Source organism: Stegodyphus dumicola, chromosome 2, assembly GCF_044657685.1.
Source record: "Stegodyphus dumicola isolate Sdum_Otavi_A_Nest chromosome 2, ASM4465768v1".
Taxonomy (NCBI): domain Eukaryota; kingdom Metazoa; phylum Arthropoda; class Arachnida; order Araneae; family Eresidae; genus Stegodyphus; species Stegodyphus dumicola.
Window position 1 is genome coordinate 192,171,321 of NC_140769.1, and position 249,890 is coordinate 192,421,210.

A 249,890-nucleotide genomic window follows, 5' to 3' on the forward strand; every position below is an offset into this window, starting at 1 on the left:
AATTGTAAAATTAAGCTGTTTATCAGTATAATGAAGTGCTTTTTAGTTAATTATGCAAATTTTTATGTTTTTTAATGGCAGTAACATTAATAAAATTGAATAAAGTGTCTGCCGTTTTAATCATGACTTCCATGCGGCCGATTAATTTTCATTTGTACATTTTAGTGTTATAAATACCGTAAAGTACATGACAGTAGCCCAATTTTTAACGACCTAAAATTCAAATATCCATAAAAGTTTTATAAAATTCCATAAAAATAAAGTTCTGTGCCTATTTATTGGATGAACTTTATATTTTACACACATATGCGTTATAAAATACAATGGTACCTCGATATAAGTCATTAATCCATTCCGGATACTTGGACTTACACCAAAGTGAATGTATATCAAACGAACCTTTCTAATAAGAAATAACGGGAAAATAACTAACCTGTCCTTATAAAAAATCCTGTTTTTATTAGTAAAACACTTTTTAATATTAAAATATAAATATAAACGGTGAAATATATACTGCACATAAATGAAATACTGTACGTAAATGTTTCTCTATATTTCCATATCAAAAGCAACTGCTGTAATGCAGGGGTGGAAAAAAACCGGCCCACAGACTGAATTCCGCTTTTAATTGCTTAATCCGGCTCATTATGAAATCCTGTGCAACGCCATTTTGATTTCTTTCCTACCCGATTTTGTAGGCAAACTGCTGAAATCAGCAGCACGAGTGCGCATCTATTTTTACAGTGCATATACCCATGACTATTATATCAACGGTCAACCTAAGAATACTAGATATACTAGATAGTATATGCATCTGCCGAAGAACATAGTTCTATCATTTCTAGCAGCTCGAATTTCGAAATTAAACAATGAAATATGTATATTGTTTAGCTAAAAATACTGATGAAGACAGAGTTCAGGGAAAGCTTCATTTCTACATTTTTATTTTTGAATGATACAATATATTCATACCAATTATTTGATGACCAATAGGAAAAAAATTTCAAAAATATTTAGTTTTTATTTCGATCGATACCTAATTTGTATGACATAATCGCAAACGAATACTCTAGATTTGACGTCTTAAATTAAGTGTATAATAATTAATAACTGTTTTTTACAACACAGTGTTTTGTAATAGAAATACAGAGGCGTAGCTAGAGGGGCAAGGGGGCATCTGTCCCCGGGCGCAGAATCCAAGGGCCGCCAAACTGATGCTACGACATTTTAGAATTAAATGTTTTCCATCCTTGGCAAGCAGAAGGGGGCGCGAAATCTTCAGTCGTCCCTGGGCGCTGAAAACCCTAGCTACGACTCTGTAAAAATATAAACATGTATGCAAAGCTATAAATTTATAAAAATATTTAATTGAGCATCCGTGTTTTTTGCTTTATATTGCTTGAAAATTACCCGTACATTTTATATTTCATTGATTGACCCGCATACATGGTTAACAATTCTACTAAAACGGGGAAAAAAAAAAAAAAAAAAAAAAAAAAAACCTATAAAAAGAAATGTACAAAAAAAAAAAAAAAAAAATGTCTGAAAGGTTTTAGACTTTAACTGTCACCTAAAATGATTTGTTAATGCTTTGTACTCTCTCGTTGAGCTCGCAGTCTATCAGTCTGCTCTTATACACATTCCTGCTAAGGAATTTTTTTTTTTTTTTTTTTTTGTCTTTTTAGCTTTATTAGTGAGCATAGTTTTCTTCACTCTTACCCCACATACTATTCAGCAAGAAGAACACAAAAATTTTAATAGCATATGTTCAGAATTTCCGTAAGTGCACGCATACATTTTTCTATATTTTTCTTCAGTCTTTTCTCAGTTCACCATATCAATATTCAGTTTTCTTAGTAAGATGACTAACAAAAAATTCTTTTTTCTTTTTATTAATAACTTTGCAGAGTCATTAGGTTATTTTGAAGCAGGAGGACATGAAAATGAGCAGTGCCCTCACCGAGACTCGAACCTGGACCTCTCGAATACGTCCCGATTGTGCTACAGTTATACCACGAAAGCACGCAGAAAGAAGGGGGAAAATACCTTATAACTTTTTATATGTTAACTTTATTTATTAAATGTCCCATTCTTTGCACTTACGCCACATAAAATTCAATTCAACAGCAAAATCACAAAATATTTAAAAACAGCATATCTTTAGAATACCCGACAGAGTGTTAGAGGTTGCGTACACATTTTTATATTCGCTACATTATTTCTTTAAAAATTAACCACTCGCGCGACCACTCACCTAAAATAGTTATCATCAAAAAAAAAGTGTATGATGATTTTAATGAGTCCAGTAGAGTAATTTCATAAAACTGAATATTTCCAACCAGATATCTCATGATTTTAATACATGTTTATTTAAATCAATCACATCAAGAAGTAGGGAAAAAAATATTAAGAACTGTATTTGTTGCTTTTTAATCGCTTCCTTTATTATTCAATAACATTCCAGATTAAGTTTGAATGTATATTAGGTTTTATAGAATGGCAGCACGCTGGCGCATTGATGATAAAAATATTTTATTATTGGCCGCGGCAACGCATTGCTTTCATACAGCCGAGTTTGTTAATTAAAACTGAAAGATAAACAGCTTATATTCTTTAGAATGGCGATAATCTCGCGCTGTTGGAGGGAAAACTGCTTTATTTCGAACAGTGTTGCCACTGCTCGTTTTCGAATTTCACGTCTAAATCACGCCAAAATATTTGACGTTATAATGAATCAATGCAAAATCTCATTTCGAAACTAATGGCTCCTTTAAGGCTAAAAATATTGAAAATATTTTAATTCTGGAACAATATATACCTCTTTTTGAAATTTGTTTTAAAAACGGAATATTTGTGCTAAATTATATACCACGCATACTTAAATCATCTGAAAGCTTGTGCCACTTACATATGGTAATCAGATTGTTCCAGATTTTTCGAAGCAACAAGGCCGGGTAATTCTCGAACTTCATAATAAAAATCTGTTAAGAAATGCTTATCCAGAGAATCATTATCAATGCTTTGGTCAATAGACAGTGAGTTTATCTTATGAACGTTCCTTTCTGAAAATACTCGTTAATACTAATATGTATGTATTAAACTGAACATCAGGACCAGGTAGTTCAGAAATTTCACAAAGGTTGTAGATTCATTAGGAATTTTTTAGGGGCAGAAAAGATGAAAAATAGCAAACGCCTTCGCCGGGAATCGAACTACGGACGTCTGGAATACCGGCTCAGCGTGCTACCGTTACACCACGAAGGCACGCTAGGGAAGTGGGAGAAATACCTTATAAGGTCAAACGGTTAGGAATTTCTTAACCAGGAAGTCTTTATTCAAAGAAACCGTTAAAACTGTAGGATACTTCACTTCAAAAACTAATCAACCATTAACTACTTTAACAACCATCGAGAACATCAAGAGTCAAAAAAAAATTTTAAATGATTCGTGGTACGTTTATTAAATAAGCTTGTGTTTCGGGTTTTTGGTAGAATTTATTCATCTTAGAATGGGCTTCCTTAATATCAAATATCTAACTTACAACAATTCCAACAGTTGCATAGGGTGTAAGATTCAGGAATCAACAGATGATAGTACAATGCATATTGCTGCGTGCGTGCGGGTTCGTAATAGATTGAATGCACAAATCCAATAATAGACTAAGAAAATGTATCTTTATTAAAAGAAATCTTTCAGAACTCTGGAATTTTCAAAGAAATATTCGTAAAAGTGTTCACACTATCACACAATATAATCAGTATTTACAAAGAACGTTAAACACATCGCAATGCATCTAAAGAGAAAGCTAATCCGTTCTCACGCTGAACTCGCAACAATAACAACAGCCAGCTAACTAAACAACTGAGAGTAGCTCTTCGGCTATGAATAGTTTTCAGCCGGTCGCGAGATAGTTCTAGTATTTTCTGCTTCTCAAAATTACTGGAAAGCAATAAGAGGATGGAATTGTGGTTACAGCTAACAATAGTGGTCAATTACATTTATTCAATTTCAATACATATTACGGTAATACAGAGACCGGACCAAAATGTCCCCAGATGGTCACCAAACTTGGCGACTTTTGGCGATATCTCGCCAAATTACCGAGATACCCATTTACTCAATGTTAAATGCACTTGCTCCTGTATTCTTAATTTTCCGGCAGAGCTTTTGCTTAAAATTTGTCTCTCGTTACATTACACAGAAACATACTACAACTTTACTTATAATTTTATTAAAATGATCTGTTCTATTAAAATCCGTAGCAATATTAACATGAAAATACTAATTGATTTTCCTCTGCTTATTAACGGATTACACAGCCGTTTTCTGTCCAGGCTCTGAAGACCCTATCAAATGAAGCCGCATGAAATCTTCAGTAATTCTCATCTCGCAATGAATAGAAATTAAGAACGTCATAGCATTGTATAACTAATTTGACGCGTAGACGGAAAAAGAACGTTCACTCAGTAGAAAATCATAATACTTTCCCTCATTAAATTAAATGAAATATTTATATAGATAGCTATGAAACTTACTGAGGTAGAAAACTTTCCTAAAAAATACGGTATTCATATTATAGAATTATACTTCTTAGCCAGAAAAGAATACAGAATTTTGTAACCAGATAATACTAACGTTCACTTTCTGAGTTTTATTTCGAAAACTTTAAAAATCAGGCTTCGCAAAGCGGAAACTTACTGTGCGGGAACTCTTCATGTGGGTTCCATTCAGGCTCACATTAAGACCTCGGAGATTCTTAGGAAGACTAAAGATTAACACTTCCGTGAGCACTTGAAGATTTAGTGCCCTCACATACATTTACAATAACGCTTCTTTTTCACGTTCCAGCTCTCTCAATCTAGGTTTAGATTAGCCATGGTAAGAACGGCAATGGGATATTTTTGTGCTGTCCTATCCTTGATTCCCTAAGCATGCGCTCCTTTTGCTTAATAATTAATTCTAGTTTTCATTACTAGATGATTCTTCAGATGGCAGTTCTGATGATTCTTCTTCGGATGGCAGTTCATCTCTTTAACTGCCATCCGAAGAATCATCAGAACTTCCTTGGACTCATAGCAATTTTACGCATATATATGTTCTAGACTTACGGGATGAGGGACATTCAGTGTGCTCCCATACCATATTCTCTTATTTCCCTTTCAGATCGCATCTTGAAATAAAATTAATTTTTATCGATGCTTATCACAAATGACAATTCTCAAAGACAAACAAACCTGGTTTTCTTCATGTTTGCCATCAGCATTCGAGGCACCAACCTGACACATATCTCCGACAATATTTACTAAGTAATTCTCTTGCCATCATAATCTGAAACATCATCATATGTTTATTTTCCATTATTTGTTCCTGAACTTCAATTTTTCATGCACAGTTTTTTTTCATTGTTATTTTTACGCTGCTGCCTTATGTAGTGATACATTCGAATGATGCTTTCTTCCCTCTCAAATATCGTTATCGTTACTGTAGCCAAGATGAAATACCCTTTTATTTGCAACTACATATTCCCGAATATTTGCCTGTATTGTATATATATTATTCCCGAATTTTGCCTGTATTGTATATTAATATTCCCGAAAATTTGCCTGTATTGTATATTATATATTACTTTTATTTGCAACTACATATTCCAGAATATTTGCCTGTATTGTAGATCCTTTCGTCAAGAATGCAGTCACGGAACAATGTTTGGATGTCTAAATTTTCACAGACATTGCTCATTAATAATATTTTGCAGCCTTATGAAAATTAGTTAATAATTATCAGCAGTGCTTGCAAGTTCGACGCATATAGTTTTTACACTTTTGGACGGAAGGCACAACCATGTTACCGCACTTCATCATCTCATGTTTTAGTTCGGCTTAAAAGTTATTAAATGTTTTCCATACAATTAATTTTCATCATCATTTTTCGCCTTGTTACTTTCCAATCCTCCCTATTAATTTTTATAATGACGTTTTGTAACTTCCTTCATGAGGCATTCACATAAAGTAGTTTGAAACTGACGACTAAAATAAAGATTTAATTTTGTTCGATCTTTATTATCTACCGAAGAATATTTTTTGTAGGATTTAAATATTAATAAAAGATTTAAAAGGAAAATTGTGGAGTTTGTTTTATACAAAATGATATAAAATAATATTTTGGACTAAAACAGTGATTATAAACATGAACTACTTCCACATTATTTACTTCCTTGTAAGAAGTAAAAGAACCACTGTAATCGCGAAAAATTTTAGCTATCATATTCAACAAAAATATACTTTTTGACCGCTCTCGAATCCATTTCAACCATGTTTTTGCTTGACATCTGTATGTACGGACAAAATAAAGGATTCTTTTTTCCAAAAAAGATAGTAAAATGGATTTAAAATGGATTCAAATGTGATTTTTTTAGTGACTTCTGTATGTATGTATCTCTCATATCCACTCTGTTAACCGGCTCGGTAAGTTCAGTTTTTTATTCTTATATCCTGGAAAAGTGTGCATTTTTTGCTTTTAAAGTCATTAAATTTTCTTGTTCTTATGTTCCGGTTAAGGTTTTTATGCTTGTAGTTAATCTGCATGCAATAATTGTAGAATTATTAACAATTTAAAAGTTGTTTAAGTGCTACTGAGCCTAACGAAGCCGCCATTTGTTTACATTTGAAACTCTTAGTAGAATTGTGAATTAAGTCATTTTGTGCTCCAATTTCAGTGTCTTTTTGTGGAATGGGACCAAAATAATCTTTCAGTTTTGTGCACCGAAAAATCTATCTTTTTGCCCACTGGCCGAATTGCTTGTTCCTGCGTAGAAACTCTAGTTTTAATTGCAAAAATAGTTTTAAACTTTATTTGGTGTTTTAGGTTTTTCTGTATTTTACAATTTTTAATGAAGATCTGTTGAGTTTTTATGTATTTTTGCCTTGCTGCGAAGTGAGAACTGAATTTATTGAACGAGAAATATCTGTAATGAAATTGGAAGAAATAAGTTTAAATAAAACGCAGCCAATTTAATAGACCATACAAGGAAGTCATAAGCTTCCTCATCAGATTTTTTAATAAGAACGATCTCAAATAAAGGTTGTTTGAAGAAACACCTGTAAAGGCCATTATAATTTTCGAAGCCAAGACACGAGGAAAATCAACTTGCATTCGCCGAGATTCAGACTCCAGATTTTTCACTGTTAGTTGGACGTGATAACCATTTACGCCACACCACCGCGCTCTGGGGATGTAGTAATTTCCTATATCCCCCCTCCCTACGTAATGGGCGATTGCAGAAAGGCACAAGATACAGCTAACTATATTCCAGATGGTGACGAATTGTCGTCACCTACATTTTAGCACATGAACAATTGTAGAAACCATCGATATTTAAACCCCCCCCCAAAAAAAAGACATGGAAAATTGACTATGCCCTACCTAGGAATTCAACCGAGGATCTTTCAATGCTAGCTGGGCGTGATAACTATTTGCACTATGAAAGCTGGCACAGAGAATACAATTTTTTTATATATATTTGTTATCTAAAACGACTTCGCCCAAGCTAGTTCAAATAAAAACTGTTTTTCTATACGTTAGAAAGAATAATTAAGTTCTCAAGTAGAAAGGACTAATTTAGACATGTTAGAGAAGAACAAGGCCCAGTTAAGTTGTCGTTAATGAAATTTTAGAGAATGAAAGGGATACCTACAAATAAAATGAAAAAAAAAATAAATAAATAAATAAATAAATAAATAAAAAAAAAAGAAAGAGAGAGAGTGTGTTTTTTCCCCCTCCTCCTCAAAAACACCTCTTTAAAAAGAAATTTCACTCCTCAGTTCATTATCCACTACACAGAAAAGTCACTCAACGACGAAGGCGGAACCGCTCCAATCTTCGGGTGACTTCACCTGACGAACGTGACAGACCGGACCGACGTTCTAATTGCGGCTTTTCTAATTTCTTGATCATCAGTCTTCTAACACCTTTCAGTACGCCGAGCAGAATGCGACAGGGATTCGATTTAAAAAAAAAAAAAAATTCTATCCACAAAAAATTCGGATAGAGTATTATTAAGAACTTCTCTTACTAAGATTTCCACAATTTTTAGTCCAAAAGGGCAATTTGCCCAGAAGGACTATTAATTTGGTTTTAGCATTTTGCGTTAATTACTTTTCAAACTGCTGCCACCAAATATTACAGCCCTGTATTATCTGTATGAAGAATCTGTGTAAATATATGCCTGTTTCTCGCATTGTGATAAAACAAAGGTACTCAGAGTCATCAAATTTTGGAATAACGTAAATTTCCATGGGCATCTTGGAATTTGTTTTATTATCTAAGTGTCTAAGTTTTATCCGACATTCATTTTCGCAACGTTGGTAAGCATATGCTTCTAATTATAAAAGTATTTTAAATTACTCAAATGTTGGTATTTTGGATTTATACGTTCCTACGGTCTCTGTACTTATAGTCAGGAAACTTTTGTACTTGTTAAAAAAATAAAATACAAAAAATTTGACCACCACGCGAAAAAAATTGGCCAAGATATTTAATTTATGAGTTTGTAGTTTTTGAGGCCATATCCAGTTTGCCTTCAGAAGTCGGTAATGAATAAGTTAGAATAATTACTGGTTGATTTTTTCCCTTAAATGACATTCAATGAAACTGTTTTGAAATTTACTAATGTATTTATTTTCTAATATTATTACAATTGGTGAGATTGAGGAGATTAAAGTTGCTTTGACCCATCTAAATGTTCGTCCTTTTCTTTCCGAACTTGTCATATTCTCAGACTCTCAAGCAGCAATACTGGGAATTGCTGATGGTTGCCAGACTTCTATTACCTTATCTGTAATGCAATGTAGATTCCTACAACAAGAATTACATGAAAAACATAAAATGGTCGTTTTGTAGATGATTCCTTCTCATTTCGGCATCTTCAGAAATAAAAAGGCAAATGAATTGGCCAAAAGGGGGGGCCATATTATTCAAGTTTCAAATGGACAGGTTAGTTATAAGTCCGTATCGTCAAAAATCAATATGATCTTCAATGTCAAGCAACTGTCACAACCAAAAAAATATCTGGCGTGTATACCACATGACTTCCTTGTACGGAATATTAAATCATACGCATTTTTTCTAGCATTTCATTTAAACTTATTGGATTGAATTAAATCTACATCGTCGATAGCGCATAAACCACACTAGAATAAATGCACTTTTTAAAATTCACTATATTTGTTTACTATAGCGACACTCTAGGTTCACTTAACAGTGTTACGTTTCGTCCATATTATAACTTAGAATGCACATAAATTTATATCATTTGAAAAATTATCTAATCGTTGCCACATGTTCTATTCAAATACTATAATAAATCTAGAACGATGTATAAAAAAAAATTAAGCAAACAAAACGAAAAATCTGATGTGTACACCACATGACTTCCTTGTATTGGAATATTAAATTATACGCATTTTTTCTTGCATTTCATTTAAACCTATTGGATTGAATTAAATCTACTTCGCCGACAGCGCATAAAGCACAATAGAATAAATGCACTTTTTAAAATTCACTATATTTGCTTACTATAGCGACACAATTTATATCATTTGAAGAATTATCTAATCGTTGCCACATGTTCTATTTAAATACTATAATAAAGCTAGAATGATGTATAAAAGAAATTAAGCAAACAAAGCAAAAAAGAAACAGTTTTCCACAGACGATTGAGTATTTCTCATTCAATTAATTCAGTTCTCACTTCGCGAGAAGACAAAAATACATAAAAGCTCAAAATATCTATATTAAAAATTACGAAGTAAATCTTAAACACTTATTTCTTCGAAAAAATTCCAGAAAGTATTAAGCATGATTTAATTGGCAATAATAAATGAAGGTCATAATACAGGGAAGACCCAATCCTCCTAGTCCCACTGGACCATATGATCATAAAGGGTCGACCCCTCAAAACCACAAAGGTTTAATGAATGAAGGTTTCAAGGTTAATAAATGAAGGTGTTATCTTTGTTGTTGCGAAGCTAAATTTCTCTAGATTGCCAACAAATCCATTAGTCTGCTGTTTCAAATGTAAATCAATGGCCACCATCAAAAAAAAAAAAAAAAAAAAAAAAAGGGCTTAGCGGCACTTAAACAACTTTAAAATTGTTGATAATTCTAAAAATATTGCATACAGATTTACTAAAGGCATAAAAACCTTAACCGGAAGATAAAAACAACATAATTCAATCATTTTTAAAGCAAAAAATGTACAATTTACGAACATATAAGAGTAAAGAAACTGAGATCACTGAGCCGGGTAACAGAGTGGATATATATATAAATATATTTATATATATTTGGTGCGGCCGATTGCAACCAAAATACGAGGTGCACATCTACATGTTATAGCAGTCCTATATACAAAATTTCAACGTTCTGAGGCTACTCGTTTTTGAGTTATGCGAGATACGTACGTACATACTCACAGACGCCGCAAAAAATTCTTTTCAGAATTCATTTTAAATCAGTTTTATATTTTTTTTGGGGGGGAAAGAGTCTTTTATTCTGTCCTTACTTGCGGATGTAACGCAAAAACATCATTAAATTGCATTGAATAGAGGTCAAAATCGATATTTTCGTTGAAATATGATACCCGAAATTTTTCGCGATTACAATACTTCCTTTTTTACTTCGTACAAGGAAGTAAAAAGAACAAGAGATAAACTCTGGAAGAGTGACATCTATAATCTCCCAGAGTACTCCAGAAGCAACGCTGTAGCTACCTTTTGTCTAGCTTGAAACTTTGATACTTGTTTGTTAGGCTGACCTCAGTGCGATATCTATCGCGCTTTTGCCAACACCTTGATTATCCCTGGGTAAGGCAAACCTCGCATGAAGAACTTCGGGTGGTAAACTCTGTGGGTAATGGAAATTAGTTATAAATTAGGCCCATGCCTGTGAGATCGTCTAGCTACAATGCATGACTGTTTATATGCACACCTTCACAGGTTCCCAATAGTTGATTGTCCCTTTGCTGCAGTGGTGCGGTGATGAACACTGGGCATCTCGTTTGCCCAGCGTTGCCTCAAAACAGTGTTTTCCAGATATTGGGAGGCTAGAGACCTTTAAAATAGATTACAAACTTGATCTTGTTTTGACCTCTTCATATATATAACTTTAATCCATTTGTATTTTTTTTCTGCGATTTTTGTTTGTATTCCAGACTTTTCTGTGAATTATTGCATTGTGTTCTCTACTGAATTTGTATTTTTTATAGTTGTGGGATCTCTGTATTATATAAGGATATTTGTTTTTGTATTTCCAGCTGCATTAAAAATATTTTTTAAAAAATTGTATGACGAAAACATTTTTATATAGATAATTTTGAAGTTTCTAGAATTCAAAAATACCTTATTAACATTATCACGAAGTAAATTCGTGATAAAACGTACTCTGACTGTCATACAAAACCTTCATTAAACAATTACTACTTTTCATTTTTAATTACTGCAAATAATATTACGAGTTGGTTATCTGCCAATACAGACACCTGCTAGTGTTTCTACAACAGTAATTCTATAACTCTGAGCATAAGATTTTAAAAAATATAAGTATATATACATATATTTAATAAAGAAATATTGATTATATTATCTCCTCATATAAATTTAGTAGAATGTATCAAAAAGAGGGAACCCATACGTATGAAGTTTAATTCCGAAAATTGTGTTTTAAAGAAACTTGAATGTAAATCATGAACAAAACTTTTTAAGGGGACTTGAATTTAAATCATGAATAGCGAAATTTCAAACTTTGAAAAAAAAAATTAAAAATAAGTAATTATCGCTATTGATCGGAAATTAGTTGACTTTTCAAGAGGAACTGGAAATTTCTCGGTGACCGGAACGGGGAAACTATATATGAGCGGCGAGAGCATCATTTCTCAACTGTTTAGTTGGGACTTGAGTTCGGAGCATTGAGAGATCTCCGTGCGAGCTTCACTCTTTAGATGCCCTTTGCATTGCTTTGTGTTTAACGTTCTTTGTTGTTTTGAATGGTTAACTACTGATTCTGCTCTGTCATCCTGAAGAAAAGAGCTGTACGAGTACTTTTGGGAAAAGTTCCAGAGGTGTAAAGCGTTTCTTTTGGGAAAATGTTTTTCTTCAAACTATTATCAGTTCTGTGTGTATTTAATCTATTACAAAACCGTACACACGTAATAATATAAAAGATCGAAAACACTGAAAAACCGCTTGCTATAGAAATATCACGTAACCCAACACTCATCCCTGTTTAGTTATGCTACATTAATTACGCGTTTACAATTCTGTTAACACATACTAAACTAGACGACAACTATGACTGCTGAGTTTTCAAGAAAGTGTGGTCTCCAAATATGTGCAATGTTGAGTTTTAAGATTTCTGTGGTCTTGGAACTTTAAGAAAGGAACATGAATCCTGTTCAAAAGCTCCAGATCTGTGATTAATATATGTCGCACACATAAAAAAATTGCATAAGAAAATTAAATTTATTCGCTTCAACAGAAATGAAACCAACAACGGAACTATATGAAAACTCTCGCAGAAATCAAATAACCTAATTTTTTCGCTCACAGCCTTTGTCTCCATGTAAATACGGATGACGGAATGTAAATATGCATGGAATTTTGGTCTTTTCAGTACCCGGAAATATGGCTATTGCCATCACGCCCGTGCAGTTAACTCCTCTTGGCCACTTCAAAATGTTAAAAAATTGGTCACTTTGATATTCACCGCTTCTGAAATGAACTGTGTGACTTCGTTTAAACATGTGTTCAGACTTCCGACGTATTGTGCAGCGTTTATTTACGAAATGATTAGAATTTATTTCAGAACGCTATTATTATTATTAAAAAAAAAATTAAAAAAAAAAAAAAAAAAAAAAAAACTTTTTGGACTTCACTCGAATATCAAAATGTAATACCGAATGCAAAATAAATTTGCTATATAGAAGAACCTTCGATGCTCATTGTTCTGTCAGTTATTCTTAATATACTGAATGTTATTATAGTAAAGATAGTTGAAAAATTATTGATATTCGAAAGAACTGGCAAGCTTCGGTTTTTCTAGTGAACATAATCTTGTGATCTAGAAGTCCTTCCGGATCCTAAAAGCATTTATTAACTCGAATTTTGCGTAGTGTAGGATTTTTTTAATTTATTTTTCTTAGTGCACTTACATACATAACACTTACATAATTTCAATTACATACTTACACTTACTTACACTTACACTTACATACTTACATAATTTCAATTACAATCCGAAGCAGTTTTAAAATTATTGCTCCAAAAATATTTCAAATTTCAGCGTTTTGAACAAAATCTTGAGGGAGCTACGGATAGTCAGAAAATACCAAATTTTTTAATTGTTTTTTCGCCTGCCTCGAGTTTTTCGAGCGACTCTAATTTAAGCTTCGTCTTATGCAACTTCGGTTTACTTAGTAATTTTGGAATTCCTCTCGTTTTGTCACTGTTTTTAAATTACGATTTACATTTTTTACAGGATTTTATTTTTTTTTTTAACTTGTATTCCTTGGTACAGCAATTGTTTGCAATATTTCAATTTTTATACCAGTTCAATTTTACTTCGTTGTACGAAATACAGGAAATATTGTAATCCCGAAAAATTTCGCGTATCATATTTCAGCGAAAGTATCTATTTTGACCTCTCTAGAACCCTTTTAAATGATGAATTTTTGCGTGACATTTGTACGTACGGACAGAATAAAGAACTCTTTTTTCCAAAACGGTTTGTAAAATGGATTTAAAATTGATTCAGAAGAGATGTCTGAACGTACATATGTAAATCGTATAACTTAAAACTATAGCATATAACTATAACTAAACATAACTTAAAACTATAGCGTATAACTTAGCAGCAGTAGAACGTTGAAATTTTATATTTGGGACTGCGATAAGATGTAACTGTGCACCTCCCTTTTTCTTTCTATTTTTATTTCCTTGTACGAAGTAAAAAGGAAGTATTGCAATCGCAAAAAGTTTTAGGCAGCATATTTCAACGAAAATATCCATTTTGACTGCTATCAAAAGCAATTTAACGATGTTTTTGCGTGATATCTGTACGTAACTACAGAATAAAATACTCTTTTCCTTCAAAAAAATTATAAAACTGCTGTAAAATTAATTCTGAAGAGAATTTTTCGTGGCGTCTGTACGAACGTATGTACGTACGTATCTCGCATAACTCAAAAACGTGTAGCCTCAGAACGTTGAAATTTTGTATATAGGACTGCTATAACATGTAGATGTGCACCTCGTATTTTGGTTGCAATCGGCCGCACCAAACGTATATAAATATATTTATATATATATATCCACTCTATTACCCGGCTCAGTGATCTCAGTTTCTTTACTCTTATATAATTGGCTTTAAAAATGATTGAATTATGTTGTTTCTATCTTCCGGTTAAGGATTTTATGCCTTTAGTAAATCTGTGTGCAATATTTTTAGAATTACAGCAATTTTAAAGTTGTTTAATTGCCGCTAAGCCTGTTTTTAATGGCGGCCATTGATGTTTACATTTGAAAGAGGAGACTAGTGGATTTGTTGCCAATCTAGAGAAACTTAGCTTCGCAACAACAAAGATAACGCATTCATTTATTATTGCCAATTAAATCATGCTTAATTCTTTCTGGAATTTTTTCGAGGAAATAAGCGTTTGAGATTTACTTCGTAATTTTTAATATAGATATTTTGAGTTTTTATGTATTTTTGCCTTCTCGCGAAGTGAGAACTGAATTAATTAAATGAGAAATACTCAATCGTCTGTGAAAAACTGTTTCTTTTTTGTTTTGTTTGCTTAATTTCTTTTATACATAGTTCTAGCTTTCTTATAGTATTTGAATAGAACATGTGGCAACGATTAGATAATTCCTTAAATGATATACATTTTATGCATTCTGAGTTATAATATGAATGAAATATAATACTGTTAAGTAAACCTAGCGCCAGAGTGTCGCTATGGTAAACAAAGTGAATTTTAAAGAATGCATTTATTCTATTGTGGTTTATGCGCTGTCGGCGAAGTAGGTTTAATTCAATCTAGTAAGTTTAAATAAAATGCAAGAAAAAATGCGTATAATTTAATATTCCGTACAAGGAAGTCATGTGGTGTACACATCAGATTTTTTTCTTATAGTTTGGTAACTCGTGCATTTTTTCTTTAAAAGTGGTTCAATACTATTGTTCATATGTTCCAATTAGGGTTTTTATGCCTTTACTTAATCTTCATGTAATATTTATAGACTTTTCAACAATTTAAAGTGGCGCTACGTTTAATGAGGCCGCCATTTGTTTACGTTTAAAACTATTAGTAGAATAGTGAATTAAATCATCTGGCTCACCAACTTCAGTGACTTTTTGCCCAGTGTGACCAAAAGTTAACTTTCAATTTTGTGCATCGAAAATTTGGATTTCTTGCCCATCGTTTGCTTTCGGGTAGGAACTTTAATTGTAAAAATTATTTTTTAAACTTTTTTTAACTGTATTTAGTGTTTTAGTTTTTTCTGTATTTTACAACTTTTAATGATTATATATGCTTGAGTTTTTATATATTTTTACCTTGCCGCGAAACCAGAGCTGAATTGATTGAACGAAAAATACATCTCTAATGAAATTCGAGGCAATAAGTTTAAATGAAGTGCAGCAAAGAGTGTGTATAATTCAACAGGCTGTACAAGGAAGTTATGTGGTGTCAACATTAGATTTTTTTCTGTTTTGCCCAACTGAATATGATATTTGAAAATATTTGAAATTTTTGGTTTAAATTTAATTTCATATATTATAGAAGGACGTCTTCTAGAATTACTAGTATAATGTATTTGATATACATATAAACAGACAGCAAAAAACAGCTCTGTCTGTCACAAATAAAGACGACAAAATGATTTCCATTGTTTTTATGATTTATTTTAGAATATAGAGACCTAATTCAGAAATCAAACAACAAAAATCAGCGTTATATTTACAAAGTTTTCACAGGACTAGTTTCGATGGTTTTACCGAACCATCATCTTCAGCTGCAAAACCGCAAATGAACAAGATAGGAAATAATGATTAGATAAGATAAGAAAGCCTGGACAAGAATAAGCAAGTGGCGCCATCTGTTGGTAAAACCAGAACTAAAACATAATTTCTTTAAAGGCCGAAGGCAAATTTGGATTGGAATTAGGATCGTTAACTAGAACAGAAAGATTTTTATGAATGTGAAATGCCTCTAGAAAATCCAGTTCTCCAATGGAAGATGTTTTTTGAATAATTTTGGCAGCAGAAAAACTGAAAGTGTGGTTTTCGGACCAGCAATGTTGAGCAACAGAAGACTTCTGTGTTTCCTTTTTTCTAACATATGCCTCATGTTCCTTGACGCGAAATTTTAAGGCTCTCTTAGTTTGGCCAATGTAAATTAAACCACACTGGCAAGGAATCCTATAAATACCCTAGGAATTCATATCCGGAATGGGGTCCTTGAGTATGGAACTCGGAATTTTATTGATGGGAGAATAAACAACCCGAAAGTTAAATTTCTGCAAAATATGTGCAACTTTATAGCTAATTGATGGAAAGAAGGGAATGACAACAGAATTTTTATAATCTCCTAAAACAAGATTGTGCCTTTTAGTGTGTTGAGATGAGAATTTTTTAACTACTTGATTAATAATGTTGGGTGGAAATCCCCTGTCAATAGCTATTGCTTTTAAATACTTTAGTTCTTCATCAAGGGCTAGTTTGGAGGAGCAAACTTGAAGAGCACGGAAAACATAGGAATAAAATGAAGCTAACTTTTGTTTAGTCGGATGACATGATTTAAAGTGTGGTGGAAGGCAAACCGATGAAGGTTTACGGTAAACCGTAGTACTGAAGTTGGATGTGTTACGTGTGACCAGAATGTCGAAAACGGAAGAGAATTGCAAGTCTCAAGTTCAAAAGTGAACTGAATAGCAGGATCAATAGAATTCATTGTTATGAATCATTCATTATTATGAATCAAAATTGTTTGAAACTTTAAACTTCACGGCATGGTTCCGCTACGTAGACGATACTTTTACTCTGTTTGAAGGTAATAAAGATGATTTAAATGAAGTTCTTTCAACAATGAATTCTATTGATCCTGCTATTCACATTTGAACTTGAGACTTGCAATTCTCTTCCGTTTCTCGACATTCTGGTCACACGTAACACATCCAACTTCAGTACTACGGTTTACCGTAAACCTTCATCGGTTTGCCTTCCACCACACTTTAAATCATGTCATCCGACTAAACAAAAGTTAGCTTCATTTTATTCCTAAATTTTCCGTGCTCTTCAAGTTTGCTCCTCCAAACTAGCCCTTGATGAAGAACTAAATTATTTAAAAGCAATAGCTATTGACAGGGGCTTTTCACCCAACATTATTAATCAAGCAGTTAAAAAATTCTCATCTCAACACACTAAAAGCCACACTCTTATTTTAGGAGATTATAAAAATTCTGTTGTCATTCCCTTCTTTCCATCAATTAGCTATAAAGTTGCACATATTTTGCAGAAATTTAACTTTCGGGTTGTTTACTCTCCCATCAATAAAATTCCGAGTTCCATACTCAAGGACCCCATTCCGGATATGAATTCCTGTGGTATTTATAGGATTCCTTGCCAGTGTGGTTTAATTTACATTGGCCAAACTAAGAGAGCCTTAAAATTTCGCGTCAAGGAACATGAGGCATATGTTAGAAAAAAGGAAACACAGAAGTCTTCTGTTGCTCAGCATTGCTGGTCCGAAAACCACACTTTCAGTTTTTCTGCTGCCAAAATTATTCAAAAAACATCTTCCATTGGAGAACTGGATTTTCTAGAGGCATTTCACATTCATAAAAATCTTTCTGTTCTAGTTAACGATCCTAATTCCAATCCAAATTTGCCTTCGGCCTTTAAAGAAATTATGTTTTAGTTCTGGTTTTACCAACAGATGGCGCCACTTGCTTATTCTTGTCCAGGCTTTCTTATCTTATCTAATCATTATTTCCTATCTTGTTCATTTGCGGTTTTGCAGCTGAAGATGATGGTTCGGTAAAACCATCGAAACTAGTCCCGTGAAAACTTTGTAAATATAACGCTGATTTTTGTTGTTTGATTTCTGAATTAGTATTTATTCGGCGTGTTATTGTGTCTTAAATATAGAGACCGTTGAAATATGAAGTATGAAACAAAAAATTTAACATGCCCTTGCCAGAGGATTGCAAGATTTATGTTACGAAAGCATGTATAGAGGTATGCGATAATTCATCATAAGAATTCGTTGTGAAATTGTTAATTAAAAGCTTTTCAATCGGAATTAAATTTGGAATCTATTTGTTTCAAGAAGTACAAAAACTGCGATGAAGAAAAGGAATGATATGTATAATTAATAACTAAATTAAATTTAAAATATTAACTATTGCCCAGTTGTGTACTTTTACTGTAATTACTGTAATAATTAACCTGAATGGGCGAACGAGTGAACATTTCTTCAGAATGTCTAATTTCATCCTTTACTTAAAACTAATCACTACTGAGAAAGGTTATTGGATCAGAAGCATACGTTATTTTCCTTTTACTCGTATTTTAGAGTTTAGTAGGGAGCTGGGGCCAAAGCCAAATTTATAAGTTTTAAGTACACCTGAAAAGTAATTATATAAAGACATTTCAATATAAATGATATCAGTTCACTCTTTCCAAGCAACAACCAAATCGGATATTTTTTTTTTTTTTTTTCCAAAGCAGGAAACAAAAAATTTTGACACTTTAGGTTAACACGTATACGTATGACATCATGATTTAAATTTAATGTAATATAACAACTTTATCTCAATATCAATAAAAGAATTAACCTAGCAATAACATATCGTGTCAGTTATCCTAACCTGAAACAAAAAAGTTGCCGACAGCAGCTCTTCATTTAAAATGCTGACACTAACGAAAAATTTTCGACATACAGTTACGTCCCATACAATCGTGCTTTGTTCAGCGTAAGAATATGACCTTATGTAATAATAATAGATTTAATGTAGGGCAATGCTATTTTTATTTTACATTTTGTAAAACTTACAAATTTTTTACTAACAAACTCTACAATTTTTGAAAGCTAGCTGTGGCAACACTTTTCGAAATGAAGCAGATAATTATTTCCAGCGTGCGAGACTGTTGCCATTCGGAAAAATGAGGGCGAAATCTAGCGTTTTCAGAGTTTTAATTACTATCTCGGTTAATCGAAGTCATACGAAGATGAAAATGGTGGAAATGGCTTCCCACGAATTTTTAGAGTCCGGGGGTACCTCTTTCGAAACACAAACAAACAAACAGACAGACAGAAGCGCACAGTTTTTAATAGTATAAATTATTATAACGAGTTGTATGATTACCTACACAAACGAATCAACATTTCGATTGAGACAACTGGAAATAAAAATAACTTACCTGGCTTTGTGTTACTTAATACAATGATAGGGACATCATTGCATATCTTTGTGTTAAAAATAAAATTTAATTAATTTTGATGTCCCCGGTACCCGTCCTAGAAATTGTTTTATTAGCTGCAGAAACAAGAAAACCTACAAAAGAATGAACAAATTGCGCTAAGAAAGCTACCACTTGTTTCCTGGAAAAGAAAACTTAATTTAAATGGTTTATGAAATTATGCTAAAATAATTTTTAAGCAGGAAGAAGAGGATAATCGATGCTCGTCTTTTAAGAATTCTAAATTCCATTTAACATCTATGAATGTGAAATTTAACGCACATGACATCTGCTCCAGGTACACGATTCGTATTGCATCAGTCCCTTCCTCGTTGCCCAACCGTGTCGTTCAACCGACCTACGTCCCTGGTCAACGGTCTAATTCATTACTCCATCCCGTGTCCAGCATTCCCCATTAGAAGCCTCCGTCCTTTGTTTTTTATCCCTTTGTCTTCGTCTAACCCCCGTTTCCCAATTATAGTTTTCCAGCTACTTTCAGGTCATGTGACCTGTGCGCGATGGAGGGGGCATCCACTGTTCGTTTATTTGTTCTTGCACGAAGATGACACCGACTGATGGCTCACCATCGAATATAGGCATGAAATATCGACAGTCAGAATCGTCTGCAGCACGAAGCGATTATCAGTTATAGTCATCTCAGGTGGCCGTCACAATCAGTCGAACGCATTAAAATGATTTATGGTTTTGTATCGCGTTTTAATATTTTTTGGCTGAGAATGTTTTTTGTTTAGTCTCCAAGCAAGCTATTTTAACGATAATTGAAATTAAAATTAGCCGCAATGAAATTTTACGGTAATATATACATTAATTTTAATATATTTTTGGGGTAACACATACTATAATCAAACTATTATTTCTTAGCCAAGGACTCAAGCTATTCTATATAATTCTCTAAACCCAAACCAGGGAGCTTCAAAATGATTCTTGGAAATCTGGGGATCCATTCCCATTTCTCTAAGGATTTCACAGGTTAAAATCAGACTCGGAAAGTGTTTTTATTCAATATGGAGAGCAAAGTAAAGAATTTAAAATAATTTATTTAATAATAATTTTTATTTCTGTTGAGTTAATACATTATTATTTACTTATTAATAAGCTACTAATTACACTTAGGAAACTTACATTAAAATTTCAAGGATTTATCCTATCTCCCCTGAGTTTTTCCATGATGTAATTGGTTGACATGATAGGTTAAATAACCGAAAGATCTATGTTTCGGCTCCCGGCGATAGCATATTTCATTATGAACTTTTGCCGGCTTCGTAAAATCTAATAATCCAAAGGCGAAGCTAGAGATTTTGCCGCCTGTGTCGATCCTTGAATAAATAACTTAAGAAAAATTGTCAAAATGTCGCGTAAGGAAATAAATCAAAACTGTAATTTAAAGTTATATTATTATTTTATCGGTTTTTCTGTTCGCGAAGCAGCCTATGTCATTGCAGAAACCTGCTAAATAGCTCATTTCATTTCATTGCATTCATGGTGTTATGTAGACAGTGTAGAAGGATTTCTTAAACGCAAAATATATATTTGTAAGTTTTAAATACTTTTAAAACGATTTTTACTTAAAAATCGTTTCTCATAACTAGCAGCAGTTAATAACAATTGAGTGGAAAGTTCGTGTTAGTGTTACAACATTTGGAACTTTGTTCTGGAGACTGTGTTTTAGAATAAATTACAAAAATTCAAAAGAATTCTCGTCCACGCCCTGTTTCGATTTCCCTAGCAATGACGGAAATAAAACCTGAAATACTTTTTTTTTTTTTTTTTTTTTCTTAAAGAGAAATGTCATCTTAATCATAATTTAGTTCATATTCGTAATTTGTATTCAAAAGCTTCCACTGAATTAAAAAAAAAAGTATAACAATAGTATATAAAACTGTCGAAATCACGTGGGAGTTTCTTTGAATATTTTATTTGGAGTAAAAATTATTTTTCTTCTCAATTTAATTCTGTCTGGCAATTTACAATCTAACAATTCCCCAGTTTCATCGATGTTCGTCATCTCACTAACTCCTATAAAATAATGTTTCCAGCAAAAAATGTGCCCCCGGGACGGACTGCCCTCTCCTCCCCCGTCTCTATTTACGCCACTGTAATAATCTCTATGGATTTGTGCAAAAATATTATAATGAACAAATTGTAATCAATCGATAGTGTAAAAAACAAAAGCACCTAAAGAGTGAAATATGCTTGTTATTTAAATAATTTTAAACGGAAAAAAAGTGAATTATTACTCATTTCATGAAATACCTTATTTAATTCATATCAATGATATAAATTTAAAAAAAAAAATTAGAATCAATTTTAAAAAACAAATTAACCACTTGAGAATTGGGACTTCTCAAGTGCTTCACCCTAGATACTTCAGTTTTGTAAATCAATCTCTGAGCAGAATAATGTGATATTTACAGTAACATTTTGATTTTGTTGGAAATATGCTACTTAGTGATTTTATTCCATTGAGAATGCAATAAAAATTTAGTTTAAAGCCCATAGCTTGATTTTTGCAGTCATTTGGGATATATTTTGCTACTAATATTACTTCCCAAGGACATTCACAAATTTATTCGTAGCTATTGATTTCCCAAAGTTCTTAATTCCTCATTAGCAACTTCTTTTCTTTCCCTCCTCTTCGGCATTCGACTCCGATTTTCTTCTCGTGTGATACAAGCCATAACGGCACAACATTTCATTCCAACTGCTCATCAAAACCCAGAAGACAAAACAAGATCGAAACAATTCCCACGACATCATTGGCATAACAAAGCTCTTATACAACAGCGATTAGCTTCGGTGGAACTATATCAATATAGTCCTGTTCTTCAAATGGTAATTTACGGCACATTAATAATTGAAGAACGACTTCGAAAGAGACTCCTTAAAAAATGGGGCCATTTTTGAACGACTCTTAACAAACTTGACGATGAAGCAGACGATAAATCTTCGTACGCCTTTTAAAGCAATTTAATCAGAATCCTAACAATGGTGGAGGCGAAACCTGCCGTAGCCATTTAAAAAAAAAGCAAGCTCGTTATTTCTACGGGTGTAAGGTTTGACCTTTTATGTCGTTGTCCTCGCTTACTAAATGAAGGGAAACTGTAGCGATCGTCTTCCTTCCTATTTCCCGTGGTTGTGTTCATTGTGTATCGGAACATCAGTCATTCGATACGACCCCAAGAGTTTTAATAATCGTAATCGATATAGTTATCGAAAAAAATTATTGAAATGCCATAAACGTAAAAGATGTATTTTTTATTCTCTACGTAAACAACAAAATTTTCAGAAGATTTCGACTAATACTTTTTTTTAACTAGGACGCAAGCAAATATTAGTTCAGAACAAAGCAAAATAAAACAAAATAATATTATATTTATTTGTGCACTTTTCATGCTTAAAATTAATGCTCGGGAAGAAACTGGTTGGATTATTTAGATTCTGGCAAAGCACTCGGGGGCTAACTGCCTAAGAAAAGGAATGCCTTCGTGGAGAACTTCCTAAGGCAAACTGGCTCATATTCACATTGTACATGGGAAACAATGAGAGCTCCTTTACAACCAAACTGTTCATCGAAGTTGAACCTTAATCGAACTATCAATGCTCAGTTGTTTTACTGTACGATCGCTGGAGGACTTGCTAAAGAAACAGAAAATGCACGGACAAATTCATTCCAGCAGCTCTTATTGGGAATTAAATGCAATAAATTATTATAAATTTGTGCCGAAGCATCTCAAAGAAAACTTCTTTGAAGTGTTTAATAATATTTTTTAATTAGCAGATTTGGCGTTCTGGCAAAATAGAAAGTATTGCGATTTCATTTTGGAGAGATATTAATTCGAACCTCATGCGCAAATGATCTAGTGGGGAAAATGCACGGCTTCATCCTTAATAATTAAATCTTTTCTTTATTAAATGATTAAATTAGTGTGCATTTCTGAACACAGCGTTAATTTACGATAAAATAATAGCATAGCTTTTATTATTATTATTATTATTATTATCATTTGGCTTTGGCCTTTCGAACATCTCATTTTAACTATACAGAATTTTATGTAGTATATCTTTAATTTCTCCGGAACTCATACATAAACTAGTAGGCCTATAGTCAATATCTGCATGCGAAATTTGGATTGCCATTTCTTTTAATCTTATAATTTTTAGCTTTTCTATGTAATTTTTAATTTTTTTTTTTTTTTTTTTTTTTTTTTTTTTTTTTTCTTTAACGAGCTGTTCTAGGTGTTAGATTGTAATCTTAAGTTTTAAGATCGCACTTTTTTAAAAATATTTTTTGAAGTTTTTTCTAGTTAGCATAAATATTAGAAATAGTAATAACAATTTTTTGTGCTGTATAACCTCTTTTCTTTTAGTAATATGCGGATATCCTTACAAGCGGATCTAATTTCTGTATACTTTTCTCGTAGTAAAAAAGAAACACTATAATACAATATGCTGTTTTTTAAGCCTTCTCCATAGACTAATATAAATTTGATTTTGATTTCTAGAAATATAAAGAATAGGGTCAGTTTTTGAATTTTTTTTCCTGTTAAAATATTTTCTAGGCGCTTTTAACTTAAGGAGACAGAAATTTCTGGGACTTAATGCAACGGCCCTACGCACATCAGATGTATCCCGAACTCTGGAAATCGTAAACATGAATTTTGCTAGGGCCCTAACGAAGATACGGAGGGTGTTTACACATTTTTAGAACGATTTCTGGGCCTTTTAATTAATGTTTAAAACTTAAAGAATGTTTTTGAAGTGTTCGATCTAATAGCTTTTTTTCTGGACTTTTCTGGTCTGCGTCATGATTTCCATAATAGAAGGGTTCTTTGCAAATTTCCAGAGGTATTGATTTCCATGCCATTTCTATTTCTTTCCAGACGTTATCAGTGGTGGTGGGTTTGCGGGTGCTGAAAGAACTCTCTTGAAGAGACCAAAGGCACAATAGTGCATAGGTGAAACGTCAGGGGATTTCGCAGGAATATATTGAAAATTTACATGTGCAATACCTCTATCAGTCATAATTTTTTTAAGGAATGCAGTGGTGCTTTCCGGAGTATGACCTTTTTGCTTTGTCTTGATGAATTTTTATGTTTTGGAAATCATTGAGATAAACAAATTGAATTTCTTTTGTAAATATTATAAAATATTATAGTAACTGTCAAGAATTGCAAGATATCTTAGTTCAAAAAACACTAATTCGAATCACACATAACATCAAGATACATGAACACTACAAATCAGGTTTCTAAACTGCCAAGTTTATTCAAGTCTAACACACATTCAACTGGCGGATGCCAGATCCAAGAACAAGAAGTATATATACATCATGAAAGATTTACGCCCTCTTTGGCGATTAAAATATATTTTCACATAAAATTTCTTACACACTGGGCCCGACTGAACTGTAGTTCAGAACAATCAAGATTATCAGTGTTACATGAACATTTTAAAGAATTGTTTTCAAGAATCATTATGCATTTCAATACAAATTCAAGTTTTTGTAATCAAGAAATGTCACATAAATATCATGAACATGTAAAACTTACCGTATGTTTTCAGGAATATCAAGTAAATTTTCAAATAAATTTCATCAAGAATTATTGTCATAACATTCCTATTCAAGCATCAGGATTTAAATCAAGAATTTATATAACTCAAGATAATATTAAACAAATTATTTCAAAATCAAGATTATCATAATTCAACTAAAATACTAGAATTATTACAAGAAACCTGTCTTTTTTTTTCTTTCTTTTTTTTTTTTTTTTTTTCAGAATTAAATTAAAATTTTTAAATAATGGCAGAGATCCAGTTTATCAAGAGTTCTTATATACATAAGAATACATGGATATAAGATTGTTTTTCATAATTTCAGAAAAGATTGAATTTCAGGATTGTTTTTCAGGAACAAAGAAAATGTGATAAATTGAATTAATAAAAACTATTTTGAATTTTGAAAAGTGTTTTTTCTATGTTAATCATAATATAGTGCCATAAATTTCTGAATGTGTTTATTTTTCATCCAAATAAATAGGTTTACAAAAATTTATCATATTAATAGATATTGCAGGATTTAGCATAATTATAAATATTTATTATAACAGATTTAGCTGAACTACTTTTTTAGTCTCTTTGCAGATGAAGTCACAAAGGTAAGTGGTTAGATATTTTTCTGTATTCCCCATTAAGTAATTTTATCTGGTAAATTACCATTACTTATATACTAAAGGTGAAAGAATAAGCTTTCCTTGAAAACACAAAAATTTTTAGACGTTTAAAAAAATTGGTATACGTAAAAAAGTTCTCAAATTGCTACATATGCGAAACTGAAAATGTTATATATGAAATAGTTCAGAAATATAAATATTTTCACTATTTTTTAACTATAATTCACTGCATTTGTTATATATAATCACAGTTTAAAGTAGCAGTGCTTTTCTCACTGTGATTTCTCATGTATTTTGATTCATAAATACACGTACATAAATCCACGTATTTTGATTCATTAATACACGTACATAAATCCACGTATTTTGATTTCTCTTTTGAGACTGAATAAAAAATGAACTAAACATTCTCGTTGACATTGAGAGTTAATTAAAAGCTCACCTCAAAATAAATTTGTGAAAAATTTACACAGCATATATTGAGCAGAAAGAGTAAACTGAATATACTTAGAAGTATTAATAATTGGTAAAGTTGATTGCAGAATAAAGTGTCTTAATTGCATGGTAAACAGTAGATCTTTTGGAGTTTTTCTATGTTGCATAAAATGCAGATTTAAATTTTTGATATTGATTGTCATATAAATAGCAATTACTGTTTTATTTTGCTCTGAAATGAATGGTTAGTAATAAAATTATGGATGAGATAACCTTTAGCATGTGCTAGAATTTACAAAGTTTAATTTGGTGCTGATTTCAACGGGTAAATTTCATTTTATTGAATTTTGCATAAAATAATACCAATGAACCATTGCAAATTATTTTCAGAACTTTTTGTTTAATCCAAAAGGGCTATTAGTCTCGAAATGTGACTTCATATCGTCAATCACAAACTTGTTTCGCTTTTCATTCAAGTCTTGCCATTTGGCAAAATTTAACATATTTACCTTTAAAATCTAATCTATTATTGATTAACAAGCCAAGCTATTTAAAAGCAATACACACAGTTCTTAACAATGCTTTTTTAAATTTTTAATCTGATTGATTTAAAATGCATTTAATTCATGATATATCTAATTGAAAACATTTAATATTTTTACATAATTACATGACATATTTCTTCATTTTTCAAATATATAGAAGATATATAACTTTTTGGTGTCAGTATCTTATAAAATGTTTTGCTATTTCCACTGCCCCATCTGTATTGATAATCTATGCATTCATAAACTTTTAGCCTTTTTGAGTGCCTGCTAAAATCCGAGGTCTTTCAGATTTTTTTTTAATTGGCTGAGCAGAAAGGTAGAATTTTAGAAGAGCTTCTTGAGTTACCTTTTGAATGATGTAAACAATTGTTAACATAATGTCAAATTTTTACAACTAAATATTAAATATATAAAAAGCCTGCAGCATTCTCAAGTTACAAAAACATATTTATTTATTCTGAGGCTAGGAATTGATTTAGTTTTAAAAATACAATTTATTCCTTTTAACAATTTCCCAACAATGTCATCAAAACACTATAAATTCCTTACATGTTTTAAAGAAAGATGATTCATTTATGTAAAGGTTATTAAATGGCTAATTTTATTATTAAATTTTTAATACAAATTAACTGAAATTAGAAACTGATTTTGTAAAATAATTTAATTATGAATAATTAAATTTGGGGGCTATGGGCTATTGGATGTTTAAAAATGATCAAAAGACTTTTAATGTCTTAAAAATAAAAGCAAAATTTTCAGTTTTTAATATTTTGTATTAATAATTCATTTTAATTTCCTTGCTCAGTTTTAATATATTCACAAATTCAGATTTAAAAACAAAATAAGTTGTATAAATATTTTCAACATTTCTGATTTTTCCATAGTAACCATAGGAGAAGGATTTGAGACTATCTGTGTAAAATAAGTAGGTTTTAGATCATCACACCTTCACATACTTTCACTGTAAGTTTCCTCTGTATATATACTGGGATGTGACACTAAGCAGTTGAGAGTATGTATTTAAGAGGTTAAAGGGATATTGTAACTAGTGTTTCAAATCCTGATAACATCCCATACGCTGTCGGTGGGATCTAGATAGGATATCCTAAGGATATACTGGGATGTGACATTAAGCACTCAGGAGGAAACTGGGATATTACGGGATGTCCTGAGGATGTAGTAAGTAGGAATTTAAATCCTAATAACATCCCATATGCTGTCGATGGGACATAGATAGGATGTTTTAGGAGGTTAGTGGGATGTCCTGAGGATGTAGTAAGAAGGAGTTTATATCCTAATAACATCCAGGGCCCACCAGCGGCCGAGCGGTAAAGTCGCTGAACACTGGTAGTTCGGTCCGAGGTTCGAATCCCGCGAACGGGCTGGCTGCATGGGCGTTTTCTTGGTTTTCCCCATGTGTAACGTGTATACGAGCCAGTTTCCCTTAGAAAGTCCTCCACGAAGGCATCCCTGCCCTTAGGCAGATAGCCCTCGTGTGCTTTGCCATAATTAAATACATACACACCTAATAACATCCCGCACGCTGTCGATGGGACTTGGTTAGGATGTCCTGAGGATATCCTGGGATGTGACATTTAGCACTCGGGAGGAGGTGTTTAGGAGGCTCGCGGGATATTCCGGCATGTCCTGAGGATGTGCGCATATCCCGCGAGCAACATCCTCAGGATATCCCAAGGATGTTTTTGTGCTATGTGGGACCCTTTGGCAAATAACCGTCGAATGCTTTGCTGTAATCAAACAAACCAGACCAAACAATAGATATATAAATAAGTAGCTTAAAAAACTGCTATATTTTATGTATATTTATCAAGTAGTATTTAAATATATATAATGATTAAAAGAAGGGAAAAGTCGGATCCTAACTGATTGTATATAATGTAATCCCTATGAAGGCCCTAACAATTCTTTCTCACTTAAAGTCGTAACTCAAAAAGGGAACAAGTAAAATTAAACTTCAGATACGTATACAATACTGAATCTAATACAAAAAATACAAAATATAAAAATAAATTATATATGTACGAAACCTAACTAACTATTAATATTGATATTACGTAAATATACGTATGGTAATGAACATAGTATAATAAAGATATTTTTCTTTGATATTTTATACCTTGTTCTATATTTGGTTCCATTTATATATACCTATACATAGATATATATAATTTAAGGATTCCATTTAAGGATTATAGTAGTAGTTCATACTACTACATATAAAACCCAAAAGTGCATCAATTATGTATTTTTCAGTATTATTTAACTTCATTCTGAAGAATTTTCTGCAGTCTAGTTTGCGTTATTTTATTCATAAGTCTCAAATAAAAACAATTATTGTTTTTATGTCATTAGAAAATTAACCAAAAAGCAGCGACCACAATGTAATTGAAAAACAGTCCTTAGACGTGAAAAGGTTGAAAGCCATTCGGTTATGACTATTATCTCACATACTCAGCTACTTCACATACATGGAACATAGCATTCGAAATGAAAAACTCAGTATTTACTACAAATTCATTCGTGTAACAAATATCTGTCTTTCTACACCTATGGCATTAAAAAAAGATGTTATTTATCTTACAGTTTATCGTTAAGTAATACATTTTCATTGTACAAAATTGCATTCATTCGAAGAATTCAATTTGTATTTTCCTCTGTATAAAACTGAATGTAGAGAAGTTAGATGTTTAAACAACCCCACATTTTCTCAAGATCCCGAGCAAGATTGTCCCCTCTTCGTCAGCTCTTCCCCTGAAAAAAGGGATTGTAAATTTACGACCTGACCGCATATGAGATGATTTCTTTAGCACTGCGGCCACCGTTTTTTTTTTTTTTTTTTTTTCCCTTTCTCATCAAAAGGGAGCCTCCTAAGTGATCGAGTAGTCAAGAACCATGAATATTAGTTGTTGAAGATTTCCTGCATATGTTTTACATTAATAAAAATTTTTCGGTTCTGATTCATGATCACGATTCGCATCCCTACATACCAAGAAGGAGAAAGGAATTATTTTATACTTGCTTTTCGTTCACGTTTCAGTCGGCAGATGGCGCCGGGAATATTGTTTTCGATCCTTGAGCTGGGACGTTCGCGAAATACTTTTGTTATTATAGCGTAAACACATATTTTTCTAAGATAACATTATTTAATTTTAAAAGAATATTATTATTATTTATTTCTAAGAGAATATTATTTATTTTTTAAAGAATATTATTATTATTATTTATTTCTAAGAGAATTATTTAGGTCATTTTCCCTTGCACAGCTGAAATGGAAGTTTAAATTAACCTTTCAAGTTAGAACTAGAATTAGAATTTTTGAAATTGGTATCATATAGTGCATTTGAATCATATTTTATTTGTCATACTTGCCGATATAGAATTATAAAACTACTATTAAGAAGTAGACATAGAAAATAATTCTTAAATGATTAGGTTTCTTAAGGGCATTAAGAAGGGATTTTTTCCCCTTCTTTTAAGCAGTTTTGTAAAAACAAAGATAAATAAAAGATTTCTAGGTATTGTCGATTGACAAACATCATCTCTTATCGATAACTAAATAAAAAAGTAACACCGGTTCGAGGTGTTAAAAAAAAAATACAAGGTGATTGAATGAAAAATAATTGCTTACTTCTTAGGTATATACATCAAAGATATAGAAATTGCCTAAAAAAATTACGCATAGTTTTCAATTACTCTACTAATTTACTAGATATAAATTGAATCATCGAATACGTTTCGTTTCTTCTATCATAGATCAAAAGAATATATGTGTCGAAAGTGGCTTTTTTTAAATACGTCTCATTCGTGGTTGTGTGGTTAAAACCAATGAGGAAAAATCTTTGATTAATTTTCAGAGTTTTCCCATTCAAACGTGAATGCTAGCCAATTTCTCTTAGAAAATCTCTACGAAGGCAACATGCCTCTTAAGCAAAGAGACTACATGTGCTTTATCACATCCGAATAAGCTTTAAACAAAATGCAAAGCTTTTCCTTAAAAACATGGCTTTAACTTTGCTCCAGCTCACCAGCGACCGAGCGGTAAAAGCCGCTAAACACTGGTAGTTCAGTCCGGGGTTCGAATCCCAGCGAACGAGCTGGTTGCATGGGCGTTTTCGTGGTTTTCCGATTGTGTAACATGGATACGAGCCAGTGTCCCTTAAAAAGACCTCCATGCAGCATCCCTCCCTTTGCATTAGTGCCTGAGGGCGGACCCCGTAATAAGTTTAAAAAAAAAATTGCTCCAGCACTCGCATTACCAAGTTGGAAAAATCTACTACCACGTGCTCCAAAATGTATCCTCGCATGCATTCCCAAAGGAATGCTTCAAAATTACTCTTGGAAGACATCCCTACACATCCCTCATGCGTTTTGCAAGCTTATTGAAATAATTAAACCAATTCCAAAGAATGACTGAAATTTAATTCAACCTAAAAAATAAAATTAAGAAGAGTATGGGCTTGACATTGATTTGAACCTGCGAACTCTCGCACCCAAAGCGAGAACCATACCCCTACACAACCGAGCTACATTACGTCTGATTCAAATTTCCGGACTGATTAAAGTGCAGCAAAAGGCCACATAATGCACATAATGACATCCGAATTTCCGAGTGAGTTTCACGCAAACCAATTTCTAAGTTTTTTTTCGGAGAAATATATTTTACTTCTGTTATTAAAAATTATATATAATAACAATTAAAAATTTATTTTCCTAATTAATTATTCCGTTAGCTTCTAAAGGCGAAATGTTTAAAAGGATATAAAAATGACGAACAAAACTCTAATTAATTTTTGCAAATGCGAAATGTTCATAAATGAATTTTCCAAAATTGGAATTTGAACCCGGGACCCCTAAGAATCATACCCGTAGAGTAGACCACCGATCCACGGACCGACGGTTGATTGCCGATTCTCACTCTGGAAAATTTTCCTTTGAACATTTGTGACAAAAGAGTGTTATTGTTATTGTTATTTTTAGTAGAGTCAATATTGTGTCATGGGCAGAAGTATATAATAAAAATTACGGTATGTGCGTATTTTCATACAGTTATTTATTTCACAAATGTATGAGGTGTGTATTTTCCTACAGTTATTTATTTCAAAAATGTATGAGGTGCGCATGTTCTTTTTTGAAATTATGCTTTTAAATAATTATTTAAGTAATTTTAAACTCTCACGCCTTAATAGCCCTTTACTCTTAAATTAAACTTTAGACCGGGGATATATTTGTAGGTTTCCCCAACACAGGTAATTTTCTCAACTACCAATTTTGAATTATTTAATTCAGCTCAATTATACCTTTACTTCACGATGAAATATATTTTTACTTCACGATGAAAATATTTATTTTCCTTTAGGATCTGAAGTAAAGTTGTGGCAAAATTGATGGATGAGGAGACCGGAAAGAATTTAGCAGCGCCGTTTAGCATTGCTACCATTGCATGAAACATAACGGGTTTCATTTAACATCCGAGTGCTTTCGCACACAGCACATTTACAGAGTGTTGCCACTTGCGAAAAGATAGAGTCTCTTATTTTACTTTCAGATTTAATGAATCTCTTATCATCGAGCTAATCTCAGCTGAAATTAGCGATTGAATAGATAGGTATTGCCATAGAGCGACATAAAATTCTTTTCATTTGTCTTTCAAACGCATTCTTACATAGCCGGATATGAGTGTGTTGCCTCTATGGCAAAATATAAGATCTTTGATTTATACGTAAAAATTAATCAGCCTGCTTTCTGATTGAAAAATTCAGAGATTGAGAAGCAGTAAACACGTCCTTTATAATATAAATCTTCGTTTCATCTATTAAAAACATCCCTAATTCACGTAACTACCATTTTCCTTCAAGCAAATATGCCTCGTTCTTGATTGCCATATCCGATCGACCTTTTATTAAATATAGAGTCCATGGGTTTCATTTCTTCTCCACGATCACCCTTTATAAAGCATGAATACTCTATTATCGCGTGCTCCAAAATCTATCTTCATACGTATACAAAGTAAAATACTCCCCGAAGGCATCCTTACACATCCCTCGTACTCTTTGAAGTGTATTTTATATAACCAAATGAAAGCCAAAAAATTATTTCAGTCTCAGAGTAAAATAAAAAAAGCATGGGCTCGACCGGGATTTCAACCCGGGACCTCTCACACCCAAAGCGATAATCATACCCCTAGACCATCCCTAGACCATCGAGCCGTGCTCATCTATGTTGAAAGTATTGAACTGATTAAAGTTTGGCTGAAATTCCAGACAACGACGAAAATGAATAATTTCCAAAGCACAGATCATTTTCTGAGTTTTCTTTCCTAAAAAAAATTCCTTTCAGATGCAGTTAGTAGCATAGTAATTTGTTTTAGGATTATTCAACATGCGTTTTGTTAACTAATTACACAAGGAGATGATTATAGAACAGAAATTCCATTATATCAATGCTATGATTTTTATCTCTAAGTAGAGTAATAATTAGATTTCGCAATCGAGAAGTAGAACTTTCGATTTCAGCTAAATTTTAAAACAAATATTAAATGCAAACTACATCTCAAACCGCAATTCATATTTTTAATGCAAGAGATTCGAACAGATGTTACTGAATTCAGTAAGTCACAATGCTTTGTGTTTACAAATAAAGATCGGGAAAATTGAGAGTACTTTTTTGCCTGAGGATGAAGCATAAGATCTTTAGCGTATGTCCGATAACAGCAAATTACGTTGCTCCTCTCTTGAGAGTACGAATTATACAAAAGAAGTTGCTCTACATTTGCTCTCCGAAAGCATTAGGCCAAAATTATTATATTCTACTAAACTAAGTTTCTAGTAGCCTATGACTTATAATATAACGACTGCAAAAATACTTTTTAATTTAATATTAATATGAGCGTACATGAATATGCACATTAATATTTTATATGCGCGTGTGCAAAATTAAAAGAATTTGCAAATTATGTCTATTTTTACGAGAAGTATTGAAACAAAGGCAATAATTATAACATCGAAGAATTATGTAAATATTAAGAGTCGAATACGTAAGTGTACACGTGTTGGTCTTCGGGGCTGTAAGCGGACAAGGTTGTTTTCGGCGACTTGCGTGCTCCTACTCCTTCATGGCACTCGCTGTGTTTCTCGCAAAGGTAGCGTAAATTTTATGATGTATCAGGTGAAATGAGTAGCCACGAAAGTATGGATGAAATGAATAGATTGAAAGCAGCAAAATCACAGGGCATATGGCTACAAATCCCAATAAATTGCCAAAGTCGTATGCAGTTTGTGGAAACGATTTAGGGAAACTAGATCTATATCGAGAAGAATTTGGTGAAGTAGACCAAGATCCACAACTACAAAAGAGGACCGTTGTTCGTCACTTTCAGCGCGGCGACACGGGACTCCTACAACTTTACAACTCTCACGTTGGCTGTATGCTGCCAATGGAACCGGAGATTCACCGTGTACAGTTGCCCGACGACTCCAGAAGTCAGAGCTTTCTGCCCAAAGATCCGCTGTTCGCGTTCACGATCTCTGCAGCACACAATGAAGGGCGTTTAGCATGGTGTAACGAACACGCGCCTTGGAACAACTTCCATTGGAACAGCGTGTTTTTTACAGATGTGTCGAGATTCAGCCTGGATTCCCGGCGTACCTGTGTCTGGAGAGTGCTTAAAACACGGTACCATCTCTCCCCCTTTAAGAGAAATGATCATTATGGCGGTGGAGGTATAATGGATTGGGGAGGCATTAAGTTGGACTACCGCGCATTCCTGCATGAGTTTGACAAAAGCATCTTGCCTTCTACGAAGTATAAGACATCTTTGTGTCCTATGTTGAACTTTTCAGGTGAGCACTTCATATTCGAGCTGGGCTCCTAGTTAAGGTACAACAACGTCTGCCACATAGCGCTCAGCTGGTCGACGATTAGTTGGTGGTAAAGATATTCGGAATATCGAATGGCCATCTAGATCTTCTCAACATTACGCAGCATGTCTGGAATGCTGTTAGGAGGGCGGTTTCATCTCGCCATTCCCACCGATGACGATCTCGAAGTTCAAAAGTGCCTTGCAGCAGGAGTGGTTACTTCCTTTCCAATATGGAGTTACGCTGCGCGACCTATCCGATTGTCAGAAAGGACTATATACATATTAAAATCGTTTACAGGTCTAAATAATAAGGTTGGTCTTGGACAGCTCTGCATTATGAACTTTACTGAAAATCATGCGCTTAAAAAATAACTTTGAAGCGGTACATCCCTTTCTCGTTTATAAGTGTGTATTTGTACCAAATTTGATTAAAATCAAATTTCACTAGATTTTCAGAATAGTGCAAATTCTTTTCATCCAGCACAATATTTCAGGTATACATATATGCATATACACAGATATATGTATATATATATATATATAGTAATTGAAAAAGAAAATGTAAAGCTAACTGGTAATTAGACGTAAGACCTATCTGGTCTCAAAAACTTTTGCGCATAATGCTGCAAAAAGATTTGAAAGAATAGTAGTGGGTAGGAACATTGCAGCGAATTAGCTAAAAAGTTACCAGGAGCTGTGGCTCCACGAAATATTGTAACACATTACTACATAAATAATAAGAAATTTGTCTGGAATAACGGGAAAAAACTGTAAATACGCGATAAAACTGCCAATTTAGTGCTGGAAGACTTGCTAATGCACGAAAAAATTTAATTAATCTGACCGTTGTGAAATGTGAAAATTTAACTCACATGAAAAATAGATCGACGGAAAAAAATATATATATAAAAGGAAAGTATAAAAAACATAGATTATAAAATGTCAATATATAAAATGCCTTTACATAAAAAATTAAAATTAAAATTAAAAATTGCCAATATATAAAATGCCTATACATAAAAATTAAATTTAAAATTAAAACTAAAAAGAAGACACAAAATGCATCAGTACAATTTACAATAAACAAAAATTAAATAGCGGAAAAATGGTTAATTAACCCATTCGTACTCTCAGTTGGCTTTTCAAAGGAAAAAAACTGTTTTACGAAATAGGTTAAATACCATTACGCGTTTCGCCGAAACAGACCATTGAAGCTCCTGTTTAATGCCAAAAAACCTTCATAAAAGAACATTAGTATTTCCGAAAACATTTTTTGGAATAAATCCTTTTTTGTAGCTATACTGCTCTGTTCCTTTTTCCCGACGCGTCCGCTGAAAAACACATTAAGGTGTCAAAAGCTATTATAATTCCGAGCAATGTAAAATCAAAATCAAAATCAAAGTAGAAAAATAATATAAATAGCGGTCTGCTATTAGTCAAAAATCACAAAAACGTACGGGCTGGTCCTTTAAACCTTAAAGAATATGTAACTTTTATTAGAAGAATGGTGCTGTAAACAAATAAAAATGTAATCAATTTTGTAAGTAAAAAAACGTCGCAGGGTCTTATTAGGACCAAAAACCTAGACAACAGAAACGAAAAACTGACCTGAGAGGTTCCGTCCTCAGCTTCGAAATATTTTTTTGGAAAAAGGGCGCAAAATCTCTTCTTGCCTAAGCCAACCTTCCTTATCGTAAAATGACGTCGTCGTGCGAAGCTATAAAATCTGAAGAGGCCAATGGGCTGAGATTGTAGGTTGGCGGGAAGTCTTGTCCCCCCCTTTTTATACAGAAGGGGGTGACAGATGAGAAAAGACACGGAAAGAACACAAAATGGCGTCAGTCAAGTTGTAAGAAGAACAAAACTGTTAAAAATAAGTGAAAATGGCTAATTCAGCTAAAATTACTTATTTTTTGCCTCAAAAGAAAGTGTGAATTGGAAAAAATCATTTGTTAATAAAAGTCGTCATTCTTCAAGCTGGTGGGCTGTCAAGCTACTATGAAAAATGAAAAGGCCCGATTTGTTAATAAAAGCAGAGTTTGGCCTTCTAAGTAATTTAAACTATTACATAATAGTATTAAAGTAAATTGCCAAAATCTTTGGAGGAAAGAAAATGTTTGTAGAAGAATTAACTGTACATTTATACAATTTTTACATTAGATAATCTGAATTAGCCATCCATCATTTGCCTTCCGGTAGGCTGTGAGCAAAAAATTTCATTATCCAAAACAAATTATCTAAAAATTGGTAAGGCTAATGCCAGCTTTTTTTAAAGTATTTTTAATTATTTTCTGAGGAATTTGGTTATTTTTCAGAATTGTGACGAAGTAAAGTACTTCTTCTTGTAAGTGTTCTGTAGTATTACAAAGGAAAAAAACTTCTAAGAAGCTGTGAGAAAATTGTGTTAATGATGATTCTTTTGGAAATATTAGAATTCCAGTTTGTTAACTTTAGTGTAGAAAAAGTGAATTCTCTCCTCTTGTCGTAGACTTTAATAAGATTGTAATCAATGATATTAAGGTCAAGGTATACTACATTATTTTGCACTGTATTTGTTTTATTCAGCTTTAAGCTAGTTGGGTAGATATTAGCTGCTTCTATTTTGTTATGGTTGTTAAAGGCGATGATATCATCAATGTAACGATAAATGTGTTGATAAAATTTATGTTCTGCTACGTTCAGAGATCGGACAAATGTCAATTCTCTTGTGAAAAGGAATAATTCGCAGACGGAGCTCGAAACATTTCCACCCATTGGGATCCCTTGAATTTGTTTGAAGATGCTATTGTTAAAGAGAATATAATTATTGAAAAGCATGCTCTTAAGATAAAGTTGCCATTTTTCGTTATCAATTATTGTAGAAATCTGAGGAATTATATCTGGTAGAGCAAGTAAGCTGGTATAAATTTCTTCAAGCGGTAAGGTAGTATAAAGGTTTTCGAAATCGTAGCTTTGTATATGGTCAATTTCAGTTGAATTAATTGTCTTAATTACGAGTTCGTTACTTGAAATCATCCAGTTGCAATGCAGATCTTGAAAATCATAATTATTAATCAAGTCACGTATTAAACGAAGTTTTTTTGCAAAAAGATAATCTATTTCTTTAAGATAACTTTTGGTACTATTGGCAATGAACCTGAATTTAATAGGTGACTTATGAAATTTTGGAAGGGCATAGAGATTTGCAAATCTGTTATTATAGTTCCGTGGATGTATCTTAAGTCTTTTATGTAGTGCGTTAAATTTATTGATAAGAATTTTGGTGTTGGTGGTAATTTTTTGGTAAGTGCCATTACTATGTAGCTCTTTGTGCAGAAGGTCGAAGTAAAACTTTTTTCAAAGAACACTAAAATTGTTGCTAGCTTTGTCAATTTTTGTAATGATAAAATTATCTTGCAGTTTCTTGATTAGATCAAAGAGTTGTTTCTTATTGTGTGGAGAGTTGAAAGAAGGTGCCTTGAAGAGTGAATGTTGAAATTCTGTAATCAGTGCAGCTTTCCATTCTAGAAAAGTGGTAGTAGGTAAATTGGATTTATTACTAACTAATATGATAAATTTATCAAGATCTTGATTGAATTGTCTGAGGCAAAAATGTTTATTGATACTAAAAGTAGGACGAAATTTGGTGCCAAGTTGTAAAAGGTCTCGTAATTCTAAGACTTCAATGATGTTAAGATCTCCTATTATAACATGTTGGTGGAAAGGATAGACATATTTTTGGTAAAGAGGTTGTTGGCAATGACACATGCTATTTTCTTGAATCTCGTGGTGGTTGATAAGGAGTTGACCTAAGTTTTTTTCAAATTTAAAGCAGGGCTTAATTTGGAGTTGTTGTTCAGGAAGCAAGTGTTGATATTTTTTTAAAATGTTAGGTATTTTTAGTTGATCGTAAGAAGGGTGTTTGAATTGTACCGTACAAAAAGTTTTTTGTGAAAAATATTGCTATTTTTTAGTTTATAATTGCAGAAGTCAATAATTAGCTCTTTTATGATTTGTAACCAGCTAAAATTTTCATCCACGACTTTAATCAGATTCCACAAAGTAACATTCTTAAATGTATGTACAAGTCTTATGGCATTCTTAGCAAATTCATTATGTTCAAGGAACGAATGAAGATTTTTAACTATTAATTTCAGATCGTTGTAGAAAAAAAAATTTTTGTGTTTGGAATCACCTCCTCTGGTACCTCTGGTCGTTATACTGCTAAAAAATCTGAATTGTCCATATATTGAGATTTCTGTCTGTCTATTGGTGGTATGATTCAGATAAGCATTCAGTCCGTAAGGGTAAAGTGACTTTTTTTTAAGTATGTATATGGATTCTTTAAAAAGTCTTTGAAGAATTAATATAAAAATAAATTAATTCATTATTACATAAATAGTGCAAAATAGAATATACTTCTGTCATAAGCAAAAATTAAGAAATTATAGAAATGAAATGTGCGCACGCAAAATATTGATATTTAGTTAAATCAATACTAAATTTTGAAGTGAATTGTTCCGTTAACTTATAACGAGAAAAATGATTAAAAGGTAATTAAAATGACGAACAAAATTCAAATTAATCTTTGCAAATGCGAAATGTTCATAAATGAATTTTCCAAAACTGGGCTCGGCCGGGATTTGAACCCGGGACCTCTCGCACCCTAAGCGAGAATCATACCCCTAGACCACCGAACCACGATGTGGAAGCTTGATTTGCCGATTTTCTCTCTGAAAAGGTTCCTTAGAACACATATGATTATTGTTATTGATATTGTGATTATTATTATAGTCAATATTGCGTCATGGGCGGAAATATATAATAAAAATTGCGGCATGTGCGTATTTTCCTACAGTTATTTATTTCACATGTGAGGAGGGTATGTATGTTCTTTTTTGGAATTATGCTCTTAGATAATTATTTACGTAATTTTAAACTCTCACGCCTTATTACACCTTCTCTCTAATTAAACTTTTGACTACGGAAGGTTTTCCCGACACAGGTAATTTTCTCAACTACCCATTTTAATTATTTAAGTCTGCTCAGTTATATTTTTACTTCGTAATGAAATATATTATTTTCCTTTAGCATCTGAAGTAAAGTTGTGGCAAAATTGATGGATGAGAAGAACGGATAGAATTTAGCGTCGCCGTTTAACAACTGCTACTACTACTGCAGGAAAAATAACGGCTTCCATTCAACTTTCGAGTGCGTTTGCACACAGCACATTTGCGCAGTGTTGCAACTTACCAAAACATAGAGTCTCTTATTTAACTTTCAGATTTAATGAATCTCTTATCATCGAGCTAATCTTAGCTGAAATTAGCGATTAAATAGCTATGCATTGCCATGGAGCGAAATAAAATTCTTTTCATTTGTTTTTCAAACGCATTCTTACATAGCCGGATATGAGTGTGTTGCTCTTTTGCAAAATATAAGATCTTTGACTTATATTTCAAAATTAATCAGCCTGCTTTCTGATTGAAAATTTCAGAGATTGAGAAGCAATAAACACGTCCTTTATAATATAAATCTTCGTTTCATTTTTTAAAAACATCCCTAATTCACGTAACTACCATTTTCCCTCAAGCAAATATGCCTCGTTGTTAATTGCCATATTCGAACGACCTTTTATTAAATATAGAGTCCATGGCTTTCATGTTTTCTCCACGACTCCCTTTATAAAGCATGAATACTCTATTATCGCGTGCTCCAAAACCTATCTTCATAGGTACACAAAGTAAAATACTCCTCGAAGGCATCCTTACACATCCCTCGTGCTCTCTGAAGTGTATTTTATAATAACCAAATGAAAGCCAAAACACTATTTCAGTCTCAGAGATAAAATTAAAAAAGGCATGGGCTCGACCGGGATTTGAACCCGGGACCTCTCGCACCCAAGGCCAGAATCATACCCCTAGACCATCGAGCCGTGCTAAGCTATGTTGAAATTATTGAACTGATTAAAGTTTGGCTGAAATGCCAGACAACGGCGAAGCTGAATAATTTCCAAAGCACAGATCATTTCCTGAGCTTTCTTTCATAACAAAATTACTTTCAGATACAGTTAGTAGCATAGTAATTTGTTTAAGGATTATTGAATAGGCGCTTGTTAACTATTTACACAAGCAGATGATTATTGAACAAAAATTCCATTATATCAATGCAAAGATTTTTATCTCTAAGTAGAGTAATAATTAGTTTTCGCAATCGAGAAGTAGAACTTTCGATTTCAGCTAAATTTTAAAACAAATATTTAATGCAAACTACATCTCAAACCGCTGTTCATATTTTTAATGCAAGAGATTCGAACAGATGTTACTGAATTCAGTAAGTCGCAATGCTTTGTGTTTACAAATAAAGATCAGGAACATCGAGAGTACTTTTTTTGCCTGAGGATGAAGTATAAGATCTTTAGCGTATGTCCGATAACACCAAATTACGTTGCTCCTCTCTGAGAGTACGAATTATACAAAAGATGTTGCTCAACATTTGCTCTCCCAAAGCATTAAGCCAAAATTATTATATTCTACTAAACTAAGTTTCTAGTAGCCTATGACTTATAATAAACCGACTGCATAAAACCTTTTTAATTTAATATTAATATTAGTGTACATGAATATGCACATTATTATTTTATACGCAGGTGTGCAAAATTAAAAGAATTTGCAAATTATGACTATTTTTACGAGAAATATTGAGGCAAAGGCAATAATTATTACATCGAAGAATTATGTAAATATTAAGAGTCGAATGCATAAGTGTACACGTGTTGGTCCTCGGAGCTGTAAGCGGATAAGGTTGTTTTCGGCGACTTGTGTGCTCCTACTCCTTCATGGCACTCGCTGTGTTTCTCGCAAAGGTTGCGTAAATTTTATGATGTATCAGGTGAAATGAGTAGCCGCGAAAGTATGGATGAAATGAATAGATGGAGAATAATCAATAGATTGGAAGCAGCAAAATCACAGGGCATATGGCTACAGATCCCAATAAATTGCCAAAGTCGTATGCAGTTTGTGGATTCGATTTCGGGAAACTAGATCTATATCGAGAAGAATTTGGATAAGTAGACCAAGGTCCACAACCACGAAAGAGGGCTGTTGTTTGCACATTTAGCGCGGCGACACGGGACTCATACAACGTTTTAACTCTCACGTTGGCTGTATGCTGCCACTGGAACCCGAGCTTCACCGCGTATAGTTGCCCGACGACTCCAGAAGTCAAAGCTGTCTGCCCAAAGACCCGCTGTTCACGTTCACGATCTCTGCAGCACACAATGAAGGGCGTTTAGCATGGTGTAACGAACACGCACCTTGGATGAACTTCCAGTGGAACACCGTGTTTTTTACAGATGTGTCGAGATTCAGCCTGGATTCCCGGCGTACCTATGTCTGGAGAGTGCTTAGAACACGGTACCATCTCTCCCTCTTTAAGGGAAATGATCATTACGGCGGTGGAGGTGTAATGGTTTGGGGAAGGCTTCCCGCATGAGTTTGACAAAAGCATCTTGCCTTCTACGAGGTATAAGACATCTTTGTGTCTATGTTGAACTTTTCAGGTGAGCACTTCATATTCGACCTGGGCTCCTAGTTAAGGTACAACAACGTCTGCTACATAGCACTCAGCTGGTCAACGATTAGTTGGTGGTAAAGATATTCGGAATATCGAATGGCCTCTAGATCTTCTCAACATTACGCAGCATGTCTCGAATGCTGTTAGGAGGGCGGTTTCATCTCGCCATTCCCACCAATGACTATCTCGAAGTTCAAAAGTACCTTGCAGCAGGAGTGGTTACTTCCTTTCCAATATGGAGTTACGCTGCCGTACCTATCCGATTGTCAGAGAGGACTATACGCATCTTAAAATCGTTTTCAGATATATATAATAAGGTTGGTCTTGGACAGCTCTGCATTATGAACTTTACTGAAAATCATGCGCTTAAAAAATAACTTTGAAGCGGTACATCACTTTCTCGTTTATAAGAGTGTATTCGTACCAAATTTGATTAAAATCAAATTTCACTAGATTTTCAGAATAGTGCAAATTCTTTTAATCCAGCACAATATTTCAGGTATACATATAAGCATATACACAGATATATAAATATATATATATCATTTCAAAATAATTGAAGTATTAATATAAAAATAAATTAATTCATTATTACGTAAATAGTGCAAAATAGAATATACTTCTGTCATAAGGAAAAATCAAGAAATTATAGAAATGAAATGTGCGCACGCAAAATATTGATATTTAGTTAAATCAATACTAAATTTTGAAGTGAATTGTTCCGTTAACTTATAACGAGAAAAATGATTAAAAGTTTTTTAAAATGACGAACAAAATTCAAATTAATCTTTGCAAATGCGAAATGTTCATAAATGAATTTTCCAAAACTGGGCTCGGCTGGGATTTGAACCCGGGACCTCTCGCACCCTAAGCGAGAATCATACCCCTAGACCACCGAACCACGATGTCGAAGCTTGATTTGCCGATTTTCTCTCTGAAAAGGTTCCTTAGAACACATATGATTATTGTTATTGATATTGTGATTATTATTATAGTCAATATTGCGTCATGGGCGGAAATATATAATAAAAATTGCGGCATGTGCGTATTTTCCTACAGTTATTTATTTCACATGTGAGGAGGGTATGTATGTTCTTTTTTGGAATTATGCTCTTAGATAATTATTTACGTAATTTTAAACTCTCACGCCTTATTACACCTTCTCTCTAATTAAACTTTTGACTACGGAAGGTTTTCCCTACACAGGTAATTTTCTCAACTACCCATTTTAATTATTTAAGTCTGCTCAGTTATATTTTTACTTCGTAATGAAATACATTATTTTCCTTTAGCATCTGAAGTAAAGTTGTGGCAAAATTGATGGATGAGAAGAACGGATAGAATTTAGCGTCGCCGTTTAACAACTGCTACTACTACTGCAGGAAAAATAACGGCTTCCATTCAACTTTCGAGTGCGTTTGCACACAGCACATTTGCGCAGTGTTGCAACTTACCAAAACATAGAGTCTCTTATTTAAATTTCAGATTTAAATCTCTTATCATCGAGCTAATCTTAGCTGAAATTAGCGATTAAATAGCTATGCATTGCCATGGAGCGAAATAAAATTCTTTTCATTTGTTTTTCAAACGCATTCTTACATAGCCGGATATGAGTGTGTTGCTCTTTTGCAAAATATAAGATCTTTGACTTATATTTCAAAATTAATCAGCCTGCTTTCTGATTGAAAATTTCAGAGATTGAGAAGCAATAAACACGTCCTTTAAAATATAAATCTTCGTTTCATTTTTTAAAAACATCCCTAATTCACGTAACTACCATTTTCCCTCAAGCAAATATGCCTCGTTGTTAATTGCCATATCCGAACGACCTTTTATTAAATATAGATTCCATGGCTTTCATGTTTTCTCCACGACTCCCTTTATAAAGCATGAATACTCTATTATCGCGTGCTCCAAAACCTATCTTCATAGGTATACAAAGTAAAATACTCCCCGAAGGCATCCTTACACATCCCTCGTGCTCTCTGAAGTGTATTTTATAATAACAAAATGAAAGCCAAAAAACTGTTTCAGTCTCAGAGATAAAATTAAAAAAAGCATGGGCTCGACCGGGATTTGAACCCGGGACCTCTCGCACCCAAAGCCAGACTCATACCCCTAGACCATCGAGCCGTGCTAAGCTATGTTGAAATTATTGAACTGATTAAAGTTTGGCTGAAATGCCAGACAACGGCGAAGCTGAATAATTTCCAAAGCACAGATCATTTCCTGAGCTTTCTTTCATAACAAAATTACTTTCAGATACAGTTAGTAGCATAGTATTTTGTTTTATGATTATTGAATAGGCGCTTGTTAACTATTTACACAAGCAGATGATTATTGAACAAAAATTGCATTATTTCAATGCTATGATTTTTATCTCTAAGTAGAGTAATAATTAGTTTTCGCAATCGAGAAGTAGAACTTTCGATTTCAGCTAAATTTTAAAACAAATATTAAATGCAAACTACATCTCAAACCGCTATTCATATTTTTAATGCAAGAGATTCGAACAGATGTTACTGAATTCAGTAAGTCGCAATGCTTTGTGTTTACAAATAAAGATCGGGAACATCGAGAGTACTTTTTTGCCTGAGGATGAAGTATAAGATCTTTAGCGTATGTCCGATAACACCAAATTATTACGTTGCTCCTCTCTGAGAGTACGAATTATTCAAAAGATTTTGCTCTCCCAAAGCATGAAGCCAAAATTATTATATTCTACTAAACTAAGTTTCTAGTAGCCTATGACTTATAATATACCGACTGCAAAAATACTTTTAATTTAATATTAATATGAGCGTACATGAATAAACACATTAATATTTTATACGCGCGTATGCAAAATTAAAAGAATTTGCAAATTATGACTATTTTTACGAGAAGTATTGAAACAAAGGCAATAATTATGACATCGAAGAATTATGTAAATATTAAGAGTGGAATACGTAAGTGTACACGTGTTGGTCCTCGGAGCTGTAAGCGGACAAGGTTGTTTTCGGCAACTTGTGTGCTTCTACTTTTTCATGGCACTCGCTGTGTTTCTCGCAAAGGTTGCGTAAATTTTATGATGTATCAGGTGAAATGAGTAGCCGCGAAAGTATGGATGAAATGAATAGATGGAGAATAATCAATAGATTGGAAGCAGCAAAATCACAGGGCATATGGCTACAGATCCCAATAAATTGCCAAAGTCGTATGCAGTTTGTGGAATCGATTTCGGGAAACTAGATCTATATCGAGAAGAATTTGGATAAGTAGACCAAGATCCACAACTATGAAAGAGGGCTATTGTTTGGCACATTCAGCGCGGCGACACGGGACTCCTACAACCTTTAAATCTCACGTTGGCTGTATGCTGCCAATGAAACCCGAGCTTCACCGTGTATAGTTGCCCGACGACTCCAGAAGTCAGAACTGTCTGCCCAAAGACCCGCTGTTCACGTTCACGATATCTGCAGCACACAATGAAGGGCGTTTAGCATGGTGTAACGAACACGTACCTTGGATCAACTTCCAGTGGAACACCGTGTTTTTTACAGATGTGTCGAGATTCAGCCTGGATTCCCGGCGTACCTGTGTCTGGAGAGTGCTTAGAACACGGTACCATCTCTCCCTCTTTAAGGGAAATGATCATTACGGCGGTGGAGGTGTAATGGTTTGGGAAGGGTTCCCGCATGAGTTTGACAAAAGCATCTTGCCTTCTACGAGGTATAAGACATCTTTGTGTCCTATGTTGAACTTTTCAGGTGAGCACTTCATATTCGACCTGGGCTCCTAGTTAAGGTACAGCAACGTCTGCCACATAGCACTCAGCTGGTCGACGATTAGTTGGTGGTAAAGATATTCGGAATATCGAATGGCCATCTAGATCTTCTCAACATTACGCAGCATGTCTGGAATGCTGTTAGGAGGGCGGTTTCATCTCGCCATTCCCACCGATGACGATCTCGAAGTTCAAAAGTGCCTTGCAGCAGGAGTGGTTACTTCCTTTCCAAAATGGAGTTACGCTGCTCTACCTATCCGATTGTCAGAGAGGACTATACGCATCTTAAAATCGTTTTCAGATATATATAATAAGGTTGGTCTTGGACAGCTCTGCATTATGAACTTTACTGAAAATCATGCGCTTAAAAAATAACTTTGAAGCGGTATATCACTTTCTCGTTTATAAGTGTGTATTCGTACCAAATTTGATTAAAATCAAATTTCACTAGATTTTCAGAATAGTGCAAATTCTTTTAACCCAGCACAATATTTCAGGTATACATATAATCATATACACAGATATATAAATATATATGTAAGATAAAAATGTATGAATCAGAATTATAATATAATTATAAACATTAATTCTTCCTCTCTATTCTAAAATCGTAATAACGTATCTGCATTGCGTCATTCAGATTAATCATGCGATCTTACGTAACCGTTAATACCAGATGCCTCTTGACAACCAATCACTGAATTGTAAACCAAAACTTTTCTCTTCGCGTGCTTCCATAACTACGCACTTCAGCTTTTGCTCGCTACTGTGCTAAGATGTGATTTCGCTGGCTTGCTTTCTAGCCCAACAATATCAAAAATGTAAATCGTCTGTGGAAAGGCACGACTAGAGTGCCAAGTGATTGTGGCCACAAATATCAATTGGAAATAAAAATGGAATTAAAGCTGCCTCGACTGCCAAGTTCTTTAGATGTTACCAAGTTAGCATTACTAGCATACTACGCAATCAAATCCTTCTTCAATATGGATATAAGCACGCATCGACAGTGTTCCGTTTTTTCCTTGTGCTTTTATTATGACAATTAAGCCAGCAGGATAGTTTCCTGCAGCCTGAAACCTCAATGGAAAATTTAATTCAGCTCTTCAAATCATCGTTTTGTGATAAATCCAAGATAATGTGAAAGAAGTGAATCATCAAATTTGTTTTTTCAGTGTTTAAAAAATAACAGATCATACTTCTGCTGTGGTGTTTTGCAAGTGCTTCAAAAAAATAATCACGCATAGTGTTTACAGATTGAAAGTAATATCTCGATAAATTGAGAAGTTGGAATGCCTAGTGAATAGGAAATCATCAGTGAATTACCTTTTAGGAATTAAGCATTACAGTGGGTTCAAGGTCGATCTGAGTTAAGTGTTTGCAAGTATGTGCGACAGAAAATTATTTGCTTGCGCTTCTGCTTTTTCAACAGTTCAAAAATTGTTACATTCGTGTGAATCTAACTCAGGAACTAAATCATTTAATATGCTGAGGATTCTATAGTTTTCATTTCAACTTTGGTTAAAATTTTCTGCAATTTGTTTTGAGAAAATCTGAAATTCTTGTTCATTAATTTTTCTAATTTTTCATAATTACGTGTGAGCAAATTAAGTAATTAATTTTAAGCTATTTAAATTATTCATAGGGAAGGATATTAAGATAAGTTTTTATGTTTTTGAAATTTTGTTGAGAATTTTGAATACCAAATTTATAATTATTCTAAAAATGAAGTAGGTGTAAAAAATAAGTGAAATTATTACAGATACGTAATATGAAATTATGGTAAATGCATGTTAAAATTTATGGGTGATTGTATGTTAACTATAGTGTATGTCGAGGGAGTACTGGTTCCTTCAACAGAGGCCTGTAATTACCTCTGTATAGTTGTTCCTTTTACCCTCTTCATGCAAGATAATGTTGGAGGCTCTCATTTTATGAATGCATGTAAATTTTTTATATTATTATTATTAACAATATTGTTATATTATGGAATGTATTAATGCAGTTCTCAAAGGCCAGTTACCTTAATGCAAGGAACGGAGGTCTTTTCAAGTAACTGCCTAGGCACCCTGGCCACCAGTGCAGAGAACACACAGGTTAGCTCAAGAGGACAGCCCTATTGATGGATATGTTTGTTTAGTATTGCGAGGCTCTCTAGTTTGGTAAAATAAGGAATTGTAGATGAAAGATAATAACGGTGAAACCATAATTTCTGAAACTGTTACTCCTAATATATTTATGGTATTAAAATATAATTTATCAATATGAAAATTAATATCATAAATATTTATGTGCATTACATTAAATTATAAGTAATGATTATGTAAAAGTTTATTTTGTGATATTCTGCGATAACAAGAACCTTCCCTGAAGAATTATGATTATGTGAACTCTCAAACAAAAAGACTTTTGGACTGAAATGTTGAAAAATTCAATAGGACTCTAAAAATTAAGAATCTATTTTAAAAAAATTGATATTTATAAATAATACTTTACAGGATCAAAATTTTATTATTTATTTATATTTTTTTTTAATTTGCTAGTGCTTTAACTCTCTCTTTAAAAAGGCTTCTCTGTCGCTACGCCTTTTTCTTTTTTGAAGGGGGGAATATGTAAGACAAAAATGTATGAATCAGAATTATAATATAACTATAAACATTAATTCTTCCTCTCTATTCTAAAATCGTAATAACGTATCTGCATTGCGTCATTCAGATTAATCATGCGATCTTACGTAACCGTTAATACCAGATGCCTCTTGACAACCAATCACTGAATTGTAAACCAAAACTTTTCTCTTCGCGTGCTTCCATAACTACGCACTTCAGCTTTTGCTCACTACTGTGCTAAGATGTGATTTCGCTGGCTTGCTTTCTAGCCCAACAATATCAAAAATGTAAATCTTCTGTGGAAAGGCACGACTAGAGTGCCAAGTGATTGTGGCCACAAATATCAATTGGAAATAAAAATGGAATTAAAACTGCCTCGACTGCCAAGTTCTTTAGATGTTACCAAGTTAGCATTACTAGCATACTACGCAATCAAATTCTTCTTCAATATGGGTCTCATCACGCATCTACAGTGTTCCGTCATTTCCTTTTGTTTTTAATATGACATATATATATCATTTTAAAATAATTGAAGAATTAATATAAAAATAAATTAATTCATTATTACATAAATAGTGCAAAATGGAATATACTTCTGTCATAAGGCAAAATCAAGAAATTATAGAAATGAAATGTGCGCACGCAAAATATTGATATTTACTTAAATCAATATTAAATTTTGAAGTGAATTATTCCGTTAACTTATAACGAGAAAACCCAGCACAATATTTCATGTATACATATAATCATATACACAGATATATAAATATATATGTAAGATAAAAATGTATGAATCAGAATTATAATATAACTATAAACATTAATTCTTCCTCTCTATTCTAAAATCGTAATAACGTATCTGCATTGCGTCATTCAGATTAATCATGCGATCTTACGTAACCGTTAATATTTCAGGTATACATATAAGCATATACACAGATATATAAATATATATATCATTTTAAAATAATTGAAGAATTAATATAAAAATAAATTAATTCATTATTACATAAATAGTGCAAAATAGAATATACTTCTGTCATAAGGAAAAATCAAGAAATTATAGAAATGAAATGTGCGCACGCAAAATATTTAGTTAAATCAATACTAAATTTTGAAGTGAATTTTTTCGTTAACTTATAACGAGAAAAATGATTAAAAGTTTATGAAAATGACGAACAAAATTCAAATTAATCTTTGCAAATGCGAAATGTTCATAAATGAATCTTCCAAAACTGGGCTCGGCCGGGATTTGAACCCGGGACCTCTCGCACCCTAAGCGAGAATCATACCCCTAGACCACCGAACCACGATATCGAAGCTTGATTTGCCGATTTTCTCTCTGAAAATGTTCCTTAGAACACATATTATTATTGTTATTGATATTGTGATTATTATTATAGTCAATATTGCGTCATGCGCGGAAATATATAATAAAAATTACGGCATGTGCGTATTTTAACAACCGTCGCCGTTTAACAACCGCTACTACTACTTTAGCGTCGCCGTTTAACAACCGCTACTACTACTTTAGCGTCGCCGTTTAACAACCGCTACTACTACTGCAGGAAACATAACGGCTTCCATTCAACATTCGAGTGCATTTGCACACAGCACATTCGCGCAGTGTAGCAACTTACGAAAACATAGAGTCTCTTATTTAACTTTCAGATTTAATGAATCTCTTATCATCGAGCTAATTTTAGCTGAAATTAGCGATTAAATAGCTATGCATTGCCATGGAGCGAAATAAAATTCTTTTCATTTGTTTTTCAAACGCATTCTTACATAGCCGGATATGAGTGTGTTGCTCTTTTGCAAAATATAAGATCTTTGACTTATATTTCAAAATTAATCAGCCTGCTTTCTGATTGAAAATTTCAGAGATTGAGAAGCAATAAACACGTCCTTTATAATATAAATCTTCGTTTCATTTTTTAAAACATCCCTAATTCACGTAACTACCATTTTCATTCAGGCAAATATGCCTCGTTGTTAATTGCATATCCGAACGACCTTTTATTAAATATAGAGTCCATGGCTTTCATTTTTTCTCCACGACTCCCTTTATAAAGCATGAATACTCTATTATCGCGTGCTCCAAAACCTATCTTCATAGGTATACAAAGTAAAATACTCCCCGAAGGCATCCTTACACATCCCTCGTGCTCTCTGAAGTGTATTTTATAATAACCAAATGAAAGCCAAAACACTATTTCAGTCTCAGAGATAAAATTAAAAAAAGCATGGGCTCGACCGGGATTTGAACCCGGGACCTCTCGCACCCAAAGCCAGAATCATACCCTAGACCATCGAGCCGTGCTAAACTATGTTGAAATTATTGAACTGATTAAAGTTTGGCTGAAATGCCAGACAACGGCGAAGCTGAATAATTTCCAAAGCACAGATCATTTCCTGAGCTTTCTTTCATAACAAAATTACTTTCAGATACAGTTAGTAGCATAGTAATTTGTTTAAGGATTATTGAATAGGCGCTTGTTAACTATTTACACAAGCAGATGATCATTGAACAAAAATTCCATTATATCAATGCAAAGATTTTTATCTCTAAGTAGAGTAATAATTAGTTTTCGCAATCGAGAAGTAGAACTTTCGATTTCAGCTAAATTTTAAAACAAATATTAAATGCAAACTACATCTCAAACCGCTATTCATATTTTTAATGCAAGAGATTCGAGCAGATGTTACTGAATTCAGTAAGTCACAATGCTTTGTGTTTACAGATAAAGATCGGGAACATCGAGAGTACTTTTTTGCCTGAGGATGAAGCATAAGATCTTTAGCGTATGTCCGATAACACCAAATTACGTTGCTATTCTCTGAGAGTACGAATTATTCAAAAGATTTTGCTCTCCCAAAGCATGAAGCCAAAATTATTATATTCTACTAAACTAAGTTTCTAGTAGCCTATGATTTATAATATACCGACTGCAAAAATACTTTTTAATTTAATATTAATATGAGCGTACATGAATATACACATTAATATTTTATACGCGCGTGTGCAAAATTAAAAGAATTTGCAAATTATGACTATTTGTACGAGAAGTATTGAAACAAAGGCAATAATTATGACATCGAATAATTATGTAAATATTAAGAGTCGAATACGTAAGTGTACACGTGTTGGTCCTCGGGGCTGTAAGCGGACAAGGTTGTTTTCGGCGACTTTCGTGCTCCTACTCCTTCATGGCACTCGCTGTGTTTCTCGCAAAGGTTGCGTAAATTTTATGATGTATCATGTGAAATGAGTAGCCGCGAAAGTATGGATGAAATGAATAGATGGAGAATAATCAATAGATTGGAAGCAGCAAAATCACAGGGCATATGGCTACAGATCCCAATAAATTGCCAAAGTCGTATGCAGTTTGTGGATTCGATTTCGGGAAACTAGATCTATATCGAGAAGAATTTGGATAAGTAGACCAAGATCCACAACTACGAAAGAGGGCTGTTGTTTGTCAGATTCAGCGCGGCGACACGGGACTCCTGCAACTTTTTAGCTCTCACGTTGGCTGTATGCTGCCAATGGAACCCGAGCTTCACCGTGTATAGTTGCCCGACGACTCCAGAAGTCAGAGCTGTCTGCCCAAAGACCCGCTGTTCACGTTCACAATCTCTGCAGCACACAATGAAGGGCGTTTAGCATGGTGTAACGAACACGCACCTTGGATCAACTTCCAGTGGAACACCGTGTTTTTTACAGATGTGTCGAGATTCAGCCTGGATTCCCAGCGTATCTATGTCTGGAGAGTGCTTAGAACACGGTACCATCTCTCCCTCTTTAAGGGAAATGATCATTACGGCGGTGGAGGTGTAAAGGCCCGTCCACACGAGGACGCTCCCGATGTAGTTGACGTAAATTTTTTGACGCCGGCGTAAATTCGCAGGACGCAGAAGACGTAAAACTGAGTACGCTCCTGTTCAGCTTTTTCGCCCGCGACGCGCGCGTATATCCAATAGCCGACCGAGTTCTTATCACGTGTCATAACCAGAAAACCTTCTTGCTTACCCGTTTCAATATGGCGTCAGAGCCACACAGAGATGAGATTTTACTTAGAAATATAACTGTATACAGCAATAAAATAATCAGCATTGTTCACGCCATCTTCAGATTTCTCAAACCGTACATGTTAGTATACATTTAAAATTCTCATTAAAGGGGAAAACTGTATACTTATAAAGCAATGATCCGACCAGTATATCCATATGCTTCACCTATTTATAACATCGTAAGTAATAGGAACCTAAATAAATTACAGTTTCTACAAAATCAAAGTTTTTGCCTTACAAAATTCTCCTTAATTATTATAAATATATTGGCTATATCATGTGTAATAAAAAGCTCTATAAATATCCCAATATTAAATACACCAAAAACTAACTTCAGCAATATAATAACTTCTAAAATAAAGCAGTTGACTGTGAAAGAGTATTCAATAAAATACAATTACGAAATTTTGGAGGAAAGTTACAACTTGTATCATACAGCAATCATTTATTGAAATATAATTAAATTACCTTTGCAGCGACTTCTACTTGTTACATTATTTTTCACGAACACTGCTATCACAGATAGCTGAGTGGTCAGCGCGCTGCTTTGGGGGCGAAGGGATGGAAAGGTGGCAAGTTCGAACCTCACCCGTAGACGGTATAATTCAGTTAGCTTTTCTCGTTTTGAAACGTGTTTCTTATATTTGATCATGAATCATTATATTCTTATTTTACCTATTATTATTGTTTTCATTTCTTATTTTATTCATTATTATTATTATTATTTTAATTTAGTTTAAAAAAATGCAGTGCAAATAGAAATCCTTATGTAAAAATATATCTGCATCTCTTTATCATATATTATCTATAAATTCTCTCTTTATTTTTTACTTTATTGCATATTTTATCATGCACATAATTTCTCATAAACTGTCCAAAGTTTGAACCTCATTCTAAATTCAAAAGTAAATAAAAAGAAATACAAAAGACCAAGGGAGAGCGAGTTAAAAAAATATGAAGTTGGTTTTATTATATGGTGGATAGTGTATATAAAGAGAATTAAGTAATTTAATTCTCTTTATATACTGTATTCCAAACCAATTTTATAAATCCTAATTTTCATACGATATAGAATCTGCAAGTCTGTCAAAATGTTCGATACTCATCCTGAAGGAATTAAAAAACAAGTAATATACCCCTTCCCCTCAAAAAAATTAAGTCAATTCCTACTTAGGTCCACAAAGAAAAGTTTAAAAATACAAAAATAAATAAATAAATAAATAAAAATACAAACATATTTTTTTTAATTAACAATTAAAAAAAATTTAATATGTGAAAAAGCTGTATTAACATCAAGTGTCATTCACTGCAAATTAAAAAAATTGTAATTGAACTTAAGTGGATGAATAAAAAGCATTTTATGTACTGAAAATTTGAACAAGATATAGGGAGAGTGTGAGCTAATAGTAGGAATTTAATAATTCCAGATATTCCTTTCGTAAACATAGCAGTAAAAAAAAAAAAAAAAACCCTCTTTGAACAGGCCGCTCTAAATAAATCTTTCGGACTCATTCTTACCATTTTTTGCGGTTTTGCCTCTGCTTAATAATTGCATAATTGCACATAATAGTAAAGTTTCAGCTATAAAAAAAATCATCTGATTCGGACAACTTGCCGCAAACATACAGAAGAACAGCGAAGTAATAAGATACAGCTCTGTTGACGCTATATTACAGCGTCACGTGATTTTTGCGCAAAATAATTCTATTGGTTAAACGCACTCTTCGCAAGCGTACTCGTTTGGACGGTTTTACGCTGGTAACGTAAAAGCGCGTTCGTCAGCTACGTTTCGAGCGTACTCGTGTGGACGGGCCTTAATGGTTTGGGGAAGGCTTCCCGCATGAGTTTGACAAAAGCATCTTGCCTTCTAGGAGGTATAAGACATCTTTGTGTCTATGTTGAACTTTTCAGGTGAGCACTTCATATTCGACCTGGGCTCCTAGTTAAGGTACAACAACGTCTGCTACATAGCACACAGCTGGTCAACGATTAGTTGGTGGTAAAGATATTCGGAATATCGAATGGCCATCTAGATCTTCTCAACATTACGCAGCATGTCTCGAATGCTGTTAGGAGGGCGGTTTCATCTCGCCATTCCCACCAATGACGATCTCGAAGTTCAAAAGTACCTTGCAGCAGGAGTGGTTACTTCCTTTCCAATATGGAGTTACGCTGCCGTACCTATCCGATTGTCAGAGAGGACTATACGCATCTTAAAATCGTTTTCAGATATATATAATAAGGTTGGTTTTGGACAGCTCTGCATTATGAACTTTACTGAAAATCATGCGCTTAAAAAATAACTTTGAAGCGGTACATCACTTTCTCGTTTATAAGTGTGTATTCGTACCAAATTTGATTAAAATCAAATTTCACTAGATTTTCAGAATAGTGCAAATTCTTTTAATCCAGCACAATATTTCAGGTATACATATAAGCATATACACAGATATATAAATATATATATATCATTTTAAAATAATTGAAGAATTAATATAAAAATAAATTAATTCATTATTACGTAAATAGTGCAAAATAGAACATACTTCTGTCATAAGGAAAAATCAAGAAATTATAGAAATGAAATGTGCGCACGCAAAATATTGATATTTAGTTAAAACAATACTAAATTTTGAAATGAATTGTTCCGTTAACTTATAACGAGAAAAATGATTAAAAGTTTTTTAAAATGACGAACAAAATTCAAATTAATCTTTGCAAATGCGAAATGTTCATAAATGAATTTTCCAAAACTGGGCTCGGCCGGGATTTGAACCCGGAGCCTCTCGCACCCTAAGCGAGAATCATACCCCTAGACCACCGAACCACGATGTCGAAGCTTGATTTGCCGATTTTCTCTCTGAAAAGGTTCCTTAGAACACATATGATTATTGTTATTGATATTGTGATTATTATTATAGTCAATATTGCGTCATGGGCGGAAATATATAATTAAAATTACGGCATGTGCGTATTTTCCTACAGTTATTTATTTCACATGTGAGTAGGGTGTGTATGTTCTTTTTTGGAATTATGCTCTTAGATAATTATTTACGTAATTTTAAACTCTCACGCTTTATTACACCTTCTCTCTAATTAAACTTTTGACTACGGATATATTTGTAGGTTTTCCCGACACAGGTAATTTTCTCAACTACACATTTTAATTATTTAAGTCTGCTCAGTTATATTTTTACTTCGTAATGAAATATATTATTTTCCTTTAGCATATGAAGTAAAGTTGTGGCAAAATTGATGGATGAGAAGAACGGATAGAATTTAGCGTCGCCGTTTAACAACTGCTGCTACTACTGCAGGAAACATAACGGCTTCCATTCAACATTCGAGTGCATTTGCACACAGCACATTCGCGCAGTGTTGCAACTTACCAAAACATACTCTTATTTAACTTTCAGATTTAATGAATCTCTTATCATCGAGCTAATCTTAGCTGAAATTAGCGATTAAATAGCTATGCATTGCCATGGAGCGAAATAAAATTCTTTTCATTTGTTTTTCAAACGCTTTTTTACATAGCCGGATATGAGTGTGTTGCTCTTTTGCAAAATATAAGATCTTTGACTTATATTTCAAAATTAATGAGCCTGCTTTCTGATTGAAAATTTCAGAGATTGAGAAGCAATAAACACGTCCTTTATAATATAAATCTTTGTTTCACTTTTTAAAAACATCCCTAATTCACGTAACTAACATTTTCCCTCAGGCAAATATGCCTCGTTGTTAATTGCCTTATCCGAACGACCTTTTATTAAATATAGAGTCCATGGCTTTCATTTTTTCTCCACGACTCCCTTTATAAAGCATGAATGCTCTATTATCGCGTGCTCCAAATCCTATCATCATAGGTATACAAAGTAAAATACTCCCCGAAGGCATCCTTACACATCCCTCGTACTCTTTGAAAGGTATTTTAAAATAACAAAATGAAAGCCAAAAAACTGTTTCAGTCCCAGAGATAAAATTAAAAAAAGCATGGGCTCGACCTGGATTTGAACCCGGGACCTCTCGCACCCAAAGCCAGAATCATACCCCTAGACCATCGAGCCGTGCTAAGCTATGTTGAAGTTATTGAACTGATTAAAGTTTGCCTGAAATGCCAGACAACGGCGAAGATGAATAATTTCCAAAGCACAGATCATTTCCTGAGCTTTCTTTCATAACAAAATTACTTTCAGATACAGTTAGTAGCATAGTATTTTGTTTTATGATTATTGAATAGGCGCTTGTTAACTATTTACACAAGCAGATGATTATTGAACAAAAATTGCATTATTTCAATGCTATGATTTTTATCTCTAAGTAGAGTAATAATTAGTTTTCGCGATCGAGAAGTAGAACTTTCGATTTCAGCTAAATTTTAAAACAAATATTAAATGCAAACTACATCTCAAACCGCTATTCATATTTTTAATGCAAGAGATTCGAACAGATTTTACTGAATTCAGTAAGTCACAATGCTTTGTGTTTACAAATAAAGATCGGGAACATCGAGAGTACTTTTTTGCCTGAGGATGAAGCATAAGATCTTTAGCGTATGTCCGATAACACCAAATTACATTGCTCCTCTCTGAGAGTACGAATTATTCAAAAGATGTTGCTCTACATTTGCTCTCCCAAAGCATTAAGCCAAAATTATTATATTCTACTAAACTAAGTTTCTAGTAGCCTATGACTTATAATATACCGACTGCAAAAATACTTTTTAATTTAATATTAATATGAGCGTACATGAATACACACATTAATATTTTATACGCGCGTATGCAAAATTAAAAGAATTTGCAAATTATGACTATTTTTACGAGAAGTATTGAAACAAAGGCAATAATTATGACATCGAAGAATTATGTAAATATTAAGAGTCGAATACGTAAGTGTACACGTGTTGGTCCTCGGAGCTGTAAGCGGACAAGGTTGTTTTCGGCGACTTGTGTGCTCCTACTCCTTCATGGCACTCGCTGTGTTTCTCGCAAAGGTTGCGTAAATTTTATGATGTATCAGGTGAAATGAGTAGCCACGAAAGTATGGATGAAATGAATAGATGGAGAATAATCAATAGATTGGAAGCAGCAAAATCAGAGGGCATATGGCTACAGATCCCAATAAATTGCCAAAGTCGTATGCAGTTTGTGGAATCGATTTCGGGAAACTAGATCTATATCGAGAAGAATTTGGATAAGTAGACCAAGATCCACAACTATCAAAGAGGGCTATTGTTTGGCACATTCAGCGCGGCGACACGGGACTCCTACAACCTTTAACTCTCACGTTGGCTGTATGCTGCCAATGAAACCCGAGCTTCACCGTGTATAGTTGCCCGACGACTCCAGAAGTCAGAACTGTCTGCCCAAAGACCCGCTGTTCACGTTCACGATCTCTGCAGCACACAATGAAGGGCGTTTAGCATGGTGTAACGAACACGTACCTTGGATCAACTTCCAGTGGAACACCGTGTTTTTTACAGATGTGTCGAGATTCAGCCTGGATTCCCGGCGTACCTGTGTCTGGAGAGTGCTTAGAACACGGTACCATCTCTCCCTCTTTAAGGGAAATGATCATTACGCGGTGGAGGTGTAATGGTTTGGGGAGGCTTCCCGCATGAGTTTGACAAAAGCATCTTGCCTTCTACGAAGTATAAGACATCTTTGTGTCCTATGTTGAACTTTTCAGGTGAGCACTTCATATTCGACCTGGGCTCCTAGTTAAGGTACAACAACGTCTGCCACATAGCACTCAGCTGGTCGACGATTAGTTGGTGGTAAAGATATTCGGAATATCGAATGGCCATCTAGATCTTCTCAACATTACGCAGCATGTCTGGAATGCTGTTAGGAGGGCGGTTTCATCTCGCCATTCCCACCGATGATGATCTCGAAGTTCAAAAGTGCCTTGCAGCAGGAGTGGTTACTTCCTTTCCAAAATGGAGTTACGCTGCTCTAGCTATCCGATTGTCAGAGAGGAATATACGCATCTTAAAATCGTTTTCAGATATATATAATAAGGTTGGTCTTGGACAGCTCTGCGTTATGAACTTTACTGAAAATCATGCGCTTAAAAAATAACTTTGAAGCGGTACATCACTTTCTCGTTTATAAGTGTGTATTCGTACCAAATTTGATTAAAATCAAATTTCACTAGATTTTCAGAATAGTGCAAATTCTTTTAACCCAGCACAATATTTCAGGTATACATATAATCATATACACAGATATATAAATATATATGTAAGATAAAAATGTATGAATCAGAATTATAATATAACTATAAACATTAATTCTTCCTCTCTATTCTAAAATCGTAATAACGTATCTGCATTGCGTCATTCAGATTAATCATGCAATCTTACGTAACCGTTAATACCAGATGCCTCTTGACAACCAATCACTGAATTGTAAACCAAAACTTTTCTCTTCGCGTGCTTCCATAACTACGCACTTCAGCTTTTGCTCGCTACTGTGCTAAGATGTGATTTCGCTGGCTTGCTTTCTAGCCCAACAATATCAAAAATGTAAATCGTCTGTGGAAAGGCACGACTAGAGTGTCAAGTGATTGTGGCCACAAATATCAATTGGAAATAAAAATGGAATTAAAACTGCCTCGACTGCCAAGTTCTTTAGATGTTACCAAGTTAGCATTACTAGCATACTACGCAATCAAATCCTTCTTCAATATGGATATAAGCACGCATCGACAGTGTTCCGTTTTTTCCTTGTGCTTTTATTATGACAATTAAGCCAGCAGGATAGTTTCCTGCAGCCTGAAACCTCAATGGAAAATTTAATTCAGCTCTTCAAATCATCGTTTTGTGATAAATCCAAGATAATGTGAAAGAAGTGAATCATCAAATTTGTTTTTTCAGTGTTTAAAAAATATTAGATCATACTTCTGCTGTGGTGTTTTGCAAGTGCTTCAAAAAAATAATCACGCATAGTGTTTACAGATTGAAAGTAATATCTCGATAAATTGAGAAGTTGGAATGCCTAGTGAATAGGAAATCATCAGTGAATTACCTTTTAGGAATTAAGCATTACAGTGGGTTCAAGGTCGATCTGAGTTAAGTGTTTGCAAGTATGTGCGACAGAAAATTATTTGCTTGCGCTTCTGCTTTTTCAACAGTTCAAAAATTGTTACATTCGTGTGAATCTAACTCAGGAACTAAATCATTTAATATGCTGAGGATTCTATAGTTTTCATTTCAACTTTGGTTAAAATTTTCTGCAATTTGTTTTGAGAAAATCTGAAATTCTTGTTCATTAATTTTTCTAATTTTTCATAATTACGTGTGAGCAAATTAAGTAATTAATTTTAAGCTATTTAAATTATTCATAGGGAAGGATATTAAGATAAGTTTTTATGTTTTTGAAATTTTGTTGAGAATTTTGAATACCAAATTTATAATTATTCTAAAAATGAAGTAGGTGTAAAAAATAAGTGAAATTATTACAGATACGTAATATGAAATTATGGTAAATGCATGTTAAAATTTATGGGTGATTGTATGTTAACTATAGTGTATGTCGAGGGAGTACTGGTTCCTTCAACAGAGGCCTGTAATTACCTCTGTATAGTTGTTCCTTTTACCCTCTTCATGCAAGATAATGTTGGAGGCTCTCATTTTATGAATGCATGTAAATTTTTTATATTATTATTATTATTAATATTGTTATATTATGGAATGTATTAATGCAGTTCTCAAAGGCCAGTTACCTTAATGCAAGGAACGGAGGTCTTTTCAAGTAACTGCCTAGGCACCCTGGCCACCAGTGCAGAGAACACACAGGTTAGCTCAAGAGGACAGCCCTATTGATGGATATGTTTGTTTAGTATTGCGAGGCTCTCTAGTTTGGTAAAATAAGGAATTGTAGATGAAAGATAATAACGGTGAAACCATAATTTCTGAAACAGTTACTCCTAATATATTTATGGTATTAAAATATAATTTATCAATATGAAAATTAATATCATAAATATTTATGTGCATTACATTAAATTATAAGTAATGATTATGTAAAAGTTTATTTTGTGATATTCTGCGATAACAAGAACCTTCCCTGAAAAATTATGATTATGTGAACTCTCAAACAAAAAGACTTTTGGACTGAAATGTTGAAAAATTCAATAGGACTCTAAAAATTAAGAATCTATTTTAAAAAAATTGATATTTATAAATAATACTTTACAGGATCAAAATTTTATTATTTATTTATATTTTTTTTTAATTTGCTAGTGCTTTAACTCTCTCTTTAAAAAGGCTTCTCTGTCGCTACTCTTTTTCTTTTTTGAAGGGGGGAATATGTAAGATAAAAATGTATGAATCAGAATTATAATATAACTATAAACATTAATTCTTCCTCTCTATTCTAAAATCGTAATAACGTATCTGCATTGCGTCATTCAGATTAATCATGCGATCTTACGTAACCGTTAATACCAGATGCCTCTTGACAACCAATCACTGAATTGTAAACCAAAACTTTTCTCTTCGCGTGCTTCCATAACTACGCACTTCAGCTTTTGCTCACTACTGTGCTAAGATGTGATTTCGCTGGCTTGCTTTCTAGCCCAACAATATCAAAAATGTAAATCTTCTGTGGAAAGGCACGACTAGAGTGCCAAGTGATTGTGGCCACAAATATCAATTGGAAATAAAAATGGAACTAAAACTGCCTCGACTGCCAAGTTCTTTAGATGTTACCAAGTTAGCATTACTAGCATACTACGCAATCAAATTCTTCTTCAGTATGGGTCTCATCACGCATCTACAGTGTTCCGTCATTTCCTTTTGTTTTTAATATGACATATATATATCATTTTAAAATAATTGAAGAATTAATATAAAAATAAATTAATTCATTATTACATAAATAGTGCAAAATGGAATATACTTCTGTCATAAGGGAAAATCAAGAAATTATAGAAATGAAATGTGCGCACGCAAAATATTGATATTTAGTTAAATCAATACTAAATTTGAAGTGAATTATTCCGTTAACTTATAACGAGAAAACCCAGCACAATATTTCATGTATACATATAATCATATACACAGATATATAAATATATATGTAAGATAAAAATGTATGAATCAGAATTATAATATAACTATAAACATTAATTCTTCCTCTCTATTCTAAAATCGTAATAACGTATCTGCATTGCGTCATTCAGATTAATCATGCGATCTTACGTAACCGTTAATATTTCAGGTATACATATAAGCATATACACAGATATATAAATATATATATCATTTTAAAATAATTGAAGAATTAATATAAAAATAAATTAATTCATTATTACATAAATAGTGCAAAATAGAATATACTTCTGTCATAAGGAAAAATCAAGAAATTATAGAAATGAAATGTGCGCACGCAAAATATTTAGTTAAATCAATACTAAATTTTGAAGTGAATTGTTCCGTTAACTTATAACGAGAAAAATGATTAAAAGTTTATTAAAATGACGAACAAAATTCAATTTAATATTTGCAAATGCGAAATGTTCATAAATGAATTCTCCAAAGCTGGGCTCGGCCGGGATTTGAACCCGGGACCTCTTCCACCCTAAGCGAGAATCATACCCCTAGACCACCGAACCACGACATAGAAGCTTGATTTGCCGATTTTCTCTCTGAAAAAGTTCCTTAGAACACATATGATTATTGTTATTGATATTGTGATTATTATTATAGTCAATATTGCGTCATGCGCGGAAATATATAATAAAAATTACGGCATGTGCGTATTTTAACAACCGTCGCCGTTTAACAACCGCTACTACTACTACTACTTTAGCGTCGCCGTTTAACAACCGCTACTACTACTGCAGGAAACATAACGGCTTCCATTCAACATTCGAGTGCATTTGCACACAGCACATTCGCGCAGTGTAGAAACTTACCAAAACATAGAGTCTCTTATTTAACTTTCAGATTTAATGAATCTCTTATCATCGAGCTAATTTTAGCTGAAATTAGCGATTAAATAGCTATGCATTGCCATGGAGCGAAATAAAATTCTTTTCATTTGTTTTTCAAACGCATTCTTACATAGCCGGATATGAGTGTGTTGCTCTTTTGCAAAATATAAGATCTTTGACTTATATTTCAAAATTAATCAGCCTGCTTTCTGATTGAAAATTTCAGAGATTGAGAAGCAATAAACACGTCCTCTATAATATAAATCTTCGTTTCATTTTTTAAAAACATTCCTAATTCACGTAACTACCATTTTCATTCAGGCAAATATGCCTCGTTGTTAATTGCATATCCGAACGACCTTTTATTAAATATACAGTCCATGGCTTTCATTTTTTCTCCACGACTCCCTTTATAAAGCATGAATACTCTATTATCGCGTGCTCTAAAACCTATCTTCATAGGTATACAAAGTAAAATACTCCCCGGAGGCATCCTAACACATCCCTCGTACTCTTTGAAGTGTATTTTATAATAACCAAATGAAAGCCAAAAAACTATTTCAGTCTCAGAGATAAAATTAAAAAAAGCATGGGCTCGACCGGGATTTGAACCCGGGACCTCTCGCACCCAAAGCGAGAATCATACCCCTAGACCATCGAGCCGTGCTAAGCTATTTTGAAATTATTGAACTGATTAAAGTTTGGCTGAAATGCCAGACACCGGCGAAGATGAATAATTTCCAAAGCACAGATCATTTCCTGAGCTTTCTTTCATAACAAAATTACTTTCAGATACAGTTAGTAGCATAGTAATTTGTTTTAGGATTATTGAATAAGCGCTTGTTAACTATTTACACAAGCAGATGATTATTGAACAAAAATTCCATATATCAATGCTATGATTTTTATCTCACAGTAGAGTAATAATTAGTTTTCGCAATCGAGAAGTAGAACTTTCGATTTCAGCTAAATTTTAAAACAAATATTAAATGCAAACTACATCTCAAACCGCTATTCATATTTTTAATGCAAGAGATTCGAACAGATGATACTGAATTCAGTAAGTCACAATGCTTTGTGTTTACAAATAAAGATCGGGAACATCGAGAGTACTTTTTTGCCTGAGGATGAAGCATAAGATCTTTAGCGTATGTCCGATAACACCAAATTACGTTGCTCCTCTCTGAGAGTACGAATTATTCAAAAGATTTTGCTCTCCCAAAGCATGAAGCCAAAATTATTATATTCTACTAAACTAAGTTTCTAGTAGCCTATGATTTATAATATACCGACTGCAAAAATACTTTTTAATTTAATATTAATATGAGCGTACATGAATATACACATTAATATTTTATACGCGCGTGTGCAAAATTAAAAGAATTTGCAAATTATGACTATTTTTACGAGAAGGATTGAAACAAAGGCAATAATTATGACATCGAAGAATTATGTAAATATTAAGAGTCGAATACGTAAGTGTACAAGTGTTGGTCTTCGGGGCTGTAAGCGGACAAGGTTGTTTTCGGCGACTTGTGTGCTCCTACTCCTTCATGGCACTCGCTGTTTTTCTCGCAAAGGTTGCGTAAATTTTATGATGTATCAGGTGAAATGAGTAGCCACGAAAGTATGGATGAAATGAATAGATGGAGAATAATCAATAGATTGGAAGCAGCAAAATCACAGGGCATATGGCTACAGATCCCAATAAATTGCCAAAGTCGTATGCAGTTTGTGAAATCGATTTCGGGAATTTAGATCTATATCGAGAAGAATTTGAATAAGTAGACCAAGATCCACAACTACGAAAGAGGACCGTTGTTTGTCACTTTCAGCGCGGCGACACGGGACTCCTACAACTTTACAGCTCTTACGTTGGCTGTATGCGGCCAATGGAACCCGAGCTTCACCGTGTATAGTGTCCCGACGACTCCAGAAGTCAGAGCTGTCTGTCCAAAGACCCGCCGTTCGCGTTCACGATCTCTGCAGCGCACAATGAAGGGCGTTCAGCACGGTGTAACGATCACGCACCTTGGCACAACTTCCAGTGGAACACCATCTTTTTTACAGATGTGTCGAGATTCAGCCTGGATTCTCGACGTACCTGTGTCTGGAGAGTACTTAGAACACGGTACGATCTCTCCCTCTTGAAGGGAAATGATCATTACGGCGGTGGAGGTATAATGGTTTGGGGAGACATTAAGTTGGACTACCGCGCATTCCTGCATGAGTTTGACAAAAGGATCTTACCTTCTACGAGGTATAAGACATCTTTGTGTCCTATGTTGAATTTTTCAGGTGGGCACTTCATATTCGAGCTGGCTCCTAGTTAATGTACAAGAACGTCTGCCACATAGCGCTCAGCTGGTCGACGATTAGTTGGTGGTAAAAATAATCGGAATATCGAATGGCCATCTAGATCTTCTCAACATTACGCAGCATGTCTGGAATGCTGTTAGGAGGGCGGTTTCATCTCGCCATTCCCACCGATGACGATCTCGAAGTTCAAAAGTGCCTTGCAGCAGGAGTGGTTACTTCCTTTCCAATATGGAGTTACGCTGCCCTACCTATCCGATTGTCAGACAGGACTATACACATCTTAAAATCGTTTTCAGATATATATAATAAGGTTGGTCTTGGACAGCTCTGCATTATGAACTTTACTGAAAATCATGCGCTTAAAAAATAACTTTGAAGCGGTACATCACTTTCTCGTTTATAAGTGTGTATTCGTACCTAATTTGATTAAAATCAAATTTCACTAGATTTTCAGAATAGTGCAAATTCTTTTAATCCAGCACAATATTTCAGGTATACATATAAGCATATACACAGATATATAAATATATATATCATTTTAAAATAATTGAAGAATTAATATAAAAATAAATTAATTCATTATTACATAAATAGTACAAAATAGAATATACTTCTGTCATAAGGAAAAATCAAGAAATTATAGAAATGAAATGTGCGCACGCAAAATATTTAGTTAAATCAATACTAAATTTTGAAGTGAATTTTTTCGTTAACTTATAACGAGAAAAATGATTAAAAGTTTATGAAAATGACGAACAAAATTCAAATTAATCTTTGCAAATGCGAAATGTTCATAAATGAATCTTCCAAAACTGGGCTCGGCCGGGATTTGAACCCGGGACCTCTCGCACCCTAAGCGAGAATCATACCCCTAGACCACCGAACCACGATATCGAAGCTTGATTTGCCGATTTTCTCTCTGAAAAAGTTCTTTAGAACACATATGATTATTGTTATTGATATTGTGATTATTATTATAGTCAATATTGCGTCATGCGCGGAAATATATAATAAAAATTACGGCATGTGCGTATTTTAACAACCGTCGCCGTTTAACAACCGCTACTACTACTGCAGGAAACATAACGGCTTCCATTCAACATTCGAGTGCATTTGCACACAGCACATTCGCGCAGTGTAGCAACTTACCAAAACATAGAGTCTCTTATTTAACTTTCAGATTTAATGAATCTCTTATCATCGAGCTAATCTTAGCTGAAATTAGCGATTAAATAGCTATGCATTGCCATGGAGCGAAATAAAATTCTTTTCATTTGTTTTTCAAACGCATTCTTACATAGCCGGATATGAGTGTGTTGCTCTTTTGCAAAATATAAGATCTTTGACTTATATTTCAAAATTAATCAGCCTGCTTTCTGATTGAAAATTTCAGAGATTGAGAAGCAATAAACACGTCCTCTATAATATAAAATCTTCGTTTCATTTTTTAAAAACATCCCTAATTCACGTAACTACCATTTTCATTCAGGCAAATATGCGTCGTTGTTAATTGCCTTATCCGAACGACCTTTTATTAAATATAGAGTCGATGGCTTTCATTTTTTCTCCACAACTCCCTTTATAAAGCATGAATACTCTATTATCGCGTGCTCTAAAACCTATCTTCATAGGTATACAAAGTAAAATACTCCCCGAAGGCATCCTTACACATCCCTCGTACTCTTTGAAGTGTATTTTATAATAACCAAATGAAAGCCAAAAAACTATTTCAGTCTCAGAGATAAAATTAAAAAAAGTATGGGCTCGACCGGGATTTGAACCCGGGACCTCTCGCACCCAAAGCGAGAATCATACCCCTAGACCATCGAGCCGTGCTAAGCTGTTTTGAAATTATTGAACTGATTAAAGTTTGGCTGAAATGCCAGACAACGGCGAAGATGAATAATTTCCAAGGCACAGATCATTTCCTGAGCTTTCTTTCATAACAAAATTACTTTCAGATACAGTTAGTAGCATAGTAATTTGTTTTAGAATTATTGAATAAGCGCTTGTTAACTATTTACACAAGCAGATGATTATTGAACAAAAATTCCATATATCAATGCTATGATTTTTATCTCAAAGTAGAGTAATAATTAGTTTTCGCAATCGAGAAGTAGAACTTTCGATTTCAGCTAAATTTTAAAACAAATATTAAATGCAAACTACATCTCAAACCGCTATTCATATTTTTAATGCAAGAGATTCGAACAGATGATACTGAATTCAGTAAGTCACAAGGCTTTGTGTTTACAAATAAAGATCGGGAACATCGAGAGTACTTTTTTGCCTGAGGATGAAGCATAAGATCTTTAGCGTATGTCCGATAACAGCAAATTACGTTGCTCCTCTCTGAGAGTACGAATTATTCAAAAGATTTTGCTCTCCCAAAGCATGAAGCCAAAATTATTATATTCTACTAAACTAAGTTTCTAGTAGCCTATGATTTATAATATACCGACTGCAAAAATACTTTTTAATTTAATATTAATATGAGCGTACATGAATATACACATTAATATTTTATACGCGCGTGTGCAAAATTAAAAGAATTTGCAAATTATGACTATTTTTACGAGAAGTATTGAAACAAAGGCAATAATTATGACATCGAAGAATTATGTAAATATTAAAAGTCGAATACGTAAGTGTACAAGTGTTGGTCTTCGGGGCTGTAAGCGGACAAGGTTGTTTTCGGCGACTTGTGTGCTCCTACTCCTTCATGGCACTCGCTGTTTTTCTCGCAAAGGTTGCGTAAATTTTATGATGTATCAGGTGAAATGAGTAGCCACGAAAGTATGGATGAAATGAATAGATGGAGAATAATCAATAGATTGGAAGCAGCAAAATCACAGGGCATATGGCTACAGATCCCAATAAATTGCCAAAGTCGTATGCAGTTTGTGAAATCGATTTCGGGAATTTAGATCTATATCGAGAAGAATTTGAATAAGTAGACCAAGATCCACAACTACGAAAGAGGACCGTTGTTTGTCACTTTCAGCGCGGCGACACGGGACTCCTACAACTTTACAGCTCTTACGTTGGCTGTATGCGGCCAATGGAACCCGAGCTTCACCGTGTATAGTGTCCCGACGACTCCAGAAGTCAGAGCTGTCTGTCCAAAGACCCGCCGTTCGCGTTCACGATCTCTGCAGCGCACAATGAAGGGCGTTCAGCACGGTGTAACGATCACGCACCTTGGCACAACTTCCAGTGGAACACCATCTTTTTTACAGATGTGTCGAGATTCAGCCTGGATTCTCGACGTACCTGTGTCTGGAGAGTACTTAGAACACGGTACGATCTCTCCCTCTTGAAGGGAAATGATCATTACGGCGGTGGAGGTATAATGGTTTGGGGAGACATTAAGTTGGACTACCGCGCATTCCTGCATGAGTTTGACAAAAGGATCTTACCTTCTACGAGGTATAAGACATCTTTGTGTCCTATGTTGAATTTTTCAGGTGGGCACTTCATATTCGAGCTGGCTCCTAGTTAATGTACAAGAACGTCTGCCACATAGCGCTCAGCTGGTCGACGATTAGTTGGTGGTAAAAATAATCGGAATATCGAATGGCCATCTAGATCTTCTCAACATTACGCAGCATGTCTGGAATGCTGTTAGGAGGGCGGTTTCATCTCGCCATTCCCACCGATGACGATCTCGAAGTTCAAAAGTGCCTTGCAGCAGGAGTGGTTACTTCCTTTCCAATATGGAGTTACGCTGCCCTACCTATCCGATTGTCAGACAGGACTATACACATCTTAAAATCGTTTTCAGATATATATAATAAGGTTGGTCTTGGACAGCTCTGCATTATGAACTTTACTGAAAATCATGCGCTTAAAAAATAACTTTGAAGCGGTACATCACTTTCTCGTTTATAAGTGTGTATTCGTACCTAATTTGATTAAAATCAAATTTCACTAGATTTTCAGAATAGTGCAAATTCTTTTAATCCAGCACAATATTTCAGGTATACATATAAGCATATACACAGATATATAAATATATATATCATTTTAAAATAATTGAAGAATTAATATAAAAATAAATTAATTCATTATTACATAAATAGTACAAAATAGAATATACTTCTGTCATAAGGAAAAATCAAGAAATTATAGAAATGAAATGTGCGCACGCAAAATATTTAGTTAAATCAATACTAAATTTTGAAGTGAATTTTTTCGTTAACTTATAACGAGAAAAATGATTAAAAGTTTATGAAAATGACGAACAAAATTCAAATTAATCTTTGCAAATGCGAAATGTTCATAAATGAATCTTCCAAAACTGGGCTCGGCCGGGATTTGAACCCCGGACCTCTCGCACCCTAAGCGAGAATCATACCCCTAGACCACCGAACCACGATATCGAAGCTTGATTTGCCGATTTTCTCTCTGAAAAAGTTCTTTAGAACACATATGATTATTGTTATTGATATTGTGATTATTATTATAGTCAATATTGCGTCATGCGCGGAAATATATAATAAAAATTACGGCATGTGCGTATTTTAACAACCGTCGCCGTTTAACAACCGCTACTACTACTGCAGGAAACATAACGGCTTCCATTCAACATTCGAGTGCATTTGCACACAGCACATTCGCGCAGTGTAGCAACTTACCAAAACATAGAGTCTCTTATTTAACTTTCAGATTTAATGAATCTCTTATCATCGAGCTAATCTTAGCTGAAATTAGCGATTAAATAGCTATGCATTGCCATGGAGCGAAATAAAATTCTTTTCATTTGTTTTTCAAACGCATTCTTACATAGCCGGATATGAGTGTGTTGCTCTTTTGCAAAATATAAGATCTTTGACTTATATTTCAAAATTAATCAGCCTGCTTTCTGATTGAAAATTTCAGAGATTGAGAAGCAATAAACACGTCCTCTATAATATAAAATCTTCGTTTCATTTTTTAAAAACATCCCTAATTCACGTAACTACCATTTTCATTCAGGCAAATATGCGTCGTTGTTAATTGCCTTATCCGAACGACCTTTTATTAAATATAGAGTCGATGGCTTTCATTTTTCTCCACAACTCCCTTTATAAAGCATGAATACTCTATTATCGCGTGCTCTAAAACCTATCTTCATAGGTATACAAAGTAAAATACTCCCCGAAGGCATCCTTACACATCCCTCGTACTCTTTGAAGTGTATTTTATAATAACCAAATGAAAGCCAAAAAACTATTTCAGTCTCAGAGATAAAATTAAAAAAAGTATGGGCTCGACCGGGATTTGAACCCGGGACCTCTCGCACCCAAAGCGAGAATCATACCCCTAGACCATCGAGCCGTGCTAAGCTGTTTTGAAATTATTGAACTGATTAAAGTTTGGCTGAAATGCCAGACAACGGCGAAGATGAATAATTTCCAAGGCACAGATCATTTCCTGAGCTTTCTTTCATAACAAAATTACTTTCAGATACAGTTAGTAGCATAGTAATTTGTTTTAGAATTATTGAATAAGCGCTTGTTAACTATTTACACAAGCAGATGATTATTGAACAAAAATTCCATATATCAATGCTATGATTTTTATCTCAAAGTAGAGTAATAATTAGTTTTCGCAATCGAGAAGTAGAACTTTCGATTTCAGCTAAATTTTAAAACAAATATTAAATGCAAACTACATCTCAAACCGCTATTCATATTTTTAATGCAAGAGATTCGAACAGATGATACTGAATTCAGTAAGTCACAAGGCTTTGTGTTTACAAATAAAGATCGGGAACATCGAGAGTACTTTTTTGCCTGAGGATGAAGCATAAGATCTTTAGCGTATGTCCGATAACAGCAAATTACGTTGCTCCTCTCTGAGAGTACGAATTATTCAAAAGATTTTGCTCTCCCAAAGCATGAAGCCAAAATTATTATATTCTACTAAACTAAGTTTCTAGTAGCCTATGATTTATAATATACCGACTGCAAAAATACTTTTTAATTTAATATTAATATGAGCGTACATGAATATACACATTAATATTTTATACGCGCGTGTGCAAAATTAAAAGAATTTGCAAATTATGACTATTTTTACGAGAAGTATTGAAACAAAGGCAATAATTATGACATCGAAGAATTATGTAAATATTAAAAGTCGAATACGTAAGTGTACAAGTGTTGGTCTTCGGGGCTGTAAGCGGACAAGGTTGTTTTCGGCGACTTGTGTGCTCCTACTCCTTCATGGCACTCGCTGTTTTTCTCGCAAAGGTTGCGTAAATTTTATGATGTATCAGGTGAAATGAGTAGCCACGAAAGTATGGATGAAATGAATAGATGGAGAATAATCAATAGATTGGAAGCAGCAAAATCACAGGGCATATGGCTACAGATCCCAATAAATTGCCAAAGTCGTATGCAGTTTGTGAAATCGATTTCGGGAATTTAGATCTATATCGAGAAGAATTTGAATAAGTAGACCAAGATCCACAACTACGAAAGAGGACCGTTGTTTGTCACTTTCAGCGCGGCGACACGGGACTCCTACAACTTTACAGCTCTTACGTTGGCTGTATGCGGCCAATGGAACCCGAGCTTCACCGTGTATAGTGTCCCGACGACTCCAGAAGTCAGAGCTGTCTGTCCAAAGACCCGCCGTTCGCGTTCACGATCTCTGCAGCGCACAATGAAGGGCGTTCAGCACGGTGTAACGATCACGCACCTTGGAACAACTTCCAGTGGAACACCATCTTTTTTACAGATGTGTCGAGATTCAGCCTGGATTCTCGACGTACCTGTGTCTGGAGAGTACTTAGAACACGGTACGATCTCTCCCTCTTGAAGGGAAATGATCATTACGGCGGTGGAGGTATAATGGTTTGGGGAGACATTAAGTTGGACTACCGCGCATTCCTGCATGAGTTTGACAAAAGGATCTTACCTTCTACGAGGTATAAGACATCTTTGTGTCCTATGTTGAATTTTTCAGGTGGGCACTTCATATTCAAGCTGGCTCCTAGTTAATGTACAACAACGTCTGCCACATAGCGCTCAGCTGGTCGACGATTAGTTGGTGGTAAAGATAATCGGAATATCGAATGGCCATCTAGATCTTCTCAACATTACGCAGCATGTCTGGAATGCTGTTAGGAGGGCGGTTTCATCTCGCCATTCCCACCGATGACGATCTCGAAGTTCAAAAGTGCCTTGCAGCAGGAGTGGTTACTTCCTTTCCAATATGGAATTACGCTGCCCTACCTATCCGATTGTCAGACAGGACTATACACATCTTAAAATCGTTTTCAGATATATATAATAAGGTTGGTCTTGGACAGCTCTGCATTATGAACTTTACTGAAAATCATGCGCTTAAAAAATAACTTTGAAGCGGTACATCACTTTCTCGTTTATAAGTGTGTATTCGTACCTAATTTGATTAAAATCAAATTTCACTAGATTTTCAGAATAGTGCAAATTCTTTTAATCCAGCACAATATTTCAGGTATACATATAAGCATATACACAGATATATAAATATATATATCATTTTAAAATAATTGAAGAATTAATATAAAAATAAATTAATTCATTATTACATAAATAGTACAAAATAGAATATACTTCTGTCATAAGGAAAAATCAAGAAATTATAGAAATGAAATGTGCGCACGCAAAATATTTAGTTAAATCAATACTAAATTTTGAAGTGAATTTTTTCGTTAACTTATAACGAGAAAAATGATTAAAAGTTTATGAAAATGACGAACAAAATTCAAATTAATCTTTGCAAATGCGAAATGTTCATAAATGAATCTTCCAAAACTGGGCTCGGCCGGGATTTGAACCCGGGACCTCTCGCACCCTAAGCGAGAATCATACCCCTAGACCACCGAACCACGATATCGAAGCTTGATTTGCCGATTTTCTCTCTGAAAAAGTTCCTTAGAACACATATGATTATTGTTATTGATATTGTGATTATTATTATAGTCAATATTGCGTCATGCGCGGAAATATATAATAAAAATTACGGCATGTGCGTATTTTAACAACCGTCGCCGTTTAACAACCGCTACTACTACTGCAGGAAACATAACGGCTTCCATTCAACATTCGAGTGCATTTGCACACAGCACATTCGCGCAGTGTAGCAACTTACCAAAACATAGAGTCTCTTATTTAACTTTCAGATTTAATGAATCTCTTATCATCGAGCTAATCTTAGCTGAAATTAGCGATTAAATAGCTATGCATTGCCATGGAGCGAAATAAAATTCTTTTCATTTGTTTTTCAAACGCATTCTTACATAGCCGGATATGAGTGTGTTGCTCTTTTGCAAAATATAAGATCTTTGACTTATATTTCAAAATTAATCAGCCTGCTTTCTGATTGAAAATTTCAGAGATTGAGAAGCAATAAACACGTCCTCTATAATATAAAATCTTCGTTTCATTTTTTAAAAACATCCCTAATTCACGTAACTACCATTTTCATTCAGGCAAATATGCGTCGTTGTTAATTGCCTTATCCGAACGACCTTTTATTAAATATAGAGTCGATGGCTTTCATTTTTCTCCACAACTCCCTTTATAAAGCATGAATACTCTATTATCGCGTGCTCTAAAACCTATCTTCATAGGTATACAAAGTAAAATACTCCCCGAAGGCATCCTTACACATCCCTCGTACTCTTTGAAGTGTATTTTATAATAACCAAATGAAAGGCAAAAAACTATTTCAGTCTCAGAGATAAAATTAAAAAAAGTATGGGCTCGACCGGGATTTGAACCCGGGACCTCTCGCACCCAAAGCGAGAATCATACCCCTAGACCATCGAGCCGTGCTAAGCTGTTTTGAAATTATTGAACTGATTAAAGTTTGGCTGAAATGCCAGACAACGGCGAAGATGAATAATTTCCAAGGCACAGATCATTTCCTGAGCTTTCTTTCATAACAAAATTACTTTCAGATACAGTTAGTAGCATAGTAATTTGTTTTAGAATTATTGAATAAGCGCTTGTTAACTATTTACACAAGCAGATGATTATTGAACAAAAATTCCATATATCAATGCTATGATTTTTATCTCAAAGTAGAGTAATAATTAGTTTTCGCAATCGAGAAGTAGAACTTTCGATTTCAGCTAAATTTTAAAACAAATATTAAATGCAAACTACATCTCAAACCGCTATTCATATTTTTAATGCAAGAGATTCGAACAGATGATACTGAATTCAGTAAGTCACAAGGCTTTGTGTTTACAAATAAAGATCGGGAACATCGAGAGTACTTTTTTGCCTGAGGATGAAGCATAAGATCTTTAGCGTATGTCCGATAACAGCAAATTACGTTGCTCCTCTCTGAGAGTACGAATTATTCAAAAGATTTTGCTCTCCCAAAGCATGAAGCCAAAATTATTATATTCTACTAAACTAAGTTTCTAGTAGCCTATGATTTATAATATACCGACTGCAAAAATACTTTTTAATTTAATATTAATATGAGCGTACATGAATATACACATTAATATTTTATACGCGCGTGTGCAAAATTAAAAGAATTTGCAAATTATGACTATTTTTACGAGAAGTATTGAAACAAAGGCAATAATTATGACATCGAAGAATTATGTAAATATTAAAAGTCGAATACGTAAGTGTACAAGTGTTGGTCTTCGGGGCTGTAAGCGGACAAGGTTGTTTTCGGCGACTTGTGTGCTCCTACTCCTTCATGGCACTCGCTGTTTTTCTCGCAAAGGTTGCGTAAATTTTATGATGTATCAGGTGAAATGAGTAGCCACGAAAGTATGGATGAAATGAATAGATGGAGAATAATCAATAGATTGGAAGCAGCAAAATCACAGGGCATATGGCTACAGATCCCAATAAATTGCCAAAGTCGTATGCAGTTTGTGAAATCGATTTCGGGAATTTAGATCTATATCGAGAAGAATTTGAATAAGTAGACCAAGATCCACAACTACGAAAGAGGACCGTTGTTTGTCACTTTCAGCGCGGCGACACGGGACTCCTACAACTTTACAGCTCTTACGTTGGCTGTATGCGGCCAATGGAACCCGAGCTTCACCGTGTATAGTGTCCCGACGACTCCAGAAGTCAGAGCTGTCTGTCCAAAGACCCGCCGTTCGCGTTCACGATCTCTGCAGCGCACAATGAAGGGCGTTCAGCACGGTGTAACGATCACGCACCTTGGAACAACTTCCAGTGGAACACCATCTTTTTTACAGATGTGTCGAGATTCAGCCTGGATTCTCGACGTACCTGTGTCTGGAGAGTACTTAGAACACGGTACGATCTCTCCCTCTTGAAGGGAAATGATCATTACGGCGGTGGAGGTATAATGGTTTGGGGAGACATTAAGTTGGACTACCGCGCATTCCTGCATGAGTTTGACAAAAGGATCTTACCTTCTACGAGGTATAAGACATCTTTGTGTCCTATGTTGAATTTTTCAGGTGGGCACTTCATATTCAAGCTGGCTCCTAGTTAATGTACAACAACGTCTGCCACATAGCGCTCAGCTGGTCGACGATTAGTTGGTGGTAAAGATAATCGGAATATCGAATGGCCATCTAGATCTTCTCAACATTACGCAGCATGTCTGGAATGCTGTTAGGAGGGCGGTTTCATCTCGCCATTCCCACCGATGACGATCTCGAAGTTCAAAAGTGCCTTGCAGCAGGAGTGGTTACTTCCTTTCCAATATGGAGTTACGCTGCCCTACCTATCCGATTGTCAGACAGGACTATACACATCTTAAAATCGTTTTCAGATATATATAATAAGGTTGGTCTTGGACAGCTCTGCATTATGAACTTTACTGAAAATCATGCGCTTAAAAAATAACTTTGAAGCGGTACATCACTTTCTCGTTTATAAGTGTGTATTCGTACCTAATTTGATTAAAATCAAATTTCACTAGATTTTCAGAATAGTGCAAATTCTTTTAATCCAGCACAATATTTCAGGTATACATATAAGCATATACACAGATATATAAATATATATATCATTTTAAAATAATTGAAGAATTAATATAAAAATAAATTAATTCATTATTACATAAATAGTACAAAATAGAATATACTTCTGTCATAAGGAAAAATCAAGAAATTATAGAAATGAAATGTGCGCACGCAAAATATTTAGTTAAATCAATACTAAATTTTGAAGTGAATTTTTTCGTTAACTTATAACGAGAAAAATGATTAAAAGTTTATGAAAATGACGAACAAAATTCAAATTAATCTTTGCAAATGCGAAATGTTCATAAATGAATCTTCCAAAACTGGGCTCGGCCGGGATTTGAACCCGGGACCTCTCGCACCCTAAGCGAGAATCATACCCCTAGACCACCGAACCACGATATCGAAGCTTGATTTGCCGATTTTCTCTCTGAAAAAGTTCCTTAGAACACATATGATTATTGTTATTGATATTGTGATTATTATTATAGTCAATATTGCGTCATGCGCGGAAATATATAATAAAAATTACGGCATGTGCGTATTTTAACAACCGTCGCCGTTTAACAACCGCTACTACTACTGCAGGAAACATAACGGCTTCCATTCAACATTCGAGTGCATTTGCACACAGCACATTCGCGCAGTGTAGCAACTTACCAAAACATAGAGTCTCTTATTTAACTTTCAGATTTAATGAATCTCTTATCATCGAGCTAATCTTAGCTGAAATTAGCGATTAAATAGCTATGCATTGCCATGGAGCGAAATAAAATTCTTTTCATTTGTTTTTCAAACGCATTCTTACATAGCCGGATATGAGTGTGTTGCTCTTTTGCAAAATATAAGATCTTTGACTTATATTTCAAAATTAATCAGCCTGCTTTCTGATTGAAAATTTCAGAGATTGAGAAGCAATAAACACGTCCTCTATAATATAAAATCTTCGTTTCATTTTTTAAAAACATCCCTAATTCACGTAACTACCATTTTCATTCAGGCAAATATGCGTCGTTGTTAATTGCCTTATCCGAACGACCTTTTATTATATATAGAGTCGATGGCTTTCATTTTTTCTCCACGACTCCCTTTATAAAGCATGAATACTCTATTATCGCGTGCTCTAAAACCTATCTTCATAGGTATACAAAGTAAAATACTCCCCGAAGGCATCCTTACACATCCCTCGTACTCTTTGAAGTGTATTTTATAATAACCAAATGAAAGCCAAAAAACTATTTCAGTCTCAGAGATAAAATTAAAAAAAGCATGGGCTCGACCGGGATTTGAACCCGGGACTTCTCGCACCCAAAGCGAGAATCATACCCCTAGACCATCGAGCCGTGCTAAGCTATTTTGAAATTATTGAACTGATTAAAGTTTGGCTGAAATGCCAGACAACGGCGAAGATGAATAATTTCCAAAACACAGATCATTTCCTGAGCTTTCTTTCATAACAAAATTACTTTCAGATACAGTTAGTAGCATAGTAATTTGTTTTAGGATTATTGAATAAGCACTTGTTAACTATTTACACAAGCAGATGATTATTGAACAAAAATTCCATATATCAAGGCTATGATTTTTATCTCAAAGTAGAGTAATAATTAGTTTTCGCAATCGAGAAGTAGAACTTTCGATTTCAGCTAAATTTTAAAACAAATATTAAATGCAAACTACATCTCAAACCGCTATTCATATTTTTAATGCAAGAGATTCGAACAGATGATACTGAATTCAGTAAGTCACAACGCTTTGTGTTTACAAATAAAGATCGGGAACATCGAGAGTACTTTTTTGCCTGAGGATGAAGCATAAGATCTTTAGCGTATGTCCGATAACACCAAATTACGTTGCTCCTCTCTGAGAGTACGAATTATTCAAAAGATTTTGCTCTCCCAAAGCATGAAGCCAAAATTATTATATTCTACTAAACTAAGTTTCTAGTAGCCTATGATTTATAATATACCGACTGCAAAAATACTTTTTAATTTAATATTAATATGAGCGTACATGAATATACACATTAATATTTTATACGCGCGTGTGCAAAATTAAAAGAATTTGCAAATTATGACTATTTTTACGAGAAGTATTGAAACAAAGGCAATAATTATGACATCGAAGAATTATGTAAATATTAAGAGTCGAATACGTAAGTGTACAAGTGTTGGTCTTCGGGGCTGTAAGCGGACAAGGTTGTTTTCGGCGACTTGTGTGCTCCTACTCCTTCATGGCACTCGCTGTGTTTCTCGCAAAGGTTGCGTAAATTTTATGATGTATCAGGTGAAATGAGTAGCCACGAAAGCATGGATGAAATGAATAGATTGAAAGCAGCAAAATCACAGGGCATATGGCTACAAATCCCAATAAATTGCCAAAGTCGTATGCAGTTTGTGGAAACGATTTAGGGAAACTAGATCTATATCGAGAAGAATTTGGTGAAGTAGACCAAGAACCACAACTACAAAAGAGGACCGTTGTTTGTCACTTTCAGCGCGGCGACACGGGACTCCTACAACTTTACAGCTCTTACGTTGGCTGTATGCGGCCAATGGAACCCGAGCTTCACCGTGTATAGTGTCCCGACGACTCCAGAAGTCAGAGCTGTCTGTCCAAAGACCCGCCGTTCGCGTTCACGATCTCTGCAGCGCACAATGAAGGGCGTTCAGCATGGTGTAACGATCACGCACCTTGGAACAACTTCCAGTGGAACACCATCTTTTTTACAGATGTGTCGAGATTCAGCCTGGATTCTCGACGTACCTGTGTCTGGAGAGTACTTAGAACACGGTACGATCTCTCCCTCTTGAAGGGAAATGATCATTATGGCGATGGAGGTATAATGGTTTGGGGAGACATTAAGTTGGACTACCGCGCATTCCTGCATGAGTTTGACAAAAGGATCTTACCTTCTACGAGGTATAAGACATCTTTGTTTCCTATGTTGAATTTTTCAGGTGGGCACTTCATATTCGAGCTGGGCTCCTAGTTAATGTACAACAACGTCTGCCACATAGCGCTCAGCTGGTCGACGATTAGTTGGTGGTAAAGATATTCGGAATATCGAATGGCCATCTAGATCTTCTCAACATTACGCAGCATGTCTGGAATGCTGTTAGGAGGGCGGTTTCATCTCGCCATTCCCACCGATGACGATCTCGAAGTTCAAAAGTGCCTTGCAGCAGGAGTGGTTACTTCCTTTCCAATATGGAGTTACGCTGCCCTACCTATCCGATTGTCAGACAGGACTATACACATCTTAAAATCGTTTTCAGATATATATAATAAGGTTGGTCTTGGACAGCTCTGCATTATGAACTGAAAATAATGCGCTTAAAAAATAACTTTGAAGCGGTACATCACTTTCTCGTTTATAAGTGTGTATTCGTAACTAATTTGATTAAAATCAAATTTCACTAGATTTTCAGAATAGTGCAAATTCTTTTAATCCAGCACAATATTTCAGGTATACATATAAGCATATACACAGATATATAAATATATATATCATTTTAAAATAATTGAAGAATTAATATAAAAATAAATTAATTCATTATTACATAAATAGTGCAAAATAGAATATACTTCTGTCATAAGGAAAAATCAAGAAATTATAGAAATGAAATGTGCGCACGCAAAATATTTAGTTAAATCAATACTAAATTTTGAAGTGAATTTTTTCGTTAACTTATAACGAGAAAAATGATTAAAAGTTTATGAAAATGACGAACAAAATTCAAATTAATCTTTGCAAATGCGAAATGTTCATAAATGAATCTTCCAAAACTGGGCTCGGCCGGGATTTGAACCCGGGACCTCTCGCACCCTAAGCGAGAATCATACCCCTAGACCACCGAACCACGATATCGAAGCTTGATTTGCCGATTTTCTCTCTGAAAAAGTTCCTTAGAACACATATGATTATTGTTATTGATATTGTGATTATTATTATAGTCAATATTGCGTCATGCGCGGAAATATATAATAAAAATTACGGCATGTGCGTATTTTAACAACCGCTACTACTACTTTAGCGTCGCCGTTTAACAACCGCTACTACTACTGCAGAAAACATAACGGCTTCCATTCAACATTCGAGTGCATTTGCACACAGCACATTCGCGCAGTGTAGCAACTTACCAAAACATAGAGTCTCTTATTTAACTTTCAGATTTAATGAATCTCTTATCATCGAGCTAATTTTAGCTGAAATTAGCGATTAAATAGCTATGCATTGCCATGGAGCGAAATAAAATTCTTTTCATTTGTTTTTCAAACGCATTCTTACATAGCCGGATATGAGTGTGTTGCTCTTTTGCAAAATATAAGATCTTTGACTTATATTTCAAAATTAATCAGCCTGCTTTCTGATTGAAAATTTCAGAGATTGAGAAGCAATAAACACGTCCTCTATAATATAAAATCTTCGTTTCATTTTTTAAAAACATCCCTAATTCACGTAACTACCATTTTCATTCAGGCAAATATGCCTCGTTGTTAATTGCATATCCGAACGACCTTTTATTAAATATAGAGTCGATGGCTTTCATTTTTTCTCCACGACTCCCTTTATAAAGCATGAATACTCTATTATCGCGTGCTCTAAAACCTATCTTCATAGGTATACAAAGTAAAATACTCCCCGAAGGCATCCTTACACATCCCTCGTACTCTTTGAAGTGTATTTTATAAAAACCAAATGAAAGCCAAAAAACTATTTCAGTCTCAGAGATAAAATTAAAAAAAGCATGGGCTCGACCGGGGTTTGAACCCGGGACCTCTCGCACCCAAAGCGAGAATCATACCCCTAGACCATCAAGCCTTGGTAAGCTGTTTTGAAATTATTGAACTGATTAAAGTTTGGCTGAAATGCCAGACAACGGCGAAGATGAATAATTTCCAAGGCACAGATCATTTCCTGAGCTTTCTTTCATAACAAAATTACTTTCAGATACAGTTAGTAGCATAGTAATTTGTTTTAGGATTATTGAATAAGCGCTTGTTAACTATTTACACAAGCAGATGATTATTGAACAAAAATTCCATATATCAATGCTATGATTTTTATCTCAAAGTAGAGTAATAATTAGTTTTCGCAATCGAGAAGTAGAACTTTCGATTTCAGCTAAATTTTAAAACAAATATTAAATGCAAACTACATCTCAAACCGCTATTCATATTTTTAATGCAAGAGATTCGAACAGATGATACTGAATTCAGTAAGTCACAATGCTTTGTGTTTACAAATAAAGATCGGGAACATCGAGAGTACTTTTTTGCCTGAGGATGAAGCATAAGATCTTTAGCGTATGTCCGATAACAGCAAATTACGTTGCTCCTCTCTGAGAGTACGAATTATTCAAAAGATTTTGCTCTCCCAAAGCATGAAGCCAAAATTATTATATTCTACTAAACTAAGTTTCTAGTAGCCTATGATTTATAATACACCGACTGCAAAAATACTTTTTAATTTAATATTAATATGAGCGTACATGAATATACACATTAATATTTTATACGCGCGTGTGCAAAATTAAAAGAATTTGCAAATTATGACTACTTTTACGAGAAGTATTGAAACAAAGGCAATAATTATGACATCGAAGAATTATGTAAATATTAAGAGTCGAATACGTAAGTGTACAAGTGTTGGTCTTCGGGGCTGTAAGCGGACAAGGTTGTTTTCGGCGACTTGTGTGCTCCTACTCCTTCATGGCACTCGCTGTGTTTCTCGCAAAGGTTGCGTAAATTTTATGATGTATCAGGTGAAATGAGTAGCCACGAAAGTATGGATGAAATGAATAGATGGAGAATAATCAATAGATTGGAAGCAGCAAAATCACAGGGCATATGGCTACAGATCCCAATAAATTGCCAAAGTCGTATGCAGTTTGTGAAATCGATTTCGGGAATTGAGATCTATATCGAGGAGAATTTGAATAAGTAGACCAAGATCCACAACTACGAAAGAGGACCGTTGTTTGTCACTTTCAGCGCGGCGACACGGGACTCCTACAACTTTACAGCTCTTACGTTGGCTGTATGCGTCCAATGGAACCCGAGCTTCACCGTGTATAGTGTCCCGACGACTCCAGAAGTCAGAGCTGTCTGTCCAAAGACCCGCCGTTCGCGTTCACGATCTCTGCAGCGCACAATGAAGGGCGTTCAGCATGGTGTAACGATCACGCACCTTGGAACAACTTCCAGTGGAACACCATCTTTTTTACAGATGTGTCGAGATTCAGCCTGGATTCTCGACGTACCTGTGTCTGGAGAGTACTTAGAACACGGTACGATCTCTCCCTCTTGAAGGGAAATGATCATTATCGCGGTGGAGGTATAATGGATTGGGGAGGCATTAAGTTGGACTACCGCGCATTCCTGCATGAGTTTGACAAAAGGATCTTACCTTCTACGAGGTATAAGACATCTTTGTGTCCTATGTTGAATTTTTCAGGTGAGCACTTCATATTCGAGCTGGGCTCCTAGTTAATGTACAACAACATCTGCCACATAGCGCTCAGCTGGTCGACGATTAGTTGGTGGTAAAGATATTCGGAATATCGAATGGCCATCTAGATCTTCTCAACATTACGCAGCATGTCTGGAATGCTGTTAGGAGGGCGGTTTCATCTCGCCATTCCCACCGATGACGATCTCGAAGTTCAAAAGTGCCTTGCAGCAGGAGTGGTTACTTCCTTTCCAATATGGAGTTACGCTGCCCTACCTATCCGGTTGTCAGACAGGACTATACACATATTAAAATCGTTTTCAGATATATATAATAAGGTTGGTCTTGGACAGCTCTGCATTATGAACTTTACTGAAAATCATGCGCTTAAAAAATAAGTTTGAAGCGGTACATCACTTTCTCGTTTATAAGTGTGTATTCGTACCTAATTTGATTAAAATCAAATTTCACTAGATTTTCAGAATAGTGCAAATTCTCTTAATCCAGCACAATATTTCAGGTATACATATAAGCATATACACAGATATATAAATATATATATCATTTTAAAATAATTGAAGAATTAATATAAAAATAAATTAATTCATTATTACATAAATAGTGCAAAATAGAATATACTTCTGTCATAAGGAAAAATCAAGAAATTATAGAAATGAAATGTGCGCACGCAAAATATTTAGTTAAATCAATACTAAATTTTGAAGTGAATTTTTTCGTTAACTTATAACGAGAAAAATGATTAAAAGTTTATGAAAATGACGAACAAAATTCAAATTAATCTTTGCAAATGCGAAATGTTCATAAATGAATCTTCCAAAACTGGGCTCGGCCGGGATTTGAAGCCGGACCTCTCTTACCCTAAGCGAGAATCATACCCCTAGACCACCGAACCACGATATCGAAGCTTGATTTGCCGATTTTCTCTCTGAAAAAGTTCCTTAGAACACATATGATTATTGTTATTGATATTGTGATTATTATTATAGTCAATATTGCGTCATGCGCGGAAATATATAATAAAAATTACGGCATGTGCGTATTTTAACAACCGCTACTACTACTTTAGCGTCGCCGTTTAACAACCGCTACTACTACTGCAGAAAACATAACGGCTTCCATTCAACATTCGAGTGCATTTGCACACAGCACATTCGCGCAGTGTAGCAACTTACCAAAACATAGAGTCTCTTATTTAACTTTCAGATTTAATGAATCTCTTATCATCGAGCTAATTTTAGCTGAAATTAGCGATTAAATAGCTATGCATTGCCATGGAGCGAAATAAAATTCTTTTCATTTGTTTTTCAAACGCATTCTTACATAGCCGGATATGAGTGTGTTGCTCTTTTGCAAAATATAAGATCTTTGACTTATATTTCAAAATTAATCAGCCTGCTTTCTGATTGAAAATTTCAGAGATTGAGAAGCAATAAACACGTCCTCTATAATATAAAATCTTCGTTTCATTTTTTAAAAACATCCCTAATTCACGTAACTACCATTTTCAATCAGGCAAATATGCCTCGTTGTTAATTGCATATCCGAACGACCTTTTATTAAATATAGAGTCGATGGCTTTCATTTTTTCTCCACGACTCCCTTTATAAAGCATGAATACTCTATTATCGCGTGCTCTAAAACCTATCTTCATAGGTATACAAAGTAAAATACTCCCCGAAGGCATCCTTACACATCCCTCGTACTCTTTGAAGTGTATTTTATAATAACCAAATGAAAGCCAAAAAACTATTTCAGTCTCAGAGATAAAATTAAAAAAAGCATGGGCTCGACCGAGATTTGAACCCGGGACCTCTCGCACCCAAAGCGAGAATCATACCCCTAGACCATCAAGCCGTGCTAAGCTGTTTTGAAATTATTGAACTGATTAAAGTTTGGCTGAAATGCCAGACAACGGCGAAGATGAATAATTTCCAAGGCACAGATCATTTCCTGAGCTTTCTTTCATAACAAAATTACTTTCAGATACAGTTAGTAGCATAGTAATTTGTTTTAGGATTATTGAATAAGCGCTTGTTAACTATTTACACAAGCAGATGATTATTGAACAAAAATTCCATATATCAATGCTATGATTTTTATCTCAAAGTAGAGTAATAATTAGTTTTCGCAATCGAGAAGTAGAACTTTCGATTTCAGCTAAATTTTAAAACAAATATTAAATGCAAACTACATCTCAAACCGCTATTCATATTTTTAATGCAAGAGATTCGAACAGATGATACTGAATTCAGTAAGTCACAATGCTTTGTGTTTACAAATAAAGATCGGGAACATCGAGAGTACTTTTTTGCCTGAGGATGAAGCATAAGATCTTTAGCGTATGTCCGATAACACCAAATTACGTTGCTCCTCTCTGAGAGTACGAATTATTCAAAAGATTTTGCTCTCCCAAAGCATGAAGCCAAAATTATTATATTCTACTAAACTAAGTTTCTAGCAGCCTATGATTTATAATATACCGACTGCAAAAATACTTTTTAATTTAATATTAATATGAGCGTACATGAATATACACATTAATATTTTATACGCGCGTGTGCAAAATTAAAAGAATTTGCAAATTATGACTACTTTTACGAGAAGTATTGAAACAAAGGCAATAATTATGACATCGAAGAATTATGTAAATATTAAGAGTCGAATACGTAAGTGTACAAGTGTTGGTCTTCGGGGCTGTAAGCGGACAAGGTTGTTTTCGGCGACTTGTGTGCTCCTACTCCTTGATGGCACTCGCTGTGTTTCTCGCAAAGGTTGCGTAAATTTTATGATGTATCAGGTGAAATGAGTAGCCACGAAAGTATGGATGAAATGAATAGATGGAGAATAATCAATAGATTGGAAGCAGCAAAATCACAGGGCATATGGCTACAGATCCCAATAAATTGCCAAAGTCGTATGCAGTTTGTGAAATCGATTTCGGGAATTTAGATCTATATCGAGAAGAATTTGAATAAGTAGACCAAGATCCACAACTACGAAAGAGGACCGTTGTTTGTCACTTTCAGCGCGGCGACACGGGACTCCTACAACTTTACAGCTCTTACGTTGGCTGTATGCGGCCAATGGAACCCGAGCTTCACCATGTATAGTGTCCCGACGACTCCAGAAGTCAGAGCTGTCTGTCCAAAGACCCGCCGTTCGCGTTCACGATCTCTGCAGCGCACAATGAAGGGCGTTCAGCATGGTGTAACGATCACGCACCTTGGAACAACTTCCAGTGGAACACCATCTTTTTTACAGATGTGTCGAGATTCAGCCTGGATTCTCGACGTACCTGTGTCTGGAGAGTACTTAGAACACGGTACGATCTCTCCCTCTTGAAGGGAAATGATCATTATCGCGGTGGAGGTATAATGGATTGGGGAGGCATTAAGTTGGACTACCGCGCATTCCTGCATGAGTTTGACAAAAGGATCTTACCTTCTACGAGGTATAAGACATCTTTGTGTCCTATGTTGAATTTTTCAGGTGAGCACTTCATATTCGAGCTGGGCTCCTAGTTAATGTACAACAACATCTGCCACATAGCGCTCAGCTGGTCGACGATTAGTTGGTGGTAAAGATATTCGGAATATCGAATGGCCATCTAGATCTTCTCAACATTACGCAGCATGTCTGGAATGCTGTTAGGAGGGCGGTTTCATCTCGCCATTCCCACCGATGACGATCTCGAAGTTCAAAAGTGCCTTGCAGCAGGAGTGGTTACTTCCTTTCCAATATGGAGTTACGCTGCCCTACCTATCCGGTTGTCAGACAGGACTATACACATATTAAAATCGTTTTCAGATATATATAATAAGGTTGGTCTTGGACAGCTCTGCATTATGAACTTTACTGAAAATCATGCGCTTAAAAAATAAGTTTGAAGCGGTACATCACTTTCTCGTTTATAAGTGTGTATTCGTACCTAATTTGATTAAAATCAAATTTCACTAGATTTTCAGAATAGTGCAAATTCTCTTAATCCAGCACAATATTTCAGGTATACATATAAGCATATACACAGATATATAAATATATATATCATTTTAAAATAATTGAAGAATTAATATAAAAATAAATTAATTCATTATTACATAAATAGTGCAAAATAGAATATACTTCTGTCATAAGGAAAAATCAAGAAATTATAGAAATGAAATGTGCGCACGCAAAATATTTAGTTAAATCAATACTAAATTTTGAAGTGAATTTTTTCGTTAACTTATAACGAGAAAAATGATTAAAAGTTTATGAAAATGACGAACAAAATTCAAATTAATCTTTGCAAATGCGAAATGTTCATAAATGAATCTTCCAAAACTGGGCTCGGCCGGGATTTGAAGCCGGACCTCTCTTACCCTAAGCGAGAATCATACCCCTAGACCACCGAACCACGATATCGAAGCTTGATTTGCCGATTTTCTCTCTGAAAAAGTTCCTTAGAACACATATGATTATTGTTATTGATATTGTGATTATTATTATAGTCAATATTGCGTCATGCGCGGAAATATATAATAAAAATTACGGCATGTGCGTATTTTAACAACCGCTACTACTACTTTAGCGTCGCCGTTTAACAACCGCTACTACTACTGCAGAAAACATAACGGCTTCCATTCAACATTCGAGTGCATTTGCACACAGCACATTCGCGCAGTGTAGCAACTTACCAAAACATAGAGTCTCTTATTTAACTTTCAGATTTAATGAATCTCTTATCATCGAGCTAATTTTAGCTGAAATTAGCGATTAAATAGCTATGCATTGCCATGGAGCGAAATAAAATTCTTTTCATTTGTTTTTCAAACGCATTCTTACATAGCCGGATATGAGTGTGTTGCTCTTTTGCAAAATATAAGATCTTTGACTTATATTTCAAAATTAATCAGCCTGCTTTCTGATTGAAAATTTCAGAGATTGAGAAGCAATAAACACGTCCTCTATAATATAAAATCTTCGTTTCATTTTTTAAAAACATCCCTAATTCACGTAACTACCATTTTCAATCAGGCAAATATGCCTCGTTGTTAATTGCATATCCGAACGACCTTTTATTAAATATAGAGTCGATGGCTTTCATTTTTTCTCCACGACTCCCTTTATAAAGCATGAATACTCTATTATCGCGTGCTCTAAAACCTATCTTCATAGGTATACAAAGTAAAATACTCCCCGAAGGCATCCTTACACATCCCTCGTACTCTTTGAAGTGTATTTTATAATAACCAAATGAAAGCCAAAAAACTATTTCAGTCTCAGAGATAAAATTAAAAAAAGCATGGGCTCGACCGAGATTTGAACCCGGGACCTCTCGCACCCAAAGCGAGAATCATACCCCTAGACCATCAAGCCGTGCTAAGCTGTTTTGAAATTATTGAACTGATTAAAGTTTGGCTGAAATGCCAGACAACGGCGAAGATGAATAATTTCCAAGGCACAGATCATTTCCTGAGCTTTCTTTCATAACAAAATTACTTTCAGATACAGTTAGTAGCATAGTAATTTGTTTTAGGATTATTGAATAAGCGCTTGTTAACTATTTACACAAGCAGATGATTATTGAACAAAAATTCCATATATCAATGCTATGATTTTTATCTCAAAGTAGAGTAATAATTAGTTTTCGCAATCGAGAAGTAGAACTTTCGATTTCAGCTAAATTTTAAAACAAATATTAAATGCAAACTACATCTCAAACCGCTATTCATATTTTTAATGCAAGAGATTCGAACAGATGATACTGAATTCAGTAAGTCACAATGCTTTGTGTTTACAAATAAAGATCGGGAACATCGAGAGTACTTTTTTGCCTGAGGATGAAGCATAAGATCTTTAGCGTATGTCCGATAACACCAAATTACGTTGCTCCTCTCTGAGAGTACGAATTATTCAAAAGATTTTGCTCTCCCAAAGCATGAAGCCAAAATTATTATATTCTACTAAACTAAGTTTCTAGCAGCCTATGATTTATAATATACCGACTGCAAAAATACTTTTTAATTTAATATTAATATGAGCGTACATGAATATACACATTAATATTTTATACGCGCGTGTGCAAAATTAAAAGAATTTGCAAATTATGACTACTTTTACGAGAAGTATTGAAACAAAGGCAATAATTATGACATCGAAGAATTATGTAAATATTAAGAGTCGAATACGTAAGTGTACAAGTGTTGGTCTTCGGGGCTGTAAGCGGACAAGGTTGTTTTCGGCGACTTGTGTGCTCCTACTCCTTGATGGCACTCGCTGTGTTTCTCGCAAAGGTTGCGTAAATTTTATGATGTATCAGGTGAAATGAGTAGCCACGAAAGTATGGATGAAATGAATAGATGGAGAATAATCAATAGATTGGAAGCAGCAAAATCACAGGGCATATGGCTACAGATCCCAATAAATTGCCAAAGTCGTATGCAGTTTGTGAAATCGATTTCGGGAATTTAGATCTATATCGAGAAGAATTTGAATAAGTAGACCAAGATCCACAACTACGAAAGAGGACCGTTGTTTGTCACTTTCAGCGCGGCGACACGGGACTCCTACAACTTTACAGCTCTTACGTTGGCTGTATGCGGCCAATGGAACCCGAGCTTCACCATGTATAGTGTCCCGACGACTCCAGAAGTCAGAGCTGTCTGTCCAAAGACCCGCCGTTCGCGTTCACGATCTCTGCAGCGCACAATGAAGGGCGTTCAGCATGGTGTAACGATCACGCACCTTGGAACAACTTCCAGTGGAACACCATCTTTTTTACAGATGTGTCGAGATTCAGCCTGGATTCTCGACGTACCTGTGTCTGGAGAGTACTTAGAACACGGTACGATCTCTCCCTCTTTAAGGGAAATGATCATTATCGCGGTGGAGGTATAATGGATTGGGGAGGCATTAAGTTGGACTACCGCGCATTCCTGCATGAGTTTGACAAAAGGATCTTACCTTCTACGAGGTATAAGACATCTTTGTGTCCTATGTTGAATTTTTCAGGTGAGCACTTCATATTCGAGCTGGGCTCCTAGTTAATGTACAACAACATCTGCCACATAGCGCTCAGCTGGTCGACGATTAGTTGGTGGTAAAGATATTCGGAATATCGAATGGCCATCTAGATCTTCTCAACATTACGCAGCATGTCTGGAATGCTGTTAGGAGGGCGGTTTCATCTCGCCATTCCCACCGATGACGATCTCGAAGTTCAAAAGTGCCTTGCAGCAGGAGTGGTTACTTCCTTTCCAATATGGAGTTACGCTGCCCTACCTATCCGGTTGTCAGACAGGACTATACACATATTAAAATCGTTTTCAGATATATATAATAAGGTTGGTCTTGGACAGCTCTGCATTATGAACTTTACTGAAAATCATGCGCTTAAAAAATAAGTTTGAAGCGGTACATCACTTTCTCGTTTATAAGTGTGTATTCGTACCTAATTTGATTAAAATCAAATTTCACTAGATTTTCAGAATAGTGCAAATTCTCTTAATCCAGCACAATATTTCAGGTATACATATAAGCATATACACAGATATATAAATATATATATCATTTTAAAATAATTGAAGAATTAATATAAAAATAAATTAATTCATTATTACATAAATAGTGCAAAATAGAATATACTTCTGTCATAAGGAAAAATCAAGAAATTATAGAAATGAAATGTGCGCACGCAAAATATTTAGTTAAATCAATACTAAATTTTGAAGTGAATTTTTTCGTTAACTTATAACGAGAAAAATGATTAAAAGTTTATGAAAATGACGAACAAAATTCAAATTAATCTTTGCAAATGCGAAATGTTCATAAATGAATCTTCCAAAACTGGGCTCGGCCGGGATTTGAAGCCGGACCTCTCTTACCCTAAGCGAGAATCATACCCCTAGACCACCGAACCACGATATCGAAGCTTGATTTGCCGATTTTCTCTCTGAAAAAGTTCCTTAGAACACATATGATTATTGTTATTGATATTGTGATTATTATTATAGTCAATATTGCGTCATGCGCGGAAATATATAATAAAAATTACGGCATGTGCGTATTTTAACAACCGCTACTACTACTTTAGCGTCGCCGTTTAACAACCGCTACTACTACTGCAGAAAACATAACGGCTTCCATTCAACATTCGAGTGCATTTGCACACAGCACATTCGCGCAGTGTAGCAACTTACCAAAACATAGAGTCTCTTATTTAACTTTCAGATTTAATGAATCTCTTATCATCGAGCTAATTTTAGCTGAAATTAGCGATTAAATAGCTATGCATTGCCATGGAGCGAAATAAAATTCTTTTCATTTGTTTTTCAAACGCATTCTTACATAGCCGGATATGAGTGTGTTGCTCTTTTGCAAAATATAAGATCTTTGACTTATATTTCAAAATTAATCAGCCTGCTTTCTGATTGAAAATTTCAGAGATTGAGAAGCAATAAACACGTCCTCTATAATATAAAATCTTCGTTTCATTTTTTAAAAACATCCCTAATTCACGTAACTACCATTTTCAATCAGGCAAATATGCCTCGTTGTTAATTGCATATCCGAACGACCTTTTATTAAATATAGAGTCGATGGCTTTCATTTTTTCTCCACGACTCCCTTTATAAAGCATGAATACTCTATTATCGCGTGCTCTAAAACCTATCTTCATAGGTATACAAAGTAAAATACTCCCCGAAGGCATCCTTACACATCCCTCGTACTCTTTGAAGTGTATTTTATAATAACCAAATGAAAGCCAAAAAACTATTTCAGTCTCAGAGATAAAATTAAAAAAAGCATGGGCTCGACCGGGATTTGAACCCGGGACCTCTCGCACCCAAAGCGAGAATCATACCCCTAGACCATCAAGCCGTGCTAAGCTGTTTTGAAATTATTGAACTGATTAAAGTTTGGCTGAAATGCCAGACAACGGCGAAGATGAATAATTTCCAAGGCACAGATCATTTCCTGAGCTTTCTTTCATAACAAAATTACTTTCAGATACAGTTAGTAGCATAGTAATTTGTTTTAGGATTATTGAATAAGCGCTTGTTAACTATTTACACAAGCAGATGATTATTGAACAAAAATTCCATATATCAATGCTATGATTTTTATCTCAAAGTAGAGTAATAATTAGTTTTCGCAATCGAGAAGTAGAACTTTCGATTTCAGCTAAATTTTAAAACAAATATTAAATGCAAACTACATCTCAAACCGCTATTCATATTTTTAATGCAAGAGATTCGAACAGATGATACTGAATTCAGTAAGTCACAATGCTTTGTGTTTACAAATAAAGATCGGGAACATCGAGAGTACTTTTTTGCCTGAGGATGAAGCATAAGATCTTTAGCGTATGTCCGATAACACCAAATTACGTTGCTCCTCTCTGAGAGTACGAATTATTCAAAAGATTTTGCTCTCCCAAAGCATGAAGCCAAAATTATTATATTCTACTAAACTAAGTTTCTAGCAGCCTATGATTTATAATATACCGACTGCAAAAATACTTTTTAATTTAATATTAATATGAGCGTACATGAATATACACATTAATATTTTATACGCGCGTGTGCAAAATTAAAAGAATTTGCAAATTATGACTACTTTTACGAGAAGTATTGAAACAAAGGCAATAATTATGACATCGAAGAATTATGTAAATATTAAGAGTCGAATACGTAAGTGTACAAGTGTTGGTCTTCGGGGCTGTAAGCGGACAAGGTTGTTTTCGGCGACTTGTGTGCTCCTACTCCTTGATGGCACTCGCTGTGTTTCTCGCAAAGGTTGCGTAAATTTTATGATGTATCAGGTGAAATGAGTAGCCACGAAAGTATGGATGAAATGAATAGATGGAGAATAATCAATAGATTGGAAGCAGCAAAATCACAGGGCATATGGCTACAGATCCCAATAAATTGCCAAAGTCGTATGCAGTTTGTGAAATCGATTTCGGGAATTTAGATCTATATCGAGAAGAATTTGAATAAGTAGACCAAGATCCACAACTACGAAAGAGGACCGTTGTTTGTCACTTTCAGCGCGGCGACACGGGACTCCTACAACTTTACAGCTCTTACGTTGGCTGTATGCGGCCAATGGAACCCGAGCTTCACCATGTATAGTGTCCCGACGACTCCAGAAGTCAGAGCTGTCTGTCCAAAGACCCGCCGTTCGCGTTCACGATCTCTGCAGCGCACAATGAAGGGCGTTCAGCATGGTGTAACGATCACGCACCTTGGAACAACTTCCAGTGGAACACCATCTTTTTTACAGATGTGTCGAGATTCAGCCTGGATTCTCGACGTACCTGTGTCTGGAGAGTACTTAGAACACGGTACGATCTCTCCCTCTTGAAGGGAAATGATCATTATCGCGGTGGAGGTATAATGGATTGGGGAGGCATTAAGTTGGACTACCGCGCATTCCTGCATGAGTTTGACAAAAGGATCTTACCTTCTACGAGGTATAAGACATCTTTGTGTCCTATGTTGAATTTTTCAGGTGAGCACTTCATATTCGAGCTGGGCTCCTAGTTAATGTACAACAACGTCTGCCACATAGCGCTCAGCTGGTCGACGATTAGTTGGTGGTAAAGATATTCGGAATATCGAATGGCCATCTAGATCTTCTCAACATTACGCAGCATGTCTGGAATGCTGTTAGGAGGGCGGTTTCATCTCGCCATTCCCACCGATGACGATCTCGAAGTTCAAAAGTGCCTTGCAGCAGGAGTGGTTACTTCCTTTCCAATATGGAGTTACGCTGCCCTACCTAACCGGTTGTCAGACAGGACTATACACATCTTAAAATCGTTTTCAGATATATATAATAAGGTTGGTCTTGGACAGCTCTGCATTATGAACTTTACTGAAAATCATGCGCTTAAAAAATAACTTTGAAGCGGTACATCACTTTCTCGTTTATAAGTGTGTATTCGTACCTAATTTGATTAAAATCAAATTTCACTAGATTTTCAGAATAGTGCAAATTCTTTTAATCCAGCACAATATTTCAGGTATACATATAAGCATATACACAGATATATAAATATATAAATCATTTTAAAATAATTGAAGAATTAATATAAAAATAAATTAATTCATTATTACATAAATAGTGCAAAATAGAATATACTTCTGTCATAAGGAAAAATCAAGAAATTATAGAAATGAAATGTGCGCACGCAAAATATTTAGTTAAATCAATACTAAATTTTGAAGTGAATTTTTTCGTTAACTTATAACGAGAAAAATGATTAAAAGTTTATGAAAATGACGAACAAAATTCAAATTAATCTTTGCAAATGCGAAATGTTCATAAATGAATCTTCCAAAACTGGGCTCGGCCGGGATTTGAACCCGAGACCTCTCACACCCTAAGCGAGAATCATACCCCTAGACCACCGAACCACGATATCGAAGCTTGATTTGCCGATTTTCTCTCTGAAAAAGTTCCTTAGAACACATATGATTATTGTTATTGATATTGTGATTATTATTATAGTCAATATTGCGTCATACGCGGAAATATATAATAAAAATTACGGCATGTGCGTATTTTAACAACCGTCGCCGTTTAACAACCGCTACTACTACTTTAGCGTCGCCGTTTAACAACCGCTACTACTACTGCAGGAAACATAACGGCTTCCATTCAACATTCGAGTGCATTTGCACACAGCACATTCGCGCAGTGTAGCAACTTACCAAAACATAGAGTCTCTTATTTAACTTTCAGATTTAATGAATCTCTTATCATCGAGCTAATCTTAGCTGAAATTAGCGATTAAATAGCTATGCATTGCCGTGGAGCGAAATAAAATTCTTTTCATTTGTTTTTCAAACGCATTCTTACATAGCCGGATATGAGTGTGTTGCTCTTTTGCAAAATATAAGATCTTTGACTTATATTTCAAAATTAATCAGCCTGCTTTCTGATTGAAAATTTCAGAGATTGAGAAGCAATAAACACGTCCTCTATAATATAAAATCTTCGTTTCATTTTTTAAAAACATCCCTAATTCACGTAACTACCATTTTCATTCAGGCAAATATGCCTCGTTGTTAATTGCATATCCGAACGACCTTTTATTAAATATAGAGTCCATGGCTTTCATTTTTTCTCCACGACTCCCTTTATAAAGCATGAATACTCTATTATCGCGTGCTCTAAAACCTATCTTCATAGGTATACAAAGTAAAATACTCCCCGAAGGCATCCTTACACATCCCTCGTACTCTTTGAAGTGTATTTTATAATAACCAAATGAAAGCCCAAAAAACTATTTCAGTCTCAGAGATAAAATTAAAATAGCATGGGCTCGACCGGGATTTGAACCCGGGACCTCTCGCACCCAAAGCGAGAATCATACCCCTAGACCATCAAGCCGTGCTAAGCTGTTTTGAAATTATTGAACTGATTAAAGTTTGGCTGAAATGCCAGACAACGGCGAAGATGAATAATTTCCAAGGCACAGATCATTTCCTGAGCTTTCTTTCATAACAAAATTACTTTCAGATACAGTTAGTAGCATAGTAATTTGTTTTAGGATTATTGAATAAGCGCTTGTTAACTATTTACACAAGCAGATGATTATTGAACAAAAATTCCATATATCAATGCTATGATTTTTATCTCAAAGTAGAGTAATAATTAGTTTTCGCAATCGAGAAGTAGAACTTTCGATTTCAGCTAAATTTTAAAACAAATATTAAATGCAAACTACATCTCAAACCGCTATTCATATTTTTAATGCAAGAGATTCGAACAGATGATACTGAATTCAGTAAGTCACAATGCTTTGTGTTTACAAATAAAGATCGGGAACATCGAGAGTACTTTTTTGCCTGAGGATGAAGCATAAGATCTTTAGCGTATGTCCGATAACACCAAATTACGTTGCTCCTCTCTGAGAGCACGAACTATTCAAAAGATTTTGCTCTCCCAAAGCATGAAGCCAAAATTATTATATTCTAATAAACTAAGTTTCTAGTAGCCTATGATTTATAATATACCGACTGCAAAAATACTTTTTAATTTAATATTAATATGAGCGTACATGAATATACACATTAATATTTTATACGCGCGTGTGCAAAATTAAAAGAATTTGCAAATTATGACTACTTTTACGAGAAGTATTGAAACAAAGGCAATAATTATGACATCGAAGAATTATGTAAATATTAAGAGTCGAATACGTAAGTGTACAAGTGTTGGTCTTCGGGGCTGTAAGCGGACAAGGTTGTTTTCGGCGACTTGTGTGCTCCTACTCCTTCATGGCACTCGCTGTGTTTCTCGCAAAGGTTGCGTAAATTTTATGATGTATCAGGTGAAATGAGTAGCCACGAAAGTATGGATGAAATGAATAGATGGAGAATAATCAATAGATTGGAAGCAGCAAAATCACAGGGCATATGGCTACAGATCCCAATAAATTGCCAAAGTCGTATGCAGTTTGTGAAATCGATTTCGGGAATTTAGATCTATATCGAGAAGAATTTGAATAAGTAGACCAAGATCCACAACTACGAAAGAGGACCGTTGTTTGTCACTTTCAGCGCGGCGACACGGGACTCCTACAACTTTACAGCTCTTACGTTGGCTGTATGCGGCCAATGGAACCCGAGCTTCACCGTGTATAGTGTCCCGACGACTCCAGAAGTCAGAGCTGTCTGTCCAAAGACCCGCCGTTCGCGTTCACGATCTCTGCAGCGCACAATGAAGGGCGTTCAGCATGGTGTAACGATCACGCACCTTGGAACAACTTCCAGTGGAACACCATCTTTTTTACAGATGTGTCGAGATTCAGCCTGGATTCTCGACGTACCTGTGTCTGGAGAGTACTTAGAACACGGTACGATCTCTCCCTCTTGAAGGGAAATGATCATTATCGCGGTGGAGGTATAATGGATTGGGGAGGCATTAAGTTGGACTACCGCGCATTCCTGCATGAGTTTGACAAAAGGATCTTACCTTCTACGAGGTATAAGACATCTTTGTGTCCTATGTTGAATTTTTCAGGTGAGCACTTCATATTCGAGCTGGGCTCCTAGTTAATGTACAACAACGTCTGCCACATAGCGCTCAGCTGGTCGACGATTAGTTGGTGGTAAAGATATTCGGAATATCGAATGGCCATCTAGATCTTCTCAACATTACGCAGCATGTCTGGAATGCTGTTAGGAGGGCGGTTTCATCTCGCCATTCCCACCGATGACGATCTCGAAGTTCAAAAGTGCCTTGCAGCAGGAGTGGTTACTTCCTTTCCAATATGGAGTTACGCTGCCCTACCTATCCGGTTGTCAGACAGGACTATACACATCTTAAAATCGTTTTCAGATATATATAATAAGGTTGGTCTTGGACAGCTCTGCATTATGAACTTTACTGAAAATCATGCGCTTAAAAAATAACTTTGAAGCGGTACATCACTTTCTCGTTTATAAGTGTGTATTCGTACCTAATAATTTGATTAAAATCAAATTTCACTAGATTTTCAGAATAGTGCAAATTCTTTTAATCCAGCACAATATTTCAGGTATACATATAAGCATATACACAGATATATATATATATATCATTTTAAAATAATTGAAGAATTAATATAAAAATAAATTAATTCATTATTACATAAATAGTGCAAAATAGAATATACTTCTGTCATAAGGAAAAATCAAGAAATTATAGAAATGAAATGTGCGCACGCAAAATATTTAGTTAAATCAATACTAAATTTTGAAGTGAATTTTTTCGTTAACTTATAACGAGAAAAATGATTAAAAGTTTATGAAAATGACGAACAAAATTCAAATTAATCTTTGCAAATGCGAAATGTTCATAAATGAATCTTCCAAAACTGGGCTCGGCCGGGATTTGAAGCCGGACCTCTCTTACCCTAAGCGAGAATCATACCCCTAGACCACCGAACCACGATATCGAAGCTTGATTTGCCGATTTTCTCTCTGAAAAAGTTCCTTAGAACACATATGATTATTGTTATTGATATTGTGATTATTATTATAGTCAATATTGCGTCATACGCGGAAATATATAATAAAAATTACGGCATGTGCGTATTTTAACAACCGTCGCCGTTTAACAACCGCTACTACTACTTTAGCGTCGCCGTTTAACAACCGCTACTACTACTGCAGGAAACATAACGGCTTCCATTCAACATTCGAGTGCATTTGCACACAGCACATTCGCGCAGTGTAGCAACTTACCAAAACATAGAGTCTCTTATTTAACTTTCAGATTTAATGAATCTCTTATCATCGAGCTAATTTTAGCTGAAATTAGCGATTAAATAGCTGTGCATTGCCATGGAGCGAAATAAAATTCTTTCCATTTGTTTTTCAAACGCATTCTTACATAGCCGGATATGAGTGTGTTGCTCTTTTGCAAAATATAAGATCTTTGACTTATATTTCAAAATTAATCAGCCTGCTTTCTGATTGAAATTTTCAGAGATTGAGAAGTAATAAACACGTCCTCTATAATATAAATCTTCGTTTCATTTTTTAAAAACATCCCTAATTCACGTAACTACCATTTTCATTAAGGAAATATGCCTCGTTGTTAATTGCATATCCGAACGACCTTTTATTAAATATAGAGTCGATGGCTTTCATTTTTTCTCCACGACTCCCTTTATAAAGCATGAATACTCTATTATCGCGTGCTCTAACACCTATCTTCATAGGTATACAAAGTAAAATACTCCCCGAAGGCATCCTTACATATCCCTCGTACTCTTTGAAGTGTATTTTATAATAACCAAATGAAAGCCAAAAAACTATTTCAGTCTCAGAGATAAAATTAAAAAAAGCATGGGCTCGACCGGGATTTGAACCCGGGACTTCTCGCACCCAAAGCGAGAATCATACCCCTAGACCATCGAGCCGTGCTAAGCTATTTTGAAATTATTGAACTGATTAAAGTTTGGCTGAAATGCCAGACAACGGCGAAGATGAATAATTTCCAAAGCACAGATCATTTCCTGAGCTTTCTTTCATAACAAAATTACTTTCAGATACAGTTAGTAGCATAGTAATTTGTTTTAGGATTATTGAATAAGCGCTCGTTAACTATTTACACAAGCAGATGATTATTGAACAAAAATTCCATATATCAATGCTATGATTTTTATCTCAAAGTAGAGTAATAATTAGTTTTCGCAATCGAGAAGTAGAACTTTCGATTTCAGCTAAATTTTAAAACAAATATTAAATGCAAATTACATCTCAAACCGCTATTCATATTTTTAATGCAAGAGATTCGAACAGATGATACTGAATTCAGTAAGTCACAATGCTTTGTGTTTACAAATAAAGATCGGGAACATCGAGAGTACTTTTTTGCCTGAGGATGAAGCATAAGATCTTTAGCGTATGTCCGATAACACCAAATTACGTTGCTCCTCTCTGAGAGTACGAATTATTCAAAAGATTTTGCTCTCCCAAAGCATGAAGCCAAAATTATTATATTCTACTAAACTAAGTTTCTAGTAGCCTATGATTTATAATATACCGACTGCAAAAATACTTTTTAATTTAATATTAATATGAGCGTACATGAATATACACATTAATATTTTATACGCGCGTGTGCAAAATTAAAAGAATTTGCAAATTATGACTACTTTTACGAGAAGTATTGAAACAAAGGCAATAATTATGACATCGAAGAATTATGTAAATATTAAGAGTCGAATACGTAAGTGTACAAGTGTTGGTCTTCGGGGCTGTAAGCGGACAAGGTTGTTTTCGGCGACTTGTGTGCTCCTACTCCTTGATGGCACTCGCTGTGTTTCTCGCAAAGGTTGCGTAAATTTTATGATGTATCAGGTGAAATGAGTAGCCACGAAAGTATGGATGAAATGAATAGATGGAGAATAATCAATAGATTGGAAGCAGCAAAATCACAGGGCATATGGCTACAGATCCCAATAAATTGCCAAAGTCGTATGCAGTTTGTGAAATCGATTTCGGGAATTTAGATCTATATCGAGAAGAATTTGAATAAGTAGACCAAGATCCACAACTACGAAAGAGGACCGTTGTTTGTCACTTTCAGCGCGGCGACACGGGACTCCTACAACTTTACAGCTCTTACGTTGGCTGTATGCGGCCAATGGAACCCGAGCTTCACCATGTATAGTGTCCCGACGACTCCAGAAGTCAGAGCTGTCTGTCCAAAGACCCGCCGTTCGCGTTCACGATCTCTGCAGCGCACAATGAAGGGCGTTCAGCATGGTGTAACGATCACGCACCTTGGAACAACTTCCAGTGGAACACCATCTTTTTTACAGATGTGTCGAGATTCAGCCTGGATTCTCGACGTACCTGTGTCTGGAGAGTACTTAGAACACGGTACGATCTCTCCCTCTTGAAGGGAAATGATCATTATCGCGGTGGAGGTATAATGGATTGGGGAGGCATTAAGTTGGACTACCGCGCATTCCTGCATGAGTTTGACAAAAGGATCTTACCTTCTACGAGGTATAAGACATCTTTGTGTCCTATGTTGAATTTTTCAGGTGAGCACTTCATATTCGAGCTGGGCTCCTAGTTAATGTACAACAACGTCTGCCACATAGCGCTCAGCTGGTCGACGATTAGTTGGTGGTAAAGATATTCGGAATATCGAATGGCCATCTAGATCTTCTCAACATTACGCAGCATGTCTGGAATGCTGTTAGGAGGGCGGTTTCATCTCGCCATTCCCACCGATGACGATCTCGAAGTTCAAAAGTGCCTTGCAGCAGGAGTGGTTACTTCCTTTCCAATATGGAGTTACGCTGCCCTACCTAACCGGTTGTCAGACAGGACTATACACATCTTAAAATCGTTTTCAGATATATATAATAAGGTTGGTCTTGGACAGCTCTGCATTATGAACTTTACTGAAAATCATGCGCTTAAAAAATAACTTTGAAGCGGTACATCACTTTCTCGTTTATAAGTGTGTATTCGTACCTAATTTGATTAAAATCAAATTTCACTAGATTTTCAGAATAGTGCAAATTCTTTTAATCCAGCACAATATTTCAGGTATACATATAAGCATATACACAGATATATAAATATATAAATCATTTTAAAATAATTGAAGAATTAATATAAAAATAAATTAATTCATTATTACATAAATAGTGCAAAATAGAATATACTTCTGTCATAAGGAAAAATCAAGAAATTATAGAAATGAAATGTGCGCACGCAAAATATTTAGTTAAATCAATACTAAATTTTGAAGTGAATTTTTTCGTTAACTTATAACGAGAAAAATGATTAAAAGTTTATGAAAATGACGAACAAAATTCAAATTAATCTTTGCAAATGCGAAATGTTCATAAATGAATCTTCCAAAACTGGGCTCGGCCGGGATTTGAACCCGAGACCTCTCACACCCTAAGCGAGAATCATACCCCTAGACCACCGAACCACGATATCGAAGCTTGATTTGCCGATTTTCTCTCTGAAAAAGTTCCTTAGAACACATATGATTATTGTTATTGATATTGTGATTATTATTATAGTCAATATTGCGTCATACGCGGAAATATATAATAAAAATTACGGCATGTGCGTATTTTAACAACCGTCGCCGTTTAACAACCGCTACTACTACTTTAGCGTCGCCGTTTAACAACCGCTACTACTACTGCAGGAAACATAACGGCTTCCATTCAACATTCGAGTGCATTTGCACACAGCACATTCGCGCAGTGTAGCAACTTACCAAAACATAGAGTCTCTTATTTAACTTTCAGATTTAATGAATCTCTTATCATCGAGCTAATCTTAGCTGAAATTAGCGATTAAATAGCTATGCATTGCCGTGGAGCGAAATAAAATTCTTTTCATTTGTTTTTCAAACGCATTCTTACATAGCCGGATATGAGTGTGTTGCTCTTTTGCAAAATATAAGATCTTTGACTTATATTTCAAAATTAATCAGCCTGCTTTCTGATTGAAAATTTCAGAGATTGAGAAGCAATAAACACGTCCTCTATAATATAAAATCTTCGTTTCATTTTTTAAAAACATCCCTAATTCACGTAACTACCATTTTCATTCAGGCAAATATGCCTCGTTGTTAATTGCATATCCGAACGACCTTTTATTAAATATAGAGTCCATGGCTTTCATTTTTTCTCCACGACTCCCTTTATAAAGCATGAATACTCTATTATCGCGTGCTCTAAAACCTATCTTCATAGGTATACAAAGTAAAATACTCCCCGAAGGCATCCTTACATATCCCTCGTACTCTTTGAAGTGTATTTTATAATAACCAAATGAAAGCCAAAAAACTATTTCAGTCTCAGAGATAAAATTAAAAAAAGCATGGGCTCGACCGGGATTTGAACCCGGGACTTCTCGCACCCAAAGCGAGAATCATACCCCTAGACCATCGAGCCGTGCTAAGCTATTTTGAAATTATTGAACTGATTAAAGTTTGGCTGAAATGCCAGACAACGGCGAAGATGAATAATTTCCAAAGCACAGATCATTTCCTGAGCTTTCTTTCATAACAAAATTACTTTCAGATACAGTTAGTAGCATAGTAATTTGTTTTAGGATTATTGAATAAGCGCTCGTTAACTATTTACACAAGCAGATGATTATTGAACAAAAATTCCATATATCAATGCTATGATTTTTATCTCAAAGTAGAGTAATAATTAGTTTTCGCAATCGAGAAGTAGAACTTTCGATTTCAGCTAAATTTTAAAACAAATATTAAATGCAAACTACATCTCAAACCGCTATTCATATTTTTAATGCAAGAGATTCGAACAGATGATACTGAATTCAGTAAGTCACAACGCTTTGTGTTTACAAATAAAGATCGGGAACATCGAGAGTACTTTTTTGCCTGAGGATGAAGCATAAGATCTTTAGCGTATGTCCGATAACACCAAATTACGTTGCTCCTCTCTGAGAGTACGAATTATTCAAAAGATTTTGCTCTCCCAAAGCATGAAGCCAAAATTAGTATATTCTACTAAACTAAGTTTCTAGTAGCCTATGATTTATAATATACCGACTGCAAAAATACTTTTTAATTTAATATTAATATGAGCGTACATGAATATACACATTAATATTTTATACGCGCGTGTGCAAAATTAAAAGAATTTGCAAATTATGACTATTTTTACGAGAAGGATTGAAACAAAGGAAATAATTATGACATCGAAGAATTATGTAAATATTAAGAGTCGAATACGTAAGTGTACAAGTGTTGGTCTTCGAGGCTGTAAGCGGACAAGGTTGTTTTCGACGACTTGTGTGCTCCTACTCCTTCATGGCACTCGCTGTGTTTCTCGCAAAGGTTGCGTAAATTTTATGATGTATCAGGTGAAATGAGTAGCCACGAAAGTATGGATGAAATGAATAGATGGAGAATAATCAATAGATTGGAAGCAGCAAAATCACAGGGCATATGGCTACAGATCGCAATAAATTGCCAAAGTCGTATGCAGTTTGTGAAATCGATTTCGGGAATTTAGATCTATATCGAGAAGAATTTGAATAAGTAGACCAAGATCCACAACTACGAAAGAGGACCGTTGTTTGTCACTTTCAGCGCGGCGACACGGGACTCCTACAACTTTACAGCTCTTACGTTGGCTGTATGCGGCCAATGGAACCCGAGCTTCACCGTGTATAGTGTCCCGACGACTCCAAAAGTCAGAGCTGTCTGTCCAAAGACCCGCCGTTCGCGTTCACGATCTCTGCAGCGCACAATGAAGGGCGTTCAGCATGGTGTAACGAGCACGCACCTTGGAACAACTTCCAGTGGAACACCATCTTTTTTACAGATGTGTCGAGATTCAGCCTGGATTCTCGACGTACCTGTGTCTGGAGAGTACTTAGAACACGGTACGATCTCTCCCTCTTGAAGGGAAATGATCATTATGACGGTGGAGGTATAATGGATTGGGGAGGCATTAAGTTGGACTACCGCGCATTCCTGCATGAGTTTGACAAAAGGATCTTACCTTCTACGAGGTATAAGACATCTTTGTGTCCTATGTTGAATTTTTCAGGTCAGCACTTCATATTCGAGCTGGGCTCCTAGTTAATGTACAACAACGTCTGCCACATAGCGCTCAGCTGGTCGACGATTAGTTGGTGGTAAAGATATTCGGAATATCGAATGGCCATCTAGATCTTCTCAACATTACGCAGCATGTCTGGAATGCTGTTAGGAGGGCGGTTTCATCTCGCCATTCCCACCGATGACGATCTCGGAGTTCAAAAGTGCCTTGCAGCAGGAGTGGTTACTTCCTTTCCAATATGGAGTTACGCTGCCCTACCTATCCGATTGTCAGACAGGACTATACACATCTTAAAATCGTTTTCAGATATATATAATAAGGTTGGTCTTGGACAGCTCTGCATTATGAACTTTACTGAAAATCATGCGCTTAAAAAATAACTTTGAAGCGGTACATCACTTTCTTGTTTATAAGTGTGTATTCGTACCTAATTTGATTAAAATCAAATTTCACTAGATTTTCAGAATAGTGCAAATTCTTTTAATCCAGCACAATATTTCAGGTATACATATAAGCATATACACAGATATATAAATATATATATCATTTTAAAATAATTGAAGAATTAATATAAAAATAAATTAATTCATTATTACATAAATAGTGCAAAATAGAATATACTTCTGTCATAAGGAAAAATCAAGAAATTATAGAAATGAAATGTGCGCACGCAAAATATTTAGTTAAATCAATACTAAATTTTGAAGTGAATTTTTTCGTTAACTTATAACGAGAAAAATGATTAAAAGTTTATGAAAATGACGAACAAAATTCAAATTAATCTTTGCAAATGCGAAATGTTCATAAATGAATCTTCCAAAACTGGGCTCGGCCGGGATTTGAACCAGGGACCTCTCGCACCCTAAGCGAGAATCATACCCCTAGACCACCGAACCACGATATCGAAGCTTGATTTGCCGATTTTCTCTCTGAAAATGTTCCTTAGAACACATATGATTATTGTTATTGATATTGTGATTATTATTATAGTCAATATTGCGTCATGCGCGGAAATATATAATAAAAATTACGGCATGTGCGTATTTTAACAACCGTCGCCGTTTAACAACCGCTACTACTACTTTAGCGTCGCCGTTTAACAACCGCTACTACTACTGCAGGAAACATAACGGCTTCCATTCAACATTCGAGTGCATTTGCACACAGCACATTCGCGCAGTGTAGCAACTTACCAAAACATAGAGTCTCTTATTTAACTTTCAGATTTAATGAATCTCTTATCATCGAGCTAATCTTAGCTGAAATTAGCGATTAAATAGCTATGCATTGCCGTGGAGCGAAATAAAATTCTTTTCATTTGTTTTTCAAACGCATTCTTACATAGCCGGATATGAGTGTGTTGCTCTTTTGCAAAATATAAGATCTTTGACTTATATTTCAAAATTAATCAGCCTGCTTTCTGATTGAAAATTTCAGAGATTGAGAAGCAATAAACACGTCCTCTATAATATAAAATCTTCGTTTCATTTTTTAAAAACATCCCTAATTCACGTAACTACCATTTTCATTCAGGCAAATATGCCTCGTTGTTAATTGCATATCCGAACGACCTTTTATTAAATATAGAGTCCATGGCTTTCATTTTTTCTCCACGACTCCCTTTATAAAGCATGAATACTCTATTATCGCGTGCTCTAAAACCTATCTTCATAGGTATACAAAGTAAAATACTCCCCGAAGGCATCCTTACATATCCCTCGTACTCTTTGAAGTGTATTTTATAATAACCAAATGAAAGCCAAAAAACTATTTCAGTCTCAGAGATAAAATTAAAAAAAGCATGGGCTCGACCGGGATTTGAACCCGGGACTTCTCGCACCCAAAGCGAGAATCATACCCCTAGACCATCGAGCCGTGCTAAGCTATTTTGAAATTATTGAACTGATTAAAGTTTGGCTGAAATGCCAGACAACGGCGAAGATGAATAATTTCCAAAGCACAGATCATTTCCTGAGCTTTCTTTCATAACAAAATTACTTTCAGATACAGTTAGTAGCATAGTAATTTGTTTTAGGATTATTGAATAAGCGCTCGTTAACTATTTACACAAGCAGATGATTATTGAACAAAAATTCCATATATCAATGCTATGATTTTTATCTCAAAGTAGAGTAATAATTAGTTTTCGCAATCGAGAAGTAGAACTTTCGATTTCAGCTAAATTTTAAAACAAATATTAAATGCAAACTACATCTCAAACCGCTATTCATATTTTTAATGCAAGAGATTCGAACAGATGATACTGAATTCAGTAAGTCACAACGCTTTGTGTTTACAAATAAAGATCGGGAACATCGAGAGTACTTTTTTGCCTGAGGATGAAGCATAAGATCTTTAGCGTATGTCCGATAACACCAAATTACGTTGCTCCTCTCTGAGAGTACGAATTATTCAAAAGATTTTGCTCTCCCAAAGCATGAAGCCAAAATTATTATATTCTACTAAACTAAGTTTCTAGTAGCCTATGATTTATAATATACCGACTGCAAAAATACTTTTTAATTTAATATTAATATGAGCGTACATGAATATACACATTAATATTTTATACGCGCGTGTGCAAAATTAAAAGAATTTGCAAATTATGACTATTTTTACGAGAAGGATTGAAACAAAGGAAATAATTATGACATCGAAGAATTATGTAAATATTAAGAGTCGAATACGTAAGTGTACAAGTGTTGGTCTTCGAGGCTGTAAGCGGACAAGGTTGTTTTCGACGACTTGTGTGCTCCTACTCCTTCATGGCACTCGCTGTGTTTCTCGCAAAGGTTGCGTAAATTTTATGATGTATCAGGTGAAATGAGTAGCCACGAAAGTATGGATGAAATGAATAGATGGAGAATAATCAATAGATTGGAAGCAGCAAAATCACAGGGCATATGGCTACAGATCGCAATAAATTGCCAAAGTCGTATGCAGTTTGTGAAATCGATTTCGGGAATTTAGATCTATATCGAGAAGAATTTGAATAAGTAGACCAAGATCCACAACTACGAAAGAGGACCGTTGTTTGTCACTTTCAGCGCGGCGACACGGGACTCCTACAACTTTACAGCTCTTACGTTGGCTGTATGCGGCCAATGGAACCCGAGCTTCACCGTGTATAGTGTCCCGACGACTCCAAAAGTCAGAGCTGTCTGTCCAAAGACCCGCCGTTCGCGTTCACGATCTCTGCAGCGCACAATGAAGGGCGTTCAGCATGGTGTAACGAGCACGCACCTTGGAACAACTTCCAGTGGAACACCATCTTTTTTACAGATGTGTCGAGATTCAGCCTGGATTCTCGACGTACCTGTGTCTGGAGAGTACTTAGAACACGGTACGATCTCTCCCTCTTGAAGGGAAATGATCATTATGACGGTGGAGGTATAATGGATTGGGGAGGCATTAAGTTGGACTACCGCGCATTCCTGCATGAGTTTGACAAAAGGATCTTACCTTCTACGAGGTATAAGACATCTTTGTGTCCTATGTTGAATTTTTCAGGTCAGCACTTCATATTCGAGCTGGGCTCCTAGTTAATGTACAACAACGTCTGCCACATAGCGCTCAGCTGGTCGACGATTAGTTGGTGGTAAAGATATTCGGAATATCGAATGGCCATCTAGATCTTCTCAACATTACGCAGCATGTCTGGAATGCTGTTAGGAGGGCGGTTTCATCTCGCCATTCCCACCGATGACGATCTCGGAGTTCAAAAGTGCCTTGCAGCAGGAGTGGTTACTTCCTTTCCAATATGGAGTTACGCTGCCCTACCTATCCGATTGTCAGACAGGACTATACACATCTTAAAATCGTTTTCAGATATATATAATAAGGTTGGTCTTGGACAGCTCTGCATTATGAACTTTACTGAAAATCATGCGCTTAAAAAATAACTTTGAAGCGGTACATCACTTTCTTGTTTATAAGTGTGTATTCGTACCTAATTTGATTAAAATCAAATTTCACTAGATTTTCAGAATAGTGCAAATTCTTTTAATCCAGCACAATATTTCAGGTATACATATAAGCATATACACAGATATATAAATATATATATCATTTTAAAATAATTGAAGAATTAATATAAAAATAAATTAATTCATTATTACATAAATAGTGCAAAATAGAATATACTTCTGTCATAAGGAAAAATCAAGAAATTATAGAAATGAAATGTGCGCACGCAAAATATTTAGTTAAATCAATACTAAATTTTGAAGTGAATTTTTTCGTTAACTTATAACGAGAAAAATGATTAAAAGTTTATGAAAATGACGAACAAAATTCAAATTAATCTTTGCAAATGCGAAATGTTCATAAATGAATCTTCCAAAACTGGGCTCGGCCGGGATTTGAACCAGGGACCTCTCGCACCCTAAGCGAGAATCATACCCCTAGACCACCGAACCACGATATCGAAGCTTGATTTGCCGATTTTCTCTCTGAAAATGTTCCTTAGAACACATATGATTATTGTTATTGATATTGTGATTATTATTATAGTCAATATTGCGTCATGCGCGGAAATATATAATAAAAATTACGGCATGTGCGTATTTTAACAACCGTCGCCGTTTAACAACCGCTACTACTACTTTAGCGTCGCCGTTTAACAACCGCTACTACTACTGCAGGAAACATAACGGCTTCCATTCAACATTCGAGTGCATTTGCACACAGCACATTCGCGCAGTGTAGCAACTTACCAAAACATAGAGTCTCTTATTTAACTTTCAGATTTAATGAATCTCTTATCATCGAGCTAATCTTAGCTGAAATTAGCGATTAAATAGCTATGCATTGCCATGGAGCGAAATAAAATTCTTTTCATTTGTTTTTCAAACGCATTCTTACATAGCCGGATATGAGTGTGATGCTCTTTTGCAAAATATAAGATCTTTGACTTATATTTCAAAATTAATCAGCCTGCTTTCTGATTGAAAATTTCAGAGATTGAGAAGCAATAAACACGTCCTCTATAATATAAAATCTTCGTTTCATTTTTTAAAAACATCCCTAATTCACGTAACTACCATTTTCATTCAGGCAAATATGCCTCGTTGTTAATTGCATATCCGAACGACCTTTTATTAAATATAGAGTCCATGGCTTTCATTTTTTCTCCACGACTCCCTTTATAAAGCATGAATACTCTATTATCGCGTGCTCTAAAACCTATCTTCATAGGTATACAAAGTAAAATACTCCCCGAAGGCATCCTTACACATCCCTCGTACTCTTTGAAGTGTATTTTATAATAACCAAATGAAAGCCAAAAACTATTTCAGTCTCAGAGATAAAATTAAAAAAAGCATGGGCTCGACCGGGATTTGAACCCGGGACCTCTCGCACCCAAAGCGAGAATCATACCCCTAGACCATCGAGCCGTGCTAATCTGTTTTGAAATTATTGAACTGATTAAAGTTTGGCTGAAATGCCAGACAACGGCGAAGATGAATAATTTCCAAGGCACAGATCATTTCCTGAGCTTTCTTTCATAACAAAATTACTTTCAGATACAGTTAGTAGCATAGTAATTTGTTTTAGGATTATTGAATAAGCGCTTGTTAACTATTTACACAAGCAGATGATTATTGAACAAAAATTCCATATATCAATGCTATGATTTTTATCTCAAAGTAGAGTAATAATTAGTTTTCGCAATCGAGAAGTAGAACTTTCGATTTCAGCTAAATTTTAAAACAAATATTAAATGCAAACTACATCTCAAACCGCTATTCATATTTTTAATGCAAGAGATTCGAACAGATGATACTGAATTCAGTAAGTCACAATGCTTTGTGTTTACAAATAAAGATCGGGAACATCGAGAGTACTTTTTTGCCTGAGGATGAAGCATAAGATCTTTAGCGTATGTCCGATAACACCAAATTACGTTGCTCCTCTCTGAGAGTACGAATTATTCAAAAGATTTTGCTCTCCCAAAGCATGAAGCCAAAATTATTATATTCTACTAAACTAAGTTTCTAGTAGCCTATGATTTATAATATACCGACTGCAAAAATACTTTTTAATTTAATATTAATATGAGCGTACATGAATATACACATTAATATTTTATACGCGCGTGTGCAAAATTAAAAGAATTTGCAAATTATGACTATTTTTACGAGAAGGATTGAAACAAAGGAAATAATTATGACATCGAAGAATTATGTAAATATTAAGAGTCGAATACGTAAGTGTACAAGTGTTGGTCTTCGAGGCTGTAAGCGGACAAGGTTGTTTTCGACGACTTGTGTGCTCCTACTCCTTCATGGCACTCGCTGTGTTTCTCGCAAAGGTTGCGTAAATTTTATGATGTATCAGGTGAAATGAGTAGCCACGAAAGTATGGATGAAATGAATAGATGGAGAATAATCAATAGATTGGAAGCAGCAAAATCACAGGGCATATGGCTACAGATCCCAATAAATTGCCAAAGTCGTATGCAGTTTGTGAAATCGATTTCGGGAATTTAGATCTATATCGAGAAGAATTTGAATAAGTAGACCAAGATCCACAACTACGAAAGAGGACCGTTGTTTGTCACTTTCAGCGCGGCGACACGGGACTCCTACAACTTTACAGCTCTTACGTTGGCTGTATGCGGCCAATGGAACCCGAGCTTCACCGTGTATAGTGTCCCGACGACTCCAAAAGTCAGAGCTGTCTGTCCAAAGACCCGCCGTTCGCGTTCACGATCTCTGCAGCGCACAATGAAGGGCGTTCAGCATGGTGTAACGAGCACGCACCTTGGAACAACTTCCAGTGGAACACCATCTTTTTTACAGATGTGTCGAGATTCAGCCTGGATTCTCGACGTACCTGTGTCTGGAGAGTACTTAGAACACGGTACGATCTCTCCCTCTTGAAGGGAAATGATCATTATGACGGTGGAGGTATAATGGATTGGGGAGGCATTAAGTTGGACTACCGCGCATTCCTGCATGAGTTTGACAAAAGGATCTTACCTTCTACGAGGTATAAGACATCTTTGTGTCCTATGTTGAATTTTTCAGGTCAGCACTTCATATTCGAGCTGGGCTCCTAGTTAATGTACAACAACGTCTGCCACATAGCGCTCAGCTGGTCGACGATTAGTTGGTGGTAAAGATATTCGGAATATCGAATGGCCATCTAGATCTTCTCAACATTACGCAGCATGTCTGGAATGCTGTTAGGAGGGCGGTTTCATCTCGCCATTCCCACCGATGACGATCTCGGAGTTCAAAAGTGCCTTGCAGCAGGAGTGGTTACTTCCTTTCCAATATGGAGTTACGCTGCCCTACCTATCCGATTGTCAGACAGGACTATACACATCTTAAAATCGTTTTCAGATATATATAATAAGGTTGGTCTTGGACAGCTCTGCATTATGAACTTTACTGAAAATCATGCGCTTAAAAAATAACTTTGAAGCGGTACATCACTTTCTTGTTTATAAGTGTGTATTCGTACCTAATTTGATTAAAATCAAATTTCACTAGATTTTCAGAATAGTGCAAATTCTTTTAATCCAGCACAATATTTCAGGTATACATATAAGCATATACACAGATATATAAATATATATATCATTTTAAAATAATTGAAGAATTAATATAAAAATAAATTAATTCATTATTACATAAATAGTGCAAAATAGAATATACTTCTGTCATAAGGAAAAATCAAGAAATTATAGAAATGAAATGTGCGCACGCAAAATATTTAGTTAAATCAATACTAAATTTTGAAGTGAATTTTTTCGTTAACTTATAACGAGAAAAATGATTAAAAGTTTATGAAAATGACGAACAAAATTCAAATTAATCTTTGCAAATGCGAAATGTTCATAAATGAATCTTCCAAAACTGGGCTCGGCCGGGATTTGAACCAGGGACCTCTCGCACCCTAAGCGAGAATCATACCCCTAGACCACCGAACCACGATATCGGAGCTTGATTTGCCGATTTTCTCTCTGAAAATGTTCCTTAGAACACATATGATTATTGTTATTGATATTGTGATTATTATTATAGTCAATATTGCGTCATGCGCGGAAATATATAATAAAAATTACGGCATGTGCGTATTTTAACAACCGTCGCCGTTTAACAACCGCTACTACTACTTTAGCGTCGCCGTTTAACAACCGCTACTACTACTGCAGGAAACATAACGGCTTCCATTCAACATTCGAGTGCATTTGCACACAGCACATTCGCGCAGTGTAGCAACTTACCAAAACATAGAGTCTCTTATTTAACTTTCAGATTTAATGAATCTCTTATCATCGAGCTAATCTTAGCTGAAATTAGCGATTAAATAGCTATGCATTGCCATGGAGCGAAATAAAATTCTTTTCATTTGTTTTTCAAACGCATTCTTACATAGCCGGATATGAGTGTGATGCTCTTTTGCAAAATATAAGATCTTTGACTTATATTTCAAAATTAATCAGCCTGCTTTCTGATTGAAAATTTCAGAGATTGAGAAGCAATAAACAGTCCTCTATAATATAAAATCTTCGTTTCATTTTTTAAAAACATCCCTAATTCACGTAACTACCATTTTCATTCAGGCAAATATGCCTCGTTGTTAATTGCATATCCGAACGACCTTTTATTAAATATAGAGTCCATGGCTTTCATTTTTTCTCCACGACTCCCTTTATAAAGCATGAATACTCTATTATCGCGTGCTCTAAAACCTATCTTCATAGGTATACAAAGTAAAATACTCCCCGAAGGCATCCTTACACATCCCTCGTACTCTTTGAAGTGTATTTTATAATAACCAAATGAAAGCCAAAAACTATTTCAGTCTCAGAGATAAAATTAAAAAAAGCATGGGCTCGACCGGGATTTGAACGCGGGACCTCTCGCACCCAAAGCGAGAATCATACCCCTAGACCATCGAGCCGTGCTAATCTGTTTTGAAATTATTGAACTGATTAAAGTTTGGCTGAAATGCCAGACAACGGCGAAGATGAATAATTTCCAAGGCACAGATCATTTCCTGAGCTTTCTTTCATAACAAAATTACTTTCAGATACAGTTAGTAGCATAGTAATTTGTTTTAGGATTATTGAATAAGCGCTTGTTAACTATTTACACAAGCAGATGATTATTGAACAAAAATTCCATATATCAATGCTATGATTTTTATCTCAAAGTAGAGTAATAATTAGTTTTCGCAATCGAGAAGTAGAACTTTCGATTTCAGCTAAATTTTAAAACAAATATTAAATGCAAACTACATCTCAAACCGCTATTCATATTTTTAATGCAAGAGATTCGAACAGATGATACTGAATTCAGTAAGTCACAATGCTTTGTGTTTACAAATAAAGATCGGGAACATCGAGAGTACTTTTTTGCCTGAGGATGAAGCATAAGATCTTTAGCGTATGTCCGATAACACCAAATTACGTTGCTCCTCTCTGAGAGTACGAATTATTCAAAAGATTTTGCTCTCCCAAAGCATGAAGCCAAAATTATTATATTCTACTAAACTAAGTTTCTAGTAGCCTATGATTTATAATATACCGACTGCAAAAATACTTTTTAATTTAATATTAATATGAGCGTACATGAATATACACATTAATATTTTATACGCGCGTGTGCAAAATTAAAAGAATTTGCAAATTATGACTACTTTTACGAGAAGTATTGAAACAAAGGCAATAATTATGACATCGAAGAATTATGTAAATATTAAGAGTCGAATACGTAAGTGTACAAGTGTTGGTCTGCGGGGCTGTAAGCGGACAAGGTTGTTTTCGGCGACTTGTGTGCTCCTACTCCTTCATGGCACTCGCTGTGTTTCTCGCAAAGGTTGCGTAAATTTTATGATGTATCAGGTGAAATTAGTAGCCACGAAAGTATGGATGAAATGAATAGATGGAGAATAATCAATAGATTGGAAGCAGCAAAATCACAGGGCATATGGCTACAGATCCCAATAAATTGCCAAAGTCGTATGCAGTTTGTGAAATCGATTTCGGGAATTTAGATCTATATCGAGAAGAATTTGAATAAGTAGACCGAGATCCACAACTACGAAAGAGGACCGTTGTTTGTCACTTTCAGCGCGGCGACACGGGACTCCTACAACTTTACAGCTCTTACGTTGGCTGTATGCGGCCAATGGAACCCGAGCTTCACCGTGTATAGTGTCCCGACGACTCCAGAAGTCAGAGCTGTCTGTCCAAAGACCCGCCGTTCGCGTTCACGATCTCTGCAGCGCACAATGAAGGGCGTTCAGCATGGTGTAACGATCACGCACCTTGGAACAACTTCCAGTGGAACACCATATTTTTTACAGATGTGTCGAGATTCAGCCTGGATTCTCGACGTACCTGTGTCTGGAGAGTACTTAGAACACGGTACGATCTCTCCCTCTTGAAGGGAAATGATCATTATCGCGGTGGAGGTATAATGGATTGGGGAGGCATTAAGTTGGACTACCGCGCATTCCTGCATGAGTTTGACAAAAGGATCTTACCTTCTACGAGGTATAAGACATCTTTGTGTCCTATGTTGAATTTTTCAGGTGAGCACTTCATATTCGAGCTGGGCTCCTAGTTAATGTACAACAACGTCTGCCACATAGCGCTCAGCTGGTCGACGATTAGTTGGTGGTAAAGATATTCGGAATATCGAATGGCCATCTAGATCTTCTCAACATTACGCAGCATGTCTGGAATGCTGTTAGGAGGGCGGTTTCATCTCGCCATTCCCACCGATGACGATCTCGAAGTTCAAAAGTGCCTTGCAGCAGGAGTGGTTACTTCCTTTCCAATATGGAGTTACGCTGTCCTACCTATCCGATTGTCAGACAGGACTATACACATCTTAAAATCGTTTTCAGATATATATAATAAGGTTGGTCTTGGACAGCTCTGCATTATGAACTTTACTGAAAATCATGCGCTTAAAAAATAACTTTGAAGCGGTACATCACTTTCTCGTTTATAAGTGTGTATTCGTACCTAATTTGATTAAAATCAAATTTCACTAGATTTTCAGAATAGTGCAAATTCTTTTAATCCAGCACAATATTTCAGGTATACATATAAGCATATACACAGATATATAAATATATATATCATTTTAAAATAATTGAAGAATTAATATAAAAATAAATTAATTCATTATTACATAAATAGTGCAAAATAGAATATACTTCTGTCATAAGGAAATATCAAGAAATTATAGAAATGAAATGTGCGCACGCAAAATATTTAGTTAAATCAATACTAAATTTTGAAGTGAATTTTTTCGTTAACTTATAACGAGAAAAATGATTAAAAGTTTATGAAAATGACGAACAAAATTCAAATTAATCTTTGCAAATGCGAAATGTTCATAAATGAATCTTCCAAAACTGGGCTCGGCCGGGATTTGAACCCGGGACCTCTCGCACCCTAAGCGAGAATCATACCCCTAGACCACCGAACCACGATATCGAAGCTTGATTTGCCGATTTTCTCTCTGAAAATGTTCCTTAGAACACATATGATTATTGTTATTGATATTGTGATTATTATTATAGTCAATATTGCGTCATGCGCGGAAATATATAATAAAAATTACGGCATGTGCGTATTTTAACAACCGTCGCCGTTTAACAACCGCTACTACTACTTTAGCGTCGCCGTTTAACAACCGCTACTACTACTGCAGGAAACATAACGGCTTCCATTCAACATTCGAGTGCATTTGCACACAGCACATTCGCGCAGTGTAGCAACTTACCAAAACATAGAGTCTCTTATTTAACTTTCAGATTTAATGAATCTCTTATCATCGAGCTAATTTTAGCTGAAATTAGCGATTAAATAGCTATGCATTGCCATGGAGCGAAATAAAATTCTTTTCATTTGTTTTTCAAACGCATTCTTACATAGCCGGATATGAGTGTGTTGCTCTTTTGCATAATATAAGATCTTTGACTTATATTTCAAAATTAATCAGCCTGCTTTCTGATTGAAAATTTCAGAGATTGAGAAGCAATAAACACGTCCTCTATAATATAAATCTTCGTTTCATTTTTTAAAAACATCCCTAATTCACGTAACTACCATTTTCATTCAGGCAAATATGCCTCGTTGTTAATTGCATATCCGAACGACCTTTTATTAAATATACAGTCCATGGCTTTCATTTTTTCTCCACGACTCCCTTTATAAAGCATGAATACTCTATTATCGCGTGCTCTAACACCTATCTTCATAGGTATACAAAGTAAAATACTCCCCGAAGGCATCCTTACACATCCCTCGTACTCTTTGAAGTGTATTTTATAATAACCAAATGAAAGCCAAAAAACTATTTCAGTCTCAGAGATAAAATTAAAAAAAGCATGGGCTCGACCGGGATTTGAACCCGGGACCTCTCGCACCCAAAGCGAGAATCATACCCCTAGACCATCGAGCCGTGCTAATCTGTTTTGAAATTATTGAACTGATTAAAGTTTGGCTGAAATGCCAGACAACGGCGAAGATGAATAATTTCCAAGGCACAGATCATTTCCTGAGCTTTCTTTCATAACAAAATTACTTTCAGATACAGTTAGTAGCATAGTAATTTGTTTTAGGATTATTGAATAAGCGCTTGTTAACTATTTACACAAGCAGATGATTATTGAACAAAAATTCCATATATCAATGCTATGATTTTTATCTCAAAGTAGAGTAATAATTAGTTTTCGCAATCGAGAAGTAGAACTTTCGATTTCAGCTAAATTTTAAAACAAATATTAAATGCAAACTACATCTCAAACCGCTATTCATATTTTTAATGCAAGAGATTCGAACAGATGATACTGAATTCAGTAAGTCACAATGCTTTGTGTTTACAAATAAAGATCGGGAACATCGAGAGTACTTTTTTGCCTGAGGATGAAGCATAAGATCTTTAGCGTATGTCCGATAACACCAAATTACGTTGCTCCTCTCTGAGAGTACGAATTATTCAAAAGATTTTGCTCTCCCAAAGCATGAAGCCAAAATTATTATATTCTACTAAACTAAGTTTCTAGTAGCCTATGATTTATAATATACCGACTGCAAAAATACATTTTAATTTAATATTAATATGAGCGTACATGAATATACACATTAATATTTTATACGCGCGTGTGCAAAATTAAAAGAATTTGCAAATTATGACTACTTTTACGAGAAGTATTGAAACAAAGGCAATAATTATGACATCGAAGAATTATGTAAATATTAAGAGTCGAATACGTAAGTGTACAAGTGTTGGTCTGCGGGGCTGTAAGCGGACAAGGTTGTTTTCGGCGACTTGTGTGCTCCTACTCCTTCATGGCACTCGCTGTGTTTCTCGCAAAGGTTGCGTAAATTTTATGATGTATCAGGTGAAATTAGTAGCCACGAAAGTATGGATGAAATGAATAGATGGAGAATAATCAATAGATTGGAAGCAGCAAAATCACAGGGCATATGGCTACAGATCCCAATAAATTGCCAAAGTCGTATGCAGTTTGTGAAATCGATTTCGGGAATTTAGATCTATATCGAGAAGAATTTGAATAAGTAGACCGAGATCCACAACTACGAAAGAGGACCGTTGTTTGTCACTTTCAGCGCGGCGACACGGGACTCCTACAACTTTACAGCTCTTACGTTGGCTGTATGCGGCCAATGGAACCCGAGCTTCACCGTGTATAGTGTCCCGACGACTCCAGAAGTCAGAGCTGTCTGTCCAAAGACCCGCCGTTCGCGTTCACGATCTCTGCAGCGCACAATGAAGGGCGTTCAGCATGGTGTAACGATCACGCACCTTGGAACAACTTCCAGTGGAACACCATCTTTTTTACAGATGTGTCGAGATTCAGCCTGGATTCTCGACGTACCTGTGTCTGGAGAGTACTTAGAACACGGTACGATCTCTCCCTCTTGAAGGGAAATGATCATTATCGCGGTGGAGGTATAATGGATTGGGGAGGCATTAAGTTGGACTACCGCGCATTCCTGCATGAGTTTGACAAAAGGATCTTACCTTCTACGAGGTATAAGACATCTTTGTGTCCTATGTTGAATTTTTCAGGTGAGCACTTCATATTCGAGCTGGGCTCCTAGTTAATGTACAACAACGTCTGCCACATAGCGCTCAGCTGGTCGACGATTAGTTGGTGGTAAAGATATTCGGAATATCGAATGGCCATCTAGATCTTCTCAACATTACGCAGCATGTCTGGAATGCTGTTAGGAGGGCGGTTTCATCTCGCCATTCCCACCGATGACGATCTCGAAGTTCAAAAGTGCCTTGCAGCAGGAGTGGTTACTTCCTTTCCAATATGGAGTTACGCTGTCCTACCTATCCGATTGTCAGACAGGACTATACACATCTTAAAATCGTTTTCAGATATATATAATAAGGTTGGTCTTGGACAGCTCTGCATTATGAACTTTACTGAAAATCATGCGCTTAAAAAATAACTTTGAAGCGGTACATCACTTTCTCGTTTATAAGTGTGTATTCGTACCTAATTTGATTAAAATCAAATTTCACTAGATTTTCAGAATAGTGCAAATTCTTTTAATCCAGCACAATATTTCAGGTATACATATAAGCATATACACAGATATATAAATATATATATCATTTTAAAATAATTGAAGAATTAATATAAAAATAAATTAATTCATTATTACATAAATAGTGCAAAATAGAATATACTTCTGTCATAAGGAAATATCAAGAAATTATAGAAATGAAATGTGCGCACGCAAAATATTTAGTTAAATCAATACTAAATTTTGAAGTGAATTTTTTCGTTAACTTATAACGAGAAAAATGATTAAAAGTTTATGAAAATGACGAACAAAATTCAAATTAATCTTTGCAAATGCGAAATGTTCATAAATGAATCTTCCAAAACTGGGCTCGGCCGGGATTTGAACCCGGGACCTCTCGCACCCTAAGCGAGAATCATACCCCTAGACCACCGAACCACGATATCGAAGCTTGATTTGCCGATTTTCTCTCTGAAAATGTTCCTTAGAACACATATGATTATTGTTATTGATATTGTGATTATTATTATAGTCAATATTGCGTCATGCGCGGAAATATATAATAAAAATTACGGCATGTGCGTATTTTAACAACCGTCGCCGTTTAACAACCGCTACTACTACTTTAGCGTCGCCGTTTAACAACCGCTACTACTACTGCAGGAAACATAACGGCTTCCATTCAACATTCGAGTGCATTTGCACACAGCACATTCGCGCAGTGTAGCAACTTACCAAAACATAGAGTCTCTTATTTAACTTTCAGATTTAATGAATCTCTTATCATCGAGCTAATCTTAGCTGAAATTAGCGATTAAATAGCTATGCATTGCCATGGACCGAAATAAAATTCTTTTCATTTGTTTTTCAAACGCATTCTTACATAGCCGGATATGAGTGTGATGCTCTTTTGCAAAATATAAGATCTTTGACTTATATTTCAAAATTAATCAGCCTGCTTTCTGATTGAAAATTTCAGAGATTGAGAAGCAATAAACACGTCCTCTATAATATAAAATCTTCGTTTCATTTTTTAAAAACATCCCTAATTCACGTAACTACCATTTTCATTCAGGTAAATATGCCTCGTTGTTAATTGCATATCCGAACGACCTTTTATTAAATATAGAGTCCATGGCTTTCATTTTTTCTCCACGACTCCCTTTATAAAGCATGAATACTCTATTATCGCGTGCTCTAAAACCTATCTTCATAGGTATACAAAGTAAAATACTCCCCGAAGGCATCCTTACACATCCCTCGTACTCTTTGAAGTGTATTTTATAATAACCAAATGAAAGCCAAAAACTATTTCAGTCTCAGAGATAAAATTAAAAAAAGCATGGGCTCGACCGGGATTTGAACCCGGGACCTCTCGCACCCAAAGCGAGAATCATACCCCTAGACCATCGAGCCGTGCTAATCTGTTTTGAAATTATTGAACTGATTAAAGTTTGGCTGAAATGCCAGACAACGGCGAAGATGAATAATTTCCAAGGCACAGATCATTTCCTGAGCTTTCTTTCATAACAAAATTACTTTCAGATACAGTTAGTAGCATAGTAATTTGTTTTAGGATTATTGAATAAGCGCTTGTTAACTATTTACACAAGCAGATGATTATTGAACAAAAATTCCATATATCAATGCTATGATTTTTATCTCAAAGTAGAGTAATAATTAGTTTTCGCAATCGAGAAGTAGAACTTTCGATTTCAGCTAAATTTTAAAACAAATATTAAATGCAAACTACATCTCAAACCGCTATTCATATTTTTAATGCAAGAGATTCGAACAGATGATACTGAATTCAGTAAGTCACAATGCTTTGTGTTTACAAATAAAGATCGGGAACATCGAGAGTACTTTTTTGCCTGAGGATGAAGCATAAGATCTTTAGCGTATGTCCGATAACACCAAATTACGTTGCTCCTCTCTGAGAGTACGAATTATTCAAAAGATTTTGCTCTCCCAAAGCATGAAGCCAAAATTATTATATTCTACTAAACTAAGTTTCTAGTAGCCTATGATTTATAATATACCGACTGCAAAAATACTTTTTAATTTAATATTAATATGAGCGTACATGAATATACACATTAATATTTTATACGCGCGTGTGCAAAATTAAAAGAATTTGCAAATTATGACTACTTTTACGAGAAGTATTGAAACAAAGGCAATAATTATGACATCGAAGAATTATGTAAATATTAAGAGTCGAATACGTAAGTGTACAAGTGTTGGTCTGCGGGGCTGTAAGCGGACAAGGTTGTTTTCGGCGACTTGTGTGCTCCTACTCCTTCATGGCACTCGCTGTGTTTCTCGCAAAGGTTGCGTAAATTTTATGATGTATCAGGTGAAATTAGTAGCCACGAAAGTATGGATGAAATGAATAGATGGAGAATAATCAATAGATTGGAAGCAGCAAAATCACAGGGCATATGGCTACAGATCCCAATAAATTGCCAAAGTCGTATGCAGTTTGTGAAATCGATTTCGGGAATTTAGATCTATATCGAGAAGAATTTGAATAAGTAGACCGAGATCCACAACTACGAAAGAGGACCGTTGTTTGTCACTTTCAGCGCGGCGACACGGGACTCCTACAACTTTACAGCTCTTACGTTGGCTGTATGCGGCCAATGGAACCCGAGCTTCACCGTGTATAGTGTCCCGACGACTCCAGAAGTCAGAGCTGTCTGTCCAAAGACCCGCCGTTCGCGTTCACGATCTCTGCAGCGCACAATGAAGGGCGTTCAGCATGGTGTAACGATCACGCACCTTGGAACAACTTCCAGTGGAACACCATCTTTTTTACAGATGTGTCGAGATTCAGCCTGGATTCTCGACGTACCTGTGTCTGGAGAGTACTTAGAACACGGTACGATCTCTCCCTCTTGAAGGGAAATGATCATTATCGCGGTGGAGGTATAATGGATTGGGGAGGCATTAAGTTGGACTACCGCGCATTCCTGCATGAGTTTGACAAAAGGATCTTACCTTCTACGAGGTATAAGACATCTTTGTGTCCTATGTTGAATTTTTCAGGTGAGCACTTCATATTCGAGCTGGGCTCCTAGTTAATGTACAACAACGTCTGCCACATAGCGCTCAGCTGGTCGACGATTAGTTGGTGGTAAAGATATTCGGAATATCGAATGGCCATCTAGATCTTCTCAACATTACGCAGCATGTCTGGAATGCTGTTAGGAGGGCGGTTTCATCTCGCCATTCCCACCGATGACGATCTCGAAGTTCAAAAGTGCCTTGCAGCAGGAGTGGTTACTTCCTTTCCAATATGGAGTTACGCTGTCCTACCTATCCGATTGTCAGACAGGACTATACACATCTTAAAATCGTTTTCAGATATATATAATAAGGTTGGTCTTGGACAGCTCTGCATTATGAACTTTACTGAAAATCATGCGCTTAAAAAATAACTTTGAAGCGGTACATCACTTTCTCGTTTATAAGTGTGTATTCGTACCTAATTTGATTAAAATCAAATTTCACTAGATTTTCAGAATAGTGCAAATTCTTTTAATCCAGCACAATATTTCAGGTATACATATAAGCATATACACAGATATATAAATATATATATCATTTTAAAATAATTGAAGAATTAATATAAAAATAAATTAATTCATTATTACATAAATAGTGCAAAATAGAATATACTTCTGTCATAAGGAAATATCAAGAAATTATAGAAATGAAATGTGCGCACGCAAAATATTTAGTTAAATCAATACTAAATTTTGAAGTGAATTTTTTCGTTAACTTATAACGAGAAAAATGATTAAAAGTTTATGAAAATGACGAACAAAATTCAAATTAATCTTTGCAAATGCGAAATGTTCATAAATGAATCTTCCAAAACTGGGCTCGGCCGGGATTTGAACCCGGGACCTCTCGCACCCTAAGCGAGAATCATACCCCTAGACCACCGAACCACGATATCGAAGCTTGATTTGCCGATTTTCTCTCTGAAAATGTTCCTTAGAACACATATGATTATTGTTATTGATATTGTGATTATTATTATAGTCAATATTGCGTCATGCGCGGAAATATATAATAAAAATTACGGCATGTGCGTATTTTAACAACCGTCGCCGTTTAACAACCGCTACTACTACTTTAGCGTCGCCGTTTAACAACCGCTACTACTACTGCAGGAAACATAACGGCTTCCATTCAACATTCGAGTGCATTTGCACACAGCACATTCGCGCAGTGTAGCAACTTACCAAAACATAGAGTCTCTTATTTAACTTTCAGATTTAATGAATCTCTTATCATCGAGCTAATTTTAGCTGAAATTAGCGATTAAATAGCTATGCATTGCCATGGAGCGAAATAAAATTCTTTTCATTTGTTTTTCAAACGCATTCTTACATAGCCGGATATGAGTGTGTTGCTCTTTTGCATAATATAAGATCTTTGACTTATATTTCAAAATTAATCAGCCTGCTTTCTGATTGAAAATTTCAGAGATTGAGAAGCAATAAACACGTCCTCTATAATATAAATCTTCGTTTCATTTTTTAAAAACATCCCTAATTCACGTAACTACCATTTTCATTCAGGCAAATATGCCTCGTTGTTAATTGCATATCCGAACGACCTTTTATTAAATATACAGTCCATGGCTTTCATTTTTTCTCCACGACTCCCTTTATAAAGCATGAATACTCTATTATCGCGTGCTCTAACACCTATCTTCATAGGTATACAAAGTAAAATACTCCCCGAAGGCATCCTTACACATCCCTCGTACTCTTTGAAGTGTATTTTATAATAACCAAATGAAAGCCAAAAAACTATTTCAGTCTCAGAGATAAAATTAAAAAAAGCATGGGCTCGACCGGGATTTGAACCCGGGACCTCTCGCACCCAAAGCGAGAATCATACCCCTAGACCATCGAGCCGTGCTAATCTGTTTTGAAATTATTGAACTGATTAAAGTTTGGCTGAAATGCCAGACAACGGCGAAGATGAATAATTTCCAAGGCACAGATCATTTCCTGAGCTTTCTTTCATAACAAAATTACTTTCAGATACAGTTAGTAGCATAGTAATTTGTTTTAGGATTATTGAATAAGCGCTTGTTAACTATTTACACAAGCAGATGATTATTGAACAAAAATTCCATATATCAATGCTATGATTTTTATCTCAAAGTAGAGTAATAATTAGTTTTCGCAATCGAGAAGTAGAACTTTCGATTTCAGCTAAATTTTAAAACAAATATTAAATGCAAACTACATCTCAAACCGCTATTCATATTTTTAATGCAAGAGATTCGAACAGATGATACTGAATTCAGTAAGTCACAATGCTTTGTGTTTACAAATAAAGATCGGGAACATCGAGAGTACTTTTTTGCCTGAGGATGAAGCATAAGATCTTTAGCGTATGTCCGATAACACCAAATTACGTTGCTCCTCTCTGAGAGTACGAATTATTCAAAAGATTTTGCTCTCCCAAAGCATGAAGCCAAAATTATTATATTCTACTAAACTAAGTTTCTAGTAGCCTATGATTTATAATATACCGACTGCAAAAATACTTTTTAATTTAATATTAATATGAGCGTACATGAATATACACATTAATATTTTATACGCGCGTGTGCAAAATTAAAAGAATTTGCAAATTATGACTACTTTTACGAGAAGTATTGAAACAAAGGCAATAATTATGACATCGAAGAATTATGTAAATATTAAGAGTCGAATACGTAAGTGTACAAGTGTTGGTCTGCGGGGCTGTAAGCGGACAAGGTTGTTTTCGGCGACTTGTGTGCTCCTACTCCTTCATGGCACTCGCTGTGTTTCTCGCAAAGGTTGCGTAAATTTTATGATGTATCAGGTGAAATTAGTAGCCACGAAAGTATGGATGAAATGAATAGATGGAGAATAATCAATAGATTGGAAGCAGCAAAATCACAGGGCATATGGCTACAGATCCCAATAAATTGCCAAAGTCGTATGCAGTTTGTGAAATCGATTTCGGGAATTTAGATCTATATCGAGAAGAATTTGAATAAGTACACCGAGATCCACAACTACGAAAGAGGACCGTTGTTTGTCACTTTCAGCGCGGCGACACGGGACTCCTACAACTTTACAGCTCTTACGTTGGCTGTATGCGGCCAATGGAACCCGAGCTTCACCGTGTATAGTGTCCCGACGACTCCAGAAGTCAGAGCTGTCTGTCCAAAGACCCGCCGTTCGCGTTCACGATCTCTGCAGCGCACAATGAAGGGCGTTCAGCATGGTGTAACGATCACGCACCTTGGAACAACTTCCAGTGGAACACCATCTTTTTTACAGATGTGTCGAGATTCAGCCTGGATTCTCGACGTACCTGTGTCTGGAGAGTACTTAGAACACGGTACGATCTCTCCCTCTTGAAGGGAAATGATCATTATCGCGGTGGAGGTATAATGGATTGGGGAGGCATTAAGTTGGACTACCGCGCATTCCTGCATGAGTTTGACAAAAGGATCTTACCTTCTACGAGGTATAAGACATCTTTGTGTCCTATGTTGAATTTTTCAGGTGAGCACTTCATATTCGAGCTGGGCTCCTAGTTAATGTACAACAACGTCTGCCACATAGCGCTCAGCTGGTCGACGATTAGTTGGTGGTAAAGATATTCGGAATATCGAATGGCCATCTAGATCTTCTCAACATTACGCAGCATGTCTGGAATGCTGTTAGGAGGGCGGTTTCATCTCGCCATTCCCACCGATGACGATCTCGAAGTTCAAAAGTGCCTTGCAGCAGGAGTGGTTACTTCCTTTCCAATATGGAGTTACGCTGTCCTACCTATCCGATTGTCAGACAGGACTATACACATCTTAAAATCGTTTTCAGATATATATAATAAGGTTGGTCTTGGACAGCTCTGCATTATGAACTTTACTGAAAATCATGCGCTTAAAAAATAACTTTGAAGCGGTACATCACTTTCTCGTTTATAAGTGTGTATTCGTACCTAATTTGATTAAAATCAAATTTCACTAGATTTTCAGAATAGTGCAAATTCTTTTAATCCAGCACAATATTTCAGGTATACATATAAGCATATACACAGATATATAAATATATATATCATTTTAAAATAATTGAAGAATTAATATAAAAATAAATTAATTCATTATTACATAAATAGTGCAAAATAGAATATACTTCTGTCATAAGGAAATATCAAGAAATTATAGAAATGAAATGTGCGCACGCAAAATATTTAGTTAAATCAATACTAAATTTTGAAGTGAATTTTTTCGTTAACTTATAACGAGAAAAATGATTAAAAGTTTATGAAAATGACGAACAAAATTCAAATTAATCTTTGCAAATGCGAAATGTTCATAAATGAATCTTCCAAAACTGGGCTCGGCCGGGATTTGAACCCGGGACCTCTCGCACCCTAAGCGAGAATCATACCCCTAGACCACCGAACCACGATATCGAAGCTTGATTTGCCGATTTTCTCTCTGAAAATGTTCCTTAGAACACATATGATTATTGTTATTGATATTGTGATTATTATTATAGTCAATATTGCGTCATGCGCGGAAATATATAATAAAAATTACGGCATGTGCGTATTTTAACAACCGTCGCCGTTTAACAACCGCTACTACTACTTTAGCGTCGCCGTTTAACAACCGCTACTACTACTGCAGGAAACATAACGGCTTCCATTCAACATTCGAGTGCATTTGCACACAGCACATTCGCGCAGTGTAGCAACTTACCAAAACATAGAGTCTCTTATTTAACTTTCAGATTTAATGAATCTCTTATCATCGAGCTAATTTTAGCTGAAATTAGCGATTAAATAGCTATGCATTGCCATGGAGCGAAATAAAATTCTTTTCATTTGTTTTTCAAACGCATTCTTACATAGCCGGATATGAGTGTGTTGCTCTTTTGCATAATATAAGATCTTTGACTTATATTTCAAAATTAATCAGCCTGCTTTCTGATTGAAAATTTCAGAGATTGAGAAGCAATAAACACGTCCTCTATAATATAAATCTTCGTTTCATTTTTTAAAAACATCCCTAATTCACGTAACTACCATTTTCATTCAGGCAAATATGCCTCGTTGTTAATTGCATATCCGAACGACCTTTTATTAAATATACAGTCCATGGCTTTCATTTTTTCTCCACGACTCCCTTTATAAAGCATGAATACTCTATTATCGCGTGCTCTAACACCTATCTTCATAGGTATACAAAGTAAAATACTCCCCGAAGGCATCCTTACACATCCCTCGTACTCTTTGAAGTGTATTTTATAATAACCAAATGAAAGCCAAAAAACTATTTCAGTCTCAGAGATAAAATTAAAAAAAGCATGGGCTCGACCGGGATTTGAACCCGGGACCTCTCGCACCCAAAGCGAGAATCATACCCCTAGACCATCGAGCCGTGCTAATCTGTTTTGAAATTATTGAACTGATTAAAGTTTGGCTGAAATGCCAGACAACGGCGAAGATGAATAATTTCCAAGGCACAGATCATTTCCTGAGCTTTCTTTCATAACAAAATTACTTTCAGATACAGTTAGTAGCATAGTAATTTGTTTTAGGATTATTGAATAAGCGCTTGTTAACTATTTACACAAGCAGATGATTATTGAACAAAAATTCCATATATCAATGCTATGATTTTTATCTCAAAGTAGAGTAATAATTAGTTTTCGCAATCGAGAAGTAGAACTTTCGATTTCAGCTAAATTTTAAAACAAATATTAAATGCAAACTACATCTCAAACCGCTATTCATATTTTTAATGCAAGAGATTCGAACAGATGATACTGAATTCAGTAAGTCACAATGCTTTGTGTTTACAAATAAAGATCGGGAACATCGAGAGTACTTTTTTGCCTGAGGATGAAGCATAAGATCTTTAGCGTATGTCCGATAACACCAAATTACGTTGCTCCTCTCTGAGAGTACGAATTATTCAAAAGATTTTGCTCTCCCAAAGCATGAAGCCAAAATTATTATATTCTACTAAACTAAGTTTCTAGTAGCCTATGATTTATAATATACCGACTGCAAAAATACTTTTTAATTTAATATTAATATGAGCGTACATGAATATACACATTAATATTTTATACGCGCGTGTGCAAAATTAAAAGAATTTGCAAATTATGACTACTTTTACGAGAAGTATTGAAACAAAGGCAATAATTATGACATCGAAGAATTATGTAAATATTAAGAGTCGAATACGTAAGTGTACAAGTGTTGGTCTGCGGGGCTGTAAGCGGACAAGGTTGTTTTCGGCGACTTGTGTGCTCCTACTCCTTCATGGCACTCGCTGTGTTTCTCGCAAAGGTTGCGTAAATTTTATGATGTATCAGGTGAAATTAGTAGCCACGAAAGTATGGATGAAATGAATAGATGGAGAATAATCAATAGATTGGAAGCAGCAAAATCACAGGGCATATGGCTACAGATCCCAATAAATTGCCAAAGTCGTATGCAGTTTGTGAAATCGATTTCGGGAATTTAGATCTATATCGAGAAGAATTTGAATAAGTACACCGAGATCCACAACTACGAAAGAGGACCGTTGTTTGTCACTTTCAGCGCGGCGACACGGGACTCCTACAACTTTACAGCTCTTACGTTGGCTGTATGCGGCCAATGGAACCCGAGCTTCACCGTGTATAGTGTCCCGACGACTCCAGAAGTCAGAGCTGTCTGTCCAAAGACCCGCCGTTCGCGTTCACGATCTCTGCAGCGCACAATGAAGGGCGTTCAGCATGGTGTAACGATCACGCACCTTGGAACAACTTCCAGTGGAACACCATCTTTTTTACAGATGTGTCGAGATTCAGCCTGGATTCTCGACGTACCTGTGTCTGGAGAGTACTTAGAACACGGTACGATCTCTCCCTCTTGAAGGGAAATGATCATTATCGCGGTGGAGGTATAATGGATTGGGGAGGCATTAAGTTGGACTACCGCGCATTCCTGCATGAGTTTGACAAAAGGATCTTACCTTCTACGAGGTATAAGACATCTTTGTGTCCTATGTTGAATTTTTCAGGTGAGCACTTCATATTCGAGCTGGGCTCCTAGTTAATGTACAACAACGTCTGCCACATAGCGCTCAGCTGGTCGACGATTAGTTGGTGGTAAAGATATTCGGAATATCGAATGGCCATCTAGATCTTCTCAACATTACGCAGCATGTCTGGAATGCTGTTAGGAGGGCGGTTTCATCTCGCCATTCCCACCGATGACGATCTCGAAGTTCAAAAGTGCCTTGCAGCAGGAGTGGTTACTTCCTTTCCAATATGGAGTTACGCTGTCCTACCTATCCGATTGTCAGACAGGACTATACACATCTTAAAATCGTTTTCAGATATATATAATAAGGTTGGTCTTGGACAGCTCTGCATTATGAACTTTACTGAAAATCATGCGCTTAAAAAATAACTTTGAAGCGGTACATCACTTTCTCGTTTATAAGTGTGTATTCGTACCTAATTTGATTAAAATCAAATTTCACTAGATTTTCAGAATAGTGCAAATTCTTTTAATCCAGCACAATATTTCAGGTATACATATAAGCATATACACAGATATATAAATATATATATCATTTTAAAATAATTGAAGAATTAATATAAAAATAAATTAATTCATTATTACATAAATAGTGCAAAATAGAATATACTTCTGTCATAAGGAAATATCAAGAAATTATAGAAATGAAATGTGCGCACGCAAAATATTTAGTTAAATCAATACTAAATTTTGAAGTGAATTTTTTCGTTAACTTATAACGAGAAAAATGATTAAAAGTTTATGAAAATGACGAACAAAATTCAAATTAATCTTTGCAAATGCGAAATGTTCATAAATGAATCTTCCAAAACTGGGCTCGGCCGGGATTTGAACCCGGGACCTCTCGCACCCTAAGCGAGAATCATACCCCTAGACCACCGAACCACGATATCGAAGCTTGATTTGCCGATTTTCTCTCTGAAAATGTTCCTTAGAACACATATGATTATTGTTATTGATATTGTGATTATTATTATAGTCAATATTGCGTCATGCGCGGAAATATATAATAAAAATTACGGCATGTGCGTATTTTAACAACCGTCGCCGTTTAACAACCGCTACTACTACTTTAGCGTCGCCGTTTAACAACCGCTACTACTACTGCAGGAAACATAACGGCTTCCATTCAACATTCGAGTGCATTTGCACACAGCACATTCGCGCAGTGTAGCAACTTACCAAAATATAGAGTCTCTTATTTAACTTTCAGATTTAATGAATCTCTTATCATCGAGCTAATTTTAGCTGAAATTAGCGATTAAATAGCTATGCATTGCCATGGAGCGAAATAAAATTCTTTTCATTTGTTTTTCAAACGCATTCTTACATAGCCGGATATGAGTGTGTTGCTCTTTTGCATAATATAAGATCTTTGACTTATATTTCAAAATTAATCAGCCTGCTTTCTGATTGAAAATTTCAGAGATTGAGAAGCAATAAACACGTCCTCTATAATATAAATCTTCGTTTCATTTTTTAAAAACATCCCTAATTCACGTAACTACCATTTTCATTCAGGCAAATATGCCTCGTTGTTAATTGCATATCCGAACGACCTTTTATTAAATATACAGTCCATGGCTTTCATTTTTTCTCCACGACTCCCTTTATAAAGCATGAATACTCTATTATCGCGTGCTCTAACACCTATCTTCATAGGTATACAAAGTAAAATACTCCCCGAAGGCATCCTTACACATCCCTCGTACTCTTTGAAGTGTATTTTATAATAACCAAATGAAAGCCAAAAAACTATTTCAGTCTCAGAGATAAAATTAAAAAAAGCATGGGCTCGACCAGGAATTGAACCCGGGACCTCTCGCACCCAAAGCGAGAATCATACCCCTAGACCATCGAGCCGTGCTAAGCTATTTTGAAATTATTGAACTGATTAAAGTTTGGCTGAAATGCCAGACACCGGCGAAGATGAATAATTTCCAAAGCACAGATCATTTCCTGAGCTTTCTTTCATAACAAAACTTTCAGATACAGTTAGTAGCATAGTAATTTGTTTTAGGATTATTGAATAAGCGCTCGTTAACTATTTACACAAGCAGATGATTATTGAACAAAAATTCCATATATCAATGCTATGATTTTTATCTCAAAGTAGAGTAATAATTAGTTTTCGCAATCGAGAAGTGGAACTTTCGATTTCAGCTAAATTTTAAAACAAATATTAAATGCAAACTACATCTCAAACCGCTATTCATATTTTTAATGCAAGAGATTCGAACAGATGATACTGAATTCAGTAAGTCACAACGCTTTGTGTTTACAAATAAAGATCGGGAACATCGAGAGTACTTTTTTGCCTGAGGATGAAGCATAAGATCTTTAGCGTATGTCCGATAACACCAAATTACGTTGCTCCTCTCTGAGAGTACGAATTATTCAAAAGATTTTGCTCTCCCAAAGCATGAAGCCAAAATTATTATATTCTACTAAACTAAGTTTCTAGTAGCCTATGATTTATAATATACCGACTGCAAAAATACTTTTTAATTTAATATTAATATGAGCGTACATGAATATACACATTAATATTTTATACGCGCGTGTGCAAAATTAAAAGAATTTGCAAATTATGACTATTTTTACGAGAAGGATTGAAACAAAGGCAATAATTATGACATCGAAGAATTATGTAAATATTAAGAGTCGAATACGTAAGTGTACAAGTGTTGGTCTTCGGGGCTGTAAGCGGACAAGGTTGTTTTCGGCGACTTGTGTGCTCCTACTCCTTGATGGCACTCGCTGTGTTTCTCGCAAAGGTTGCGTAAATTTTATGATGTATCAGGTGAAATGAGTAGCCACGAAAGTATGGATGAAATGAATAGATGGAGAATAATCAATAGATTGGAAGCAGCAAAATCACAGGGCATATGGCTACAGATCCCAATAAATTGCCAAAGTCGTATGCAGTTTGTGAAATCGATTTCGGGAATTTAGATCTATATCGAGAAGAATTTCAATAAGTAGACCAAGATCCACAACTACGAAAGAGGACCGTTGTTTGTCACTTTCAGCGCGGCGACACGGGACTCCTACAACTTTACAGCTCTTACGTTGGCTGTATGCGGCCAATGGAACCCGAGCTTCACCGTGTATAGTGTCCCGACGACTCCAGAAGTCAGAGCTGTCTGTCCAAAGACCCGCCGTTCGCGTTCACGATCTCTGCAGCGCACAATGAAGGGCGTTCAGCATGGTGTAACGATCACGCACCTTGGAACAACTTCCAGTGGAACACCATCTTTTTTACAGATGTGTCGAGATTCAGCCTGGATTCTCGACGTACCTGTGTCTGGAGAGTACTTAGAACACGGTACGATCTCTCCCTCTTGAAGGGAAATGATCATTATCGCGGTGGAGGTATAATGGATTGGGGAGGCATTAAGTTGGACTACCGCGCATTCCTGCATGAGTTTGACAAAAGGATCTTACCTTCTACGAGGTATAAGACATCTTTGTGTCCTATGTTGAATTTTTCAGGTGAGCACTTCATATTCGAGCTGGGCTCCTAGTTAATGTACAACAACGTCTGCCACATAGCGCTCAGCTGGTCGACGATTAGTTGGTGGTAAAGATATTCGGAATATCGAATGGCCATCTAGATCTTCTCAACATTACGCAGCATGTCTGGAATGCTGTTAGGAGGGCGGTTTCATCTCGCCATTCCCACCGATGACGATCTCGAAGTTCAAAAGTGCCTTGCAGCAGGAGTGGTTACTTCCTTTCCAATATGGAGTTACGCTGCCCTACCTATCCGATTGTCAGACAGGACTATACACATCTTAAAATCGTTTTCAGATATATATAATAAGGTTGGTCTTGGACAGCTCTGCATTATGAACTTTACTGAAAATCATGCGCTTAAAAAATAACTTTGAAGCGGTACATCACTTTCTCGTTTATAAGTGTGTATTCGTACCTAATTTGATTAAAATCAAATTTCACTAGATTTTCAGAACAGTGCAAATTCTTTTAATCCAGCACAATATTTCAGGTATACATATAAGCATATACACAGATATATAAATATATATATGATTTTAAAATAATTGAAGAATTAATATAAAAATAAATTAATTCATTATTACATAAATAGTGCAAAATAGAATATACTTCTGTCATAAGGAAAAATCAAGAAATTATAGAAATGAAATGTGCGCACGCAAAATATTTAGTTAAATCAATACTAAATTTTGAAGTGAATTTTTTCGTTAACTTATAACGAGAAAAATGATTAAAAGTTTATGAAAATGACGAACAAAATTCAAATTAATCTTTGCAAATGCGAAATGTTCATAAATGAATCTTCCAAAACTGGGCTCGGCCGGGATTTGAACCCGGGACCTCTCGCACCCTAAACGAGAATCATACCCCTAGACCACCGAACCACGATATCGAAGCTTGATTTGCCGATTTTCTCTCTGAAAAAGTTCCTTAGAACACATATGATTATTGTTATTGATATTGTGATTATTATTATAGTCAATATTGCGTCATGCGCGGAAATATATAATAAAAATTACGGCATGTGCGTATTTTAACAACCGTCGCCGTTTAACAACCGCTACTACTACTGCAGGAAACATAACGGCTTCCATTCAACATTCGAGTGCATTTGCACACAGCACATTCGCGCAGTGTAGCAACTTACCAAAACATAGAGTCTCTTATTTAACTTTCAGATTTAATGAATCTCTTATCATCGAGCTAATTTTAGCTGAAATTAGCGATTAAATAGCTATGCATTGCCATGGAGCGAAATAAAATTCTTTTCATTTGTTTTTCAAACGCATTCTTACATAGCCGGATATGAGTGTGTTGCTCTTTTGCAAAATATAAGATCTTTGACTTATATTTCAAAATTAATCAGCCTGCTTTCTGATTGAAAATTTCAGAGATTGAGAAGCAATAAACACGTCCTCTATAATATAAATCTTCGTTTCATTTTTTAAAAACATCCCTAAATCACGTAACTACCATTTTCATTCAGGCAAATATGCCTCGTTGTTAATTGCATTTCCGAACGACCTTTTATTAAATATAGAGTCGATGGCTTTCATTTTTTCTCCACGACTCCCTTTATAAAGCATGAATACTCTATTATCGCGTGCTCTAACACCTATCTTCATAGGTATACAAAGTAAAATACTCCCCGAAGGCATCCTTACACATCCCTCGTACTCTTTGAAGTGTATTTTATAATAACCAAATGAAAGCCAAAAAACTATTTCAGTCTCAGAGATAAAATTAAAAAAAGCATGGGCTCGACCGGGAATTGAACCCGGGACCTCTCGCCCCCAAAGCGAAAATCATACCCCTAGACCATCGAGCCGTGCTAAGCTATTTTGAAATTATTGAACTGATTAAAGTTTGGCTGAAATGCCAGACAACGGCGAAGATGAATAATTTCCAAAGCACAGATCATTTGCTGAGCTTTCTTTCATAACAAAATTACTTTCAGATACAGTTAGTAGCATAGTAATTTGTTTTAGGATTATTGAATAAGCGCTTGTTAACTATTTACACAAGCAGATGATTATTGAACAAAAATTCCATATATCAATGCTATGATTTTTATCTCAAAGTAGAGTAATAATTAGTTTTCGCAATCGAGAAGTAGAACTTTCGATTTCAGCTAAATTTTAAAACAAATATTAAATGCAAACTACATCTCAAACCGCTATTCATATTTTTAATGCAAGAGATTCGAACAGATGATACTGAATTCAGTAAGTCACAATGCTTTGTGTTTACAAATAAAGATCGGGAACATCGAGAGTACTTTTTTGCCTGAGGATGAAGCATAAGATCTTTAGCGCATGTCCGATAACACCAAATTACGTTGCTCCTCTCTGAGAGTACGAATTATTCAAAAGATTTTGCTCTCCCAAAGCATGAAGCCAAAATTATTATATTCTACTAAACTAAGTTTCTAGTAGCCTATGATTTATAATATACCGACTGCAAAAATACTGTTTAATTTAATATTAATATGAGCGTACATGAATATACACATTAATATTTTATACGCGCGTGTGCAAAATTAAAAGAATTTGCAAATTATGACTATTTTTACGAGAAGTATTGAAACAAAGGCAATAATTATGACATCGAGGAATTATGTAAATATTAAGAGTCGAATACGTAAGTGTACAAGTCTTGGTCTTCGGGGCTGTAAGCAGACAAGGTTGTTTTCGGCGACTTGTGTGCTCCTACACCTTCATGGCACTCGCTGTGTTTCTCGCAAAGGTTGCGTAAATTTTATGATGTATCAGGTGAAATGAGTAGCCACGAAAGTATGGATGAAATGAATAGATGGAGAATAATCAATAGATTGGAAGCAGCAAAATCAGAGGGCATATGGCTACAGATCCCAATAAATTGCCAAAGTCGTATGCAGTTTGTGAAATCGATTTCGGGAATTTAGATCTATATCGAGAAGAATTTGAATAAGTAGACCAAGATCCACAACTACGAAAGAGGACCGTTGTTTGTCACTTTCAGCGCGGCGACACGGGACTCCTACAACTTTACAGCTCTTACGTTGGCTGTATGCGGCCAATGGAACCCGAGCTTCACCGTGTATAGTGTCCCGACGACTCCAGAAGTCAGAGCTGTCTGTCCAAAGACCCGCCGTTCGCGTTCACGATCCCTGCAGCGCACAATGAAGGGCGTTCAGCATGGTGTAACGATCACGCACCTTGGAACAACTTCCAGTGGAACACCATCTTTTTTACAGATGTGTCGAGATTCAGCCTGGATTCTCGACGTACCTGTGTCTGGAGAGTACTTAGAACACGGTACGATCTCTCCCTCTTGAAGGGAAATGATCATTACGGCGGTGGAGAAGTAATGGTTTGGGGAGACATTAAGTTGGACTACCGCGCATTCCTGCATGAGTTTGACAAAAGGATCTTACCTTCTACGAGGTATAAGACATCTTTGTGTCCTATGTTGAATTTTTCAGGTCAGCACTTCATATTCGAACTGGGCTCCTAGTTAATGTACAACAACGTCTGCCACATAGCGCTCAGCTGGTCGACGATTAGTTGGTGGTAAAGATATTCGGAATATCGAATGGCCATCTAGATCTTCTCAACATTACGCAGCATGTCTGGAATGCTGTTAGGAGGGCGGTTTCATCTCGCCATTCCCACCGATGACGATCTCGAAGTTCAAAAGTGCCTTGCAGCAGGAGTGGTTACTTCCTTTCCAATATGGAGTTACGCTGCCCTACCTATCCGATTGTCAGACAGGACTATACACATCTTAAAATCGTTTTCAAATATAAATAATAAGGTTGGTCTTGGACAGCTCTGCATTATGAACTTTACTGAAAATCATGCGCTTAAAAAATAACTTTGAAGCGGTACATCACTTTCTCGTTTATAAGTGTGTATTCGTACCTAATTTGATTAAAATCAAATTTCACTAGATTTTCAGAATAGTGCAAATTCTTTTAATCCAGCACAATATTTCAGGTATACATATAAGCATATACACAGATATATAAATATATATATCATTTTAAAATAATTGAAGAATTAATATAAAAATAAATTAATTCATTATTACATAAATAGTGCAAAATAGAATATACTTCTGTCATAAGGAAAAATCAAGAAATTATAGAAATGAAATGTGCGCACGCAAAATATTTAGTTAAATCAATACTAAATTTTGAAGTGAATTTTTTCGTTAACTTATAACGAGAAAAATGATTAAAAGTTTATGAAAATGACGAACAAAATTCAAATTAATCTTTGCAAATGCGAAATGTTCATAAATGAATCTTCCAAAACTGGGCTCGGCCGGGATTTGAACCCGGGACCTCTCGCACCCTAAGCGAGAATCATACCCCTAGACCACCGAACCACGATATCGAAGCTTGATTTGCCGATTTTCTCTCTGAAAAAGTTCCTTAGAACACATATGATTATTGTTATTGATATTGTGATTATTATTATAGTCAATATTGCGTCATGCGCGGAAATATATAATAAAAATTACGGCATGTGCGTATTTTAACAACCGTCGCCGTTTAACAACCGCTACTACTACTTTAGCGTCGCCGTTTAACAACCGCTACTACTACTGCAGGAAACATAACGGCTTCCATTCAACATTCGAGTGCATTTGCACACAGCACATTCGCGCAGTGTAGCAACTTACCAAAACATAGAGTCTCTTATTTAACTTTCAGATTTAATGAATCTCTTATCATCGAGTTAATTTTAGCTGAAATTAGCGATTAAATAGCTATGCATTGCCATGGAGCGAAATAAAATTCTTTTCATTTGTTTTTCAAACGCATTCTTACATAGCCGGATATGAGTGTGTTGCTCTTTTGCAAAATATAAGATCTTTGACTTATATTTCAAAATTAATCAGCCTGCTTTCTGATTGAAAATTTCAGAGATTGAGAAGCAATAAACACGTCCTCTATAATATAAATCTTCGTTTCATTTTTTAAAAACATCCCTAAATCACGTAACTACCATTTTCATTCAGGCAAATATGCCTCGTTGTTAATTGCATTTCCGAACGACCTTTTATTAAATATAGAGTCGATGGCTTTCATTTTTTCTCCACGACTCCCTTTATAAAGCATGAATACTCTATTATCGCGTGCTCTAACACCTATCTTCATAGGTATACAAAGTAAAATACTCCCCGAAGGCATCCTTACACATCCCTCGTACTCTTTGAAGTGTATTTTATAATAACCAAATGAAAGCCAAAAAACTATTTCAGTCTCAGAGATAAAATTAAAAAAAGCATGGGCTCGACCGGGAATTGAACCCGGGAACTCTCGCACCCAAAGCGAAAATCATACCCCTAGACCATCGAGCCGTGCTAAGCTATTTTAAAATTATTGAACTGATTAAAGTTTGGCTGAAATGCCAGACACCGGCGAAGATGAATAATTTCCAAAGCACAGATCATTTCCTGAGCTTTCTTTCATAACAAAACTTTCAGATACAGTTAGTAGCATAGTAATTTGTTTTAGGATTATTGAATAAGCGCTCGTTAACTATTTACACAAGCAGATGATTATTGAACAAAAATTCCATATATCAATGCTATGATTTTTATCTCAAAGTAGAGTAATAATTAGTTTTCGCAATCGAGAAGTGGAACTTTCGATTTCAGCTAAATTTTAAAACAAATATTAAATGCAAACTACATCTCAAACCGCTATTCATATTTTTAATGCAAGAGATTCGAACAGGTGATACTGAATTCAGTAAGTCACAATGCTTTGTGTTTACAAATAAAGATCGGGAACATCGAGAGTACTTTTTTGCCTGAGGATGAAGCATAAGATCTTTAGCGTATGTCCGATAACACCAAATTACGTTGCTCCTCTCTGAGAGTACGAATTATTCAAAAGATTTTGCTCTCCCAAAGCATGAAGCCAAAATTATTATATTCTACTAAACTAAGTTTCTAGTAGCCTATGATTTATAATATACCGACTGCAAAAATACTTTTTAATTTAATATTAATATGAGCGTACATGAATATACACATTAATATTTTATACGCGCGTGTGCAAAATTAAAAGAATTTGCAAATTATGACTATTTTTACGAGAAGTATTGAAACAAAGGCAATAATTATGACATCGAAGAATTATGTAAATATTAAGAGTCGAATACGTAAGTGTACAAGTGTTGGTCTTCGGGGCTGTAAGCGGACAAGGTTGTTTTCGGCGACTTGTGTGCTCCTACTCCTTCATGGCACTCTCTGTGTTTCTCGCAAAGGTTGCGTAAATTTTATGATGTATCAGGTGAAATGAGTAGCCACGAAAGTATGGATGAAATGAATAGATGGAGAATAATCAATAGATTGGAAGCAGCAAAATCACAGGGCATATGGCTACAGATCCCAATAAATTGCCAAAGTCGTATGCAGTTTGTGAAATCGATTTCGGGAATTTAGATCTATATGGAGAAGAATTTGAATAAGTAGACCAAGATCCACAACTACGAAAGAGGACCGTTGTTTGTCACTTTCAGCGCGGCGACACGGGACTCCTACAACTTTACAGCTCTTACGTTGGCTGTATGCGGCCAATGGAACCCGAGCTTCACCGTGTATAGTGTCCCGACGACTCCAGAAGTCAGAGCTGTCTGTCCAAAGACCCGCCGTTCGCGTTCACGATCTCTGCAGCGCACAATGAAGGGCGTTCAGCATGGTGTAACGATCACGCACCTTGGAACAACTTCCAGTGGAACACCATCTTTTTTACAGATGTGTCGAGATTCAGCCTGGATTCTCGACGTACCTGTGTCTGGAGAGTACTTAGAACACGGTACGATCTCTCCCTCTTGAAGGGAAATGATCATTACGGCGGTGGAGAAGTAATGGTTTGGGGAGACATTAAGTTGGACTACCGCGCATTCCTGCATGAGTTTGACAAAAGGATCTTACCTTCTACGAGGTATAAGACATCTTTGTGTCCTATGTTGAATTTTTCAGGTGAGCACTTCATATTCGAGCTGGGCTCCTAGTGAATGTACAACAACGTCTGCCACATAGCGCTCAGCTGGTCGACGATTAGTTGGTGGTAAAGATATTCGGAATATCGAATGGCCATCTAGATCTTCTCAACATTACGCAGCATGTCTGGAATGCTGTTAGGAGGGCGGTTTCATCTCGCCATTCCCACCGATGACGATCTCGAAGTTCAAAAGTGCCTTGCAGCAGGAGTGGTTACTTCCTTTCCAATATGGAGTTACGCTGCCCTACCTATCCGATTGTCAGACAGGACTATACACATCTTAAAATCGTTTTCAGATATATATAATAAGGTTGGTCTTGGACAGCTCTGCATTATGAACTTTACTGAAAATCATGCGCTTAAAAAATAACTTTGAAGCGGTACATCACTTTCTCGTTTATAAGTGTGTATTCGTACCTAATTTGATTAAAATCAAATTTCACTAGATTTTCAGAATAGTGCAAATTCTTTTAATCCAGCACAATATTTCAGGTATACATATAAGCATATACACAGATATATAAATATATATATCATTTTAAAATAATTGAAGAATTAATATAAAAATAAATTAATTCATTATTACATAAATAGTGCAAAATAGAATATACTTCTGTCATAAGGAAAAATCAAGAAATTATAGAAATGAAATGTGCGCACGCAAAATATTTAGTTAAATCAATACTAAATTTTGAAGTGAATTTTTTCGTTAACTTATAACGAGAAAAATGATTAAAAGTTTATGAAAATGACGAACAAAATTCAAATTAATCTTTGCAAATGCGAAATGTTCATAAATGAATCTTCCAAAACTGGGCTCGGCCGGGATTTGAACCCGGGACCTCTCGCACCCTAAGCGAGAATCATACCCCTAGACCACCGAACCACGATATCGAAGCTTGATTTGCCGATTTTCTCTCTGAAAAAGTTCCTTAGAACACATATGATTATTGTTATTGATATTGTGATTATTATTATAGTCAATATTGCGTCATGCGCGGAAATATATAATAAAAATTACGGCATGTGCGTATTTTAACAACCGTCGCCGTTTAACAACCGCTACTACTACTTTAGCGTCGCCGTTTAACAACCGCTACTACTACTGCAGGAAACATAACGGCTTCCATTCAACATTCGAGTGCATTTGCACACAGCACATTCGCGCAGTGTAGCAACTTACCAAAACATAGAGTCTCTTATTTAACTTTCAGATTTAATGAATCTCTTATCATCGAGCTAATGTTAGCTGAAATTAGCGATTAAATAGCTATGCATTGCCATGGAGCGAAATAAAATTCTTTTCATTTGTTTTTCAAACGCATTCTTACATAGCCGGATATGAGTGTGTTGCTCTTTTGCAAAATATAAGATCTTTGACTTATATTTCAAAATTAATCAGCCTGCTTTCTGATTGAAAATTTCAGAGATTGAGAAGCAATAAACACGTCCTCTATAATATAAATCTTCGTTTCATTTTTTAAAAACATCCCTAAATCACGTAACTACCATTTTCATTCAGGCAAATATGCCTCGTTGTTAATTGCATTTCCGAACGACCTTTTATTAAATATACAGTCCATGGCTTTCATTTTTTCTCCACGACTCCCTTTATAAAGCATGAATACTCTATTATCGCGTGCTCTAACACCTATCTTCATAGGTATACAAAGTAAAATACTCCCCGAAGGCATCCTTACACATCCCTCGTACTCTTTGAAGTGTATTTTATAATAACCAAATGAAAGCCAAAAAACTATTTCAGTCTCAGAGATAAAATTAAAAAAAGCATGGGCTCGACCGGGAATTGAACCCGGGAACTCTCGCACCCAAAGCGAAAATCATACCCCTAGACCATCGAGCCGTGCTAAGCTATTTTAAAATTATTGAACTGATTAAAGTTTGGCTGAAATGCCAGACACCGGCGAAGATGAATAATTTCCAAAGCACAGATCATTTCCTGAGCTTTCTTTCATAACAAAACTTTCAGATACAGTTAGTAGCATAGTAATTTGTTTTAGGATTATTGAATAAGCGCTCGTTAACTATTTACACAAGCAGATGATTATTGAACAAAAATTCCATATATCAATGCTATGATTTTTATCTCAAAGTAGAGTAATAATTAGTTTTCGCAATCGAGAAGTGGAACTTTCGATTTCAGCTAAATTTTAAAACAAATATTAAATGCAAACTACATCTCAAACCGCTATTCATATTTTTAATGCAAGAGATTCGAACAGGTGATACTGAATTCAGTAAGTCACAATGCTTTGTGTTTACAAATAAAGATCGGGAACATCGAGAGTACTTTTTTGCCTGAGGATGAAGCATAAGATCTTTAGCGTATGTCCGATAACACCAAATTACGTTGCTCCTCTCTGAGAGTACGAATTATTCAAAAGATTTTGCTCTCCCAAAGCATGAAGCCAAAATTATTATATTCTACTAAACTAAGTTTCTAGTAGCCTATGATTTATAATATACCGACTGCAAAAATACTTTTTAATTTAATATTAATATGAGCGTACATGAATATACACATTAATATTTTATACGCGCGTGTGCAAAATTAAAAGAATTTGCAAATTATGACAATTTTTACGAGAAGTATTGAAACAAAGGCAATAATTATGACATCGAAGAATTATGTAAATATTAAGAGTCGAATACGTAAGTGTACAAGTGTTGGTCTTCGGGGCTGTAAGCGGACAAGGTTGTTTTCGGCGACTTGTGTGCTCCTACTCCTTCATGGCACTCGCTGTGTTTCTCGCAAAGGTTGCGTAAATTTTATGATGTATCAGGTGAAATGAGTAGCCACGAAAGTATGGATGAAATGAATAGATGGAGAATAATCAATAGATTGGAAGCAGCAAAATCACAGGGCATATGGCTACAGATCCCAATAAATTGCCAAAGTCGTATGCAGTTTGTGAAATCGATTTCGGGAATTTAGATCTATATCGAGAAGAATTTCAATAAGTAGACCAAGATCCACAACTACGAAAGAGGACCGTTGTTTGTCACTTTCAGCGCGGCGACACGGGACTCCTACAACTTTACAGCTCTTACGTTGGCTGTATGCGGCCAATGGAACCCGAGCTTCACCGTGTATAGTGTCCCGACGACTCCAGAAGTCAGAGCTGTCTGTCCAAAGACCCGCCGTTCGCGTTCACGATCTCTGCAGCGCACAATGAAGGGCGTTCAGCATGGTGTAACGATCACGCACCTTGGAACAACTTCCAGTGGAACACCATCTTTTTTACAGATGTGTCGAGATTCAGCCTGGATTCTCGACGTACCTGTGTCTGGAGAGTACTTAGAACACGGTACGATCTCTCCCTCTTGAAGGGAAATGATCATTACGGCGGTGGAGAAGTAATGGTTTGGGGAGACATTAAGTTGGACTACCGCGCATTCCTGCATGAGTTTGACAAAAGGATCTTACCTTCTACGAGGTATAAGACATCTTTGTGTCCTATGTTGAATTTTTCAGGTCAGCACTTCATATTCGAACTGGGCTCCTAGTTAATGTACAACAACGTCTGCCACATAGCGCTCAGCTGGTCGACGATTAGTTGGTGGTAAAGATATTCGGAATATCGAATGGCCATCTAGATCTTCTCAACATTACGCAGCATGTCTGGAATGCTGTTAGGAGGGCGGTTTCATCTCGGCATTCCCACCGATGACGATCTCGAAGTTCAAAAGTGCCTCGCAGCAGGAGTGGTTACTTCCTTTCCAATATGGAGTTACGCTGCCCTACCTATCCGATTGTCAGACAGGACTATACACATCTTAAAATCGTTTTCAGATATATATAATAAGGTTGGTCTTGGACAGCTCTGCATTATGAACTTTACTGAAAATCATGCGCTTAAAAAATAACTTTGAAGCGGTACATCACTTTCTCGTTTATAAGTGTGTATTCGTACCTAATTTGATTAAAATCAAATTTCACTAGATTTTCAGAATAGTGCAAATTCTTTTAATCCAGCACAATATTTCAGGTATACATATAAGCATATACACAGATATATAAATATATATATCATTTTAAAATAATTGAAGAATTAATATAAAAATAAATTAATTCATTATTACATAAATAGTGCAAAATAGAATATACTTCTGTCATAAGGAAAAATCAAGAAATTATAGAAATGAAATGTGCGCACGCAAAATATTTAGTTAAATCAATACTAAATTTTGAAGTGAATTTTTTCGTTAACTTATAACGAGAAAAATGATTAAAAGTTTATGAAAATGACGAACAAAATTCAAATTAATCTTTGCAAATGCGAAATGTTCATAAATGAATCTTCCAAAACTGGGCTCGGCCGGGATTTGAACCCGGGACCTCTCGCACCCTAAGCGAGAATCATACCCCTAGACCACCGAACCACGATATCGAAGCTCGATTTGCCGATTTTCTCTCTGAAAATGTTCCTTAGAACACATATGATTATTGTTATTGATATTGTGATTATTATTATAGTCAATATTGCGTCATGCGCGGAAATATATAATAAAAATTACGGCATGTGCGTATTTTAACAACCGTCGCCGTTTAACAACCGCTACTACTACTTTAGCGTCGCCGTTTAACAACCGCTACTACTACTGCAGGAAACATAACGGCTTCCATTCAACATTCGAGTGCATTTGCACACAGCACATTCGCGCAGTGTAGCAACTTACCAAAACATAGAGTCTCTTATTTAACTTTCAGATTTAATGAATCTCTTATCATCGAGCTAATTTTAGCTGAAATTAGCGATTAAATAGCTATGCATTGCCATGGAGCGAAATAAAATTCTTTTCATTTGTTTTTCAAACGCATTCTTACATAGCCGGATATGAGTGTGTTGCTCTTTTGCAAAATATAAGATCTTTGACTTATATTTCAAAATTAATCAGCCTGCTTTCTGATTGAAAATTTCAGAGATTGAGAAGCAATAAACACGTCCTCTATAATATAAATCTTCGTTTCATTTTTTAAAAACATCCCTAATTCACGTAACTACCATTTTCATTCAGGCAAATATGCCTCGTTGTTAATTGCATTTCCGAACGACCTTTTATTAAATATACAGTCCATGGCTTTCATTTTTTCTCCACGACTCCCTTTATAAAGCATGAATACTCTATTATCGCGTGCTCTAACACCTATCTTCATAGGTATACAAAGTAAAATACTCCCCGAAGGCATCCTTACACATCCCTCGTACTCTTTGAAGTGTATTTTATAATAACCAAATGAAAGCCAAAAAACTATTTCAGTCTCAGAGATAAAATTAAAAAAAGCATGGGCTCGACCGGGAATTAAACCCGGGACCTCTCGCACCCAAAGCGAAAATCATACCCCTAGACCATCGAGCCGTGCTAAGCTATTTTAAAATTATTGAACTGATTAAAGTTTGGCTGAAATGCCAGACACCGGCGAAGATGAATAATTTCCAAAGCACAGATCATTTCCTGAGCTTTCTTTCATAACAAAACTTTCAGATACAGTTAGTAGCATAGTAATTTGTTTTAGGATTATTGAATAAGCGCTCGTTAACTATTTACACAAGCAGATGATTATTGAACAAAAATTCCATATATCAATGCTATGATTTTTATCTCAAAGTAGAGTAATAATTAGTTTTCGCAATCGAGAAGTGGAACTTTCGATTTCAGCTAAATTTTAAAACAAATATTAAATGCAAACTACATCTCAAACCGCTATTCATATTTTTAATGCAAGAGATTCGAACAGGTGATACTGAATTCAGTAAGTCACAATGCTTTGTGTTTACAAATAAAGATCGGGAACATCGAGAGTACTTTTTTGCCTGAGGATGAAGCATAAGATCTTTAGCGTATGTCCGATAACACCAAATTACGTTGCTCCTCTCTGAGAGTACGAATTATTCAAAAGATTTTGCTCTCCCAAAGCATGAAGCCAAAATTATTATATTCTACTAAACTAAGTTTCTAGTAGCCTATGATTTATAATATACCGACTGCAAAAATACTTTTTAATTTAATATTAATATGAGCGTACATGAATATACACATTAATATTTTATACGCGCGTGTGCAAAATTAAAAGAATTTGCAAATTATGACTACTTTTACGAGAAGTATTGAAACAAAGGCAATAATTATGACATCGAAGAATTATGTAAATATTAAGAGTCGAATACGTAAGTGTACAAGTGTTGGTCTTCGGGGCTGTAAGCGGACAAGGTTGTTTTCGGCGACTTGTGTGCTCCTACTCCTTCATGGCACTCGCTGTGTTTCTCGCAAAGGTTGCGTAAATTTTATGATGTATCAGGTGAAATGAGTAGCCACGAAAGTATGGATGAAATGAATAGATGGAGAATAATCAATAGATTGGAAGAAGCAAAATCACAGGGCATATGGCTACAGATCCCAATAAATTGCCAAAGTCGTATGCAGTTTGTGAAATCGATTTCGGGAATTTAGATCTATATCGAGAAGAATTTGAATAAGTAGACCAAGATCCACAACTACGAAAGAGGACCGTTGTTTGTCACTTTCAGCGCGGCGACACGGGACTCCTACAACTTTACAGCTCTTACGTTGGCTGTATGCGGCCAATGGAACCCGAGCTTCACCGTGTATAGTGTCCCGACGACTCCAGAAGTCAGAGCTGTCTGTCCAAAGACCCGCCGTTCGCGTTCACGATCTCTGCAGCGCACAATGAAGGGCGTTCAGCATGGTGTAATGATCACGCACCTTGGAACAACTTCCAGTGGAACACCATCTTTTTTACAGATGTGTCGAGATTCAGCCTGGATTCTCGACGTACCTGTGTCTGGAGAGTACTTAGAACACGGTACGATCTCTCCCTCTTGAAGGGAAATGATCATTACGGCGGTGGAAAAGTAATGGTTTGGGGAGACATTAAGTTGGACTACCGCGCATTCCTGCATGAGTTTGACAAAAGGATCTTACCTTCTACGAGGTATAAGACATCTTTGTGTCCTATGTTGAATTTTTCAGGTGAGCACTTCATATTCGAGCTGGGCTCCTAGTTAATGTACAACAACGTCTGCCACATAGCGCTCAGCTGGTCGACGATTAGTTGGTGGTAAAGATATTCGGAATATCGAATGGCCATCTAGATCTTCTCAACATTACGCAGCATGTCTGGAATGCTGTTAGGAGGGCGGTTTCATCTCGCCATTCCCACCGATGACGATCTCGAAGTTCAAAAGTGCCTTGCAGCAGGAGTGGTTACTTCCTTTCCAATATGGAGTTACGCTACCCTACCTATCCGATTGTCAGACAGGACTATACACATCTTAAAATCGTTTTCAGATATATATAATAAGGTTGGTCTTGGACAGCTCTGCATTATGAACTTGACTGAATATCATGCGCTTAAAAAATAACTTTGAAGCGGTACATCACTTTCTCGTTTATAAGTGTGTATTCGTACCTAATTTGATTAAAATCAAATTTCACTAGATTTTCAGAATAGTGCAAATTCTTTTAATCCAGCACAATATTTCAGGTATACATATAAGCATATACACAGATATATAAATATATATATCATTTTAAAATAAATGAAGAATTAATATAAAAATAAATTAATTCATTATTACATAAATAGTGCAAAATAGAATATACTTCTGTCATAAGGAAAAATCAAGAAATTATAGAAATGAAATGTGCGCACGCAAAATATTTAGTTAAATCAATACTAAATTTTGAAGTGAATTTTTTCGTTAATTTATAACGAGAAAAATGATTAAAAGTTTATGAAAATGACGAACAAAATTCAAATTAATCTTTGCAAATGCGAAATGTTCATAAATGAATCTTCCAAAACTGGGCTCGGCCGGGATTTGAACCCGGGACCTCTCGCACCCTAAGCGAGAATCATACCCCTAGACCACCGAACCACGATATCGAAGCTTGATTTGCCGATTTTCTCTCTGAAAAAGTTCCTTAGAACACATATGATTATTGTTATTGATATTGTGATTATTATTATAGTCAATATTGCGTCATGCGCGGAAATATATAATAAAAATTACGGCATGTGCGTATTTTAACAACCGTCGCCGTTTAACAACCGCTACTACTACTTTAGCGTCGCCGTTTAACAACCGCTACTACTACTGCAGGAAACATAACGGCTTCCATTCAACATTCGAGTGCATTTGCACACAGCACATTCGCGCAGTGTAGCAACTTACCAAAACATAGAGTCTCTTATTTAACTTTCAGATTTAATGAATCTCTTATCATCGAGCTAATTTTAGCTGAAATTAGCGATTAAATAGCTATGCATTGCCATGGAGCGAAATAAAATTCTTTTCATTTGTTTTTCAAACGCATTCTTACATAGCCGGATATGAGTGTGTTGCTCTTTTGCAAAATATAAGATCTTTGACTTATATTTCAAAATTAATCAGCCTGCTTTCTGATTGAAAATTTCAGAGATTGAGAAGCAATAAACACGTCCTCTATAATATAAATCTTCGTTTCATTTTTTAAAAACATCCCTAATTCACGTAACTACCATTTTCATTCAGGCAAATATGCCTCGTTGTTAATTGCATTTCCGAACGACCTTTTATTAAATATACAGTCCATGGCTTTCATTTTTTCTCCACGACTCCCTTTATAAAGCATGAATACTCTATTATCGCGTGCTCTAACACCTATCTTCATAGGTATACAAAGTAAAATACTCCCCGAAGGCATCCTTACACATCCCTCGTACTCTTTGAAGTGTATTTTATAATAACCAAATGAAAGCCAAAAAACTATTTCAGTCTCAGAGATAAAATTAAAAAAAGCATGGGCTCGACCGGGAATTAAACCCGGGACCTCTCGCACCCAAAGCGAAAATCATACCCCTAGACCATCGAGCCGTGCTAAGCTATTTTAAAATTATTGAACTGATTAAAGTTTGGCTGAAATGCCAGACACCGGCGAAGATGAATAATTTCCAAAGCACAGATCATTTCCTGAGCTTTCTTTCATAACAAAACTTTCAGATACAGTTAGTAGCATAGTAATTTGTTTTAGGATTATTGAATAAGCGCTCGTTAACTATTTACACAAGCAGATGATTATTGAACAAAAATTCCATATATCAATGCTATGATTTTTATCTCAAAGTAGAGTAATAATTAGTTTTCGCAATCGAGAAGTGGAACTTTCGATTTCAGCTAAATTTTAAAACAAATATTAAATGCAAACTACATCTCAAACCGCTATTCATATTTTTAATGCAAGAGATTCGAACAGGTGATACTGAATTCAGTAAGTCACAATGCTTTGTGTTTACAAATAAAGATCGGGAACATCGAGAGTACTTTTTTGCCTGAGGATGAAGCATAAGATCTTTAGCGTATGTCCGATAACACCAAATTACGTTGCTCCTCTCTGAGAGTACGAATTATTCAAAAGATTTTGCTCTCCCAAAGCATGAAGCCAAAATTATTATATTCTACTAAACTAAGTTTCTAGTAGCCTATGATTTATAATATACCGACTGCAAAAATACTTTTTAATTTAATATTAATATGAGCGTACATGAATATACACATTAATATTTTATACGCGCGTGTGCAAAATTAAAAGAATTTGCAAATTATGACTACTTTTACGAGAAGTATTGAAACAAAGGCAATAATTATGACATCGAAGAATTATGTAAATATTAAGAGTCGAATACGTAAGTGTACAAGTGTTGGTCTTCGGGGCTGTAAGCGGACAAGGTTGTTTTCGGCGACTTGTGTGCTCCTACTCCTTCATGGCACTCGCTGTGTTTCTCGCAAAGGTTGCGTAAATTTTATGATGTATCAGGTGAAATGAGTAGCCACGAAAGTATGGATGAAATGAATAGATGGAGAATAATCAATAGATTGGAAGAAGCAAAATCACAGGGCATATGGCTACAGATCCCAATAAATTGCCAAAGTCGTATGCAGTTTGTGAAATCGATTTCGGGAATTTAGATCTATATCGAGAAGAATTTGAATAAGTAGACCAAGATCCACAACTACGAAAGAGGACCGTTGTTTGTCACTTTCAGCGCGGCGACACGGGACTCCTACAACTTTACAGCTCTTACGTTGGCTGTATGCGGCCAATGGAACCCGAGCTTCACCGTGTATAGTGTCCCGACGACTCCAGAAGTCAGAGCTGTCTGTCCAAAGACCCGCCGTTCGCGTTCACGATCTCTGCAGCGCACAATGAAGGGCGTTCAGCATGGTGTAATGATCACGCACCTTGGAACAACTTCCAGTGGAACACCATCTTTTTTACAGATGTGTCGAGATTCAGCCTGGATTCTCGACGTACCTGTGTCTGGAGAGTACTTAGAACACGGTACGATCTCTCCCTCTTGAAGGGAAATGATCATTACGGCGGTGGAAAAGTAATGGTTTGGGGAGACATTAAGTTGGACTACCGCGCATTCCTGCATGAGTTTGACAAAAGGATCTTACCTTCTACGAGGTATAAGACATCTTTGTGTCCTATGTTGAATTTTTCAGGTGAGCACTTCATATTCGAGCTGGGCTCCTAGTTAATGTACAACAACGTCTGCCACATAGCGCTCAGCTGGTCGACGATTAGTTGGTGGTAAAGATATTCGGAATATCGAATGGCCATCTAGATCTTCTCAACATTACGCAGCATGTCTGGAATGCTGTTAGGAGGGCGGTTTCATCTCGCCATTCCCACCGATGACGATCTCGAAGTTCAAAAGTGCCTTGCAGCAGGAGTGGTTACTTCCTTTCCAATATGGAGTTACGCTACCCTACCTATCCGATTGTCAGACAGGACTATACACATCTTAAAATCGTTTTCAGATATATATAATAAGGTTGGTCTTGGACAGCTCTGCATTATGAACTTGACTGAATATCATGCGCTTAAAAAATAACTTTGAAGCGGTACATCACTTTCTCGTTTATAAGTGTGTATTCGTACCTAATTTGATTAAAATCAAATTTCACTAGATTTTCAGAATAGTGCAAATTCTTTTAATCCAGCACAATATTTCAGGTATACATATAAGCATATACACAGATATATAAATATATATATCATTTTAAAATAAATGAAGAATTAATATAAAAATAAATTAATTCATTATTACATAAATAGTGCAAAATAGAATATACTTCTGTCATAAGGAAAAATCAAGAAATTATAGAAATGAAATGTGCGCACGCAAAATATTTAGTTAAATCAATACTAAATTTTGAAGTGAATTTTTTCGTTAATTTATAACGAGAAAAATGATTAAAAGTTTATGAAAATGACGAACAAAATTCAAATTAATCTTTGCAAATGCGAAATGTTCATAAATGAATCTTCCAAAACTGGGCTCGGCCGGGATTTGAACCCGGGACCTCTCGCACCCTAAGCGAGAATCATACCCCTAGACCACCGAACCACGATATCGAAGCTTGATTTGCCGATTTTCTCTCTGAAAAAGTTCCTTAGAACACATATGATTATTGTTATTGATATTGTGATTATTATTATAGTCAATATTGCGTCATGCGCGGAAATATATAATAAAAATTACGGCATGTGCGTATTTTAACAACCGTCGCCGTTTAACAACCGCTACTACTACTTTAGCGTCGCCGTTTAACAACCGCTACTACTACTGCAGGAAACATAACGGCTTCCATTCAACATTCGAGTGCATTTGCACACAGCACATTCGCGCAGTGTAGCAACTTACCAAAACATAGAGTCTCTTATTTAACTTTCAGATTTAATGAATCTCTTATCATCGAGCTAATTTTAGCTGAAATTAGCGATTAAATAGCTATGCATTGCCATGGAGCGAAATAAAATTCTTTTCATTTGTTTTTCAAACGCATTCTTACATAGCCGGATATGAGTGTGTTGCTCTTTTGCAAAATATAAGATCTTTGACTTATATTTCAAAATTAAACAGCCTGCTTTCTGATTGAAAATTTCAGAGATTGAGAAGCAATAAACACGTCCTCTATAATATAAATCTTCGTTTCATTTTTTAAATACATCCCTAAATCACGTAACTACCATTTTCATTCAGGCAAATATGCCTCGTTGTTAATTGCATTTCCGAACGACCTTTTATTAAATATACAGTCCATGGCTTTCATTTTTTCTCCACGACTCCCTTTATAAAGCATGAATACTCTATTATCGCGTGCTCTAAAACCTATCTTCATAGGTATACAAAGTAAAATACTCCCCGAAGGCATCCTTACACATCCCTCGTACTCTTTGAAGTGTATTTTATAATAACCAAATGAAAGCCAAAAAACTATTTCAGTCTCAGAGATAAAATTAAAAAAAGCATGGGCTCAACCGGGATTTGAACCCGGGACCTCTCGCACCCAAAGCGAGAATCATACCCCTAGACCATCGAGCCGTGCTAAGCTATTTTGAAATTATTGAACTGATTAAAGTTTGGCTGAAATGCCAGACAACGGCGAAGATGAATAATTTCCAAAGCACAGATCATTTCCTGAGCTTTCTTTCATAACAAAATTACTTTCAGATACAGTTAGTAGCATAGTAATTTGTTTTAGGATTATTGAATAAGCGCTTGTTAACTATTTACACAAGCAGATGATTATTGAACAAAAATTCCATATATCAATGCTATGATTTTTATCTCAAAGTAGAGTAATAATTAGTTTTCGCAGTCGAGAAGTAGAACTTTCGATTTCAGCTAAATTTTAAAACAAATATTAAATGCAAACTACATCTCAAACCGCTATTCATATTTTTAATGCAAGGGATTCGAACAGATGATACTGAATTCAGTAAGTCACAATGCTTTGTGTTTACAAATAAAGATCGGGAACATCGAGAGTACTTTTTTGCCTGAGGATGAAGCATAAGATCTTTAGCGTATGTCCGATAACACCAAATTACGTTGCTCCTCTCTGAGAGTACGAATTATTCAAAAGATTTTGCTCTCCCAAAGCATGAAGCCAAAATTATTATATTCTACTAAACTAAGTTTCTAGTAGCCTATGATTTATAATATACCGACTGCAAAAATACATTTTAATTTAATATTAATATGAGCGTACATGAATATACACATTAATATTTTATACGCACGTGTGCAAAATTAAAAGAATTTGCAAATTATGACTATTTTTACGAGAAGTATTGAAACAAAGGCAGTAATTATGACATCGAGGAATTATGTAAATATTAAGAGTCGAATACGTAAGTGTACAAGTGTTGGTCTTCGGGGCTGTAAGCGGACAAGGTTGTTTTCGGCGACTTGTGTGCTCCTACACCTTCATGGCACTCGATGTGTTTCTCGCAAAGGTTGCGTAAATTTTATGATGTATCAGGTGAAATGAGTAGCCACGAAAGTATGGATGAAATGAATAGATGGAGAATAATCAATAGATTGGAAGCAGCAAAATCACAGGGCATATGGCTACAGATCCCAATAAATTGCCAAAGTCGTATGCAGTTTGTGAAATCGATTTCGGGAATTTAGATCTATATCGAGAAGAATTTGAATAAGTAGACCAAGATCCACAACTACGAAAGAGGACCGTTGTTTGTCACTTTCAGCGCGGCGACACGGGACTCCTACAACTTTACAGCTCTTACGTTGGCTGTATGCGGCCAATGGAACCCGAGCTTCACCGTGTATAGTGTCCCGACGACTCCAGAAGTCAGAGCTGTCTGTCCAAAGACCCGCCGTTCGCGTTCACGATCTCTGCAGCGCACAATGAAGGGCGTTCAGCATGGTGTAACGATCACGCACCTTGGAACAACTTCCAGTGGAACACCATCTTTTTTACAGATGTGTCGAGATTCAGCCTGGATTCTCGACGTACCTGTGTCTGGAGAGTACTTAGAACACGGTACGATCTCTCCCTCTTGAAGGGAAATGATCATTACGGCGGTGGAGAAGTAATGGTTTGGGGAGACATTAAGTTGGACTACCGCGCATTCCTGCATGAGTTTGACAAAAGGATCTTCCCTTCTACGAGGTATAAGACATCTTTGTGTCCTATGTTGAATTTTTCAGGTCAGCACTTCATATTCGAACTGGGCTCCTAGTTAATGTACAACAACTTCTGCCACATAGCGCTCAGCTGGTCGACGATTAGTTGGTGGTAAAGATATTCGGAATATCGAATGGCCATCTAGATCTTCTCAACATTACGCAGCATGTCTGGAATGCTGTTAGGAGGGCGGTTTCATCTCGGCATTCCCACCGATGACGATCTCGAAGTTCAAAAGTGCCTCGCAGCAGGAGTGGTTACTTCCTTTCCAATATGGAGTTACGCTGCCCTACCTATCCGATTGTCAGACAGGACTATACACATCTTAAAATCGTTTTCAGATATAAATAATAAGGTTGGTCTTGGACAGCTCTGCATTATGAACTTTACTGAAAATCATGCGCTTAAAAAATAACTTTGAAGCGGTACATCACTTTCTCGTTTATAAGTGTGTATTCGTACCTAATTTGATTAAAATCAAATTTCACTAGATTTTCAGAATAGTGCAAATTCTTTTAATCCAGCACAATATTTCAGGTATACATATAAGCATATACACAGATATATAAATATATATATCATTTTAAAATAATTGAAGAATTAATATAAAAATAAATTAATTCATTATTACATAAATAGTGCAAAATAGAATATACTTCTGTCATAAGGAAAAATCAAGAAATTATAGAAATGAAATGTGCGCACGCAAAATATTTAGTTAAATCAATACTAAATTTTGAAGTGAATTTTTTCGTTAACTTATAACGAGAAAAATGATTAAAAGTTTATGAAAATGACGAACAAAATTCAAATTAATCTTTGCAAATGCGAAATGTTCATAAATGAATCTTCCAAAACTGGGCTCGGCCGGGATTTGAACCCGGGACCTCTCGCACCCTAAGCGAGAATCATACCCCTAGACCACCGAACCACGATATCGAAGCTTGATTTGCCGATTTTCTCTCTGAAAAAGTTCCTTAGGACACATATGATTATTGTTATTGATATTGTGATTATTATTATAGTCAATATTGCGTCATGCGCGGAAATATATAATAAAAATTACGGCATGTGCGTATTTTAACAACCGTCGCCGTTTAACAACCGCTACTACTACTTTAGCGTCGCCGTTTAACAACCGCTACTACTACTGCAGGAAACATAACGGCTTCCATTCAACATTCGAGTGCATTTGCACACAGCACATTCGCGCAGTGTAGCAACTTACCAAAACATAGAGTCTCTTATTTAACTTTCAGATTTAATGAATCTCTTATCATCGAGCTAATTTTAGTTGAAATTAGCGATTAAATAGCTATGCATTGCCATGGAGCGAAATAAAATTCTTTTCATTTGTTTTTCAAACGCATTCTTACATAGCCGGATATGAGTGTGTTGCTCTTTTGCAAAATATAAGATCTTTGACTTATATTTCAAAATTAATCAGCCTGCTTTCTGATTGAAAATTTCAGAGATTGAGAAGCAATAAACACGTCCTCTATAATATAAATCTTCGTTTCATTTTTTAAAAACATCCCTAATTCACGTAACTACCATTTTCATTCAGGCAAATATGCCTCGTTGTTAATTGCATATCCGAACGACCTTTTATTAAATATAGAGTCCATGGCTTTCATTTTTTCTCCACGACTCCCTTTATAAAGCATGAATACTCTATTATCGCGTGCTCTAAAACCTATCTTCATAGGTATACAAAGTAAAATACTCCCCGAAGGCATCCTTACACATCCCTCGTACTCTTTGAAGTGTATTTTATAATAACCAAATGAAAGCCAAAAAACTATTTCAGTCTCAGAGATAAAATTAAAAAAAGCATGGGCTCAACCGGGAATTGAACCCGGGACCTCTCGCACCCAAAGCGAGAATCATACCCCTAGACCATCGAGCCGTGCTAAGCTATTTTGAAATTATTGAACTGATTAAAGTTTGGCTGAAATGCCAGACAACGGCGAAGATGAATAATTTCCAAAGCACAGATCATTTGCTGAGCTTTCTTTCATAACAAAATTACTTTCAGATACAGTTAGTAGCATAGTAATTTGTTTTAGGATTATTGAATAAGCGCTTGTTAACTATTTACACAAGCAGATGATTATTGAACAAAAATTCCATATATCAATGCTATGATTTTTATCTCAAAGTAGAGTAATAATTAGTTTTCGCAATCGAGAAGTAGAACTTTCGATTTCAGCTAAATTTTAAAACAAATATTAAATGCAAACTACATCTCAAACCGCTATTCATATTTTTAATGCAAGAGATTCGAACAGATGATACTGAATTCAGTAAGTCACAATGCTTTGTGTTTACAAATAAAGATCGGGAACATCGAGAGTACTTTTTTGCCTGAGGATGAAGCATAAGATCTTTAGCGTATGTCCGATAACACCAAATTACGTTGCTCCTCTCTGAGAGTACGAATTATTCAAAAGATTTTGCTCTCCCAAAGCATGAAGCCAAAATTATTATATTCTACTAAACTAAGTTTCTAGTAGCCTATGATTTATAATATACCGACTGCAAAAATACTTTTTAATTTAATATTAATATGAGCGTACATGAATATACACATTAATATTTTATACGCGCGTGTGCAAAATTAAAAGAATTTGCAAATTATGACTATTTTTACGAGAAGTATTGAAACAAAGGCAATAATTATGACATCGAGGAATTATGTAAATATTAAGAGTCGAATACGTAAGTGTACAAGTGTTGGTCTTCGGGGCTGTAAGCGGACAAGGTTGTTTTCGGCGACTTGTGTGCTCCTACTCCTTCATGGCACTCGCTGGGTTTCTCGCAAAGGTTGCGTAAATTTTATGATGTATCAGGTGAAATGAGTAGCCACGAAAGTATGGATGAAATGAATAGATGGAGAATAATCAATAGATTGGAAGCAGCAAAATCACAGGGCATATGGCTACAGATCCCAATAAATTGCCAAAGTCGTATGCAGTTTGTGAAATCGATTTCGGGAATTTAGATCTATATCGAGAAGAATTTGAATAAGTAGACCAAGATCCACAACTACGAAAGAGGACCGTTGTTTGTCACTTTCAGCGCGGCGACACGGGACTCCTACAACTTTACAGCTCTTACGTTGGCTGTATGCGGCCAATGGAACCCGAGCTTCACCGTGTATAGTGTCCCGACGACTCCAGAAGTCAGAGCTGTCTGTCCAAAGACCCGCCGTTCGCGTTCACGATCTCTGCAGCGCACAATGAAGGGCGTTCAGCATGGTGTAACGATCACGCACCTTGGAACAACTTCCAGTGGAACACCATCTTTTTTACAGATGTGTCGAGATTCAGCCTGGATTCTCGACGTACCTGTGTCTGCAGAGTACTTAGAACACGGTACGATCTCTCCCTCTTGAAGGGAAATGATCATTACGGCGGTGGAGAAGTAATGGTTTGGGGAGACATTAAGTTGGACTACCGCGCATTCCTGCATGAGTTTGACAAAAGGATCTTACCTTCTACGAGGTATAAGACATCTTTGTGTCCTATGTTGAATTTTTCAGATCAGCACTTCATATTCGAACTGGGCTCCTAGTTAATGTACAACAACGTCTGCCACATAGCGCTCAGCTGGTCGACGATTAGTTGGTGGTAAAGATATTCGGAATATCGAATGGCCATCTAGATCTTCTCAACATTACGCAGCATGTCTGGAATGCTGTTAGGAGGGCGGTTTCATCTCGGCATTCCCACCGATGACGATCTCGAAGTTCAAAAGTGCCTCGCAGCAGGAGTGGTTACTTCCTTTCCAATATGGAGTTACGCTGCCCTACCTATCCGATTGTCAGACAGGACTATACACATCTTAAAATCGTTTTCAGATATAAATAATAAGGTTGGTCTTGGACAGCTCTGCATTATGAACTTTACTGAAAATCATGCGCTTAAAAAATAACTTTGAAGCGGTACATCACTTTCTCGTTTATAAGTGTGTATTCGTACCTAATTTGATTAAAATCAAATTTCACTAGATTTTCAGAATAGTGCAAATTCTTTTAATCCAGCACAATATTTCAGGTATACATATAAGCATATACACAGATATATAAATATATATATCATTTTAAAATAATTGAAGAATTAATATAAAAATAAATTAATTCATAATTACATAAATAGTGCAAAATAGAATATACTTCTGTCATAAGGAAAAATCAAGAAATTATAGAAATGAAATGTGCGCACGCAAAATATTTAGTTAAATCAATACTAAATTTTGAAGTGAATTTTTTCGTTAACTTATAACGAGAAAAATGATTAAAAGTTTATGAAAATGACGAACAAAATTCAAATTAATCTTTGCAAATGCGAAATGTTCATAAATGAATCTTCCAAAACTGGGCTCGGCCGGGATTTGAACCCGGGACCTCTCGCACCCTAAGCGAGAATCATACCCCTAGACCACCGAACCACGATATCGAAGCTTGATTTGCCGATTTTCTCTCTGAAAAAGTTCCTTAGAACACATATGATTATTGTTATTGATATTGTGATTATTATTATAGTCAATATTGCGTCATGCGCGGAAATATATAATAAAAATTACGGCATGTGCGTATTTTAACAACCGTCGCCGTTTAACAACCGCTACTACTACTTTAGCGTCGCCGTTTAACAACCGCTACTACTACTGCAGGAAACATAACGGCTTCCATTCAACATTCGAGTGCATTTGCACACAGCACATTCGCGCAGTGTAGCAACTTACCAAAACATAGAGTCTCTTATTTAACTTTCAGATTTAATGAATCTCTTATCATCGAGCTAATTTTAGCTGAAATTAGCGATTAAATAGCTATGCATTGCCATGGAGCGAAATAAAATTCTTTTCATTTGTTTTTCAAACGCATTCTTACATAGCCGGATATGAGTGTGTTGCTCTTTTGCAAAATATAAGATCTTTGACTTATATTTCAAAATTAATCAGCCTGCTTTCTGATTGAAAATTTCAGAGATTGAGAAGCAATAAACACGTCCTCTATAATATAAATCTTCGTTTCATTTTTTAAAAACATCCCTAATTCACGTAACTACCATTTTCATTCAGGCAAATATGCCTCGTTGTTAATTGCATATCCGAACGACCTTTTATTAAATATAGAGTCCATGGCTTTCATTTTTTCTCCACGACTCCCTTTATAAAGCATGAATACTCTATTATCGCGTGCTCTAAAACCTATCTTCATAGGTATACAAAGTAAAATACTCCCCGAAGGCATCCTTACACATCCCTCGTACTCTTTGAAGTGTATTTTATAATAACCAAATGAAAGCCAAAAAACTATTTCAGTCTCAGAGATAAAATTAAAAAAAGCATGGGCTCAACCGGGAATTGAACCCGGGACCTCTCGCACCCAAAGCGAGAATCATACCCCTAGACCATCGAGCCGTGCTAAGCTATTTTGAAATTATTGAACTGATTAAAGTTTGGCTGAAATGCCAGACAACGGCGAAGATGAATAATTTCCAAAGCACAGATCATTTGCTGAGCTTTCTTTCATAACAAAATTACTTTCAGATACAGTTAGTAGCATAGTAATTTGTTTTAGGATTATTGAATAAGCGCTTGTTAACTATTTACACAAGCAGATGATTATTGAACAAAAATTCCATATATCAATGCTATGATTTTTATCTCAAAGTAGAGTAATAATTAGTTTTCGCAATCGAGAAGTAGAACTTTCGATTTCAGCTAAATTTTAAAACAAATATTAAATGCAAACTACATCTCAAACCGCTATTCATATTTTTAATGCAAGAGATTCGAACAGATGATACTGAATTCAGTAAGTCACAATGCTTTGTGTTTACAAATAAAGATCGGGAACATCGAGAGTACTTTTTTGCCTGAGGATGAAGCATAAGATCTTTAGCGTATGTCCGATAACACCAAATTACGTTGCTCCTCTCTGAGAGTACGAATTATTCAAAAGATTTTGCTCTCCCAAAGCATGAAGCCAAAATTATTATATTCTACTAAACTAAGTTTCTAGTAGCCTATGATTTATAATATACCGACTGCAAAAATACTTTTTAATTTAATATTAATATGAGCGTACATGAATATACACATTAATATTTTATACGCGCGTGTGCAAAATTAAAAGAATTTGCAAATTATGACTATTTTTACGAGAAGTATTGAAACAAAGGCAATAATTATGACATCGAGGAATTATGTAAATATTAAGAGTCGAATACGTAAGTGTACAAGTGTTGGTCTTCGGGGCTGTAAGCGGACAAGGTTGTTTTCGGCGACTTGTGTGCTCCTACTCCTTCATGGCACTCGCTGGGTTTCTCGCAAAGGTTGCGTAAATTTTATGATGTATCAGGTGAAATGAGTAGCCACGAAAGTATGGATGAAATGAATAGATGGAGAATAATCAATAGATTGGAAGCAGCAAAATCACAGGGCATATGGCTACAGATCCCAATAAATTGCCAAAGTCGTATGCAGTTTGTGAAATCGATTTCGGGAATTTAGATCTATATCGAGAAGAATTTGAATAAGTAGACCAAGATCCACAACTACGAAAGAGGACCGTTGTTTGTCACTTTCAGCGCGGCGACACGGGACTCCTACAACTTTACAGCTCTTACGTTGGCTGTATGCGGCCAATGGAACCCGAGCTTCACCGTGTATAGTGTCCCGACGACTCCAGAAGTCAGAGCTGTCTGTCCAAAGACCCGCCGTTCGCGTTCACGATCTCTGCAGCGCACAATGAAGGGCGTTCAGCATGGTGTAACGATCACGCACCTTGGAACAACTTCCAGTGGAACACCATCTTTTTTACAGATGTGTCGAGATTCAGCCTGGATTCTCGACGTACCTGTGTCTGCAGAGTACTTAGAACACGGTACGATCTCTCCCTCTTGAAGGGAAATGATCATTACGGCGGTGGAGAAGTAATGGTTTGGGGAGACATTAAGTTGGACTACCGCGCATTCCTGCATGAGTTTGACAAAAGGATCTTACCTTCTACGAGGTATAAGACATCTTTGTGTCCTATGTTGAATTTTTCAGATCAGCACTTCATATTCGAACTGGGCTCCTAGTTAATGTACAACAACGTCTGCCACATAGCGCTCAGCTGGTCGACGATTAGTTGGTGGTAAAGATATTCGGAATATCGAATGGCCATCTAGATCTTCTCAACATTACGCAGCATGTCTGGAATGCTGTTAGGAGGGCGGTTTCATCTCGGCATTCCCACCGATGACGATCTCGAAGTTCAAAAGTGCCTCGCAGCAGGAGTGGTTACTTCCTTTCCAATATGGAGTTACGCTGCCCTACCTATCCGATTGTCAGACAGGACTATACACATCTTAAAATCGTTTTCAGATATAAATAATAAGGTTGGTCTTGGACAGCTCTGCATTATGAACTTTACTGAAAATCATGCGCTTAAAAAATAACTTTGAAGCGGTACATCACTTTCTCGTTTATAAGTGTGTATTCGTACCTAATTTGATTAAAATCAAATTTCACTAGATTTTCAGAATAGTGCAAATTCTTTTAATCCAACACAATATTTCAGGTATACATATAAGCATATACACAGATATATAAATATATATATCATTTTAAAATAATTGAAGAATTAATATAAAAATAAATTAATTCATTATTACATAAATAGTTTAAAATAGAATATACTTCTGTCATAAGGAAAAATCAAGAAATTATAGAAATGAAATGTGCGCACGCAAAATATTTAGTTAAATCAATACTAAATTTTGAAGTGAATTTTTTCGTTAACTTATAACGAGAAAAATGATTAAAAGTTTATGAAAATGACGAACAAAATTCAAATTAATCTTTGCAAATGCGAAATGTTCATAAATGAATCTTCCAAAACTGGGCTCGGCCGGGATTTGAACCCGGGACCTCTCGCACCCTAAGCGAGAATCATACCCCTAGACCACCGAACCACGATATCGAAGCTTGATTTGCCGATTTTCTCTCTGAAAAAGTTCCTTAGAACACATATGATTATTGTTATTGATATTGTGATTATTATTATAGTCAATATTGCGTCATGCGCGGAAATATATAATAAAAATTACGGCATGTGCGTATTTTAACAACCGTCGCCGTTTAACAACCGCTACTACTACTTTAGCGTCGCCGTTTAACAACCGCTACTACTACTGCAGGAAACATAACGGCTTCCATTCAACATTCGAGTGCATTTGCACACAGCACATTCGCGCAGTGTAGCAACTTACCAAAACATAGAGTCTCTTATTTAACTTTCAGATTTAATGAATCTCTTATCATCGAGCTAATCTTAGCTGAAATTAGCGATTAAATAGCTATGCATTGCCATGGAGCGAAATAAAATTCTTTTCATTTGTTTTTCAAACGCATTCTTACATAGCCGGATATGAGTGTGATGCTCTTTTGCAAAATATAAGATCTTTGACTTATATTTCAAAATTAATCAGCCTGCTTTCTGATTGAAAATTTCAGAGATTGAGAAGCAATAAACACGTCCTCTATAATATAAAATCTTCGTTTCATTTTTTAAAAACATCCCTAATTCACGTAACTACCATTTTCATTCAGGCAAATATGCCTCTTTGTTAATTGCATATCCGAACGACCTTTTATTAAATATAGAGTCCATGGCTTTCATTTTTTCTCCACGACTCCCTTTATAAAGCATGAATACTCTATTATCGCGTGCTCTAAAACCTATCTTCATAGGTATACAAAGTAAAATACTCCCCGAAGGCATCCTTACACATCCCTCGTACTCTTTGAAGTGTATTTTATAATAACCAAATGAAAGCCAAAAAACTATTTCAGTCTCAGAGATAAAATTAAAAAAAGCATGGGCTCGACCGGGATTTGAACCCGGGACCTCTCGCACCCAAAGCGAGAATCATACCCCTAGACCATCGAGCCGTGCTAAGCTGTTTTGAAATTATTGAACTGATTAAAGTTTGGCTGAAATGCCAGACAACGGCGAAGATGAATAATTTCCAAGGCACAGATCATTTCCTGAGCTTTCTTTCATAACAAAATTACTTTCAGATACAGTTAGTAGCATAGTAATTTGTTTTAGGATTATTGAATAAGCGCTTGTTAACTATTTACACAAGCAGATGATTATTGAACAAAAATTCCATATATCAATTCTATGATTTTTATCTCAAAGTAGAGTAATAATTAGTTTTCGCAATCGAGAAGTAGAACTTTCGATTTCAGCTAAATTTTAAAACAAATATTAAATGCAAACTACATCTCAAACCGCTATTCATATTTTTAATGCAAGAGATTCGAACAGATGATACTGAATTCAGTAAGTCACAACGCTTTGTGTTTACAAATAAAGATCGGGAACATCGAGAGTACTTTTTTGCCTGAGGATGAAGCATAAGATCTTTAGCGTATGTCCGATAACACCAAATTACGTTGCTCCTCTCTGAGAGTACGAATTATTCAAAAGATTTTGCTCTCCCAAAGCATGAAGCCAAAATTATTATATTCTACTAAACTAAGTTTCTAGTAGCCTATGATTTATAATATACCGACTGCAAAAATACTGTTTAATTTAATATTAATATGAGCGTACATGAATATACACATTAATATTTTATACGCGCGTGTGCAAAATTAAAAGAATTTGCAAATTATGACTATTTTTACGAGAAGTATTGAAACAAAGGCAATAATTATGACATCGAAGAATTATGTAAATATTAAGAGTCGAATACGTAAGTGTACAAGTGTTGGTCTTCGGGGCTGTAAGCGGACAAGGTTGTTTTCGGCGACTTGTGTGCTCCTACTCCTTCATGGCACTCGCTGTGTTTCTCGCAAAGGTTGCGTAAATTTTATGATGTATCAGGTGAAATGAGTAGCCACGAAAGTATGGTTGAAATGAATAGATGGAGAATAATCAATAGATTGGAAGCATGGAAGCAGCAAAATCACAGGGCATATGGCTACAGATCCCAATAAATTGCCAAAGTCGTATGCAGTTTGTGAAATCGATTTCGGGAATTTAGATCTATATCGAGAAGAATTTGAATAAGTAGACCAAGATCCACAACTACGAAAGAGGACCGTTGTTTGTCACTTTCAGCGCGGCGACACGGGACTCCTACAACTTTACAGCTCTTACGTTGGCTGTATGCGGCCAATGGAACCCGAGCTTCACCGTGTATAGTGTCCCGACGACTCCAGAAGTCAGAGCTGTCTGTCCAAAGACCCGCCGTTCGCGTTCACGATCTCTGCAGCGCACAATGAAGGGCGTTCAGCATGGTGTAACGATCACGCACCTTGGAACAACTTCCAGTGGAACACCATCTTTTTTACAGATGTGTCGAGATTCAGCCTGGATTCTCGACGTACCTGTGTCTGGAGAGTACTTAGAACACGGTACGATCTCTCCCTCTTGAAGGGAAATGATCATTATGGCGATGGAGGTATAATGGATTGGGGAGGCATTAAGTTGGACTACCGCGCATTCCTGCATGAGTTTGACAAAAGGATCTTACCTTCTACGAGGTATAAGACATCTTTGTGTCCTATGTTGAATTTTTCAGGTGAGCACTTCATATTCGAGCTGGGCTCCTAGTGAATGTACAACAACGTCTGCCACATAGCGCTCAGCTGGTCGACGATTAGTTGGTGGTAAAGATATTCGGAATATCGAATGGCCATCTAGATCTTCTCAACATTACGCAGCATGTCTGGAATGCTGTTACGAGGGCGGTTTCATCTCGCCATTCCCACCGATGACGATCTCGAAGTTCAAAAGTGCCTTGCAGCAGGAGTGGTTACTTCCTTTCCAATATGGAGTTACGCTGCCCTACCTATCCGATTGTCAGACAGGACTATACACATCTTAAAATCGTTTTCAGATATATATAATAAGGTTGGTCTTGGACAGCTCTGCATTATGAACTTTACTGAAAATCATGCGCTTAAAAAATAACTTTGAAGCGGTACATCACTTTCTCGTTTATAAGTGTGTATTCGTACCTAATTTGATTAAAATCAAATTTCACTAGATTTTCAGAATAGTGCAAATTCTTTTAATCCAGCACAATATTTCAGGTATACATATAAGCATATACACAGATATATAAATATATATATCATTTTAAAATAATTGAAGAATAAATATAAAAATAAATTAATTCATAATTACATAAATAGTGCAAAATAGAATATACTTCTGTCATAAGGAAAAATCAAGAAATTATAGAAATGAAATGTGCGCACGCAAAATATTTAGTTAAATCAATACTAAATTTTGAAGTGAATTTTTTCGTTAACTTATAACGAGAAAAATGATTAAAAGTTTATGAAAATGACGAACAAAATTCAAATTAATCTTTGCAAATGCGAAATGTTCATAAATGAATCTTCCAAAACTGGGCTCGGCCGGGATTTGAACCCGGGACCTCTCGCACCCTAAGCGAGAATCATACCCCTAGACCACCGAACCACGATATCGAAGCTTGATTTGCCGATTTTCTCTCTGAAAATGTTCCTTAGAACACATATGATTATTGTTATTGATATTGTGATTATTATTATAGTCAATATTGCGTCATGCGCGGAAATATATAATAAAAATTACGGCATGTGCGTATTTTAACAACCGTCGCCGTTTAACAACCGCTACTACTACTTTAGCGTCGCCGTTTAACAACCGCTACTACTACTGCAGGAAACATAACGGCTTCCATTCAACATTCGAGTGCATTTGCACACAGCACATTCGCGCAGTGTAGCAACTTACCAAAACATAGAGTCTCTTATTTAACTTTCAGATTTAATGAATCTCTTATCATCGAGCTAATTTTAGCTGAAATTAGCGATTAAATAGCTATGCATTGCCATGGAGCGAAATAAAATTCTTTTCATTTGTTTTTCAAACGCATTCTTACATAGCCGGATATGAGTGTGTTGCTCTTTTGCAAAATATAAGATCTTTGACTTATATTTCAAAATTAATCAGCCTGCTTTCTGATTGAAAATTTCAGAGATTGAGAAGCAATAAACACGTCCTCTATAATATAAATCTTCGTTTCATTTTTTAAAAACATCCCTAAATCACGTAACTACCATTTTCATTCAGGCAAATATGCCTCGTTGTTAATTGCATTTCCGAACGACCTTTTATTAAATATAGAGTCGATGGCTTTCATTTTTATTCCACGACTCCCTTTATAAAGCATGAATACTCTATTATCGCGTGCTCTAACACCTATCTTCATAGGTATACAAAGTAAAATACTCCCCGAAGGCATCCTTACACATCCCTCGTACTCTTTGAAGTGTATTTTATAATAACCAAATGAAAGCCAAAAAACTATTTCAGTCTCAGAGATAAAATTAAAAAAAGCATGGGCTCGACCGGGAATTGAACCCGGGACCTCTCGCACCCAAAGCGAAAATCATACCCCTAGACCATCGAGCCGTGCTAAGCTATTTTGAAATTATTGAACTGATTAAAGTTTGGCTGAAATGCCAGACACCGGCGAAGATGAATAATTTCCAAAGCACAGATCATTTCCTGAGCTTTCTTTCATAACAAAACTTTCAGATACAGTTAGTAGCATAGTAATTTGTTTTAGGATTATTGAATAAGCGCTCGTTAACTATTTACACAAGCAGATGATTATTGAACAAAAATTCCATATATCAATGCTATGATTTTTATCTCAAAGTAGAGTAATAATTAGTTTTCGCAATCGAGAAGTGGAACTTTCGATTTCAGCTAAATTTTAAAACAAATATTAAATGCAAACTACATCTCAAACCGCTATTCATATTTTTAATGCAAGAGATTCGAACAGGTGATACTGAATTCAGTAAGTCACAATGCTTTGTGTTTACAAATAAAGATCGGGAACATCGAGAGTACTTTTTTGCCTGAGGATGAAGCATAAGATCTTTAGCGTATGTCCGATAACACCAAATTACGTTGCTCCTCTCTGAGAGTACGAATTATTCAAAAGATTTTGCTCTCCCAAAGCATGAAGCCAAAATTATTATATTCTACTAAACTAAGTTTCTAGTAGCCTATGATTTATAATATACCGACTGCAAAAATACTTTTTAATTTAATATTAATATGAGCGTACATGAATATACACATTAATATTTTATACGCGCGTGTGCAAAATTAAAAGAATTTGCAAATTATGACAATTTTTACGAGAAGTATTGAAACAAAGGCAATAATTATGACATCGAAGAATTATGTAAATATTAAGAGTCGAATACGTAAGTGTACAAGTGTTGGTCTTCGGGGCTGTAAGCGGACAAGGTTGTTTTCGGCGACTTCTATGCTCCTACTCCTTCATGGCACTCGCTGTGTTTCTCGCAAAGGTTGCGTAAATTTTATGATGTATCAGGTGAAATGAGTAGCCACGAAAGTATGGATGAAATGAATAGATGGAGAATAATCAATAGATTGGAAGCAGCAAAATCACAGGGCATATGGCTACAGATCCCAATAAATTGCCAAAGTCGTATGCAGTTTGTGAAATCGATTTCGGGAATTTAGATCTATATCGAGAAGAATTTGAATAAGTAGACCAAGATCCACAACTACGAAAGAGGACCGTTGTTTGTCACTTTCAGCGCGGCGACACGGGACTCCTACAACTTTACAGCTCTTACGTTGGCTGTATGCGGCCAATGGAACCCGAGCTTCACCGTGTATAGTGTCCCGACGACTCCAGAAGTCAGAGCTGTCTGTCCAAAGACCCGCCGTTCGCGTTCACGATCTCTGCAGCGCACAATGAAGGGCGTTCAGCATGGTGTAACGATCACGCACCTTGGAACAACTTCCAGTGGAACACCATCTTTTTTACAGATGTGTCGAGATTCAGCCTGGATTCTCGACGTACCTGTGTCTGGAGAGTACTTAGAACACGGTACGATCTCTCCCTCTTGAAGGGAAATGATCATTACGGCGGTGGAGAAGTAATGGTTTGGGGAGACATTAAGTTGGACTACCGCGCATTCCTGCATGAGTTTGACAAAAGGATCTTACCTTCTACGAGGTATAAGACATCTTTGTGTCCTATGTTGAATTTTTCAGGTCAGCACTTCATATTCGAACTGGGCTCCTAGTTAATGTACAACAACGTCTGCCACATAGCGCTCAGCTGGTCGACGATTAGTTGGTGGTAAAGATATTCGGAATATCGAATGGCCATCTAGATCTTCTCAACATTACGCAGCATGTCTGGAATGCTGTTAGGAGGGCGGTTTCATCTCGGCATTCCCACCGATGACGATCTCGAAGTTCAAAAGTGCCTCGCAGCAGGAGTGGTTACTTCCTTTCCAATATGGAGTTACGCTGCCCTACCTATCCGATTGTCAGACAGGACTATACACATCTTAAAATCGTTTTCAGATATAAATAATAAGGTTGGTCTTGGACAGCTCTGCATTATGAACTTTACTGAAAATCATGCGCTTAAAAAATAACTTTGAAGCGGTACATCACTTTCTCGTTTATAAGTGTGTATTCGTACCTAATTTGATTAAAATCAAATTTCACTAGATTTTCAGAATAGTGCAAATTCTTTTAATCCAGCACAATATTTCAGGTATACATATAAGCATATACACAGATATATAAATATATATATCATTTTAAAATAATTGAAGAATAAATATAAAAATAAATTAATTCATAATTACATAAATAGTGCAAAATAGAATATACTTCTGTCATAAGGAAAAATCAAGAAATTATAGAAATGAAATGTGCGCACGCAAAATATTTAGTTAAATCAATACTAAATTTTGAAGTGAATTTTTTCGTTAACTTATAACGAGAAAAATGATTAAAAGTTTATGAAAATGACGAACAAAATTCAAATTAATCTTTGCAAATGCGAAATGTTCATAAATGAATCTTCCAAAACTGGGCTCGGCCGGGATTTGAACCCGGGACCTCTCGCACCCTAAGCGAGAATCATACCCCTAGACCACCGAACCACGATATCGAAGCTTGATTTGCCGATTTTCTCTCTGAAAATGTTCCTTAGAACACATATGATTATTGTTATTGATATTGTGATTATTATTATAGTCAATATTGCGTCATGCGCGGAAATATATAATAAAAATTACGGCATGTGCGTATTTTAACAACCGTCGCCGTTTAACAACCGCTACTACTACTTTAGCGTCGCCGTTTAACAACCGCTACTACTACTGCAGGAAACATAACGGCTTCCATTCAACATTCGAGTGCATTTGCACACAGCACATTCGCGCAGTGTAGCAACTTACCAAAACATAGAGTCTCTTATTTAACTTTCAGATTTAATGAATCTCTTATCATCGAGCTAATTTTAGCTGAAATTAGCGATTAAATAGCTATGCATTGCCATGGAGCGAAATAAAATTCTTTTCATTTGTTTTTCAAACGCATTCTTACATAGCCGGATATGAGTGTGTTGCTCTTTTGCAAAATATAAGATCTTTGACTTATATTTCAAAATTAATCAGCCTGCTTTCTGATTGAAAATTTCAGAGATTGAGAAGCAATAAACACGTCCTCTATAATATAAATCTTCGTTTCATTTTTTAAAAACATCCCTAAATCACGTAACTACCATTTTCATTCAGGCAAATATGCCTCGTTGTTAATTGCATTTCCGAACGACCTTTTATTAAATATAGAGTCGATGGCTTTCATTTTTTCTCCACGACTCCCTTTATAAAGCATGAATACTCTATTATCGCGTGCTCTAACACCTATCTTCATAGGTATACAAAGTAAAATACTCCCCGAAGGCATCCTTACACATCCCTCGTACTCTTTGAAGTGTATTTTATAATAACCAAATGAAAGCCAAAAAACTATTTCAGTCTCAGAGATAAAATTAAAAAAAGCATGGGCTCGACCGGGAATTGAACCCGGGACCTCTCGCACCCAAAGCGAAAATCATACCCCTAGACCATCGAGCCGTGCTAAGCTATTTTGAAATTATTGAACTGATTAAAGTTTGGCTGAAATGCCAGACACCGGCGAAGATGAATAATTTCCAAAGCACAGATCATTTCCTGAGCTTTCTTTCATAACAAAACTTTCAGATACAGTTAGTAGCATAGTAATTTGTTTTAGGATTATTGAATAAGCGCTCGTTAACTATTTACACAAGCAGATGATTATTGAACAAAAATTCCATATATCAATGCTATGATTTTTATCTCAAAGTAGAGTAATAATTAGTTTTCGCAATCGAGAAGTGGAACTTTCGATTTCAGCTAAATTTTAAAACAAATATTAAATGCAAACTACATCTCAAACCGCTATTCATATTTTTAATGCAAGAGATTCGAACAGGTGATACTGAATTCAGTAAGTCACAATGCTTTGTGTTTACAAATAAAGATCGGGAACATCGAGAGTACTTTTTTGCCTGAGGATGAAGCATAAGATCTTTAGCGTATGTCCGATAACACCAAATTACGTTGCTCCTCTCTGAGAGTACGAATTATTCAAAAGATTTTGCTCTCCCAAAGCATGAAGCCAAAATTATTATATTCTACTAAACTAAGTTTCTAGTAGCCTATGATTTATAATATACCGACTGCAAAAATACTTTTTAATTTAATATTAATATGAGCGTACATGAATATACACATTAATATTTTATACGCGCGTGTGCAAAATTAAAAGAATTTGCAAATTATGACAATTTTTACGAGAAGTATTGAAACAAAGGCAATAATTATGACATCGAAGAATTATGTAAATATTAAGAGTCGAATACGTAAGTGTACAAGTGTTGGTCTTCGGGGCTGTAAGCGGACAAGGTTGTTTTCGGCGACTTCTGTGCTCCTACTCCTTCATGGCACTCGCTGTGTTTCTCGCAAAGGTTGCGTAAATTTTATGATGTATCAGGTGAAATGAGTAGCCACGAAAGTATGGATGAAATGAATAGATGGAGAATAATCAATAGATTGGAAGCAGCAAAATCACAGGGCATATGGCTACAGATCCCAATAAATTGCCAAAGTCGTATGCAGTTTGTGGATTCGATTTCGGGAAACTAGATCTATATCGAGAAGAATTTGGATAAGTAGACCAAGGTCCACAACCACGAAAGAGGGCTGTTGTTTGTCACTTTCAGCGCGGCGACACGGGACTCCTACAACTTTACAGCTCTTACGTTGGCTGTATGCGGCCAATGGAACCCGAGCTTCACCGTGTATAGTGTCCCGACGACTCCAGAAGTCAGAGCTGTCTGTCCAAAGACCCGCCGTTCGCGTTCACGATCTCTGCAGCGCACAATGAAGGGCGTTCAGCATGGTGTAACGATCACGCACCTTGGAACAACTTCCAGTGGAACACCATCTTTTTTACAGATGTGTCGAGATTCAGCATGGATTCTCGACGTACCTGTGTCTGGAGAGTACTTAGAACACGGTACGATCTCTCCCTCTTGAAGGGAAATGATCATTACGGCGGTGGAGAAGTAATGGTTTGGGGAGACATTAAGTTGGACTACCGCGCATTCCTGCATGAGTTTGACAAAAGGATCTTACCTTCTACGAGGTATAAGACATCTTTGTGTCCTATGTTGAATTTTTCAGGTCAGCACTTCATATTCGAACTGGGCTCCTAGTTAATGTACAACAACGTCTGCCACATAGCGCTCAGCTGGTCGACGATTAGTTGGTGGTAAAGATATTCGGAATATCGAATGGCCATCTAGATCTTCTCAACATTACGCAGCATGTCTGGAATGCTGTTAGGAGGGCGGTTTCATCTCGGCATTCCCACCGATGACGATCTCGAAGTTCAAAAGTGCCTCGCAGCAGGAGTGGTTACTTCCTTTCCAATATGGAGTTACGCTGCCCTACCTATCCGATTGTCAGACAGGACTATACACATCTTAAAATCGTTTTCAGATATAAATAATAAGGTTGGTCTTGGACAGCTCTGCATTATGAACTTTACTGAAAATCATGCGCTTAAAAAATAACTTTGAAGAGGTACATCACTTTCTCGTTTATAAGTGTGTATTCGTACCTAATTTGATTAAAATCAAATTTCACTAGATTTTCAGAATAGTGCAAATTCTTTTAATCCAGCACAATATTTCAGGTATACATATAAGCATATACACAGATATATAAATATATATATCATTTTAAAATAATTGAAGAATTAATATAAAAATAAATTAATTCATTATTACATAAATAGTGCAAAATAGAATATACTTCTGTCATAAGGAAAAATCAAGAAATTATAGAAATGAAATGTGCGCACGCAAAATATATAGTTAAATCAATACTAAATTTTGAAGTGAATTTTTTCGTTAACTTATAACGAGAAAAATGATTAAAAGTTTATGAAAATGACGAACAAAATTCAAATTAATCTTTGCAAATGCGAAATGTTCATAAATGAATCTTCCAAAACTGGGCTCGGCCGGGATTTGAACCCGGGACCTCTCGCACCCTAAGCGAGAATCATACCCCTAGACCACCGAACCACGATATCAAAGCTTGATTTGCCGATTTTCTCTCTGAAAAAGTTCCTTAGAACACATATGATTATTGTTATTGATATTGTGATTATTATTATAGTCAATATTGCGTCATGCGCGGAAATATATAATAAAAATTACGGCATGTGCGTATTTTAACAACCGTCGCCGTTTAACAACCGCTACTACTACTTTAGCGTCGCCGTTTAACAACCGCTACTACTACTGCAGGAAACATAACGGCTTCCATTCAACATTCGAGTGCATTTGCACACAGCACATTCGCGCAGTGTAGCAACTTACCAAAACATAGAGTCTCTTATTTAACTTTCAGATTTAATGAATCTCTTATCATCGAGCTAATTTTAGCTGAAATTAGCGATTAAATAGCTATGCATTGCCATGGAGCGAAATAAAATTCTTTTCATTTGTTTTTCAAACGCATTCTTACATAGCCGGATATGAGTGTGTTGCTCTTTTGCAAAATATAAGATCTTTGACTTATATTTCAAAATTAATCAGCCTGCTTTCTGATTGAAAATTTCAGAGATTGAGAAGCAATAAACACGTCCTCTATAATATAAATCTTCGTTTCATTTTTTAAAAACATCCCTAATTCACGTAACTACCATTTTCATTCAGGCAAATATGCCTCGTTGTTAATTGCATATCCGAACGACCTTTTATTAAATATAGAGTCCATGGCTTTCATTTTTTCTCCACGACTCCCTTTATAAAGCATGAATACTCTATTATCGCGTGCTCTAAAACCTATCTTCATAGGTATACAAAGTAAAATACTCCCCGAAGGCATCCTTACACATCCCTCGTACTCTTTGAAGTGTATTTTATAATAACCAAATGAAAGCCAAAAAACTATTTCAGTCTCAGAGATAAAATTAAAAAAAGCATGGGCTCAACCGGGATTTGAACCCGGGACCTCTCGCACCCAAAGCGAGAATCATACCCCTAGACCATCGAGCCGTGCTAAGCTATTTTGAAATTATTGAACTGATTAAAGTTTGGCTGAAATGCCAGACAACGGCGAAGATGAATAATTTCCAAAGCACAGATCATTTCCTGAGCTTTCTTTCATAACAAAATTACTTTCAGATACAGTTAGTAGCATAGTAATTTGTTTTAGGATTATTGAATAAGCGCTTGTTAACTATTTACACAAGCAGATGATTATTGAACAAAAATTCCATATATCAATGCTATGATTTTTATCTCAAAGTAGAGTAATAATTAGTTTTCGCAATCGAGAAGTAGAACTTTCGATTTCAGCTAAATTTTAAAACAAATATTAAATGCAAACTACATCTCAAACCGCTATTCATATTTTTAATGCAAGAGATTCGAACAGATGATACTGAATTCAGTAAGTCACAATGCTTTGTGTTTACAAATAAAGATCGGGAACATCGAGAGTACTTTTTTGCCTGAGGATGAAGCATAAGATCTTTAGCGTATGTCCGATAACACCAAATTACGTTGCTCCTCTCTGAGAGTACGAATTATTCAAAAGATTTTGCTCTCCCAAAGCATGAAGCCAAAATTATTATATTCTACTAAACTAAGTTTCTAGTAGCCTATGATTTATAATATACCGACTGCAAAAATACTTTTTAATTTAATATTAATATGAGCGTACATGAATATACACATTAATATTTTATACGCGCGTGTGCAAAATTAAAAGAATTTGCAAATTATGACTATTTTTACGAGAAGTATTGAAACAAAGGCAATAATTATGACATCGAGGAATTATGTAAATATTAAGAGTCGAATACGTAAGTGTACAAGTCTTGGTCTTCGGGGCTGTAAGCGGACAAGGTTGTTTTCGGCGACTTGTGTGCTCCTACACCTTCATGGCACTCGCTGTGTTTCTCGCAAAGGTTGCGTAAATTTTATGATGTATCAGGTGAAATGAGTAGCCACGAAAGTATGGATGAAATGAATAGATGGAGAATAATCAATAGATTGGAAGCAGCAAAATCACAGGGCATATGGCTACAGATCCCAATAAATTGCCAAAGTCGTATGCAGTTTGTGAAATCGATTTCGGGAATTTAGATCTATATCGAGAAGAATTTGAATAAGTAGACCAAGATCCACAACTACGAAAGAGGACCGTTGTTTGTCACTTTCAGCGCGGCGACACGGGACTCCTACAACTTTACAGCTCTTACGTTGGCTGTATGCGGCCAATGGAACCCGAGCTTCACCGTGTATAGTGTCCCGACGACTCCAGAAGTCAGAGCTGTCTGTCCAAAGACCCGCCGTTCGCGTTCACGATCTCTGCAGCGCACAATGAAGGGCGTTCAGCATGGTGTAACGATCACGCACCTTGGAACAACTTCCAGTGGAACACCATCTTTTTTACAGATGTGTCGAGATTCAGCCTGGATTCTCGACGTACCTGTGTCTGGAGAGTACTTAGAACACGGTACGATCTCTCCCTCTTGAAGGGAAATGATCATTACGGCGGTGGAGAAGTAATGGTTTGGGGAGACATTAAGTTGGACTACCGCGCATTCCTGCATGAGTTTGACAAAAGGATCTTACCTTCTACGAGGTATAAGACATCTTTGTGTCCTATGTTGAATTTTTCAGGTCAGCACTTCATATTCGAGCTGGGCTCCTAGTTAATGTACAACAACGTCTGCCACATAGCGCTCAGCTGGTCGACGATTAGTTGGTGGTAAAGATATTCGGAATATCGAATGGCCATCTAGATCTTCTCAACATTACGCAGCATGTCTGGAATGCTGTTAGGAGGGCGGTTTCATCTCGCCGTTCCCACCGATGTCGATCTCGAAGTTCAAAAGTGCCTTGCAGCAGGAGTGGTTACTTCCTTTCCAATATGGAGTTACGCTGCCCTACCTATCCGATTGTCAGACAGGACTATACACATCTTAAAATCGTTTTCAGATATATATAATAAGGTTGGTCTTGGACAGCTCTGCATTATGAACTTTACTGAAAATCATGCGCTTAAAAAATAACTTTGAAGCGGTACATCACTTTCTCGTTTATAAGTGTGTATTCGTACCTAATTTGATTAAAATCAAATTTCACTAGATTTTCAGAATAGTGCAAATTCTTTTAATCCAGCACAATATTTCAGGTATACATATAAGCATATACACAGATATATAAATATATATATCATTTTAAAATAATTGAAGAATTAATATAAAAATAAATTAATTCATTATTACATAAATAGTGCAAAATAGAATATACTTCTGTCATAAGGAAAAATCAAGAAATTATAGAAATGAAATGTGCGCACGCAAAATATTTAGTTAAATCAATACTAAATTTTGAAGTGAATTTTTTCGTTAACTTATAACGAGAAAAATGATTAAAAGTTTATGAAAATGACGAACAAAATTCAAATTAATCTTTGCAAATGCGAAATGTTCATAAATGAATCTTCCAAAACTGGGCTCGGCCGGGATTTGAACCCGGGACCTCTGGCACCCTAAGCGAGAATCATATCCCTAGACCACCGAACCACGATATCGAAGCTTGATTTGCGGATTTTCTCTCTGAAAAAGTTCCTTAGAACACATATGATTATTGTTATATATATTGTGATTATTATTATAGTCAATATTGCATCATGCGCGGAAATATATAATAAAAATTACGGCATGTGCGTATTTTAACAACCGTCGCCGTTTAACAACCGCTACTACTACTTTAGCGTCGCCGTTTAACAACCGCTACTACTACTGCAGGAAACATAACGGCTTCCATTCAACATTCGAGTGCATTTGCACACAGCACATTCGCGCAGTGTAGCAACTTACCAAAACATAGAGTCTCTTATTTAACTTTCAGATTTAATGAATCTCTTATCATCGAGCTAATTTTAGCTGAAATTAGCGATTAAATAGCTATGCATTGCCATGGAGCGAAATAAAATTCTTTTCATTTGTTTTTCAAACGCATTCTTACATAGCCGGATATGAGTGTGTTGCTCTTTTGCAAAATATAAGATCTTTGACTTATATTTCAAAATTAATCAGCCTGCTTTCTGATTGAAAATTTCAGAGATTGAGAAGCAATAAACACGTCCTCTATAATATAAATCTTCGTTTCATTTTTTAAAAACATCCCTAATTCACGTAACTACCATTTTCATTCAGGCAAATATGCCTCGTTGTTAATTGCATATCCGAACGACCTTTTATTAAATACAGAGTCCATGGCTTTCATTTTTTCTCCACGACTCCCTTTATAAAGCATGAATACTCTATTATCGCGTGCTCTAAAACCTATCTTCATAGGTATACAAAGTAAAATACTCCCCGAAGGCATCCTTACACATCCCTCGTACTCTTTGAAGTGTATTTTATAATAACCAAATGAAAGCCAAAAAACTATTTCAGTCTCAGAGATAAAATTAAAAAAAGCATGGGCTCAACCGGGAATTGAACCCGGGACCTCTCGCACCCAAAGCGAGAATCATACCCCTAGACCATCGAGCCGTGCTAAGCTATTTTGAAATTATTGAACTGATTAAAGTTTGGCTGAAATGCCAGACAACGGCGAAGATGAATAATTTCCAAAGCACAGATCATTTCCTGAGCTTTCTTTCATAACAAAATTACTTTCAGATACAGTTAGTAGTATAGTAATTTGTTTTAGGATTATTGAATAAGCGCTTGTTAACTATTTACACAAGCAGATGATTATTGAACAAAAATTCCATATATCAATGCTATGATTTTTATCTCAAAGTAGAGTAATAATTAGTTTTCGCAATCGAGAAGTAGAACTTTCGATTTCAGCTAAATTTTAAAACAAATATTAAATGCAAACTACATCTCAAACCGCTATTCATATTTTTAATGCAAGAGATTCGAACAGATGATACTGAATTCAGTAAGTCACAATGCTTTGTGTTTACAAATAAAGATCGGGAACATCGAGAGTACTTTTTTGCCTGAGGATGAAGCATAAGATCTTTAGCGTATGTCCGATAACACCAAATTACGTTGCTCCTCTCTGAGAGTACGAATTATTCAAAAGATTTTGCTCTCCCAAAGCATGAAGCCAAAATTATTATATTCTACTAAACTAAGTTTCTAGTAGCCTATGATTTATAATATACCGACTGCAAAAATACTTTTTAATTTAATATTAATATGAGCGTACATGAATATACACATTAATATTTTATACGCGCGTGTGCAAAATTAAAAGAATTTGCAAATTATGACTATTTTTACGAGAAGTATTGAAACAAAGGCAATAATTATGACATCGAGGAATTATGTAAATATTAAGAGTCGAATACGTAAGTGTACAAGTCTTGGTCTTCGGGGCTGTAAGCGGACAAGGTTGTTTTCGGCGACTTGTGTGCTCCTACACCTTCATGGCACTCGCTGTGTTTCTCGCAAAGGTTGCGTAAATTTTATGATGTATCAGGTGAAATGAGTAGCCACGAAAGTATGGATGAAATGAATAGATGGAGAATAATCAATAGATTGGAAGCAGCAAAATCACAGGGCATATGGCTACAGATCCCAATAAATTGCCAAAGTCGTATGCAGTTTGTGAAATCGATTTCGGGAATTTAGATCTATATCGAGAAGAATTTGAATAAGTAGACCAAGATCCACAACTACGAAAGAGGACCGTTGTTTGTCACTTTCAGCGCGGCGACACGGGACTCCTACAACTTTACAGCTCTTACGTTGGCTGTATGCGGCCAATGGAACCCGAGCTTCACCGTGTATAGTGTCCCGACGACTCCAGAAGTCAGAGCTGTCTGTCCAAAGACCCGCCGTTCGCGTTCACGATCTCTGCAGCGCACAATGAAGGGCGTTCAGCATGGTGTAACGATCACGCACCTTGGAACAACTTCCAGTGGAACACCATCTTTTTTACAGATGTGTCGAGATTCAGCCTGGATTCTCGACGTACCTGTGTCTGGAGAGTACTTAGAACACGGTACGATCTCTCCCTCTTGAAGGGAAATGATCATTACGGCGGTGGAGAAGTAATGGTTTGGGGAGACATTAAGTTGGACTACCGCGCATTCCTGCATGAGTTTGACAAAAGGATCTTACCTTCTACGAGGTATAAGACATCTTTGTGTCCTATGTTGAATTTTTCAGGTCAGCACTTCATATTCGAACTGGGCTCCTAGTTAATGTACAACAACGTCTGCCACATAGCGCTCAGCTGGTCGACGATTAGTTGGTGGTAAAGATATTCGGAATATCGAATGGCCATCTAGATCTTCTCAACATTACGCAGCATGTCTGGAATGCTGTTAGGAGGGCGGTTTCATCTCGGCATTCCCACCGATGACGATCTCGAAGTTCAAAAGTGCCTCGCAGCAGGAGTGGTTACTTCCTTTCCAATATGGAGTTACGCTGCCCTACCTATCCGATTGTCAGACAGGACTATACACATCTTAAAATCGTTTTCAGATATAAATAATAAGGTTGGTCTTGGACAGCTCTGCATTATGAACTTTACTGAAAATCATGCGCTTAAAAAATAACTTTGAAGCGGTACATCACTTTCTCGTTTATAAGTGTGTATTCGTACCTAATTTGATTAAAATCAAATTTCACTAGATTTTCAGAATAGTGCAAATTCTTTTAATCCAGCACAATATTTCAGGTATACATATAAGCATATACACAGATATATAAATATATATATCATTTTAAAATAATTGAAGAATTAATATAAAAATAAATTAATTCATTATTACATAAATAGTGCAAAATAGAATATACTTCTGTCATAAGGAAAAATCAAGAAATTATAGAAATGAAATGTGCGCACGCAAAATATTTAGTTAAATCAATACTAAATTTTGAAGTGAATTTTTTCGTTAACTTATAACGAGAAAAATGATTAAAAGTTTATGAAAATGACGAACAAAATTCAAATTAATCTTTGCAAATGCGAAATGTTCATAAATGAATCTTCCAAAACTGGGCTCGGCCGGGATTTGAACCCGGGACCTCTCGCACCCTAAGCGAGAATCATATCCCTAGACCACCGAACCACGATATCGAAGCTTGATTTGCGGATTTTCTCTCTGAAAAAGTTCCTTAGAACACATATGATTATTGTTATTGATATTGTGATTATTATTATAGTCAATATTGCATCATGCGCGGAAATATATAATAAAAATTACGGCATGTGCGTATTTTAACAACCGTCGCCGTTTAACAACCGCTACTACTACTTTAGCGTCGCCGTTTAACAACCACTACTACTACTGCAGGAAACATAACGGCTTCCATTCAACATTCGAGTGCATTTGCACACAGCACATTCGCGCAGTGTAGCAACTTACCAAAACATAGAGTCTCTTATTTAACTTTCAGATTTAATGAATCTCTTATCATCGAGCTAATTTTAGCTGAAATTAGCGAATAAATAGCTATGCATTGCCATGGAGCGAAATAAAATTCTTTTCATTTGTTTTTCAAACGCATTCTTACATAGCCGGATATGAGTGTGTTGCTCTTTTGCAAAATATAAGATCTTTGACTTATATTTCAAAATTAATCAGCCTGCTTTCTGATTGAAAATTTCAGAGATTGAGAAGCAATAAACACGTCCTCTATAATATAAATCTTCGTTTCATTTTTTAAAAACATCCCTAATTCACGTAACTACCATTTTCATTCAGGCAAATATGCCTCGTTGTTAATTGCATATCCGAACCACCTTTTATTAAATATAGAGTCCATGGCTTTCATTTTTTCTCCACGACTCCCTTTATAAAGCATGAATACTCTATTATCGCGTGCTCTAAAACCTATCTTCATAGGTATACAAAGTAAAATACTCCCCGAAGGCATCCTTACACTTCCCTCGTACTCTTTGAAGTGTATTTTATAATAACAAATGAAAGCCAAAAAACTATTTCAGTCTTAGAGATAAAATTAAAAAAAGCATGGGCTCAACCGGGAATTGAACCCGGGACCTCTCGCACCCAAAGCGAGAATCATACCCCTAGACCATCGAGCCGTGCTAAGCTATTTTGAAATTATTGAACTGATTAAAGTTTGGCTGAAATGCCAGACAACGGCGAAGATGAATAATTTCCAAAGCACAGATCATTTCCTGAGCTTTCTTTCATAACAAAATTACTTTCAGATACAGTTAGTAGCATAGTAATTTGTTTTAGGATTATTGAATAAGCGCTTGTTAACTATTTACACAAGCAGATGATTATTGAACAAAAATTCCATATATCAATGCTATGATTTTTATCTCAAAGTAGAGTAATAATTAGTTTTCGCAATCGAGAAGTAGAACTTTCGATTTCAGCTAAATTTTAAAACAAATATTAAATGCAAACTACATCTCAAACCGCTATTCATATTTTTAATGCAAGAGATTCGAACAGATGATACTGAATTCAGTAAGTCACAATGCTTTGTGTTTACAAATAAAGATCGGGAACATCGAGAGTACTTTTTTGCCTGAGGATGAAGCATAAGATCTTTAGCGTATGTCCGATAACACCAAATTACGTTGCTCCTCTCTGAGAGTACGAATTATTCAAAAGATTTTGCTCTCCCAAAGCATGAAGCCAAAATTATTATATTCTACTAAACTAAGTTTCTAGTAGCCTATGATTTATAATATACCGACTGCAAAAATACTTTTTAATTTAATATTAATATGAGCGTACATGAATATACACATTAATATTTTATACGCGCGTGTGCAAAATTAAAAGAATTTGCAAATTATGACTATTTTTACGAGAAGTATTGAAACAAAGGCAATAATTATGACATCGAGGAATTATGTAAATATTAAGAGTCGAATACGTAAGTGTACAAGTCTTGGTCTTCGGGGCTGTAAGCGGACAAGGTTGTTTTCGGCGACTTGTGTGCTCCTACACCTTCATGGCACTCGCTGTGTTTCTCGCAAAGGTTGCGTAAATTTTATGATGTATCAGGTGAAATGAGTAGCCACGAAAGTATGGATGAAATGAATAGATGGAGAATAATCAATAGATTGGAAGCAGCAAAATCACAGGGCATATGGCTACAGATCCCAATAAATTGCCAAAGTCGTATGCAGTTTGTGAAATCGATTTCGGGAATTTAGATCTATATCGAGAAGAATTTGAATAAGTAGACCAAGATCCACAACTACGAAAGAGGACCGTTGTTTGTCACTTTCAGCGCGGCGACACGGGACTCCTACAACTTTACAGCTCTTACGTTGGCTGTATGCGGCCAATGGAACCCGAGCTTCACCGTGTATAGTGTCCCGACGACTCCAGAAGTCAGAGCTGTCTGTCCAAAGACCCGCCGTTCGCGTTCACGATCTCTGCAGCGCACAATGAAGGGCGTTCAGCATGGTGTAACGATCACGCACCTTGGAACAACTTCCAGTGGAACACCATCTTTTTTACAGATGTGTCGAGATTCAGCCTGGATTCTCGACGTACCTGTGTCTGGAGAGTACTTAGAACACGGTACGATCTCTCCCTCTTGAAGGGAAATGATCATTACGGCGGTGGAGAAGTAATGGTTTGGGGAGACATTAAGTTGGACTACCGCGCATTCCTGCATGAGTTTGACAAAAGGATCTTACCTTCTACGAGGTATAAGACATCTTTGTGTCCTATGTTGAATTTTTCAGGTCAGCACTTCATATTCGAACTGGGCTCCTAGTTAATGTACAACAACGTCTGCCACATAGCGCTCAGCTGGTCGACGATTAGTTGGTGGTAAAGATATTCGGAATATCGAATGGCCATCTAGATCTTCTCAACATTACGCAGCATGTCTGGAATGCTGTTAGGAGGGCGGTTTCATCTCGGCATTCCCACCGATGACGATCTCGAAGTTCAAAAGTGCCTCGCAGCAGGAGTGGTTACTTCCTTTCCAATATGGAGTTACGCTGCCCTACCTATCCGATTGTCAGACAGGACTATACACATCTTAAAATCGTTTTCAGATATAAATAATAAGGTTGGTCTTGGACAGCTCTGCATTATGAACTTTACTGAAAATCATGCGCTTAAAAAATAACTTTGAAGCGGTACATCACTTTCTCGTTTATAAGTGTGTATTCGTACCTAATTTGATTAAAATCAAATTTCACTAGATTTTCAGAATAGTGCAAATTCTTTTAATCCAGCACAATATTTCAGGTATACATATAAGCATATACACAGATATATAAATATATATATCATTTTAAAATAATTGAAGAATTAATATAAAAATAAATTAATTCATTATTACATAAATAGTGCAAAATAGAATATACTTCTGTCATAAGGAAAAATCAAGAAATTATAGAAATGAAATGTGCGCACGCAAAATATTTAGTTAAATCAATACTAAATTTTGAAGTGAATTTTTTCGTTAACTTATAACGAGAAAAATGATTAAAAGTTTATGAAAATGACGAACAAAATTCAAATTAATCTTTGCAAATGCGAAATGTTCATAAATGAATCTTCCAAAACTGGGCTCGGCCGGGATTTGAACCCGGGACCTCTCGCACCCTAAGCGAGAATCATATCCCTAGACCACCGAACCACGATATCGAAGCTTGATTTGCGGATTTTCTCTCTGAAAAAGTTCCTTAGAACACATATGATTATTGTTATTGATATTGTGATTATTATTATAGTCAATATTGCATCATGCGCGGAAATATATAATAAAAATTACGGCATGTGCGTATTTTAACAACCGTCGCCGTTTAACAACCGCTACTACTACTTTAGCGTCGCCGTTTAACAACCGCTACTACTACTGCAGGAAACATAACGGCTTCCATTCAACATTCGAGTGCATTTGCACACAGCACATTCGCGCAGTGTAGCAACTTACCAAAACATAGAGTCTCTTATTTAACTTTCAGATTTAATGAATCTCTTATCATCGAGCTAATTTTAGCTGAAATTAGCGAATAAATAGCTATGCATTGCCATGGAGCGAAATAAAATTCTTTTCATTTGTTTTTCAAACGCATTCTTACATAGCCGGATATGAGTGTGTTGCTCTTTTGCAAAATATAAGATCTTTGACTTATATTTCAAAATTAATCAGCCTGCTTTCTGATTGAAAATTTCAGAGATTGAGAAGCAATAAACACGTCCTCTATAATATAAATCTTCGTTTCATTTTTTAAAAACATCCCTAATTCACGTAACTACCATTTTCATTCAGGCAAATATGCCTCGTTGTTAATTGCATATCCGAACGACCTTTTATTAAATATAGAGTCCATGGCTTTCCTTTTTTCTCCACGACTCCCTTTATAAAGCATGAATACTCTATTATCGCGTGCTCTAAAACCTATCTTCATAGGTATACAAAGTAAAATACTCCCCGAAGGCATCCTTACACATCCCTCGTACTCTTTGAAGTGTATTTTATAATAACCAAATGAAAGCCAAAAAACTACTTCAGTCTCAGAGATAAAATTAAAAAAAGCATGGGCTCGAACGGGATTTGAACCCGGGACCTCTCGCACCCAAAGCGAGAATCATACCCCTAGACCATCGAACCGTGTTAAGCTATTTTGAAATTATTGAACTGATTAAAGTTTGGCTGAAATGCCAGACAACGGCGAAGATGAATAATTTCCAAAGCACAGATCATTTCCGAGGTTTCTTTCATAACAAAATTACTTTCAGATACAGTTAGTAGCATAGTAATTTGTTTTAGAATTATTGAATAAGCGCTTGTTAACTATTTACACAAGCAGATGATTACTGAACAAAAATTCCATATATCAATGCTATGATTTTTATCTCAAAGTAGAGTAATAATTAGTTTTCGCAATCGAGAAGTAGAACTTTCGATTTCAGCTAAATTTTAAAACAAATATTAAATGCAAACTACATCTCAAACCGCTATTCATATTTTTAATGCAAGAGATTCGAACAGATGATACTGAATTCAGTAAGTCACAATGCTTTGTGTTTACAAATAAAGATCGGGAACATCGAGAGTACTTTTTTGCCTGAGGATGAAGCATAAGATCTTTAGCGTATGTCCGATAACACCAAATTACGTTGCTCCTCTCTGAGAGTACGAATTATTCAAAAGATTTTGCTCTCCCAAAGCATGAAGCCAAAATTATTATATTCTACTAAACTAAGTTTCTAGTAGCCTATGATTTATAATATACCGACTGCAAAAATACATTTTAATTTAATATTAATATGAGCGTACATGAATATACACATTAATATTTTATACGCGCGTGTGCAAAATTAAAAGAATTTGCAAATTATGACTATTTTTACGAGAAGTATTGAAACAAAGGCAATAATTATGACATCGAAGAATTATGTAAATATTAAGAGTCGAATACGTAAGTGTACAAGTGTTGGTCTTCGGGGCTGTAAGCGGACAAGGTTGTTTTCGGCGACTTGTGTGCTCCTACACCTTCATGGCACTCGCTGTGTTTCTCGCAAAGGTTGCGTAAATTTTATGATGTATCAGGTGAAATGAGTAGCCACGAAAGTATGGATGAAATGAATAGATGGAGAATAATCAATAGATTGGAAGCAGCAAAATCACAGGGCATATGGCTACAGATCCCAATAAATTGCCAAAGTCGTATGCAGTTTGTGAAATCGATTTCGGGAATTTAGATCTATATCGAGAAGAATTTGAATAAGTAGACCAAGATCCACAACTACGAAAGAGGACCGTTGTTTGTCACTTTCAGCGCGGCGACACGGGACTCCTACAACTTTACAGCTCTTACGTTGGCTGTATGCGGCCAATGGAACCCGAGCTTCACCGTGTACAGTGTCCCGACGACTCCAGAAGTCAGAGCTGTCTGTCCAAAGACCCGCCGTTCGCGTTCACGATCTCTGCAGCGCACAATGAAGGGCGTTCAGCATGGTGTAACGATCACGCACCTTGGAACAACTTCCAGTGGAACACCATCTTTTTTACAGATGTGTCGAGATTCAGCCTGGATTCTCGACGTACCTGTGTCTGGAGAGTACTTAGAACACGGTACGATCTCTCCCTCTTGAAGGGAAATGATCATTACGGCGGTGGAGAAGTAATGGTTTGGGGAGACATTAAGTTGGACTACCGCGCATTCCTGCATGAGTTTGACAAAAGGATCTTACCTTCTACGAGGTATAAGACATCTTTGAGTCCTATGTTGAATTTTTCAGGTCAGCACTTCATATTCGAACTGGGCTCCTAGTTAATGTACAACAACGTCTGCCATATAGCGCTCAGCTGGTCGACGATTAGTTGGTGGTAAAGATATTCGGAATATCGAATGGCCATCTAGATCTTCTCAACATTACGCAGCATGTCTGGAATGCTGTTAGGAGAGCGGTTTCATCTCGGCATTCCCACCGATGACGATCTCGAAGTTCAAAAGTGCCTCGCAGCAGGAGTGGTTACTTCCTTTCCAATATGGAGTTACGCTGCCCTACCTATCCGATTGTCAGACAGGACTATACACATCTTAAAATCGTTTTCAGATATATATAATAAGGTTGGTCTTGGACAGCTCTGCATTATGAACTTTACTGAAAATCATGCGCTTAAAAAATAACTTTGAAGCGGTACATCACTTTCTCGTTTATAAGTGTGTATTCGTACCTAATTTGATTAAAATCAAATTTCACTAGATTTTCAGAATAGTGCAAATTCTTTTAATCCAGCACAATATTTCAGGTATACATATAAGCATATACACAGATATATAAATATATATATCATTTTAAAATAATTGAAGAATTAATATAAAAATAAATTAATTCATTATTACATAAATAGTGCAAAATAGAATATACTTCTGTCATAAGGAAAAATCAAGAAATTATAGGAATGAAATGTGCGCACTCAAAATATTTAGTTAAATCAATACTAAATTTTGAAGTGAATTTTTTCGTTAACTTATAACGAGAAAAATGATTAAAAGTTTATGAAAATGACGAACAAAATTCAAATTAATCTTTGCAAATGCGAAATGTTCATAAATGAATCTTCCAAAACTGGGCTCGGCCGGGATTTGAACCCGGGACCTCTCGCACCCTAAGCGAGAATCATACCCCTAGACCACCGAACCACGATATCGAAGCTTGATTTGCCGATTTTCTCTCTGAAAAAGTTCCTTAGAACACATATGATTATTGTTATTGATATTGTGATTATTATTATAGTCAATATTGCATCATGCGCGGAAATATAAAATAAAAATTACGGCATGTGCGTATTTTAACAACCGTCGCCGTTTAACAACCGCTACTACTACTTTAGCGTCGCCGTTTAACAACCGCTACTACTACTGCAGGAAACATAACGGCTTCCATTCAACATTCGAGTGCATTTGCACACAGCACATTCGCGCAGTGTAGCAACTTACCAAAACATAGAGTCTCTTATTTAACTTTCAGATTTAATGAATCTCTTATCATCGAGCTAATTTTAGCTGAAATTAGCGATTAAATAGCTATGCATTGCCATGGAGCGAAATAAAATTCTTTTCATTTGTTTTTCAAACGCATTCTTACATAGCCGGATATGAGTGTGTTGCTCTTTTGCAAAATATAAGATCTTTGACTTATATTTCAAAATTAATCAGCCTGCTTTCTGATTGAAAATTTCAGAGATTGAGAAGCAATAAACACGTCCTCTATAATATAAATCTTCGTTTCATTTTTTAAAAACATCCCTAATTCACGTAACTACCATTTTCATTCAGGCAAATATGCCTCGTTGTTAATTGCATATCCGAACGACCTTTTATTAAATATAGAGTCCATGGCTTTCCTTTTTTCTCCACGACTCCCTTTATAAAGCATGAATACTCTATTATCGCGTGCATTAAAACCTATCTTCATAGGTATACAAAGTAAAATACTCCCCGAAGGCATCCTTACACATCCCTCGTACTCTTTGAAGTGTATTTTATAATAACCAAATGAAAGCCAAAAAACTACTTCAGTCTCAGAGATAAAATTAAAAAAAGCATGGGCTCGAACGGGATTTGAACCCGGGACCTCTCGCACCCAAAGCGAGAATCATACCCCTAGACCATCGAACCGTGCTAAGCTATTTTGAAATTATTGAACTGATTAAAGTTTGGCTGAAATGCCAGACAACGGCGAAGATGAATAATTTCCAAAGCACAGATCATTTCCGAGGTTTCTTTCATAACAAAATTACTTTCAGATACAGTTAGTAGCATAGTAATTTGTTTTAGAATTATTGAATAAGCGCTTGTTAACTATTTACACAAGCAGATGATTATTGAACAAAAATTCCATATATCAATGCTATGATTTTTATCTCAAAGTAGAGTAATAATTAGTTTTCGCAATCGAGAAGTAGAACTTTCGATTTCAGCTAAATTTTAAAACAAATATTAAATGCAAACTACATCTCAAACCGCTATTCATATTTTTAATGCAAGAGATTCGAACAGATGATACTGAATTCAGTAAGTCACAATGCTTTGTGTTTACAAATAAAGATCGGGAACATCGAGAGTACTTTTTTGCCTGAGGATGAAGCATAAGATCTTTAGCGTATGTCCGATAACACCAAATTACGTTGCTCCTCTCTGAGAGTACGAATTATTCAAAAGATTTTGCTCTCCCAAAGCATGAAGCCAAAATTATTATATTCTACTAAACTAAGTTTCTAGTAGCCTATGATTTATAATATACCGACTGCAAAAATACTGTTTAATTTAATATTAATATGAGCGTACATGAATATACACATTAATATTTTATACGCGCGTGTGCAAAATTAAAAGAATTTGCAAATTATGACTATTTTTACGAGAAGTATTGAAACAAAGGCAATAATTATGACATCGAGGAATTATGTAAATATTAAGAGTCGAATACGTAAGTATACAAGTCTTGGTCTTCGGGGCTGTAAGCGGACAAGGTTGTTTTCGGCGACTTGTGTGCTCCTACACCTTCATCGCACTCGCTGTGTTTCTCGCAAAGGTTGCGTAAATTTTATGATGTATCAGGTGAAATGAGTAGCCACGAAAGTATGGATGAAATGAATAGATGGAGAATAATCAATAGATTGGAAGCAGCAAAATCACAGGGCATATGGCTACAGATCCCAATAAATTGCCAAAGTCGTATGCAGTTTGTGAAATCGATTTCGGGAATTTAGATCTATATCGAGAAGAATTTGAATAAGTAGACCAAGATCCACAACTACGAAAGAGGACCGTTGTTTGTCACTTTCAGCGCGGCGACACGGGACTCCTACAACTTTACAGCTCTTACGTTGGCTGTATGCGGCCAATGGAACCCGAGCTTCACCGTGTATAGTGTCCCGACGACTCCAGAAGTCAGAGCTGTCTGTCCAAAGACCCGCCGTTCGCGTTCACGATCTCTGCAGCGCACAATGAAGGGCGTTCAGCATGGTGTAACGATCACGCACCTTGGAACAACTTCCAGTGGAACACCATCTTTTTTACAGATGTGTCGAGATTCAGCCTGGATTCTCGACGTACCTGTGTCTGGAGAGTACTTAGAACACGGTACGATCTCTCCCTCTTGAAGGGAAATGATCATTACGGCGGTGGAGAAGTAATGGTTTGGGGAGACATTAAGTTGGACTACCGCGCATTCCTGCATGAGTTTGACAAAAGGATCTTACCTTCTACGAGGTATAAGACATCTTTGAGTCCTATGTTGAATTTTTCAGGTCAGCACTTCATATTCGAACTGGGCTCCTAGTTAATGTACAACAACGTCTGCCACATAGCGCTCAGCTGGTCGACGATTAGTTGGTGGTAAAGATATTCGGAATATCGAATGGCCATCTAGATCTTCTCAACATTACGCAGCATGTCTGGAATGCTGTTAGGAGAGCGGTTTCATCTCGGCATTCCCACCGATGACGATCTCGAAGTTCAAAAGTGCCTCGCAGCAGGAGTGGTTACTTCCTTTCCAATATGGAGTTACGCTGCCCTACCTATCCGATTGTCAGACAGGACTATACACATCTTAAAATCGTTTTCAGATATAAATAATAAGGTTGGTCTTGGACAGCTCTGCATTATGAACTTTACTGAAAATCATGCGCTTAAAAAATAACTTTGAAGCGGTACATCACTTTCTCGTTTATAAGTGTGTATTCGTACCTAATTTGATTAAAATCAAATTTCACTAGATTTTCAGAATATTGCAAATTCTTTTAATCCAGCACAATATTTCAGGTATACATATAAGCATATACACAGATATATAAATATATATATGATTTTAAAATAATTGAAGAATTAATATAAAAATAAATTAATTCATTATTACATAAATAGTGCAAAATAGAATATACTTCTGTCATAAGGAAAAATCAAGAAATTATAGAAATGAAATGTGCGCACGCAAAATATTTAGTTAAATCAATACTAAATTTTGAAGTGAATTTTTTCGTTAACTTATAACGAGAAAAATGATTAAAAGTTTATGAAAATGACGAACAAAATTCAAATTAATCTTTGCAAATGCGAAATGTTCATAAATGAATCTTCCAAAGCTGGGCTCGGCCGGGGTTTGAACCCGGGACCTCTCGCACCCTAAGCGAGAATCACACCCCTAGACCACCGAACCACGATATCGAAGCTTGATTTTCCGATTTTCTCTCTGAAAATGTTCCTTAGAACACATATGATTATTGTTATTGATATTGTGATTATTATTATAGTCAATATTGCGTCATGCGCGGAAATATATAATAAAAATTACGGCATGTGCGTATTTTAACAACCGTCGCCGTTTAACAACCGCTACTACTACTTTAGCGTCGCCGTTTAACAACCGCTACTACTACTGCAGGAAACATAACGGCTTCCATTCAACATTCGAGTGCATTTGCACACAGCACATTCGCGCAGTGTAGCAACTTACCAAAACATAGAGTCTCTTATTTAACTTTCAGATTTAATGAATCTCTTATCATCGAGCTAATTTTAGCTGAAATTAGCGATTAAATAGCTATGCATTGCAATGGAGCGAAATAAAATTCTTTTCATTTGTTTTTCAAACGCATTCTTACATAGCCGGATATGAGTGTGTTGCTCTTTTGCAAAATATAAGATCTTTGACTTATATTTCAAAATTAATCAGCCTGCTTTCTGATTGAAAATTTCAGAGATTGAGAAGCAATAAACACGTCCTCTATAATATAAATCTTCGTTTCATTTTTTAAAAACATCCCTAAATCACGTAACTACCATTTTCATTCAGGCAAATATGCCTCGTTGTTAATTGCATTTCCGAACGACCTTTTATTAAATATAGAGTCGATGGCTTTCATTTTTTCTCCACGACTCCCTTTATAAAGCATGAATACTCTATTATCGCGTGCTCTAACACCTATCTTCATAGGTATACAAAGTAAAATACTCCCCGAAGGCATCCTTACACATCCCTCGTACTCTTTGAAGTGTATTTTATAATAACCAAATGAAAGCCAAAAAACTATTTCAGTCTCAGAGATAAAATTAAAAAAAGCATGGGCTCGACCGGGAATTGAACCCGGGACCTCTCGCACCCAAAGCGAAAATCATACCCCTAGACCATCGAGCCGTGCTAAGCTATTTTAAAATTATTGAACTGATTAAAGTTTGGCTGAAATGCCAGACACCGGCGAAGATGAATAATTTCCAAAGCACAGATCATTTCCTGAGCTTTCTTTCATAACAAAACTTTCAGATACAGTTAGTAGCATAGTAATTTGTTTTAGGATTATTGAATAAGCGCTCGTTAACTATTTACACAAGCAGATGATTATTGAACAAAAATTCCATATATCAATGCTATGATTTTTATCTCAAAGTAGAGTAATAATTAGTTTTCGCAATCGAGAAGTGGAACTTTCGATTTCAGCTAAATTTTAAAACAAATATTAAATGCAAACTACATCTCAAACCGCTATTCATATTTTTAATGCAAGAGATTCGAACAGGTGATACTGAATTCAGTAAGTCACAATGCTTTGTGTTTACAAATAAAGATCGGGAACATCGAGAGTACTTTTTTGCCTGAGGATGAAGCATAAGATCTTTAGCGTATGTCCGATAACACCAAATTACGTTGCTCCTCTCTGAGAGTACGAATTATTCAAAAGATTTTGCTCTCCCAAAGCATGAAGCCAAAATTATTATATTCTACTAAACTAAGTTTCTAGTAGCCTATGATTTATAATATACCGACTGCAAAAATACTTTTTAATTTAATATTAATATGAGCGTACATGAATATACACATTAATATTTTATACGCGCGTGTGCAAAATTAAAAGAATTTGCAAATTATGACTACTTTTACGAGAAGTATTGAAACAAAGGCAATAATTATGACATCGAAGAATTATGTAAATATTAAGAGTCGAATACGTAAGTGTACAAGTGTTGGTCTTCGGGGCTGTAAGCGGACAAGGTTGTTTTCGGCGACTTGTGTGCTCCTACACCTTCATGGCACTCGCTGTGTTTCTCGCAAAGGTTGCGTAAATTTTATGATGTATCAGGTGAAATGAGTAGCCACGAAAGTATGGATGAAATGAATAGATGGAGAATAATCAATAGATTGGAAGCAGCAAAATCACAGGGCATATGGCTACAGATCCCAATAAATTGCCAAAGTCGTATGCAGTTTGTGAAATCGATTTCGGGAATTTAGATCTATATCGAGAAGAATTTGAATAAGTAGACCAAGATCCACAACTACGAAAGAGGACCGTTGTTTGTCACTTTCAGCGCGGCGACACGGGACTCCTACAACTTTACAGCTCTTACGTTGGCTGTATGCGGCCAATGGAACCCGAGCTTCACCGTGTATAGTGTCCCGACGACTCCAGAAGTCAGAGCTGTCTGTCCAAAGACCCGCCGTTCGCGTTCACGATCTCTGCAGCGCACAATGAAGGGCGTTCAGCATGGTGTAACGATCACGCACCTTGGAACAACTTCCAGTGGAACACCATCTTTTTTACAGATGTGTCGAGATTCAGCCTGGATTCTCGACGTACCTGTGTCTGGAGAGTACTTAGAACACGGTACGATCTCTCCCTCTTGAAGGGAAATGATCATTACGGCGGTGGAGAAGTAATGGTTTGGGGAGACATTAAGTTGGACTACCGCGCATTCCTGCATGAGTTTGACAAAAGGATCTTACCTTCTACGAGGTATAAGACATCTTTGTGTCCTATGTTGAATTTTTCAGGTCAGCACTTCATATTCGAGCTGGGCTCCTAGTTAATGTACAACAACGTCTGCCACATAGCGCTCAGCTGGTCGACGATTAGTTGGTGGTAAAGATATTCGGAATATCGAATGGCCATCTAGATCTTCTCAACATTACGCAGCATGTCTGGAATGCTGTTAGGAGGGCGGTTTCATCTCGCCGTTCCCACCGATGTCGATCTCGAAGTTCAAAAGTGCCTTGCAGCAGGAGTGGTTACTTCCTTTCCAATATGGAGTTACGCTGCCCTACCTATCCGATTGTCAGACAGGACTATACACATCTTAAAATCGTTTTCAGATATATATAATAAGGTTGGTCTTGGACAGCTCTGCATTATGAACTTTACTGAAAATCATGCGCTTAAAAAATAACTTTGAAGCGGTACATCACTTTCTCGTTTATAAGTGTGTATTCGTACCTAATTTGATTAAAATCAAATTTCACTAGATTTTCAGAATAGTGCAAATTCTTTTAATCCAGCACAATATTTCAGGTATACATATAAGCATATACACAGATATATAAATATATATATCATTTTAAAATAATTGAAGAATTAATATAAAAATAAATTAATTCATTATTACATAAATAGTGCAAAATAGAATATACTTCTGTCATAAGGAAAAATCAAGAAATTATAGAAATGAAATGTGCGCACGCAAAATATTTAGTTAAATCAATACTAAATTTTGAAGTGAATTTTTTCGTTAACTTATAACGAGAAAAATGATTAAAAGTTTATGAAAATGACGAACAAAATTCAAATTAATCTTTGCAAATGCGAAATGTTCATAAATGAATCTTCCAAAACTGGGCTCGGCCGGGATTTGAACCCGGGACCTCTCGCATCCTAAGCGAGAATCATACCCCTAGACCACCGAACCACGATATCGAAGCTTGATTTGCCGATTTTCTCTCTGAAAATGTTCCTTAGAACACATATGATTATTGTTATTGATATTGTGATTATTATTATAGTCAATATTGCGTCATGCGCGGAAATATATAATAAAAATTACGGCATGTGCGTATTTTAACAACCGTCGCCGTTTAACAACCGCTACTACTACTGCAGGAAACATAACGGCTTCCATTCAACATTCGAGTGCATTTGCACACAGCACATTCGCGCAGTGTAGCAACTTACCAAAACATAGAGTCTCTTATTTAACTTTCAGATTTAATGAATCTCTTATCATCGAGCTAATTTTAGCTGAAATTAGCGATTAAATAGCTATGCATTGCCATGGAGCGAAATAAAATTCTTTTCATTTGTTTTTCAAACGCATTCTTACATAGCCGGATATGAGTGTGTTGCTCTTTTGCAAAATATAAGATCTTTGACTTATATTTCAAAATTAATCAGCCTGCTTTCTGATTGAAAATTTCAGAGATTGAGAAGCAATAAACACGTCCTCTATAATATAAATCTTCGTTTCATTTTTTAAAAACATCCCTAAATCACGTAACTACCATTTTCATTCAGGCAAATATGCCTCGTTGTTAATTGCATTTCCGAACGACCTTTTATTAAATATAGAGTCGATGGCTTTCATTTTTTCTCCACGACTCCCTTTATAAAGCATGAATACTCTATTATCGCGTGCTCTAACACCTATCTTCATAGGTATACAAAGTAAAATACTCCCCGAAGGCATCCTTACACATCCCTCGTACTCTTTGAAGTGTATTTTATAATAACCAAATGAAAGCCAAAAAACTATTTCAGTCTCAGAGATAAAATTAAAAAAAGCATGGGCTCGACCGGGAATTGAACCCGGGACCTCTCGCACCCAAAGCGAAAATCATACCCCTAGACCATCGAGCCGTGCTAAGCTATTTTAAAATTATTGAACTGATTAAAGTTTGGCTGAAATGCCAGACACCGGCGAAGATGAATAATTTCCAAAGCACAGATCATTTCCTGAGCTTTCTTTCATAACAAAACTTTCAGATACAGTTAGTAGCATAGTAATTTGTTTTAGGATTATTGAATAAGCGCTCGTTAACTATTTACACAAGCAGATGATTATTGAACAAAAATTCCATATATCAATGCTATGATTTTTATCTCAAAGTAGAGTAATAATTAGTTTTCGCAATCGAGAAGTGGAACTTTCGATTTCAGCTAAATTTTAAAACAAATATTAAATGCAAACTACATCTCAAACCGCTATTCATATTTTTAATGCAAGAGATTCGAACAGGTGATACTGAATTCAGTAAGTCACAATGCTTTGTGTTTACAAATAAAGATCGGGAACATCGAGAGTACTTTTTTGCCTGAGGATGAAGCATAAGATCTTTAGCGTATGTCCGATAACACCAAATTACGTTGCTCCTCTCTGAGAGTACGAATTATTCAAAAGATTTTGCTCTCCCAAAGCATGAAGCCAAAATTATTATATTCTACTAAACTAAGTTTCTAGTAGCCTATGATTTATAATATACCGACTGCAAAAATACTTTTTAATTTAATATTAATATGAGCGTACATGAATATACACATTAATATTTTATACGCGCGTGTGCAAAATTAAAAGAATTTGCAAATTATGACTACTTTTACGAGAAGTATTGAAACAAAGGCAATAATTATGACATCGAAGAATTATGTAAATATTAAGAGTCGAATACGTAAGTGTACAAGTGTTGGTCTTCGGGGCTGTAAGCGGACAAGGTTGTTTTCGGCGACTTGTGTGCTCCTACTCCTTCATGGCACTCGCTGTGTTTCTCGCAAAGGTTGCGTAAATTTTATGATGTATCAGGTGAAATGAGTAGCCACGAAAGTATGGATGAAATGAATAGATGGAGAATAATCAATAGATTGGAAGCAGCAAAATCACAGGGCATATGGCTACAGATCCCAATAAATTGCCAAAGTCGTATGCAGTTTGTGAAATCGATTTCGGGAATTTAGATCTATATCGAGAAGAATTTGAATAAGTAGACCAAGATCCACAACTACGAAAGAGGACCGTTGTTTGTCACTTTCAGCGCGGCGACACGGGACTCCTACAACTTTACAGCTCTTACGTTGGCTGTATGCGGCCAATGGAACCCGAGCTTCACCGTGTATAGTGTCCCGACGACTCCAGAAGTCAGAGCTGTCTGTCCAAAGACCCGCCGTTCGCGTTCACGATCTCTGCAGCGCACAATGAAGGGCGTTCAGCATGGTGTAACGATCACGCACCTTGGAACAACTTCCAGTGGAACACCATCTTTTTTACAGATGTGTCGAGATTCAGCCTGGATTCTCGACGTACCTGTGTCTGGAGAGTACTTAGAACACGGTACGATCTCTCCCTCTTGAAGGGAAATGATCATTACGGCGGTGGAGAAGTAATGGTTTGGGGAGACATTAAGTTGGACTACCGCGCATTCCTGCATGAGTTTGACAAAAGGATCTTACCTTCTACGAGGTATAAGACATCTTTGTGTCCTATGTTGAATTTTTCAGGTCAGCACTTCATATTCGAGCTGGGCTCCTAGTTAATGTACAACAACGTCTGCCACATAGCGCTCAGCTGGTCGACGATTAGTTGGTGGTAAAGATATTCGGAATATCGAATGGCCATCTAGATCTTCTCAACATTACGCAGCATGTCTGGAATGCTGTTAGGAGGGCGGTTTCATCTCGCCGTTCCCACCGATGTCGATCTCGAAGTTCAAAAGTGCCTTGCAGCAGGAGTGGTTACTTCCTTTCCAATATGGAGTTACGCTGCCCTACCTATCCGATTGTCAGACAGGACTATACACATCTTAAAATCGTTTTCAGATATATATAATAAGGTTGGTCTTGGACAGCTCTGCATTATGAACTTTACTGAAAATCATGCGCTTAAAAAATAACTTTGAAGCGGTACATCACTTTCTCGTTTATAAGTGTGTATTCGTACCTAATTTGATTAAAATCAAATTTCACTAGATTTTCAGAATAGTGCAAATTCTTTTAATCCAGCACAATATTTCAGGTATACATATAAGCATATACACAGATATATAAATATATATATCATTTTAAAATAATTGAAGAATTAATATAAAAATAAATTAATTCATTATTACATAAATAGTGCAAAATAGAATATACTTCTGTCATAAGGAAAAATCAAGAAATTATAGAAATGAAATGTGCGCACGCAAAATATTTAGTTAAATCAATACTAAATTTTGAAGTGAATTTTTTCGTTAACTTATAACGAGAAAAATGATTAAAAGTTTATGAAAATGACGAACAAAATTCAAATTAATCTTTGCAAATGCGAAATGTTCATAAATGAATCTTCCAAAACTGGGCTCGGCCGGGATTTGAACCCGGGACCTCTCGCATCCTAAGCGAGAATCATACCCCTAGACCACCGAACCACGATATCGAAGCTTGATTTGCCGATTTTCTCTCTGAAAATGTTCCTTAGAACACATATGATTATTGTTATTGATATTGTGATTATTATTATAGTCAATATTGCGTCATGCGCGGAAATATATAATAAAAATTACGGCATGTGCGTATTTTAACAACCGTCGCCGTTTAACAACCGCTACTACTACTGCAGGAAACATAACGGCTTCCATTCAACATTCGAGTGCATTTGCACACAGCACATTCGCGCAGTGTAGCAACTTACCAAAACATAGAGTCTCTTATTTAACTTTCAGATTTAATGAATCTCTTATCATCGAGCTAATTTTAGCTGAAATTAGCGATTAAATAGCTATGCATTGCCATGGAGCGAAATAAAATTCTTTTCATTTGTTTTTCAAACGCATTCTTACATAGCCGGATATGAGTGTGTTGCTCTTTTGCAAAATATAAGATCTTTGACTTATATTTCAAAATTAATCAGCCTGCTTTCTGATTGAAAATTTCAGAGATTGAGAAGCAATAAACACGTCCTCTATAATATAAATCTTCGTTTCATTTTTTAAAAACATCCCTAAATCACGTAACTACCATTTTCATTCAGGCAAATATGCCTCGTTGTTAATTGCATTTCCGAACGACCTTTTATTAAATATAGAGTCGATGGCTTTCATTTTTTCTCCACGACTCCCTTTATAAAGCATGAATACTCTATTATCGCGTGCTCTAACACCTATCTTCATAGGTATACAAAGTAAAATACTCCCCGAAGGCATCCTTACACATCCCTCGTACTCTTTGAAGTGTATTTTATAATAACCAAATGAAAGCCAAAAAACTATTTCAGTCTCAGAGATAAAATTAAAAAAAGCATGGGCTCGACCGGGAATTGAACCCGGGACCTCTCGCACCCAAAGCGAAAATCATACCCCTAGACCATCGAGCCGTGCTAAGCTATTTTGAAATTATTGAACTGATTAAAGTTTGGCTGAAATGCCAGACACCGGCGAAGATGAATAATTTCCAAAGCACAGATCATTTCCTGAGCTTTCTTTCATAACAAAACTTTCAGATACAGTTAGTAGCATAGTAATTTGTTTTAGGATTATTGAATAAGCGCTCGTTAACTATTTACACAAGCAGATGATTATTGAACAAAAATTCCATATATCAATGCTATGATTTTTATCTCAAAGTAGAGTAATAATTAGTTTTCGCAATCGAGAAGTGGAACTTTCGATTTCAGCTAAATTTTAAAACAAATATTAAATGCAAACTACATCTCAAACCGCTATTCATATTTTTAATGCAAGAGATTCGAACAGGTGATACTGAATTCAGTAAGTCACAATGCTTTGTGTTTACAAATAAAGATCGGGAACATCGAGAGTACTTTTTTGCCTGAGGATGAAGCATAAGATCTTTAGCGTATGTCCGATAACACCAAATTACGTTGCTCCTCTCTGAGAGTACGAATTATTCAAAAGATTTTGCTCTCCCAAAGCATGAAGCCAAAATTATTATATTCTACTAAACTAAGTTTCTAGTAGCCTATGATTTATAATATACCGACTGCAAAAATACTTTTTAATTTAATATTAATATGAGCGTACATGAATATACACATTAATATTTTATACGCGCGTGTGCAAAATTAAAAGAATTTGCAAATTATGACTACTTTTACGAGAAGTATTGAAACAAAGGCAATAATTATGACATCGAAGAATTATGTAAATATTAAGAGTCGAATACGTAAGTGTACAAGTGTTGGTCTTCGGGGCTGTAAGCGGACAAGGTTGTTTTCGGCGACTTGTGTGCTCCTACTCCTTCATGGCACTCGCTGTGTTTCTCGCAAAGGTTGCGTAAATTTTATGATGTATCAGGTGAAATGAGTAGCCACGAAAGTATGGATGAAATGAATAGATGGAGAATAATCAATAGATTGGAAGCAGCAAAATCACAGGGCATATGGCTACAGATCCCAATAAATTGCCAAAGTCGTATGCAGTTTGTGAAATCGATTTCGGGAATTTAGATCTATATCGAGAAGAATTTGAATAAGTAGACCAAGATCCACAACTACGAAAGAGGACCGTTGTTTGTCACTTTCAGCGCGGCGACACGGGACTCCTACAACTTTACAGCTCTTACGTTGGCTGTATGCGGCCAATGGAACCCGAGCTTCACCGTGTATAGTGTCCCGACGACTCCAGAAGTCAGAGCTGTCTGTCCAAAGACCCGCCGTTCGCGTTCACGATCTCTGCAGCGCACAATGAAGGGCGTTCAGCATGGTGTAACGATCACGCACCTTGGAACAACTTCCAGTGGAACACCATCTTTTTTACAGATGTGTCGAGATTCAGCCTGGATTCTCGACGTACCTGTGTCTGGAGAGTACTTAGAACACGGTACGATCTCTCCCTCTTGAAGGGAAATGATCATTACGGCGGTGGAGAAGTAATGGTTTGGGGAGACATTAAGTTGGACTACCGCGCATTCCTGCATGAGTTTGACAAAAGGATCTTACCTTCTACGAGGTATAAGACATCTTTGTGTCCTATGTTGAATTTTTCAGGTCAGCACTTCATATTCGAGCTGGGCTCCTAGTTAATGTACAACAACGTCTGCCACATAGCGCTCAGCTGGTCGACGATTAGTTGGTGGTAAAGATATTCGGAATATCGAATGGCCATCTAGATCTTCTCAACATTACGCAGCATGTCTGGAATGCTGTTAGGAGGGCGGTTTCATCTCGCCGTTCCCACCGATGTCGATCTCGAAGTTCAAAAGTGCCTTGCAGCAGGAGTGGTTACTTCCTTTCCAATATGGAGTTACGCTGCCCTACCTATCCGATTGTCAGACAGGACTATACACATCTTAAAATCGTTTTCAGATATATATAATAAGGTTGGTCTTGGACAGCTCTGCATTATGAACTTTACTGAAAATCATGCGCTTAAAAAATAACTTTGAAGCGGTACATCACTTTCTCGTTTATAAGTGTGTATTCGTACCTAATTTGATTAAAATCAAATTTCACTAGATTTTCAGAATAGTGCAAATTCTTTTAATCCAGCACAATATTTCAGGTATACATATAAGCATATACACAGATATATAAATATATATATCATTTTAAAATAATTGAAGAATTAATATAAAAATAAATTAATTCATTATTACATAAATAGTGCAAAATAGAATATACTTCTGTCATAAGGAAAAATCAAGAAATTATAGAAATGAAATGTGCGCACGCAAAATATTTAGTTAAATCAATACTAAATTTTGAAGTGAATTTTTTCGTTAACTTATAACGAGAAAAATGATTAAAAGTTTATGAAAATGACGAACAAAATTCAAATTAATCTTTGCAAATGCGAAATGTTCATAAATGAATCTTCCAAAACTGGGCTCGGCCGGGATTTGAACCCGGGACCTCTCGCATCCTAAGCGAGAATCATACCCCTAGACCACCGAACCACGATATCGAAGCTTGATTTGCCGATTTTCTCTCTGAAAATGTTCCTTAGAACACATATGATTATTGTTATTGATATTGTGATTATTATTATAGTCAATATTGCGTCATGCGCGGAAATATATAATAAAAATTACGGCATGTGCGTATTTTAACAACCGTCGCCGTTTAACAACCGCTACTACTACTGCAGGAAACATAACGGCTTCCATTCAACATTCGAGTGCATTTGCACACAGCACATTCGCGCAGTGTAGCAACTTACCAAAACATAGAGTCTCTTATTTAACTTTCAGATTTAATGAATCTCTTATCATCGAGCTAATTTTAGCTGAAATTAGCGATTAAATAGCTATGCATTGCCATGGAGCGAAATAAAATTCTTTTCATTTGTTTTTCAAACGCATTCTTACATAGCCGGATATGAGTGTGTTGCTCTTTTGCAAAATATAAGATCTTTGACTTATATTTCAAAATTAATCAGCCTGCTTTCTGATTGAAAATTTCAGAGATTGAGAAGCAATAAACACGTCCTCTATAATATAAATCTTCGTTTCATTTTTTAAAAACATCCCTAAATCACGTAACTACCATTTTCATTCAGGCAAATATGCCTCGTTGTTAATTGCATTTCCGAACGACCTTTTATTAAATATAGAGTCGATGGCTTTCATTTTTTCTCCACGACTCCCTTTATAAAGCATGAATACTCTATTATCGCGTGCTCTAACACCTATCTTCATAGGTATACAAAGTAAAATACTCCCCGAAGGCATCCTTACACATCCCTCGTACTCTTTGAAGTGTATTTTATAATAACCAAATGAAAGCCAAAAAACTATTTCAGTCTCAGAGATAAAATTAAAAAAAGCATGGGCTCGACCGGGAATTGAACCCGGGACCTCTCGCACCCAAAGCGAAAATCATACCCCTAGACCATCGAGCCGTGCTAAGCTATTTTGAAATTATTGAACTGATTAAAGTTTGGCTGAAATGCCAGACACCGGCGAAGATGAATAATTTCCAAAGCACAGATCATTTCCTGAGCTTTCTTTCATAACAAAACTTTCAGATACAGTTAGTAGCATAGTAATTTGTTTTAGGATTATTGAATAAGCGCTCGTTAACTATTTACACAAGCAGATGATTATTGAACAAAAATTCCATATATCAATGCTATGATTTTTATCTCAAAGTAGAGTAATAATTAGTTTTCGCAATCGAGAAGTGGAACTTTCGATTTCAGCTAAATTTTAAAACAAATATTAAATGCAAACTACATCTCAAACCGCTATTCATATTTTTAATGCAAGAGATTCGAACAGGTGATACTGAATTCAGTAAGTCACAATGCTTTGTGTTTACAAATAAAGATCGGGAACATCGAGAGTACTTTTTTGCCTGAGGATGAAGCATAAGATCTTTAGCGTATGTCCGATAACACCAAATTACGTTGCTCCTCTCTGAGAGTACGAATTATTCAAAAGATTTTGCTCTCCCAAAGCATGAAGCCAAAATTATTATATTCTACTAAACTAAGTTTCTAGTAGCCTATGATTTATAATATACCGACTGCAAAAATACTTTTTAATTTAATATTAATATGAGCGTACATGAATATACACATTAATATTTTATACGCGCGTGTGCAAAATTAAAAGAATTTGCAAATTATGACTACTTTTACGAGAAGTATTGAAACAAAGGCAATAATTATGACATCGAAGAATTATGTAAATATTAAGAGTCGAATACGTAAGTGTACAAGTGTTGGTCTTCGGGGCTGTAAGCGGACAAGGTTGTTTTCGGCGACTTGTGTGCTCCTACTCCTTCATGGCACTCGCTGTGTTTCTCGCAAAGGTTGCGTAAATTTTATGATGTATCAGGTGAAATGAGTAGCCACGAAAGTATGGATGAAATGAATAGATGGAGAATAATCAATAGATTGGAAGCAGCAAAATCACAGGGCATATGGCTACAGATCCCAATAAATTGCCAAAGTCGTATGCAGTTTGTGAAATCGATTTCGGGAATTTAGATCTATATCGAGAAGAATTTGAATAAGTAGACCAAGATCCACAACTACGAAAGAGGACCGTTGTTTGTCACTTTCAGCGCGGCGACACGGGACTCCTACAACTTTACAGCTCTTACGTTGGCTGTATGCGGCCAATGGAACCCGAGCTTCACCGTGTATAGTGTCCCGACGACTCCAGAAGTCAGAGCTGTCTGTCCAAAGACCCGCCGTTCGCGTTCACGATCTCTGCAGCGCACAATGAAGGGCGTTCAGCATGGTGTAACGATCACGCACCTTGGAACAACTTCCAGTGGAACACCATCTTTTTTACAGATGTGTCGAGATTCAGCCTGGATTCTCGACGTACCTGTGTCTGGAGAGTACTTAGAACACGGTACGATCTCTCCCTCTTGAAGGGAAATGATCATTACGGCGGTGGAGAAGTAATGGTTTGGGGAGACATTAAGTTGGACTACCGCGCATTCCTGCATGAGTTTGACAAAAGGATCTTACCTTCTACGAGGTATAAGACATCTTTGTGTCCTATGTTGAATTTTTCAGGTCAGCACTTCATATTCGAGCTGGGCTCCTAGTTAATGTACAACAACGTCTGCCACATAGCGCTCAGCTGGTCGACGATTAGTTGGTGGTAAAGATATTCGGAATATCGAATGGCCATCTAGATCTTCTCAACATTACGCAGCATGTCTGGAATGCTGTTAGGAGGGCGGTTTCATCTCGCCGTTCCCACCGATGTCGATCTCGAAGTTCAAAAGTGCCTTGCAGCAGGAGTGGTTACTTCCTTTCCAATATGGAGTTACGCTGCCCTACCTATCCGATTGTCAGACAGGACTATACACATCTTAAAATCGTTTTCAGATATATATAATAAGGTTGGTCTTGGACAGCTCTGCATTATGAACTTTACTGAAAATCATGCGCTTAAAAAATAACTTTGAAGCGGTACATCACTTTCTCGTTTATAAGTGTGTATTCGTACCTAATTTGATTAAAATCAAATTTCACTAGATTTTCAGAATAGTGCAAATTCTTTTAATCCAGCACAATATTTCAGGTATACATATAAGCATATACACAGATATATAAATATATATATCATTTTAAAATAATTGAAGAATTAATATAAAAATAAATTAATTCATTATTACATAAATAGTGCAAAATAGAATATACTTCTGTCATAAGGAAAAATCAAGAAATTATAGAAATGAAATGTGCGCACGCAAAATATTTAGTTAAATCAATACTAAATTTTGAAGTGAATTTTTTCGTTAACTTATAACGAGAAAAATGATTAAAAGTTTATGAAAATGACGAACAAAATTCAAATTAATCTTTGCAAATGCGAAATGTTCATAAATGAATCTTCCAAAACTGGGCTCGGCCGGGATTTGAACCCGGGACCTCTCGCACCCTAAGCGAGAATCATATCCCTAGACCACCGAACCACGATATCGAAGCTTGATTTGCCGATTTTCTCTCTGAAAATGTTCCTTAGAACACATATGATTATTGTTATTGATATTGTGATTATTATTATAGTCAATATTGCGTCATGCGCGGAAATATATAATAAAAATTACGGCATGTGCGTATTTTAACAACCGTCGCCGTTTAACAACCGCTACTACTACTGCAGGAAACATAACGGCTTCCATTCAACATTCGAGTGCATTTGCACACAGCACATTCGCGCAGTGTAGCAACTTACCAAAACATAGAGTCTCTTATTTAACTTTCAGATTTAATGAATCTCTTATCATCGAGCTAATTTTAGCTGAAATTAGCGATTAAATAGCTATGCATTGCCATGGAGCGAAATAAAATTCTTTACATTTGTTTTTCAAACGCATTCTTACATAGCCGGATATGAGTGTGTTGCTCTTTTGCAAAATATAAGATCTTTGACTTATATTTCAAAATTAATCAGCCTGCTTTCTGATTGAAAATTTCAGAGATTGAGAAGCAATAAACACGTCCTCTATAATATAAATCTTCGTTTCATTTTTTAAAAACATCCCTAAATCACGTAACTACCATTTTCATTCAGGCAAATATGCCTCGTTGTTAATTGCATTTCCGAACGACCTTTTATTAAATATAGAGTCGATGGCTTTCATTTTTTCTCCACGACTCCCTTTATAAAGCATGAATACTCTATTATCGCGTGCTCTAACACCTATCTTCATAGGTATACAAAGTAAAATACTCCCCGAAGGCATCCTTACACATCCCTCGTACTCTTTGAAGTGTATTTTATAATAACCAAATGAAAGCCAAAAAACTATTTCAGTCTCAGAGATAAAATTAAAAAAAGCATGGGCTCGACCGGGAATTGAACCCGGGACCTCTCGCACCCAAAGCGAAAATCATACCCCTAGACCATCGAGCCGTGCTAAGCTATTTTAAAATTATTGAACTGATTAAAGTTTGGCTGAAATGCCAGACACCGGCGAAGATGAATAATTTCCAAAGCACAGATCATTTCCTGAGCTTTCTTTCATAACAAAACTTTCAGATACAGTTAGTAGCATAGTAATTTGTTTTAGGATTATTGAATAAGCGCTCGTTAACTATTTACACAAGCAGATGATTATTGAACAAAAATTCCATATATCAATGCTATGATTTTTATCTCAAAGTAGAGTAATAATTAGTTTTCGCAATCGAGAAGTGGAACTTTCGATTTCAGCTAAATTTTAAAACAAATATTAAATGCAAACTACATCTCAAACCGCTATTCATATTTTTAATGCAAGAGATTCGAACAGGTGATACTGAATTCAGTAAGTCACAATGCTTTGTGTTTACAAATAAAGATCGGGAACATCGAGAGTACTTTTTTGCCTGAGGATGAAGCATAAGATCTTTAGCGTATGTCCGATAACACCAAATTACGTTGCTCCTCTCTGAGAGTACGAATTATTCAAAAGATTTTGCTCTCCCAAAGCATGAAGCCAAAATTATTATATTCTACTAAACTAAGTTTCTAGTAGCCTATGATTTATAATATACCGACTGCAAAAATACTTTTTAATTTAATATTAATATGAGCGTACATGAATATACACATTAATATTTTATACGCGCGTGTGCAAAATTAAAAGAATTTGCAAATTATGACTACTTTTACGAGAAGTATTGAAACAAAGGCAATAATTATGACATCGAAGAATTATGTAAATATTAAGAGTCGAATACGTAAGTGTACAAGTGTTGGTCTTCGGGGCTGTAAGCGGACAAGGTTGTTTTCGGCGACTTGTGTGCTCCTACTCCTTCATGGCACTCGCTGTGTTTCTCGCAAAGGTTGCGTAAATTTTATGATGTATCAGGTGAAATGAGTAGCCACGAAAGTATGGATGAAATGAATAGATGGAGAATAATCAATAGATTGGAAGCAGCAAAATCACAGGGCATATGGCTACAGATCCCAATAAATTGCCAAAGTCGTATGCAGTTTGTGAAATCGATTTCGGGAATTTAGATCTATATCGAGAAGAATTTGAATAAGTAGACCAAGATCCACAACTACGAAAGAGGACCGTTGTTTGTCACTTTCAGCGCGGCGACACGGGACTCCTACAACTTTACAGCTCTTACGTTGGCTGTATGCGGCCAATGGAACCCGAGCTTCACCGTGTATAGTGTCCCGACGACTCCAGAAGTCAGAGCTGTCTGTCCAAAGACCCGCCGTTCGCGTTCACGATCTCTGCAGCGCACAATGAAGGGCGTTCAGCATGGTGTAACGATCACGCACCTTGGAACAACTTCCAGTGGAACACCATCTTTTTTACAGATGTGTCGAGATTCAGCCTGGATTCTCGATGTACCTGTGTCTGGAGAGTACTTAGAACACGGTACGATCTCTCCCTCTTGAAGGGAAATGATCATTACGGCGGTGGAGAAGTAATGGTTTGGGGAGACATTAAGTTGGACTACCGCGCATTCCTGCATGAGTTTGACAAAAGGATCTTACCTTCTACGAGGTATAAGACATCTTTGTGTCCTATGTTGAATTTTTCAGGTCAGCACTTCATATTCGAGCTGGGCTCCTAGTTAATGTACAACAACGTCTGCCACATAGCGCTCAGCTGGTCGACGATTAGTTGGTGGTAAAGATATTCGGAATATCGAATGGCCATCTAGATCTTCTCAACATTACGCAGCATGTCTGGAATGCTGTTAGGAGGGCGGTTTCATCTCGCCGTTCCCACCGATGTCGATCTCGAAGTTCAAAAGTGCCTTGCAGCAGGAGTGGTTACTTCCTTTCCAATATGGAGTTACGCTGCCCTACCTATCCGATTGTCAGACAGGACTATACACATCTTAAAATCGTTTTCAGATATATATAATAAGGTTGGTCTTGGACAGCTCTGCATTATGAACTTTACTGAAAATCATGCGCTTAAAAAATAACTTTGAAGCGGTACATCACTTTCTCGTTTATAAGTGTGTATTCGTACCTAATTTGATTAAAATCAAATTTCACTAGATTTTCAGAATAGTGCAAATTCTTTTAATCCAGCACAATATTTCAGGTATACATATAAGCATATACACAGATATATAAATATATATATCATTTTAAAATAATTGAAGAATTAATATAAAAATAAATTAATTCATTATTACATAAATAGTGCAAAATAGAATATACTTCTGTCATAAGGAAAAATCAAGAAATTATAGAAATGAAATGTGCGCACGCAAAATATTTAGTTAAATCAATACTAAATTTTGAAGTGAATTTTTTCGTTAACTTATAACGAGAAAAATGATAAAAAGTTTATGAAAATGACGAACAAAATTCAAATTAATCTTTGCAAATGCGAAATGTTCATAAATGAATCTTCCAAAACTGGGCTCGGCCGGGATTTGAACCCGGGACCTCTCGCATCCTAAGCGAGAATCATACCCCTAGACCACCGAACCACGATATCGAAGCTTGATTTGCCGATTTTCTCTCTGAAAAAGTTCCTTAGAACACATATGATTATTGTTATTGATATTGTGATTATTATTATAGTCAATATTGCGTCATGCGCGGAAATATATAATAAAAATTACGGCATGTGCGTATTTTAACAACCGTCGCCGTTTAACAACCGCTACTACTACTGCAGGAAACATAACGGCTTCCATTCAACATTCGAGTGCATTTGCACACAGCACATTCGCGCAGTGTAGCAACTTACCAAAACATAGAGTCTCTTATTTAACTTTCAGATTTAATGAATCTCTTATCATCGAGCTAATTTTAGCTGAAATTAGCGATTAAATAGCTATGCATTGCCATGGAGCGAAATAAAATTCTTTACATTTGTTTTTCAAACGCATTCTTACATAGCCGGATATGAGTGTGTTGCTCTTTTGCAAAATATAAGATCTTTGACTTATATTTCAAAATTAATCAGCCTGCTTTCTGATTGAAAATTTCAGAGATTGAGAAGCAATAAACACGTCCTCTATAATATAAATCTTCGTTTCATTTTTTAAAAACATCCCTAAATCACGTAACTACCATTTTCATTCAGGCAAATATGCCTCGTTGTTAATTGCATTTCCGAACGACCTTTTATTAAATATAGAGTCGATGGCTTTCATTTTTTCTCCACGACTCCCTTTATAAAGCATGAATACTCTATTATCGCGTGCTCTAACACCTATCTTCATAGGTATACAAAGTAAAATACTCCCCGAAGGCATCCTTACACATCCCTCGTACTCTTTGAAGTGTATTTTATAATAACCAAATGAAAGCCAAAAAACTATTTCAGTCTCAGAGATAAAATTAAAAAAAGCATGGGCTCGACCGGGAATTGAACCCGGGACCTCTCGCACCCAAAGCGAAAATCATACCCCTAGACCATCGAGCCGTGCTAAGCTATTTTAAAATTATTGAACTGATTAAAGTTTGGCTGAAATGCCAGACACCGGCGAAGATGAATAATTTCCAAAGCACAGATCATTTCCTGAGCTTTCTTTCATAACAAAACTTTCAGATACAGTTAGTAGCATAGTAATTTGTTTTAGGATTATTGAATAAGCGCTCGTTAACTATTTACACAAGCAGATGATTATTGAACAAAAATTCCATATATCAATGCTATGATTTTTATCTCAAAGTAGAGTAATAATTAGTTTTCGCAATCGAGAAGTGGAACTTTCGATTTCAGCTAAATTTTAAAACAAATATTAAATGCAAACTACATCTCAAACCGCTATTCATATTTTTAATGCAAGAGATTCGAACAGGTGATACTGAATTCAGTAAGTCACAATGCTTTGTGTTTACAAATAAAGATCGGGAACATCGAGAGTACTTTTTTGCCTGAGGATGAAGCATAAGATCTTTAGCGTATGTCCGATAACACCAAATTACGTTGCTCCTCTCTGAGAGTACGAATTATTCAAAAGATTTTGCTCTCCCAAAGCATGAAGCCAAAATTATTATATTCTACTAAACTAAGTTTCTAGTAGCCTATGATTTATAATATACCGACTGCAAAAATACTTTTTAATTTAATATTAATATGAGCGTACATGAATATACACATTAATATTTTATACGCGCGTGTGCAAAATTAAAAGAATTTGCAAATTATGACTACTTTTACGAGAAGTATTGAAACAAAGGCAATAATTATGACATCGAAGAATTATGTAAATATTAAGAGTCGAATACGTAAGTGTACAAGTGTTGGTCTTCGGGGCTGTAAGCGGACAAGGTTGTTTTCGGCGACTTGTGTGCTCCTACTCCTTCATGGCACTCGCTGTGTTTCTCGCAAAGGTTGCGTAAATTTTATGATGTATCAGGTGAAATGAGTAGCCACGAAAGTATGGATGAAATGAATAGATGGAGAATAATCAATAGATTGGAAGCAGCAAAATCACAGGGCATATGGCTACAGATCCCAATAAATTGCCAAAGTCGTATGCAGTTTGTGAAATCGATTTCGGGAATTTAGATCTATATCGAGAAGAATTTGAATAAGTAGACCAAGATCCACAACTACGAAAGAGGACCGTTGTTTGTCACTTTCAGCGCGGCGACACGGGACTCCTACAACTTTACAGCTCTTACGTTGGCTGTATGCGGCCAATGGAACCCGAGCTTCACCGTGTATAGTGTCCCGACGACTCCAGAAGTCAGAGCTGTCTGTCCAAAGACCCGCCGTTCGCGTTCACGATCTCTGCAGCGCACAATGAAGGGCGTTCAGCATGGTGTAACGATCACGCACCTTGGAACAACTTCCAGTGGAACACCATCTTTTTTACAGATGTGTCGAGATTCAGCCTGGATTCTCGACGTACCTGTGTCTGGAGAGTACTTAGAACACGGTACGATCTCTCCCTCTTGAAGGGAAATGATCATTACGGCGGTGGAGAAGTAATGGTTTGGGGAGACATTAAGTTGGACTACCGCGCATTCCTGCATGAGTTTGACAAAAGGATCTTACCTTCTACGAGGTATAAGACATCTTTGTGTCCTATGTTGAATTTTTCAGGTCAGCACTTCATATTCGAGCTGGGCTCCTAGTTAATGTACAACAACGTCTGCCACATAGCGCTCAGCTGGTCGACGATTAGTTGGTGGTAAAGATATTCGGAATATCGAATGGCCATCTAGATCTTCTCAACATTACGCAGCATGTCTGGAATGCTGTTAGGAGGGCGGTTTCATCTCGCCGTTCCCACCGATGTCGATCTCGAAGTTCAAAAGTGCCTTGCAGCAGGAGTGGTTACTTCCTTTCCAATATGGAGTTACGCTGCCCTACCTATCCGATTGTCAGACAGGACTATACACATCTTAAAATCGTTTTCAGATATATATAATAAGGTTGGTCTTGGACAGCTCTGCATTATGAACTTTACTGAAAATCATGCGCTTAAAAAATAACTTTGAAGCGGTACATCACTTTCTCGTTTATAAGTGTGTATTCGTACCTAATTTGATTAAAATCAAATTTCACTAGATTTTCAGAATAGTGCAAATTCTTTTAATCCAGCACAATATTTCAGGTATACATATAAGCATATACACAGATATATAAATATATATATCATTTTAAAATAATTGAAGAATTAATATAAAAATAAATTAATTCATTATTACATAAATAGTGCAAAATAGAATATACTTCTGTCATAAGGAAAAATCAAGAAATTATAGAAATGAAATGTGCGCACGCAAAATATTTAGTTAAATCAATACTAAATTTTGAAGTGAATTTTTTCGTTAACTTATAACGAGAAAAATGATTAAAAGTTTATGAAAATGACGAACAAAATTCAAATTAATCTTTGCAAATGCGAAATGTTCATAAATGAATCTTCCAAAACTGGGCTCGGCCGGGATTTGAACCCGGGACCTCTCGCATCCTAAGCGAGAATCATACCCCTAGACCACCGAACCACGATATCGAAGCTTGATTTGCCGATTTTCTCTCTGAAAATGTTCCTTAGAACACATATGATTATTGTTATTGATATTGTGATTATTATTATAGTCAATATTGCGTCATGCGCGGAAATATATAATAAAAATTACGGCATGTGCGTATTTTAACAACCGTCGCCGTTTAACAACCGCTACTACTACTGCAGGAAACATAACGGCTTCCATTCAACATTCGAGTGCATTTGCACACAGCACATTCGCGCAGTGTAGCAACTTACCAAAACATAGAGTCTCTTATTTAACTTTCAGATTTAATGAATCTCTTATCATCGAGCTAATTTTAGCTGAAATTAGCGATTAAATAGCTATGCATTGCCATGGAGCGAAATAAAATTCTTTACATTTGTTTTTCAAACGCATTCTTACATAGCCGGATATGAGTGTGTTGCTCTTTTGCAAAATATAAGATCTTTGACTTATATTTCAAAATTAATCAGCCTGCTTTCTGATTGAAAATTTCAGAGATTGAGAAGCAATAAACACGTCCTCTATAATATAAATCTTCGTTTCATTTTTTAAAAACATCCCTAATTCACGTAACTACCATTTTCATTCAGGCAAATATGCCTCGTTGTTAATTGCATATCCGAACGACCTTTTATTAAATATAGAGTCCATGGCTTTCATTTTTTCTCCACGACTCCCTTTATAAAGCATGAATACTCTATTATCGCGTGCTCTAAAACCTATCTTCATAGGTATACAAAGTAAAATACTCCCCGAAGGCATCCTTACACATCCCTCGTAGTCTTTGAAGTGTATTTTATAATAACCAAATGAAAGCCAAAAAACTATTTCAGTCTCAGAGATAAAATTAAAAAAAGGATGGGCTCGACCGGGATTCGAACCCGGGACCTCTCGCACCCAAAGCGAGAATCATACCCCTAGACCATCGAGCCGTGCTAAGCTATTTTGAAATTATTGAACTGGTTAAAGTTTAGCTGAAATGCCAGACAACGGCGAAGATGAATAATTTCCAAAGCACAGATCATTTCCTGAGCTTTCTTTCATAACAAAATTACTTTCAGATACAGTTAGTAGCATAGTAATTTGTTTAGGATTATTGAATAGGCGCTTGTTAACTATTTACACAAGCAGATGATTATTGAACAAAAATTCCATATATCAATGCTATGATTTTTATCTCAAAGTAGAGTAATAATTTGTTTTCGCAATCGAGAAGTAGAACTTTCGATTTCAGCTAAATTTTAAAACAAATATTAAATGCAAACTACATCTCAAACCGCTATTCATATTTTTAATGCAAGAGATTCGAACAGATGATACTGAATTCAGTAAGTCACAATGCTTTGTGTTTACAAATAAAGATCGGGAACATCGAGAGTACTTTTTTGCCTGAGGATGAAGCATAAGATCTTTAGCGTATGTCCGATAACACCAAATTACGTTGCTCCTCTCTGAGAGTACGAATTATTCAAAAGATTTTGCTCTCCCAAAGCATGAAGCCAAAATTATTATATTCTACTAAACTAAGTTCCTAGTAGCCTATGATTTATAATATACCGACTGCAAAAATACTTTTTAATTTAATATTAATATGAGCGTACATGAATATACACATTAATATTTGATACGCGCGTGTGCAAAATTAAAAGAATTTGCAAATTATGACTATTTTTACGACAAGTATTGAAACAAAGGCAATAATTATGACATCGAAGAATTATGTAAATATTAAGAGTCGAATACGTAAGTGTACACGTGTTGGTCCTGGGGGCTGTAAGCGGACAAGGTTGTTTACGGCAACTTTCCTGCTCCTACTCCTTCATGGCACTCGCTGTGTTTCTCGCAAAGGTGGCGTAAATTTTGTGATGTATCAGGTGAAATGAGTAGCCGCGAAAGTATGAATGAAATGAATAGATGGAGAATAATCAATAGATTGGAAGCAGCAAAATCACAGGTCATATGGCTACAGATCCCAATAAATTGCCAAAGTCGTATGCAGTTTGTGGAATTGATTTCGGGAAACTAGATCTATATCGAGAAGAATTTGGATAAGTAGACCAAGATCCACAACTACGAAAGAGGGCTGTTGTTTGTCACATTCAGCGCGGCGACACGGGACTCCTACAACTTTTTAGCTCTCACGTTGGCTGTATGCTGCCAATGAACCCGAGCTTCACCGTGTGTAGTTGCCCGACGACTCCAGAAGTCAGAGCTGTCTGCCCAAAGACCCGCTGTTCACGTTCACAATCTCTGCAGCACACAATGAAGGGCGTTTAGCATGGTGTAACACCGTGTTTTTTACAGATGTGTCGAGATTCAGCCTGGATTCCCGGCGTACCTGTGCCTGGAGAGTGCTTAGAACACGGTACCATCTCTCCCTCTTTAAGGCAAATTATCAATACGGCGGTGGAGGTGTAATGGCTTGGGGAGGCTTCCCGCATGAGTTTGACAAAAGCATCTTGCCTTCTACGAGGTATAAGACGTCTTTGTGTCCTATGTTGAACTTTTCAGGTGAGCACTTCATATTCGACCTGGGCTCTTAGTTAAGGTACAACAACGTCTGCCACATAGCACTCAGCTGGTCGACGATTAGTTGGTGGTAAAGATATTCGGAATATCGAATGGCCATCTAGATCTTCTCAACATTACGCAGCATGTCTGGAATGCTGTTAGGAGGGCGGTTTCATCTCGCCATTCCCACCGATGGCGATCTCGAAGTTCAAAAGTGCCTTGCAGCAGGAGTGGTTACTTCCTTTCCAATATGGAGTTACGCTGCCCTACCTATCCGATTGTCAGAGAGGACTATACGCATCTTAAAATCGTTTTCAGATATATATAATAAGGTTGGTCTTGGACAGCTCTGCATTATGAACTTTACTGAAAATCATGCGCTTAAAAAATAACTTTGAAGCGGTACATCACTTTCTCGTTTATAAGTGTGTATTCGTACCAAATTTGATTAAAATCAAATTTCACTAGATTTTCAGAATAGTGGAAATTTTTTTAATCCAGCACAATATTTCAGGTATACATATAAGCATATACACAGATATATAAATATATATATCATTTTAAAATAATTGAAGAATTAATATAAAAATAAATTAATTCATTATTACATAAATAGTGCAAAATAGAATATACTTCTGTCATAAGGAAAAATCAAGAAATTATAGAAATGAAATGTGCGCACGCAAAATATTTAGTTAAATCAATACTAAATTTTGAAGTGAATTTTTTCGTTAACTTATAACGAGAAAAATGATTAAAAGTTTATGAAAATGACGAACAAAATTCAAATTAATCTTTGCAAATGCGAAATGTTCATAAATGAGATTTCCAAAACTGGGTTCGGCCTGGATTTGAACCCGGGACCTCTCGCACCCTAAGCGAGAATCATACCCCTACACCACCGAACCACGATATCGAAGCTTGATTTGCGGATTCTCTCTCTGAAAAAGTTCCTTAGAACACATATGATTATTGTTATGTATATTGTGATTATTATAATAATCAATATTGCGTCATGGGCGGAAATATATAATAAAAATTACAGTATGTGCGTATTTTCCTACAGTTATTTATTTCACATGTGAGTAGGGTGTGTTTATGTTCTTTTTTGGAATTATGCTTTTAAATAATTATTTATGTAATTTTAAACTCTCACGCCTTATTACACCTCTCTAATTAAACTTTTGACTAGGGATATATTTGTAGGTTTTCCCGACACAGGTAATTTTCTCAACTACCCATTTTTAATTATTTAATTCTGCTCAGTATTATTTTTACTTCGAGATGAAATATATTATTTTCCTTTAGCATCTGAAGGAAAGTTGTGGCAAAATTGATGGATGAGAAGAACGGAAATAATTTAGCAGCGCTGTTTAGCAGGCGTTACCATGGCTCCAAGCATTAACAGTTCTTATTCAACAGTTCTTATTCCGTCCTCTTTCTCGGTTGGTAATAGTTGCGAAAACTTAAGGCGTTTGATTTGTCGTTTAGATTTAATGACTGTGCTGTGATTGTTCTAATGTCATCTGAAGTGAGCAATTTAATAGCAACGCGTTGCCATTACGCCGGAGAATTTCTTTAATTTATCTTCCACACGCGTTTTTATGTAGCCAATTTTGAGTGTGCTGCCATTTAGAGAAACTTAAGATCTTTAATTTATTTCGTATTTAATCACTTTGTTTTTGCTGCATAAACTGAGAGGTTTAGAAGCAATATACGCTTTCTTTGTAATATAAACTTTCGATTTATTTTTTAATAATATGTCTTAAATGTTTAAATTAAATACGTAAGTTCATAACATACCCGACTGATATCTCTTATAAACGTCGCTTTTTTGGGAGGGGTAATTAACAAAATGTTTCTAAAGCTATGTGTTACGCGATTACACAAAACGTAAAATACAGACGTATATAAAAAATAATTTTTATAACATTTTACTCATTATTCATGTTTTATGACATTTTAATTCTAAACGCTTTTTGTAGCATTTAACTGTAAAGCTAAAATCTATTCTTATTTTATTTTATTTTATTTTTTTTTTTTTTTTTTTTTTTCAAGTGTTAGACCTGAATTTTTATGGGAAAAATACAAACGCTAAGAAAATTTTATTTTCCTGCCATTCGCTTATTCTGTGACAGCGAGTTTAAAGTAGTTGAAGGTAACAGATTGAAATGCACTATTTATTTTATGGAAAAGCACACTATATCTATATCTGCTTAAACGTAAGAAGGCCTTAGCGGAGGACATCTTAAGTGAAAAAACTGGCTCTTATTGAGGAACATATGAGGAAAACAGCTGAAACTTCTCTGGAACGAGCCCTGTTCGCAGGAATTTGAACCGAAATCGAATTACTTGTGTCCAGTAGTTTTACCGCTTCATTTAAAGCTAAAGCACTACGCGTATTTTCAAACGAAACAAAATAATATCGAACACTTTTGTAATACCTAGCTTTTTAATCAGAGAAGAACGCTGTGTTGTACAGAATTTCGACTTTGGGACGTCATGTATATTTTCAGTAAAGTATTTCAATGAAAATATGCAGGAAACTGCATAGAGAGTTCTTTTTATAAACTTTTCCTTACTATTATCATTTTATTCAAAAACGCTTGGAGCTCAGAACAGAGCTTAAATTCACCTGCACGGAAAGTTCTGGACGTTAACAATTGACTGTCCAATTTCTCGCTTGTTTGGAGTCGCTGAACAGCAACGTGCTGATCATCAAGGAATCCTTGTCCACTCACCCAAGGGTGCCACTCCCGTACTCGTTTGTGTCGCAAAGAAAATAAGATTCTCATCCCAAGCTTCCTGTCTGTGCCGGAACAGTATAAAAAGAGAAAGAACCTTTCGCGCCAGGGGTTCCAATCAGTGTGGCGTCTTGTTGAGCTGCCGATTCTCGGTTGGATCCACGGGGGTCACCTTGTTATGTCTTTACCATACGTGCCAGTCTGCTTTTCCACGTGGAGATCTTAACAGTCCCAGTGTAATGGGATGTGAAATTTTGAATAGGCTTGGGAATTTAGGTTAAGATACGGATTTGAAAATCGAAAGAGGTTCTTGAAACTTGTGAAAGGGCTAATCTTGGATTTTCTCCTCTTCTTTAAAGAGTATTTTCAATAGGCATTCACGTATGTAATTATTCCCTATGGAACATGTTAATTTAGTCTTTTTTTTTTTTTTTTTTTTTTAATTTGAGTTTTGGCCAGTGTTTGACGTGTTTTGGGGGATGTTACAATATATAAATATATTATACATTTTAACGTTACATGTATAATCATATTTCATTATTGAATGAGGATATACATTACATGATTTCATTATTGAATGAGGTTATACAATATTTATTTTTTATTTTTATAACCATATTTCTTTTCTGAGTTAGATATTATTACGGTTACAATATGTAACTATATTTCAGCACAACCTTTAATAAAGCTGCTAATATGCGTCCCATCAAATATGTATCCACTCGGATAAGACTTGGGTGTTTATAAACATGATATTTTTGCGGTAACTTAAAATATGTTGTCGAAAATCTTTTCAGTGGAATAATAGTCGGGTTTTAGTTGATTATGGCAAAGCACTCAAGGACTATCTGCCTAAGGGAAGGGATGCTTTCATGGAAGACTTTTTCTAAGGGAACTGGCTAGTATATGCATTTCACATAGGAAAAAAACCACGAAAACGCCTATGCAACCAGCTTGGAATCGAATCCAGGTCGGAATTATCAATGCTCGGTAATTTTACCGCTTGGCCGCTGGTGGGCCACTAATAGTAAGGATAAGGTCGTTTAGATAAAACGATTATTTTCCCTTAAAGTAGTACTTTGATCTAACAAGATAATTTTTGCTCCTAACAAGCAGGTAAAACAAAAATAAATTAGTAGTATAACCTAACGGTAAATGGCAACAGTGAGAAAAGTTTTGAAAGAAAACGGTTTAAAAAGAAAAGCAATCATCTCAATCGTTAGTTAGAGATTCCACAGATTTTTGCATGGACTTCACTTTTCCTCTTATCCAAGAGTATGCCTTACGTTACTTTTTATTAACTTTTGACATGTAATTCTTCTATGTAGTGTTTTTTTTTTAAATTAAATTTACTTTGTTAAATGTAAAGTTTACATGGCCCTCTGGTTATAGTAGCTATTTAGCAGGTTTTTTTCATGTGCCCACATATTGTGCTGATATTTTCTTATATTCTCATGTTTTCAGAAGTGCGGACTGTTTCTAAAGTTGGTCTTCTTCGAGAGGTGATTATTATAGAGATTTCATTATCGAAATATACGCTTTCTTACTGATTTTGTTGCCGGTAGACGTTCGGTTATTAGTGTTATAGATTTGAGAGACATGAATTTTCTGAAAATATGAAAATTCTACACTCATTTTGATCAGTTCTTTTTTATTTTTAATACCCCAGAAATTTTTCCCTTTTTACACTTGTTATGCATTTTTCTGAACGCATCGTATTATTCAAGTTAAGTTATTGGTACGCTACTCCGCAATTCCTTCTTCTTTCAAACATTCTCTTCCAAGTTTTCAGTTTTCCCTTGAATTTGCCCCTCCCCACTTCTACAATATTTCCTTTTTAATCTGGCAGGTTTAAATATCGTATTCCTTCTCCTTTTTCCTTGTTAATTTTGACCCTTGAAAATCGTGAAAGGAAAATTATGCGGAGTGTACTTTTTCTGAAGGGATAAACATAACACTTACATACAGATACAAAATGTTATTTATTATAATACGTAATCAAAGGACATATCAAAATACGTATCAAAGAACTTAGGGTATTTCATTAATATTCTTTTTACTTTTGTAAAGTAATTTCCTGTTTGTGTATACATTTTGCATTACTACTATGAATCAGAAGTTTCTAAATCATATTTGAAAACATTAGGGGTTGGGTGGCAATGCACGATGAAGCAAGGTAATTATTTCGAAATATGGACACAAAAATAATTAAAGCTTAATTTTGCTGCCCATTTTCCCAAACACGAATGCAAAGGAAATAACAAAATTAATTCTTTCTCAAACAACTCTTTTTCTAGAAATTATATCTATATACAACTACATAAATTATACAGTTATATAAATAAAACATTTTATATAGTTGAATTTATGTAATTAATATATAATTTCAACTATGTAAAATGTTTTATTTATATAACTGTATAATTTATTTTATATACATTAATATTACACTTAGTTGTATTTATATATTAATTATATAAATTCTGCTATATAAAGAGGCTTTGTATAGTTCAACAAAACAAAAAAACAAAACAAAACAAAAAAAAACATAAATGGAAAGTCTGAAGTTGACTTGCGTATCGTCTGAAATTTAGAAAACATCAGAAATTTGAATTCAGCAATATAACTTAGTAACGTACAATATTAAGAGAACAACAGATGTTTAGACTTTGATACTTCAAAATTAGTAGAATACCAAAAGTCTGAATTCCTAATAATTGCATTGGCTTTATATAAAATATGCATTTTATTGCAGTTTAGGTTTCCAGTGGTTTATTCATTTTGAACTGTATAAAGGGGTAAGGGAGTTAAAATTCCCAGCAGCATTTTGTATAATCCAAAATTAATAGAATACAGTGTTGATTAATAGAATACAGTGTTACATAAACAATGTTGATGACGTAGAACCATACCGAAGAGGAAACCTGGCAGCCGAGTAAGATTAAATACTGAACTTTATTTCAACTAACATTTGCAGCTACATTTTACATGGCACTCTAATCATGCCTATTCAAGAATTTATACCTTGAATAGGCATGAATATTTATATTTTTAATACCATTGCGATAGGGAATATTCATATTTTTAATACCATTGCGATAGGAAATATTATATTTTTAATATCATTGCGATAGGAAGAAAAGATACGCGCCAGCAAGCGAAGTAGCATCGTAATGGCAAGAAAGCGAAGTAGCATCGTAATGGCAAGTGCGCAGTTATCCAACATGGAAACTCACCAAGAGAAGGTTTCGGTTTAAACTGCTTAATAAAAGAAAGTTTCAGTCCTTGAAATTTTGAATTCAAGTTCCGAATTAGCTACGTCATCAGAGTTACGCAAGTCATATGAGATGGCTTATTCTAGAAATGACGCAGTTAAAAAAATATATTACTATTTTTAGAATAGAGAGGGGGAAATTAAAAGGCTATTGCTAGTTTAAGTAATAATTTTGATCCACGTATTTCACGTATTTTTATCTTACATATATACATACGTTTGGTATTGCCGATTGCAATAGAAAAGGGAGGTGCACAACCAGATCTTATAGTAGTCCCATTTTCGAAATTTCAACATTTTACAGCTACGTAGTACATACATCACCAAAAAAAAAAAATGTTTTCTAAATCCATTTTAAATCCCTTTTACAATCCGTTTTGAAGAAAAGAGTCTTTTATTCTGTCTGTACACATAGTTGTCACGCAAAAAAAAGTCTTTCAAATGGATTCGAGAGCGGTCAAAATGTATATTTTCGTTGTAATATGATACCCGAAATTTTTTACTGTTACAATACTTCCTTTACTTCGTTCAAGGAAGTAACAATAAGTTGTTTATAAATACGTGCTTATAATTTTCATAAATATTATGAATAAAATATTTATATATATATTTTAATTACACGGGGAATGTAATATTTTACAAAAATATTTCTTATGCCATATATTGCATACCAGCTGTAGAATAATCGTTGTTTACGTAGCAGATAGTACAGATGTATTATACTTTTCATAAAAATACATCTGTCCTGATATTTTCTTTTTCTTAAATAAGTTATAAATATTCGGATCTTAAAAAGAAATATTCTTTCACATTTAACTACAAATCTTGGGAAAAAGTGCTTCTTACAAAAGAAGTGCATCTAATTGCACCTTTAATGTAGCGAAGAATCACGGAATTCAGAGATATTAGAAAAGTTAGGGAATTAATTCCGAGAATTCCGCAAGCATTCCTCCCAATCGGAACTTTTTTGAACTGTGAAATACTTCATGGATAATGCACTTTTTCGAGGCATAATCACTGCAAATTTATACAGTGACTATGCGTGTGAGAAACATGACAATCACGCAAAGTTTCGGGGACACACAAGAAAATTCCTGAGAAAAATTAATGCTTCTCTTCTTCATAAATAGTTGAGCAAATATCCGAAGGAACTATGGATGAATCACCCCAGCACGAATCATGTTTAACCAATCGAGAGATAACAACCATTCAACAAACAGATTGAATGACAGTAATGCAATAGAAGAACAGGAAGGAAATAGACAACAAATAAACGAAAATATAAATATTGCATTTCGAGAACTCCATATTACCGTCTAACACTTTGAGGAGTTTAATATTAATTTCGAAAATTAAAAGTTATGGCATTTACAAAATAAATAAATAAAATTTTAAAACTTTCAGATTTTATATAACGCCCAAACTTTGTTTGTTTGTTTGTAGGGTTGGTTCTCTCCACTGTGTAATTCTAAGTTACAGTTGAAAGTTAAGAATCTTAAGAACTAGTAAACGAATAATCGCTTGAGTTCTTCAGACAGTAAATAGACTTGGAAAGGGTTAAAAGACTCTTTATTATTCAAATGAGATTTAACAGAACTCGTCTTGGAGTTGTACAATAAAGCCGACACTCGGGCTTCAACTTTCTTAAGAATTAAACCAAACTAATCTAAAGAGATATCGCCGAAGCTATTAAGATTCTAACAGAGTTGGCCCCTTAGCGCTAATCGACTGCGAAGCTATCAAGGGCCTAAAGTACGGCCGAGCGTTATAATAGCTTACGAGAGAATAGCCTAAAAAGGCGGACGCGTGGTAGCCAAAATATCTGGTATCTCTCTCACTAAGATAGTAGAACTACGCGGTTAAATACCGCTCTTCCTCATTAGCATTCAGACGTGATTCTAAAACTACGTTCTGACCGGAAGTGGTAAGTTGAAATTAAGAAGCGATAAAAATGGAAGTTTAACTTAACATTTATCTGTTAATAAAATTAACATAATCCTTACATGTTATTTGCTTGTTTGCCAATTACAGACACATACACATTTCGAGAGAATTTGGGCTAACGCCACATTCTGCTAAAAGTATTTAAAAACAGCATATCTTTAGAATTTCCGATAAATAGCCTCCCCGCTGTAGATAAAAATGTTTTATTATCTACAGTCTTGCCACTGCTCCCTTTGAAATTTTTGTTTTTTAATCAAAAATTCGTTAAAGTTTTATAGAAAAAATATGAAATGGACAATAAAACAAATTCGAAATTCTGCGCTGACAAAACTAAATTCAATAGAAACCATCACGCCTCGAAAACTGATGACCGAGAGAAACGGGAAGCGTTAACAACGGCATTTGGCAAATAGTGTCACATAATATATCTTCAATGCGCCATCGCGCAGAGTTGTTTTTTTTTAGTAATAGGGTAGCAAATATACCGAAACATAATGGATATTTTTTGAAATGTTGAAATCTATTCAGTGCAGCCAATCGATAAAATGATATCTAAGATTCAAATACTGCTTAAGTATCTGAGTGGTTTAAAAGCAATAAATGCACTGTTTGATAATTTAAAAATGTATTTTCTTTTTTGATTTAGTTGCCATAAATGAAAATGCATTTAATTTGTAATACTTCAAACTGATAATTTTGTATGAATACTTGCAGCCTTTTCTTGTTTTTTTTTTTTTTTTTTTTTTTTTTTTTTTTTTTTTTAAATTAGAAGGAGATTTTTCTAATGCAAATGTTGTAGAAAAAATTTTTTTTTAAATTTTTATCTTGGGCTAAGCTTTTATACCATTTTAAAATTTTTTGGAATTTTCATTTTTAAACGTTTCTTTGATGTCCAGGGTGTAATCTGAAGTTTTCAGACTTTACCTCTGATAAAACAGCACTTAATTGGCTTTATATTCTTAATGCGAATAAAATTACTTATTCTGCGATCAAAAAAATTACTTAGTTTTTGAAACTCCCCTTTTTAAAATCTACGGAGCAAAAATATTTAATTTTGGGCCGAAGTGAGTCTTTGATTAAAACATGTTTTGACATGTGCCTTATTTAAATTGCAAAGATGATAAGTAACTGCCAAAATATTTGGAATATTTCATCTTTTCATAAAAAAAATATGAATTTAATCGCTACAGTGAAAATTAAAAAACATTTTAAGGCATTTGTCCAATAAAATAGGCAGATTAAAAAAATGGTTTGGTTTGGTATACCTTACTATGCCAAAGCACACTAGGGCTATCTGTCTAAGGTACGTGATGCCTTCGTGGAGCATTTTATAAGGGTAACTGGCTCGTATATACTTTACACATTGGGAAAACCACGAAAAAATCCCATGTAGTCTGCCCGTTCGCCTGGATTCGAACTCAGAACCACTGTTCAGCGAATTTACCGCTCGGCCGCTGGTTAGAAAGGCTAGAAAGACGAAAGTGACATGTGTACAATATATGCATATGCAAATCAAAAACGATTATATAATATGTATATGTTTATAAAATCACTCTAAAAACACTTCAAATATTTTGTTCCTATATTTTCCCGCAAAATTAAATTTTAAGTTATTTTAAAGCTACAAACAACTAATAAAATTATATTTAAAAAAATTAAAAGATTCACATTTAATAAAATTAAAAAAAGTTTCTGATTTTCTCACATATAATAAAAGCTAATTTGCTATTGAAATTTATCTGGAGTAGTCACGTAAAAAGCAAAATGTATGTACCACTGAACGTCATACGTCATTTCATCAGAAATCTTGGACTAGATGCTAAGGATACAGAAATATATGTCTCGAAAATAAGAAAATAGGGTACAGAAAGAATAGATTTCCACATTTCAAAAACTATCCATTATGTTTCGGTGTATTTGCTACTCTGTTTTCAGTTAGAGGCTTAGCTAGAGTTTCCAGCGCCCGGGGACAACTGAAGAATTTGCCCCCCTTTCTGTGTGCCAAGAATTGGAAACATTTCGTTAAAAAATTTCGTAGCATCAATTTGGCGCCCCTTGGATGCTGCGCCCGGGGACAGATGCCCCCCTTGCCCCATCCTAGCTACGTCACTGCAGTTAACATAAAGTTTACTCGAGAATTTGTAAACTGAATTAGCTAAGCAATATAAACAATACTTAAATCCACGTTTAAGTGTATTTGCATAAAAAATTATTCAGCGAACATTATTTTATCTGAAGAAAACGTATTTCGAAATACATGAGAATTTATGGACATTTTTGCCAACAATCATTTCCGTAAGGAACTTATGAAATAAATAAATAAATAAAATAAAGTAAAAAAAGAAAATTTCAGATGAAGTTTATGATTACATTCTTCGCAGTCGTTACCTCATATCTGCATTTAACTAGATATAAGTGCACTTGGTTTAAAATACTCACATTAAAATGTTAAGTTCATATTTTCTATTTTCCTAATCATATCTTTTGTATTGAAAAATAAATCTAATTTCATCAGATAGCAGTATAGGCTATATTGTGGTCATTATTAAATATTAAATTCTAGTTTGTTGCAGGCTTACATTTATAGGACCGACCTGGCATAGAATAATCATTGCACAAAATCGATTCTGCGTAGAATCGACATGGCATAAGCGCTGCACAGAATCGACACTGCGTAAGATCGACATGGCACAGAATAAGCCCTGCGCAAGATCTACATTGCATATTGACATTGCGTAGGATCGACATGCCATAGAATATGTCCTGCGCAGAATCGAAATTGAGTAGAATCGACATGGCATAAAGTAGGCTTCGCACAATATCGACACTGCGTAGGATCTAAACGATCGACACCAGTGTATGACAAGCACTAATTACCAGCAGTATATATCGATATCGTAAAAAAAAAATACTGCAAATTCGCCACCAGTGAACCGTCTCAGGCATACGATTGACACTGGCATAATATTGACATTTTCATAGCGTAAACAAAGCTATCAATCGGGATAGCTCATACTCAAGAGTGTAAGGATTTGACTAGATCGTTATTTTGGGAAAGGTACCTGCATTGGACGGTGTGCGGAAAAAATGTCACCCGGAAGAAAGGGAAACGGAAAGAATGTCCCCGGAAAATAAGGAACGGAAAAAATGTCACCCGGAAAAAAGGGAAACGGAAAAAAATATCCCCGAAAAATAAGAAACGGAAAAAAAAAAAAAGGAACTCTAAAATCTCGCCAAATAATTTGCCGCCAATCGGAGTTGGGGAAACCTGCCAAATTCTAATTTAACCGGCAGGGTTATAGCGGGCTCTCTTAAGGGAGGTTTTAAGGGTAACACGTTGAGCTGGCTGCAGCCGGGCAAGGTCACAACGGAAAAGAAAGGAAATCTAAAATGCTGGCGTAAAATAAATTTTATCAAGTTATCGTCGGTTCTATGTGCATTCAATCCATTACGAAACAACAATATTATTGCTTAGAATTCTTCCCTTTTCTTATTATATTATTTAAAATATATTTCGATAAAGGATCTTTCTGATACTTCCAAATGCTAAGTACATTCTAAATGAATAAATTTGCTTGTAAGAATGAGTAATCATTTATCTCGAGTTATACTGAAAGTGGGTAGAAATTCTAGAAAGAAGAAATCCAGTGCTGGCTGCGAAAAGTTGTAATTCTCAACTAATTTTCTAATGTCAGTTACTTATGAGATGCGGAAGTAAAGATGCTAAACATTATTAGTTATGAGTTTCCAATGGTTTCCAGAATGGTCATTATTACTGAAGTCATGAAGGTAGGAAGTAAGACCTCCATGACCTTTCTTACCTCCATGGCTGAAGTGTAATTTGAAAACATTAGTTGTATTCTATACAAATTTAGCCCTAAAAAACTGAGAAAGTCGTTTTGTGCCGCCTCAGTTTCTTGGAAACTATCTCCTTCAGCACAGCAGTTCGAAGTCCAAGCGCTGGTGGCTAATCAGTGGCCGGTTCGAAGGCCGCCGCCAAATTTACACTTTCATAGAAGTTTCATATTCTCTGTCTCTGCAATGCCACACTCAGAAATGAAATAAAAAGAGATTTTCTGTTTAAAATGAAAGGAATTTTTGTGAATGAATATTAATGGTTTCCTTCAATCATTTTTTGAAATGGGCTTTTAATTTGATTTAAGAATAATAACAATAAAGTAAAGAGAATGTTTTACTAGTTGAGTTCTTGAACATATTGTTTTATATTGCAATTCAAGAATTAAGAGATTTAAAAATATTCCGTTATAACTATATAACTAATTTATTCTGTTCTTTGATTAAATTACATTTCACCAATTTTTTAATATTGAAACATTCATATTATTTGTCTCAGATATATAACGTAAAAAATAGCTTTTGAGGAACTTCACAATGATTTTCGTTTTCACACACGTTTTTACGTTTTTACGAGTTTTCTGAACATTTTGTGCGTTACCTTTATTTATTCATCAAGTTCTTCGCACTTACATCATAAAATCGAATTCAACAGCAATATCGCAAAATAATTTAGAAAGAGCATATCTTAAGAACTTCGATACACAGTCTCGCGCGCTGGAGATAAAAATCCTTTTTTTTTTTTTTTTTTTTTTTTATTCGTACATGGCTGGCTTTGAAATCGTTGAGTTTCTTAATCAAAAACTAATAAATGCTTTACCAGATATGAAATAGATAATAAAACAAATTCCAAATTTGGGCTTCCAGAAGCCCACATTTGGGTGGAGACGTACGTTATTCAAAATTTGGTGGCTCTAGGTATCATCATTTTTTCACAATGCGAGAAACATACATACATCCATGCAGATTCTTCATTATTTAATTTCTTTACCTATAATACAGGGCGATAATATTTGGTGGTAACAATGTGAAAAGTAAAATGCCATTTATAGTGAAACGCCACACAATACCAAAACGAAATTAATAGCCCTTCCGGGCTAACGCCCTTTGGGCTAATAAATAAAATTTTCAGATTTATTATCGAAACACGATAGCTTAACACTTAACCAGAAAGGAAAAAATCTTGTTTTCGACTTAATAAAATAGTGATAAAATATATAAAAAGATATATTTTTGGCATAAAAAAACAGACTCAGGCACTGTATTTATTGTAATTACAACCAAGTATTGATAAAAATATGTCTTTATTTACGCAGGCTTTTTAAAAGGGCTTTTATTAATGTGGACTTTCATCAATATAGGCTTTTATTAATGTGAGCTTTTATCAGTGTGGGTTTCCATCTATGTGCGCTCTCATCAGTCTGGGTATTCGTCACTTGGGCAACTATCAAAATGGGATTATTATTGGGGTTTTGTCGCATGCGCTTTCGACCAATGGGTTTTATCAGTAAACGATTTTGAAGTATATCGTTTTAAATAGTTCTTAAAACTATTATATTCAGACTTAATTTTATTTGAATTATAATTAGAAACAGATTAATTTTTAATTTTCAAAAGTCTTAAAGAGAAATTTGTGTCCATTATGCTTTTGGTGAATTAAGACGTTCTGTGTTCTAAATACAGACAGCGTTTTTCCTTAATGTAGGAAAAATAATGCTTCTCTTAATAATAAATATATTCATAGGACTGCTAAATAAATCTTTTTAACCTATTCCCCACCCTAATCAAACTTTTTATTAGAATTTACATTTGGTTTGAAAAGAAAGTGCTTTGCAGTTAGGTTTAGCTGATGTGATGCACAGAATAAACAAAACGAAAGAATTTTCTAAGAAGTGAAGTGGTAGGGAAGATTGCAAAATACTTTTTGCTTTGTAAGCTTCGAGGTAGGTGATCCTACCCAACAATAAGACCTCCCGAGGAGTTCTCACTAATCTACATGCAGGTTTCTTTTCATTATTCCCTCAGTGATTCGTGAAAGTTTATCCTCCGGGGCCTATTACTTTTCTACTAATCAAGGAGGTTAGAATAGATTCTAACCTCCTTGCTACTAAATAGTGTTTTACAACCCTTCGGGGTCTTTGAGCAGCTAGTTCGTGAATAGCAAAAAGCCCATTTAGCTAATGGATGTACCCTTAAGAGAGGCCATAAATATTACTACATTTGAATTGCTTTCGCCTTTTAAACTTGTAAAGGGCGTGGACGCTATCTAGTAGATGTCACATTTCCGTCAGCGACGTTCTTAATGGCGTCCTAAGTACTTGAAGTTCAGAAATGACATATAAGAAAAGCTAATGTAAAAGAATCAACATTTTCACTGACATTAATTACCCCTGCGATGTTTTTTTTTAATGACGTATCTGGTTTTCTTTGTCATATGGAGATAACTAGTGAGAAAATTATATAATATATATCATGAAACTGAGCCAAAAAGGTACAGATCTTTTTTCTTTCAGTTTAGAAAATATTGCATGCTGTTTGCTGAAGATATTGCATTTTTTTTTTTTTTTTTTTTTCAGTCAGTAAGCTGTCAGAATTTCACCAAGTCTCTACATTTTGCTGTGGTGTAGGGACATATCAGAACATCAATAAACAAAATTCAAGTGAAGGAAACAACCACAAAAGTAAAAAAAGCTCTAAAAAGATGTAGAAAAGGGTAATAATGCATGATTGATTTGAAAGTTTCAATGCAGAATCATATTTTTTAAATATTACAAGATTTAAAAAGGTGAAGCTTTTAAGATTGTTAAGAAGTTAATAAAAATGAAATTACAAGGTATGCATTTTGTAAAAAGCGAAAGTACTGGAATTCACAGTTTTTAGGTACACGGTTTAAATTTACTAAATTTAAGATAATTCTATTTTACGCACACATTGGACAAGATGAATTAGTTCCATGCACGTTACCTTTCTCCGGTCTTATGTAGTTTTCACCCGGCCGCTGGAATCTTTCTAGTACTTTCTGCTTCTCGAAATTACTAGAAGACATATGAGGGACGAAGCATCAATTACAGTTATTCAATTGCATTATCCATTACAGTTATATGGGGAACATTTTAGCGATATTTTTTAGCGACATTTGGTAATTTCTCGCCAAATTTGGCGATAAAGTTTATCATCAAAACCATTGCCAGCTTGGCGATATCTCACCAAATTAGCGAAATAGCCATTTACTCAACGTTAAATAAACTTGCACATGTATTCTTTTTTTTTTTTTTTTTTTTTTTTTTTCCAGTAGAGCATCGTCTCTCTAGATTTTAATGTTACATTATACAGAGAAATATAACAATTTTACATAAAATTTCGCTAAAATTATCTATCTACACCCTTAAACAAAAAGAAAGAAAAGAAAGAAAAACGACGCACCGAGAAGATATAAAGCAAATTGTACACAAATTGATATGCATACAGGTTTCGATGGAAAAGGCAAAATTTTACATTTTGGTTGCCAATAAATGAACGGTTGTCGCTACAGCGCATCTGATCTGCGCAAGTGGCAGGATATTTAAGAGGAGAAATTACGATTCGAGGTCATAAATTCTTCACGAATTTCATTCCGTGTACTCTGGTTGACAGTAACTATGCCTCGCATACAGGTGCGCGAACAATATGCGCAAATGTCAGAATTTGAGAGAGGTCGTGTAACTGGGCTCAAAGAAGCTGGTTGGTCTTATCGGCGAATAGCTCGATATTTGAGCAGGAGCGATGCCACTATTAGAGGATGTTGGCAGGATTGGGAGAATTATGGCCGCACACAGCGTCAAGAAGGAAGCGGTAGGCCTAAAGAAATGACAGAACGTGAAGACCGAGCAATCGGTCAGAGCAGCACTCACAGCCCCAGATGCATCATTATCATCGATTGTACGTGCAACTAGTGCTTCAGTGACCGCAAGGACCATTCATAGACGGCTCACAGAAAGGGGCTTGAGGTCACGGCGCCCCTTGCGCCGACTACCAGTGACCTCTGCACAACGCCAAGCCCGTTTATAGTGGTGTCGGGCTCATTCGCACTGGAATGTCACTGACTAGAGTAGAATAGTCTTCAGTGATGAGTCCCGCTTTGAACTGAGCCCCGATGACCAGCGAAGGCGAGTCTGGAGATGCCTCGGACAGCGGTGTGATACCAACCTGACTGTCTTCCGGCAGACAGGCCGACAACCAGGAGTGATGGTCTGGGGTGCCATTTCATTTCATAGTAGGACCCCCTTTGGTTTTCATCCGTCACATCCTTACAGCACAGCGGTACGTTGACGAAGTTCTAAGGCCCGTTTTGTTGCCCTTCATGTCACGCCACCCTGGGCTTGTCACCAGCAAGATAATGCCCGCCCCCACACTGCACATGTTTCTACTGCTTGCCTTAGTGCTTGCCGAACATTACCTCGGCCAGCAAGGTCGCCGGATCTCTCTCCTATTGAGCACGTTTGGAGCATTATGGACAGGATCCTCCAACCAGCTCGGGATGTTGACGATTTAACGCATTTGTTTTTCTGTACATGTACATCACTTCTAACGATTTTCGCCCCATTCGGATAACTCCTTCTTAGTGAGTCTTTTTTTTTTATTATTTTTTTATTTCTATTTATTTATTTATTTATTTATTTATTTATTTTTTGTTTAAGAGTGTATGTACAGAATTCGTAATAGTATTATTTCTATATCAATGAAAATATGTACAATAAAATTTTATATGTTCAGTCTTAAGTAATATCTAGAACAAAGGTCACTAAAATTTCAATCGTAAATCATCAGTAGGTCACTGGAGGGTTTTTGGTAGCTGACACAAAAATATTTTCCTTTTATGGAAGTACTAAAAACTAATGAAGTTCAATGTAAATGTGTAAAGCGTAAAAACCAATTTCCGGCTTTGATATTTTCAAATCGTTTATAACGTACTGTGTAAACTGTTAATAAATGACTAAGCATCGTGTAATCCTAAATTATTCCGTGAAATCGTCAGAGTGCTTTATGTAGGTAAGTAATTATCAAATAAATTAAATTTTCATAATATTTGCACATGTAATTACTGAATCTAGGGTACTATTCCGTTACAGCGCCGTCAGTTAAAAACGCGCCACCATTTTTTGGCCACCAGTTGTTACCAAGTATAAAATTATGAAATAATAGTAGAGTTCAAAAGACTGAAAAATCTTACTTTTGCAAAAAGTAAATTTTTTTACTTTCGTAATTCTTAAAGAAAGTCAATTTTTCTTTTTAACTTTTTAATCTAGCGTATTTTACGCACAAATAAAAAATAATAAAACAAAAGGAAATTCAATCTAAACAGGTGGCACAAAAATTACAAATATCATTCACTAGTATAGAGAAAAATTTCAGTTTATCAATGTAACCGATACTACATAAATTCTACCAAATATGACTCTAAATGGTGGCGAGTTGAATTTTATTTCTCCATTTAGCACTGCTCCACAATCGTTTCACAGTTTGGGTATGGCATTCGGTTTCAGGTCTACAAAATGATAACTGTGATTCACAGTGAAATGTTCAGCATTTTTAAATTCCTCTTTCTTATACCCGTTTTAGCAGTCTGAAAACATTATACTACCATCCGCGATGTTTTCCTGAATGGCAGTCATCAATGTTTTTTCCTATAACCATGCTGTAGCACAACGATTGGGAAAGGCGACCAGAAAACATTCTTTACTTTCCCGGCATAAACCCCCAAAAACTCATTGTTCCGGAAGAACATATACAACGTTGTTCTTTCTTGTTGTGAAAACACTCTCGTCTGTTTCTATGATTTTATTGGTTCCACCAATTTTATTTCTTTTACGAGACATCATGCTATTTGCACATACCTACCACAAGTCGTTATTCCAATCTACTGTCCTATTATGGCTGATTTCTAACTGAAGTTGGCGAAATTTAATCGACGTCAATTTCTGACACCACAGATAGATAAAAAGAACGGCACTGAGGAAAGAAAGATGAGAGCCTTCAAATCATGTTTTGGTTCTCAATCCTTTTTTTTTTTTTTTTTTTTCCCCACAGCAAGAACGTATGTAACAACGCCATACAGGAGCTTTGTTTGAGTCAAAAGATAACGTCATCGAATAATTTTAAGAACAAAGTCATTGCTAGGAATTATTCCTTAGTCCTGAAGGAATCTTATGGCAGCCTCTTCGTCATTAGGTAATTTCCAAATTGTGTAGTCCATCGCAGTAAAAAAATGTCGAAATAAGGCAAAAAAATTAACTTGTGAAGATATTTCAGACGAAAAATGGAAATCTCGAGCCACGATATTTGGGCGTGTTGCTGTAGCCTTGTTTTCTCATTTTTTCTTCATTTTTTACTGATGCCGCTCTAACGGAATAGTACCCAATCTAGTAATAATCATACAAATACATAATAATAAGACACAAAATACTGTTGTTTACGTTTTATAGTGATGTAGAATATTTTATACATATAAATTATATAAAAAAATTAAGCTGAGAGCATCTTAACGAGCAGAAAAAACGGTCAACAATCTTGGCGTTTGGACGAACGAGGTGAAGTGAGTATTATCGGAAGGATAACCTCTCCCCTAGGTAAAGGAGCCTAGAACTGATTTGGATGAAAACTACTGGGAGGGGTGTGAGAGAACCGTAAAAAGGAAGTCGAACCTTCGAATGGGGGCAGGAATTTTGGGGCGAAACATCATTGTGCGAAAAAACATATGCAAGGTTCATTTACCTCGTAATCAGTTTCAACATCTTTTTAAAGAATTTCACATATCTTACGTTTAAATTTTGTAATAATGTCTAAGTGCAAATCTCTGTTTAGTAGCTAATTCGCTGCTTCATTTCAAAATAAATAATACATATCAGCGCCAGATAATGTACGCTAGATAAAAGGAATGGGGAATTGTATAAACTATATGCAAAGTAAATTGGTTTGTTCTTAAGCAGCATATTATTCATTCTTAGAATAAATTGGACGTATCAGTGCTGATTAATATTTAACTAGATGGAATAAGTATTAATTAAGTTAGACTTTAAACTTAACAGAATGGAAAGTTTACTCGAAGCTGTTTATTCATTTATTTTTTCATGTTGTGTGACTGACCATTAGCAGTTCCCTTGAAATTATAGGCATACGTGTTTTTCCTGTGTCAATGAGCATGAAACAAAGGGGGTAATAAAAGGATATATTTTTTTAAATGCCATGAAAAAAAAGATCGTGTATAAAAATTATTCCAAAGTATTGAATAAGGTAGAGCTTAGTTTAAAAAATGATCAAATCTACTCAAAATTTTCAGTTTTTGTTCTTGGAAACAATTATTACATTCCTTTGCATGAAATTCATATTGACATTATTTCGGAAATCAGGCGAATTCTGAATAATGCTATGACTTCATTAAAAACTCAAACTCGGTTTGCTGCACGGCGAAGTCAAACAGTTTGTCAATGAATTCCAGTGCTTCATCAGTGGTGCAAAACGCTAACGATGGAGAGCTGGAATTGGTTTGTTTGTTTGCTTGTAGAATTGGTATTGGTAGTTCATCATCACTTTCTTCTTAATCGCTTATCTTTCTTGAATCACCATGTCAAGAATGTCTCTGCCTGATCAAATATCATAGCTTCAATTGCTCATTTCAGTCACTTTTCCGCGTTTACTTCGCCTATATTTTCGAATCTTCGAACGTCAGATGATTTCATATCCTTGAACAAGGTCAGATAAAGCACCCCTTTCAAAAAATATTCTTTTCTTCGAATAGATTTCTTTGCTGAAGGCACTGAGCGCCAATCTCATCACAACATTATTGCAAAATATACTGTAATGGCGAACACTCTAGTAAACTTGCTTATTGAGTTTTATCATCGTGTTTCTATTAATATTATTTTTATTTTATACTTTGCCATTTTAATTCTAACTTGTATTTTTAAGTTACGCGAGCAACTGGGAATTCCTGTATTATAACTCACATAAAAATATATCATTTGTCGCTTTTTTTGTTAGTGTTGTTTCGTTTATTTTGGAAGGAGAAAACATTGTAAAATTCCTAATCACTTTCCTATACTGATGTGGTTGCGCCAATGATGTTTAAAGTGTAAAACTTCATAGGAAAACTCGAATTAAAATTTTGGAATTAATATAAAAATGTCATTTTGCAGTCAAAGAAAGTAAAACTGTTTCAGTTCTTTACTACTATTTACGAAGCGTCTTCTGAAAGATTTAACAATTCCTACCAGACGCACTTTTAAAAAATTCGTAAGCTTAGGCTTAGTTGTTCGTTTCTTCTTGTTTTCGTGTAAATCTGGTCAAAGACCAAAAGTGACTAAAGAAAGCGCGTCAGATTTGTAATATTTTTCGCTGATTTCAAGTATGCAATTACTTTTTTCCCTTCCCCTCCAATTATACCAGAATTTTTGTTGTTGTTGACTTATCGCTCTTGTCTGAAATCAAAGGAAGCTCAAGATACTCATCGTGGCAAGGAGTAAAGATTGCGCCTGTCGTTGGCAAGTCTTGGCCATCATACAGGTGACAGTACGACTTTGCTGAGTTCCGTTATCAGTTTTGAGAGCTAGCGCTCCGGGTGGGGAGAAGTCCAAGGGATTCCCCCCTCTTCCCCTACCAACCTGTGGAGAGAACTTTTGGCTCACCGCATATTTAGAGTGCCTCCATGCCGCACAGACACTACACATTTGTAAACATCTATGCCTTCTCCGGAATTCAAACCCGAGCCCTTCGGTATCGCAGTAGGCTCCCTAACCACTATACTGGCTGGGCGAGCTTATGGGGCTCTTTCGCATGCTAATCACAGCGACATACAATTACAGCAGACTCTAAAAAAAAAAAAAAAAAAAAACTTATACAGTTATTAGTTTTTTTTTTTTTTTTTTTCTTAAGTAGGAGACGTTTAAAATGTGCAGAGCCCTCGCCGGTACTCGAACCCTGGACCTCTCGAATACGCGTCGAGTATTCTTCAATTACGCCGCGGAAGCATGCGGGAACGAGGGGGAAAACACCTTATACACTTACATAATATACGTTACATGCCTGTTAGATGATTAAATGTAAGGATTAGAACATCAGTGGTTCTCAACCCTCTTTATCCCATGCAACCATTTTACCAATCATAGAAAATCAGTCCTCCCTGTACTTCCCCAAACTTAAAAAAATAATAATAATAAATAAATAAATAAAATAAGAAATAAAAAAAACACAAATTTATTTAATTTTGGATTATTTTTTAACTTGTTTTATACATTACACAATAAAAAATATAGAAAATGTTGACAGATACCAGAACTTGATTATAATTTTTTATATTCATAAATTAAAACTAAATACTTAATATCTGAATAAAAGATTGATCACGTTTCTCCTTCCCTGAAACTATAAAGTTCCCTCAGGGGGAATTCACCCCTCACCGCCCGGTTGAAAACCCTAGGATTAGAATTACATGGCAAATTTTAGATTGGCACATCCATTTCACCCCTTTCAATCCACAATAAATCAAATATTACGGGTATCAATAACGTTGTGATGAATTACATTTCCCTTTCCGTGCTGCTGTAGTGTAAATGGTTAGTAAGTCCAGATAGCCATGAGAAGACTTGTAGTTCGAATCTCTGTGAGGGCACAGTTCAGTTTTTATGTCCTTTGTTAAGGAAAAACTTACAAATCTTTATAGCATTACCCGAACTAAAAAAGTAACGGGTAATAAACTTTAACTACTCTCATTTCGTCGACTAGTCTCGGACCCACTCGCTCTTTAAATGAGGGAGAATGTAAAGAATTATTGTTTTTTCTCGTAATTTCGTGGCGTTAGTGGTTAGTATGTCCGTATGGAAAGAGAAAGCATTTTGTTCAAATTATCGGTGAAGGCAAAGTTATATGAAAAATAATTCCTGTTTCCGAAAATCTTAATAAACTTTATGCAATAAAAAGCAGAAAAAAAAAATTCTAGAATGGAAATTTAACCAACGAAATCTCTGAAGGATTCGGAAATGAAACTGTGTAATAGGATTTCTGTTGTATGCTGTGTAGAAGTATTTCGATAAATGTAATCTTTGGATATTATATTTTATCAGTCAGAACACCGCAATTTTGGATGTTAAACATTATTCTGGTTCTTAAAGAATCATTAATATGTGCATTTGTATTCTGAGATCTCTCCTTTGATTTCACAGTTTTCATCGTTGAGATAATAACTTGCATAATTCGAATTAAAAAATTATTTTCTTTTGAATGCTGCACATTTTCAAGGGAAAGGATGTTTCACTAATAAAATATTAAAATCCTTATCTGCTGCATGTGTTTCTAAAATAATATCATTTTAGAGACCACAAATCTCTATTTTCATTTCATCTTTTTTGTGTTCAATAATTTTTACATTGGATTCCCATTAAAAAATTATGATTTTTAAAACGAATACTGTTGAGTTCAAATATCCGGACTAACTGGAATGGCAGGTTTTTTTTTTTTTTTTTTTTTTTTTTTTTTTTTGAAAAACTTGGATACCTTTTCCTGTTGAGCAAATAAATAAATAATGTAAAACAAAAAGTGAAACTTTATTTCTCTATTCAACGGATTGTATTTCAACAAAGATTAAGAGGTAATTTTTTTTTTTAACTTTATAGTGATTTCAAACCATTCGAAGTTGATATAAAATAATCATTATATTATTAAATTTCATGGTGCTAAATTTTCTTTTGGTTTTTTTACTCATCCTTTCAAAAGTAAGTTCTCTATATTATTCTGTCTTCTATGCCTTTAATTTCTTATTACGACTTCTTGCAAGCACGAGTGTGATAAAGCTATAATAGGCATAGCCGTGTGTTTTATGACTGTTTATTTTTCCATTCAAATACCAAAAACTTTTCATATAAAATATTCCCCGCAGCTTTTAGTATCCATGATTAGGTTAGTCATCTGTATGCCTATTCGTATGCCGTATGCATATTCTTTCATCACAAGCAAATTATTGCCTAAAACAGCAAGAAAGAAATCCTGTCCTTTTTTATTCCTTATCTGTAAATACTGGAGCACACAATGATGTTAAACTATAGAAGGATTAAAATATCTGGGCTAACTCAACACTATTTTTCTAAATCCGGATGAGTTAGCCCAGATATTTTAATCCTGCTATAGTTTAACAGTGCAGCTATCTTCCCCTCTCCCTTCTGCTCTTATGATACACACACACCTATTTAAACTATTTATACTACAATTATTGTGCTACTAATATTTTATCCACAGAATTTTAATGCTACTGCTATATATAACGTTCTTAAATAACTTTAAATATCTTATACAGCCTTTAATTTGCTTAAAATGCTGTATTTTTTTTTTAAAGATTTAAAATATTTCGTTTTTGAGATCATGAGAATTCAAATTGCGTAGCAATTGATATGATAAAAATAAGAAATCTCATTCCTCTATTTAATTGCTCGCTGGAAATAAATCATACTTTTTCTAGAAAGCATTTCGCTTTAACTTATTTTTTCGAATTATTTTAACTTAATTAACCGGTTCGTCGAGGCAAGTTGAAAATGGCATCAAAAATTGCAGATTTTTAAATAAAATATTCCGGTCAATTTTTGTCGTTCGGAAGACAAACTTCTTATAATTTTATCTTTTTTCTTATAATGAATTTCATAATTTTTTATAATTTTCCCAAATATAAGTATAGGAGATTATATTAAAAGTCAGATCTCGTTATTTGTCGAATATATGTATTTATTTTAATTTGACATTACCCAAACATGCCGATTGCATTAAATAGAGGAGGAACACAAATACAGTTATAGTAGTTCCATATGCAAAATTTCAACGTTCTACGACTATTCGTTTTTGAGTAATGCATGATGCATAAGTACATATATACAAACATATGCACGTACCTACACACGACACGAAAAAAATCCTTTAGAATCCCTTTTACAATCCGTTTTAGAAAAAAAAAAAAAAAAATAGTCCTTTATTGTGTCGTTACGTACAGGTGTCATGCAAAATCAATTCAAAATGAATATTTCCGTTGAAATAGGGTACTTAGAATTTTTAGCGATTACAATATTTCCTTTACTTCGTACAAGAAAGTAAAAAGTTAATGGTACATTTATTTATAGCCCAAAAGTGCGTTAGTCCAGAAAGGGCCATTAGTCTCGATACGGCATTTTGCTTTGAATCTAAAAATCTGAATCACTTTTCAATATGTTGCCACCAAATATTATCGCCCTGTATTGCATTTAAAGAAATTAAATAATGAAGAATCTGCATGAATGTACTGTCCCTGTCTTTCGTATTGTGAAAAAACGAAGGTACCTAGAGCCATCAAGTTTTGAATTACTAGTCCTCCATTCTCCAACAAGGGCGCCTGGAAGCCCAAATTTTGAATTTCGAATTTGTTTTAGCGTCTATTTCATATATTGCAAAACTCTGACGAATTTTTCATTAACAAACTCAGCGATTTCAAAGCGAGCAGTGGCAACACTGTACGGAAAAAAACATTTTAATCTCAAACGCACGATAGTCGGAAATTTAGAGATATGCCGTTTTTAAATATTTCATGATATTGCTGTTGAATTGACTTTTATGATGTTTAAGTGTGAAGAACATGATATTTAATAAATAAAGTAATACAGGTGTAATAACCTTCAGAATTTTTTTTCTTTTTTTTTTACGGTATTAAATTACATTCTTACGTTTTCAGTTTACAATTGTTTTACTCATACCTTACAATATTTTTATTTTAACGAAATAAAGAAGTATAGGAAAAATAGTGTATTAATAGCGAACTAAAACAGTTAAAGAAAATACAATTTCAGGAAACAACGGAACATAAAAAATTTCGCGGAACATATAAAACGTGATTTCAATCCTAAAAGCGGCATGATCATCATTTTACCAAATGCCGTATATACTCCCCCAACCGAAGTTCTCACGCGTTAGCACCTGTCTCACTTTCCCATGATATCGGTACAAGAGACACAAGTGCAACAAATGCGCAACAGTAATGAAGTGTTGGGAGGGTTCTAAATGGATTTTGTTTGAGAGTCCCGGAGGAGTTTCCAGAGGAGAAGTTTTCGCTCCCGAGATTCCTTTTCCCACGCAATAACCGATCGACATCGAGTGGATTCGAAACTTCAATCACTCAACTGGGGGTTACCACGCTTCTAGTACATCGCCAAACGGTGCAATTGTATATTAAAGAACCTTGAATTGCCACCATCAGTTCACCAGCAAAACTTGGCAGCAGTTCGTGCGTAATATTTCGCAACAGGTGAGCGTCAGGACAGCAGCGTCCGCTTCCGTTATTTTTGTGAAAATTATGGTGAATTATGTTTAGACTTTCGGGACTATTTTAAATACAGCATTAGGATCTTTCGGTGGCCTCTGAATCCTCCTATATTCCTCATACATTTTTCCCGGTATAAAAAATTAGTAAAAGGACGTTGAGGGCTCCTTGGTTAGTGAGTAGTGCTTCAGACGGATCCTAATTAAGCCCTGTACAAGCTATAAGATAAATAACACTTTGTGTAGAAAACTTTTAACGTAGATGAATTTTTTTTAAGGGGCTTTGTTCCTGAAGGACTTTTGTTTTCATTTTGCGATTTTGCGTTGAATCACTCTGAATGTCCGTTTCACTTTTCAAACTGTTGCCACCAAATACTATCACCCTGTATTATATTTGAAGAAATTAAATAATGAAGAATCTCCATAAATGTATGTACGTTTCTTGCATTTTGATAAAGCAACGGTACCTAGAGCAATCAAATTTTGAATGACGTAAATCTATTGCGAATATGTGCATGTGCAAGACCAAATTTGAAATTTGGAATTTGTTTTATGATCGATTTCATATTTTGTAAAACTTTAATGAATTTTTGATTAGCAAACTCAACGATTTAAAAGCGAGCCATGGCAACACCCTACGAGAGGGGAAAAAAAAAAACCTTTTTATCTCCAGTGCCGCGAAACTGTGTGTGGGAAATTCTAAAGATATGCTCATTTTAAATTATTTTGCGACATTGCTGTTGAACTGAATTTTATGGTTTAAGTGCAAAGAGCATGATAATAAATAAATGAAGGCAACACACAAAACGTTAAAAAAACGCCTCTTTGGACTTAATTTAAAATTTTCAATTATTATTATTATTATTATTATTTATAAAGAAGCGAATATCATCTAATGTTCCATTTGCTTCTAAGGCATAAGGAAAGTGTTAAGAGCTCAAAGGACAAACACCAGTCTGACTGAATGATACAGGAAATGAAGCATCTTTCATTAATACGTTTGGTCAAAAGATTGCATTGTCTGTTCTTCTCTTTTTTTTTTTTTTTCCTTTCATAATCCAGTGTACAATATCGAAAGAAATAATTGACTTTCGGAGAACCTACATAATCTGCGAAATGAAACGTCAATAAGTAAGTTCGATGTAATCTTATAAGGTATTTCTCCCACGAGCGTCCTTCGTGGTGTAGTGGTTCTGCCCGCTGGACCGGTATTCCAGAGGTCCGTGATTCGATTCTCGGCGAAGGCGGTTGCATATTTTTCATTACACCTGCTTTCAAAAATTACCTAATGTCTCTACAATCTTACTGATGAGTTGGATGTATACTTCATTTAAATTTAGCAGCACTTCAAGCTAGTTTCTAACTTTTAGTACAATCGTACTTACTCTTCAACTTGTTGACTACTTGTTATCGATGAAAAGAAAACATATAACCGAAAGTATGCTACGTATAGATGAACGAGTATAAAAATTATGAGTAAAATTCGTTTTAGAGAAGAGAATCAATAAATCAAAGCGAAGGGGGCAATAAAATTTTTAAAAAAATCAAAAGATAAGGCAGGGGGAAATTGACCAAAAACTTTTCCCGCTTAGGCCAAGCATTTTTTGCTTTTAAAGAAGCATCTGTGTTCGACAGCCCTCAAAGTCAATAGAGTTTTATTGAAAATAATTTTTTTCTGGTGCTTAGTTTTAAATAATCCAATTGCTTTTGAGAACTTCTTTTTGTTAAGCGTCTAACTATCTTTTGTGGTTATTTACTAATTTTTATTATTTCACGAGGAGTATAGTGATCCTTTACCCATTTTTAGTATAGTGATCCTTTACCCATTTTTAGTATAGTGATCCTTTACCCATTTTTAGTATAGTGATCCTTTACCCATTTTTAGTATAGTGATCCTTTATCCGTTTAGTATAGTGATCCTTTTACTTTTTAGTATAGTGATCCTTTACCCAAAACAAGCAGTTTCTGAAAGGCAAACAAGTTTATATACTACTTTGTATCCGAAAGAGATCGGCTGTATTATTACAGAACATATCAACTCCTTTTTTTTTTTTTTTTTCAACTCCACAAAATCATTAGTACATCCCTGATTTACACAAGGGCAGACCGGGCACTTGCTCCAGGCGTCCACTTTCAGAAGACGAACCTCCAAATCCTCTTTTAGTATTTTAAATATAACAGACATTTAACCATTTTTATCAATCTTAGATTTTTAGAAAATTAGAATCAAGAAAAAAAAAAAAAAAAAAAAAAAAAAAAAGAGAATTCTTAAAAGTTTTTTTAGGGGAGGGGAGAGCAAAGGGGACATTTGTCTAGATTCATTTTGTTCTGACATCTTGCGTTGGTTCACTGTAAACGGCGTTTCACTTTTCAAATTGTTGCCACCAAATGTTAGATATACGTTAGATACTCTGCGTTATATTTAAAGAAATTAAATGATGAAGAATCTGCATGAATGTATGTATGTTTCTTACACTGTGAAAAAACAAAAGTACCTAGAGACATCAAATTTTGAATAACGTAATCCTCTATTCAAATATGGGCATCTGAAAGCGCAAATTTGGAACTTGTTTTATTATTTATTTTATATTTTGTAAAATTACGAGTTTTTCATTTACAAACTCAACGATTTCAAAGCGAGCAATGGCAGCACTGTACGGGAAAAAAAAAAAAAAAAAAAAAAAAAAAAAAAATTCTATCTCTAGCGCACAAGTCTATGAATCGGAAATTCTAAAGAGGTGCTGTTTTTAAATTATTTTGTGATATTACTGCTGAAGTGAATTTTTGTGGTTTAAGTTCGAAGAACATGATATTTAATAAATAAAAATAACACACAAAACCTTAAAAAAACTCCCATTTGAGCTCTCCCTTATAAAATCTCAAAGCTTTCAGATTTTTTGTTTAACTTCCCGTCACTTATATTAGGGAGGTAATGTTTTCGTTTTGAAAATTCGGCGGTGCGTTTTCAGTGAAAAAAGCACCGATTTTGAGTCTCTATAACATATATTTACTATTTTAACAGATGTCTGTCTTTCGGTGTCTATGTGTGCGACTATTTTTTTGCGTTCGAATAAATAATTCTTATATAAAATTTCTGTTTTCGGTATCTAAGATTTCTTCATTCATGTAAACAGTTGATTAAAATTCGGAAAAACTTAATAAACGGAACTGCGTTTAGTTGGCATTGCGTTTATTTCACATGAATATATAACAAAATTATATAACAGCGTTTACTTCAATTGAAGCCCACAGCAGTTTTGCAGCAATCAATATAACATCTTGTTACATATATAAACCATAACATATCGTTGCAGTTGAACGAGTATTATTTACTCATACATAAATATAGCGGGCTAACATACAGATCGAAATAAATTTAGCTTTGTTGATAGTATAGAAATGACACAGAAGAAAATTAAATTATGGTATTCGTTTCAAAGTATTTACTTTAAGTACATACCAAAAATTTATTTTTTTCCAATTAAAAACCGATTAAATTATATGTTATTCAACTGCCCAATTAAATTTAATTTCTAGAAAAAAGAAATAAAGAAGCAAGCGTATGATTATGTTGATAGAAATTTAGAAGAATCATTTTTTACGTATGGGTAAATTATACGTAATCAAATTTAAACAAAAATTTCATATTCCAAACCCAAGGTTCTTTAATGTACTAAGGTTAGGCCAGGAACGGAAAAAGCGTGCCATTGGTTGCTGGTAGTGACGTCACCCGGGAGACAAGACGCATCGGCCGACGCGTCTGTTACATGATTTTGGTAATGGAAAAAATGTAAACTAAAGCAAAATGATCATTTTATATGTGGTAGATACACCGGAAATACCGGGTATATACTTTCCGATCAAGTATTTTGTTGAAGAAAACGTTTATTTTATGCACAGAATTCGTACGAATGCTGAAAATAATTGTAAACATTAAATTCTTTTCGTAAAGGAAAGCATTAGAAAATGAAAAACGATATTTAAGTTAATTAAGGGAAATAAATATTGTAAAACAAGGTATTTTTCAATATTTTTTCGTAGTATTGTTTGCACTAAATAAATTTTGTTGAACAGAACACATGATGGCATAACTGCTAAGGCCATGGTAAAAACATAATCAAAAAGTATTATTCTATTTATTTTCATTGCTCATGCACTTTTTTTAATACAAATGAACTTTGACATTCCATGAGAAATATATGATCGTGATTTTCAGTTTAAATTACATATCTCAAGCAAAAATATATATAAAAAGATTTGACTTAACAAATTCATATTTAAATACCATAAAATTCTACAAATTTCTTAATGTCCGTCATTATACTTTTAAATAGTATACTTATCACATTCTTTTTAAAGTGAAAAGTCACTTCATACTGATTCACTTCAGATTTTAGCAGAAGTGCATATATTTTCAGTATAATCTAAAAGTACTCTTATAATCCCTTACACTCCCAAGATTTCTATATAACATTTATCCTGACGTGATTATTTGCTATAGTAAATAATCTTCGATATTGGCATCCTATTCTTCCTTCCATACATTAAAAATGGAACAATTAAAATACATTTTCTTACACATATACGCACAATAATAATAATAATAAACTTGCCCTACATCTTAGTTTCGGCCCACCAGCGGCCGAGCGGTAAAGTCGCTGAACACTGGTAGTTCGGTCCGAATCCCGCGAACGGGCTGGCTGCATGGGCGTTTTCGTGGTTTTCCTCGTGTGTAACGTGTATACGAGCCAGTTTCCCTGAGAAAGTCGTCCATGAAGGCATCACACCTATTACGCAGATAGCCCTAGTGTGCTTTGCCATAATTAAATACACCACCACATCTTAATTTCAATTCAGCCTATACACAAATTAAATATTTTTAATTACTAATGTATTTTTATTAGGTTGTTTCTTAAAATACTTTTGTTATCCTCGAAGTATGTGTTCAATGTTGAATTATTTTTCATATAATTAAAAACAAGTTATATGGAATCAAAATTCAAACATATGCAGCAGTTAAATAACACTGAACAGAATATCTTACTTACTCTTTCGCTATTTGTATTCTAGCATTATACACAGATTTGTTTTCCTTCAGGTTCAAGCATGTGTAAGTTATATCAATTAAATTACATCACACATACCTGTATGCATCAGTTAAATAACACTGAAGGAAATATGTCACTCACTCATTCGATGTTTGAATCATAGTGTGGTTGAGAAATTGTTCTTTCCTCACGGTGAGGCATGTATCAGTTTACTTAGTTCGCAAAGCTTAACCCAGACGCTGCTTCAATACAAAGAATTACGTTTGGGATGTAAAGAAAGTAACCAAAACATGTGAATGAAGTTGGATACGCGAATTTATTAACTAATCATTCAGGTACTCAGTATTGGTAAACATGACACTGAGTTTAAATATCTCACTACGATGCAAGTCTCATACACAAAATGAAGATTATGATAAAAAATGATTTAAAATGAGAAATTTTTCAATTTAAATGTAAAATAGCAGTAAAATGAAAAATAAATGCAAAATTACATCACAGTTATGTATGAAAACTACATAAATTCATTAAAAAAATAGTTATTTTATCTGGTTGTAAAGAGTGTTTTCCGCCAAAAAACTTATTAACGTGTATAATTCTGACACAACGCTATAGCACAATTTGCCACTTCCGCCTAGGTATAATAGCAAATTAACAACACAAATCAAATCAAACTGTTGATGCAACGAAAGTAAACAAACGCCAAGAACTAACGCTGTCACCCACATGACGTCATGCGTATGTGGCATAACTTTCTCCCTCCACTGCGCATCGCTCTTGAGCCTTCCCCCTGTTCCAAACCTTTTCTTCAGCTTCTTCTGATTTTCCCATATTCCAGTTCTAAACAAACAACAATTACGTGCTTCTTCGTAATTTTATGAAACACTTTACAAAACTGGCATTAGTGATATCCACTTAGTTGAAAAAAAATCAAGGTAGCCTCCACTAGACGTGTTCTCACGCGAATCTATTTTTGCTAATCGATCCTAGTATTCATCATCTTAAGTATTTAAATTATATGTAATTTCGACATCATGTCCTTAAATGAAAGAGTTTAAGCGGTAAAAAATATGCGATGAACAATGGAATAACATTAAATAGTGCACAGCATTAAATAAAGATAAATTAAAACAAAAATAAATTAATCTTTCTAAAATCGCAGATTGAAAAACATTGCTATACAATTTTTGTTGAAATTCTGCAGTGAAGATAATAGTAAGAAATGCCAATAATTTGTCGTCTCGCCTCAGCTGAAATAAAAATATGCCGATGTTTGAGGAGGGAAAATTCGAAACGTAAATCGTAAGTCGCCAAATGACGATCACTCGCCATCCAGAGAAACCAGTCGCTCAGAATTTTCGATATCAAAGTGAAAACAAGTAGCGCGCTCATGGGAAAGCGTCTGAAAACTCTGCACTCATAATCGCGACAAATACCAAGCCCGATCCTGTGAGTGGGAAGAAGAGTGTGCGAGAATCGTAGGCCTTCTGTCGAATGGCCTCTCGGGAGGCACGGTTTAAATATTTCCCACAGCTTTTCAAAGGCCAAACTGCCGTTTTAAATTTTGTAAATTAATTCCTGGGTGAGTAATTCTCTAAGAACACATAAAGTATATGTGCCTGGAAGTTATGTTCGACCGACACATTTTCAAACGTATGATTTAAATGGAAGAGACTAATTAATGAAATTAATTAAATAAAAAGTAGTACGAATTAGCGACTTATTTCGCATACGCTGAAAAGATTTTCAGCATAATATTTTAGTCTAAAATTTTAATTGTAGTTAAGCTTTTCACTAAAGATTCAATTCCTTATAATAAATTCAATTCAGATTACTAATATTTGCATATACTTACCATGTAATTTCAACCAGCCTCACCAGCTCGACTGCCTCTATGCCTTAACCAATTAACAACTTATCAATTTCCCAGCTCATTTACATACCAGTTAGTACTTAATTGGCATTTGACCTTATTCAAGTTAGGTTCTTTAATTATTATTATTTTTAAAAAAATATTTCCTTAATTTATTGGTTACTCTCGTATTAACTTTCTAAGCAACTAAACTGTTCTACAAGGGATAGAGCCTAGACTCAGGAACCCTGGTGTTGCAAGCACCGCTACACAGGGAAGCTACATTAAAAAATAAATACAAAAAATTTTACTTTAATTTACATTGGAAACTGACATCATGTATGCAGCGGGTTGCGACTCTGTTTCAGATTCCTTCGAAACGGCTGCCTACATCACAGTTTTCGCGATGAAAGTATCCTTTGCTATTCTTTTGTTATCCATGTGTGAAATAAATACGAGTCCCTTCAAAAATGTTCTTCGTGCTAGTATCCATCCCCCTAGGAAGATACCCTCGAGAGATTTGCAATAATCTGTGAATACAATCTGTCCGATACGAGAAATCGTGGGCTATAGCGAGCGTATATATAATAAAGTGCTGCGTAACATAAAAGCCTCTCATTGAGGAATTTACCGTACCAACATCTAATAATCAATAGTAAAATGCACTGCACGGCGGACCTTTTTGGCTGCCGAATTTTTTCTTATTACAGCCTGTTCTTTCTTGATGCGAGGGCTGCAATTTACAATTATGCAGTTTTCTAAATTAAAATAATAATTAAAAAAAAATCTGAAAGGTCTCAGATTTTAAATTACATCGAAAGGGGCGTTTTTTTTTTTTTTTTTTTTTTTTTTTTTTTTTAACATTTTGTGTGTTACCTTCATTTATTAAATATCATGCTCTTCGCACTTAAACCATAAAATTCAGTTCAAGAGCAATATCGCAAAATAATTTTAAAATGAGCCTATCTTTAGAATTTCCGATAAACAGCCTCGCACGTTGGAGATAAAAATCTTTTTTCTGTTCAACGTATAACCATTGCTCGCTTTGAAATCTTTGAGTTTGTTAATCAAAAATGAGTTAAAGTTTTACAAAATATGAAATCGATAATAAAACAAATTCCAAATTTCAAATTTGGGCTTCCAGATGGCCATATTCGCAAGAGGATTACGTTATTCAAAACTGGATGGCTCTAGGTAGCGTTGTTTTATCACAATGCGATATATATATATACATTTATCCAGATTCTTCCTTATTTAAGTTCTTTAAATATAATACAGGACTCTAATATTGGATGGCAACAATTTGAAAAATGAAGCAACACTTGTAGTGAATCAACACAAAATGCCAAAACGAAATTAATAGTCCTTCTGAGCGAATTGCCGCTTTGAACTAATAATACTTGGCTGAGATAAACCGCCTCGAATATTGAATCGGCAGATGATAGAGGCAGGACTATAATAAAATATCTAATGTGCATGAAATCCTACAGATTTTTTTTTAAAATGTGAGTTCATTTTCTGGAAAAAACTGCAAAGAATAAATATTTGAATCGCATGAGTAAAATGAAGAACTTCATATTAAAAGCCCCTTGATTTTCAGCGCAGTGTAAAAAGTACATATACGACAGTTTAGGAGAACATAGTCATAATCCTGCAGTTTAAGTTCATTCGTTACTAACTTATTAATACTAAAATAAAGGTGTAAGAAACAAATATTTATGATTTTCATGCAAAGAGAGTTATTAGAGACCATCCCACGTAAAGCCCAACGCATCCTTTTTTCCTAATGTCTCACTTTTGTCACTCTTTCTCAGCAACACTCAGATCACAAGAAATGGGTTAGGTTTGGTTTGCAAAGCACTCGAGGGTTATCTGCCTAAGAGGAGGGATACCTTCGTGGAAGACTTCCTAAGGGAAACTGGTTCGCATACATGTTACACATGGGGTAAACCACGAAAACGCCCATGCAGCTAGTCCGTTCGCGGATTAGAGCCTCGGACCGAACTACCAGTTTTCAGCAACTTTACCGCTCGACCGCTGGTGGGTCTAAGAAATCAATTAGGAAGCAAAGATTTATGGCTCTAGCCCTTTTCCCCGACTTGATTTCTCATTGTTTTCATATCTGGGAATATCGAAGAAGCAGAGTCTATGAAAACAATCTCCCAAAAATTGAACAACTTAAAGAGAACATTCATGAATGCATTGAAGTATTTCACGTTAATGCTTTGCGTAAAGTTAACAAAATGTAATTTACACATGACAAAAAAAAAAAGTATTATAGAAGTCCAAGAAGAACATCTTGAGAAGCTTTTCGTAATGTATAAATTATATTTTCTTAAAAAACATCTTTTTTTACTCGCGTAACTCCAAGTCGATTATTTTTAAAAATAACGAAAGATAATTTCTAAAATTCAAAAGTAGTTGCTCATTTTAAACTTACTTAAAATTTATACAGTCGGTTAATTTTTTTTTTTTTTTTTTTTTTTTTTTTTTTAATTCTGAGAAATGATTTCGAAGAAAGTATGCACTCAAGCAAGAAAATTAAATTTATGGAAAATCTGAATTTAAAGCTGTAATTGCCTTCAAATCCTGTAAATGCATATTATTTTCTTAATACAGAAATTTAAAAACGTATTCATAAATTGAAGTTAGTAAGTGTACATGATTATTTGTAAGTGTACATGAATATATTTAAACAATACGTCCTATCGATAGTGGTTATAGACTGCGAAGTTTACTTTTAAATGTTTCAAGAAGGGTGAAATTTATTCTACGTAAATGTTCTACAAAGAACTCGGAAAAAACTAATAATACACAAGAAACACTCAGAGCACGAATGAAGACTAATTAAGAAAAAGCATGTTGACAAATAAAAGCTGATTGATTTATGTCTGACAGGCTGTGCGGAAGTGCCATTTGTTGTCCATATTTGGTTACATCTGCTAGAAAATTTTATGTTCCCGCAGAGATGTGTGTAAATGCCACTTGAGCGGAACTGCCATGTGCGCAAGTCTCACATCATCTTGGAAACTGGTTGAAATTATTTGTTGTAAAAAGCATTCTAGCTCCCCAAAATAATTAGACTGATTTAAAAAAACTGGTTAACACATGTCTGGCTAAATTGGCTCTAAAGTGCAATTCCTGTTGATCCTGTGGCCGATTCAGCGAAAATCTATTTTTACAACAACTTCCTACAGTATCTGAAACAGGTTCATTCTCCCAATTTAACCAATTAGTTCATTTAACTCCATAAAGGAAAACCATCAATAATAGGCTCTTTTTTTCCGCCCAGTAAGAAATGAAGCAGATTTTTTAAGGGATCGTGGCGCATGAATATAGACATTTCGCAGGATCGACAGCCTTTCTGTCCATAAATGATCGACACAATAGCTGAAAAGCCGCCGGTTTTGATCCTGCGCCGGTGTCGATCTTGTGCAGGTGATTCATTATTAATTCATCAATATTCTTCAATATCAAAATTTTTTAGCCCAAAGAAGTGTTAACTCTGAAGGGCTATTAATCTAGAAACGGCATTTTGCGTCTATTCACTATAAACAGCGTACGCATTTTAAACTGTCGCCACCAAATAGTATAACCCTGTATTATATTTAAAGAAATTAAATAATGAAAAACCTGCATGAATGTACACATATTTTTCGCATTGTGGAAAAAACAACGATACCTAGAGTCATCACTCAACGATTTCAAAACAAACAATGGCAACACTGTACAATGGTGCTTTAAAAATTGTAATTCAGTTTACTTCCACATATCTGTGCAAGAAAAGATTTTTCATCTTTAAGCCAAGTAAAGACTAAAGCATAAAACCTGCTTGATATACATGCTGATTTTAGACTGAAGCTTACTATCATATATCCAAACATGGAACAACTGTGGAAGAAACCGCAGGCTCATCCATGGCTTTAATTGTGAGTACCAGCATTTATTTAATTATAAGGGTATTTCTCCCGCCTTCCTAGCGTGCCTTCGTGTTGTAGTGGTTCTGCACGCTGGGCCGGCATTCCAAAGGTCCGTGGTTCGATTCCCGGCGAGGCGTTGTTCATTTTTCATCTCGTCTGCTTCCAATTAAGATAATGTCTCTATAGTGGCGCCCGAACTAAATGGGTGTTGGATGATGATTCTCCTCACCTAGGATTTGGCGATTGGGTCCCCTAAAAACCCCAGTCGCCCTTTAAAAGGGGGAGCATATAAGATATTTCTCCCGCGTCCCTAGCGTGCCTTCGGGGTGTAGTGGTTCTGCACGCTGGTCTAGTATTCCAGAGCTCCATGGTTCGATTCCCGGCGAAGGCGATTGCTCATTTTTCATCTTGCCTGCTTCCAAAAAATACCTAATTTCTCTACAAAATTGTTAACTAATAAGATTATCTAAACGTTACTAGCCTTGAATATTGAAAATAAATATAACTTTTGTTGTATTAACTTAATTGATTAATACCAGTGATCGTTAGACTGCCTTCATACGGGTTTCAAAACTGAAGGACTTTAATTAATTGTATTTTAAAAATATAAATATGTTTGTCCTAATATATGTTAAAAATTGATATCGATGGGAAAAAGAATAAGGTAGTCCGCAGAATATTCTAATTCATAAAAGTTGTCCCCACTCAATGTTCTCAAAGACAAATGAAGGGTCTTATTCCTCCTGGACTGGCAAGAATGTTTGTTGATGATGAATGCGATTTTATCGAAACTGAAAACAATAAAACTTATTAGAGATATTCAAATGCCTAATAGTGTAATATAAGCGTAATTCATGATATACAGCGGATTGCACCTGTTTATCAGTGTTATCTCTTAATATGTCGTCCAAAAGGTATATTGGTTAGGGGAGCCTACTGCGTGACCGAAAACCCCGGGTTTGAATCCAGGAGAAAGCATGGATGTTTGTAAGTGTACAGTACCTTTGCGGCACTGTTGGCACTCTAAATACTATATGGCAAGCCGGAAAGTCCTCTCCTGTAGCTTGGTGGTAGGGGAAAGGGGAAGAGACCCCTGGACCACCTCCATGTGCTCTCCCTGGAAACTGGGGTGGAAGTAGAAGTCCAACCACCTTGAGGCATTGGCAACCGATCTTCCATGACATAGGGAGCCGACAAACAACTTCTTAATATACGGGAATTGCTACGGCCCCTAAGAATGTGAGGAACCGTGTTTTGAGATTTTTATAAGAGTTGGTGCAAGTAACTGCTCTGAACAGTACAAAACCCAAGATCGATAATTCTGATAGTATGACAGGATAAATGCTGTAAAACTTGCGATATTCATTATCTTTACTATACGGATCATTCATCATGTTTACCTGCGGACCATTCTTTACCATATGGAAACTAAACATCGTTTGTTTAGCGGAAAGATCGTTAGTTTGAAACTAAACATTGTTAGTAATAGGGAAACATTGTCAGTTCGAAAGTAAGCATCGTTAGTTAGGCGTAAGATATGGATCGAAGAGAAACTATGTTTAATGTGATAGTCCACGCTAAACATTGATTTAAAGAAAAAATCTTCGTTTCTTTGACTTTTACCGAAAAATTTAATCCAAAAAAATCAGGGTTGAGAGGAATCTATTAAACACTGAACTAGAAATCAAAATAAAGTAAAATGAGAAAATTTCTAATATTTGGTAGCTGTTCATTCACCTAGATTCCGGCTTCAATGTTCTTTCATTTTCAAATGATCGTGCGTTAGTAGATATACAATACATTCTTTCTTCCCC

The 249,890-nt window shown here is 35.4% G+C and overlaps 88 non-coding genes across 88 annotated transcripts; all 88 read right to left on the minus strand.

The window, feature by feature from the left end:
* Positions 1-39,175: 39,175 nt before the first annotated feature.
* Positions 39,176-39,247, minus strand: TRNAP-AGG (transfer RNA proline (anticodon AGG)). Its single transcript has one exon. It is a non-coding gene; the product is annotated as a tRNA-Pro (tRNA).
* Positions 39,248-40,410: 1,163 nt separating this feature from the next.
* On the minus strand, positions 40,411-40,482 carry TRNAP-UGG (transfer RNA proline (anticodon UGG)). Its single transcript has one exon. It is a non-coding gene; the product is annotated as a tRNA-Pro (tRNA).
* A 2,469-nt stretch (positions 40,483-42,951) lies between these two features.
* On the minus strand, positions 42,952-43,023 carry TRNAP-AGG (transfer RNA proline (anticodon AGG)). The gene has a single exon. It is a non-coding gene; the product is annotated as a tRNA-Pro (tRNA).
* A 1,160-nt stretch (positions 43,024-44,183) lies between these two features.
* Positions 44,184-44,255, minus strand: TRNAP-UGG (transfer RNA proline (anticodon UGG)). Its single transcript has one exon. It is a non-coding gene; the product is annotated as a tRNA-Pro (tRNA).
* Positions 44,256-49,731: 5,476 nt separating this feature from the next.
* Positions 49,732-49,803, minus strand: TRNAP-AGG (transfer RNA proline (anticodon AGG)). The gene has a single exon. It is a non-coding gene; the product is annotated as a tRNA-Pro (tRNA).
* A 939-nt stretch (positions 49,804-50,742) lies between these two features.
* TRNAP-UGG (transfer RNA proline (anticodon UGG)) lies at positions 50,743-50,813 on the minus strand. The gene has a single exon. It is a non-coding gene; the product is annotated as a tRNA-Pro (tRNA).
* Positions 50,814-55,323: 4,510 nt separating this feature from the next.
* TRNAP-AGG (transfer RNA proline (anticodon AGG)) lies at positions 55,324-55,395 on the minus strand. Its single transcript has one exon. It is a non-coding gene; the product is annotated as a tRNA-Pro (tRNA).
* Positions 55,396-56,563: 1,168 nt separating this feature from the next.
* On the minus strand, positions 56,564-56,635 carry TRNAP-UGG (transfer RNA proline (anticodon UGG)). The gene has a single exon. It is a non-coding gene; the product is annotated as a tRNA-Pro (tRNA).
* Positions 56,636-63,101: 6,466 nt separating this feature from the next.
* Positions 63,102-63,173, minus strand: TRNAP-UGG (transfer RNA proline (anticodon UGG)). The gene has a single exon. It is a non-coding gene; the product is annotated as a tRNA-Pro (tRNA).
* A 2,470-nt stretch (positions 63,174-65,643) lies between these two features.
* Positions 65,644-65,715, minus strand: TRNAP-AGG (transfer RNA proline (anticodon AGG)). Its single transcript has one exon. It is a non-coding gene; the product is annotated as a tRNA-Pro (tRNA).
* Positions 65,716-66,589: 874 nt separating this feature from the next.
* Positions 66,590-66,661, minus strand: TRNAP-UGG (transfer RNA proline (anticodon UGG)). The gene has a single exon. It is a non-coding gene; the product is annotated as a tRNA-Pro (tRNA).
* A 2,470-nt stretch (positions 66,662-69,131) lies between these two features.
* On the minus strand, positions 69,132-69,203 carry TRNAP-AGG (transfer RNA proline (anticodon AGG)). The gene has a single exon. It is a non-coding gene; the product is annotated as a tRNA-Pro (tRNA).
* An 873-nt stretch (positions 69,204-70,076) lies between these two features.
* TRNAP-UGG (transfer RNA proline (anticodon UGG)) lies at positions 70,077-70,148 on the minus strand. Its single transcript has one exon. It is a non-coding gene; the product is annotated as a tRNA-Pro (tRNA).
* Positions 70,149-72,618: 2,470 nt separating this feature from the next.
* Positions 72,619-72,690, minus strand: TRNAP-AGG (transfer RNA proline (anticodon AGG)). The gene has a single exon. It is a non-coding gene; the product is annotated as a tRNA-Pro (tRNA).
* An 873-nt stretch (positions 72,691-73,563) lies between these two features.
* Positions 73,564-73,635, minus strand: TRNAP-UGG (transfer RNA proline (anticodon UGG)). The gene has a single exon. It is a non-coding gene; the product is annotated as a tRNA-Pro (tRNA).
* A 2,470-nt stretch (positions 73,636-76,105) lies between these two features.
* TRNAP-AGG (transfer RNA proline (anticodon AGG)) lies at positions 76,106-76,177 on the minus strand. Its single transcript has one exon. It is a non-coding gene; the product is annotated as a tRNA-Pro (tRNA).
* Positions 76,178-77,051: 874 nt separating this feature from the next.
* On the minus strand, positions 77,052-77,123 carry TRNAP-UGG (transfer RNA proline (anticodon UGG)). The gene has a single exon. It is a non-coding gene; the product is annotated as a tRNA-Pro (tRNA).
* Positions 77,124-79,571: 2,448 nt separating this feature from the next.
* TRNAP-AGG (transfer RNA proline (anticodon AGG)) lies at positions 79,572-79,643 on the minus strand. The gene has a single exon. It is a non-coding gene; the product is annotated as a tRNA-Pro (tRNA).
* An 890-nt stretch (positions 79,644-80,533) lies between these two features.
* TRNAP-UGG (transfer RNA proline (anticodon UGG)) lies at positions 80,534-80,605 on the minus strand. The gene has a single exon. It is a non-coding gene; the product is annotated as a tRNA-Pro (tRNA).
* A 3,432-nt stretch (positions 80,606-84,037) lies between these two features.
* Positions 84,038-84,109, minus strand: TRNAP-UGG (transfer RNA proline (anticodon UGG)). The gene has a single exon. It is a non-coding gene; the product is annotated as a tRNA-Pro (tRNA).
* Positions 84,110-87,541: 3,432 nt separating this feature from the next.
* On the minus strand, positions 87,542-87,613 carry TRNAP-UGG (transfer RNA proline (anticodon UGG)). Its single transcript has one exon. It is a non-coding gene; the product is annotated as a tRNA-Pro (tRNA).
* Positions 87,614-91,045: 3,432 nt separating this feature from the next.
* TRNAP-UGG (transfer RNA proline (anticodon UGG)) lies at positions 91,046-91,117 on the minus strand. The gene has a single exon. It is a non-coding gene; the product is annotated as a tRNA-Pro (tRNA).
* Positions 91,118-93,588: 2,471 nt separating this feature from the next.
* TRNAP-AGG (transfer RNA proline (anticodon AGG)) lies at positions 93,589-93,660 on the minus strand. The gene has a single exon. It is a non-coding gene; the product is annotated as a tRNA-Pro (tRNA).
* Positions 93,661-94,567: 907 nt separating this feature from the next.
* On the minus strand, positions 94,568-94,639 carry TRNAP-UGG (transfer RNA proline (anticodon UGG)). Its single transcript has one exon. It is a non-coding gene; the product is annotated as a tRNA-Pro (tRNA).
* Positions 94,640-98,087: 3,448 nt separating this feature from the next.
* On the minus strand, positions 98,088-98,159 carry TRNAP-UGG (transfer RNA proline (anticodon UGG)). The gene has a single exon. It is a non-coding gene; the product is annotated as a tRNA-Pro (tRNA).
* A 2,471-nt stretch (positions 98,160-100,630) lies between these two features.
* Positions 100,631-100,702, minus strand: TRNAP-AGG (transfer RNA proline (anticodon AGG)). Its single transcript has one exon. It is a non-coding gene; the product is annotated as a tRNA-Pro (tRNA).
* Positions 100,703-101,609: 907 nt separating this feature from the next.
* On the minus strand, positions 101,610-101,681 carry TRNAP-UGG (transfer RNA proline (anticodon UGG)). Its single transcript has one exon. It is a non-coding gene; the product is annotated as a tRNA-Pro (tRNA).
* A 2,471-nt stretch (positions 101,682-104,152) lies between these two features.
* On the minus strand, positions 104,153-104,224 carry TRNAP-AGG (transfer RNA proline (anticodon AGG)). The gene has a single exon. It is a non-coding gene; the product is annotated as a tRNA-Pro (tRNA).
* A 907-nt stretch (positions 104,225-105,131) lies between these two features.
* Positions 105,132-105,203, minus strand: TRNAP-UGG (transfer RNA proline (anticodon UGG)). The gene has a single exon. It is a non-coding gene; the product is annotated as a tRNA-Pro (tRNA).
* A 2,471-nt stretch (positions 105,204-107,674) lies between these two features.
* On the minus strand, positions 107,675-107,746 carry TRNAP-AGG (transfer RNA proline (anticodon AGG)). The gene has a single exon. It is a non-coding gene; the product is annotated as a tRNA-Pro (tRNA).
* A 906-nt stretch (positions 107,747-108,652) lies between these two features.
* On the minus strand, positions 108,653-108,724 carry TRNAP-UGG (transfer RNA proline (anticodon UGG)). The gene has a single exon. It is a non-coding gene; the product is annotated as a tRNA-Pro (tRNA).
* A 2,471-nt stretch (positions 108,725-111,195) lies between these two features.
* On the minus strand, positions 111,196-111,267 carry TRNAP-AGG (transfer RNA proline (anticodon AGG)). The gene has a single exon. It is a non-coding gene; the product is annotated as a tRNA-Pro (tRNA).
* A 905-nt stretch (positions 111,268-112,172) lies between these two features.
* On the minus strand, positions 112,173-112,244 carry TRNAP-UGG (transfer RNA proline (anticodon UGG)). Its single transcript has one exon. It is a non-coding gene; the product is annotated as a tRNA-Pro (tRNA).
* A 2,471-nt stretch (positions 112,245-114,715) lies between these two features.
* TRNAP-AGG (transfer RNA proline (anticodon AGG)) lies at positions 114,716-114,787 on the minus strand. The gene has a single exon. It is a non-coding gene; the product is annotated as a tRNA-Pro (tRNA).
* A 906-nt stretch (positions 114,788-115,693) lies between these two features.
* TRNAP-UGG (transfer RNA proline (anticodon UGG)) lies at positions 115,694-115,765 on the minus strand. The gene has a single exon. It is a non-coding gene; the product is annotated as a tRNA-Pro (tRNA).
* A 2,471-nt stretch (positions 115,766-118,236) lies between these two features.
* Positions 118,237-118,308, minus strand: TRNAP-AGG (transfer RNA proline (anticodon AGG)). Its single transcript has one exon. It is a non-coding gene; the product is annotated as a tRNA-Pro (tRNA).
* A 906-nt stretch (positions 118,309-119,214) lies between these two features.
* TRNAP-UGG (transfer RNA proline (anticodon UGG)) lies at positions 119,215-119,286 on the minus strand. Its single transcript has one exon. It is a non-coding gene; the product is annotated as a tRNA-Pro (tRNA).
* Positions 119,287-121,757: 2,471 nt separating this feature from the next.
* On the minus strand, positions 121,758-121,829 carry TRNAP-AGG (transfer RNA proline (anticodon AGG)). Its single transcript has one exon. It is a non-coding gene; the product is annotated as a tRNA-Pro (tRNA).
* A 906-nt stretch (positions 121,830-122,735) lies between these two features.
* Positions 122,736-122,807, minus strand: TRNAP-UGG (transfer RNA proline (anticodon UGG)). The gene has a single exon. It is a non-coding gene; the product is annotated as a tRNA-Pro (tRNA).
* A 2,471-nt stretch (positions 122,808-125,278) lies between these two features.
* Positions 125,279-125,350, minus strand: TRNAP-AGG (transfer RNA proline (anticodon AGG)). The gene has a single exon. It is a non-coding gene; the product is annotated as a tRNA-Pro (tRNA).
* A 906-nt stretch (positions 125,351-126,256) lies between these two features.
* TRNAP-UGG (transfer RNA proline (anticodon UGG)) lies at positions 126,257-126,328 on the minus strand. Its single transcript has one exon. It is a non-coding gene; the product is annotated as a tRNA-Pro (tRNA).
* Positions 126,329-128,799: 2,471 nt separating this feature from the next.
* On the minus strand, positions 128,800-128,871 carry TRNAP-AGG (transfer RNA proline (anticodon AGG)). Its single transcript has one exon. It is a non-coding gene; the product is annotated as a tRNA-Pro (tRNA).
* Positions 128,872-129,777: 906 nt separating this feature from the next.
* Positions 129,778-129,849, minus strand: TRNAP-UGG (transfer RNA proline (anticodon UGG)). The gene has a single exon. It is a non-coding gene; the product is annotated as a tRNA-Pro (tRNA).
* Positions 129,850-132,317: 2,468 nt separating this feature from the next.
* On the minus strand, positions 132,318-132,389 carry TRNAP-AGG (transfer RNA proline (anticodon AGG)). The gene has a single exon. It is a non-coding gene; the product is annotated as a tRNA-Pro (tRNA).
* Positions 132,390-133,261: 872 nt separating this feature from the next.
* On the minus strand, positions 133,262-133,333 carry TRNAP-UGG (transfer RNA proline (anticodon UGG)). Its single transcript has one exon. It is a non-coding gene; the product is annotated as a tRNA-Pro (tRNA).
* A 2,471-nt stretch (positions 133,334-135,804) lies between these two features.
* Positions 135,805-135,876, minus strand: TRNAP-AGG (transfer RNA proline (anticodon AGG)). Its single transcript has one exon. It is a non-coding gene; the product is annotated as a tRNA-Pro (tRNA).
* Positions 135,877-136,782: 906 nt separating this feature from the next.
* TRNAP-UGG (transfer RNA proline (anticodon UGG)) lies at positions 136,783-136,854 on the minus strand. The gene has a single exon. It is a non-coding gene; the product is annotated as a tRNA-Pro (tRNA).
* Positions 136,855-139,322: 2,468 nt separating this feature from the next.
* Positions 139,323-139,394, minus strand: TRNAP-AGG (transfer RNA proline (anticodon AGG)). The gene has a single exon. It is a non-coding gene; the product is annotated as a tRNA-Pro (tRNA).
* A 906-nt stretch (positions 139,395-140,300) lies between these two features.
* TRNAP-UGG (transfer RNA proline (anticodon UGG)) lies at positions 140,301-140,372 on the minus strand. The gene has a single exon. It is a non-coding gene; the product is annotated as a tRNA-Pro (tRNA).
* A 2,468-nt stretch (positions 140,373-142,840) lies between these two features.
* TRNAP-AGG (transfer RNA proline (anticodon AGG)) lies at positions 142,841-142,912 on the minus strand. The gene has a single exon. It is a non-coding gene; the product is annotated as a tRNA-Pro (tRNA).
* A 906-nt stretch (positions 142,913-143,818) lies between these two features.
* On the minus strand, positions 143,819-143,890 carry TRNAP-UGG (transfer RNA proline (anticodon UGG)). The gene has a single exon. It is a non-coding gene; the product is annotated as a tRNA-Pro (tRNA).
* Positions 143,891-146,358: 2,468 nt separating this feature from the next.
* TRNAP-AGG (transfer RNA proline (anticodon AGG)) lies at positions 146,359-146,430 on the minus strand. Its single transcript has one exon. It is a non-coding gene; the product is annotated as a tRNA-Pro (tRNA).
* Positions 146,431-147,336: 906 nt separating this feature from the next.
* On the minus strand, positions 147,337-147,408 carry TRNAP-UGG (transfer RNA proline (anticodon UGG)). Its single transcript has one exon. It is a non-coding gene; the product is annotated as a tRNA-Pro (tRNA).
* A 2,468-nt stretch (positions 147,409-149,876) lies between these two features.
* Positions 149,877-149,948, minus strand: TRNAP-AGG (transfer RNA proline (anticodon AGG)). The gene has a single exon. It is a non-coding gene; the product is annotated as a tRNA-Pro (tRNA).
* A 906-nt stretch (positions 149,949-150,854) lies between these two features.
* TRNAP-UGG (transfer RNA proline (anticodon UGG)) lies at positions 150,855-150,926 on the minus strand. Its single transcript has one exon. It is a non-coding gene; the product is annotated as a tRNA-Pro (tRNA).
* A 2,471-nt stretch (positions 150,927-153,397) lies between these two features.
* TRNAP-AGG (transfer RNA proline (anticodon AGG)) lies at positions 153,398-153,469 on the minus strand. Its single transcript has one exon. It is a non-coding gene; the product is annotated as a tRNA-Pro (tRNA).
* A 906-nt stretch (positions 153,470-154,375) lies between these two features.
* Positions 154,376-154,447, minus strand: TRNAP-UGG (transfer RNA proline (anticodon UGG)). Its single transcript has one exon. It is a non-coding gene; the product is annotated as a tRNA-Pro (tRNA).
* Positions 154,448-156,918: 2,471 nt separating this feature from the next.
* TRNAP-AGG (transfer RNA proline (anticodon AGG)) lies at positions 156,919-156,990 on the minus strand. The gene has a single exon. It is a non-coding gene; the product is annotated as a tRNA-Pro (tRNA).
* Positions 156,991-157,896: 906 nt separating this feature from the next.
* TRNAP-UGG (transfer RNA proline (anticodon UGG)) lies at positions 157,897-157,968 on the minus strand. Its single transcript has one exon. It is a non-coding gene; the product is annotated as a tRNA-Pro (tRNA).
* A 2,471-nt stretch (positions 157,969-160,439) lies between these two features.
* Positions 160,440-160,511, minus strand: TRNAP-AGG (transfer RNA proline (anticodon AGG)). Its single transcript has one exon. It is a non-coding gene; the product is annotated as a tRNA-Pro (tRNA).
* Positions 160,512-161,418: 907 nt separating this feature from the next.
* TRNAP-UGG (transfer RNA proline (anticodon UGG)) lies at positions 161,419-161,490 on the minus strand. Its single transcript has one exon. It is a non-coding gene; the product is annotated as a tRNA-Pro (tRNA).
* Positions 161,491-163,969: 2,479 nt separating this feature from the next.
* Positions 163,970-164,041, minus strand: TRNAP-AGG (transfer RNA proline (anticodon AGG)). Its single transcript has one exon. It is a non-coding gene; the product is annotated as a tRNA-Pro (tRNA).
* A 906-nt stretch (positions 164,042-164,947) lies between these two features.
* On the minus strand, positions 164,948-165,019 carry TRNAP-UGG (transfer RNA proline (anticodon UGG)). The gene has a single exon. It is a non-coding gene; the product is annotated as a tRNA-Pro (tRNA).
* A 2,468-nt stretch (positions 165,020-167,487) lies between these two features.
* TRNAP-AGG (transfer RNA proline (anticodon AGG)) lies at positions 167,488-167,559 on the minus strand. The gene has a single exon. It is a non-coding gene; the product is annotated as a tRNA-Pro (tRNA).
* Positions 167,560-168,465: 906 nt separating this feature from the next.
* Positions 168,466-168,537, minus strand: TRNAP-UGG (transfer RNA proline (anticodon UGG)). The gene has a single exon. It is a non-coding gene; the product is annotated as a tRNA-Pro (tRNA).
* A 2,468-nt stretch (positions 168,538-171,005) lies between these two features.
* TRNAP-AGG (transfer RNA proline (anticodon AGG)) lies at positions 171,006-171,077 on the minus strand. Its single transcript has one exon. It is a non-coding gene; the product is annotated as a tRNA-Pro (tRNA).
* Positions 171,078-171,983: 906 nt separating this feature from the next.
* On the minus strand, positions 171,984-172,055 carry TRNAP-UGG (transfer RNA proline (anticodon UGG)). The gene has a single exon. It is a non-coding gene; the product is annotated as a tRNA-Pro (tRNA).
* A 3,449-nt stretch (positions 172,056-175,504) lies between these two features.
* TRNAP-UGG (transfer RNA proline (anticodon UGG)) lies at positions 175,505-175,576 on the minus strand. The gene has a single exon. It is a non-coding gene; the product is annotated as a tRNA-Pro (tRNA).
* Positions 175,577-178,047: 2,471 nt separating this feature from the next.
* Positions 178,048-178,119, minus strand: TRNAP-AGG (transfer RNA proline (anticodon AGG)). The gene has a single exon. It is a non-coding gene; the product is annotated as a tRNA-Pro (tRNA).
* A 905-nt stretch (positions 178,120-179,024) lies between these two features.
* On the minus strand, positions 179,025-179,096 carry TRNAP-UGG (transfer RNA proline (anticodon UGG)). Its single transcript has one exon. It is a non-coding gene; the product is annotated as a tRNA-Pro (tRNA).
* Positions 179,097-181,567: 2,471 nt separating this feature from the next.
* TRNAP-AGG (transfer RNA proline (anticodon AGG)) lies at positions 181,568-181,639 on the minus strand. Its single transcript has one exon. It is a non-coding gene; the product is annotated as a tRNA-Pro (tRNA).
* A 906-nt stretch (positions 181,640-182,545) lies between these two features.
* Positions 182,546-182,617, minus strand: TRNAP-UGG (transfer RNA proline (anticodon UGG)). The gene has a single exon. It is a non-coding gene; the product is annotated as a tRNA-Pro (tRNA).
* Positions 182,618-185,087: 2,470 nt separating this feature from the next.
* TRNAP-AGG (transfer RNA proline (anticodon AGG)) lies at positions 185,088-185,159 on the minus strand. Its single transcript has one exon. It is a non-coding gene; the product is annotated as a tRNA-Pro (tRNA).
* Positions 185,160-186,065: 906 nt separating this feature from the next.
* TRNAP-UGG (transfer RNA proline (anticodon UGG)) lies at positions 186,066-186,137 on the minus strand. The gene has a single exon. It is a non-coding gene; the product is annotated as a tRNA-Pro (tRNA).
* Positions 186,138-188,607: 2,470 nt separating this feature from the next.
* TRNAP-AGG (transfer RNA proline (anticodon AGG)) lies at positions 188,608-188,679 on the minus strand. The gene has a single exon. It is a non-coding gene; the product is annotated as a tRNA-Pro (tRNA).
* A 906-nt stretch (positions 188,680-189,585) lies between these two features.
* Positions 189,586-189,657, minus strand: TRNAP-UGG (transfer RNA proline (anticodon UGG)). Its single transcript has one exon. It is a non-coding gene; the product is annotated as a tRNA-Pro (tRNA).
* Positions 189,658-192,125: 2,468 nt separating this feature from the next.
* On the minus strand, positions 192,126-192,197 carry TRNAP-AGG (transfer RNA proline (anticodon AGG)). The gene has a single exon. It is a non-coding gene; the product is annotated as a tRNA-Pro (tRNA).
* An 872-nt stretch (positions 192,198-193,069) lies between these two features.
* TRNAP-UGG (transfer RNA proline (anticodon UGG)) lies at positions 193,070-193,141 on the minus strand. Its single transcript has one exon. It is a non-coding gene; the product is annotated as a tRNA-Pro (tRNA).
* A 2,468-nt stretch (positions 193,142-195,609) lies between these two features.
* On the minus strand, positions 195,610-195,681 carry TRNAP-AGG (transfer RNA proline (anticodon AGG)). Its single transcript has one exon. It is a non-coding gene; the product is annotated as a tRNA-Pro (tRNA).
* Positions 195,682-196,553: 872 nt separating this feature from the next.
* On the minus strand, positions 196,554-196,625 carry TRNAP-UGG (transfer RNA proline (anticodon UGG)). Its single transcript has one exon. It is a non-coding gene; the product is annotated as a tRNA-Pro (tRNA).
* Positions 196,626-199,093: 2,468 nt separating this feature from the next.
* TRNAP-AGG (transfer RNA proline (anticodon AGG)) lies at positions 199,094-199,165 on the minus strand. The gene has a single exon. It is a non-coding gene; the product is annotated as a tRNA-Pro (tRNA).
* Positions 199,166-200,037: 872 nt separating this feature from the next.
* TRNAP-UGG (transfer RNA proline (anticodon UGG)) lies at positions 200,038-200,109 on the minus strand. Its single transcript has one exon. It is a non-coding gene; the product is annotated as a tRNA-Pro (tRNA).
* A 2,468-nt stretch (positions 200,110-202,577) lies between these two features.
* On the minus strand, positions 202,578-202,649 carry TRNAP-AGG (transfer RNA proline (anticodon AGG)). The gene has a single exon. It is a non-coding gene; the product is annotated as a tRNA-Pro (tRNA).
* An 872-nt stretch (positions 202,650-203,521) lies between these two features.
* Positions 203,522-203,593, minus strand: TRNAP-UGG (transfer RNA proline (anticodon UGG)). The gene has a single exon. It is a non-coding gene; the product is annotated as a tRNA-Pro (tRNA).
* A 2,468-nt stretch (positions 203,594-206,061) lies between these two features.
* On the minus strand, positions 206,062-206,133 carry TRNAP-AGG (transfer RNA proline (anticodon AGG)). Its single transcript has one exon. It is a non-coding gene; the product is annotated as a tRNA-Pro (tRNA).
* An 872-nt stretch (positions 206,134-207,005) lies between these two features.
* On the minus strand, positions 207,006-207,077 carry TRNAP-UGG (transfer RNA proline (anticodon UGG)). The gene has a single exon. It is a non-coding gene; the product is annotated as a tRNA-Pro (tRNA).
* Positions 207,078-209,545: 2,468 nt separating this feature from the next.
* Positions 209,546-209,617, minus strand: TRNAP-AGG (transfer RNA proline (anticodon AGG)). Its single transcript has one exon. It is a non-coding gene; the product is annotated as a tRNA-Pro (tRNA).
* Positions 209,618-210,489: 872 nt separating this feature from the next.
* Positions 210,490-210,561, minus strand: TRNAP-UGG (transfer RNA proline (anticodon UGG)). Its single transcript has one exon. It is a non-coding gene; the product is annotated as a tRNA-Pro (tRNA).
* Positions 210,562-249,890: the final 39,329 nt, after the last annotated feature.